Source organism: Corythoichthys intestinalis, chromosome 18 (assembly GCF_030265065.1).
Source record: "Corythoichthys intestinalis isolate RoL2023-P3 chromosome 18, ASM3026506v1, whole genome shotgun sequence".
Lineage (NCBI taxonomy): Eukaryota > Metazoa > Chordata > Actinopteri > Syngnathiformes > Syngnathidae > Corythoichthys > Corythoichthys intestinalis.
In genome coordinates, this window is record NC_080412.1 from 6,605,049 (window position 1) to 6,886,882 (window position 281,834).

Below are 281,834 nucleotides of genomic sequence, written 5' to 3' on the forward strand. Positions count from 1 at the left end.
TTGTCATTTTTCCCTGGAATATTTAGTTGGCATGTGATATGGTGACCCTGGGACCAGTCTGCCTCCTCGCCTGGGTCTGTTGCTGTTTTGCCTTGCCGTTTGATCATTGTCGACCTGAATAAATTGTCAAACTGTGTTTCGAAACCTTTTTCCAGCTTTCAAAATGGAGTCAATACAAGGGGTTAACACTAAAGTGAACGCGCTGAGTTTGGCCTTTTGGCCAGTTTGTTGGTTTTTCGCTGGCCCGGGTCATTGGAGCTGCGCCAGTGCGGGTCCAGCGGTTCTGCTGGCGTGATTCCGGCAATCTGGCTAAAAGGTCAGATTCCTTCATTTCTCACAGTGGACAAGCACCTACCATGAAAATTTCAAAACTGACCATCATTTCTCAGTGGGAGTACTTGCAAAATCGCAGGGTGTTCAAATATTTATTTTCGCACTGTATTTTATATATATATATATATATATATATATATATATATATATATATATATATATATATATATATATATATATATATATATATATATATATATATATATATATATATATATATTTATGTATTAGGGCTGTCAAAATTATCGCGTTAACGGGCGTTAATTATTTTTTTAATTAATGAAGTTAAAATATTTGACGCAATTAACGCAGATGCCCCGCTCAGAGAGAGATTTAAATGACAGTACACAGTGAAACACTCACTTGTTGTGTTTTATGGAGTTTTGCCACCCTCTGCTGGTGCTTGGGTGCGACTGATTTTATAGGCTTCGGCACCCATCAGCATTGTGTTAGTGATTATTGACATCAACAATGGCGGGCTACTATTTTATTTTTTGATTGAAAATTTTACAAATTTTATGAAAACGAAAACATTAAGAAGGGTTTTAATATAAAATTTCTATAACCTGTACTAACATTTTTCTTTTAAGAACCACAAGTCTTTCTATCCATGGATCGCTTTAACAGAATGTTAATAATGTTAATGCCATCTTGTTGATTTATTGTTATAATAAACAAATAGTCCTTATGTACTGTATGTTGAATGTATATATCCATCTTGTGTCTTATCTTTCCATTCCAACAATAATTTACAGAAAAATATGGCATATTTTATAGATGGTTTGAATTGCGATTAATTGCGATTAATTACGATTAATTAATTTTTAAGCTGTAATTAACTTGATTCAAAATTTTAATCGTTTGACAGCCCTAATATATATATATATATATACAGTGCCTTGCAAAAGTATTCGGCCCCCTTGAACCTTGCAACCTTTCGCCACATTTCAGGCTTCAAACATAAAGATATAAAATTTCAATTTTTTGTCAAGAATCAACAACAAGTGGGACACAATGGTGAAGTGGAACAAAATTTATTGGATAATTTAAACTTTTTTAACAAATGAAAAACTGAAAAGTGAAATATTATTCGGCCCCCTTGCGTTAATACTTTGTAGCGCCACCTTTTGCTCCAATTGCAGCTGCAAGTCGCTTGGGGTATGTTTCTATCAGTTTTGCACATCGAGAGACTGACATTCTTGCCCATTCTTCCTTGCAAAACAGCTCGAGCTCAGTGAGGTTGGATGGAGAGTGTTTGTGAACAGCAGTCTTCAGCTCTTTCCACAGATTCTCGATTGGATTTAGGTCTGGACTTTGACTTGGCCATTCTAACACCTGGATACGTTTATTTTTTAATCATTCCATTGTAGATTTGGCTTTATGTTTTGGATCATTGTCCTGTTGGAAGATAAATCTCCGTCCCAGTCTCAGGTCTTGTGCAGATACCAACAGGTTTTCTTCCAGAATGTTCCTGTATTTTGCTGCATCCATCTTCCCATCAATTTTAACCATCTTCCCTGTCCCTGCTGAAGAAAAGCAGGCCCAAACCATGATGCTGCCACCACCATGTTTGACAGTGGGGATGGTGTGTTCTGGGTGATGAGCTGTGTTGCTTTTACGCCAAACATATCGTTTTGCATTGTGGCCAAAAAGTTCAATTTTGGTTTCATCTGACCAGAGCACCTTCTTCCACATGTTTGGTGTGTCTCCCAGGTGGCTTGTGGCAAACTTTAAACGAGACTTTTTATGGATATCTTTGAGAAATGGGTTTCTTCTTGCCACTCTTCCATAAAGGCCAGATTTGTGCAGTGTACGACTAATTGTTGTCCTATGGACAGACTCTCCCACCTCAGCTGTAGATCTCTGCAGTTCATCCAGAGTGATCATGGGCCTCTTGGCTGCATCTCTGATCAGTTTTCTCCTTGTTTGAGAAGAAAGTTTGGAAGGACGGCCGGGTCTTGGTAGATTTGCAGTGATCTGATGCTCCTTCCATTTCAATATGATGGCTTGCACAGTGCTCCTTGAGATGTTTAAAGCTTGGGAAATCTTTTTGTATCCAAATCCGGCTTTAAACTTCTCCACAACAGTATCTCGGACCTGCCTGGTGTGTTCCTTGGTTTTCATAATGCTCTCTGCACTTTAAACAGAACCCTGAGACTATCACAGAGCAGGTGCATTTATACGGAGACTTGATTACACACAGGTGGATTCTATTTATCATCATCGGTCATTTAGGACAACATTGGATCATTCAGAGATCCTCACTGAACTTCTGGAGTGAGTTTGCTGCTCTGAAAGTAAAGGGGCCGAATAATATTGCACGCCTCACTTTTCAGTTTTTTATTTGTTAAAAAAGCTTAAATTATCCAATAAATGTTGTTCCACTTCACGATTGTGTCCCACTTGCTGTTGATTCTTGACAAAAAAATTAAATTTCATATCTTTATGTTTGAAGCCTGAAATGTGGCGAAAGGTTGCAAGATTCAAGGGGGCCGAATACTTTTGCAAGGCACTGTATATATAAATATATATATATATATAAATAAATAAATATATATATATATATTTATATGTTTATATATGAATGTATATAAACATAGGAGGGGCCCACGGCTTCTGTCTAGTTTGCTGGGTTTTCCTATGCCAAAACATGGCTACAATCGGTAGTTCCTCAGGTTGGCTTTCAGATAAAAGGGCTTGGTAATTTCATGCTCCCCTGTGCATGCAACACTTGTACACTATGTGGGGTGAAGAGAGTGAGACATTGGGAGAAAAAGAGGAAAGAATAACATGGCACGTTTTGTTTCACATTTGTTATTTCTGGGTGATGTAGAAGGACTGGCAAGGGAGTTGTTGCCTGGTACACCAGACTCACCGCTGTTTCAGCTATTGAGTCTGGCCACCATTCACGCGGATACAATTTCCAGGGCGAAGCAAGCCACAGCAAACAGACAGCGGAGTGGACCAATCAGCGACAGGCAGACGTGACGTTAGTAAAATGACGAGGGAAGGACGAGGGACTTTCGCGCGGAAGTAAACATACGAAGAGAGCGGAGTTTATTCAACATGGCTAGCCAAGACAGACTGTTGTCAATGACTCGTGTCAATGTGTTTTTGGTAATTTAAAACTGATTTTACCGTGGATTGGAACATATTCTCGGCTCTCCCGTTCACCATCTGTGTTGTTGTGGAGACGACTTTCGACGCGCAAGAGTGACGTTGCCCGTTAAGAACATGTCACGCAAATAAACGCATCTGATTTGTAGAGTGATTTTGTACCTGCTCAAGAGGCCGTTAATGGGCTGGTTCCCAGACTATACTCTCAGTGTTTGAAAAATACAGGGAGAATAGTCTGGCAGAGCCAGGCAAATGGAGTTGATGGCTCACAAGTGTACAAGGCTTGTGGTTTTAATTTTGGTTCATGATATTAATCTGCCAGAAACTTGTTCATTCAATGCCTTGAAAGCTCGCCGATTTCCTTACAAGTCATGGAGGTCATAGGAAATATTAGATATGGCAGCTCTTGTCTGGGTCTTGTTTAGAAATGCTTCTTCTTCGCATTAGAAGTTTTCATCTGGCAATAGCGGACGACATGGTCCGTATGAAACGGCAACGGTTTCTGAAGTTATTGCTGAGCCAATTCTGTGATTTCTCCAAATTCTCCTAAACTTTATGATGATATATTCAACCGTAAATAATATCCTGAACTTGTTTGAAAGTTGTACATTGAGGAATATTGTCCTTAAACCTTTTGACTGTTTTCTCACTGAGTCGTTCACAAAGAGGTGAACCTCTCCCCATCTTTGCTTTTAAATGACTGAGCAATTCACGGAAAACCAGTAAAGCCTTAACAAGTATTTATTCGACAGGCTTCACAAATTCCAAAAGAGGAAAAACATCAAATTACACAGCAGCTCACTAAATGCTCTTCTGCCTTTTTAGAGCTGTAATTTTTATTTTAACTGTATGGACTTCACACATATGCCAGCAACTTCCACTCAGAAAAAAAGACATGAAACCTTTATCAGCAAAAGCATTTTATTGTATGTTTACAAAACAAAAAGTACAAAAAGTCAACAAACATTGTTGTTCATTAATGAATAGACAGTATGCACACACACACACCATAATTTTTAAACTTCTACTCCCCCCCTCCCCTCTTCATTGAACTCTCAAGTGCATTTTATTTACGGATTTTAACAGGCTGATGAGCTGCATGACTTTTGGTGTACATTTCCCATAATGCAATGTGGTAGATTACTGGATTATGAACAGCATTTCATAAAGTTTGTATCTGAACAAATACAGTTTCCTTTTTCCCCCCCGTCACAATGACAGCCGTTAGAAGGCTGTCCCTTAATCGTGCCCTCTGCTTGCAGAGTTGCTAGAGAGAAATTTCGACCATGTCAAAAAAGGAGAATGACTGCACTAATGTCATTTTACATGTAGAAAAAACAAATTTGACACTCAAAGCTCACCTTCTTTTACCATTTCCTAGTTATTCCATCCAAAACAATGCATCAGTGAACATCTACTTTTATTCAGCAATTTTGGTTGTGACATCACAACCATAATTGATGATCATGCCTGGCTTTCCAGTGCTCCACTTGCTAGTAGATGTTGACGGAATGACAGAACGGTAGCATGGCAACAACATAATCAAAAGACTATTGTTGGCGTGCTAGCAGGCTGCAAAAATCTGTAGGCCATTCTGGCTGTGACATCAAATTCTGTTTGAAGATTTTTTACTGGGTAGGCCAAGGCAGCTTAGAAAGAAACGTTTATTATGATCTCTTTCATTATTAAGCATTTACTTTCACTTTTCTGGATGGGTGTGTGTGTCCAAGATATGGTCTGCTATCATTTTGAAGTCACTCTCTGTAGTATTTCACAGTGACGTTAATGGATTTGAGACTTTGGTAAACAAGTTATGTTCAGTTTTTTAGGCTAAAGTTTTCCAGTCTTATACAGTGGTACCTCTACATACGCACGTTCCTACATACAGAATTTTCAGGTTAAGAGACGCGTTAAATTATAGTCTCTAGTTACGAAAGAAATTTCAGGATACGGAAGAAAAAAATACAGTATGGCTGGTACTCGCAGCTCCCAGAGTTTATAAAATGTAACATACTCATAGTCTCTCTGCTATTGGCTATTGACTAGCATTCCTGGCATACAATTAGCTAAAAGGGACCTCTATGGTATGTGTGTACAATGTGTGTATCCCAGCCAAGGGCGTAGGTTTGCATAGGGACGGTAGGGACATAACACTACCAACTTTTCAGGATGTTGAAATTATCCCCACCAACTTTTAAGCAACATTATTTGCATTACATAATGATTTCAGTTATATAGGTCATTTAGGTTGTCTTCCTATATGTTGTCAGAATAGAATTGATCCTACAGTTATTAAGTGAATTACAGTACTTTCAGTATGTTCAGACTTACACTGACCCCTTTTCACTCGCTGAAAGTGCCAGTCCATTTTCCCCCCTCAAACACACGTTTGATTGGCTGATGACTTGAAACCCCCCCCCCCCACACACACACACACCCATTCACAGTCCAACAGAAATACAACATGCCGCCTCCCATTCCCCCTCCAAAGACGAGGGATATTAGAAGTTTCTTTCCACCAGCAGCAGACACTGTAAGTAATGTAAAAAGACGTCAATTTGTGGAAGTGGGGAACACTTCACTAATTTTGATACTGCTACAGTGCTTCAAGTTGATTTTACTCACTGAGATTTCTTGAAATACGAAAAACAGCTAGCTGAAAGTAAGCTTAACAGACTTAGTTGAAGCAAAAAGTTTGTATATTTAATCTTCAAAGAAAAACTTAGAATATTTTTCAAAACATTATTTGAAATAATTGTTTTTCTTGATTTAGGTGAAAAATGACCAACTTTTAGATGTATGGGCTCAATACAAACAAATATTTATATTATATATTTACTTAAAGTGGAAGAATCTAACGCATTAATCTTTTAACTAGCCTTTAACACTCAAAAAAAGAAAAAATTATTTTAGATTTAACAAAAAAATATCAGATTAAGACGTTATAAATTTGCAGTGTGAAAGTTAATATAGGTCAATACATATCTATTTTGCATTAATCATTTAGCTTATCAATTAATTAGGTTCATATTGGTGAGAAATGTAGCCCTGACCATCATTCACCAAACGTTTGGTCTTATTAATGTCCCGTCCCCAGCGAAAAGTGCTGTTGTTGTATCGTCCCTTCCAATATTAAGACCAAACCTACACCCTTGATCCCAGCGTCCTCTTCGTTTGCCTCTCGTGTTCTCACAGCTCTACATGAGTGTCAACTTCTATTCTTTTTTAGATATTTTTTTTTATTCTTATGCACAACTCTGATTTTATGTTTATTGTGTAATGATCGTTATGTATTTGTTACGTTTGGATGCATTTTAATGCATAATAAAATATTTCTGTCTGAAATTTGGGGAGCTTGGAAGGGATTAGGGCATTTAGATGGAAAACACTTCTCTTATTAGGGAATTTTCAAGTTAAGAAACAATTTCCAGAACCAATTGATTTTGTAAGTAGAGGTATCACTGTAGTGAGTTCTATCTTTTAGAATTACATTGTTTGATCACTTTTGGTCTATGATAAAATAAAATTCCCCTAAAAAGCCTCTGCCTTTCTATTTCTTTTTTTTTTTTCAGATGGTACGACTTAGTTTGAAAAATACTGTTTGTTTATGCACGCCCACACACACGCATACCTATGCACACACCCACACTAACGTTCTAAAATTTTGGGGTCACACACACAATATTTTTCCCCATGAAAAGTCACACTTTTTTGAATCAAATGTTTTAAAATGTAGTCAATACATTGACAAGGTTAGAAATAATGATATTTATTTGAATTTTTTTTTTTCCCCTGTCAAACTTTGTTTTGGGTAAAGACTACTTCATTTGCAGCAATTGCAGACCTTTAGCACTTTAGCTGTTAATGTTCAATAGGGTTTAGATCTGATGACTGTGCTGGCAACGCCATTACAGATAGAATACCTGCTCTCTTAACTGTAAAAAGTAGGAATGTCCCGATCGCGTATTTTTCACCCAAGTCCGAGTCACCAATTTCCCGTTCCGATACCGAGAACAAAGTTTTTTTTTTTTTTTTTTTTTAAACAAAAGTTCCAAACATGTTACTGTCCCACCGTGCGGACTTCATAATGTGAATTGTTTTTTTTTAAACAAGAATAACGTAGAAAAATGCTTGTCTTTATTAAAAACTTCATTGAGAGAGCCCACTCATATCCTCTCACACTTTGACGCTAACACTGCAGGGAACAGCCACAGCACACTTATGGGATTTTAACGATGATTGACACATTTGTGCCTTTGATTGTAGAGCCATAGACTTTATAATGGTATTGACAGGTCAATTCAGCCAGCCACTTCGCAACGCCTTCAAGCACGGGGCCCATCCCACAATCCGCTTGTTATTCGCAGTCAGTCGCAGCGACACACGTTGCATTCTAACGCCGGATTTAGGATAAAAGTACAAAAGCTGTACCGCATTCAAACAGGAAGGATTTTCTCAGGAGTGATTTGTTCGAGGATTCAAGGTAATTATTATATGTTTCGTACCATGCATGCATTTTGAAACGTGAAAAAAATCAATGGGAGAGATTAGCTGCTATGGCATTGGCATAGTTTGCAATATTTACGTAAAATAGATGATAACTGCCCAGTTCTTTGCTCTTATAACAAAGAATCGAGACTGTTTTACGTCCATATCTATAAAGAATTCAGGGATTTAAGCTTTTATTCACAACAATTTCAACGTAAAAAGATCTTTGTTGTGTTAAGTGACTAAACACAGTGACTAAATGGAGCAGTACATACGACATATTTAAGTAAAATAAATGCTAAATGTCCGTTTTTTTTTTTTTTGCTTTCAACTAAGAATCTAGACTGTTTCACATCCATATCTATCAAGAATTCAGGGATTTAAGCATTTATTCACTACAATTTCAACGTAAAAGCTCTTCGTTGTGGTTAGGCGGCGCCACAGTGAGTTAAAGAGGAGCAGCACATTCAACAAATTTACATGAAGGCCTGTTTTTTTTGTTTGTTTTGTATTTGTTTTTAACCAAGAACTGAGACTGTTTTACATCCATATCTGTAAAGAATTCAGGGATTTAAGCATTTATTCACAATAATTTTCAATGTAAAAAGCTCTTTGTCTCTGTTTCCACTCGGTCAGCTTTGACGGAGATAGGCCCCCTATGGATCGGCCCTGGGGCCCGTGTCCCGTCAGTACCATTATGAACTCTATGGTAGAGCTACCAAGCTTCTCTGGCAAGAGCAAAGCTTTAACTCTGTCAATCATCGTTAACTTTAAGTACCAAACACAAGTGGAACAGTTTGGCCGCACTGCAGGATGGAGGGTGAGAGGCTGTGGGACTGCACGAGCATGAAGCAGAAAAACATTTAAAAAAAAAAAAATGTAAAAACCTGATCCTTTTCACCCAATTCCAATCCTCTGAAAAATGGCGCCATCGGCACAATTTCCCATCACGTGATCGGATCGGTCCATCTCTAGGACAAAGTGTGACTTTTCATGGAAAACACAAAATGATCCAGGTGACCCCAAACATTTGATTCGTAGTGTTTTACGGCAGCAAACTGTCCCTCAGATAAAAAACATGAGGATCGTGAAATGCGGGGATTACAATCAAACTTTTCAAGAGTGTGCATGTCTGCAACACACTCAACCATTCTGTTGCACAGAAACCAACAAATATCAAGACATGTAGACTGCATGGAGGAAGGCATCCCAATCGTACTACGGGTCCATTTCGCAAAGCAGTTTCATGAAACTCTGAGTACCAACTCTGAACTAAGAGTGAAACTGTTTTGAGATAGAAAGCTGCATTCTCAGTCGCACAGCAGTTGATTTGTGTTACTTTAATAAACTTAAAGTATGGTAGTTTCACCTGGAGAAAATCTTAGAAAATAACAATGAAATTACTAATCCCAAATATGAGGCCACAGTGCAATATTAGCAGAATATGAAAGTAATGTAACTGACTTCCACATCATTTACCTCCAATTCAGAACAACTCAGTGATGTCTTTGATAGTTTAATGTACACGGGAAAACCTAAAGACTGGTAATAGCAGTTTCATGTCGAGGCACACTTTTCTAAACTTTCCACGTAAAGTTGCCTTACTTTCACAGCATCTGCAATATCATTACAAAATGAATAAATTAAAACTTTGGTTTGCAAAGGAAGAGTGTGACACAATATTCAATGGGACGCGAGTGCATGACTGAAAGCGGTACTGTTGCATAAGGACGGATTAAATTGTCTACGTAAATGATTGACTTAAACGGGAATCAGTACCACTCAAGAAAATAACTTTATGGACGTGGACCGTATATTCTTCCGCGGGATTGTTAGCAAAAGGACATGCAATAGCAGTTATTGTGCCCGATCAAAACCATTTGTGTACAGTGGGGCAAATAAGTATTTAATCAACCACCAATTGTGCAAGTTCTCCTACTTGAAAAGATTAGAGAGGCCTGTAATTGTCAACATGGGTAAACCTCAACCATGAGAGAAAGAATGTGGAAAAAGAAACAGAAAACACATTGTTTGATTTAAAAAAAAAATTATTTCAAAATTAGAGTGGAAAATAAGTATTTGGTCACCTACAAACAAGCAAGATTTCAGGCTGTCAAAGAGGTCTAACTTCTTCTAACGAGGTCTAACAAGGCTACACTCGTTACCTGTATCGATGGCACCTGTTTTAACTCATTATCAGTACAAAAGACGCCTGTCCACAACTCAGTCAGACACACTCCAAACTCCACTATGGCCAAGACCAAAGAGCTGTCGAAGGACACCAGAGACAAAATTGTACACCTGCACCAGGCTGGGAAGACTGAATCTGTAATAGGTAAAACACTTGGTGTAAAGAAATCAACTGTGGGAGCAATTATTAGAAAATGGAAGCCATACAAGACCACTGATAATCTCCCTCGATCTGGGGGCTACATGCAAGATCTCACCCCGTGGCGTCAAAATGATAAGAGAAGATAATAAGAAGAGAGCTGGGACCACAGTAACAAAGGCTACTATCAGTAACACAATGCGCCGCCAGGGACTCAAATCCTGCACTGCCAGATGTGTCCCCCTGCTGAAGCCAGTATACGTCCAGGCCCGTTTGCGGTTCGCTAGAGAGCATTTGGATGATCCAGAAAAGGACTGGGAGAATGTGTTATGGTCAGATGAAACCAAAATAGAACTTTTTGGTAGAAACACAGGTTCTCGTGTTTGAAAGAAAAAGAATACTGAATTGTAGCCAAAAAACACCATACCCACTGTGAAGCATGGGGGTGGAAACATCATGCTTTGGGGCTGTTTTTCTGCAAAGGGACCAGGACGACTGATCAGTGTAAAGGAAAGAAGGAATGGGGCCATGTATCGAGAGATTTTGAGTGAACATCTCCTTCCATCAGCAAAGGCATTGAAGATGAGACGTGCCTGGGTCTTTCAGCATGACAATGATCCCAAACACACAGCCAGGGCAACAAAGGAGTGGCTTCGTAAGAATCATTTTAAGGTCCTGGAGTGGCCTAGCCAGTCTCCAGATTTCAACCCCGTAGAAAATCTGTGAAGGGAGTTGAAAGTCCATGTTGCCCCAAAACATCACTGCTACAGAGGAGATCTTCATGGAAGAATGGGCCAAAATACCAGCAACAGTGTGTGAAAAGCTTGTGAAGAGTTACAGGACACGTTTGGGTTCCGTTATTGCCAACAAAGGGTACATAACAAAGTACTGAGATGAATGTAAAGTGTGTTATAAATAAAATGTATTCTTATTAACTTTTGGTATTGATCAAATACTTATTTTCCACTCTAATTTGGAAATAAATTCTTTAAAAATCAAACAATGTGATTTTCTGATTTTTTTTCCACATTCTGTCTCTCATGGTTAGGTTTACCAATGTTGACAATTACAGGCCTCTCTAATATTTTCAAGTGGGGGAACTTGCACAATTAGTGGTTGATTAAATACTTATTTAACCCACTGTATAAACATTATTAATATTTAGAGTGTCTGAAGCCAGATTTATTTTTTTTGACTGACACTCAACATAATGAAAATATCTGGTTTAAGATAAAATATTTTGAGCAACCGCCGTCAAAAAAGTTCAGTCTTTTTCAGTGCTGACTCTGATTTATGTATAGAAAAAATATATTTGAAATGGCAGATGCCTTAACAGGACTTCCTTAACTGCTGACCTAATGAGGAAATGAATTAGCAAGTGGCTTTAAAGTTGTTGGAACTTGGAGACAATGGATAACGTTTATTAATAGAGTAAATCCTGCTTCTGACCAAGTGAGAAACAGAAACTTTGTTGCCAGATTAAAAGACACAGTTCTGTTTACACCTGTTATTTAAATAGGCTTCTTTCTCAGGTTTGATCAGTGGTGGATGAAGTACTCGCATTTTTTTTTTTTAACTTAAGTAAAAGTACAGATACAGGGACAAAAGAAAAGTATCTCAGAAAAAAATGTTCTCAAGTACAAAAGTACTTGCTGTAAAAAGTAAAAGTATTTTCTCCCGATACAAAAATGTGATAAATCACACAGAGATCTGAGCCAATATTCAAAGAACCAGAAAATTCATTGACTGCTCGATTTAAAACTGTGCAGGATGGAAAAAACAAGCAATAAAATTGACTGCACTGTAAACAGTAGCTTAACAAGCTCAAAAAACTAAAATATTTAGCTTAATGGCAGATTGCAAGCAATTGTCAGGTGCATAACGCCACCTACTGTACAAGAGTGCTTGTCTGAAGGCGTGCTCCTCTCACCAAATTTTTTTATTAATATTTTGTTCACCTGCCTAATCTTGCTTGTACTTGTGTTGGTGCCTCTAGTGCTCAGGTACGGTTCATATGCACGGGGCTCATCGATTGCACTGGAGCCTTAGGACAAGAACTATCAATTCACAATAGGATAAAAAAAAAACAACAACAACAAACAAAAGTAATGTGTAACACAGGTGACAATTTGAAAAAGTAGTGGAGTAAAAAGTACCACCTTATATTTGTACTCAAGTAAAGTAAACATACACAAAAATGTACAGGAAGTCCCCAGGTTACAACGTACTTGATTTTGACTTGACGACGCTGGAGTCTCGTCCGCCATTTTGTCTCTAGTGTTTTTTTTTTTTTTTTTAGTCGCATAAACAGTACATTATTGTACCTCACAAAATCACATTTAAAAAAAAAAAAATAGTATGACGCATTCTGTCCTTTCTCAATGTGAAGTTATTCAGCTTGACAGACAGCAAACAAGGTGACAGACAGCAAACAAGGCAAGTGTGGTTTTTGAAGATTTTGACTTCACTTTTCACAATTTGTAAAGCCGTGACACACATATGTACATTTATGTTCAAAATGACTTGCATTTTAACAATAAAAAAAATCCATCTAGTCTGATCAATATGTAAATTTAATAGATTAACCTAACTTGCTTAACAAAAGTCCGCTAGTTATAATGCTATGAATGCTAACGTCTTTACAATTCTCATAAAAAATCGCTCACACACACCGCAGTAAAATGTAGGTCTAAATCTAATTACAAATGCATACACAAACATATATTAGCTGAAACAACTTACAGCCTTATGTGGACCAAACCAGAGTGCAGCTGTCCTTTATCCATGCCAGAAGAGAGTCTGCTCCTCAGTCATAAGGCAACAGTCCAGCCAGACCCAACGTTGCCACCAGAGGGCAGTGTATCCTCCAGCATTAAACAAAATACAGCACAATACTTTTGGAATTTTTGGATAGTTAGGGATTTCGGGGTATTTCAATTCCAATTTACGCGGAAATTCGGGTTACGTCGCTGACATAGGAACAGAACTCGTTCATAACCCAAGAACTACCTGTACTTAAGTACAGTAATGAAGGAGTTTTACTTTGTTACATTCCACCACTGAGTTTGATTAACCTTCCTTTGTGTAACCAAAAAAAAAAAAAATCCCTTCTTGCAAAGTTAATAGTGTTGAGTAGGGTGTTCACATTCTGTTGATTTATTGCTATAACAATCAACTAGCTTGTGTCACCTGATCATATTAGTGAATGCATTTCAGGTGTGTTGATGTGCTAAATAAAAGCGTGTGTGCCTTTTAATGAACACATGACAAAGAGCAACATCGTGTGCTGTGCCGTTATACGCTGTGCAATTGAAACCTGCCAACAAATAGACTGAGTTTTCACTAAATCTGCTTTGTGAAATGGACCCTTGAGCATTCTTGCAGGAGAAAAAACCTGCACATTTTGGCATTTCCTTGTGCTTGATATTTTTTATTGTTTGGTCATCATAACAAGAGTGCAACAGTAGTTAACGCTTAAAAAGAAAAAAAAAAATACTTTACATTTTGAGCAAAAACGTTGGCACATTCAGAGAAAATGGGCTTTTTATTTGTAATGGACCCATTTTTAAACCAGATTTTTATTTTCAGTACACATAAATACAATATAGGTCTCTTTCCCTGTATCTAAAACCAAGAACACAACATTATAGACACAGGTATTTACAAATCAAATGAACTGAATAGCTCATAATCACGGTAAAACAAAACACAAAAAAACGATAAGTCTGTTATTGTTCTTTCACAACAATGACATGAGTCCCATTGGCTCACTCTGTCGATAGTTGAAAGATGGTGAGCAATGGAGGCATCAGGGGTTAACGTCTCTTCGCAGATGGCCTTATCTAGTTTCCTGAAAGAAACGAGAAAAATAATGAATTCCTACAGCATCACATTTTGGAATGTGTATGTACTATCGATGTGACAGAAAATTCGGCGCCCAAAATATATATCCCTCCCTCCATCCCTCATCTTCTGCTTGCTTTGGGGTTTGGGCGCGCGGGCAGCAGCTTTAACAGACTTCCAGCCACTTCAACCAATCCTCTGGTGGGATCCCAAGGCATTCCCAGGCCAGCCGAGAGACATAATCTCTCCAATGTGTCCTGGGTTGTACCCGGGGCCTCTCGACGGTGGAACATGCCCGGAACACCTCTCCGGGGAGGCGTCCAGAAGGCATCCAAACCAGATGCGCGAGCCACTCGACACAGAGTCCCTCCCGGATGACCAAGCTTCTCACCCAACTCTAAGGGAGAGCCCGGACACCCTGCGGAGGAAACTCATTTCAGCCGCTTGTATCCGGGATCTTGTTCTTTTAGTCTCGACCCACAGCTCATGACTATGGGTGAGGGTAGGAACGTAGATCGACTGCTATATTGAGAGCTTCGCCTTTCGGCTCAGGTCCTTCTTCACCACTACGGACCAGTGCAGAGTCCGCATTACTGCAAACGCTGCACCGATCCCCCTGTCGATCTCCCGCTCCCTCCTACCCTCACTTGTGAACAAGACCACAAGATACTTGAACTCCACTTGGGACAGGATCTCATCCCCGACCCGCAGAGGGCACGCCACCCTTTTCCGACTGAAGACCATGGTCTCGTATTTGGAGGTGCTGATCTCCATCCCCACAGCTTCACACTCGACTGCGAACCGCTCCAATGAGAGTTGAAGGTCATGGCTTGATGAAGCCAACAGCACCACATCATCTGCAGAAAGCAAAGATGCAATGCTGAGGTCACCAAACCAGACACCCTCAACCAGAGGCTTTAGGAACTCAAGGCGGATCTCATCGACCCCCGGGGCCTTGCTATCGAGGAGCTTTCCAACCACCTCAGTGACTTCAACCCCAGAGATCGGAGAGCCCACCTCGGAGTCCCCAGACTCTGCTCTGCTTCCTCAAAGGAAGGCGCGTAGGTAGAATTCAGGAGGTCTTCGAAGTATTCTCCCCACCGACTGACAACATCACGAGTCGAGGTCAGCAGTACCCCATCTTCACTGGGCCAAAAATAGCTAAAACTGCATTTTTGGTCAAAGACCGAAAGTTTACAAACGAATAGTGTGAAGAACCGTAGTCCTCTTGTGATGTTGCAATCAAAACACGTCGAGACGCAACGTTGCTTCTCGTCCCATGTCACATCAAGTAGAGTGCATTTGAGCCCGTGTGTGAGTAGTTCGGAGGTTAGGCAAGCGAGCACTACACAAATAAAATAGTATTTAAATGCATACATGTGCATTTGCTGTGGTTTAGTACAATAATTTAATGGCACGACCACTTCCTCCTCTTGTCAAATTTTTCCACGACTTCCACACCCAATCTGCCAGTCGCCGTTTAATCCGGCCGGGAGCAACTTCGCTCAGCTTCGTCGTTGCGAAGTCTCAACCTGCTCGACTGGATTGATTCAACTTGTTTCACAAGAAAATAGCTATTATTTTTCTAATGAGGACTAGAGATTGTAAAGAGCGGCACTAGTTTCGGCAAGAACAGAATAGTTTTTTTGTTGTTTTTGTGAACTACAGTTCCACACAAACGTACATTGATATCTCATTTAGCTTATCATCTGGAGGTGTGACACCCATTTTTCAGGTGTCCCAAACTTCCAAGAAAGCACATTTATCAAGGTTTCATTGGCTGTGAAGCCCACAGAACAAAATGCTACGACGACGCAGGCACCTCTGCTATAGGACTCGTTCAGAAAAAAACCTGTGGATCAAGAAGTCGTCTCCGGGTGTCTTGGCCAAAACCTTTTCTGTTCAGTATGTAAACTTCTGTTCATACTTTATGTCCCCAGTCAAATAAACAGCCTGAGTTATGCTTCTGCGATGTGGTGACGGCGAAGCTACTACTGTGTCAATGAGCATTCGATAGTTCTGCGGCAAGGGAACGCGTTGCTCTGTAATTCACCGCCACGCCACTAGAAGGGTGTAGCGTTGTGTTTGTACGGTTTGGGGGGACTCTTGTCGACTTCCTCTAGTTTTCTTCCGGTTACACAATAATGCCAAAGGAGATTGAATGCTTCAATGTGGATCTTCAGCTCATCAACATTGAACAACAAATGTTGATCATGCTGTAATGTCCGTAACTATGTGAAGATCCTTTAAGAGGCGATCAGACTGGGGAGCGGTGATCGAGCGGGAAGCGACTGGAAGGAACGGGAGAAAGCGAAAGTCAGCGGTCGCATGTTGCGGCGGCCAGCTTTTATTTTGTTATTTGTTTATTTTATTGTTGCCGCAATAAAGTGGGGAAAGCCATTATCGACTCCTCTCCTTTCCTCCCCCCTATCAGTTATCATAAAAGCACCGAGGCACTCTCAATCAGTGATGATGTATCAAGTGTGTGAACTGTCTGTAGTTGAAAATTATACATCAAAATAACTCTCTTGACACCAAACCTGTGCTTTTTTCTTCATATACTTGAAGTATGAAATGTAAATAGGTCACAGACTCCCAACAAACATATGTACACAATAAATGATGAAGTGCACCAACCGAAAATACGACAAAGTGATAAAAAGCCGGCAGTTTTTGAAGTGTTCGCTTCCGAACACACACATACTTGTCTCGGTGGTTCTTCCATTATTTTATGCAATCGCTGCCCTTGCCATTTGGCAATCTTTATAATGTCTTGACGAGACATTGCAGAAATCGTCGTACATGCTCTTTGATGATACTCTCGTCTGCTTGGTCCATTTTTGTGTGTAGCAAAACAATGTTTGAAAATGGCGGTGATTTTGCGCTGAACCGGAAACAACAGTCTGAGCGGACCATTCACAGTCCATTTGCGTCACGTCTCCGGCAAAGTCAGAAAATTTTAGAGATGTACGACAGTCTACGACAAAGGGTCGTAAATCGGGTCTGCCTTGGCGGCGTGGGTCTGCCGCAGAAGTATAACTCAGCGTTAAAGCAGTACTTCTCAAATAATGGGGTTCAGAGTGATGCCAGTGGTGGGGCATGTGTCTTCGGGCAAGTTGCTTAGTGCAAAATAACCCCACACCATGCAAATGAGCTGATACAAAAATAAAAACTGTCCAATGACACTGTTGTTTTTGTTCTATTAATTTTTTTTTTGGTCAAATTGTTTGGCACATTGACACCAAAACCGCCACATCTCTGAGCCAAAGGACAGAAAATAGACTATCAGGCATAAGAGGATAAAGGTGGTACCTAATCCAGGCTTCCAGTGAAACACCCCAATCTTTATTGCAAAGAGAGTTGCACTTTCATGTTCCCAGCAAGGCATAAAGAGGCGAGAAGTAAAGGTCCGCTAAAGGGGTGAGATATTCCTCACTGCTCCACAGGGGATGGCCTAAGCAACAGCAGACATAGTGAAGTCCTGACTGTGTGTGTGGTAAGATGTTTACTTTTAAATTGATTTTCTTCATGCTTTTGCCAGATGTGTGTTGGGTTCAATGGAGATTGACCTTTGACGGGCTATGCTTTTTTGTTCCTGCATTCACAAGGCGCTTTATGGTGAGACCACAGGTTACATCACAAACCCTTATGCTGTGTTCACACCAACCGCATTTTTTGCTCGTCGCTCGATGGGTTCTCATAAAAGGCCAATGTAATCGCGCATGGAAGGGTGTCAAGCAGCCTCGCGAACGGCGACGAGATGTCACCATTTTGAATAAATAAGTTATTTGAAGAAGTTTTGACGTCTGGCGACGTAAGGTCTGTTTTCACACAAAACTGCTTTTGCCAACGGGTGTAGTGCGAGCATGTTTAGTTCAGTGTGAACGCAGCATTACAGCTTTACCTCATGTTGAAAATCAATCTGGACCATATCATATCACAAAAATGATATGGCATGATGTCGTATAGTTTTAGTAATTTTGTTTTTACATTTAACATACCTGTCACACATGTGAATAAAAAATTTGAAGTATATGAAGTAGGGCTGTCAAAATTATCGCGTTTACGGGTGGTAATTAATTTTTTTAATTAATCACGTTAAAATATTTAAACGCAATTAACGCACATGCCCCGCTCAAACAGATTAAAATGACAGCACAGTGCAATGTCCACTTGTTGTGTTTTTTGGAGTTTTGTCGCCTCTGCTGGCGCTTGGGTGCGACTGATTTTATGGGCTTCAGCACCAATGAGCATTGTGTAATTATTGACATCAACAATGGTGGGCTACTAGCTTATTTTTTTTATTGAAAATTTTACAAATTTCATTAAAACGAAAACATTAAGAGGGGTTTTAATATAAAATTTCTATAACTTGAACTAACATTTATCTTTTAAGAGCTACAAGTCTTTCTATCCATGGATCGCTTTAACAGAATGTTAATAATGTTAATGCCATCTTGTTGATTTATTGTTATAATAAACAAATACAGTACTTATGTACCGTTTGTTGAATTTATATATCCATCTTGTGTCTTATCTTTCCATTCCAAAAATAATTTACAGAAAAATATGGCATATTTTACAGATGGTTTGAATTGCGATTAATTACTATTAATTAATTTTTAAGCTGTAATTAACTCGATTAAAAATTTTAATCGTTTGACAGCCCTAATCTAAAGTAAACGAGGCAGCAGTAAAAAGTTGACTGGACAATGTCTATGTTTTAGCAACATCCCACATTAATGAATGATAAGTCTGATTATGTCTCAATGTATTTTAATGTGAACAAAATATTGATTACCCTAATTTATATGCCTCAATATATTTTAATGTGAAAAAATATTGATTACCCTAATTTATGGAATATAAAGTGCACCAGTCTGAAAATTACGGCACTTACAATTGGTCATGCACAATGCCATGTTCGACTGCCCACTGTTATCGACGCGTATTTAATATAGCATATGCTACAGTGCCTTGCAAAAGTATTCAGCCCCCTTGACCCTTGCAAACTTTCGCCACATTTCAGGCTTCAAACATAAAGATATAAAATTTTAATTTTTTGTCAAGAATCAAAAACAAGTGGGACACAATCGTGAAGTGGAACAAAATTTATTGGATAATTTAAACTTTTTTAACAAATAAAAAACTGAAAAGTGGGGCGTGCAATATTATTTGGCCCCCTTGCGTTAATACTTTGTAGGGTCCACCTTTTGCTCAAATTACAGCTGCAAGTTGCTTGGGGTATGTTTCTATCAGTTTTGCACATCGAGAGACTGACATTCTTGCCCATTCTTCCTTGCAAAACAGCTCGAGCTCAGTGAGGTTGGATGGAGAGTGTTTGTGAACAGCAGTCTTCAGCTCTTTCCACAGATTCTCGGTTGGATTCAGGTCTGGACTTTGACTTGGCCATTCTAACACCTGGATACGTTTATTTTTGAACCATTCCATTGTAGATTTGGCTTTATTTTTTGGATCATCGTCCTGTTGGAAGATAAATCTCCGTCCCAGTCTCAGGTCTTGTGCAGATACCAACAGGTTTTCTTCCAGAATGTTCCTGTATTTGGCTGCATCCATCTTCCCGTCAATTTTAACCATCTTCCCTGTCCCTGCTGAAGAATAGCAGGCCCAAACCATGATGCTGCCACCACCATGTTTGACAGTGGGGATGGTGTGTTCAGGGTGATGAGCTGTGTTGCTTTTACGCCAAACATATCGTTTTGCATTGTGGCCAAAGAGTTCAATTTTGGTTTCATCTGACCAGAGCACCTTCTTCCACATGTTTGGTGTGTCTCCCAGGTGGCTTGTGGCAAACTTTAAACGAGACTTTTTATGGATATCTTTGAGAAATGGCTTTCTTCTTGCCACTCTTCCATAAAGGCCAGATTTGTGCAGTGTACGACTGATTGTTGTCCTATGGACAGACTCTCCCACCTCAGCTGTAGATCTCTGCAGTTCATCCAGGGTAATCATGGGCCTCTTGGCTGCATCTCTGATCAGTTTTCTCCTTGTTTGAGAAGAAAGTTTGGAAGGACGGCCGGGTCTTGGTAGATTTGCAGTGGTCTGATGCGCCTTCCATTTCAATATGATGGCTTGCACAGTGCTCCTTGAGATGTTTAAAGCTTGGGAAATCTTTTTGTATCCAAATCCGGCTTTAAACTTCTCCACAACAGTATCTCGGACCTGCCTGGTGTGTTCCTTGGTTTTCATAATGCTCTCTGCACTTTAAACAGAACCCTGAGACTATCACAGAGCAGGTGCATTTATACAGAGACTTGATTACACACAGGTGGATTCTATTTATCATCATCGGTCATTTAGGACAACATTGGATCATTCAGAGATCCTCACTGAACTTCTGGAGTGAGTTTGCTGCACTGAAAGTAAAGGGGCCGAATAATATTGCACACCCCACTTTTCAGTTTTTTATTTGTTAAAAAAGTTTAAATTATCCAATAAATGTTGTTCCACTTCACGATTGTGTCCCACTTGTTGTTGATTCTTGACAAAAAAATTAAATTTCATATCTTTATGTTTGAAGCCTAAAATGTGGCGAAAGGTTGCAAGATTCAAGGGGGCCGAATACTTTTGCAAGGCACTGTATATGTGACCAAGAGTGTAGCCTCACAAAGATTATCATTAAGAAGGCACAGCTTGCTATGCCATAAACACAGAGCGAGGGAGCCTGCAGGGGGTGCATTTAATGTTAATGCTTTTACAGTAAAGCATTTTCTAAGGAGTAGTCAAACAACAGTGTTTCTTCATGTGTGGCGTCACTAGAGGAACTGATCAATTGTTGTAATTATGGTAAATAATACTTGTCACTTGAGTGGAAAATTGCATGTGAACGCACGTTCAAGTTTTATTTTTTTACTGGGTAACTGGGATTTCAATTATAATACCCGAGTTTCCGAAATTACTGGTGTCAACAACAATCGATGCGGCGATGCATCCCGATGCGGGCCATGGACGATGCGATTCGATGCGGGCAACAAGCCGAATCGATTCAGTACATATTAAAATATATAAGTCCGTTCAAAAATCTTCCAGTGATGCAATGGATTTGGTTTCCCCATTTGTATTATTATTCTCATGTTTACCTGTAGAGGGAGCTACTGTACAAGAAATGCAGGGGGGACGAGGAACCCAAATTTGCTTCCTCACGGGAGTAACGTCACAGACATGCGCAATTGCGCAGTGCCAATCGAGAAAGCAGAGCGATAAGACATAACAACAATGGCTGAAGCGGAGAAAGAGGGAGTGCGAAAGATTATTGACGCACCAAAGACATTGAAAGCAGGCATATGGAGACGTTTTGGCTTCTATGAGGTTGGTGGGAAACTTGACCAAACTTATGCGGTGTGTGTAAAAAAAAAAAGAAAGCCCTGGTCTCATTCAAAGCACTAATTAAATGCTGTGATGTTTTTAAAATATTTTTTTTATATATATATATATATTACTATTTTCATTTGACTACAACCAGGAATGACACAAGAGCCTATAAAAAGTTGTTTAATGTCTGACCGCTTGTGTTGCCTCATGATTCACGAAAAATATGCTTTGCTTTAGCATTTTAATGCATCCCAGGCTTTAATGCATCGTGATGCATTGCCGAATCGAACCGAATCGAATTGTGGCCCTCTGAATCGAATCGAATCGAATCGTGGCCCTCCGAATCGTAATCGAATCGAATCGTGAGGGCAGTGCCGATGCACACCTCTATCCGAAATGGAATCAACTTTTTTCAAAATGGCGGCGCGCGAACAAGAAGTTGTGAAAGGTTTTTTTTAAGAGTATTTATCATCAATTTGAACGTTTTTTGTTTTCTTTGACGCCAGTATAATAACAGAGTACACATCTATACATTTTTTAACCTAGTGTTTGCGATTATTTTTAGTTTTACATAGTGGAAGAGACACGGGTTAGCACTTGGTTGGCAGTCTGAGTAGAACACTCCCGTAAATGGAATTGTTTACAGTATATGCCAATGACAGCATGCTGATGTGCAACAAACCGAAACGAAGTTTTTTTTTTTTTTTTGCTACGACAACACCACCACATGAACAGGACTCACTCGTAATTACCAACTAGCAAGTGGTAAGGTAAGGTGGGGTAAGTGGTGAAAATCATCTTTCCCAGAGCATGAGACGGCATGAAAAACCCTTTCTCCAGTAGAAAATATGATTTGAAGGGGGTTCACATGCAATTTTCGACTCAACAAGTTGTAATTAACATAATTACGACACCACAAGAATGCAGCATTAGATATGATATACTATTAATGCCTGTGAGCATCTTAAAAAAGAGGGGAATGAGAGGATGTAGCAAATGATTTTGTGGCTGGTAAAATATCATGTTTGCTTTACGATACATTCATCACATGCACGTTGCGGGATTGGATATTTTTGGTGCTCATACTGAACTAGATCACTGATTCTCAACCAGTGTGTCAATGACAAATTGCAGCATGTAAACATTTTAAATACTTTTCTGCCTGATGGACAAAGGTACCAAATTAACATGTTTGTTCATGTTGTGACGTTTTTATTAAGTAGTGTGGCATGAGTTTTGTTTCAAAGTGAAATATGTGGCTTATTTGAATAAAGGTTCAGGAAACACTAAACTAGTTACTTCAGTTATTAAATAAATTTTAACTGTATCCAACCTCGCTGCCTTTCTTGGTCGCACTGTTCCCCCGGGAGCCTGTTGAACCCCGGGATGAGGAACTTCCCGTGGTCGAGCAATTACTGGACATCTGGTTCCTGGAAACGTAGCCGGGTTTACCACCATACAGCATCACCTCCTCACCATGTGCAGCTAAAGAACAGAGAAGGATATATTTATAGAAGAATATACAATATGCACAGTACTTGTATATTGATTCAGATGGCTAAAGAGTGGTTAGACCAAGGGTTGGCAACCTTCAACACTGATCCCAGGTTACATGAAAAAGACATCATATGACCATCAAATTTTGTCATGACGCTATCATGGGCATTACTGAATGCTTATGTCATTAAGTATCCTCTGGAAAATTATGTAGCTTGGATCTTTTACACCCATTCAAAAGTGAGATAATTTGCCAGATAACACTAAATACATGTTATGAGCATTGATTAATGCTCAAGACATTCTCATGTCATAATTACGATTGTTTAACTCATTTGCTCCCAAAAACGTATAAATATGTTCTATTTTTAATTGTTTCAGTGTCCCAAAGACGTATTTATAAGTCTTTTACGCTTTTTTTTTTTTTTTTTTTTACAAGAGACCTGTGGGTTCTGATTCCATTTAGCTCCAAAGCACAAAGCTGAAAATTCATTTTAAAGTAATAAAACTGGCCACTGGAGGGCAGTAGCGAATTTGGTAAGACCCGCAAGCCGATTCAACGGCAACGAATGGCCGGGCCGCACGGCCAGGGCGCCGACGGAAGACGACCGAATGGAGAACAACCTAGAGGATGCCCGGGATGCCAGGTGCGGGACGAATGAACAAAACGAGTGGGACCACCAGTGCAGGGGACGATGCCGTTGAGTCCGTGCTGCTCGCCGAGCAGACCCCGCAGAGACAAAAAAAAAATCCATCTTTATGAGACAGGCGGCAATGAGGGAAAAAGTTTACCCGACTGTCGCTGCCACAACAGCGTCATCTCTCAGTTAGTTATGTATAAATAAATAGTTACTTTGCCATCAAAAGCTCTATTTGTCTTGTTGTTTATGTTATTTTGTAAAAGGAAAATACTATTCAGATGTTTGGGATGTAACTAAAGCAAAAAATAGCTGTGTTAAAGTCAAAGTTATGTTTGAAATGTATGCTTTCACAAAAAGCTCAATATCTCTGTTTTTTCATCAGAAATCGGAACATTGCTCAAACTAAGCTATTTTCTAATGCTGATTTCTAAAGAATGGAAAAAGATATGAACTTACTTTTTTCCTGCTGAAAGAAGAGAGTCTAATCTTTCTTTTGGTGGGTTGTTTGTGTTTAAATAGCAATATAACAGAATTTTCTGTGGATCTTGCAAAATCAGTAAAAATCCAGTAAAACGCCCGGGAGCGACGGGGGTTGCACCAGTGAAAATGGCTGCGAGTGAATGAGTTAATGACAGTCTTATGACGCCACTAAGGCGTTACCAAATACCATAACTAGCAATTAATGAAACAACTGGAACAGTAACTGAAGAAATAATTAGCAAAGAATATGAATTTTGATTGTTATTTACTTCTGTAGCGCAGCAATGCATGCTAGGAGGCATGTTAGACAACAACAGCGCTGACAGCATGTGGCAGCGGAGGTTGACTGTCTCCCGCAAGGGAGCAGTGATAGCCAAATGAAGCTCCTTGAAGCAATGGAGTTTTGCAGCCAATTGGTTTGGTTCATGGTAGTTCATTTGGTCTTATGACAGTTGTATGATGCCGCTGTCAAATAAAGTGTTCCCGGTTATTATCATTTGGTGTAAATATTCCATAATTCAGTCAGGACAGCTGCGGCTTATAGTCCAGTGCGGCTTATCTATTAACAAATGCAGTTTTCGTGCCAAATTTGGTGGGTGGCGGCTTATAGTCAGGTGCGTCTTATCGTGTGTGTTTTTACAGTGTTTTGTGTTTTAAAACGGAATCGTCCCATATTCAGAAACAAAAGTGCGCATCCCGTATTGAGCTTTCAAGGGACGCGCTTGGTCCCGTATTATCTTGAAAATCGAAAATAGTGTCTTATTTCGAACGAATACTAGTATGTTCCATACGATAATATGCAGGGATTCTCCTGTTTTTTGACCAATGAGCAGACAGAACAATGAAAATACGAAATCTCACTCATCTCTTGTCGAGGTACTGTCGCTAACGGAAGACAAGATAAGAGTGTGGGATATAGGAGGTTTGAGTGAAGCGAGAGGAAAAAGCATGTTCAAAATAATAATCATTTGTTTTGTTGTTCTGCTTTTTTTTCACCAATTTCATTCTATTTTTATGTTCTGTCAATTTCAGTTGTATTTCAACATTATATTTGGAGTGATCGTTTGTGAAAATGTTATTGCAGAGGGGACTTTTAACGCCCCTTAACTGTTAAAAAAATGTATATAAATACCTGCAAGTTAGTTTTCACTCTGTAAAAACCTTTGCAAAAACAAAACAACCAAAAACACACACAAACACGCGTACAAAAAAAGGCTCAGGACCTTAAGGGTTAAACTTTTATTTTATTTTTATTTTTTAATTGTGATTATTATTTTAAATTAGGAAAGAAGTTAATTTTATTCTAGTGTATTTGCATTAAAAATACATTGCTGATAATTGTTTTTCCATGTGCTCAACAATCCCTCAAATATGTACCTACTGGTAATTAATTCAGATTTGATTAAAATTATTATATTATTATAATTGTTAATAAAGAAAACTTTTTACATTTAAAAAAAAAAATAATAATAATAATTCAAGGTTGACAGTTATCAGGCCGGCCCGCTCTACCAATGAGGTGTCCCTTATTTCTTTTTCGGGAGTTGGCTACCCTACCCACGCCCAACCCCAGATAGTTTTACACACACAAACCGTAACCGTTAAACAATGAATATTTTTAATCGCTGAAAATGCAAATGAAACTTAAAGGCAACAAACAGCATGATGAAACTTCTGTTCCAGTGGAACACAAGGCTCAGGAAGGAAGAGAGCTAGGTAAGGAACACCAGCAGCTGATGGGTATTAGGGTTTTACCTGGGGTATTACCTTCAGCTCTAAAATTAAGATTAAGAAATTAAGAAAGCAAAACTAAGAAGAATAAACACCCATACCAAAACTCATCAAATTTAAATAATTTTTAATGCCTTTAACATTTAGTTTAATGCTTTTTAAGCCATGAATTTTGACAAAATCCATTTAATGACTAGTAATGTTTTTTAATGACCCGCATAAACCCTGTAATGGCTCTTGCAACATAAGAAATTTCAGGATATGAAAGGCAAAAATACAGTACACTACTGTAAAAGATAGGTATGTACTTCCTGTTTTCCGCTTTTAAATTACGTGCCATAAGATCCTGATGCCCTATTGGTCATAATCTTTCCAATCATTATTCAGTTGGGCGATTCTGCTCTCCTATTGGCAGATTGTTGATGACGTTTCTATTCAGGTGTTGCAGTTTGTTGGCATGCACTGGCGCGACGGTGTTGTTGTTGTTGGTATAGCAAGCTCGATGTCTTCGCCATAAGAGCAAAAGTCTCCTCGTGTTTTTGTCTAACGAAGATGTTTTTGAGGAGATGCAGCGACTTTGCCTCTGGATTAAGGAAAAGGAAACCACCGAGACATTACTCTGCAAAGAACCAACGCCATTTCGATCTCGTGAATTAAGAGGAAGCCTCACTCGAAAGCTAAGATATATATTTTTCCTTTGCATTGTTATATTATGTACTTCACTACAGGCATTAATGGTTCGGTAGCTGGAATGAAACAAATGTTACTGTTAGGTTTTGTGTTTGGTTTCTCCTTGTGTGACTTGTCCCTGTTATTACCCATTGCTCTCACCTCTGTGTGTTTTCCCAGTGTATCCTGCAATCTGCATCCACCTGTGTTACCCAGCTGTTCCTCGTCTCGTTACCCCTTGTCTGCGTATATAATGACCCAGTTTCTTGTCACTGCTTGTTGCGTCATTGTCTATGTCTGTCTTTACCAAAGTTAAGACCCGTCCAAGCCCTCGCGTACCTGTCCATCCGTTTAAGTAAGTTTTGTTGATCCATAGTCCTTTTGTTTGTACTTTGTGATTTTTGTTAGTTATTATTAAAACGTTTTTTGAGTTCACTGCCTTGCTGCCTTTTTTTTGTTTCCCTGCATTTGGGTCCACACCACCTGCCTGCCCGCTCATTCCTGACATAATGACGCAACCAATTGTGGACCCAGCGGGAAAGATCCGGCACCGGCGTGCACGCCGACGTTCATCCGCCCGTTCCCCTGATTATGTTCTGCCTCGCCACGTTTTTTTAGATTCCGATTTTTCTGATTTTGAAGAATATCACAGTTCATATGATTTTCTTTCTGACACCGACTCCTACCCAGATTTTGATGCCATGCCCTATTCTTCACCCTCTCAGTTTTTGTCACGCCTCAGTCATACCACGTCCCCTTCCCAGCCTTTTTCCCTGGACCCTTACCTGGGTTCCCGTTTGGCTATCTACACTGGACCTCCGCGTGGTGGCCAGCGGGGGCGCCCAGGTAAGGGCCGTGGTTCCTACTACCCTCCTCCACCATGTAATGTGCCACCCAGTCTGCCACAGAACATCGTCCGGAAGCCTCAGCGTGCTCGTCCGCGCCGGCTCCCCGCGGTCAAGTTCTTCCCGCGCCGGCTCCCCGCGGTCAAGTTCTTCCCGCGCCGGCTCCCCGCGGTCAAGTTCTTCCCGCGCCGGCTCCCCGCGGTCAAGTTCTTCCCGCGCCGACTCCCCGCGGTCAAGTGGCTCCCGCGCCGACTCCCCGCGGTCAAGTGGCCCCCGCGCCGACTCCCCGCGGTCAAGTGGCTCCCGCGCCGACTCCCCGCGGTCTTGTGCTCCCGCCAGCAGACTCCTGCGACTCCGCTGCTGTTCTGCTAGCAGTCTCCTGTGACACCGCTGCTGTCCCGCCAGCAGTCTCCTGCGACTCCGCTGCTGTCCCGCCAGCAGACTCCTGCGACCCCGCTGCTGTCCCGCCAGCAGACTGCTGCAACTCCGCTGCTGTCCCGCCAGCAGACTCCTGCGACTCCGCTGCTGTCCCGCCAGCAGACTCCTGCGACTCCGCTGCTGTTCCGCCAGCAGTCTCCTGCGACTCCGCTGCTGTTCCGCCAGCAGACGACGACGACTCCGCTGCTGTCCCGCCAGCAGACGACGACGACTCCGCTGCTGTCACGCCAGCAGACGACGACGACACCGCTGCTGTCACGCCAGCAGACGACGACGACTCCGCTGCTGTCACGCCAGCAGACGACCCAAAAGCTGTTCCGCCAGCAGACTACTCCGACTCTGTTCCTGGTCCGCACGACGACTCCGACTCTGTTCCTGGTCCGCACGACGACTCCGACTCTGTTCCTGGTCCGCACGACGACTCCGACTCTGTTCCTAGTCCGCACGACGACTCCGACTCTGTTCCTGGTCCGCACCACGACTCCGACTCTGTTCCTGGTCCGCACGACGACTCTGACTCCGTTCCTGGTCCGCACGACGACTCCGACTCTGTTCCTGACCCTCGCCCCGACGTTGCTGCTCCCCGTTTCCTACCACAACGTGGCGGTATGGACGACTGAGCACTACCTCGTCTGGGACACCCGCCTGATCTGCCCGTGCGGTCACCCAATGTCTGGCGCCCCGGGCGCCCTCCCGATCGACCCGTGCGATCGGCCCACGTCTGGCGTCCTGGACGCCCGCCTGACTGGCCGTGACGGGCTGGTGTTGCTCCCTCCGCCGAGCAACCTTCTGACTTTTTGATTCCTCGGGACGTCTGGGATCCGTCCCTTGAGGGGGGGGGTACTGTTAGGTTTTGTGTTTGGTTTCTCCTTGTGTGACTTGTCCCTGTGATTACCCATTGCTCTCACCTGTGTGTGTTTTCCCAGTGTATCCTGCAATCTGCATCCACCTGTGTTACCCAGCTGTTCCTCGTCTCGTTACCCCTTGTCTGCGTATATAATGACCCAGTTTCTTGTCACTCCTTGTTGCGTCATTAGCCACGTTTACATGCTGACTTTTATTCATACCGATTCAAATCATTCCGAATGGAAATTTCACATCAGCTGTTTACATGTCACTTCATCTATTCCGATCCAGCGTTTACATGTGACTGCCTTTATTCCGAAAGGACGTTTGACAACTGCCGTCTGACATGCGCAGATTAATCAAAACAAAGCGTCACGTTGCAAAACATGTAGATCGATCGTCAGATCAGCTGCTGTTTTAACTTTTCGAGTGGAAATAAAACTTCAGAATGATATGCCGTTCATTTAAAAAGTTGTGTGGGTGCGCTGTGCGTGTGCTTGGAAGCCATGTTGCAAGTGACGTTACTTACGTCACCGAGTGACGTCACCACGTCAGTACGGAGCATGCGCAGAAAGAACACAACCAGACACCATTCCGCTTCCCTGTTTACATGATATAATTTTACTTCTAATCGGTTTGGGAAAAGGAATATTCCACCCCTGTGAATCGGAATGAAATTCCATTCAGTTTGGGCCTGTTCATTCCGAATGAGGTGTTTATATGGAATACATTTATTCGGTTTGAACAAATATTCTGATTGTAATTGGAATATTTGGCTCCATGTAAACATGGCAACTGTCTATGTCTGTCTTTACCAAAGTCAAGACCCGTCCAAGCCCTCGCGTACCTGTCCATCCGTTTAAGTTTTGTTGATCCATAGTCCTTTTGTTTGTACTTTGTGATTTTTGTTAGTTATTATTAAAACGTTTTTTGAGTTCACTGCCTTGCTGCCTTTTTTTTGTTTCCCTGCATTTGGGTCCACACTACCTGCCTGCCCGCTCATTCCTGACAGTTACTCAAACATTTCAATTAAACATGTCATGTCAATTAAACAAATGAATCTGTTGTCTTATTCCGGTTTTACCCAATTAATTTCTTAAGTAGATGTACCACTGTACATATATTTAAAAGGTGGATAAAGCAAATTTGATTAATCTATGGCACACACTGAAATACAGTGATGCAGTAAAAACATCACAAACTTACTTTCAGCATGTCTTTGCCTTGAGCCTTTGCGTTGGTGGCTGCCACTGCTGTATTCGCTCCTCTCCAGAGAGGATAAAGAGCCATTAGCAACTTTACTGGCTTCCGTGCATCTCTGGGACCGATAGTTGTCCTCCTCTGGTGGCGGTTCTGGAGGTGGAGGCAGGTCTAAAAAGAGAATTATGAATGAAAGTACGCACAAAAAAATAAATACACTTAATAATGTTTGTGCTGGTATCTTTTGTCTGCTTCAATATTGGCTGTTTATTATACCGCCCTAGAACTTTGGGTCCTAATTAAAGTATCTCAAGAAAACAAGGACACCTTCATTAATTGCTGCTATCTGATTTACATTTATTAACATGTCTTTCAGGGTAACTGGAACCGAACTAAATATAAAATGCAAATTAGAACTTTTTAACAGTTTACCTTTGCAGCAAGTTGACAAAAGCAATGAAACAATAAGCTCAGTAACATCATACAATGCTTAGCAATATACTGCATATTATTATACAGTAGGTTCCCCTGTTTAGTTCATTCCTTATTGGGTCGTTGTCCATGTAATGGTGTCCTGCTATGTTCTGTGTTCCATCATACGCCCCCGCACTTAGAAAGTTCATTTCTTCTGATATTTTGGTTGCTACGATTTGGTAAATAAAGGCTTATTTAAGTGTTGCCCCAGTTCCCTTGCTTCCTTTGCTCACTTGATTGTGGCTCCAACCTGCCTTGTTTCTTGTTCACCTGGTAGCCCACACCGTGACACACCGAATTTATTGCTTGTTTGCATTACATCATTCATAAAAGAAATCATACCTCCTTGTATTTCTCTCCTGTATACAACACTCTTGGAAGACTTCTTTTTTACACGAACTTTTTGGTTTGTTGGTGAGCATGTATCTGCTGGGGATGGACGGCTGTGCCCTGAATGAGACAAGGATAGAATTTAAAAAAAAAAAAAAAAATCATATTTGTAAAATGTATTTTACCCTTAAACCCAAAGGACTGGCAGATTTTTTTTGTTACTTGCACTTGATTACAAGTAGGGAATTTGCAGTTCTAAACTATGTTGGTCTTATTAATGTGTTTTCTCTGTTGCTTTATGTTAAGTCACTTTACCTAATGAAGTTGCATTGATGATTCCCTCATTCTGCCCCTGATCATGGACAGAGCGTTGACACTGAAGGTGATCGAACTCCAATGAGCCAAGATGCTGTTGGCTAGAGGCGGGGCTGCACTGGGTGGGTGTTGTACTTGTTGCCTGTGCAACCGAAACTGGTAACCTTCTGCTGCAAAAAGAACATTGACAAAACTGAGTAAATAAACAATCTAAAAAAAAAAAAACACTGTATTTCATCATGATAGAGAAACAAACTGGTTTTACGTTACATGGTTTAATTTGTATGATACATTAAATTCCAAACATCCATCTAAGGTAAAACATGTTTTGAAATTAGTGAATTATTTCACCCCAATGTACTACAAAGTAAGGCTGCAACATGTAATTGATTAAAATCGATTAATAAATGAGTTGTCAATGAATTCGATAATTCATTTGAATTGAGGACAATACACTACCGTTCAAAAGTTTGGGGTCTAAGCGACCTCAAACTTTTGAACCGTAGTGTACATAATGAAAAATCCAATATTATACACTACACTTAAAAACTTTGGGGTCGCTTAGACCGCTTGGACCCCAAACTTTTGAACGGTAGTGTATGTACAGTGGGGCAAATAAGTATTTAGTCAACCACTAATTGTGAAATTTCTCCCATTTGAAAATATTAGAGAGGCCTGTAAGTGTCAACATGGGTAAACCTCAACCATGAGAGACACAATGTGAAAAAAAAACAGAAAATCACATTGTTTGATTTTTAAAGAATTTATTTGCAAATCATGGTGGAAAATAAGTATTTGGTCTATACCAAAAGTTCATCTCAATACTTTGTTATGTACCCTTTGTTGGCAATAACTGAGGCCAAACTTTTTCTTTAACTCTTCATAAGCTTTTCACACACTGTTGCTGGTATTTTGGCCCATTCCTCCATGCAGATCTCCTCTAGAGCAGTGATGTTTTGGGGCTGTCGTTGGGCAACACTGACTTTCAACTCCCTCCTCACCCCGTGGCGTCAAAATGATAACAAGAACGGGGAGCAAAAATCCCAGAACCACACGGGGGGACCTATTCAATGACCTGGGACCACAGTAACAAAGGCTACTATCAGTAACACAATGCGCCGCCAGGGATTCAAATCCTGTACTGCCAGACGTGTCCTCCTGCTGAAGAAAGTACACGTCCAGGCTCATCTGTGGTTCACTAGAGAGCATTTGGATGATCCAGAAAAGGACTGGGAGAATGTGATATGGTCAGATGAAACCAAAATAGAACTATTTGGTAAAACACAGGTTCTCGTGTTTGGAGGAAAAAGAATATTGAATTGCACCATACCCACTGTGAAGCATGGGGGTGAAAACATCATACTTATTTTCCACCATGATTTGCAAATAAATTATTTAAAAATCAAACTGTGATTTTCTGGTTTGTTTTTCCACATTCTGTCTCTCATGGTTGAGGTTTAACCATGTTGACAATTACAGGCCTCTCTTAATATTTTAAAGTGGGAGAACTTGCACAATTAGTGGTTGACTAAATACTTATTTGCCCCACTGTATTTGAAGACCCTGTGTTTTTGATCCCCCACTTGGAAATGATGGGCGGGTGTGAAATTTTCATGGTAGGTGCCTGTCCACTGTGAGAGAATCTCCAAAAAATATCCAGAAATAACAGTGTCTGATTTTTTAAAAACAATTTATTTGTATTATACTGCTGCAAATATGTATTTGAACACCTGAGAAAATAAATGTCAATATTTGGTACAGTAGCCTTTGTTTACAATTGACATAGACATAGAAGTGACATGTTTCCTGTAAATTTTCACCACTTTTGTACACATTGCAGCAAGGATTTTGCACCACTGCTCCAGACAGATCTTCTCTAGATCTATCAGGTTTCTGGGCTGTCACTGAGAAACATGGAGTTTGAGCTTCCTCTAAAGATTTTCTATTTGGTTTAGATCTTGAGACTGGCTAGGTCCCTCCAGAACTTTGATATGCTTTTTACAAAGCCACTCCTTGGTTATTCTGGCTGTCACCCAGTCACTACCCATTTTCAATGCTCTAACTGAGGGAAGGAGGTTATTCCCCAAAATCTTATAATACATGGCCCATCCTCCCCTTAATACAGTGCAGTCGTCCAGTCCCATGTGCAGAAAACACCCCCAAAGCATGAAGCCACCACCCCCATGCTTCAAAGTAGGGATGGTGTTCTTGAGCTGGTACTCATCAATCTTCTTCCCCCAAACACTATGAGTGCAATTAAGACTTAAAAGTTCCATTTTGATCTCATATGACCACATGACTTTCTCCCATGACCCCTCTGGATCATTTAAATGGTCACTGGCAAACTTAAAACAGGGCTGGACTTCTGCTGGTTTAAGCAGGGGAACCTTTCGTGCCATGGATGATTTTAAACCATGACGTCTTAGTGTATTACAAGCAGTAACCTTGGAAATGGTGGTTCTAGCTCCTTTCAGGTCATCAACCAGCCCATCCTGTGTAGATCTTGGCTGATTCGTCACTATTCTTAGGATCACTGAGACCCTACCAGGTAGATCTTGCATAGAGCCTCAGTCAGAGTGAGATTGAATGTCATGTTTACGATCTCCCATTTTTTAATAATTGTTCCAACAGTGGATCTTATTATAGCCAAGCTGCTTGGCAATTGCCTCGTAACTCTTTCCAGCCTTGTAGAGGTCTACAGTCTCTGGTGTCTATGGACAGCTCTTTGGGGTGTATGGTGTGGACAAGTGTTAATATGCAGCTAACCGCCTCGAACAGGTCAAAAAGTCAGACTAAGAAATTCAATCCCACTCCACTTATTTAGCAGAATAATTGGAGTGGAGGTGGACTTTTAAAAGGCGACTAACAGGTCTTTGAGGCTCACAATTCTAGCTAAAAGACAGGCGTTCAAACAATTATTTGCATCAGAATAATACAAATAAATTGTTACAAAATCATAAATTGTGATTTCGGGATTTTTTTTTTTTTTTTTTTAAGATCGTCTCTCACAGTGGACAAGCACCTACAATGAATATTTCCAACCCGCCCATCATTTCTAAGTGCAATATCACAGGGCGTTCAAATACCTATTTTCCTTACTGCATTTAACTGAAATTGCTGATCGATACAATCAATGATTTATAAAGGGAAATGTTGAACATGATCACGGGTGCCCACACTTTTTCATGCCACTGTAAAGCATGAACAAATACAGTTTTCATGTAAAATGTAAAATGGGGCTGGCATGGCTCAGTGGTTGGAGTAGTTGTCCCCCAACCCAGAGGTTGTGGGTTCCATTCTCCGCCCTGATGAACTTGCCCAATTATCCTTGAGCAAGATACTGAACCCCACATTGCTACTGGTGCTGCGTCACCAGTAGGTGGATGGCGATGTAGTGTAAAGCGCTTTGAGGGCCTTGAAAGGTGGCAAAGCGCTATACAAGTATAACACCATTTACCATAAAATCTGGTGGGCACAGCTAATAGCTGGGTGTGTCTTATAGTGCAAAATGATAGTACATGCTTGCCACACTTGCTCCGAATTCACTTTTCAATGAATTGAGCAATTCCAGGATGTTTTTTTTGTTTGTTTGTTTTCCTTTTGAATAAAAACATATCTTTTGAATTAATCTTTGAAAGCGAAACTTAGTTTTATATTTTATGCACGTCAGAGACATAAAACATCAGCAAGGGACACATTACATTGCTGTACAGATACAATTTGCTCAGAAAAGTAATACAGATGTCACAGCTGTGGGATTCAGTATGCTTCCCCTGCACAAAAAGGGGCAGTTTTTAAATCAATCATCATAATGTATCCAAATACATTCACCACTCACATACCCCGAAAGCTGATTGCCCTCTCGTTGGCGGTGTAGATTATGGGCTGCTTGTACTTCTTCATTGGGAGATGGGGTAAGTGTAGCGGTGGACTGATGACTATAGGATGTTGCAGGAGAGGAGGCATGGTTGCTGTCTTCACAGCCCTCCATCAGGTATGTTCTTTCTGGGAGGGGAGGACACCATTCTTCATCTAAGCTATAGGCAGAAGGAAACAGATTCATTAAGATGGCGAAATATGTCCATCAAAACCGGTTGTTTCCAATCTGCATTTAGACAGACTATTTCCTGTATTATAAATAAAGGGAGAAAAGTTAGATAGACCTTTTAATAGTCTTACCACCACCCTAGAACGAAAGAGCATAAAGAGATACAATAACCATACCAAAGGTAAAGGTTCAAAGTACCACTGTGAAGGGATAGTAATTTGAAATATAGCTTTAAACACAGGTGGCTAGCGTAGCCAAAACACTGCTTAGAATAATAATAACCAAGCACAGACCAGCATAGTTGTTAACCACCAGCATAACCATGCTTATTGTGTTGTGGTTTTGTGAAGTTCTTTCTGATGTCACCACCTCCCAGCAAGACAACACAGCACACTGGGCTTGCTAAACCAGCAGCAAAAACGTGAACATATTTCGATCATTGCTTATTTCACTGAAATGTAGAGTTGTGTGCCATCTTCATATGTGTGATTGATGTTAAACTGTTCCATAAGTTGAGCTAAGGGAAGCATATAAAAGTTAAATAGAGGCAATCCGAGAATGGACCCTTGAGGAACTCCACACGTGAATTTGGTTCATTCAGACTCAAGGTACCTGATTAGGACAATGAAACCCCCTTCTTGTACTGTAAATGAGGTTTGAACCATTTAAGCACAGTGTCAGTGAGTCATGTTCCAGTCAGCTGAGTAGTATGTTGTGATAAACCATGTCGAACGTGGCACTGAGATCCAGGGACACCAGAACAGATAATTAAAAATAAAGAAAGCATCTATTTAGAGTAATAATTGAGTAATCAAGGGTAGACACTAAGGGAAATTTTGAAGTTTACTGGCCCTACGATCAAAACCACTGGCCCAGGTCAACAGGTCAGTTGTGATCCTAATAATTACGAAAAAGAACAATTTGCTTGAATAACATGAATAACATTTTTTTCCAGGTAGATTGAATGAAAAGTGAGTTTCTGCACTAAAAGAATGTTTATAATTTTTATTATTTTTGGGTTACGTTGGTATTCAACAAACTGGCGTGTGGCGTCAGCATTTACTCGTTTTCAACTTTACGGGGTGTACCAACCTGGAACACGAATAACCCAACCAGAAAGATGAATGAATCCAAATGGACTCTACTGACCACTTACAAATAGTATCTTTGCTCGAATTTACTGTTTGACTGTTTGTATTACTCTAACATACTTAATATTATCAATGAGGGAATAGTATGTTTTCTCGTATTTACTGTTTGACTACTTGTATTACTCAACACACTAAATAGTCCATCCATCCATCCATTATCTTCCGCTTGTTCCGGGGTCGGGTCACGGGGGCAGCAGCTTTAACAGGGAAGCCCAGACTTCCCTCTGCCCAGCCACTTCAACCAGCTCCTCCGGCGGGATCCCAAGGCGTTCCCAGGCCAGCCAAGAGACATAGTCTCTCCAGCGTGTCCTGGGTCGTCCCCTCGGCCTCCCGCCGGAGGGACATGCCCGGAACACCTCTCCAGGGAGGCGTCCGGGAGGCATCCGAACCAGATGCCCGAGCCACCTCAGCTGGCTCCTCTCTATGCGGAGGAGTAGCGGCTCGACGCCGAGTCCCTCCCGGATGACCGAGCTTCTCACCCTATCTCTAAGGGAGAGCCCGGACACCCTGCAGAGGTAACTCATTTCGGCCGCTTGTATCCGGGATCTTGTTTTTTCGGTCACGACCCAAAGCTCGTGACCATAGGTGAGGGTAGGAACGTAGATCGACTGGTAAATCGAGAGCTTTGCCTTTCGGCTCAGCTCCTTCTTCACCACTACGGACCAGTGCAGAGTCCGCATTACTGCAGACGCTGCACCGATTCGCCTGTCGATCTCCCGCTCCCTCCTACCGTCACTCGTGAACAAGACCCCAAGATACTTGAACTCCTCCACTTGGGGCAGGATCTCATCCCCGACCCGGAGAGGGCACTCCACCCTTTTCCGACTGAGGACCACGGTCTCGGATTTGGAGGTGCTGATCTTCATCCCAACCGCTACACACTCAGCTGCGAACCGCTCCAGTGAGAGTTGGAGGTTACGGCTTGATGAAGCCAACAGCACTAAATCATCTGCAAAAAGCAGAGATTCAATGCAGAGGTCACCAAACCGGACCCCCTCAACGCTTCGGCTGCGCCTAGAAATTCTGTCCATAAAAATTATGAACAAAATCGGTGACAAAGGGCAGCCTTGGCGGAGTCCAACCCTCACTGGGAACGAAGTCGACTTACTGCTGGCAATGCGGACCAAACTCTGACACCGGTCGTACAGGGACCGAACAGCCCTTACCAAGGGGCTCGGTACCCCGTACTCCCGGAGCACCCCCCAAAGGACTCCCCGAGGCACACGGTCGAACGCCTTCTCCAGATCCACAAAACACATGTAGACTTATCGGGCGAACTTCCATGCACCCTCGAGGACCCTGCCGAGGGTGTAGAGCTGGTCCACTGCTCCACGGCCGGGACGAAAACCACACTGCTCCTCCTGAATCTGAGATTCGACTTCTCGGCGGACTCTCCTCTCCAGCACCCAGAATAGACTTTACCAGGGAGGCTGAGGAGTGTGATCCCTCTATAATTGGAACACACCCTCCGGTCCCCCTTCTTAAAAAGGGGGACCACCACCCCGGTCTGCCAATCTAGAGGCACTGTCCCAGATGTCCACGCAATGTTGTAGAGACGTGTCAGCCACGACACCCCTACAACATCCAGAGCCTATAGGAACTCCGGGCGGATCTCATCTACCCCCGGAGCCTTGCCACCGAGGAACTTTCCAACCGCCTCAGTGACTTCAACCCCAGAGATCGAAGAGCCCACCTCGGAGTCCCCAGACTCTGCTTCCTCAAAGGAAGGCGTGTCGGTGGAATTGAGGAGGGCCTCGAAGTATTCTCCCCACCGGCTCACGATGTCCTGAGTCGAGGTCAGCAGCACACCATCTTCACTATACACAGTGTTAAAGGTGCACTGCTTTCCTCTCCTCAGGCGCCGGATGGTGGACCAGAATTTCCTCGAAGCCGTCCGGAAGTCGTTTTCCATGGCCTCGCCGAACTCCTCCAATGTCCGGGTTTTTGCCTCGGCGACCGCCGAAGCCGCAGTCCGCTTGGCCAGCCGGTATCTGTCAGCTGCCTCCGGAGTCCCACAGGCCAAAAAGGCCCGATAGGCCTCCTTCTTCAGCTTGACGGAATCCCTTATCACTGGTGTCCACCAGCGGGTTCGGGGATTGCCGCCACGACAGGCACCAACCACCTTACGGCCACAGCTCTGATCGGCCGCCTCAACAATGGAGGTGCGGAACATGGCCTACTCGGACTCAATGTCCCCCACCTTCCCCGGGACAAGGGAGAAGTTCTGCCGGAGGTTGGTGTTGAAACTCTTTCTGACAGGGGATTCTGCCAGACGTTCCCAGCAGACCCTCACAATACGTTTGGGCCTGCCAGGTCTGGCCAGCATCTTCCCCCGCCATCGGAGCCAACACACCACCAGGTGTTGATCAGTTGACAGCTCCGCCCCTCTCTTCACCCGAGTGTCCAAAACATGCGGCCGCAAGTCCGATGACACGATTACGAAGTCGATCATCGAACTGCGGCCTAGGGTGTCCTGGTGCCAAGTGCACATATGGACACCCCTATGTTTGAACATGGTGTTCGTTATAGACAAACTGTGACGAGCACAGAAGTCCAATAACAGAACACCACTCGGGTTCTGATCGGGGGGGGCGTTCCTCCCAATCACGCCCCTCCAGGTCTCACTGTCGTTGCCCACGTGAGCATTGAAGTCCCCCAGGAGAACGAGGGAGTCCCCAGAGGGGGCGCTCTCTAGCACACCCTCCAAGGACTCCAAAAAGGGTTGGTATTCTAAACTGCTGTTGGGTGCCTAAGCGCAAACAACAGTTAGAACCCGTCCCCCCACCCGAAGGCGGAGGGAGGCTACCCACCCTCTCGTCTACTGGGGTAAACCCCAACGTACAGGCGCCAAGCCGGGGGGCAATAAGCATGCCCACACCTGCCCGGCACCTCTCACCATGGGCAACTCCAGAGTGGAAGAGAGTCCAACCCCTCTCGAGAGGATTGGTACCAGAACCCAAGCTGTGTGTGGAGGAGAGTCCGACTATATCTAGTCGGAACTTCTCTGCCTCACACAGCAGCTCAGGCGCCTTCCCTGCCAGAGAGGTGACATTCCATGTCCCAAGAGTTAGCTTCTGCAGCTGGGGGTCGGACCGCCAAGGCCCCCGCCTTTGGCTGCCGCCCAACTCCCTACGCAGCCGACCCCTTTGGCCCCTCCCACAGGTGGTGAGCCCATGGGAAGGGGAACCTACGTTGCCTTTTCGGGCTGGGCCCGGCAGGGCCCCATGGGGACAGGCCCGGCCACCAGACGCTTGCCTTCGAGCCCCACCTCCAGGCCTGGCTCCAGAGGGGGGCCCTGGTAACCCGCGTCCAGGCAAGGGAAACTGGGGTTAATTTATGTTGCTCATCATAAGGGGTCTTTTTGAGCCATACTTTGTCTGGCCCCTCACCTAGGACCTGTTTGCCATGGGTGACCCTACCAAGGGCTTAAAGCCCCAGACAACATAGCTCCTAGGATCATTGAGACACGCAAACCCCTCCACCACGATAAGGTGATGACTCACTGATATAAATAGTATTTATAGCATAATTTAAGAAAAACAAGCAGAATATATTTTATATTATGAACAGTTGGACTTGAAATTATTAATATTTGCAGTGCCAATACAACGGACAGATAAGGGCAGAACAGATACAGGACGCCTTCTGACCACGGAAGCCCAACGCACGCGTCATGCAACTGACTGTGCAAGATTGACGCTGACCAGCAGGTGATAGGCAAGACATCTACAAGCCCACATCTGCACCACCAAATCCCGCAATCAGCTCTTCTGGACAGTCCAGAACAAATGGCAGGACATCTTGTCTTTCCACAAGGAACATCTGATAACGAGGAACCCGCGACTCAGAAGTTGACACTCAGCGCTCAGATGACGCTGAGGTGGCAAAATCCTCAGCTGTCGTTGCCCTGACAACAGCAACGCTCGAAACCCTCTCGCCCAATCCATAGAGAGAATAATCCTAAACAATGCCCAAACACACCCTTCTTCCATACCACAGCTTGCCTCACCAGAGCCTTTAGAAGACTGAATGTTTCACTAATCCTTGTCATTTTCCCCGGGAATCTTTTGTTGACTTGTGATATGATCAGTGTTGTTAATCTTACTTTAAAAAAGTAATTAATTAGAGTTACAAATTACTTCTTCCAAAAAGTAATTGCGTTAGTAACTCAGTTACCTGAATGTAAGATTAATTAGTTACTTGGGAAAGTAACTGGTGATCATTTTGATGGTTTTTCTCAAAAAAAAAAAAAAAAAAAAAACAAAAAAAAAAAACAGGTCACACAATGTTAAGTTTAAAGGGTTCTTTGGGACAATTGGCCCTAGCCCAATTCTTTACCTTAACTAGACACAGGGGTATTGAGGATATTGTGATAACTAGATAGTAACCTTTGCTATGTGTGGGAGTCATTTAATGTTGTGAATCAACCGTTAAAGTTGTTAAAATTACTCCCGTTATTGCATCAGTTCCCTACTTTTGACATGTGTAAGTTTTAAAAGTATTTCATCATTTAAAGATATATGTAAGTCAAGATTTTGCTGATTTTGGAGCATTTTAGATAAAATATTACTTAGGTTCGCTAGGAAGGTTCTCTACAACACAACCTTCCTGAGAAGTCTACTGCTTTAAGATGGCGGCTGTTTACTAACGCATCTAGTTCTTTTTTATACATGTTGCTAATGCAGCCGTGTCTGTCATTTGCATCTAGTTCTGTATAAATGTGATATCTACCGAAGCATCATGTAGGCGTAATTTCTAGGCTATCGGCTACAGTCAGGTATTATTGGAGCCACCTAGCATAGTAGCATTGTGTTTGCAACGGCGTTACCCTCCCTTGCCTCCTCCCCACTCCTGCTCTGTTCTCTCGTCTCCGTGAATCCGTCTTTCTCAGACTTTTCTCGCGTCAGTCAACCAACGTAGTAACGCACGCCTTTCCCACTTCAGTAACGGTAACGGCGTTGCCAAGATGAGAAAAGTAATTAAATAGATTACTCACTACTGAAGAACATAACACCGTTAGTAACGCCGTTATATTTTAACGCCGTTATTAACAACACTGGATATGATGACCATGGATCCAATTTGCCTCCTCACCTGGGTCTGGCTCTGTGCTTTATGATTGCTGCCGACTTGGAATTAATTGTGAACTTGTGTTTCGAAGCCTTTTTCTAGCTTTTAAAATTGAGTCAGCACAAAGGGTTGAAACTAAGGTGAACACGCAGAGTTTAGCCATTTGGCTGGGTTGTTGGGTTCTGCCGGCCCGGGTAGTTGGAATTGCAGTAGCGCGGTTCCGACGGTTTGGCTGGTGTGATTCTGACAATCTGGTTAAAAGGTCTGATTTCCCTCAGAAGAAATTAGATTTCGCCAAAGAAATGAGAATCGACTGTTGACCCTGAACTCCCGTAATGCCTAGTGGGTCTTTAGCACTGATGGCATTGGTGTACGTACATTCACTTGACTTGGGTAAAAGCAGCAAGGGTTCTGTCACCACTCAGTGACAAAGTGAATGACAGAGTGAATGGATCTGCTCTGTGTGAATGATTGGCGACTAATCACAAATGCAGTCCACATTGTGTCCTAGCTCAGCTGGAATCTGTAAAGGTAATTATTTTTTTTTTTAACCCTTTAAGGTCTGGGCCTATTTTGTCTGATTTTGCATGCCTTTGAAGTTGCCTTTATATTTCAAAGAAAGAATTGTTTACGATGGCCTGGTTTGGTCCCTTTTTTTGTGACACCTTGAACTTCATGTCCAATTTGTTGTTTCCTTCACTGACTTATTATAAATCATCATTTTGGGCCCAAAAAGACCAAAAATTCCAAAATCGTTTTGTGAAAATTTTTAATATTTATGTCCAATTGACAACCAAACATGCGTAACGAACCGTTTTGAAACTTTATAATAATTATTCAACATGTTAGGATGAACATTCAACCAAAAAAAATTAGAATAAATAGTCTTATTCAACAATTCAATTCAACATAAACAACAGGTATAGCCATAGGCGTTTTTTGCTTTTAAACATGCTTTAGTCAAAACAGGTTATATACAGCAGACCAAACAGTGAAGAACAGTGAAAAATATATACCATCTAACACAAAAAGTGTTTAGAGGCCATCTCTTTATGAGTTTAGGTATTGCGGCCCATCACCTGATGAAAACTATGTACACACAATCAAGCTTCTTGAACACACATTTATATACACAAATTGAGAAGACTGATTGTGGGGGGGGGGAAAATATAGCATTGGAAAAAAAAGTATTTTCAAAAATATTTACAATAAACAAGTTAAATTGTTTTCAGGCATGCCACTCCGAAAAGCTGTTTCGTCCTGGAATTCCTTGCCTTCCAATAATCTTGCACAGTTGGAAGTGAAACCAAAGACATGTACAAGAGGAGTCCAATAAATTTTTCAAGCTCCTCCACTGTAGTGTCTGTCCACACAAACTTTTTCCACACAAACTTTTTCCCAATCTCTTTTCGGACTCTGCCATACTGGTTTGTGTGTTTGCACATATTCATCATTGTCGATGAGGTGAAGAACAGGTCAAAAAGTTCTTTTGGGGTGTATGCATGGTCACGATTCACCTGAGGTCCTGGTGGTCTCCGGGGTGTGAACCGGCTGCACTGTGGGGCAGTGTCTGTGTCTTGCTCTGTGCTCCATGGCACAGGTGCAGGCTGAGCCAGTGGTGATCGGCTTCTGCCGCGCTGACTTGTCCAGCCTCTCCTCCGCTGACATCTCATCGCTCTTCCGTGATGACCCCTTCTCCCTCGTCCTCTTTCCATTCGGGCAGTGAATGTAGATTTTTCATTGTCACTATAAATGTACATGAAAAAAAAGTCAGTATTTATGAAAATAATAAAGTATAAAATAAAAATATATACAGCAATAAATAATAATGGAAATCTATATGTATGACAATAGAAAGAATACCATAGCAATACCATAGCTGATGAATATGTGCTACATCCCTAATCTTCATATAGAAAGAAGAACACAAATGATAAATTCCTGCCTGGTATACACACAGTGCACATACGACATTGATCTGATATGCACATTTTATTATTATATACACAAACACACACTTATACTGCATCAAAATTAACTTTGTCTTGCAATATCAAAAGAAACTTTCAAAAGAAACGTTTTCAGCATTAAAAAAAAAAAAGTGAGTTGTCTTACCTCTGCTCGTCGATGGCGTCACCCACGTGTTCAAATCCGTCACTATCTTCACTCGAGGACTCTTCCAAAGAAGACGATGATGACGAATTTAGACCATCCTCTTCCTCAAGTTGATCAAAAAGCACAATTGCTTGCGCTAAATTCAGTTCTCCGTTCATTCTCAAAGTCACACAAAGTCGCTGCTTGATCCAAACGGCCGTCGCTCGACCGACACTCCTCCCTCTCGTTCGGTGGAACCTCGCACGGCAGTTTTATTTATAAAAAAAAAAAAAAAAAAAAACGCATTTTGTGCTTCCACTGTCACTTCGAAAGGGTTCGTTTGATTTGTGTTTTTTTTTCATGGAGCTTCCGTTTTGAAAAAGGACAAGAAATGATCGAAATATAGACATAAACAAATGATCCATGCAGCGTTTTAATGTTTTTTTGAGAGGACAATAAAATGATCAAACTTAAATGACAATATCTCACGTTTTAGTTGGTCGATTGACTTCAAATAATAACGAGAGTAAACCGCAACTTCCGCACTTTAAAACGAGACCAACCAACGGCATGTGGGTGACGTAATTAAAACGTGAGGGCGCTTCAAAGACGACGTGCGCTGAGGACGCGCCGGCGCGTCCTTCGACTCTCAAGGGTTAACAAAAGCTGCTGAAGTAAATGTAATATAATAAATGTAGCACGCTACAGCCCACCTCTGTCTGTAAATGTATTAAGTCCGACTCACCCTATAACCATATCCTCATTGTCTGGGAGGTCATCATCCTGTTCACACTGTTCCAGATCTCCAACCGGGGGTGGTGGGGGCAATGTCTCCACCCATGATAGAGATGGTGTCTTAACAGCCTTTCCCATGGTCTTTTGTTTTGGCTTTCCTAAACGACAGGAAATGAGAAGAATGCTATTGAAGTGCATCACAAAAATCACAAAAGTACTTTGACACTTTTTAAATATTTGGGCGACTTGTCATTGAGGAGCAAGAGTTAAAAAACATAATATAGCATGGTCGAAGAATCGAAAAAGCTGGAATCACTTTTAGCCCTAATGAAAGAGGGGAGCATATTCTTGTATTTCCAGTACCTTTTAAACGTTATCTCATTATCTTTGTATGTTTTTCTTTTTGCAATGAGGCAGAAAAAAAATATATGGTGCCTTCTTACAAGTATGCAAACGTCTTCCAAAAACAAAATTTAGTTTGAAACGTGCCGATTCTGAAACCCCCTGAGAGTGTGCGTTTCCGGCAGTAGTGAGTGTTTTGTTGCAAACTCTGAGTACGTGAAATAGTAGAAGTGCTGGCGTAATGATAGCATGCTGTTCGGTGGATGCAGACACGCAAGTCACGGCCGATGAAACCTTGATAAATGAGCTTTCTTGAAGTTGGGGACACTCGAAAAATAGCTCTCACACCTCTTATTGCTAAGATAAATGATATCTCAATGTACGTTTGTATGGAACTGTACAACAACAACAATTGTTCTGTTCTTTTTTATTTTTAACCTGTCCTTTTCAACTGCTTGAGTGTCCTATTGGTTTAAACAGTTTTAATGTATCACATGGGAGTATGATATACTTCCATAGTGAGTATTAATTGTGGTTTGTGTATATAGGAGATAGGAAAAAAGAAAAGAAGAGAGACACAGAAGAAACAAACAAACAATAATATGTAGAAAATTACTTAACTATGACAAGCTAATGTTGAAAATGATTCAGAAAAATGCATATCATTGTGCACAGTATTGAAAAGTTAAACCGGTTAATGAAGAATTTGTATAAACTATTAATACACCAGTAATATAAGAATACAAAAAAATGCTGATTGCATGAAAACTAAAGGATACAGAAGAAAAGTATTATTACACGGTAAAAAAAAATGGGTTCAGTGATAACAAGTGTTGGACATGTTTGGCAAGACCTAGTATCCATTGAAATAATTAATGAGCAACATCCATTCATGAATAATTCAGGCATAAATCAGTAGAGCTCAGTGTAGGCTCACATGGCAGGCAGACTCTAATGACTTACTGCAGTATTTGTTAAAAGGTTTTAATGAATAATCAATCAACAGATCGTTAATAAGGGTAAGCTAAAACTGGTAGAATCTTAAAGTGGTAGAAATGGATATTATTCTTTTATTGATTCATGGAATGAATGGCTATTACAGTTAATACTTTATATGCATTGTAAAGGGGTGGGTAGTACATCATTACATTTACTCAGTTACATTTTCTTGAGAAACGTTTTGAGAAAAATGCACTTTTAAGAGTATTTTGACCATTTTACCACCACTTTTTACTTTTACTTGAGTAGATTTGTAAAAATCACCTTATACTCAAAATTCCTTACATTTTTACTTTCACCAATGAGACGTCACAACAATAATGACATGACTCAAATACACCAATCAGGCATAACAACACAGTCGCATAAGCACAGACGAGCTTGCAGTCGGAAGTCCTATGATCATGCTGGCCTGTTCAGTCACGTGGCGTCTCTAAAGCACCTTAAAAAAGGAAACGATTTCTCACTCAGCTGTCAGTGTTACAGTATATTGTCGAACCTCAAATTCGATCACAATCAGTACCAGATGCTGGTTGGCCACCAGTTTTTTCCGAGAGTTATATGACATTTCCATTAATTGAAGTATTATTTCCTTTCAGATTGCCATATTTGAGTAATTATATTGCTCATTATGCAATTCCTTCATTGTGCTACTATTTTTTCCCCCGAAATAAAGGTTTGAAAGCAGAGGTGGGTCGTAATGCGTTACATTTACTTGAGTACATTTTTAAGAAAAATGTACTTCTAAGAGTCGTTCTACTACACCATAATTTTTGCTTTTAGCTGAGTAGATTTGTGAATGAATGGAATAGTATCCTTTCCCATATTTATTGCTTGACTGTTTGTATTACTCTAATAACACACCCAATATAAAATAAATAGCATTTATATCGTAGTTTAAGAAAAACTAGCAGAATATATTTGAGATTATGGACTTGGAATAATTGGAAATTGTAGCACCAAGGCAACGGGCAAATAAGAGCTTAACAGATACAGAATGCCTTCTGACCCCGGGAGCCCAACGTGCACATCATGCTGACTGAGCGAGATTGGCGCTGATAAGCAGGTGATCAAGTAATCGACAAGTCTACATCTGCAATCACGCCGGCCTGTTCAATTAAGTGGAGTCTTTAAAGCACCGTTAAAAAATAAATTAAAAAAATAAGTAATTGACATAGTGCTGGCGTCAACATTACTCGAAAGTGAGGATTTCAATCAATTCAATTTTATTTGACACCAATAGACCACAGATAACCAGAGATATGATCTTTTTAATTTCATGCTAGGAAATGTTTTCTCCACTAGAGGGCATTAATGTTCTTTAGATGGGCGATGTTTCATTTATGTCTATTTTTCTTGTCAGAACGCGATTTTTTTGGGGGGGGGGTATGGTGAAGAAATAGAGTATAGTACATGGGTCAACAACCCAAAATGTTTAAAGAACCATGTTGGAATAAAAAGAACAAAAAAATCTGCCTGGAGCCACAAAAAAATTAAAAGCCTTATATAAGCCTTATAATGAAGGCAACACATGCTGTAAGTATCTATAGACCCTACCCACCGACGTCACAAAACCACGTGCTCGCTGTATGGTTCCACCCACTTGTCCGTCATTTTGTCTATGTATTAGCATTGGTTTCGATTGATCGAGGAATTTAAAATGCATTTCATGGAAGACCCGGTGCTTTCTGATGCCGTAAACTCACTGGATGTGTTGCATAAAAGGCGTTATGTGGAAAAGCTTCGTTCTATACAGTCGCCAGATCCATATTTGATGCCCAAATCGATGTTTTTCGACCCACTGTCTTCGCCCTGTCTGCCTGACATCTGCTACGCTGATATTATCTTGTCCACACAAAATCAGCCTATTCTCACGAAAATTTGAAAAACTTCAAGAGCTTGGAGGCTTATAAATACTTCGTTGCTGCTTGGGTGAAACAGGTCCTCGTCCACGAAAATTCGGCAGGAATCTATCTTGTGCTTGGAAAGGTGTGTTACGAAATGTTCAATTCAAAATCTTTTGTTATTGCTAACATCCACTGTCAAGTCTAATGTATTTCATGTCGTTTGTCAATGGAGTTAAGGCTTTTAATGTTTATATGGTTTAGCGATAGCACTCTCACTACATACATACGTGTATGTTGTTGGCGATTAGCCTAGCAATGATCTTAATTGTGGTTATTTGTCAGCCCAAAACCCTCTAAGTATATCTTAAATGCATCTTACCGGATATAAAATGACTACTACATAGTCTGTGGTGATTTTTTGGTGCCCAGTTTTCACGTCGAATTGCAGCCGTCCATTTCGCTCTCCTCTTTGGATCCCTCGGAATACGGTAAAACTTCAAGTCTCTCCTTCCATCTTCTCTGTTAGTGCAACCAACAGCCACACACGCCTTCACCATTTTGATTATTAATGTTAAGGAGCAGAAAAACACGCCGTAAATAGGAGGAATGTACGTAGCCGTAACAGGTTAACACTATGTTTTGACGGACAATTGGGCGGTACCATTCAGGACAGCGGAGTTGTGACGTCACGTGGGTAGGGTCTATATTAGATCAGTATCAAAATGACTAAAGTAGGCTACAAATACATAATGAGCCATCATGATTAAATGTTTATTTTCTCTGTGTTACATCCTAGAGCGAATGACGCACCAGGTGACTACACTGTTGTATGATGCAACCTCGTTTACCTTCATTGCAATATTAATGAATTAGAATCATGTTTGCCCTCCTACAGAAACCACATTAAGCAAAAAATGTATTCCCTCCCCAATCTTTACCATTTTCGAACATTTTGGAAAAAGCTCCGTGGAGCTACTAGGGCAGGGCTAAAGAGCCGCATGCGGCTCGAGCGCTGCGGGTTGCTGATCACCGGTGTAGTACAATATAATAACAGTTCATACACAAGTAGATGACGTTGTGCTGAGAAAATAAAAAATACCATTGTTAAAAAAAATCTTACAATCTAAGCAATTACTCATTACTTGGGTATTTTTTTTACCAAATACTTTTTTACTTGTACTTGAGTACACTTTTTGGATGAGTACTTTTACAAGAGTAATATTTTGACGTAATGCTACTCTTGATTGAGTAAAACCTTTGGCTACTCTACCCACCCCTGGCGTTGGGTCTGTATCATTATTTCAAAAACTCCCTCACCAGTGCAGCGCTCCGGTTGAGCATACTGAGCTCCAGAGGTTCCCGGCTTGGTGATCCAGTGCCCCTCATCCTGTTGCTCACTACCATGGGCTGGGCTCTGCATTTGGTTTGAGAAGGGCATAATGGATGTGGAGGCATAAGGAGTGGTTGAGGCATGATGGCTGTAGTTGAAGTTGTGAAGGTCCTCGCTAGTGGCATCAATAGTGCTGTAAATGGGCCCCTCAGTGGAGCCGCCAATGCTGTATTTCTCGGTCTGATTCAGGTAGTTGGAGATGCCGGCTTCTAGAAACACATTGTGAAAAAAAGTGGAAGATTACATTTTACTACATTTTAAATATATTGAATAAATAAATATCAATGTCATCCATTTATTCTACTAGGTTTTGCATGCCAAAAGCTTTATACCATTGTAGTATCGCTCAGCTGTGTCATCACTGGTGGTGCAGCAGTTGACAGCCTCTTTACTACTGTGAACCAGGTTGGTGGTGGGCCAAGAGTCTGCTAACCACGGGTAGTTGCCCATGTTGCCTCCCAGCACGCCTGGCCTACAGAAACATCACACACATTCGAGTGTTCACTGGTGACATGGTGAAGGACAGAACATCCACCAACATCAATGTGGTAATTGACTTTTGAACATGTATCAGACAGTTCACGGCATGCGAAATATATAATTTGATACAAAACACTATGGATTTTTGGTTTTGCAAAGGAGTTTGTGACGTGGATGGCTGTTTTTAAGGAATAATATAGCTACAAGCAAAGTGATTATATTCACAAAATCGTGTATCAGTATCATGAAAGCAAATTAATCCATTGAGTTCAATATGGACGAAATTTTAAAATGTAGATATTCACTGGACCCCACTCAAGCTTTGGTCAAAACTATAAGACAATAAAATTACTGAGATTTTACTAATTACTTTAAGCAGAGCAAACACTAACAACACAAGATTCCCCCTTTTTCCCCTCACTCTTTGTTTGGCTATTTGTATACATACTGTAAGGGAAAGGCAATTAAAAATTAAAAAGTGCAAAAAATAAATGGATCACTTCCATGATATGACAATAACAAGGCCATCAACTACAGTGATGCCTCAAGATATGAAATCAGTTCATGATCATCATCATGATTTTTTTTCGTACGGTGAGGAAAATAATTTTTTGAGCATCCTTCGATTCTGCAAGTTGTCCAACTTAGAAATGATGGGCGGGTTTGAATTTTTCATGGTAGGTGCTTGTCCACTGTGAGAGAATCTAAAAAAAATCTTGAAATAGGAGACCATGATTTTTTAACAATTTATTTGTATTAAACTGCTGCAAATTTGAACACCTGTCTATTAGCTAGAATAGTGAGCCTCAAAGACCTGTTAGTCGCCTTTAAAAAGTCCACCTCCACTCCACTTATTCTCCTAAATAAGTGGAGTGGAGGTAGACTTTTTGACCTATTTGAATCGGTTAGCTGCAAAGACACCAGAGACATAAATGTAGACCTCTACAAGGGTGGAAAGAGTTACGGGGCAATCGCCAAGCAGCTTATGAGATCCACGGTTGGAGCAATTATTAGAAAATGGGAGAAGCTAAACATGACTGTCAGTCTCCCTCGGACTTGGGCTCCATGCAAGAGCTACCTCGTAGGGTCTCAATGATTCTAAGAATGGTGAGGAATAAGCAAATAACCAACCACACAGGAGGAGCTGGCCAAATGACCTGAAAGGAGCTGGGACCCCGATTTCCAAGGTTACAGTTGGTAAAACACTCAAACGTCATGGTTTAAAATCATACAGGGCACGGAACGTTCCCCTGCTTAAACCAGCACAAGTCCAGCCATTTTAAATTTGCCAATGACCATTTGGATTAACCACAGGAGTCAAATAAAAAAAGTCATGCGGTCATATGAGATCAAAATTGAACTTTTTGGTCTTAATTCCACTCATTGTGTTTGGAGTAAGAAGAATGTTGAGTACCATCCCAAGAAAACCATCCCTGTGAAGCATGTGGGTGATAGCATCATGCTATGGATGGTGTTTTTCTGCACATGGGACTGGACAACTGTACTGAGTTAAGGAGAGGAAGACCAGGGCCATGTATTGTGAGATTGTGGGGAATAATCTCCTACCCTCAGTTAGAGCATTGAAAATGGGTCGGGACTGGGTCTTCCAACATAGCAATGGCCCGAAGCAGACAGCCAGAATAACCCAGGAGGGGCTTTGTAAAAAGCATATAAAGGTTCTGGAGGGACCTAGCCAGTCTCCAGACCTAAACCCAATAGAAAATCTTTGGAGGAAGCTCAAACTCTATTTTTAAAAAAATTGCCTTTACGTGCTTAAAAAAAAAGTATTCCGGCCTCAAATATTGGCTTTGTATATTGGCAATTGGCTGAATTTTTTTCTTAGATATTTTGGAATTGGCATTTGAAAATCCCTTATTGGTCGACCCGTCCTGAAAATGTACTGAACAATGGCCCAAAATACGGGGAGGATCTGTACTCTGGATGACCTGTACGTCCAAACCTTACAGGTGGCGATCATAAACTTAACAAATGTTATGTAATGTTAACTTATACCTTCCATTGTGTCCAGATCCCTCGCCAGGGGGAAATCCAACTGTAGAAAACAGTGAGAAAGAGGCCATTAGCATTACATTCACATGTGAGTTTTACTTGCAGTAACAAGGACTTTTACTGTCATTTGACTGAATATCACATGCATTTCTAAGCGTGCCTAGTTAATACTGAATGTACAGTATGTATATTTAATCACATTATGCAAGTACTCTAACCTGCAGCTGTGTAAGCAAAAGAAGCAGTGTAATGGCTCAACTCCTTTCTCTTTTTGCGTCGGCAATAGATCCAGACGCTAAAGCCCATGAGGATGACCCAGCAGGCTCCACCGATGCCCGCGATGAAAGCAGGCTGCTTGACCACATCGGTGATTTGCCCGGCCAGACTGACGTTGCTTTCCTCGCTGTCGGTGCCAGCGTCAGCGACGCCTGGCGCAGAGGGCTGTTCAGCTGCCATCTCTGTGAGGAGCAAACGCCTCGCAATAAGACAGCAACATAGAACATAAAAAATTCAATCACATGGAGACTGACGTTAACTATAGGGATCCCTGTGGATTTTAGTTATTCTCTTATCGTCATATTGTCTGTCCCAAGATATTGTTCTTTCAAGAACTGTTTAGCACAAGCTTTATATCAGTTTGACAAAAAAGAATGTTTTGATAATGTGGGTACATCATTTAGTTACATATTTAATTACATATAAAGAATATGAGGAGAACATGTGATTAAGGCTATATAAAATGGGACTCCATTTTTTGACTCACTGATGAAAATGGGCAAAGGTTGACTGTGAGTGCCGACGCCAGCAGCAGTAACGGCTGCGACCTCAAGCTGGTAAAGGACACCAGGCATTAGGCCTTTCAACGTTGTGGACAAAGTGTTCCCTTCCACTGTCTTGTTGATGTAGTTGATTGTGTGGTTGTTTTTGCCACTACTCATACACCAAACCTGTTTAAACAGAGACAGATACATTTGTTATTCATCTACTTACTTTGATAAAGTTTCATGACAATGGTACTGCTTACATTTGCATTCCTATTCATTGTGACATTGTTAAATGCAAATCACTATTCCACTGACAGTTCTATTTCCATGTACACTGACTGAACAATATCTTCTGCCATAAACAATTTTGTTTTTGTTTATTGGTCTTATGATTATCTGTCACGTGCAACGACAAGCAACTATTATTTACAATTGACCTTTTGCAAACTCCAGACTCCAAACAGGCTATTGACCAATCATATATCCTAGCAACTGTTAAGTGAGTGAGCATGATCTGACAAACTCCCCACACACACACACACTGATTATTTTGGTGGATCCTATAAGTGTTACCTGACTGCCAACTGCATACAACTTTACGGAAGCCTCGGAAAGAATCGACAAGCTGCGAACGTCCAAAATGGTGAAGCGGTAAAGTAGAAATGAAGTAGCCAAACAGCTTATCTGGGGGTGTGCTGTTCTTTCCCTTCCCAAAGCCAAAAACACAACTGGACTGGCACCTTCAATGAATAAAACAGTGAAGTATGGCTCCTTTCCAAGTAAATGTCTCAAAAATAAACAGGCACACATACGTGTGCTCTAAGGCAGGGGTCCCCAACCGTCGGGCTGCGGACTGGTACCGGTCCGTGGCGCATTTGCTACCGGGCCGCACAGAAATAATAATTTATTAACGACTGCATTCTGGCCAAATTAACTTTGGCGTGTGCCCCTTAACACACCAATATCCCTGTCTACTCTAGATATAATACTACAGGATACAATGTCGTCATAGAAATCCATTAATTGGACTGCTAGTAGCACATCTTGTTTTGTATATCTATGTGCGCTTGTCCTCTATAATAATGTATGACGTAGGGCGGGCACATCACATTTGTTCCCGGAAATAATTAGCCCCCACACTAGAATGACTGAAAAACAGACGTCTTTGGACAGATTTTTTACGGGGAAAAGGGAACCTGATGAGCCAGAAGTTGAGCCTACAACCTCGAAGAAAACAAAATCTTTGCTACTTCCCAATCACTAAAGACCCACGAACTGCAAAGGAGTGAATTCGTGACCCGTATGTGAATAAACCGAGTGATTCCAGCATGTCTGTGCAACAGGAATATCAGCTTGTAGAGATGGCAAATCACGGCGACCTTAAACGTACATTTGAGACAACAACTCTACCGAGGTTCTGGATTAAAGTCATTTCGGAACATTCTGACATCGCTAGGAGAGCACTGAAAACTGTGCTACAATTTCCAACATCGTATCTTTGTGAAGCGGGCTTCTCTCACTCTCCCATCTTGGGACCACCTCGTCTCAACGAAACAAGCGCAGGCCTACCACTGATTCAGTGGGTGAGTTGTATTTTCCCTGCACTTAACACGACAGGGCTAAAAACAAATGTTATTGTATATTTGCTGTATTTTTCCGCCGCACATTGCCGGTGTTCTGACAAATTTGGCATGCGCGCAACGTTAAAAATGACTGCGAATGCAGCGATTCCAAAGAACACACTACAAACTTTCTTTAAAGAAAGGAATATTAACTTACGTTTGCCATGTTAGCTGCACACAACAACTGCACGCAGCTCTCTCACTTAACGACTTCGCCGTGTCGTTAAGCATTAATTTACGCCATTTTCGTGTTGCACATGTATGTTCATGATGCAAATAGTTTTTTAGCACCATTGGATAACAATGAGAATCCAACTGAACATAGAAGAGAGCTTTTTTCACCGCCACAAAAGCTTTGGGAGCAAAAATCTATATGGGTGCAAGATTTGACAGAACACGGGCCCGTGAAAAAAAGACCCAAATCACACCAGTCCGTGGAGCAAAACAGGTTGGGGACCCCTGCTCTAAGGCAACACTAAGGTATTGCCAGAGCCTAACTAGACAGGCTGCTTGCTTGAATAGAGGTAAGAACATTAAAAAAATTGGACATCACAGTTGTGGTAACTGTTATCAATACTATATCTTACTACATTGCCATCCCTACAGCATCTAAGTACAGCTGTTTCATTAACTTAGGATAGTTCACTTCATCTCTTCGTTTGCAGTCCATTCAAATTTAAAAATGAAAAAAATTATATGGATGTGTATTTTTTTGGCCTTTCAGTTTTTTGGCCAGGTGCTTCCAATATTCAGTTTTCGGTTTTGGCCAAGAATTTTGCTTTAGGTACATCCCTACTTAAAACACTATGGTATACGTCGGCCTGCAATGGCTTGATGCATTGGACTCACAAAGCTTGTCGGCTTAGCAACCGTAACTAAGGAAGGGGCTTTTGCAAAAGGTCAATTGACAAGGATATATGCAATAACACATGTCATACATCTGAGGTGACAACAGCAAAATGATATCTATTTAATGATATTCTGCATATAGCTGTCATAGAAAATGCCAAAGACATACCAAACGAACAATGTATTTATTATTAAATAGAGCAAAGAGTTTCTGCATCTGTTAACGTATCTTTTCCCCCTTTTTCATAATCACTGTGCTGATGCATGTAGATCCTGCAATGTCAACGGTATTTACCCTGTATTCCTGGATGATACTGTTTTGCATGTCATTGGGTGGAGGTTCCCAGGAGACAATTATGCTAGAACTGTTGCTTTGCTTCACTGTCGCCACAGTAACAGCTCTTGGTGGGGCAATAGGCACTAAAAAGGAAACAACAAGCACTAACATCAAATGTAGCTTTAACCCAAGTCAAAAATTGGCAGTACATATACAGTGTTAACACACATATATGCAGTGAGGAGCAGAAGTATTTGCACCCCTTGTGATTTTGCAAGTTCACCCACTTAGAAAATAGGTAGAGGTCTGAAATTTCAATCGTAGATGCATTTCCACTTATAAAGACATGATCTAAAAAAAGAAATCGGAACTCGCATTGTATGATTTTTCAATCATTTATTTGTAATTTACTGGGGTTCATAAGTTTTTGTACTCCTGAGAAAATCAGGGCTAGTGCAGAAGCCTTTGTTTGCAATTACTCAAGCTCAGTGGTAAGTCCACGGCATGGTGGTAGGACCGTATTAAGTCATTTAGAATTTTATATTACATAGTTATTTTGGCAGGTCAAACAAAAATGCTGAATGCAAGCCAGAAAACTATTATTTTTAATTAGAAGTTTGGATCAAACACTGTAAAGTCTTCAGGGATTTTATTGGAAAATACGAGCTGGGGCTGAACAGAAAAAAAGGAAATTATTTATTGAACCCGGATTGAGGCCATTTCATGAAATGTCATATAGGCTAATAACTTTATTATTGTGTGTTATTGTGCGTTGTCAAGTGCGTAAGGGAAAAACACCTTTTTTTTTTTTTTTTTTTTTTTTTTTACAAGTTAGAGGTGCTATGAAATGGTGCTCATGTAGAAAAATAATTGCACTAATGTAGGTTTACATACAGAAAAATGAATTTGGCACTCAAATTTGGCTATCTTTTACCATTTCATAGTTATTCCACCCAAAACAATGCATCAGGAAAACCCACTATTTACCCGGGAATTCCGGTTGTGACATCATAACCAGCAGTGATGATCATGCCCAGCATTGCAGTGCTGCGCTAGCTAGTATGTGTTGACAGAATAACAGAACGCCCACACGGCAACAGTGTTGTTTTCGTCAACAACGTGGCTTGGGAGACTAAAACATAACGAGACGAATGCCAGTTTTTGTCTGACGAGGCGAAAATGCGACATTGTTTCTAACATACAGTATGTTTGCAATGGGTGACATTTTCATATTGTACTGTACGTCAGCTTGTGTTGTGGCAGTGTTTTGGTGGTGTCACTCAAGTGAGATGTGCTCTTCACCGGACTTTAGGATGTATCTCAAGCTACACTATCTATCTAAGCTACGACATGTACATACATGGCCGTCAATGGCATGGACGTACATGGCTGTCAATGGCAAGGACGTGCATGGCTGTCAATGGCATTGACTTACTTGGGCGACAGTTGAATGTTAGTGGGCTCTAATGGTAAGTTTTTGGTCTTCAATCACAACTACCCATGTTTTTCTGCCATTGAAAATTAAATTTTGGCCATTAGAAATGAATGGAACGCCTTACCGTACATGGCAATGGCCTCCCACTAGAAACGAATGGAAAAGTTTATGGCAAATTTTGGGGAATAGGTAGGTAGGTAGGTTTTTGGCTAATTCTTCATCCAACTTTTATGCCCATTACCTTCCTGAAATTTTTGATGTACGATTTATGTGAACTGGGATAAAAAACGAAGTGTGTTCCTACGCTGGCAAGGTAAACCAAATATCCACCTAAATAATAACGATCCAAGAAGTCCAAAAGTATTGTATTTTGTTTATTGATGGAGGATACACTGCCCTCTAGTGGCAGCGTTGGGTCTGGCTGGACTGTCTCCTTGTATGACATAGGAACAGACTCAGACGTATAAGAATAGCTGCGCTCAGGTTTTGGCCCACATTAGGCTGTAAGTTGTTTCAGCTAATATACTAGAACAGTATGTCTGTGTATGCATTTGTAATTAAGTTTAGAGCTACAGTTTGTCAAATTGCGTGTTAGCGATTTGCTATGAGAATTGTAAATACGTTAGCATTTGTAGCACTTAAGCTAGCAGAGTTTTGTTAGGCAACTTAGGCTAATCTACTAAATTGACATATTTATAAGACTAGATGGACGTTTAAACACCAATTGTTTTGTGTCAAGTGTTTTATTGCTAAAGTGCGTGCCGTTTTGAACATATGTGTACATATGTGTGTTATAGCTTTACAATTTATCAAAAGTGAAGTAAAAAGCGTCAAAAAGCACAATTGTTTTGATGTCTGTATAGCTGTACAACTTCACGTTTAGTGAGAAGTCTGAGGACAGAAGACGTCATATTAGTAAAGTAAAGTAAAAAATAAGATACTGTGAGGTACAATAAGGTGCGGTTTATGCGACAAAAAAAAAAATGACTGGAGACAAAATGGCAGATGAGAATCCGGCGTCGTAAAGTCGAAATCGCGCGAGTCGAGTAAGTCGTAACGCAGGAACTACTTGTAGATGGTTGCTTTTGCATTATATGCAAAGCTACCATAAATAATCTTTCCTGTCAACCCTCATCATTGCTAACGTCACGAAAAAGCGATCCTGAAAGGCTACTTTTGCTGGAAATATCCTTTTCGCTGCTGCTGCTATGGATCAAATCCAGCATGTCTTCTGTTTCTTGTTGTTCCTCAAATGACGTCACACTTCCGGGTATGGGAAGGCAGTATTGACGGAAAACCTTTAAAAAACGCAATTTCTTCTTAAAGCTCCACATCAGGCATGACAGTCATTTCAAAGAACTCGTTCAAAGTTTAAATTCATCAAATTACACCGAAATCCGACGTACCCTTCTTCTGCCCTTTAATATCTCACTTGAGTCAGAAAAACACACACACAAAAAAAAAAACAGATTTGTGAATTAAGACCTGCGGTAGGAACCTAGTCTTTTTGAGGCATTTCATAGCACCTTTTCAATCAACATCTATTACCGGTATTTACTGTATGTTTCGTTAATCCCTTTTTCACGGTTAACTCGAACCATTACCTTCTTCTGGAGTTCGAACAAGTATTGTGCGACTGTCTTTCCCCTGGAATTCATCAAAATAAGGCCGGATCTTTATCTCGTACTGAGTTCCTTTGAGCAAGCCAGTTAGTACAGTACTACGCTCTGAGGGAGAGTTGATGTCTTGAAGGAGCCATATTCCGGCACTGGGGCGGTAAAAGAGGCGATAGCCCTGCACATACGGAGATTGACGATCAACCTAGAGGAAGAAATAAAACATATGAAAAGGAGGACTTTCTTTGGAATAACCAAAAATTCACATAGACACTAACAGCCCAGGAGACTCGAATGGAGGAAGAAGTTGGTCTGATGGGCTCTTGCAGTTGGACCACCACCTCGCCCAGTTCTCTCTGCAACTGCCTGTGGTCCAATCCCTGCCCTGTTGGACTCACATCTGAGCCAAATGCACATGAAAATCAAGTTTACACTTCAGTTCACTTCACAGCTTGGGAGACAATTCAAGTTATGAGGCTACGCCGACTAACCTTGTGTTCTGACAGGCTCCGAAATGGGGCTCGGGTCGCTCAAGCCATACACATTGACAGCTCGAACAATAAACAAGTAGATGGTGTTGGGAAAAAGGCCAGTGATTGTGTGTGTTTCCATCTTCACCATGTCGGCTACAGTTTGCCAAGTGCTGCCGGCTGACTGGCTGTAATAAATGATGACAAAACAAATTATGTCTCTGTTTAACTGCACGGAGGGATTAATGTGGCAACCATAGGCAGAGTTCGACTTCTGTGGGAGGGAGGCAAAACATGTTGTTGACCCCGAAATGCAGTGTCAGCAATAAAACTAACTCATATACAGTGGTATGAAAAAGTATCTGACTAATTTCTCACATTTCTGCATTAAATCACCATCAAAAGCATAAGCGGATTTTAATGGGGGGGGGGGCCAGTGGGCGAAAAGTGTCATTGCATGGAATTCACTTTCTTATGTTTATAAAAGTTATAAAACTGCAACAAAAATAAATGAAATGAACAAAAAAATTATATTTTTATAATGGATCAAAATTATTTTTAGAACAGATCATGTGACTAGCAACATACACAGTCATTTGCTTTGCATATAATTAAAAAAAAAATTGGGAGGGCAATTTTATTTTTCAAAATATTTTTTTCTATAATTTTTTTGGGATTAAATGATTTCGACACAAATGTCCTACCCATAATATGACCCCCCCCCCCCCCCCCAAAAAAGGATTGCTTCAATCTCAAATATTTTTTCGCGTTCAAAAACTTTTTCCATGATTGAAATTGTTCTTTTTTTGATTGATTTTTCTTTTTGAATTTTTTTAAGCAATTTATTTTTCATTTTTTGATTGAATAATAATCTCTTGCGACAATGCTCGTATTGTGAAAAAAACTCGGTGCTCACTGAATGAGGGTCCAATGCATTGTGTAAAGTAAAAGCATAAACGTATACCAGTAATCAGACTCATGATTCATTAGTTACCTGAAGGCCTCCACGATATAGGAGGTCACTGCAGCTCCGCCCTCATGAGCATTAGGTTGCCAGGTCAAAGAGACACTGTTCTTGGAGACGTCAGTGACAATGGGTTTGTGCGGCGGACCTGGCAACTGGAAAGGCTCGGCGGTCTGCGCAACTGATGGGTCTGCATTCTCTGAATGGGCAAGGGGAAGCAGATCAAAAATATAGATCAAGAAGTAAACATTTGAATTGAACAACAATATTCTCCATTGGCAGTGCCCCTCCCCTTATGACATCTGTGTTATCACAATTATCTGGACAGAAATTTTTCATTTCTGCAGGCTGTTTAAGCAAGCATTAAATGAGACGGTACCTATCGAAAAACTCACGCGGGCACAATGAGGCCTGATTTCAACCTAAGAGGATATTTTTTCTACTCTCGCATTTTCTGGAAAGATCCTTATACATTTCTAAAGTTGACTTAATTCTTAAACTTAAATGTATTATACACAGTAGTCCGAAGCAGGTAAAGTATCCAAACACTTCCAGCTAATCAAGTAAGAATAGCATTACTTCACAATAATATTACTCAAGTGAGAGTAGAAGAAGCCATCCAAAAAGATTTACTCAAGTAAAAAAAAAAGTCTTTGGTGAAAAAAATACTCAAGTAAAGAGTAATGGCTTATTACATTGCCTGAATTTTTTTAAACAATTACATGACCATGTTAGGCCCTCAAAAAATTGATTAAAAAATTGTCGAATACAGACAAGAAACATCTACAAATAAAACATCCACCGTCCCAAGAGCATGAGTGCCATCTAGTTGAGAAAACATTTCCTACCACAAAATGAAAACGATTACATCTCTGTTTATCATGGTCTATCGGTGCTAAATAAAAACAGAAAGAGGTTAAAATCCACGTTTTTGAGTAATGTTGATGGCAGTACTCTATGTAAAAATGTTTAATGTATGATGCTTAAAAGACGCCACATGATTGACCAGTCAGGTATGATCAAAGGACTAACCAAACCCTAACTAGGCATGTGCCGGTATGAGATTTTGACGGTACGATAACCGTGAGCAAAAATACCGTGGTTTCACGGTATTACGGTATTGCAATTATAGCTCCAAAATTTTGAGATGTATGGGTTTTTAAAAAAAAAAAAAAAAAAAAAAGAAAAAAAAAAAAAAAAAAGAATTTTTTTTTTTTTTACCCACAGCCACAGCTCAAGTTGCTCAATATTAGAGTAAGAACAAAATAATTGCTATAAAAAAGTAAAAACACTTCTAAATAAAATCATAAATATGTACTGTATGACTTTTTTTGAGGGGGGGAAGCTCAAGTGAAGTTTTGCCATTTTCAGCCACTGTGTCAACTCTAGTCTACATGATGCCATGCCTTTGTGTTAAAAAGAACAAAGAATTCATAAAAATGTATAAGTTAGTTTTATGAATTAGTTAAAATGTAAATATTGTTGAGGAAAGGTTTCATCTAAAAAAAATAAGTGAGGAGTGAGACCTCTTTTCTCGAATTGCGATCTTTGACGCGATCCTTTTTCTTCCCCCCTTCTTCCACTCAAGCTTGTTTCTCACTCAGCGGCTGTGAGACATAAAATCTCGACAAAGCTGCTATCCCAGCTTAGCATAGGCTAACATTCGTCTTTGTAAGTTTCAGTTAGTTTGTATATTGAATTTGAAAGGAAAATGTGTGTTTTGTTTTTGGCGAACTTTTTAATGGTGCTACTGCTATCCTGTTGAACCTAATCACACGTGGAAAAATACAATTGTACAACGTTTTAAATGTATTCATTTGTATATTTAAGCACGATTTGAGAGCTCAATAAATTGAAGAAAAGTACGCCTTGTGTTTGGAGGGTGTTTTTGGGGTTTGCTGGCTGTTTAGCAGAATAGCGTCACTGACACTCACAGCAACAAACAGGGGAAGGGTGAGCGCTGCCGCACCAAGCCACTTCGGTTGCATTTTGGCACATGAAAAATAGCGAATACCGTACTAAGGTATGACGGAAAATTTTAGTGGTTTTGAAACCGCGACGTTTTCACACCATGGTAAACCGTGAAACCGGCACATGTCTAACCCTAACCAAGGGGTCAGCAACCCGAGGCTCTGAAACGGGGGGTGGGGGGGGGGTGTATTTTTACTTTTAATATGGTTTCTGTAAAAAAGACAAACATTACACAAATATTCTTTGAATGCATTAATATTGTCATGAAGTTAAACAACAGAGTAATAACGTGGTGTGTCATTCATTCTCTAAGATGCACTGCAGGGAAAATAAACATTTACCATATTTTCCGCACTATAGCGTGTATTGGCATATAAAGCGCACCTGCAATGAATTTCCTATTTTAAAATCGTTTTCATGTATAGGGCACACTGCATTATAAAGCGCAGTAGTAGTAGAAGTAGTGGATGGAGCTGAGTTAAATGGAATGTCATGCCATGATTAACCAACATTGATCCATATATAAGGGAGGTACATCGGAATATAAGGCGATTTGTCGGCTTTGAGAAAATTGAAGGCTTTCAGGTGCGCCTTATTGTGCGGAAAATACGGTAACCATGAAGGGTCACATATTTGTTTTTTTGCTCCAATGTGACTATGTTGTCGCATCTGATTGGTATAATTGAGTTATGTGATTATTGATACGACCTCTCATTTGAAACTGGCAGGGCATCTCCGGCAAAAATAAATTCAAATATAGTACGAAGAAAAAAGAGGAAATGAGTCTAGTGAAGCCAAAAGTAGAGTAAGAGTAGCGTTTCTTCTTCACAAATCTACTCAAGTAAAAAGTATGCAGACGTGGATGAAGTACTGCGTTTATTTTATTTAAGTAATAGTACAGATATATGGGCAAAAAATTACTTAAGTACAAGTATCTAAGAAAAGAACTGCTGAAGTTAAAGTACCATTACAAAAGTACTTGCTTTAAAATTTACAAGTAAAAATAAAGTATTTTCTCCCAATGCAAACGTGATATATATTTTTAAAAACTGTGCAGAATTGGAAAAAAAAAACAAGTTATAAAATTGACTGCACTCTAAATAGAAGCTTAACAAGCTCAAAAAACCTCCAAAACCTAGCTTAATGGCGGATTGGAAGCAACTATCAGGGGCAAACCCCCGCCTACTGTACAAGAGTGTACAGCTGCTCTCACCGCTGGTTTTTATTGGTCAATATCTTGTTCACCTGCCTAATCTTGCTTGTACTCAATTCACAATGAGATAAAAACAAACAAAAGTAACATGTATTGCAGGGGACAATTTGAAAAGTAGTGGAGTAAAAAGTACACATACTGTATGTGCTGTAAAATATGTGGAGTAAATAGTACAACTACATATGTGTACTCAAGTAAATTACAGAAACACAAAAAATTACAGAAACACAAAAATGTACTTAGGTACAGTAACAAAGTACTTTTACTCTGTTACATTTCACCACTGAATGTATGGTGTGGTTAATTACTCTTAGAAGTACATTCAAAAAGTTACTCAAATAAATGTAAAGGAGGAAATGTAACACATTACTACTGAAGGAATAGTATCTTTTCTTGTATTTACTGTTTTGACTGTTTGTATTACTCTAACGTACCCAATATAAAATAAATAGCATTTATATCATAGTTTACAGAAAACAAGCAGAATATATTTGACATAGGGCATAAGAGATACATGACGCCTTCCGACCACGGAAGCCTAACATGTGCGTCATGCAGCTGACTGAGATTGACGCTGACTACGAGGTAATAGGCAAGCCATTTATTAATTAAGTTATTATTTAAGTCCACGTTTGCAACAACAAATCTCGCAATCAGCTCTTCAGGACAGTCCAGAACAAATGACGGGACGTCCTCTCCTATAAGGAGCACCGGCCCGATATCCAACTGATAACACGAATGATAAGACTCCAAGCTCCCCTTTGACGCTGAGGCGGGTAAAATCTCCCACTCCGGTTGCCTCAGTAACGGTGACTCACCAACAGTGACGCACAAACTAAACAGCCCAAACGGCAGTACAAGATAATCCTAAACAACGCCCAAACATACCCTTCTTCCTGCCCAAAGCCCGCCCGCGAGAGCCAACAAAAAGACTGAATGTTTAACTAATCGTTGTCATTTTTTTCTCGGGAATCTTTTGTTGACTTGTGATATGGCGACCCTGGAACCAGTCTGCCTCCTTGCCTGGGTCTGTTGCTGTTTTGCTTTGCCGTTTGATCGCTGTCGATCTCAATAAATTGTCAAATTGTGTTTTAAAACATTTTTCCAGCTTTCAAAATGGAGTCAGTACAAGCAGTTAAGACTAAGATGAACGCTTGGAGTTTGGCCTTTTGGCCGGGTTGTTAGAGTCTCGACTGCCTGGGTCTTTGGAGCTGCACCAGCGCGAGTCCGGCGGTTCGACTGGCGTGGTTCCGGCAATCTGGGTAAAAGGTCAGATCCCTTCACTACCCACCTCTGCATCCAGTAATAATTGTTCCACATTTTTTATCCCATGTACTATGTGATGGCATCACCATTACTGGAAGACATTCTGATTTTAAACATAGTTTCAGAAATATTGAACAAATTAACTGGCGAGAACCCTTACTTAATCTTTGACCAGGTTGCTATGACAATATGTCATCCGATGTCATCTAATTGATTTCTGTTACTGGTATATAGTGAACTCATTCTTAATAATTGTTGGTTATGGAAAGTGTGTTTATACATTTTTTTTTAACCCCACGTTAGAAACAGATGAAATATCTTTGATAATTCATTACCGGTAAGATCAACAATTACTTATACACTGCTACATGAAGTCACAATTTGCATAGATTTAAAGCATGCAGAAACAAACTACCTTCGACGGTGAGCACCCCACTCCAACTTGTTTCACCACTGGAGCTGGCAGCCAGGCAGGTATAAACACCAGAGTCGGTTTCCTGGCAACCGGGAAAGAAACAAAAAAAGATGTTTAATGAACTCATTACTAATAATGTGACAAAATGACATATCCCTCCAAAGCAGAAATCAGTGTGCTCAGATGGTGGAGCTAAAAGAGAGCTGGCAGAACATTGAGCCCCAGTTATCGGCCAAGCATGTAACTCCACTGTCAGTCACATTGGTTTGAAAATGTGAAGCCAGGACACATGCATATGAAGGTTTAAAGTGCATGTGACACGAAAAAGCATGTTTATTTCATAATACACGCAGTATTTTATGCCCCTGAATGATATGGGCCGCTTGGATGTGTGTGGAAGCGATCGCTATTTTTATTTAGTTTTTTGAATCCCGCGCCATGAAAATGAGTGACTTCCGGCTTTGGTCTTGCATTAAGGAGGAGGGCGCTGTGACGTGTACGGTAGAAGACGTCATCTTCACGCTACAGTGTACTGTTGTGTATGAGGACGAAGGATTCAGCTGATTTTGCAGATTAATACATTTATTTTTCGCATCACGCCAGCCAAACGGCTGCAGAAAAATTATTCTGTATGAGGGAGAGGCGTATGCGCCTTTTTGGAGTTTCAAAAGGTTCCCATTCACCGTGGATATTTACTGTGGAACCATTGGACTTACGAGGAAGTGAGTATCTTGTTTTGTATTATGTCAAATACGAATACAGTGAATACAAAGTAAACACTACAAAGTTCCTTTAAATGAAGGACTACTTACGTTTGATCATTGATAGGCATGTAAAAAGCTCTCCTAACGCTCATTAGCAGCAGCACGTTAGCTGCACAACAACTCCAGCCACCCTCCTCCGGGGAACGAACTGAATTTGCTCTCCGCCGGGTGGTTTGCCGATCCACGAAGACAATCGACAACTGGGTCGTCATGTCAAATAATCCAGTATAATTATGTGGTATTTTCCGCTTTGAAGACTTTGAAACATCACTCGGTTCGGCTTAGCATGTCGGCTAGCTGTCACGCCTTCTGGTTTGTTTACATTCTCTGAAGCCGGGGAAGGGAAATGACATATGTCCGATTTAGGTGTCATAAAATATCGTTCGGGAGGTGCGACAGTAAAGGTGAAGTCGACAGTTTTGACCATTATGGAGTAATTTTGCCATGTCGTCCTGAATAAATGCATTTTTATTATTTCATATTCCATTCAGCACAAGACTGTTATTTGTCATGACCATGCCATTTATTTAGCAATTGGGGAAAATACTTGGATAAAAAGAATATCCTGTAAAAATATTGAAGTAAAGAGACAGAAACAATGACATTTTGCCGCTCTCTTCGTCGCTTTTTTCTCGTTGTGAATAGTTCCCCCTCGACGGGCTGACTGGTCCTTCTCAAGCCATTTATATAGCTTTTGGGGACAAATACTTGGATAAAAAGAATATCCTGTAAAAATATTGGAGTAGAGACTGAAACAATGACATTTTGCGGCTCTCTTCGTCGCGTTTTCCTCGTTCTGAATAATTCCCCCTCAATGGGCTGAATAGTAAAATCGATGAGCCCAGTCTACCGCTGACGTCATCCACCTGTTGGGGACGCTAAAGCCCTATAATGGTAGGCGTGGCTAACCGGCAGATTAAAAGACTAATTTCTCGTCATCTGTGCTTTGCTAAATTGTTGTATATAGTCGAATCGTCTCAAAATATGATTCTAATTCACATAATAATGCCATTTAAGACTTTTTTTTCTCGTGTCGTATGCTCTTTAATCGAAAATTATACAGATTCATTCATAGCTTTAAAGTGGTGGCACAAAAGAAAACTAAAAATATGGTCTCTTGAAACTCAATTTGAGTCAGAATCACATTAATACAGATACACGGTTGGCCAAAAGTATTGGCACCCCTGCAATTCTGTCAGACAATGCTCAATTTCTCCCAGAAAATGGCTGCAATTACAAATGCTTTGACAGAAATATCTTCATTTAACTTGCTTGCAATGAAAATACACAAAGGACAATGGAAAAAAAAAAAAAAATCATTATCATTTTACACAAAACTCCAAAAATGGACAAAAGTATTGGCACCCTCAGCCTAACACTTGGTAGCACAACCTTCAGACAAAATAACTGCAAACAACCGCTTCCGGTATCCATCACTGAGTTTTCACAATGCTCTGCTGGAATTTTAGACCATTCTTCTTTGGCCAACTGCTCCAGGTCTGTTAGATTTGAAGTGTGCCTTCTCCAAACTGCCATTTTCAGATCTCTCCACAGGTGTTTCATGGGATTCAGGTCTGGCCACTTTAGAAGTCTCCGATGCTTTCCCTTAAACCTTTTTCTAGTGCTTTTTGAAGTGTGTTTTGGGTCATTGTCCTGCTGAAAGACCCATGACCTCTGAGGGTTCTGCCAAAATCTGCTACATCGGCGAAACGTCCTACATTAGTCGAATTTGACACCCAAAGTACTACCGTGCGCTCTAAACTTTTTTTGTTTAGATGCATACAGGAATAACGTTCTGAAAAAATGCCTGCAGAAAACACTTAAATGTAGTTATATCAAATAAGGACGGTTTAAATACGCTACGTGACTAATGTGGTCAACTGCTTCAAAGCTAACCCAAAAAACACAATGGTTAAAAGTATGAGAGGGTAATACATGCAAAAAGTATCTTTGAGGCAGTGAAAAGGTTTAAATAACTAAATAAAAACAAAAATAGTGAGTACAGTGGTACCTCTACATACGAATTTAATTCGTTCCAGGACCTTGTTTGTAAGTCGAAATGGTCGTATGTCGAGCAGGATTTTCCCATAGGAATACATTATAATTCCATTAATTCGTTCCAAAGCCTAAAAACATACACTAAATTCTTAATAAATACTGCTGGCACTGTTACAAATGACAATTAAACATAGAAAAACAAATAAGTTATAAATAAATAATTCAGAATAATATAAGAAGAAGAAGAAGAATTAATAATTCTTCCTGAAAATAATGTAACGAATCGGATTCTAATATGGCGGACACTTTTTCCTGTCCCTGAACGCACCGCGAAGGTGACGTCTCCAGTGAGATCGGTCGGTGCGGTAGAGATAATACTTTCGTTTTCCTGAGAGCAGTCAACTGCTTAAGACAATGAGCGTTTTGTGTTGGATAAGTTCTTAAATAAATGATAAAAACGTGACAAAGCTGGCGATTTCCTTGGCAATGTTACCACAATAATAATTGTCACCTTGACTTATAAATAGTGGCAAACGGTGGTCATAAGAGGACCATGGAGCTGTATTGTTGAGCCAGTTCAGGGACGCGCACCCCAAGCTCATATTTTTCTATAACTTGCATCTTCATTTCAAAGGTAAGCATCACTTTTTTCCTGGTTTCTCCAACTGTATCAACTTTTTTTGAAAACTGTGTTGATTTCTCACATAAGAAAATCCACCGTGGGTTCGTTTGCAGTGCTGTCATGTCGTCGTATTTCGAGCAACTCGTCGGATGTAGAAACAAATGGCGGCTCAAATTTTACGTCGGATGTCGAAAAGATCGTGTGTCGAAGTGATCGTATGTAGAGGTACCACTGTACTTCTAACCCATGAGCGCATGCGTGTGGATGCATGCGCAAGCGCGCTGAGCATTGTGTAGGACGTTTCGCAGCGAAGTAAGGAATGGCCGAACACCGGCTTTCTCACACTGGGCCCTACATGATGCTACAACATTTGTTGGTAGTCTACGGACTTCATAATGCCATGCACAGGGTCAAGCAGTCTAGTGCCAGACCCAGCAAAGCAACCCTAAAACATCAGAGAACCTCCGCTATGTTTGACTTTGGGGACCGTATTCTTTTCTTTGAAGGCCTTGTTTATTTCCCCTGTAAAATCTATCTTGATGCCTTTTCCCAAAAACCTGTACTCATATGACCAGAGAACATTCTTCCAAAACGTTTTTGGCTTTCTCAGGTAAGTTTTGGCAAACTCCAGCCTGGGTTTTTTTATGTCTCTGGGTCAGACGTGGGGTCTTCCTGGGTATCCTACCATAGAGTCCCTTTTCATTCAGATGCCGAAGGATAGCACGTATTGACACTGTTGTACCCTTGCACTGCAGGACAGTTCGAACTTGTTTGGATGTTAGTTGAGGTTCTTTATATACCATCCGCACAATCTTTCATTGAAATCTCTCGTCAATTTTTCTTTTCTGTTCCACATCCAAGGTTAGCCACAGTGCCATGGGCTTTACACTTATTGATGACACTGCGCACGGTAGACACAGGAAAATTCAGCTCTTTGGAGACGGACTCGTAGCCTTGAGATTGCCCATGGTATGCTTCCTCACAATTTTGCTTCTCAAATCCTCAGACAGTTCTTTGATCTTCTTTCTTTTCTCCATGCTCAATGTGGTACACATAAGGACACAGAGGAGAGTTTGAGTCAACTTTAATCTATTTTCACTGGCTGCAAGTGTGATTTAGTTATTGCCACCGCCTATTATGTGCCACAGGTAAGTAACAGGTGCTGTTAATTACGGTGCACAAATTAGAGAAGCATCACATGATTTTTCAAAGGGTGCCAATACTTTTGTCCGGCCCATTTTTGGAGTTTTGTGTAAAATGGTAATGCTTAAGATTTTTTTTTTTTTTTTCTCTTTTATGTTTTTTTCATTGCAAGCAAAATCAATAAAGATATTACAACCAAAGCATTTGTAATTGCAATCATTTTCTGGGAGAAATTGAGCATTATCTGACAGAATTGCAGGGGTGCCAATACTTTTGGCCAGCAGTGTACTAGGCATGTGAAAATATATCAAAAAGGTGATTCACTGTATTGCGATACTTCATAGCTCAAAAGGTTATTCGATATGCTCCCACCAAGAATCGATATATTTTAGTGACAATTACATTATTACAGAATTCACCTAGGGAACTTACTGTATGTGGGGCATGTTGTGTTCCAGGTGGAAACTATATTTTGCCGTGCGCGTTCCGGCTTACTTAACAGAGAGTCAGAAGAGAGTCACGAGCGGCCAAATACGGCAACACGTCTACTCAGCGAGCTATCGAGACTCAACAACATTCATCTGCTACAATATCGTATTAAAAAGGTGTCACTGTTATTAAAAAAAAGAACCAATAGGTTGCTACCCATATCTTCCATTGGAATAGTGTCTACGTTTGCTCACTTGCTGCCACTGATGGCCCAATACATCCAATTCATTTTGACTGGATTGGATGTCTAGTGCCATCAATGACACTGATAACTCACTGCTATGCTTTTGAGGGCATTTACAGGTCACTTCTTGTTCATTTCAGGTCATTTAAAGGTTACTTCCTATTCATTTGGAGACGTTCTTGAGTCACTTCTTTTTCAGTAACCCAAATGTGTTGAGTAAATGCCCCAAAATCAACAGGAAGTGACCCATAAATGCCCCAAAAGAAAAAGGCAGTGACCGAAAAACAACAGTAAATTACGTGAAATGCCCCAAAAAGAACTCATTGCCTGACATTGGCTGCCTCTGACAGCCATAGACGTCCAATCCGTTTGAACCTTAAACCGATTAGACGTCTACTAGTGATAACTCATTCCAATTCACAGCAGGAGGATAAAAATAGCTTGTTTTTCTGTTCATTAGTTGTTTTGTAGAATATCCTAAAATATTTTTTGACCCATGTACCAATAATTGTTGTATCGCCATATCTTATCATAAATTGTATTGCATCATGAGGTACCCAGGGGTTCCCACCCCTAATCTAGTTCGTTAAACTGCTTTTATTGACAACATCTTGTCAAATAAGGTTAGTTCAGTTTACCAGTTATATTCGTGATGGCTCTCCAGTGTTTGAAGTCAAGGCTTAAAGTCAAGCTTCTGTCTTTTATGCTCCTATTCTAATCCCTAGACGGCAGAGCATGAGATTTAAAGGGAGGATCAAAGAGAGAATTTTAATGACCAGTTAGACTCTGAAATTTCTAAAACACCTGTCTTTAAACCAAAGAGCTATTTAGTATTCTGGTCAAGACACATGCAATGCAATGCAAAATTATGACAGCAGAAGGTATGTATACAGACTGTAAAATGGATTGGAATAAAAATAAATATTTGGTTGAACAGACTCCCATGTGAAGGACGATATATTTCTTTTGCCTGAGGTTATAAACTGTGATATTGAAGCAGGCACATATGTGATTGCATGTTGTTCGTCCCAATTTGTTAAAAAGACCAACAGAAGATCAGGAAAAGAGGAGAAATGCTGGGCTAAAAAGCCTCAATGAAATGTCCAAGATCACATTAAATATAAATATAGCGGCCGCAAGCAGTGCCGGCCATCAGCATAAGCAAGCAAGGCAGTTGCCTAGGGCGCCATTTCGTTGAAGGGGCGCAAATTGCTCTGGGGAAAAAAAATTACACCGGGCGGAAAAAAATACTGAAGCTATACCTCCTGAGCATTTTCTAACATATGAAGTATATTTCAATCTGCTACACATTAAAAATAGATAATTATAAATATTATTTTCAAAATTACAGTCTGAATCCGTGACCGTGGGTCAGATCATGAAGTGGCATTTCACACCCAAACTTGCGAGTTGTCCAATAATGACTTTATAACCGATATCCAGATACAGTGATCCCTCGCTACTTCGTACTTCAAACTTCGCGCCCTCAGTCCATAGCGGATTTTTTTTTCAATTAAAAAAAAAACAAAAAAAACAAGCAGATGAGCTTTCCCGGGCCGATCTCGTAGTCTCATTCTCCCTCCCTGCCTCCCTCTCCTTGTTCTTTGTTGGTCAGGCAGTGAGTGCACCAGAGTTGCTTTTCAACGTAAACGATGATTGACAGATGTTTAATGTTTGAAGTTTTCTCCTCTTGGCAAGATAAAAGTGCCGCATGTGTCAATCATTGTTTAACTTGTTAAACAGTTGCTGTGGCAACTCATTGTGTGTAAGTGAGTGGATTTGAGTGGACTCACTCAATGAAGCATTTAAGCATTGTTTCCTTTTGGTAGCTTTAAAGCAGATTGTTGATCTGTTGACCACATTTATGTTGTGTAGCGTATTTAAACCACCCTAATTTGATATTGCTACGTTTAAAGGCCAAATGTGAAGTAAGGTTGACCAACCATGTTTTGAATAATATCAATGGCTAAACAATTATAAGCATATTTTCGTTATTTTTTTTCAACACAACCCTTCCAGATTCTTTGTTTAACCCATAGCAACGCCCTTGACAACGAAAATGCTTTTCTTCAACAATCTACGGAATTGACGTCACACCGAGAACTGTGAGGGAAGTACGCCATACACACAGTATTGTTGCATTGCTTCTCGGTAAGTTGCCATGGCGGTGTGTGGCGATGTATTGTTCTCAATCTAAAGACAAGTTGTATGAGTGGCTGAAGGATAGCAGGGCACGTAAATGGACATCTTTTGTTCACACTAAGCGAATGAATTTCACGCCATCATCGAGTCGTGTTCTGTGCTACAAGGACTTCGAAGATGCCTGCCTCCTCAACCGGTCTGCTTATTATCAAAGATTTGCAAAAAGGTAAGTGTGATTTTTGGATAGATGACTGATGACTTTGTCAAAGCAGAGCTGCCAACTGTTGTGGAACAGTGCTTAATTTGTAAATCATAAGGTGCCGGAACGCAAAGTACATATGACAGTGCAGGGATGACGGCATGTGGACAGGTCCCGGAACATATTGTAATAGCCCGAATAGGGAAATAGAAAGGAGAGGAGTGAATGATGGCTTCCTTCACTTTATTGTGGCAACAGTTAAATAACAAATAACAAAAATAACAGTGGACTGCTGCAACATGCGAGCGCCAACTTCGCTCTCAAGCCGCACTCTTCTCCTCACTTCCCGCTACGTCACCACTCTGCTGTCCGATGGCCCCCTCACGGGCCTGCACCAGTTACATTATGCAGAAAATGGTGCTGAGAACAAAACGCAAATGCCCACTTGCCATGCTGTGGGACTTTCCTTTTTTTCTTTCTTTTCTATGTGCTTTTCTGACTCATTTTGAACCATCTTCCTACTTTTTGAAAAAGACAGTAAATACAAAAGTCTTTTTGGCATGTTGAAATATCGTTTGATCCTGGCTGCTTGCTCCCAAGATGCCGCAAATTTTAAGTTTTTTTTTTTTTTTTTTTTTAAATGTCAGGATTGTGATTTGTTGGTCCAGCTTCTCAGTGCACCATTATTATTTTATTTTATACTGTAATGTCATAACTGCGTGTAATATTCTGATATGTTTTTCGAGGTACCCTGAAGTGCATGCAACGTTACTCTTGTTTTGGTCACGTGACACGGGAGTGTGATAGAGAGGCACAGGCTCTATCTGCACAGCCTGCCGAGAGACCCAAGCTGTGTTCGTACTGTTAGCTCCATGTGTTAATAAAGAAACAAAGTTTTCAGCACGTCGTGTGTCCGATACCTTTGTCAACAAAAAGCTCATAACAAGACACTATGCACGATCCGTTTAAGAGACGCTGGGACTGGAGAGCTGTGAGTAGTAGGAGGCGAGGGGGAGATGAGCGAGAAGCAAAACTTTGCGGTCGAATGTGGCGGCAGTCCGCTATTATTTTGTTTTCTTATTGTTGCCACAATAAAGTGGAGAAAGCTATCAACGACTCATCTCCTTCTTTCCCCCCAACGCTTTTAATATCAAATTATTATAACACACAGTAACATTTATATTTTAAGAACTACAAGTCTTTCTATCCGTGGTTCGCTGTTAGTTTTCAAATGTTTTTGTGTGTCATAGCGCCGTCTAGCTGCAGGGATTTGCATTATAATACACGGATGCTTTTATTTCCGATACAAAAACTCCAACACATACTGTGGGTGAAATAGAACACTGTCTTTGAAGTAGCCTAGGATTAGTATGTAAACTATCCAGCAAGCGTGTGTACTGCCATTATGCCTGCCTTGTTTGGAGAAAATGCGCGACCATGACAAATTTTGACCGAAACGGTTTTGTTTGGATGGGAAAAATTAAAATAATCCTCAGCACCCTCTGCTGTAAGTGATTTGCAGTGCCCCTGGTTACATCCCTAGTCGAGGTATGTCCAACCCTGTCTTAAACAAAAGTTAAATATGAAAATAGCAATGAAAATAGCTAGTTAGCTTTGCAGATAGCTTGTAACCTGTTGACTCCCCCACTACTTCATCCATGCAAGTTAAGTGTAGTGTTTATCCCTTTCACCTCCACCTACAACACTTGTGTGAGTGTAGGTTTTCCTCACAGATTCTAGCTGTTATATAAAATAAACACCGTACAGTGGGAATATCAGGTAAAGTGCACTTTAAGTTGGACTTTATTGCACGGGGCAGAAACTTTAATCACTTGTTTCAGGTGAACCATAAACAGTGACTGATGACCTATACTCTTTAAGTTGTAAAAAATACAATATTTAGAAAATATACAATATTTTAAAAAAACATGTATTACCAATTTGGGGGTGGCTCCTAGTGTTGTTGTGCTTGGTCAGTGTACAGTTTACCTCTATATTCAAAGTTAATTCGTTCCAGGACCTTGTAAGTCACAATGGTGGTATGTCGAGCAGGATTTTCCCATAAGAATACATTATTATTCCATTACCATATATTTCGGACTATGAGTCGCGTTTTTTTTTCATATTTTGGCTGGGGGTGCGACTTATACTCAGGAGCGACTTATGTGTGAAATTATTAACACATTATGATATCATTTCACATGTTATTTTGGTGTTTTGGATTTACACAGATGGTTTTGTGAACTTGTTAGCATGTTCTTATGCTATAGTTATCTGAATAACTCTTAATAGCTATGGCCACGTTCGCATTCTGCCTTTGGCAATGTATGTTCAATTATATTATTGACTTTGTTATATTGAAATGGATGCATTTAGTTTGTGGCGCTTTCAAGCCCACGTAGGGGCGCACTCGCACTTGTTTACGTGAAGAAGGGCGCTCACACGCCAGAAGAAGACGGACAGCTACGTAGCTCTGAGTGAGTGAGTGGGCGAGTTAGCAAGAGAGAAAGATGGCTGCGAGCCTTCGTTCATTGTTTATGCTTTTAAAATATCTCTACAGAGGCAACGCCTACGTGTATCATCTTTTCTGTTGTTGTTGTGTGTTTTCCACCCGCGATCAGACACTTAGAGCCAGTTGTGTGGTTGTTTGAACGATGTGCTAAGGCTAGCGAACGCATGCTAACCTGTTACGTTACTGCTGTAATAGTACCTAATTATCATTTATTTACGTTGATGCGAACCTGTTTGCTATCGAGGACCAAATTGATTCAGCAAATTATACGGACGTCCAGCATTGTCTTTTGGGAGTTTGCTGTATAGCCAGGACCAAGCCGTAGCGTCCTGGTGAGGACAGTATATTCGCATTTCGTTGTTCATGCACTGTACATTTATTCAGCATGTTCTTCTGTATTGTATTTTTATATTAAATTGCCTTTCAAGATGACATATCTGTTCTATGTGTTGGATTTTATCAAGTAAATTTCCCCCAAAAATGCGACTTATACTCCGGTGCGACTTATATATGTTTTTTTTTCTCTTCGTTGGGCATTTTATGGCTTGTGCGACTTATACTCAGGTGCGACTTGTAGTCCGAAAAATACGGTAATTCTTTCCCCAGCCCAAAAACCTACACTAAATCTTTAATAAATACTGCTGGTACTATAGCAAATAGCAATTACACAGAGTAAAACGAATAAATTCTGAATAAAAATTGGAATAATAATATAATACTACTACTACTACTAATAATAATAATAATACCTGTAATAATGTAATGAATTGGGTTCTAATGGAGCGAATAGGTTTTCGTGGTGTACCTGAACGCATCGCGTGGCTGACTTGACAGAGTGAGCCTGAGTGCGATGGGACTTTTTACCTTCACTTTGTTTATTTTGTTTAACGTTGTGCACAACACGCTCATATTTTTCTATCATTTTCATTTCAATGGTAAGCATCACTCTTTTCCTTTTTTTCACCACCTTTACTAACATTGTTGGAACCCCTGTTGATTTCTCTGACAAGAATATCTGTAGTGCGTCTGTCTTGCGGAAAAAAACTGCGGCGCTGTCATAGATCGGCGTATTTAGAGCATGCCGTCGGATGTAGAAAAACAAATGACGAGTCAAACTTTACGTCGGATGTCGAAAAGATCTTGTGTCGAAACGATCGTATGTCAAGGTACCACTGTACTTGAGAGCCCAGAAAAGGGCCTTTAAATAATTATTAATGGCTGCACAATTGTGTGATGGTCCAGTGGTTTACATGGATATCTGAGGTTATCAAATGCTTCTCACACAGAGTTTACTGCTAGCACCGAATAATCTTTCAATCAAAGATCTCGTGCATCAGAAATGAAAACACAATTCATGACTAATGTGTTGCTAAGTCCCCGTTTAAGCATTTTTCTCTCCATTCCCAGTACGGTCACCCTGACAGAAGCATTAGTCAAGCCTTCAGGTGCTTGTAAGAGTGCACCGCATGACTTGGAACAGGTGTCTCACAAAACATCCCTGTTAGCACTTTCTCACATTCTACAATCCCTGACCTCGGGTGGACTTGTGGGCAAGGTTAATGGTGCATCTGTCTAAGGGCATACAATGCAGGTTCCCAGATGGTGCCAACGGAGCAGTGGATAGGGAATTTGTACAAAAGGTGGGTGGGACAAATGATGGCAACACCTGACTATTAATCAAAGCCTGCAGCTTGGGTCCTGCATGAAACAGATTGCTGAAAACAGGATGAGCTAAGAGGAAGAGAAAAGACCAGGGTGGTAACTGCAAGCAACAGTTTTGCAGATGTGGGTACTAACATTACATTTACTTGAGTAACTTTTTGAAAAAAATGTACTTCTAAGAATAGTTTTTTGGGATGTCCCCGATCCGATCACGTGATCGGAAATCGGGCCGATCGGGCTATTTTTCAGAGGATCGGAATTGGCTAAAAAGGATTGGGTTTTTAATTTAAAAAATACTTTTTTCCCCAATTTTTTTAAGGGCTAAAGGCTGAGTTACGCTTCCGCGTTGGACCTGCGGCATTAAGGAAGACCCGATATACGACCTCCCGCTATAGCCTGACGTGCTCCTACAGAATTTTCCGACTTCGTGTCACTTTGACGCATATGACGTGGCGGAAATGTGCTGTGATTGGTCCGCTCAGACTGTTGTTTCCGGTTCAGTGCGAAATCACCACCATTGTCATACATGATTTTGCTAAAGGCAAAAATGGACCAAGCCGACGAGTTTCAACGAAAAGCAAGTACAACAACTTCTACAATGTCCTGTCAAAACATTATGAAGATTATCACTTTATGTCATATTTTTGGTTGGTGCACTTCATCATTTATTGTGTACATACAGTGTATCACAAAAGTGAGTACACCCCTCGCATTTCTGCAGATATTTAAGTATATCTTTTCATGGGACAACACTGACAAAAATGACACTTTGACACAATGTAAAGTAGTCAAGTGAAAATTAGTGGCCTCTTCTGAAGATGGTACACAAGAAAACCCGCCCGTCTCATCAGACCATAGGACATGGTCCCAGTAATCCATGTGCTTCGTAGACATGTCTTCAGCAAACTGTTTGCGGGCTTTCTTGTTGACTGTCTTCAGAAGAGGCTTCCTCCTAGGGTGATAGCCATGCACACCAATTTGATGTAGAGTGCGGTGTATGGTCTGAGCGCTAACAGGCTGACCCCCCACCTCTTCAATCTCTGCAGCAATGCTGACAGCACTCCTGTAACGAGTCATATGACATTTTGGAGGGAAAATGACAAGCAGTACTCAATTTGGACATTTAGGGATGTACGTTTTGTCAAACTCACTTTGTGTTGCCAGGGGTTTAGATATTAATGGCTATATTTTGAGTTATTTTGAGGGGAAAATAAATGAACTCTATTATATAAGCTGCACACAGACTACTTTTCATTGTGTCAAAGTGTCATTTTTTCAGTGTTGTCCCATGAAAATATATACTTAAATATCTGCAGAAATGCGAGGGGTGTACTCACTTTTGTGATACATTCTATGTTCGCTGTGAGTCTGTGACTTTTTTATATGTCACACTTCAAGTGTATAAAGAATAAAGCACAGGTTTGGTGTCAAAAGAGTTGTTTTGATGTTTAAATATTCAACTAGACAGTTCACACACTTGATACATTATCACTGATTGAGAGTGCCTCGGTCCTTTTATGATAATGTTAAAGATAATTATTAAATGGTTATTAAATATTTGCTTTTACCAATGAAGGCTCACTAAAAAGTATTGATTGCTATAATAGTATGTTCCATGATTGATTGTAGTAAACAGACATTTTAGTGATTGATAGCTATAGAGATGTTTGAATCGGCCTTGTCATTTTAACCGGTCTAACACAGCCCAGGTTCCACAGGTCACCGTCAAGCACAAGCCACAGACATTGAGATCTTAACTGTCTGGGACATTTTGTTAGGGCCTCTGCCCCTTCCTCCTGAGACCTAAGCCACCTCCGGCAGGTGTGCATGTTTTTACTGATTGCAGGTTGGACGACAGACGGGTGGAGCAGCCACAGGTGCTGGCAATGCCAATCAACCATCCATAAAAGCCAGTGGACGCCTCCACCTCGTCGCCCGATCAACTCGTCTGGTTCCACCGTCAGTTGTTTCTCGCATTGCTTTGATACGTTCTCCTGATCACCGGCTCACGACTTGTTTTTTCTCTCGCCCCAGGACCTGTTCTCTGCGCGCCACTTGTCGGATTCCACGCCTGCCTCCCTCCGAGCTCCCTCGCCTCACGCCAGCTCAACTACCCCGAGCCAAGTCATCAGCCCTCGCCACATTCTTGTGATCACCAATAAAAGATTACTCATCTCACCCCTGTGTGTCTGCTCTGGGATCCCCTCTTGCTCACGCAACCTTAACAGCTTGATCGGGCCATAACATGGATCCCGCAGACAACCTCGCCAGCTCGCCTACGTCACTCCTTGATCATCACCAGGCCATAGAAGTGCTCTTCCATAAGGTAACTGACGTCTCTCGGACAATCCAGGCCATCCAGGCACGGCTCACATCGCTTTCTCACTCACATACGCCCCCGTTATCTCCAAGCCACCCCGCCGCCGTTTTGAGCCTCGCGCCCACTGCTAACCCGGCGTCATCGGCTTCGGGCCAAGAGCCCCACGTTCCCGCACCAGCTCCGTACGACGGCGACCTTGGTGCGTGTCGAGCCTTTCTAGTTCGATGCAGCCTAGTTTTTGAGCAGCAACCCTCCGCATACCAGGGGGATAGAGCAAAGATTGCCTACCTCATCGCTTGCTTGGGGGGAGGCGGCTTTGGATTGGGCATCGGCCGTGTGGGAGCAGGGATCCGCTGCGTGTCTCTCGTACGCCCGCTTCACCGAGGAAATGCGCAAAATCTTTGACCATCCTGTCCGCGGCAAAGAGGCAGCCAAACGGCTCATGTCGGCTCGCCAAGGGACTCGAAGCGTCGCCAAATTCTCAGTGGAGTTCCGGTGTTTGGCGGCTGAAAGCCGCTTTAATGATGCAGCACTACAAGAAATCTTCATCTGCGCACTAGATGAGACGATCAAAGATGAATTGGCCACACGGGACGAATCGGATTCGCTGGACGATCTTGTCCGCCAAGCCATAAATATTGACAATCGACTGCTTGAACGCCGGAGACAACGAAGAGAACAGCCGGCCGCTCAGCACACCCGCCTCTCGGTCATTCCGCGGCCATCACTGTTTCCTGTCCAAGCCTCTGATGGTGCGCAGGCGGTGCCGCCCCCCGCTGGAAGGACCGAGCCACTGCAGTGGGGCCGCACTAGGCTGACGCACGAGGAGCGCACCCACAGGTATAGTGCACAATTATGTATATACTGCGGTCAAAGTGGGCATTTCATCCGCAGCTGCCCAGTGCGTCTGGTCTCCCCAAGCAAAGACTTACTGGTGAGTCACATGTCTTACGATTCCTCACGAAGGCTCCAGCTCCCCGCCACACTCACCTGGAAGATCAGTCCCATACAGTGACTGCCCTTGTTGATTGTGGCTCTGATGGGAATTTTATAGATCGTGGCCTCGTGGACCAGTTGGGGCTGGCTACGCACCCGCTTTCTGCCCCGTTGAGAACCACTGCGCTGGACGGTCGTCTCCTGTTTAGCGTGAGCCATAAAACGGAAGCCTTAGACGTCCTCCTGTCAGGCAACCACAGAGAGGTGAGCCAGTTTTTAGTTTTCCATAGCCCCTGCACACCGCTGGTCCTTGGTCTGCCTTGGTTGAAGACTCATAACCCCTCCATAGACTGGACACACCCCAGGATTACGGCTTGGAGCGATTTCTGCCATACTAACTGCTTAAAATCCGCTCTAGTGCCTGCTTGTCCTGTCCCGAGCCTGGAACAACCAGACCTGTCAGCCGTGCCAAAATGCTACCACGACCTGGGGCAGGTATTCAATTAAGACCGCGCAGCGTCGCTCCCTCCACACCGTCCTTATGATTGTGCTATCGACCTCCTTCCTGGTGCGGCTCTTCCAAAGGGTCACCTCTATAACATCTCTCTTCCAGAAAGGGAGGCGATGAAAAAGTACATTACCGAGTCATTAGCAACTGGTGCCATTCGCCCATCGTCTTCCCCGGTAGGTGCGGGTTTCTTTTTCACGGGCAAAAAAGACGGTGGCCTGAGACCCTGCATAGACTTTCGAGGCTTGAACGAGATAACGATAAAAAATAAGTACCCTCTTCCACTTCTTGAGTCTGCGTTCACCCCCCTCCATGGCGCCACTATTTTCACAAAACTCGACCTGCGCAGCGCCTACCACCTGGTCCGTATTAGGGAGGGTGACGAGTGGAAGACCGCTTTTAATACACCCCTAGGCCATTTTGAATATTTGGTAATGCCGTTTGGGCTCACAAACGCCCCTGCAGTTTTCCAGAACCTTGTTAATGATGTCCTGGGAGACATGATTAACCGGTTTGTGGTTGTGTACCTAGACGATATCTTGGTGTTCTCGTGCACACCACCGGAGCACGAGGATCACGTCCGACAAGTGCTCCAGCGGCTCCTCGAGAACAGACTGTACATCAAAGCTGAGAAGTGCGAGTTCCATGTTCCGGAAACCACATTCCTAGGCTACGTCGTGGGAAAGGGGGAGCTACGCATGGACCCAGCAAAAGTTACAGCGGTTCTGCACTGGCCTCGTCCATCTGACCGAAAGCAGCTACAGCGATTTCTCGGGTTCGCTAATTTCTACCGCAGATTTATTCGCAATTATAGCCGGATAGCGGCTCCGCTCACCGCCCTCACCTCCACCGCCAAACCATTCCTCTGGTCTGATGCTGCAGACTCCGCCTTCGGCAACCTCAAGAGCCGGTTCACCACGGCCCCGGTGCTGGTCCATCCCAGCCCCTCACTGCAGTACATCGTGGAGGTCGATGCCTCGGAGATTGGCGTGGCACGGTGCTATCCCAACGCCGTCCGGCTGACAGCAAGATCCACCCATGTGCTTTTTTCTCTCGTAGGCTCTCCCCCGCTGAACGAAATTATAGCATCGGGGACAGGGAACTCTTGGCGGTAAAACTGGCATTGGAAGAATGGCGCCACCTACTGGAAGGGACACCCCAGCCCTTCGTCGTGCTCATAGACCATAAAAACCTGGAATACCTCAAGTCCGCCCGGAGATTGAATCCCGACAAGCCAGATGGGCCCTGTTTTTCAGCCGCTTCAATTTCACCCTGTCCTATATTCCAGGTAGCAAAAACACCAAGCCCGACGCCCTGTCACGCCAATTCCAAACAGGCGAACCCAAGGAAGAACCAGCCCCCATTCTTCCACCTACTTGCTTCATTGCCTCGATGGAGTGGGAGATCGAGCGGAAGGTGAAAGACTCCCATGGGGAACATCCAGACCCTCGAGCAGGCCCACAACCTAACCTGTTTGTACCCCAGGATCTCCGTTCCCAGGTGCTGGAGTGGGCTCACACTTCTCGGCTGTTCTGCCACCCCGGCATCCGTAGGACGCTGGCTGTGCTGCGCCAGCGGTTCTGGTGGCCCACCATGCCTGAGGACACCAGATCCTATGTTCTGGCATGTACTGTTTGTGCTCGCAGTAAAACTACCACCAAGCCCAGCTCTGGACTCCTTCGCCCGTTACCCATTCCTAGCCGCCCTTGGTCCCACATAGCCCTGGACTTCGTCACCGGCCTGCCTCCTTCCAAGGGCAACACAGTTATACTCACCGTAGTGGATAGGTTCTCCAAAGCTGCCCATTTCATCCCCCTGCCCAAGCTACCAACAGCAACGGAAACCACGACCCTGCTCACGACCCATGTGTTCCGTTTACATGGCATCCCGGCAGATATAGTCTCTGACAGGGGACCCCAGTTCACCTCCCAGGTCTGGAAGGCCTTCTGTGCGGCCCTGGGTGTTGGCACAAGCCTCTCCTCCGGTTACCACCCGCAGACCAATGGCCAGTGCAAGAGAACAAACCAACAGCTCGAAGCAGCCATCCGTTGCACCACACAAGCTCACCCCAACACCTGGAGCGATCAACTGCCCTGGATCGAATACGCGCACAACACCCTGCCGAATGCCTCATCAGGTATGTCTCCCTACCTGTGCTCCTTGGGTTACCAACCCCCGTTGTTCCCTTCACAGGAACGCGACATTGCCGTCCCGTCTGTCCAAGCCCACATTGATCGTTGCTCCAAGGTCTGGGAGAAAGCGCGCTCCGCACTCCTCCGTGCGTCCGAGAAATCCCGTACTCAGGCTGACCGCCGCCGCAGGCCTGCACCCGTCTACACCGTTGGTCAGAAGGTGTGGCTCTCTTCAAAGACCCTACCGCTCAAGACTGAGTCGGTCAAGCTTTCCCCCCGGTTCGTTGGTCCCTTTGAAATCACCAAGATAGTGAATCCTAACGCCGTGCGCCTCAAGCTCCCTGCCCATTTCAGAGTCCACCCTACCTTCCACGTCTCCTAAGTCAAGCCTGTTTCCACGTGCCCTTTGGCACCCCCTGTTCAGCCACCTCCGCCACCCCTGTCTATCGATGGGGTTCCTGCCTACCATGTGGAGCGGCTTCTCGATGTCCGCCACCGTGGCCGTGGGCTCCAATACCTGGTGGACTGGGAGGGTTACGGCCCAGAAGAACGGTCCTGGATCCCTGCTCGGTGGGTGTTGTCCCGCGAGCTCATCCGTGACTTCCACCGTGCCCATCCTGGACGTCTTCGTCGGGCGCCAAGTGCAGGTGTGCATGTTTTTACTGATTGCAGGTTGGACGACAGACGGGTGGAGCGGCCACAGGTGCTGGCAATGCCAATCAACCATCCATAAAAGCCAGTGGACGCCTCCACCTCGTCGCCTGATCAACTCGTCTGGTTCCACCGTCAGTTGTTTTTCGCATTGCTTTGATACGTTCTCCTGATCACCGGCTCACGACTTGTTTTTTCTCTCGCCCCAGGACCTGTTCTCTGCGCGCCCCTTGTCGGATTCCACGCCTGCCTCCCTCCGAGCTCCCTCGCCTCACGCCAGCTCAACTAACCCGAGCCAAGTCATCAGCCCTCGCCACATTCTTGTGATCACCAATAAAAGATTACTCATCTCACCCCTGTGTGTCTGCTCTGGGATCCCCTCTTGCTCACGCAACCTTAACACATTTAAGAAATCATATTGGTGCACTGTTATTGATTCATGAAATGTATTCGATGTGATAGTTATTGAGATGTTTATTATATAACTGCTCTAATCAATAGCTGCTTGCAATGAAGAAATGCTTTTGCTGCTCGCAATTAAGAAATGCTTTGGTTATTGCGCTTACAATGAGTGAATGTTTTGCTTGAAGAAGCCTTAAAGACTCTTGCCCTATTAAGGTCAAAAGGCAACAACAAAACAGTTTTTGCTCTGCTGGAATGTGCTGACACACATGTATTAATCCCACCTACATGCATACACATAGCCAACCGAATTCATAGAGGTGTCGCTCGCTTTGCTACCCATCCCTTTAGGGTTGGCATCTCTCTTGTTGCTAGGGCTATCCCAAAAGGCGAGGTGAAGGAGGGGCTAGTTAGAAAGATGGCTGAAGCTAATTACCTTCCTCTTTCTCCCCGCAAGCTTTTCAACCAAATTGAGTGCCTTCTCTCCTTATTTTGGGTAATATTATAAATGTCTACCTAAGGATTCGTATTTGAACTTGACAGTTAACATCAAGGCTTCCAATGCAGTTTGGGAAGTTCCATAGATGCCAGAAATCTGCGATGGCTTCACACTGGCTGGTTGTAGGACACGGAAAACAAATCGGGCTGGAGGGCTTAGCAGACCTCGGACAAAACCCTGGACGCAGTGCTTGACGCCAGTTCGAAGCTAGCCACCACAGCTTGCTGGTTTCCAGACGAGGCTAGAACTCTGTGCGGCATCAAAACTCGGACAGACCGCCTCGAAACTGTCTTCCGCGTCGCCTGTGCCTCAACATTTGTATGATCAACATTTATTCAATGTTGATGAGCTGAAGATTCAAGCGTTCCATCTTGCATTGTTAATTTATTTTTTCTCCATTGAACTAGAAAAAGTCACCAAGCGTGCCCCTAAACCGTACAAACACAACGCCACACCCCTCTAGTGGCTTGGTGGTGAATTAGAGAGCAACGCGTTCCCTCACCGCAGAATTATCGAAAGCTCATTGATACCGTAGTCACTTCGCCGTCACCGCAATGCCGGAGCATAACTCAGGCTTAAGAAGTAGCAAAATAATCTAGATATACAACTGCATTGCCAAAAGAAACAAAAATAAATATGTTTTGTACTCTGCAACATTTAACAACAAAAAGCTGAAGAGAAAGTACAGTAACATGCTTCGAACATTTGTACATGGATTTTTTCATTTTTTTATACATCGCATATTATACATATTTATCTATATTTGTTCAGTTTTGCAACTATCACACGGAAATCCAACCATAATAATCATGGTCAATCGAACGTAACATACCCATTACCAACACGTTTTGGACACTGTTAAAATAGAACAGAAGTAAAGAAAGTCTTTGTCATTGTACAGTGTACAATGAGATTTAAAGCCAAAAGAAAATGTGCTGTTAAAATAAAAATGGAATAATATTACAATGGGTGAAATGATCATTTTCTATCAAACGTGCCTTCACGTGGTTTTGTTTACATGAATTTTTCTTAACATTTGATGCCCTTTCGTGGCGTGAGATGGATGTGATTTTGTGAAATGTCACAGAATGGCAGCAAAATCCTCAATTGAACCCCCACAGATGCAAATTTCATACTGGGATGTTTTGGAACTTGCGAGGGACATCGACAGTATATTTTAGACTGTTTGGCAAAGATTCCAGGGTAATACATCTCACTGCCAGCATTTAAGGAACAAACAGACCATCTGTTCCCAGAAGCAGTGCCAAATGAGCCCAATTTATTTACATGCATAATCTCAGGATTAAATATGCTTTCTTAATGATATTTTTTTGCAGTTAATGCTTAATGTGATTCACTCCCTTGATTTAAACCTGACAGTTGTGACATATTTAAATTAAATATCATGGATTAATTTTATCATTTGTGTAATGGTTTACATCATAATCACATATGTTAAATCAGATACTCTTCCATAAATCACTGGCTCCAAGCAGACATGCTAAACAACAGTCTTCATTTCAAGCGAGGCCTAACCTCCCGACTTTCAAAACACCCCCACAGCCCCAACAGAAATACAACATGTCGTTAATATGCCACCTCCTCTGCCCCCATTCGAAGAGGAGAGAAATGAGACGGTTTTTTTTCGGCCAGCAGCGGTTCGCCCAACTGGTCTTCGTGTGTTTTGTGGATTTGGAGAAGGCGTTCAACTGTGTCCCTCGGGGAGTCCTGTGCTCTGAGAGTTCGGTCGCCTGGAACTCCAGACTCACCGCTGTGCCAGCGATTGAGTCCGGCAACCATCACGCCAATCAAATTCCCAGGGCGGAGCAAGCCACAGCAAACAGACAGCAGAGTAGACCAATTAGCGACGGGCGGACGTGACGTTGGTAAAGCGACAAGAAACGGAGAAGTTTATTCAATATGGCTAGCGTGAGAGACAGCTGTTAATGACTTGTGTCGATATGTTCTTGGTGATTTAAAACTGATTTTACCGTGGACTGGAATATATTTTCTCGACTCCCGTTCGCCATCTGTGTTGTTGTGGAGACGACTTCCGACGCGCTAGAGTGACGTTGCTCGTTAAGAACACGTCACGCAAATAATCGAATCTGACTGCGCGGATGATTTCGTTCCTCTCGAGAGACCCATTAAGGAGCTGGGTCCCAGACGATTCTCACAGTGTTTGAAAAATACAGGGAGAACAGTCTGGCCGTGCCAGGCAAGGAGTTTGGGGTACCGAGCTCCTTGCTAAGGTCTGTTCGGTCCCTGTACGACTGGTGTCAGAGTTTGGTCCTCATTGCCGGCAGTAAGTTGCATTCGTTCCCAGCGAGTGTTGTACTCTGCCCTTTGACACCGATTCTGTTTATAACTTTTATGGACAGAATTTCTAGGCAGAACCAAAGCATTGAGGGAGTCTGGTATAGTGGCCTCAGCATTGCATCTCTGCTTTTTGCAGATTATGTGACGCTGTTGGCATAGGCCGATCTACTTTTCAGGTGAAGTAGGCAATCGCCTTAGGCCCCCAACCAGTAGGGGGGGCCCCAACCAGCTGCCCTTGCCCCAACGAGCAAGAGGTTGGGCCACTGGAGCCAGCAGCACCCACAACTATTCGTCATGTATAATTATGTCAGCATACCAAACAAACAAATAACAAAACAAAAAAGAAAGCCATTTGAATGCTGCATTTATATAATCCCCCCCCCCCCACACACGCACTACAATGGACTGTTCCACGACGAAGGACTGAGTATCAGTCGCTTAGCTTCATTTAGCACAGTTTAGCTTTGCTTAGCTCCGTTTAGCATCGCTTAGCTCCGCTTAGCTGTTTGTTAGCTTCACTTAGCTCCCCCGCGTTTTTCACGCCACTAAGCTCGCTATTTTTACAGCTCACTTGCTACTTTGCACGTCGGCTATCGTTTATTTTGAACACATGAGAGAACGTGCTCTTCATGAGAGCCAAAGTGCAGTGAGGGAGAAGTTAAGAACAGGCCGCTAATGCCTCTATTAACTTTCTTCTTCTTCACACCGAACATAAAATACATGACAGCACACCCTTTGGCGAAGCAATGCAGTACAGTTCCAATCAGTCGTACAATAACACTCAACAGCTGGTTAACAGCATTTGCTAATGAAAAAAAAATCAAATCTATTTGTGACACCACAAGCAATAACGAAGAATGTTTTTTTATAGAGTGTAAAGCTTTCGGTTAGCGGTTTAGCGAACGTACCTCCGGTGAACATTTCAAAATAAAAGCACGTCATGTTCGTCATATAAATAACGATTTCTGGAGTTAATCCCACATACAGTGCCTTGCAAAAGTATTCGGCCCCCTTGAACCTTGCAACCTTTCGCCACATTTCAGGCTTCAAACATAAAGATATAAAATTTTAATTTTTTGTCAAGAATCAACAACAAGTGGGACACAATCGTGAAGTGGAACAAAATTTATTGGATAATTTAAACTTTTTTAACAAATAAAAAACTGAAAAGTGGGGCGTGCAATATTATTCGGCCCCCTTGCGTTAATACTTTGTAGCGCCACCTTTTGCTCCAGTTACAGCTGCAAGTCACTTGGGGTATGTTTCTATCAGTTTTTCACATCAAGAGACTGACATTCTTGCCCATTCTTCCTTGCAAAACAGCTCGAGCTCAGTGAGGTTGGATGGAGAGTGTTTGTCAACAGCAGTCTTCAGCTCTTTCCACAGATTCTCGATTGGATTCAGGTCTGGACTTTGACTTGGCCATTCTAACACCTGGATACGTTTATTTTTGAACCATTCCATTGTAGATTTGGCTTTATGTTTTGGATCATTGTCCTGTTGGAAGATAAATCTCCGTCCCAGTCTCAGGTCTTGTGCAGATACCAACACGTTTTCTTCCAGAATGTTCCTGTATTTGGCTGCATCCATCTTCCCGTCAATTTTAACCATCTTCCCTGTCCCTGCTGAAGAAAAGCAGGCCCAAACCATGATGCTGCCACCACCATGTTTGACAGTGGGGATGGTGTGTTCAGGGTGATGAGCTGTGTTGCTTTTACGCCAAACATATCGTTTTGCATTGTGGCCAAAAATTTCAATTTTGGCTTCATCTGACCAGAGCACCTTCTTCCACATGTTTGGTGTGTCTCCCAGGTGGCTTGTGGCAAACTTTAAACAAGACTTTTTATGGATGTCTTTGAGAAATGGCTTTCTTCTTGCCACTCTTCCATAAAGGCCAGATTTGTGCAGTGTACGACTGATTGTTGTCCTATGGACAGACTCTCCCACCTCAGCTGTAGATCTCTGCAGTTCATCCACAGTGACCATGGGCCTCTTGGCTGCATCTCTGATCAGTTTTCTCCTTGTTTGAGAAGAAAGTTTGGAAGGACGGCCGGGTCTTGGTAGATTTGCAGTGGTCTGAGGCTCCTTCTATTTCAATATGATGGCTTGCACAGTGCTCCTTGAGATGTTTAAAGCTTGGGAAATGTTTTTGTATCCAAATCCGGCTTTAAACTTCTCCACAACAGTATCTCGGACCTGCCTGGTGTGTTCCTTGGTTTTCATAATGCTCTCTGCACTTTAAACAGAACCCTGAGACTATCACAGAGCAGGTGCATTTATACGGAGACTTGATTACACACAGGTGGATTCTATTTATCATCATCGGTCATTTAGGACAACATTGGATCATTCAGAGATCCTCACTGAACTTCTGGAGTGAGTTGGCTGCACTGAAAGTAAAGGGGCCGAATAATATTGCACTTTTCAGTTTTTTATTTGTTAAAAAAGTTTAAATTATCCAATAAATGTTGTTCCACTTCACGATTGTGTCCCACTTGTTGTTGATTCTTGACAAAAAAATTAAATTTCATATCTTTATGTTTGAAGCCTGAAATGTGGCGAAAGGTTGCAAGATTCAAGGGGGCCGAATACTTTTGCAAGGCACTGTACTTCAGAATTAATATTATATTATGTTGAGTAAATACTAAAGAATACAGATTCTACACTCAGAATAGCTTTCAAATAACACTCCTTATGACAAATATGATTGGCCATGAATAATTATTATAATTATTATACTACTGCATACTATAATAATAATGCTAGAATTTTTTTTTAAGAATTGTTTTGAATAATGTTGGAGAGGCAAAGTCAGTGTTCTGAATCTGTTTACTTTCCATTCTTTTGCATTAGTAAATGCTATCAGCATTTAACTTCATTGTTTATTTGTGATTAATGATTGTTATTTACATCAGGGGTTCCCAACCTATTCCACTAAGGCACACTGTGGGTGCAGGATTTCATTCTTACCAAACAAGATGACAACACTTTTTCCCCAATCTGGTGTTTTACAAGTGCAATCAGTTGATTGCAGTCAGGTGTGGCTTGTTTTAGCAGAAGCCTCATTGGTTCAACTGTCTCTGCTGGATCGGCTGGAACAAAAACCAGGACCCACAGTGTGCCTTGAGGACTGGGTTGAAAACCCCTGATTTACATGATTATTTCTACTTTAATAAAGAATTTAAGTGTTCCAAAATGGTTTTGTGAATTAATAAGCATAAAAAAAAAATTAATTGCTAAATTAGTCAAAAAAAGAAAATTATTAGATTAGTTGACTAATCGTAATACTAGACAGCTGACTAATCAGGAGAAAATTTGTCGTTTAGGACAGCCCTAGTGTACTGGAACATATTTTCTCGACACCCTTCTCACCTTTTTAACCCCTGACCCATGAAGAAGGCCCCTGGATATGTTTGCCTTAGGCCCAAAAGTTGCCAAGTCCACCGCTGGCTGTTGGCGTCATCAAGCCGTGATCTCAAACTCTCACTGGAGTGGTTCGCAGCAGAGTGTGAAGCGGCTGGAATGAAGATCAGCACCTCCAAATCAGAGACCATGGTTCTCAGTCGGAAAAGGGTGGCGTGCCCTCTCAGGATAGGGAATGAGATCCAGGTGGAGGAGTTCAAGCATCTTGGGGTCTTGCTCATGAGTGAGGGTAGGAAGGGAGTGGGAGATTATCAGGCGGATCGGTGCAGCGTCTGCAGTGATGCGGACCCTGTACCGGTCCGTTGTGGAAGAAGGAGCTGAGCCAAAAGACGAAGCTCTCGATTTACCAGTCGATCTACCTTCCTACCCTCACCTATGGACACAAGCTGTGAGTCGGGACCAAAAGAACAAGATCCATGAGACACACGGCCAAAATGAGTTTCCTCTGCAGGGCGTCCGTGCTGTCCTTTAGAGATAAGGTGAGAAGCTCGGTCATCCGAGAGGGGCTCCGGGCAAAGCCACTGCTCCTCCACATCAAGAGTAGCCAGATGTGGTGGCTCAGGCATCTGATTAGGATGCCTTCTTGGAGAGGTGTTTCAGGCATGTCCTACCGGCATAAGGCCCCGGGGATGACCCAGGACACACTAGAGGGACTATGTCTCTTGGCTGGTTTGGAAACGCCTTGGGATCCTGCCAGAGGAGCTGGCTGAAGTGGCAGTAGAAGAGGGAAATCTGGGCTACCCTGCTAAAGTTGCTGCTACCGCGACCCGACCCCGGACAGATAGATGACGGATGGATGGATGGAAATTAGAAGCACAACGAGAGAATTGCATAATGAGCAATGTAATGGTTAAATTATGGCAATCATGGAAGGATTTAATACTTGAAATAATAGAAATATCATCATACCAGCTTCTGGCACGGATTGTGAGCGACCTTGAGGTTCTATAATATGCTGTAACACTGACAGCTCAGTATGGGTTTTAAAGCATAATTACTAAAATGTCCTTTAAGAAGTTACAGTAAATCACTCCATCCCAAGAGAGATAAAAATTGGCACAATGTTAGTCATATTCTCCTCTCCTTCCTCTCTTGCTTTTCCCCATGTGCTTCTACAGCTCCATCTTTCACACAGTTCTCAAATTGTGTAATGCACTGAGAATTTAATTATAAGTCTCAATGATTGTAAGTCATTAAGAATTCCTAATCAATCAAATTGTGAGTCTCCTCAAATTGCTACAATGCGATGCTGACCTCAGGTGGCTCTTCATTCCCGTGAGGATCTTCTGTGCCAAATGGATTTCATTAGCATGGAGTAGAACAATACTAATGGTTGCTAAAGGCCTTGCATAATCATTGTCATGGTGATCAGGCCTCTCGGTTTTGGGATGAGAATAGGGGTGGGAATCATTTCCTGTTGCTTATCCATCACTTCCTGTTGATTTTGGGGCTTTTAAATGTCACTTTCTATAGATTTTGGGTAACAGAAGTGACCTGAGAATGTCCCCAAATGAATAGAAAGTGATTCAAAATGAACAGGACGTGATCTGTAAATGCCCCCAAAGTCAGGAAGGGGCTAGACGTTCTATCTATTTTGACCTTCAAAATGAACTGGACGTCTTGCGCCGTCAATGGCATTGACCTAACAAAGACACTACACTGGTATGAACAAGTATCTGAACCTTTTGGAATTTCTCATAATTCTGCATAAAATCGCCATCAAATGTCATCTGATCTTTGTCGAACTCACACAGATGAAAAAAAGAGTGTCTGCTTTAACTAAAACAAGCCAAACATTTATAAGTTTTCAACTTTAATGAGGATAGTATGCAAACAATGACAGAAGGGGCAGGGGGACAAGTAATTGAAACATCACGTTTAATATTACCCCCCAGGCAACAATAACTTTAACCAGACGATTCCTGTAGCTGCAGATCAGCCTGGCGCGTCGATCAGGACTAATCTTCAGTCAGATTTCTGGGATGTCTGAAATGAATTGCTGTCTTTCGGTCATGCCAAAGCATCTCAATGGGGTACAAGTCTGAACTTTGACTTGGACACTCCAGCATGTGTACTTTGTTCTTCTGAAACCATTCAGAAGTTGATTTACTTCTGTGTTTTCGATTATTGGCTTTGCAGCATCCATCCTCTTTTTAGCTTCAACTGTCTGACAGACTGCCTCAGATTTTCCTGCAAAACATCCTGATTAACTTTTGAATTCATTCTTCCATTAATGATTCTAAGTTGGTCAGGCCCTGTGTCAGCAAAACAGCCCTGAATCATGATGCTCCCTCCACCATGCTTCACGGTGGGGATGAGGTGTTGATGTTGGTGAGCTGTTCCATTTTTCCTCCACACATGATGTTGTGTGTTACTCCCAAACAATTCAACTTTGGTTTCATCAGTCCACATAATATTTTGCCAAAACGTCTGTGGGGTGTCCAAGTGGCTTTTTGCGAACAGTAAACAAGCAACAATGTTTTTTTTTTTTTTTGACAACAGTGGCTTCCTCCGTGGAGTCTTCCCATGAGCACCATTCTTGGTCATAGTTTTACATATAGTTGATGTGTGCACAGAGATATTGGACTGTGCCAGTGATTTCTGAAAGTCTTTCATAGACACTCTACGGTTCTTTTTTAACTCTCTAAGTATTCTGCGCTGAACTCTTGGTGTCATTTTTAGTGGACAGCCACTCCTTGGGAGAGAAGCAACTGTGCAAAACTTTTTCCATTTGTAGACAACAATTCTGACTGTCAACTGATGAACATCCAGACTTTTAGAGATGGTTTTGTATCCTTTCCCAACTTTATACAAATGAATAGGGTTGTTCCGATCATGTTTTTTTGCTCCCGATCCGATCTCGATCGTTTTAGTTCGAGTATCTGCCGATCCCGATATTTCCCGATCCGATTGCTTTTTTTTGCTCCCGATTCAATTCCAATCATTCCCAATAATTTTTCCCAATCATATACATTTTGGCAATGCATTAAGAAAAAAATGAATAAAACTCGGACGAATATATACATTCAACATACAGTACATAAGTACTGTATTTGTTTAATACGACAATAAATCCTCAAGATGGCATTTACATTATTAACATTCTTTCTGTGAGAGGGATCCACGGATAGAAAGACTTGTGACTTTGTATATTGTGACTAAATATTGCCATCTAGTGTATTTGTTGAGCTTTCAGTAAATGATACTGTAGCCATGCCCAAATGCATGATGGGAAGTGGAACCATGACTGTGCGTAGTGCTACCAATTGATATATCTTCTCGGCGTTGGGAAATAACATAAGGTGTTAAGAAAAAGATCAATTGCTACCTTGCTTCCCCACATTGCCTCCAATGATATTTCTAATCATAGGGAGAGGGATTGTAAGGCTTTAGCCAATTAAAAAAAGGCTCCAAAGGCTGCCAAAATTCACTCTACTCATTTTACGCTGCCTTTTATCTCTCTATATAGGTGGGACGGCGCCATTACAGATTGAGCGCGACAATGCGTGGGTGGGTGGTGCAGCGCATGAATTAATTGCTTTAAATATTTTAACGTGATACATTTTTTAAAAAATGAATTACCGCCGTTATCGGGATAAATTTGATAACCCTACCTTAAGCCTAAACAAAAGACTGGATGAGTGTAACATGCTATGTTTGTAACGTTAAATACAATTAGAAAACGATTTAATTAAAAAATATACTGTATATATATATATATATATATATATATATATATATATATATATATATATATATATATATATATATATATATATATATATATATTAAAAAAGGCATGGCCGATATTTTTTTGCCGATTGCGATACTTTGAAAATGACGTGATCTCTACAAATGAACAATCCTCGATCGCAGATCTTCAGACAGCTCTTTTGACAGAGCCATGATGCATATCAGACAATGCTTTTATCAATACATTTGTTATCAGGTGTGTATTTTATAGTGGGCAGGGCAGCTTTAAACCACCATCAGTGATTAGGCATACACCTGACTTAAAATGTTTGGTAAAAATTGGTTTCAATTGCTCATTAAGTCTCCATCGGCAGAGGAGTCACTTACTTATTTTACCCCCTTCTGTCATTGTTTGCATGCTACACTCATTGAAATATGAAAATCTATAATTTTTTGTGTGGTTTTAGTTCAGACACTGTTTTTTCATCTATGTCATTTTGACATAGATCAGATCTTATTTGATGGTTATTTGATGCAGAAATTCCAAAAGGTTCAGATACTTTTTCATACCACTGTATTCAAGCGGAAGATTTAGGTAGCAACCTGTTTTTTTCCACAATAGTGACACCTTTTTAAATTGATAAATTGATTGTTGGCGGGAGCACATCGATAACCACACCACTCGTTGAGAATGCACCTGTACTCTCCTACAAGTCTAAAATCTCATTATTTGAGTGAAGTGCAATGTACTCTGTTTAGGTCTTCGGTACCAGATTTTTAAAGAATAAATAAAAACATCTGTGTGTAGGATTAATAACTTCACAGAAAAAATGCTGAATGACTTAGAAATGAATTCATCATTGCAATGGATGTAACCATTGTAAGTGAGAGATGCAGATGCATTTAAAGAAGAAAATACTGTTTCGGGTAATGCTTACTATCATACATTTTGACATACCTGAAGATTGGCAATTTGGAAAGTGCCGTTTTCCATTAGGCTTATTCGAGCATCATTCAATAGAATCCTCTGGCCGTCTTTCTCCCATTGGATACTGGGAACAGGGTTCCCCATGATGTGGCAGTGTAACTGTGCGGTTGACCCTGGTGCATATGTAAGATTTGCTGGTCCTTGTCGGATGATGGGGGGGACGTGATCTGAGGGTTCTGTTGGGAAATTAAATGACAAAGTTGTTTAAGAGTTACAGAGTAACCTGGAAAGGAAATGTAGTCAGCAAGTTACGGAAGACAATTAGGGCCAGTGAAGGGGGAAAACGGTTGGCAGGATTCTCATTTTTAAAGAGGTTATTCTCAGAATTCTGACTTTAAAGTGAAGAGAAAAAAGTAGAGGCAAAGGCAGTCCACTTTCCTTTTACAGGTTTCTTTAATTCTCTTAAATGAGCAGAAGATGACGGCATACAATTCTGGAGCAAAAAGAAAGCGATTATGCTAAAAATTCTTAGAAAATAGAATAAAGCATTAAATTAATGAGAACAAAAAGACAGGAAAGAATTTTAGATAGTTAAATTGTAAGCCAGTCTGGCCTCACGACCCCCCAATCATTGATGGAATCAGGAGAAAAAGGCCCCTTCTCCGGGTAGTAGGACTGAGTTTATATTGTTCCTACGCAAATGAGCAAGTTCATACCAGCCTCTGAGGCCGAACCATAAAAAAATCATACATGGGAACGTGGGAAAAGACAGAGTGTAAACAATAAACTCCTGTGTCTCCTTTATGTTATCTTTGAGGAGGAGATTCCAAATGTTCCTAGAAATGAGAACATTCTAAGCCTGACACAGTAACAGAACAGCAATGAAAGAATACGTATAATTATGTTAGACTGCTGGCCAAAAATATCGGCACCCCCGCAATTCTGTCAGTTAATGCTTAGTTTCTCCCAGAAAATGATTGCATTTACAAATGCTTTGGTAGTAATATCTTCATTTATCTTGCTTGCAATGACAAAACACAAAAGAGAATGGAAAAAAAAAAATCTTCCACGGCCTAATACTTGGTAGCACAACCTTTAGAAAAAATAACTGCGAACAACCGCTTCCGGTATCCATTAATGAGTTTCTTACAATGCTCTGCTGGAATTTTAGACCATCCTTCTTCGGCCAACTGCTCCAGGTCTCTGAGATTTAAAGCGTGCCTTCTCCAAACTGCCATTTTCAGATCTCTCCACAGGTGTTCTATGGGATTCAGGTCTGGACTCATTGCTGGCCACTTTAGAAGTCTCCAGTCCTTTCTCTCAAAACATTTTCTATTGCTTTTTGAAGTGTGTTTTCGCTCATTGTCCTGCTGGAAGACCCATGACCTCTGAGGGAGATAAAGCTTTCTCATACTAGGCCCTACATTATGCTGCCAAATGTGTTGGTAGTCAGACTTCATAATGCCATGCACATTGTCAAGCAGTCCAGTGCCAGAGGCAGCAAAGCAACCCCAAAACATCAGGGAACCTCCGCCATGTTTGACTGTGTGGACAGTATTCTTTTCTTTGCAGGCTTCGTTTTTTTTTCCTGTAAACTCTATGTTGATGCCTTTTCCCAAAAGTTCTACTTTTGTCTCATCTGACCAGAGAACATTCTTCCACTGGTCAGTTTTGGCAAACTCCAGCCTGGCTTTTTTATATCCCTGGGTCAGAAGTTTCATTCAGATGCTGACGGTTAGTACGGGTTGACATTGTTGTATCCTCGGACTGCAGGAGAGCTTCAACTTGTTTGGATGTTCAGGCCATTGGAACATTCAGGTCGCTGGAGATAGTAGACTTGTAGCCTTGAGATTGCCCATGCTTCCTCACAATTTTGCTTCTCAAGTCCTCAGACAGTTCTTTGGTCTTCTTTCTTTTCTCCATGGTCAATGTGGTAAACACAATGACACAGGACAGAGGTTGAGTCAACTTTAATCCATTTTAACTGGCTGCAGGTGTGATTTAGTCATTGCCACCACCTGTTATGTGCCACAGGTAAGTAATAGGTGCTGTTTATTATACAATTTAGAGAAGCATCACATTATTTTTCAAAGGGTGCCAATACTTTTGTCCGGCCAATTTTTGGAGTTTTGTGTTTTTGGAGTTTTGAGTAAAATGATAATGATTTTTTTCCCCCAATATCTTTTGTGTTTTTTCATTGCAAGCAAAATAAATGAAGATATTACTACCAAAGCCATTTGGAATTGCTATCATTTTCTGGGAGAAATTCAGCATGATCTGACAGAATTGCAAGGGTGCCAATACATTTGGCCAGCAGTGTACATGAAATTATATTCTTTAATAGTCAGAATTGTGGTTTTTAAGAATCTGACTTTATTCAGAGATTTGAAACTCACAAGTCAGATTTCTGATGTTATTCTCAAAATTCTAACTTTGATTTCAACATTCTCATTCTAAAGTGAGCATTCTGAATTTATTCTCAGAATTCTCATTTTCAAGTAAGAATTTTGACCAATCATAATTTTTCTCTTCACTGGTCTCAAAGATATTCCATAGTAAGTGCACCTTCCAGTTGGACTATGCAAAACCATTGCATCTCCGGGTACTCTTATTTTGAAACACAATCCATTGGTCGCTACATCATTGTATGCCCAGTTCATACATGCTCAGTTGCAGATAATTTCACACACACACGTTGTAAGCAGAGTTGTCGAATAATGACTTTTTGAGCGATGGCCGATATACCAATATTCTCTAACTCTAAAAATCCAATACCGATATTAAACCGGATACAGACATATGCTGTCACGGACTTAACAAAGTATGGCTAATTGCATTTTGATGCCTCACTGGATACTTTAAAATCGATAAATGTAACAACTTTAAGGTTTTACAATAAACATTCTGTGAAAAATTAGGAAACAACTTTAACTGAAGCAATGGAAAAAGTGCCTATATTGCACCACTCTATTTATTGTTGAAATCAAAATAGAGCAAAAATCAGTTTTTTGGATGACCTTCAAGTGCCAATAAGGCACTGCCATATCACATATGGCTCCCACAGTGTTTATGGCTCAAAATAACAACAAAGGGTCACAGCTTCAGTACAGTGAATGAGGTATATAATGAGTTTATAATTCATTATTTTTCAATCATTTATTGTTCATTTAATTTTTGCACCATGAATGCAAATGGTTTGCTCACATAACAAATCCCAATCATCTTAGTTTCGATACATCAAATGGTCAATAAGCATAACTGCTGTGCAAGGCTGTGACCAGCTCTTTAACAAAGAAGGCTTCTACATTCTCTTTGAAGGCAACATGCATATTGGCCCAAAGCCAAGAATGAAAAACAGATACGGTATCATCGGCTACCCAATAATATCGGACAACTCAAAAAAATGTATTTAACTGTCAAGTTTACATAACTATTAATGCCTCGAATGTTTAGTTTTTTAAGGCCTGAATTTTGACAACAACCATTTAATAACTTTTATTGTTTTTTAATGACCCTCATAAACCCTGATTACAGTGTCTGACATTTACCAAGATACTTCTGTACTCGTTGGCTATGAGATTAATAAAAAAACATCTGATAAAAGGGATGTAAATATAGAGCTATCATTTTCTAAGAGAAACATCTGTCTGCTTGCTTGTCAGGGTGAATCAATACCTGTACATTTAAGCCTCCTTATCATCTTTAAACTGATTTTGAAATAGAGATGAAACATACTATATATTTAATCACAGGAATACACAACAATCATATCACAATCAAAAAAATAAAGTTTTGCTATTTCCTACCTCCCGAGATTAACCTATGTTAGTCTATGCTGCACTCTACTCGAAATACTGCAATCGGTTGATGATTATTCCTGGATCTTTCTAGAAAACATGTAAAGTCCGCCAAAAAGTAGAAAGGCAGGAATAAATCCCTGTATTAAGGGAAGCATATGTATATTGCAGTTGGGTTAATTGCATAGAGGCTTCACCACTTGTCCCCTTTGATTACATCAGATAACACCCCCAGCTGCCTGCTCATTTGGGGGAGGGGTATTTTAATTTGAGACAGATTTGAAGGATGCTTGAATCGCATTTAAAATCGACAGGAGATTAAGCATTTTACCTCCAGCCCTGGGGGGTGTTTAAAAAGCTAAAATTCAAATCTAACAAATAAAACAATCCAATTTAAATTTGTCACTACCTTAAATACATAATTACAGTGTTAAATTGTGAAATTGACTTCTATCTGTACTGTATTATTATTTATATATTTTACTCATTGTAAAATATGCCAGACTTAGCCAAAAGGCTAGTTGTCATCTGTCGTCTTAGGCAAGATGTACACCGGCATCCTAGAACTAGTAAAACATTTTCATTAATAACGTTCACATGACTAAAAAAACACAGTAGAAAACATTACAAAATATATTGTACAATAAAACAAATGACCAGTGCAGTACAAAATTACAAAGACAAAGAATAAAGGAGAAAACAAAACATCTCATGCAAAGAGGGGTTGGAACCTCTAAGTAGCTCAATACGATACGATTTGTGATACAAGGCAAACGATAACGATTATCTCACGATATGGCAATACAACAATTCAGGAAATCATTCTACAATATATTGATTTTTGGTGACTTGGTGACGCGACATGACTGAACAGGCCGGCGTGATCATAAGCCTTCCGACAGTAAGCTTGTGTGTGGTCATGTGACTTTGTTACGTCTGATTGGTATTGTTGTTTTGATCAACAATGACAATAGCAAAAAGATTTCATCAACTTTTTCATGATGATGACGTGACGAGATGAAAAGGTGTTTTGGGAAACTAAGATGGAATGAGATGAATGCAAGTTTTCGTGTGACGAGGCAACAACACGAAAATGCGTGAGTTTCTGTCATTATGTTGATTATGTACTTGAGTCGTGTCACTCGTGAGATGTCATGCACTACCCTCCATCCCCTATCCTCATCTTTGGGAGGTGTTCCTCTAGGATGCGCTCTATCTTGCTTATTTTGAAACACATGGTAAGCCGTGTTTCATTATCTTGGCAAAAGAGAATATACAATGTTGCTTTAGCATTTAAAGGTCTGTGCTGAGTGATTATCCGACCCTAAAGGTACTCGTAGCGTTAGCGTAGCATTCGCGTTATCGTTAGCATTTAGTGTGGCAAGCATCGTCTTAAACTCTCGGAAAACTTTTTTTTTTTTTTTTTTACATACATAAAAGTTTGTGGCTTTCAGGCAGGTTTAATGAATTGAAAATGATGTACTGTTTTCCTGTTGAGCGTGTATCATCCTCATCAAGTTGGCATTGTCCTTGTAGACTAGGAGTGGGAACCTGTTGATACATCACGATACGATATGATTTGCGATACAAAGCTTACGATAACGATGATCTCACACTATGGCGATAGAATGATTATCGATACATTGGTCAGAAATTTAAAGATAGTCTACAAAACAACTAATAAACGGAAAAACAAGCTTCTGTTGTGAATTGGAATGAGTTTACCACGAGTAGACATCCAATCCATTTGAAAGTCTATGGCCATCAGTGGCAGCCAATGCTAGGCAACGAGGTAATTTTGGAGCATTTCAGATCATTAATTTAGTGATTTTCAGTCACTTCCTGTTGATTTTGGGGCATTTTATGAGGGACTTCCTGTTTATTTTGGGTTACAGAACAGGTAGTGGCCCGGGAATCTCCCAAATAAATAGGTAATGAGTCAAACTCAACTGGAAGCAACCTTTAAATTCACTAAAATGAACAGAAATTGACCTATAAATGGACTGAAAATCAGAAAGTGACTGTGAATGCTCTGGTTTCAAATGAATGAAAGTTCGTTCGACTCTCCCAGTCTAAATGGATTGGGCGTCGAGCGCCATCAATGGCAGCCATAGAGTTAACTAAGACACTATTATAGTGGAAGATTTTGATAGCAACTTGTTGGTTCCTTTTTTTTTTTTTTTTTTTTTTTTTTTTAACATTGACACCTTTTTAAAACAGTATCTCGATTCTTGGCAGGTGCATATCGATAACCTTTTGGGATACAAAGTATCACGATATATCACCATTTCAATATTTTGTCACACCACTATTGTAGACGCTACAATATGTGCTTGTCTGTCAATGTTCATTCGAAATTGTTGGAAACTAGGGCTGTCAAAATTATCACGTTAACGGGCGGTAATTTTTTTTTTCTTCTAATTAATCACATTAAAATATTTGACGCAATTAACGCACATGCCCCGCTCAAACAGATTAAAATGACATTACAGTGTAATGTCCGCTTGTTACTTGTTTGCGCTTGGGTCAAACTGATTTTATGGGTTAGTACCATGAGTGAAGATGGTGTAATTATTGACATCAACAATGGCGAGCTACTATTTTATTTTTTGACTTAAAATTTTACAAATTGTAATAAAACAAAAACATTAAGAGGCGTTTTAATATAAAATTTCTATAACTTGTACTAACATTTATCTATTAAGAACTACAAGTCTTTCTATCCATGGATCACTTTAAGAGAATGTTAATAATGTTAATGCCATCTTGTTGATTTATTGTTATAATAAACAAGTACAGTACTTATATACCGTATGTTGAATGTATATATCCGTCTTGTGTCTTATCTTTCCATTCCAACAATAATTTACAGAAAAATATGGCATATTTTATAGATGGTTTGAATTGCTATTAATTACGATTAATTAATTTTTAAGCAGTAATTAACTCGATTAAAAATTTTAATTGTTTCACAGCCCTATTGGAAACCTTTATTTATTTATTTATTTATTTATTTATTTTTGGAATAAAATGAAAATGGAAAGGGCTGCCAAAAATTACACTGATTGGTATAATGGAGTAATGTGATTATTGTTGTGTCTTATTAGTGTCTTAAGTCTTATTAATGAACCGAGCAGAGCCACTGTGGTCATCTCTGGCAATAATAAAGCCAAATCTAATATGTACAATAAAGAGGAAAAATGTAAACTCAATAGTGGAGCTCAAAGTAGTGGAGAAGCATTTTTTTTCACTCAAGTAAAAATAATATTTTCTCGAAAAATTGCTCAAATACAGTTAACGTGTTACCACCCACTTCTATTATACAGTACATTAAACGTCACATGAACAAACCCGGTAATAAGTTAGCCGACACTCTTCTTCTCTTCCTTTCGGTTTTCCCTTCAGGGGTCACCACAGCGAATCAGTTGTCTCCATCTAAGCCTGTCCTCTGTATCCTCTGCTCTCACACCAACTACCTTCATGTCCTCATTACCTACATCCATAACTTTAACAGGTTAGTTTCCTATCTTCCTGTTATCACCAATTGATATGCAATTGACTATCAGGGCAACATTTGTCAATGGACTAGGTCCAGCTTGGACAGCTGGCTAGCGGGCTAATCGGTAGAGACCTGAAGAATAACAAGCAGTGAAACAGCAAATGTGATTTCATTACTTGTTTTATTGTCGTCATGGTTTTTGTTAGGTTGATTCATGTTTTTGCCTTAACCTGTTGTTGCCTGTTCCATGTGCGTCGAGGAATCGGCCGCCTCTCATGTCACCCACCTGTTCCTCATTGTCTCGTTACCTCCTGTCTGTCGATATAAGTGCTCAGTTTTTCTGTAGTCTTTGTCATGTCGTAAAGTAACCCCTTATGTCCGTGTCATCCATCCCCAGGTCTGCCTGTCTAGTTGCTCGAGTTTGTAAATTTGACTTTTTGTGTTTTCATATGTTACTTTTATGTCTCCAAATCATTTTGTTTGAACTTTTGGACTTTTTGGACAAACCCTAACAACCCCTGTTCTCGGAAGGTAAAACTAGGAGAAGCATATACTGTCAGAAGCAGAAGTTCTCTTGGCTTGAAATATTCATTCATTCATTTTCCATGCCCCTTTTTTTCCTCACGAGGGTCACGGAGATGCTGGAGCCTATCCCAGCTACCTATGGGCAGTAGGCTGGGGACACCCTGAACTGGTTGCCAGCCAATCTCAGGGCACAAGGAGACATACAACCATTCATGCACACATGCATACCTACGGACAATTTAGAGTGTTCAATCAGCCTACCATGCATGTTTTTGGGATGTTGAAGGAAACTAACTGTGAGGCAGACGTGCTAACCACTCAGCCACCGTGCCGCTGGCTTTGAATATGATATATTTTAAATCTGAAACTCCATAATGGATAGGATGCTAAATACGACATTTTTATCATGTAAAAGTTTGTCAATAATATGCTTATTCCTTAAGTTCATTAAGTAGTCTTCTTATTTTAGTAACTATGTAAACCTAATTGTCAGAACATTTGGAAATGGTGCACTCTGACCAAAAGAATCACTGAAAAGAAGGGATAAACGTACTGTTATAGTCCAGAGCCCCTTTTGTCCCACCAAAACATGTAAACGAAAGTGTGCGCATGTGCGTGTCTGTGTGTGTGTGTGTTTGTAACTCACCGCTTTCCACCTCTAACAGAGCTTTTGTAAGTATGCTTCCCGCAACGCTGATGGCCTGGCAAATGTAGTAGCCAGAGTCCTCGACATGGACGTCGATAATGGTTAGCTCTCCATTAAGCGACACAAAAAAGCGGCCTTGTTGTGTTTGTTCCTGAATAGGAAACAGCAGGATCTGCAGAAGAGAAAAAAAGCCCCAAAAAACAAACAGAAAAAACATGTACATTAACTTCAGATATGCTTGTAGCTGACTGAATGACAAATGTTGAATGTGTCTCCATTGGTTTCTGTTTTTGTTCATTTGTGGTTTGAGTGAAAGCTAACATTTTTGTTGTTGCAGTATCTGAACAGAGGTATTTGTCAATTATTCTTCTATACAGCTACTTCTGTAGTAAATTGTCTCCACAGAGATGTGCTATTTGTAAACACCTGTTAAGGTGTGGGGGTGTTGGAATTGTTGTGCATACAATTAACATTTATGCTTTCCTTAGTATAGTTAGTTACCAGATAGGATAACCTCTGTCTAGTTAGCCTTTCCTTAGTTCTGGGCCATGTGGCTCCCATGTAGTCTATGTATTCTATTCAAGTTCTATGATGCTTTCCTGACCCAACCCATCCTATTGTTTGCCCCTGAATAAAGAAGGCTGCTATCACAGCAGCTGGGGGAAGCAGCTACCAACCTCCACAAAAGCTACATCGACTTCCTGCGTGTCCTTTTTAGCCAAGCTAGGTGTACATAAACCTAGCTTCAAATCTAACAGGGGGCCACCCTCCATTCTATTGGCCAGGTAAAAGAAAGAAAGCAAGTTCTCAGGGGTATGTAAACAAAGTTTGAGTGGGGGCTCCTCACCTCACCTAGGGATGATACAGCAGTTTGATTAGGGTTTATTAGGAGAAACATGATTTCTGTGCGACTAAAGCCTCCGCTTCTCCAAACGGGAACGATCGTTTACAATCTTTTCATTTCTACATCACCTCCCCTTGGTGACCGGCCGGAGAGTCTCCAAGAAACCCAAACAGGCTCCAGAAAAGACATGACTGTTAGGGCCTCCGCCCCTTCTTCCTGAGGCCTGTTTGTCTGCACCAGGATCTTCTCCTTCTCGTGCTCCCTAACAACAACACTGTAACTTTTCGCAGTCTTCTGAATACACCATTGACTAGCAACTTGATTTTTGTACTAGTACAGTATTAACCTGTTGAATGTCAGGGTAAGGAATGCTGAAAACAGTTGACAATGTTTCCAAAATCAGTAACCACAAACGAAAAATAACAATAAAGAAGGAAAAATATCAATTTAAGGTAAAACATTAGGCGTTCTTTTATCTCAGGCTGCCAACTAAAAGGTAATAAGGCAAATTTATTGATATAGCTCTTAATCACAAACACTCTGAAAGAGCTTCCCAGGTCCACAATTGTAAGAAAACCATCAATACTGTCCCCCACCCCACCCAATTGATCAAGGAAAAACTCAATAACCACAAGGGGAAAAGCCCAAGAAACCTTGTGAAGGGACCACATACAGTGGGATCACTTACACATGATGACCAGATTGCACTGGATGAAGAGTCATCCATTGTTCTTCTGCTGTGTCTCGGCATGCAATGTTTTTTTCTCCGCTCACCCAAAACATATTCAACATTGTATATCGTCGACAATCAAAACATCCTTAAAGAAGTAATGTCACCTAATTTCATAACATGCCAAATAGGGTCACAATTAAAGTAATTAAACATTGTCCAACAAATAAAGCATGAAAAAATAATTTTTATGTTGTATATTTGACAAAATAATTGCCTTTACGAAGCCTGAAAGGGGACGAACCCGGAAGTGATACAACACACAGGGAACAGCGCTGGCAGCGCCATACATACGGCCGCCATACAAAGCCCTTCAAAGAATGATTCAAACAGCAATATAAGCGATAGATCGAGCGCAAGGGAGGAGATCCAAGTTTTTGAAGAGTTGGAGGAAGAAGAGGAGGTTGGAATTTTATGTTGGACCTAACATAATAGCCAGACGCTAATCAGGATGCAAACAATGTGCCTAGACTACCTGACATGGAATGTATACAAGACCCATCGAGATTACAAGATTGGTAAGATATAGGCTGTTATTATTTTCATGATTTGAAGATGCAGGCATTTGCACATAAGTTTATGTTTTTGTATATCTGATGACATTATAAAATAATAATCAGACTTCATGTTCATTTAGGAAGATCCGGCAGCTCTCGGGCATATAAAATAATAATATAAAAACGTTGGGGGGAAAGAGGGAGATGAGTCGTTGATGTCTTTCTCCACTTTATTGTGGCAACAATAAGAAAACAAAATAATAGCGGACTGCCGCCACATTCGACCGTGAAGTTTTGCTTCTCGCTGATCTCCTCCTCGCCTCCTACTACTCCAGCGTCTCTTAAACGGATCGTGCATAGTGTCTTGTTATGAGCTTTTTGTTTACAAATGTATCGAACACATGACATGCTGACAACTTTGTTTCTTTATTAACACATGGAGCTAACAGTACAACACAGCTCGGGCTCTCAGGAGAGAAGTGGCGTCTAATGGCGTGAGGAAATGTAGTTTTTTCACACAAGCGAACAGATTACAAAGCACCACTTCAGTGTTGTCCCGAGAATACATTTCCCATGATTCACTGCGTGTCCTGCGCGCTCGCTGATTCGCAGCCAGACATTAAAAGCAACACGCTTGTTGGGGTCCCCTGTCAGCGGCTCTCGTACAGTAAAACACAAACTAGAAGGCTATCAAGCGATCACCGTGAAAGAAACGCCGAACTGTACAAATACAATGCAATGCTTGAAGCATGAAGTTGGAAATACATAATACAAATACAAATAAATGTGCACAAACTCACCGGCGGTGTGTGTCTCTTACGGCAACGTGACCGTGAATTACCGCGACGCAGACCAGCTTATATGCACATCCACACCCCTTTCCCGTTTGACAGTGGATTAACCCTTTCGGACAAAATCGTAGATGACGCCCAATTTAAACACGCTTAACCTAGCGAACGCAACAACAACTATGATCGGGGATTGCGACGAGTTAACTTTCGGCTAACTTCGTTAGCTTATACTATTCATTCCACAACAGTTGGCAGCTCTGCTTTGACAAAGTCATCAGTCATCTATCCAAAAATCACACTTACTTTTTGGCAAATCCTTGATCATATGCAGACCGGTTAAGGAAGCAGGCATCTTCGAAGTGTTTGCAGCAGAGAACACTACTCGATGATGGCGTGAAATGCATTCGCTTCGTGCGAACGAAAGATGTCCATTTACGTGCTCTGCTATCCTTTGGCCACTCATACAACTTTTCGTTTGAGTGAGAATAAAACATCGCCACACACCGCCGTGGTATCTTACCGAGAAGCAATGCAACAAACAATACTGTTCTATGGCGGACTTCCCTCGCACTATCCTGTGTGACGTAATTTCTGAAGATTGCCGAAGAAAAGCATTTTCGTTGTCAAGGGCGTTGCTATGGGTTAAACAAAGAATCTGGAAGGGTTGCATTAAAAAAAATAACGAAAATATGCTTACAACTGTTTAGCCATTGATATTATTCAAAAATATGGTTGGCCAACCTTACTTCACATTACTGCTTTAAGTTTAGGGTGACCATATTTCACTTCCAAAAAAGAGGACACTCGGCCCGGCCTCGAGATAGTTGAATTTTACTCAAAGTTCATTCAAAGATGCATATATCACTTTAATTTGTTTAAAGTGTGCCTCCTCCGTATGGACAGAAAAATTCAGTTTTATTAAAAAAAAAAAAAAATTGACATATAGTATATATTATATCCCATATGGAAATAAGTTTTCACTCAACAGGCTTTATTCTTACTAAAACATAATCAAACAATAAAAACGCAAAACACAAAACAAAAAACAGAAAACAAATGCAATAATGACAAAAAAAAAATCTCATTCAATGTTCAAGATTGCACGCAAACAATAACCAAAATAACCTGACAAACTATTCAACCAGCATGTTTCCAAACGCAGCAGTTCAAAACTACGTTTCCCATAATGCCTAGCGCGGCTTAGCTCACTGATAGCTACCCTATTAGCGAGAACCGGGAGACGGAGCAAAATCAAACTTTGCTATAAAAGTTTACAATCATCGGCGGCGCAACGATGTGACACCAAACGGGATTTTACAGATCACACCAGTATAAAGCTCCAACAGAAGTCAAAAGTTGCCATTATATACATTTTTATCTTAAAAAAAAACTCTTAACAACTGGGAGGGTGCTCCTACTTAGAATATAATACCAACATTCAACCAAATAAATGAACGCAGGACAATTAATACAAGACTAATACAACATACTGCATCTCTTTGTACACGTATAACCCAATATAAAACAGAAGACACATGGGTGACATTAACAGGAGATAAACTTACAGAAAGGTGTATGGAGCACTATAAACGTCTTTTAGAACTACTCCTTATTGTAGTCTGTAACTGCCTGTTCACTTGCCAAATCGTCAACCCAGTAGATGGTGTTAATGCCCCATAATACAACGGGTTAACTGAACTCTTCTCCCGCACCTACTAGTAGGAGCCACGTCAACGCAGGCAAGCGCTGCCCCCCAGCGGCCGGAGGGATTCTCTTCAAATTGGTCCCGCGAAAAATCATAAAAAGCGGACATTTTCATGAATTTATAAAACCCGGCCGGATGACGAAGACACGACATGAAAGGTGGACATGTCCAGGCAAAAGAGGACGTAGGTCTCCTGATTAGGGGTGTAACGGTAAATACTAAGGTTGCAACAACTAGTCAATTTAAATCAATTAATAATTTAGTTGCCTACGAATTTGATAACCGGTTTTTGCCGGCAGCTATGAGGAGTCCCTGTTTGGGTCCTTGTTTGCGTGTAATTTGAGGTTGCACGCATGCGCCAGTGGTTAGCGTAAGAGAGAGAAAGTTCACTGCTACACTCAGGTTGGATTGCTGAATCAATAAGACTGTATTACGACGTGTCCAGAGTTAGATTGTCTTTTGTGTTGTTAGATCCAGTGTGCCTCAGTTAGATGTGGGTAAATGAAGAAAATCCTTCACATTGTTCCGTTCCCCCATTTTCTGTAGCGTAGCCGTTCCACATAAAATTTCTGCGCATCTTCCTCACTGATATTTTGTCACGTTACACCTCATGCGATCTCAACCTTCCTACGCCGAAATGGAACCATGAATCACGCTACAAGCACCCACACTCTCTCATCAAGTCTTTCAGTGAATTCCAACATGTTCCATAGCTGATCACACACTTGTGCAAACCCACACGTTTGTCGATGTGCAAGCCTATGCAGACTCACACTCTGATACTGAATAAAAGCCAGAGTGGGGAAAATGATTGAACGGGCAGTATGCATAAGTGTGTGGGTGAGAGTCATGCTGGTGCTAATCCACACACAGCACATACAGTGGGGCAAAGAAGTATTTAGTCAACCACTAATTGTGCAAGTTCTCCCACTTGAAAATATTAGAGAGGCCTGTAATTGTCAACATGGTTAAACCTCAACCCTGAGAGACAGAATGTGGAGAAAAAAACAGAAAATCCCATTGTTTGATTTTTAAATAATTTATTTGCAAATCATGGTGGAAAAGAAGTATTTGGTCAACAACAAAAGTTCATCTCAATACTTTTTTATGTACCCTTTGTTGGAAATAAGGGAGGCCAAACGTTTTCTCTAACTCTTCACAAGCTTTTCACACACTGTTGCTGGTATTTTGGCCCATTCCTCCATGCATATCTCCTTTAGAGCAGTGATGTTTTGGGGCTGTCGTTGGGCAACACTGACTTTCAACTCCCTCCGCAGATTTTCTATGGGGTTGAGACCTGGAGACTGGCTAGGTCACTCCAGGACCTTGAAATGCTTCCTACGAAGCCACTCCTTTGTTGCCCTGGCTGTGTGTTTGGGATCATTGTCATGCTGAAAGACCCAGCCATGTCTCATCTTCAATACCCTTGCTGATGGAAGGAGATTTTCACTCAAAATCTCTCGATACATGGCCCCATTCATTCTTTCCTTTACACAGATCAGTCATCCTGGTCCCTTTGCAGAAAAACCGCCCCAAAGCATGATGTTTCCACCCCCATGCTTCACAGTGGGTATGGTGCAATTCAGTATTCTTTTTCCTCCAAACAAGAGAACCTGTGTTTCTACCAAAAAGTTCTGTTTTGGTTTCATCTGACAATAACACATTCTCCCAGTCCTCTTCTGGATCATCCAAATGCTCTCTACCGAATGGCAGACGGGCCTGGACGTGTACTTGTAGTGCCGTGTAGTGCAGGATTTAAGTCCCTGGCGGGGCATTGTGTTACTGATGTAGCCTTTGTTACTGTGGTCCCAGCTCTTTGTAGGTCATTCACTAGGTCCCCCCGTGTGGTTCTGGGATTTATGCTCCCCGTTCTTGTTATCATTTTGACACCACGAGGTCAGGAGGGAGTTGAAAGTCCGTGTTGCCCAACGACAGCCCCAAAACATCACTGCTATAGAGGAGATCTGCATGGAAGAATGGGCCAAAATACCAGCAACAGTGTGTGAAAAGCTTGTGAAGTTTTACAGAAAACGTTTGGCCTCCGTTATTGCCAACAAAGGGTACATAACAAAGTATTGAGATGAACTTTTGGTATAGACCAAATATTTATTTTCCAATATGATTTTCACAAATAAATTATTTTAAAATCAAACAATGTGATTTTCTGTTTTTTTCCCACATTCTGTCTCTCATGGTTGAGGTTTACCCATGTTGACAATTACAGGCCTCTCTTATCTTTTCAAGTAAGAAAACTTGCACAATTGGTGGTTGACTAAATACTTATTTGCCCCACTGTATGCTGCTGGCCAAAAGTATTGGCACCTCTGCAATTATGTCAGAAAATGCTCAATTTCTCCCAGAAAATGATTGCAATTGCATATGCTTTGGTGGTAATTTCGTCACTTATTTTGCTTGCAATAAAAAAACAAAAACAAAAAACAAAAGAGAATTAAAAAAAAAAAAGTTAAATCATTATCAGTTTACACAAAACTCCAAAAATGGGCCTGACAAAAGTATTGGCACCCTCAGCCTAATACTTGGTCGCACAACCTTTAGACAAAATAACTGCGAATAACCACTTCCAGTATCCATCATTGAGTTTCTTACAATGCTCTGCTGGAATTTTAGACCATTCTTTGGCCAACTGCTCCAGGTCTCTTATATTTGAAGGGTGCCTTCTCTAAACTGCCATTTTCAGATCTCTCCACAAGTGTTCTATTGGATTCAGGTCTGGACTCATGGCTGTCCACTTTACAAGTCTCCAGTACTTTCTCTCAAATCATTTTGTAGTGCATTTTGAAGTGTGTTTTGGGTCATTGTCCTTCTGGAAGACCCATGACCTCTGAGGGAGACCCAGCTTTCTCACACTGGGCCCTACATTATGCTGCAAAATTTGTTCGTAGTCTTCAGACTTCATAATGCCATGCACACGGTCAAGCAGTCCAGTGCCAGAAGAAGCATAGCAACCCCAAAACATCAGGGAGCCTCGTTTTTTCCCTGTAAACTCTATGTTGATGCCTTTTCCCAAAAAGCTCTACTTTTGTCTCATCTGACCAGAGAACATTCTTCCAAAACGTTTTTGGCTTTCTTAGGTAAGTTTTGGCAAACTCCAGCCTGGCTTTTTTATGTCTCTGGGTCAGAAGTGGGGTCTTCCAGCGTATCCTACCATAGAGTCCTTTTTCATTCAGACGCCGACGGATAGTACGGGTTGACAATGTTGTACCCTCTGACTGCAGGACAGCTTGAACTTGTTTGGATGTTAGTCGAGGTTCTTTAGCCACCATTGATGACACCGCGCACGGTAGACACAGGAACATTCAGGTCTTTGGAGATGGACTTGTAACCTTGAGATTGCCCATGTTTCCTCACAATTTTGCTTTTCAAGGCCTCGGACAGTTTTTTGGTCTTCTTTCTTTTCTCCATGCTCAATGTGGTACAGACAAGGACACAGGACAGAGGTTGATTCAACTTTAATACATCTTAACTGGCTGCAAGTATCATTTAGTTATTGCCACCACGTTATGTGCTACAGGTAATTAACAGGTGCTGTTAATTACACAAATTAGAGATGCATCACATGATTTTTTTTTTTTTTAATGAAGATATTACTACCAAAGCATTTGTAATTGCAATCACTTTCTGGGAGAAATTGAGCATTATTTGACAGAATTGCAGGGGTGCCAATAGTTTTGGCCAGCAGTGTATATACACATACATACATACATACATACATACATATATACATACATAAGCACCACCCTACCAACCCGCAGCCTTAGCTGATGGGCCATCATCCGTGCCTCAGGACCCAAGGCGGTCACCCAGCCCATCCTCGTCGCCCCCACCCAACCCGTGTTTTCAGACCGACCCCACTTCTTACCTGGCTTCCTTCTTTTTGCCAAAACACAGCCGGTGGAGGGTTTCCTTTTGTACCGCAGAGAAAGGTTACAGTGCGTCCTGGTGCTGTGATCTGGTCCCGTGGCCGCACAACAATCTGAGGTGGCACTGGAGAACAGAGGATCAGAAAAAGAAATTTTAGATAACTTAGAAAATTTATAGGGACAAACAGTGCAGACTGTGCAATTAGTTTCTAAATACCGTCGTTTTCTAACTATAAGGCTCACCTGACCAAAAGCTGCCACCCAACAAATTTGTCACCAAAAAAACGGCATTTGTTCATATATAAGCCGCATCTTACCATAGGCTGCAGCTGTCCTTAGATCTTTACACCAAAAGATATTAACTGGTAACACTTTGTTTGGCATAAAATCTTCATAATTATGACATGACATTGTCATGAGCATTAATGAATGCTTATGATAAATGTCATTTAGTATCATCCGGCAAATGATCTCACTTTTGAATGGATTTAAAAGATCTAAGCTGGACATAAATGGAGTTAGTGGCAAAATTATTTGCCGGCTGACACAAGGGTTTCCTCTCCATATAAGTAACCTTGATAAATGTGTGTTTTTGTTGTTGTTGTTTTTTTTTTTAAGTTCCGCGAGCTCTTGGACACTCAAAAAACGACTGTCATACCTGTCATTGCCTAGCTAAATGGTACCTCGACGTGCGTTTGTGTTAAAATGGAGTTCATGAATAACAAAAAAACTATTCACCCTCAAATCGAAAATAGTAAAACTCTACACAGCTGTTATAATTTCCCCCTACTGCTTGAAATAGGAGAAGTTGCTGCTTTCTTGTCCAACAATGAAAAAAGCACATTGGTGCTTGGGACTGTAGTAAATATGCCTGTCGCTTTTCACTTCCTGACAGAGTCTATGTCAGGTTACGTGGCTTCTCCCGTTTTGAGCTTGCCGTGGACCGCTCTTCACACTGGGCTGACGCTAGTGTGAAAAGGCCTTTGAGATTTAAAGATACATTGGAATTTATCATTTGTATAATTTAACAATACAGTATGTCTAAATGAATATATAGCTCATTATTTACGCACTATTTGCCATAATCACATCAAATACAAATTGTTCCTTTACACACTTTATTTTGAAAATCACATTGGTTTCCCTGTTGCAAGCTTATGCCTGACTATGTTGGCGCAGAGTTGGAAATCGGGAGAAAAGTCAACAGAAAGGTATTTTAAGGTAATGAATGTAATTCTGGTTTAAGCTTGTTAAAACGATCTGAATATTGACATTGACATAGCGTTTTAAGTTCTGTATGGCATGTTTGACCCGAATCAACACGTCCTTGCATAACATTTGTTCGTTGCTGATGACGCTGGTTGCAATTTCAGAGTATTTTGAAGTATTTAGAAAATATTTAAGTTGTCTACGGACGAGGGTCCGTTAACAGAAGGACTATTAATTAGGGATGTCGCGATCCAGGTTTTTGCACTTCCGATCCGATTCCGATACTGGCCGATACCGATCTATCTGCGCATGTGTTAAAGTTTAAAGTTATTTAGCCTCCTTACTTAGTTGTCAGACTCATGTTGAAAAAGGTTTTAGTACCCTTGATAACAACTAGCCAGCTGAATTAGGTGAGTTTGAATAACACACAACGGTTTGTAACAAGAAACTGACCTGTTTATTCAGTGACAAACACAAAACATTATAAATAACAAACAGAAATGGCACAGTCAGTGAGCAAATAATATTGTAAACTGTCTTAAAAAAGCAAAACACACCAACAACATCAGTGGAAAATCCCACAAATCTCCCCAGCTATTAGATGCTTTTAATGTTTCGTGCATTAGTTACAAAAATTGTATAAAAAGCATCTCAGGTTTAAATAAACGACTATTTCAGTATCAAGTTAGCATTTTAAAACAGTAAATAAAATACTCAAGTCCCCATTCTGTATCAGCAGCTTTAAACTACATTCAATTCATTTAATTTTGCGAATCAACTGTTAAAGTTGTTAAAATTGCTCCCGTTATTCCATAATTTCCCTTCTGTCTACTTTCGACATGTGAAAGTTTTAAAACTGTTTTGAAGATAGATTCAAGTCAAGATTTTGCCGATTTAGGAGTATTTTAGATAAAAAGTTAATTAGGTTCGCTTGGAAGGTTCACAACAGCCTACTAGGGAAGTCTTCTGGTTTAAGATGGCGGCTGTTTACTAACGCATCTGGTTTTCAAAACTTCAATGTTGCCAACGCAGTTGAGTCTGTCGTGTAGCATCTGGTTCTATTTACATATGATATCTATTATCTCCAGTAAAACGACGTTGACGTAGTTTGTTGCGTTAGTTAATGACTTAATTGGGGATTATAATATTCATATTTTGGCCCTGACTGAAACTTGGCCTCAGCGAGATGACTTTGTTAGACTTAATGAATCACACCCCCAAGTCACGTGAATTTTCACACAGCTAGAAGCACGGGCCGTGGAGGGGGGGTGGCAGTAATATCACACTCTTGTTTAGGTATGAGCCCAAAAAGTAAAGCTAATTACATTTATAACTCCTTTGAAAGTCTAGCACTATCAATTATAGATGCTAACTGGAAGAACCAAAAACCAGTTCTTTTCATAGTGGTTTACCATCCCCCTGGTCCCTACTCACAGTTTTTGTTAGATTTCTCTGACTTTTTATCTAGTATTTTGCTAAGCTTGGATAGAATTATAATTGTAGGGGATTTTAATATACATGTTGATGATGAAGGTGACTCCCTTGGTAAGGCCTTTAATGACCTACTAGATGGGACTGGCTTCATTCAAAATGTAAATAAACCAACTCATAGTCACAAGCACACCCTGGACTTGATTTTAACCTACGGTACGGAGATTAGTGATCTTAGTGTCCATCCCCACAACCCCGTACTGTCTGATCATTTTCTAATTACCTTCCAGTTTGTGCTTCAAGATAATCCGCCACTAGTGACTAGAACTCAGATGAAAAGGACATTAGGGGATCCGCTCTGTTTCAGAGTATAAACAGATAATTCAGCCTATATTTGCCTCCATGTCATCTAATTATGAAGGAATAATGTCCGGCCTTGCTGTTGACGAGTTTGTTGATCGTGTTATGTTTACGTTTCGTACTACCCTCGATGTCGTCGCTCCCTCCAAATTAAAGTTTGTCAAGCCGAGACGAGCCTCTCCCTGGTATAATGCTGAAACACGCTCTCTTAAACAATCGACACGTAAATTAGAAAGACTTTGGCGCCGTTCCAACACAGAGCACACCCTCTCTGCCTGGAAACACAGCTTAGTGACATATAAGCAGGCCTTGCGTACGGCTAAAACCAGATATTACTCATCCTTAATAGATGAAAACAAAAATAATCCTAGGTTTCTGTTCAGCACTGTAGCAAGGCTGACAAACAGTCACAGCTCAATAGAACCTTATATCCCAACCACCCTTAGCTGTGATGACTTCCTAAATTTTTTTAACAATAAAATCGCAACTATTAGAAATGAAATAAATGAATCACTTCCAGTTATTAGGTCTGATAAAGTGCAGACGAAGAATTCGGAATCTCCTATAAACCCCTCTAAAATATTAAATAACTTTACCACTGTAGACCAAATCGATGTAATTTCAATTATAATGTCCTCCAAACCATCAACGTGCCTCCTCGACCCAATCCCAACCAAACTTTTTAAAGAGACCCTGCCTCTAACTATTGACACTATCTTAAATATAATAAATACCTCATTAGTTACTGGCTACGTGCCGCAGTCCTTTAAATATGCAGTTATTAAACCGCTCTTGAAAAAACCTACTCTTGATCTTGATATTTTGGCCAATTATAGACCTATTTCTAACTCACCATTTCTCTCCAAAGTCCTTGAAAGAGTGGTAATTAAACAGCTCTGTCAGCACCTACAGGACAATAGTTTATTTGAACATTTCCAGTCTGGCTTTCGAGCTCATCATAGCACTGAAACCGCATTAGTTAAAGTAACTAATGACTTGTTACTTGCCGCTGACGTTGGATTAGTCTCGATCCTGGTTCTGTTGGACCTGAGTGCAGCCTTTGACACAATCGACCATAATATCTTATTGCAGAGATTAGAATGTGACATAGGCCTTAGAGGAGCAGCCATCTGCTGGTTTAAATCCTATTTATCTAATAGGTACCAGTTTGTCAATGTAAACCAGCAATCATCATCGTACTCTAGAGTTAGTTATGGTGTGTCGCAAGGATCGGTCCTCGGGCCCATCTTGTTTACGCTGTATATGCTTCCTCTAGGTAATATCATCAGAAAACATAGCATTAACTTTCATTGTTACGCTGACGACACACAACTGTATTTATCAATTAAACCTGAGCAGGTCAGGCAAGTAGAAAAACTAAGCGCCTGCATCCGAGATATAAATACCTGGATGAACACTAACTATCTTCTACTTAACCCTGAAAAGACAGAAGTCCTTATAATAGGCCCGAAAAGTGTGAGAGACTCTTTAGCTGCCCAGATAGTCACTCTGGACAATGTAAGTGTAGCCTCCAGCGTCACAGTTAAAAACCTATGAGTTTTATTTGACCCTGACTTATCGTTTAAAGCACACGTTAAACAAACCTGTAGAACGGCTTTCTTTCACCTGCGCGACATCGCCAAAATTAGAAATATTTTATCTAAAAGCGATGCAGAAAAATTAATTCACGCGTTCGTTACATCGAGATTGGATTACTGTAACTCCCTACTTGCAGCTTGTCCTAAAAGCTCTCTAAAAGGTCTTCAGCTAGTCCAAAACGCAGCAGCAAGACTTTTAACAGGAACCAATAGAAGAGAGCACATCACCCCTGTGCTCCAGGCACTTCACTGGCTTCCAGTCGAGTTTAGAATTAAATTTAAAATACTCCTTCTTACATTTAAGACCATTAATGGGTTGGGGCCATCTTATCTCACCGATGCTCTGGTTCCATACCGCCCCAACAGAACACTCCGATCTCAGAATGCAGGTCTACTGGTCGTTCCCAGGGTTTATAAAAGTACTGTCGGAGCTAGAGCCTTTAGCCACCAAGCCCCTGTTTCATGGAATCAGCTTCCAGCTAGTATTAAAGAAGCCGAGACAGTCTCCACATTTAAGATTAGATTAAAAACGTTCCTATTCGACAAAGCTTATGGTTAGGCTAGTTGAAGTCGGAGTAGACTCACAGTTTAGTCTAAGCTGCACTAGAAGCTATAATGCTGGGGGCAGTACAGCCGGTGAGTTCTATCTCCTTTTCTTACTCTACCTACCACTTGTCTTACTTTATTTCTATTTTCCAGTGTTAATATCTATTTGTCTAGTCTCTTTATCACTAGTCACCCGGTGTCCCCTTTCCCCCCTCCCCAGTCAGGAGCTGCAGCCTCCTGACTGTCCGGACCCCTGGCTGGATAGACGTCCTCGCTGCTACCCCCGTCTCATCTGACTAGAGGGACCTCTTCTAGCTCCTTTACTCCACTGTATTTTTACGGACTATAACTTCGCTTGCTAATTCCCATTAGCAGTTCTGGGGTTCCTGTCTATCCGTCCTGGGAGTGGATCTCTCCTGACTGTGGTACTCCCCAAGGTTTCTCATTTTTCTCCCAATTGACTCTGGAGTTTTTGGAGTTTTTCCTTGCCGGCATGGAGGGTCTTAAGGATAGGGGATAGCCAGGACTTGAACTGTATCTATTCATCTTTGTTGCTTCATTTCTAATTGTGTATCATATTGCCTCTGTAAAGCCCTTTGAGACTTCTGTTGTGATTGAGGGCTATACAAATAAAATTGAATTGAATTGAATTGCGGCTGTCGGCAGAAGTCAGGTATTCTTGTGTTTTTTATCCAGCAGCATGAGTTGAGCTAAAGCTGTGAGTTGAGCATTGGTATTACCCGGGTCTAAGACAAGTTATGTTTACTTTCGGGACGCAATGCGGTCAGTTTCTCATTGCGTCCCGAAGACCGCGCTGTGTATTAGTTCCGCTTTACTTGACATATTTCAATAATCGGAATTTGGATGTTTGTGAATCCTTCTCGAATCTTCAGCGGCCGAATCGCGTGTTGGAAGGTGCGTCTTTACTCCCGTGACATAATGGCTCATCATCCAGAATGAATTCTTCTGCAATGACTCTTATTATTACCTGGGCTTTGGGACTGTCGAGTGCCAGTTTGTCACGCATAGCAAAAGTTTCTGCCAGTGTTAGTTGCGTAGGACCTTTCTTTTTGTCTTCGTTTTTCTTAACATACTCCTCATATTGTTTGTGGTGGTATTTCGCTAAATGCTTGATTAGGTCGGTTGCATTAAAACTTCTTACAGCTTTACCACTACGCTTGACTTTATTGTGGCATATGTTGCTCTCTGCCTCTTCGTCTTTGTAGTCCTTTAAGGTGAAATGATCCCACACAGCTGACATTTTTACCGATAAAGTCTCTCGGTAAATTGGGAGAGGGTAATGTAAATGTAGTGTGTTGAAGGTGTGCCGTAAAATGCGGAGCGGATTTTAGGGAAACCGAAGCAAAAACTGGAATGGATTATGTAAATCGGTGCGCTGGAAAACCCGGACCGGGGATCGGAAGTCTGGATCGGAATTTTTCCCGTGTTCCGATCCGATACCGATGCGCATTTTTTTTGCCCATATCGGCGTCCGATGCGATCCAAATATCGGATCGGGACATCTCTACTATTAATGTTGTGTAATGTTGGACGTATTCTGGACAGATAAAAAGAAGGACTACGAGATGTAAGTCTTACTATAGAGCTACGACATTAGTCTGGCTAATGAAATATTCCAAACAGATTTTTGTTATGGTTCTTCTTGGGGAAAAAATGTTTTTAAAAAATTGTCATTTGTCATAATATGAAGCAATTTCGACGCGGCATGACATGGTGAAGCTGACCGACTACGATGCAGAAATCCAAGGGGAAATTCTGGACAAGTAATGAAATCTGTCATAAGTATTCATTTATGCCTAATTATTGCTTATGACAGCCTTATGACGCCGCTGTCAAATAAAGTGTTACCTATTAACCCAAATAAATCAACAAATAAGCAGCCCTGGATTATAAGCCGACGGATTCAAAATGACGGAAAAAAGTAGTGGCTTATCGCCTGAAAATTACGATACATGAAATATGTTTGAACTTAAGTGCTGAAAACTTGCACAGACTAAGAACAATTGATTCTCCTCATTCAGCAGGATTTTTTGGGCTGGCCTAAGAAGGGGCCTAGCTGACATATTTGGCATAATTGAAACTTCATTTACTTTACCATCAAGCTATGTTGACAAAAATGTTTAATTAAACATGCAATTTGTTTGGAACTGCCAAACAAACAATATATCTACAGCCATTGCTTCTGTGGGAGCATTTTCTCACTTTGTTTATGCTTGATGTGTTAGTGCTTTCAGCACCTTTTCACGTGTCCATCACAAAGAAAGTACCCAAGCACCGATGCCACACACCTTCCCTGATCTCCAACTCTAACACTCTGACAGTGTTATTTGCGACAAATGTTGGACATGGAGCAAGAGGGAAAAAAAACACATGCACTCCCAACAAGAATTCCCCAGGGACAATTGTTATGACAGGCAGCTGTCACAGTCACACATTGATGCAGTGCATCTCACGCGCATTTGTGCTCTACTTAATGCACTCTCACGCTCATGCTGGTGCATTCATTTTTTATTCCTCTCCAACAAATATAGGAAAGTAGTTGTATCTTTTTATTAAGCAAATACCATCACCTTAAATGACATTTTTATAGTCTGAAGGCCTTCGATTCCCTACTTAAGTCGTTGTCACTGTTTTTCTTCTTGTTTTTATTTTTTTGGTTCAGATTAATGATGACTGATAGCTGATTATTAATTGCAGAGTCATTGTTGCCTCTGTCGTCTGTAAGTTATGATCTTGCACACTCTTTATAACAGCTTTCAGCCTGTAGAGTGCTGTAGCACAGTGGTTCCTAACCACCGGTCCGCGGACCAGTACCAGTCCATGAGCTACTTCAGTATACTCAGAATACTTCAGTTTTAAATCATGTGTGCACCATCAACACTCAAGTATAGAGTTCAGGATCCAACGGCGAGCTGCACCTCAGGGTTGCCAGATCAAAACGGTCTCAAACCCAATCACACTGTAAGTAAAACCTGCCTATTCTGGCAGGAACCTGCCCTATCTGTCAACACTGCTGCACCTATGCATTCACTGCACATGCTCTTTTCACACACCAAATATGTCTGCACACTGTGAGTACATTTCAGAAACTCTACTTCTTTTCGTAGCAAGGCCAACGGCGCTTGGCGTGTGATAAACAGACTCTCTGGAGCCTTCGGAACACCACAGGTGAAACATCAGTACCCAGCTTGTAGCATGGAAACCCATCATTTTGTATGTGATGGCGGCCGTTTCCCGAGCTGTGGGACGCTCGAAAAGTTTCTCTTGCACCATGTTCTCACCAAAACTAGAATGACAGTTTCAATTTTGCTCTCCTCCTTGCAATAATAAAAGTCACGGCTTCCTCGTGCGACAATGAAACATAAATGTATTTGTACTTAGGATTTCGTTTCCTGGTTGCGGCAAGGCCAGTTATTTCCCGTCGTGTGCCCCCCTACCTGCCTTTAGCACTCCGTTGGTCCGCGAAAAAAAGTGGAATGTTTTTACCCGTCCGCGGTGAATGAAAGTGAACCACACACAGAAAGACTTCTTAAAAGATAGTTCTTAAAAGATAAATATGAGTATGAGTTATCATAATTTGATATTCAACCCCCTCTTAATGTTTTTGTTTTTATAAAATTTGAAAAATTAGTTTAACTAGTAGGTTGCCAATGTTGTTGACGACTCAATGCACTTTGGGCGGTGACGTCACTAGGCAGCGCTGCCATATTCCACAGTGTCACTCGTACACTACATAAACACTACATAAACATGTCGTCGGTTCTGTCCTACCAATTTATACCCGAGCAAAAAAATGATGAGCAGGGTAGCATTGTCGAAATTTCACAAAATGAGCAGCAAAAGCAATCAAATGAAGGTTTCCAGCGGGATTCGCACCAGTGTTTCCCATGCAACAGGCGAGCGCGTAAACCACAGGACTATACTTACGCGTTATGTTATGGTCATGATTTTCCTTATAAATCAATCACAAACCACATGCGCTGACTATATGTGCAGTAAAACCTGAAAGGGAAACGCAACTGAAAAGAAAATGGCTGGTTTGACCATGGAATTAAAAAATACGGCTCACTGCAGACAGCAATAACATAGGGATTGCGTAAAACGGCTTATTGAATTGAACACACAAAAAAAAAACACGGAATCGCGGAAATTAAAAAATTAAAAAAACAACAACAACAATTAAAAAAAGAAGACAAAAAAAAAAAACGAGGGAAAAACTGACAGGCATACAAACGAAAAAGACAAAGCAATAATGCAACTAGCAACGAATGATATACTAACTGGCAAATGGCAGCAAGTCAATACAAGCCGCCTAGGATAGTTTTAAAGACACTGCTGATGAGCTGGAATTGGATGCAGGTACAATGTTGGGAAGTCATCCTACATCTCTAACAAAACAATCTGACCAGCAGCAGAATGCAACAAAATCCTGCCCGTTGTCATACTAGCATCACTTGCTAGCAAGCACAGCTATTCTCCCAGTCCAGGCCAACCGCGTCATCACCCCCAGCATGCATTGCGCGCGTAAAACATGGCGTCCTCTGTATGTCTAAAAGCCATACAAGTTTTATGTGATAAGAATGTATTGAATATTGTGACTAAGATTACATTAATATCCAAAAGCAAAAATAAACTATAAGTTGCAGCTGCCGAAACAGTCTCTTGTTCCCACTGCTAAGACTATTTACATTCTATGAAAAATTAATGAAGGTCAATGCAACTTAAAAAGTGCTGCTAAACCTGGTAATATTCAGCACTCCTAGAAAAATATGTACATGATACTACATTGGACACATTCCTGGAAAAGCAGCTTACAGTATATAATGCTGCATATACAATACATACTCTACAGAAACAGCTTTGTATTATCATGTGTTGTAGAAGCCATATTCACTGTCACAATTCAGTGCATCCATGCGTTTATTTTGAAACTGTGTTATTGTTTTTGCCACCAGGGGGCACCACCAATGTCATTAGGTATTTTACTATAAAGGTGCGCCTAGAGAGCCACTGTTAATTAGTGCACCTGGTGGACACACGGTTTTTACCATAGGACCATAGGACCATAGCACGCCGTAGCATGAGCTGCATTGGAAAGTGGACTGTTTGCTGAATGACTGGAATAAATCACCAAACCAAAACCATCCATGTGGGCAGTTCATTGCCGGTATAGCCTATGCGTACATTCAGGTTCCGAAGGTGTACTCAGTATTGGCTTGATTTTGAGTTTGCTAAAACGCCAATACATTAAGTAAAAACCGTGTCCTGTGAACATCCAAGATTAAGGAAATAAGTAAACCCACGTCCTGCGAACCTCTAAGATTGAGGAGAGAAGCAAGAAACCTCATTGTGCAAGAAGATCGCTTTTGATCGCCATACATTGTGACGGAGGGAATCCCGGAAATCAAGTCTTCAAAGGGGATTCGCGTTGCTGACATCACCATTGTTTGAAGGAGGATTCGCGGACATCGAACCCACCAACTATCAGCGCAACACTTGCAACAAAGTGTCAAGACGGGGTAACGTACACCGAAATGAAATACGGCTGTATTTGAAAACGGCTTACAACTATTGGAGTTGACTTTGACGTGTGGCGATGCACCCGTTTGATTGACATTCTACGGTGCTTTGTGTTGCTTCGAACTTTTTTGGCGTTGACATTCCGCTCGTCTAATTGGTAGACTTACGGATTGCCTTCCTTCCGCGTTAATATCATCGCGCGGGCTGTTCACAAGGACAATAGTTGGACATTTAGGCGCAGATCGCGAAATGAGCGTTTTAATGACAGCTAACGGAGTTGTTCCGGTGTTCATTCATATTGATTGTTGAGTCATTCATTAATGCGTGTTAGTGCTGGGCGATTATGTAATGCATTTAAGTGTGGTTTTGTTCATTTGCTGTACTATTTTTCATTGCATTTGCTATGTGGTTTATGTGCAATGTCATCCAATATTTATTGATGGTACATTTTCATGCATGATTGTGTGTTAAAGGGAAAGTGCGCAAAATGTCTGAGGGTTCTAAAACGCAAAATGAACACGCTCCACAGCATGAAAAAAGGGTTCCTAAAATGACAGAAAAGGCTCTTATTAATTTTATTGAAAAATGTCAGGTAGAAAGGCAGTCACAATGCAAAAAGGCAACTGCTTCAATGGAAAATCTCAAAGTGCTAATGGACGCAGTTGAGAATGTTTCTGAGGTTCAAACGCAGTTGGACATTATGATGAAGTGCTTAAAAGATGCTCAGGAAAATCATGACTCACTACTGAAATTAAATATTCCTCCTGATCAAGCTGCTTTACAAAATCAATGGTTTGAGAAAAAAAGAACACTTTATTTTGGATTCATGGAAAAAGTGAAAGCTTGGCTTTGCGACGTTGGGCAACCACGTGAGGAAGTATTTCATAACGACCCAATTAAAGATGGCGGAATTACAGATCAAGAGGAAGGAGCCAGAGTCCAAGATTCTCTCAAGCTAGGAGACAGTGCTTCAGTATTATCTTCAAACCAAAGTCAAAATTCCAAATCTTCATCCACAACATCTTCACAAAAGGCTTCAATTACATCTTCAAAACAAAGTCAAAAGTCCAAATCTTCGTCCACAACATATTCACAAAAGGAGCGCATCAAAGTGGAAGCTGAGAAGGCAGCTCTCATTGAACGTGTTGCTGCTTTGAAGAGGATGCATCAATTGGAAGTGGAGGAACAAAATTTGAGGAGACAAAAGGAACAATTGGCACTGGAGACTGAATTGGCAGCATTTAATGCTAAAATCAATGTTTTTGAGGAGAACGCATCACTGAGCTCCCGAAGTTCGTATGGAAGGAGCTCCAAAGTTCTGAAGGCCCACGCCAACGCAAACATTTTAAATACCGGTGCGGTTGAATTTTGTCCAAAGAAAGGAAGTCAGTTATTGATTGCTCAGCAGCGCCCCCGTTGGTAGTTCGTCCAAAGGAAAGGAGAACAGTTGTGCCTGATGATAGCGCTGTAGCGTCCTCGTTGGTCGTTCGTCCAAAGGAAAGGAGGACAGCCATGATTGATGATTGTGCTGCAGCGCCCCCATTGGCGGTGAACATAAATGACCAGATAGAGCTCGCACAGCCAAATTATGATGGGCCATTCATTGATCAAAAGCCGCATAATGTATACAATATGGGAAATGCTTCTCAGGTTATTGGTCTCCCTGCATTTCCAGCCCAGTCAGGAGGGCACAGGCAGAAAATGCCCACATTTCAAACACATGCAAGTCGTAATTCTGTGGGGCATGACACTCAGCTGAAGCCCATGGTTCATACCCAATCACAGGGAACCTTTAATCAATCTTCTTCTCCGCAAGCTGTCAATCAAAATGACATTTTCAACATTATGCAAAGGCAAAATGACATTACTACCTTAATGATACAACAAAGTCTAGCTTCTGCTCTCCCACCACGACAAATTCCCATTTTTGATGGAGACCCCCTTCAATATCATGCGTTCATGCGAGCATTTGAAAATGGAGTCAAAGATAAGTCCAACAATTACAGTGACTGTTTACATTTTCTCCAGCAATACACAAGAGGCTTGCCAAGGGAAATTGTGCAAAGTTGCCAGCATTTACCTCCTGACCAGGGGTACCAAAGGGCAAAAAATCTTCTTATGGAGCACTTTGGCAATGAATATAAAATCAGCTCTGCCTACATGAACAAAGCTTTCAGCTGGACACCTATCAAACGGGAGGATATCAAGGCTCTACAGGCTTTTGCCTTATTTCTTCGTGGGTGTTGTAATGTGACGGAGCAGATCCAGCACATGAAAGACTTGGATATGCCGTCAAATATGAGGACCATAGTGCTGAAGTTGCCCTACAATATGCGGGAAAGGTGGAGAAACGCTGCGTGTGATCTGATGGAGCACTCTGGGCGAAGGGCTATGTTCAGTGATTTGGTGGCATTTATTGAAAAGCAAGTTAGGACAGCCACAGATCCACTTTTTGGCAACATTCAAGATACCCACACTGCTGCCTCGAGTAAAAGCTCAACTCCATACCAGATAAAGGATCTGAAGGAGCGCAAACAAAGCGGTTTCGCCACAAATTTGTCTGCGTCACAAACCTCCCCTCGTACTTCCCAATGCTGCATGTTTTGTAAAAAGAGTGGTCACTCATTGGACAAGTGCACTCATTTTAAAGGAAAATTGCACAGTGACAAGATCAGCTTCATCAAGGAGAAAGCAATCTGTTTTGGCTGCCTCAAGGTGGGACATGTTAGCAATGACTGCAATAATCGATTGGAGTGTGATGTGTGCCGTCAAAAGCATCCTGGAGTTCTGCACATCAAGCAGCACGTTAAAAGAACAGTTCAACAAGTAAAAGACACGCAGCCACAACAGGATGACCCCAAGGAACCAGCAATCACCGTTGAAACTGTTGCATCTCAGACATGTGGTCATATTGGGGCCGGTTTTGAGGATGATTGCATCTTTTCTATTGTACCAGTCCAAGTTAAAGCCAAAAAGAGTGATGTTGTGCTGCAAACATATGCCTTTTTGGATCCTGGTAGTTCAGGAACATTTTGTACAGAAAGCCTCATTCAGCGGTTGAACATGAGGAAACGAAGAACTAATTTGTTGCTGCGTACCTTGGGACAGGAAAAAATAATTGCCAGTCATGTCGTATCCGGCCTGGAGGTGTCAGGATTGGACGACAATGATTTCATTGACTTGCCTGATGTTGTTACCCAGACACGCATGCCTGTGTCCCACCACAATATTCCCAGGCAAGATGATGTGGATAAATGGCCATATCTCAGCGATGTCAAGCTCCAACAAATTGATTCAAATATCGACCTTCTCATTGGTACTAATGCATCAAAAATAATGGAACCATGGGTAATCATAAACAGTCAAGGCGATGGTCCCTATGCTGTAAGGACCAAAGTTGGATGGGTGCTCAATGGCCCACTTCGAGCTGGCACTGACAGGAGGAGTAGCCATGTTAGTTCCACAATTACTGCGAATCGAATATCCCTGGTACACATTGAGGAAATGATGATTCAGCAGTATAACCATGATTTTAATGAGACAACTTTACAGGAACAACCTGAAATGTCAAGAGAAGACATCAAGTTCATGGACATAATGCACAGCTCCTCAGTGTTGAAGGATGGTCATTATTACTTGGACCTACCTTTCAGAAATGCCAACCCCATCATGCCAAACAATCGCAGCATTGCCGAACAGCGCCTCATGAGCCTGAAAAGGAAGTTTGGAAAAAATGAGGTCTTTCGAGAGGAGTACGTAGCATTTCTCACCGATGTCATCGATCAAGGTTATGCTGAAATTGTACCAGAGGGTCAACTGAGACAAGAGGATGGAAAGCAGTGGTATATTCCACATCATGGAGTTTATCACCCTCGAAAAGGAAAGTTGAGAGTGGTGTTCGACTGCGGAGCAATGTACAAGGGGATGTCACTCAACTGCCAGCTTCTACAGGGACCTGATCTCACAAACTCACTGATTGGAGTTTTGCTCAGATTCAGACAGGAACCTGTGGCGTTGATGGCTGATATCCAGGCAATGTTCCATCAAGTGAAAGTGTCAGAAAAGGACGTCAATTTCCTTCGGTTTCTGTGGTGGCCCCAGGGAAATACAGAACACCCTCCAGTTGAATACCCAATGACTGTCCACCTGTTTGGTGCTGTATCCTCGCCAAGCTGTGCGAATTATGCACTGAGGAAAAATGCAAATGATCATGCAGGTCAGTTTCCAGCAGAAGTGGTTGCTACAGTCAAAAACAATTTTTATGTTGATGACCTTCTGAAGTCCTTGTCTTCTGAGAAGGAGGCAATTCAGATGGTGCAGAACCTAACTGCGCTCTGCCAGAGAGGCGGTTTTAATCTTTCCAAGTGGATAAGCAACAGTCGATCAGTGCTGACAACAATCCCACAAGAGAACAGAACAAATGGAATAAAGGAGCTGGATTTGGAACGGGAGAGTCTACCATTGGAGCGAGCTCTCGGATTGCAATGGTGTGTTGAAAGCGACCAGTTCATGTTCAGGACCACCACCAAGGAAAAAACACAGACCAGGAGAGGAATCCTATCAGTGGTCAGTTCACTTTATGACCCGCTGGGATTTCTAGCACCCTTCACTCTGTCAGCCAAGTTGTTGCTGCAGGAGTTGTGCAAACGACGCCACACCTGGGATGAGTACATTCCTCCATATTTCTCTCAGCAGTGGTCAGAGTGGCTCAACGACTTGGAGAGGATGACAGAGTTCAAGGTGAATCGGTGTTTCAAGCCCAAGAACTTTGGAAAGACCATCAAGGCAAGACTGCATCATTTCTCTGACGCTAGTCAAGATGGCTATGGCACAGTGTCTTATCTGAGGCTAGAGAATGCTGTTGGAAGGCTGCACGTCGCATTCATTTTGGCCAAAGCCAGAGTCGCGCCACTGAAACAGACGACAATCCCTCGGCTGGAACTCACAGCTGCTGTTCTAGCAGTGAAGCTTGATGCAATGCTGCAAAAGGAGTTGGAACTCAAGTTGGAGAAGTCCACATTTTGGACAGACAGCACTACAGTGCTTAAGTACATTAGCAACGAAACCAAGCGTTTCCACACCTTTGTTGCCAATAGGACTGCGGCCATAAGAGAGGCTACAAGTGTGGAACAGTGGCGGTACATTGGTACCAAAGACAATCCAGCGGATGATGTTTCACGAGGCATGAAAGGCGCCGACTTTCTGATGAACAAAAGGTGGAGTAATGGACCAAAATTTCTATCAACGTCAGAAGAGGATTGGCCAGACTCTGACTCCAAGCTCCAACCGATTGCTGAGGATGATCCGGAGATTAAAAGAGACTTGACAGCCAATGCCATTATCATGAAGACATATGAGAACTACACTTACCAGCTAATGAATTACTTTTCGACATGGCGGAAGCTGAAAACTGCAGTAGCCTGGTTTTTAAGAGTCAGGCATTGTCTGAGGCTGTTGCATCAGAAGAGGACTGAAACCCATGATGCTGTCTGCAAAGTTGAAAAGGATCTTCAAAAACAAACAGAAGAAGTCACAAAGAGAATGCAAGTCTTCAAGAGGACACTCGGTGGGCAATACCTGCACCCTGACGACCTCGCCAAGGCAGAAAAGACGATATTGTGCTTTGTACAAGGACTGAAATTTGAGAAGGAAATTGCCACGCTGAAGAGCGGTATCACTCTCAAGAAGGACAGCCAGCTTTACAAGTTGGATCCCGTGCTGGACGATGGACTCCTGCGAGTTGGTGGCCGTGTTAGGAGATCCTCAATGCCGGAGGAAACCAAGCACCCGATTATCCTGACCAAAGATTTTCATGTATCTACACTCATTCTTCGCCACATCCATCAGCAGTTGGCACATGGAGGGAGGAATCATGTGTTGAGCCACCTTAGGAAGAAATACTGGATCACAAACGCCAATTCCGCAATAAGAAAGGACATTTCTGAGTGTGTCACTTGCAAACGCCAACGAGGAAAGATCGGTGACCAAAAAATGGCTGATCTGCCAAAGGAAAGAGTCTTACCTGACGTAGCCCCATTCACCAACGTGGGGGTGGACTACTTTGGTCCAATCAACGTCAAGAGGGGACGGAATATTCTAAAGAGGTACGGAGTGATCTTCACATGTCTGACAAGCAGAGCCATGCATCTTGAAGTGGCGTACAGTCTCCTGTATAAATGCTGTGAGAAGGTTTATCTGCAGAAGAGGACCAGTGTCTAGTATTCGGTCTGACAATGGGACAAACTTTGTAGGAGCCAACAGAGAACTAAAAGAGGCTCTGACTGCTTTTAATCATAACAAGATGCAAGGTGCCTTACTGCATGAAGGTGTAACATGGAACTTTAACCCCCCTGCAGCTTCCCATCATGGCGGGGTGTGGGAACGTCTAATACGCATGGTGAGGAAAGTACTCGAGTCTGTTCTGCATCAGCAAATCCTTGATGATGAAGGTTTGCAAACAGTCCTTTGTGAGGCAGAAGCCATCCTGAATAGCAGACCCATTACTACCATTTCAGAGCAGCCAGACGATCTTGAAGCCCTCACACCAAACCACATACTTCTCTTGAAAGGAAAGCCAGTTTTACCTCCTGGGTTATTTGAGAAGAAAGATCTATACATCAGAAGGCGGTGGAAGCAGGTGCAGTATATGGCTGACCTCTTCTGGACCAGATGGATTTCTGAGTACTTGCCTATGATGCAAGAAAGGCAGAAATGGTCCATGCAAAGGAGAAATCTAGTCCCGGGAGACATTGTTGTAATTGCGGATGCAACTGCTCCCAGAGGCTCGTGGATGCTTGGAAGGGTCGTGGAGGCCAAACCTGATGCCAGAGGGCTGGTACGTACTGTGCGGCTGCAGACGAAGACCAGTGTATTGGAACGACCTGTAACAAAGCTGTGTCTACTATTGGAGGCAACAGATGAAAAGGACTGATTAAGAATGCAAGACCAGAGGAGTTGATCAAAAATGAAGAAAACTCAATCTAGCTGGGAAAAAAAAAAAAAAAAAAAAAAAAAAGTGTTAGGTTTCATTGAATATATTATTTTGAGTTTAAATGGCTTCTTTAAATATTTCGGGTAATTGTGGAGTGTAACGCACAATTAGGGGCCGGAGTGTAGAAGCCATATTCACTGTCACAATTCAGTGCATCAATGCGTTTATTTTGAAACTGTGTTATTGTTTTTGCCACCAGGGGGCACCACCAATGTCATTAGGTATTTTACTATAAAGGTGCGCCTAGAGAGCCACTGTTAATTAGTGCACCTGGTGGACACACGGTTTTTACCATAGGACCATAGGACCATAGCACGCCGTAGCATGAGCTGCATTGGAAAGTGGACTGTTTGCTGAATGACTGGAATAAATCACCAAACCAAAACCATCCATGTGGGCAGTTCATTGCCGGTATAGCCTATGCGTACATTCAGGTTCCGAAGGTGTACTCAGTATTGGCTTGATTTTGAGTTTGCTAAAACGCCAATACATGTGTAATATACATCATTGACAATCAGTAAGGAATCGATATGTGATTTGGATTCACTATTCTTCAATCAATTTCTACCTATAATCAAATGTGTTTTTGAGATGCTTGCAATGTTGGGCTGTATGTTTCGACATTTTCGCTTGCACAAGAAATAAAATGACCAATTGGAATTAATCAGGCTAAGAGATTAATATACTGTACTAACATAATAATATAAAACTAATATAGTTATACTATGCTTCCTTGTGTCCGTGACGCACCCGAGTAAGGATTCCTTTACAGACTTGCATGACCATTTCGAAAACCTATAATTAACTCTCCTTACCATTCATTCCATTTTGTTGTTGTGACATCAGAACAAGACAGCATATACTCAGTTTTTACAATTACATGTTTTGTCCTTCACCATAGGACTGAAAATACTTTCACTTTTTGCTGCAATGCATTCCTTGTGCACGAACAAACGAAGCTAAGAGCCCCTGCTTAGTTTAAGAAGTGGTATGAGAAAGATTGGGAACCCCATGATGCCTGTTACTTTCATATGTAAATCATTTGGTATTTGGATCAGCGACCTCATTTTGATCTGTCAAAAAATTGATCGACAGTAATATTTCAGAAGTGAAACTAGGTTTATTGGACTAACAGGAGATTTGCAATATACATCAAAACAACATTATACAGGTGCGAAAATATGGGCCTCTTTGCAATTTTGTTGATTTAAATACATGTAACGTACTAGCAGTGGTTATTTAAGAATCAAAATTAGCATTCGACCTTATTAAGCCTTATACCTCATAGAAAGATGCATGCAATCATGATATATATTTTTTTTTGTTTAAGTAGCTGTGTTGTGCATCTCTTTCTTCAGCGAAAAATGGCAAACATCAGGGCCTCAAAACAGCTCTCAAAATGACCTGAATGAAAAGATGGTTCAATTAGTACAGCAATAATTAATCGATTATCTCGAGTTATTCCATTAGAAAAAAAGCTTCAAATTAAGTGTTGTTGTTTCAAGTATTAGTTAAATTAGTGGCATTTTAATGCTTTGCTTTGAATGTGTTTGCAGTTAGTTTTATTGATTTGTGTAGACAGACTGCCCTCTAGTGGCAGCAGTGAATATGAAATACCTGAATCCATCTGCTCCCTGTTAAGACCAACATAAGTTTTTGTTTGAGCTAATGTTTTTTTATGCATTTTTAGTTTAGTTTATATGTACATTTAGCATATTTTGCAGGACTATGTGTTTGAATGATTTTTTAAGAGCATTGTAAAAAAAGAAAAAAAGTATTTTATAGCATTTAAGCTAGCTGACTTTTGCTATGCAAGTTAGCCAATTGTTCTTTTGTTATACTTAGATCCACATTTTTCTATACCCTTTGAGGCTAAACTCAGTTTTTTCAATTTATTTTTAAATGAATCCTGAATAGTTTGAAGAAACGCTCAGGAATTTTAATTTGTATTCGCATTGAACACTCTTTTGAAAGTGCAATCTTAGCAAGCCTTTGTTATGCATCTCCTAAAATTTATTCAGCAACGCATTAAATGTTCCTAATCAGATTACTCGATTATTCGAACGAAATAGTTGATAGATTAATCGACTACTACAATAATCGATAGCTGCAGCGCTAGATTCAACATCATAGTTTAAGAGAAGGCTGTAAACATAACATAACCTAATTAAGAATTGGAAGAGGACAAATATATTTTATTAAGGCCAGAAGTGGCAAGCCAAGTTAAACATAAAAGATGTCAAGGCAAAGGAATATGAGAATGGTCAAACAGAACTCAAAGATCACCACCAAAGAAACTACAACATCATCTTACTGTATATGGTGTCAAGCATATTGGAGAAGTCATCTTCATTTAGGCCCAAGGTACTGTTGATTGTTAGGGGTGCTGAAACTTTTTTATACCACTGTAGCTAACCCATAAATAATCATATAAAAATTAACTATGCAAAATAAACTTTTGATGGAAATTGATATTTTAAATGGAGTTGCCGGGGTATGTGTGATGTGTCCGATAGAAAGGTGGAAACAATTCATTTTGAGCGTTGTAATTTATGGGTGCATTGACTTACACTCTATTCAAGATTAGTACTCATTCATAAAGTGCAGCTGTAGTTTGTATTTTTGAAGTATTTTGGTGGTTATTGTATTTAAACTGTCACAATTCCCCTCAAAACTATGTACAAGTCTTACACACATATTCTCAAGCATACAAAAAGATGGCATGGAATGAGATACTCACTTGATGAGCCAACTGTGATGGAGTGAAGCAAAAAGGGGGGAAATGAGAAGAGAGAATAATGAGCTTCTGATGAACAGGGATTGTATGTGTTACAGACTAGAAATGATGGCATGTCAAAAAAGTTCATTCCTACCCCCCATCTTTTATTGTGTTATTCTTATCCCTTTTTTGTGAGTGAATACAGTTACATTATTCTGTTTTAGCACATGCAAGCGTTGTACGTATAAATTTGCATTAATTCCAGGACCACAATAACTTATCAGCAATGGTGGCCTTGTTACAGGAAAGAAGCTGAGAGCTCCCATACATATCTTATCCAAATAGAGTCGCAGGTCACAGCCACCCAGTGAATAAGAAAAACCAAGTAAAATGAACAAATATGTGATTATGTGAATAAATGGAGATATATACGTACCATGTGAATAAATGAAAATATCAATATGTACAATGTGAATAAATGGAAAAATATACGCACAGCTTATACAAAACCTATAGTGGTATAAACAATTGCATTAATTGGCCCAGTTATAAATAAACAGGAATTGATGATGTATTTTCCAAAAAACGTTTCTTTCATGTCTATTGAAATTTTAGGGCCATTGGATGAATAATTAAATTGTAAATATTATTACAGTGGTACATCTACTTATGAGCGTTTCTACATACAGAATTTTCAGGTTAAGACAAGCATCAATGAGAAAATATTCCATCTTGTTACTAAAGAAATTTTAGGATATAAATGGCACAAATACAGTATGGCTGGTACTCGCAGCTCCCAGAGTTTACTGAACGTAACATACTTACAGGTGCTCTGCCATTGGCTATTGTCTAGCATTTCTGGCATCCAATTGGCTCTACTGTATGTGCATGTGTGTATCCCAGCGCCTTCTTCACTCGCCCCAAATGTTGCGACAGCATTACATGAGTGTATTAACTTGTATTCTTTACTGCTTGGTTCTTTACATTATGCACAACTCTGATTTTATGTTTATTGTGCAATCATCTAATTGTAAAATGTATGTGTTACATGTTTTGAAGAATTTTTATGCATTATAAAATATTTATGTCTGGATTTTTACATGGAAAACGCGTCTCTACTTATAGAATTTTCACATTACGAAACTACTTTCAAAACCTACTAATTTCATAAGTAGAGGCACCACTGTATTAAATTGTATATATTATTACTACTATTAAATATTATATAAATAAGCATATTGTTCCTTTAAAGCTCAAATGAGGATTGTTGTTCCAACAACACTGATCAAAAACACAGAACCAAATGAACAACATTTTGAATTTAGAATAAGAAAATAATATTTTGGAGTGGCCGAGCACCAGCCCTGGTTGAGATGGTACGGCATTACCTTAACCGACATCCAATGAATCTTGCTGAGATGTAATTTTTGTATAGAGAAATGATTCCAATTTTAATCCTGAACATCATGCATGCCTGAGCTGCTACTACTTATTATCATTATATTATTGTTGGTGCCAAAGTCTAACTGTAAAACATTTACTTTCAAAACAGGTAGTCCCGGGGGCTACGAACCAGTTCTGTTGCTACACTGGTGACGTAAACTTAATTTCCACGTAAGTCGGAATATAGACTTGGTAATTATATTGACGGGACACGGGGCCGATTAATAGAGGGCGTATCTCTGTCAAAGCTGACCGAGTGGAAACATAGACAAAAAGCTTTTTCCGTTGAAAAATCTTGTGAATAAATGCTTAAATCCCTGAATTCTTTATAGATATGGATGTAAAACAGTCTCGATTCTTTGTTAAAAAGCAAAAACCGGGCAGTTAGCATTTATTTTACATAAATATTGCGAACTATGACGCCAATGCCGTAGCGGCCAATTTCTCTCATTGATTTTTTTCACCTTTCAAAATGCATGTATGGTACGAAAAATATAATAATTACCTTGAATCCTCGAACAAATCACTCCTGAGACAATCCTTCCTCTTTGTATGCGGTACAGCTTTCGTACTTTTTCAACTAACCTAAATCCGATTTTAGATTGCTGCGTGCGTGTTTGAGAATAACTCCTCTTGATGTGGGTAGGCCCCGTACTTGGGGCGAGGCGCAGTGTATGAGGGATGTGACCCATCAATGTCATTATGAAATCAATGGTCAGTTTTAACCCTTTAAGTACCCCAAAATAACTATCCAAAAAGTCCAAAAGTATTATATTTTGTTTAATGATGGAGGATACAGTCTCCTTTGGTGGCAGCGTTGGATCTGGTTGAACTGCCGCCTTATGACTGAGGAGTAGGGATGGGAATTGATACGTTTTTTATGATTCCAATTCCATTATCGATATTGCTTAACGATTCGATTCTTTATCGATTCCCTTATCAATTCTAATTTTGGGAAAAATAAGAACAAACGTTTTGATTGGCATCGAGTTTGTTTAATCAGAAGTCACAACCTTACAAACTCCCAACGAGGTCAAAAGAGGCCCAAAGCCTCAATGTTAACTGGGGCAATAAGTGGCAAATGCACAAGAATGTGTAACATTTTACTGAAACATTTTTCTAATAGAAATAAAAAAATATTGGTATATATTGGCATGCAGGTCATTGTTCTGCCTTTGGCAATATGTGTTAAAACAGGGGTCCCCAAACTTTTTCCAGTGAGGCCCACATAACTTTTCCCTTCTCTGATGAGGGGCCGGGGTCAGTTAATAACAGAAAAAGTGTGACAATTGCAGGAGTGCCTAAATGTAAAAAATTATTGTTTTTCCAGAAAGCCACAATTAAATAACCCTTTCTGGATTCTTCACGGAACAAAAGTAAATTAAAAAAAAAAAAAAAAATTATAATAATAATAAATAATAATAACACTATTAATTAAATAGATAATAACCAAATAAACCTCTCTGAGTTCTTCACAGAAAAAGGCCAGGAAATAAATAACACTATTGAGAAAAAAAAAAATTCAAAATTCAAAATGCTCTCTGGTATTGTTCAGGACGCCGGACCAAATGTGGAGGCGGGCCTTGTCTGGCCCGCGGGCCGTAGTTTGGGGACCCCTGTGTTAAAGTGTATTATTTATCATTATATTGAAATGCATGCCTTTAGTTTTTAATGGCGCTTTCAAGCTCAAGTGAGGGCGCCCTTGCGCTTCCTCACGCGAAGAAGAACATGCTCACGTGAAGAAGAGCGCGATTACAGACGAAGAAGAAATGCTGCATCCAAGCAAGTGAGCAAGTTAGTGAGAGAGGGAAACAGTACACTGCTACGAGCCTACGTTCTTTGTTAATGGTTGTAAAATATCTACAAAGGCAACGCCTGGATGTATCATCTTTTGTGTTGTTGTTGTGTGTTTCCACTCGCGATCGGACACTTAAAACCAGTTGTGTAGTGGTTTGAACGATGTGCTAATGCTAGCGAACGCATGCTAACCATTTGTGTTATTATTGATTAGCAGCTAATCATCTCTGATTTACGTTGATGCAAACCTGTTTGTTATTTGGGACGAAATTGATTTGTTTCATTTCTATTTTTAGTTTCACTCTTCAAGTGAAGGTTGAATAAAGTCAACAAATTATACCTACATCTTCTGCATCGTCATTTGGGAGTTTAGCTAGCTGTATAGCCAGGACTGAGGCTTAGCGTCTCGGTGAGGACAGTGCAGTCGTATTCCCTCCCGATGCAGTTATCTCCACCTTGAAATGACTGCAAGTCGCTTTTCCTCGTGAAGTGAAGACACACTTTCGAGCGTTTGAACCTACGTGCTGTCATTGTTATGTTTATGGCTGCAATGCTCGTGCTAAACCATCGTAACCTTTCGTTTTCACCCTCTTTCCTGGTGAAGTGTAGCCAAACTTTGGAGCGTGTGGTTCTTGGCGCCACGCCAGTTTGATACGTCTGGACTAGTGTTGTATCGGTCGCGAACGATTCGTTCTTTTTGAACGAATTGTTTGGGTGAACGAGACCGAACTAATCACCATCTGCACTGATTCGTTCTATGAAGTTGGTGCTTGTTCACTGCGTGGGAGGGCGTTGAGCAAGCGGCAGCGTCTTCTGACATCGCACACGACCAATCAGACGCCAGCCTCATCGCGGGCAGGGGAGGGACCGGAAACAGAATCAGCGCGTATGTCACTCACTTCCACGTGTGGCCAATAAGCAGCCAGCGTGCAGGCAGGGGGGCAAGACTGAGTTTTGTCACTTCCCGTTCAGTGACTCGGTCCTCCGGCTCCTGACTAGTGACGGGATCTGTCGTTCACTTGAGTAAACGAATCCATTCCGGTTCGTTCAGTAAAACGATTCGTTCAAACGAATCGTTCAACGAATCGTTCGCCCCCCTCATCTCCCTCCCCACCCAAATGAATCGTTCGGTTAGTGAACGGGAAGTGACGTTGCCGAACGAATCACCAAAGACCGCTTCGCAGTATAACTGAACGGGAAGTGACATTGCTTGGTCCCTCCCTCTCTTGCACATTGACCACTCGTCGTAGTTTCAGAAATGAGTGACAGGCGATATCATTCTGCTCTCAGAGACAGCCTCGTCTCTCTCCCGCTGCTGCAAAAGCGAGGGAGAACTTCCGCGTCGTCTGTCCTAGTTCTATGGGCTCAAAGTCATGGCTCGTGCTTGCATTTCGAATTAGGACACGGTTAAACATTTTCCTTTTGAGGGGGAAGTCGGGGTTTGGGGTCGGGGGCGCACGGACTTTCTTTAGCATGATCTTGCTCACATATACAATGCTGCTGCTAACAGCCAACGCGGCATGCCTGCTGTCACGAAAATAAAAATAAATCGAAAGTTTAATTTCTAATTATGGAACGGCCAACACATCATATTAACCTCTCGCTCTGTTGTATTTTTGTTTTTTATTATTAAGATGATCGTTTTGAATTTTTGCACTGGTATTAATAAATAAAATAATCCGGTCAGCTCCCCTGTCGTCCCCGCATCTCAGATCGTCAAATGCTGACGAGAAATAATTGTTTGCTTTATGATTTCGCCTTTCTACTCTCATTAGTCTGTTAAGAAAAATGTAGACATATTGCGACATCTCCCGTGTCCGCGCGCTTTGTTTTTGGGGCGCTTGAGTAGCACATGATGGACGGATTGACATAATTTGTCAAACCAACCGACACCCTCTGACACGGAAAAAAAAAAAAAAAAAACACTCGGAAAAAATTGACATGTATATACAGTTTCATTGCAAATCAGTATTATGGTGATCATACTATTTTTTTTTTTTTTTCTGTGCACATATGAGGTACATATCGCTGCCATGAAGCCTCCATATAGTGACAGTTCTCTGCCCGCTTCACTGCCGTCACGCGACCGCAGCTCAGGTTTTGCTTGCCTCGTAGCTACGCGTGTTTTAAATTACTGTAAATTTGATAGTATATCGTCATAGGCACAGTCCCGAGTCTGTTGAGAAAAGTAGAACACTAAACCATGCTCGCTAGATTTGTGTGGTGTTTTTGTCTTTTAGAGCTGCATTTGATAGGCTCCACGTTAACAAATATGTGACAAAGTCGTTTCCTTTCATTTTATGACTCGTTCACCGCATAGTCATTACTGGAAAGTCAAGTTAGCAGCAAGCTAGGTCAGGAACCGGAGGACCGAATCACTGAACGGGAAGTGACAAAACTCAGTCTTTCCCCCCTGCCTGCACGCTGGCTGCTTATTGGCCACACGTGGAAATGAGTGACATACGCCATGATTCTGTTTCCGCTCCCTCCCCTGCCCGCGATGAGGCTGGCGTCTGATTGGTCGTGTGCGATGTCAGAAGACGCTGCCGCTTGCTCAACGCCCTCCCACGCAGCGAACAAGCGCCACCAACTTCATAGAACGAATCAGTGCAGATGGTGATTAGTTCGGTCTCGTTCACCCAAACAATTCGTTCAAAAAGAACGAATCGTTCGCGACCGATACAACACTACTCCTGACCTAGCTTGCTGCTAACTTGACTTTCCAGTAATGACTATGCGGTGAACGAATCAAATAATGAAACGAAAGGACTTTGTCACATATTTGTTAACGTGGAGCCTATCAAATGCAGCTCTAAAAGACAAAAACACCACACAAATCTAGCGAGCATGGTTTAGTGTACTACTTTTCTCAACAGACTCGGGACTACCTATTACGACATACTATCAAATTTACAGTAATTTAAAACACGGGTAGCTACGAGGCAAGCAAAAGCTGAGCTGCGGTCGCGTGACGGCAATGAAGGAGGCAAAGAACTGTCACTATATGGAGGCTTCATGGCAGCGATATTTACCTCATATGTGCACAGAAAAAAAGAATATATAGTATGATCACCATAATACTGATTTGCAATTAAACGGTATATACATGTCCATTTTTTCCAAGTGTTTTATTTTTTTTTCGTGTCAGATGTTGGTTGGTTTGACAAATTATGTCAATCCGTCCATCATGTGCTACTCAAGCGCCCCAAAACAACGCACATGGACACGGGAGATGTCGCAGTATGTCTACATTTTTCTTATCAGACTAATGAGAGTAGAAAGGCGATATCGTAAAGAGCAAACAATTTTCTCGTCAGCATTTGACGATCTGAGATGCGGGGACGACAGGGGAGCTGACCGGATTATTTTATTTATTAATACCAGTGCAAAAATTCAATACGATCACCATAATACTGATTTGCAATGAAACTATATACATGTCAATTTTTTCCGAGTGTTTTTTTTTTTTTTTTTTCGTGCCAGAGCGTGTCGGTTGGTTTGACAAATTATGTCAATCCGTCCATCATGCGCTACTCAAGCGCCCCAAAACAACGCACGCGGACACGGGAGATGTCGCAATATGTCTACATTTTTCTTAACAGACTAATGAGGGTAGAAAGGCGACATCGTAAAGAGCAAGCAATCATTTCTCGTCAGCATTTGACGATCTGAGATGCGGGGACGACAGGGGAGCTGACCGGATTATTTTATTTATTAACACCAGTGCAAAAATTCAATACGATCATCTTAATACTGATTTGCAATTAAACTGGCAAATATCAAAATGTAGTATTGTCTTTATTTCAGAGCAGCACATTCGACAACTAGCTATTTACACTTATATTTTTAACAATAGTGACTAAAAATAATAGTGATGAGCATAAAAACAAAAATACAACAGAGCGAGATGTAAATATGATGTGTTGGTCGTTCCATATTCAGAAATTAAACTTTCGATTTATTTTTATTTTCGTGACAGCAAGCATGCTGCGTTGGCTGGTAGCAAGCAGCATTGTAAATGTGATCAAGAACATGCTAATGAAAGTCCGTGCGCCCCCGACCCCAACCCCCCGCTCCCCCCACAAAAGGAAAATGTTTAACCGTGTCCTCAATCGAAATGCAAGCACGAGCCATGACTTTGAGCCCATAGAACTAGGACAGACGACGCGGAAGTTCTCCCTCGCTTTTGCAGCAGCGGGAGGGCGACGAGGCTGTCTGTGAAAGCAGAATGATATCGCCTGTCACTCATTTCTGAAACTACGACGAGTGGTCAATGTGCAAGAGAGGGAGGGACCAAGCAATGTCACTTCCCGTTCAGTTATACTGCGAAGCGGTCTTTGGTGATTCGTTCGGCAACGTCACTTCCCGTTCACTAACCGAACGATTCATTTGGGCGGGGAGGGAGATGAGGGGGGCGAACGATTCGTTGAACGATTCGTTTGAACGAATCTTTTTACTGAACGATCCGGAATGGATTCGTTTACTCAAGTGAACGACAGATCCCGTCACTAGTCTGGACAACAAGATATGTCACGACGCAATATGCGTCTTTAGGAATCGTTAAAGGGATCGTTAAGGCTTTTTCATTGTGATGTTGAGGCCTCGAAACACTAGGAACCGGTTCGGAATTGGAATCGGATTTCGATTCCCATCCCTACTGAGGAGCATACTCTCGTCTGACATGGGTAAAGGATAGCTGCGCGCTGGTTTCTAGTTACGTGCAAGCTGTTTGCTATGAGATTTATAAATAAATTAGCATTCGTAGGATTTAAGACAGCGGACTATTGTTAGGCAAATAAGGCTCATTTAATCTACGAACTTTATATATTGATCAGATTAGATGGACGTTTGAACACAAATTGTTTTGTTTCAAGTGTCTGTAAAAACTGTCCAAAGTGAAGGAAATAAAAAGCTTCAAAAAGCACAATTGCCTTGTTTGATGTCTGTTGAGTTGAAAAACGAACACATCATTTTAATATAGTAAAAAATATACCGTGAGGTACAATAAGGTACTGTTTGTGCGACTAAAATATTAATTAAAAAAAAAAAAGACTGGAGACAAAATGGCGGACGAGACTCCGGCATCGTTAAGTCGGAATCACGTAAATTGAGTACGTCGTAATCCAGGGACTACCTGCAAAAGTATGGATACATCGAATTGTTTGTTTGGTATTAGTTTAAGCAGACTTTTTCTTCTTGTGATTTGCAGACCACATTTTAGGACCAATTCATCCAGAAATGTAAAAACTTCAAAAGGGTTGTGTGAATGTCTTTTCAGACTATCTGAAATTTGACATGTGTCAGTAGATGCTGTAGGCCTCACTCATAAAACCCACAGTTACATGGCACAGCTCTAAATATTCCTTTTTATCATTACAAATGACAGAGTTTGCAGCTGAGTGCCTCTCTTCAAGGGACTCATTTATTCTAATGCAATTTCAGTTCTTTTTGATCTTGCTTTTCACTCCATAGGCATGAAGAATTGAAACTTGAAAAGGAATTTAAACCCGTCCTTTTTGCTTTATCTCTTACAAAGTCAGAGAGCTGTCTGTACCCAGCGGCATAAAACTGACTGTTTTAACCACTCAGACACAAAGTCTCCCTTTGGCTAATGTCTCCTGGCACACATTCTCAACATTTGTAGATAGTGTCCAACACAACCCAAAACCCCGTTGTAAGAATATATTTTTTATTTATTTACGTATACTTACACATATTTGTTCATTGCTATTCTATCACATTTCTTCCAGTTTATGCACAGAAGTGGCTGCTCCCAACATTTGAATTCTCCTCCTCAAAATCGTGATAAAAGGACATAGGAATTTATGGTTTCCTTTTTTACCGCCGGTGAGTACTTTTCCATCATGTGCGATTCCATGACAATCGAATGCATTTTCTAACATTACCCTCAATCACTGGAGAGGAAAACGTTTTTTCAATCATTTTTGCATCCTTATTATACATACTAAGTGATTGTTTTTATCGATTCAAATCTGACAGGCGTGTTACTAACTCAAATCTATAAACCGTTAAAAAAAAAAAAAAAAACTAGGGGGAGGCTTCCATTTGTTAAAAAACTGAGATCGGGCATGGATTCCGCACCTAAATTTGAGTTAAAAGAGCTGTCAGAGGTAAAACAAAACAAATCGTGTCCCCAGTGTCATTAAAATAGTCATTAAGGCCAAGTTTACACGACAACAATCTAACGCAATAACGCAAAAGCGGCACTTTGCCATTATTTTAATTCCATGTTTGCACGACCATTATGTGTACGATCAAAGGCACAAATGCCTTAATCATCGTTAAACTTGCAGCCCAGTCTGAAGTGTACTGTGCCAACTCATTCATTGTGTATAAGTGAGAGGCTGTTCTCGCCAGCGTGAGTGGACTCACTCAGTGAAGCATTTAATAAAGGCAAGCATTTTTCTACGATATTCTTGTTTAAAAAATAATTCACATTATGCAGGCGGCATGGTGGGAAAGTGGTTAGCACGTCCACCTCACAGTTCTGGGATCATGATTGCAATTCCTTCATGTGTGGAGTTTGCATGTTCTTCCGTTGCCTGCGTGGATTTTAGCCAGGGTGCTGCTTCATCCCAAAAAACGTGCATGGAATGGTGATTGAACACTTCAAGTTGTCCAAATTAAGAGTGTGCGTGATGGTTGTGTGCCTATATTTACCCAACGACTGGCTGGCAACCTGTTTAAGGTGTACCCCGCCTTTTGCCTGGAGTTAGCTGTGATAATCTCCAGCAACCCCGCAACCCTCGAGAGGATAAGCAGTTCAGAGGATGAATGAATGAAGGAATCATATGAATGTTAGGGAGAATGATTAAAAGTACAGGTAATGCATGGGTTTCGACTAGCGGTGTGCCAATACCTCGATTATTAGCATACCTGTCAAGTTGTACGGTTTTGGCGTAATTTGTACAAGTGAGCACTGATTTTTAAATGTCTACGCCGTACGTTCAAAATCTGTACGTTTTTCGTGCATTACGTTTTTGTTTTCTCCGTTCGGATATTGTCACCGTTTCGGCAACGCGATGCGTTTCTACGTTGGTTGAATGACGTGAGAAAAGTCAGAGACACTGAGAGAGAAGAGTGTTGTGACGCTGTAGCAAATGCGATGTTAGGCTAGGTGGCTCCAATATTTTCTGACTGTAGCAGACAGCCTACAATCTACGCCTAGATATCAAATGCTTATAGAACTACATGCGAAATGACAGACGGCGGCGTTAATAAACAACTGCCATTTTGAAGCAGTAGACTTATCATAAAGGCTCTGTTGTAGTGAACCTTCCTAGCGAACTTAAGTAACTTTTTATCTAAAATACTCCTAAATCGGCAAAATCTTGACTTGAATCTATCTTTAAATGATGAAAGTTGTAAAACTTTAACATGTCGAAAGTGGACAGAAGGGAACTAATGCAAAAACGGTAGCAATTTTAACAAGTTTAACAGTTGATTCACAACATTAAACGATTTCCAAACATAGCAAAGGTTACCATGATTTTTTTTTTTTTTTTTAATGAAAAAAAAAACATGAAAGGTAACACCAGTTACTTTGCCAAGTAACTAATTACTCTAAGTTACTAACTCAATTACTTTTTGGGAGAAGTAATTTGAAACTAATTAATTACTTTTTAAAAGTAAGATTAACAACACTGGTCATAAAGATGAAATCTGCAGAATGAAAAGTGACGAAAGCAGAGATTTCATTCTGCCAATTTGTTGCCGAACACAATTTGCCCGCAACTGTTGCTGATCACTTCTCAGAATTAGCAAAAGAAATGTTCCTTGACTCAAAGATTGCATCGGTAAGTTAATTTTATCAATTGACCTTTTTCATTTATAATTGGACACACCAACGAACTGCCTTCAAGTCAAGCTGAATTGCGAGCTGAAGTGCCGTGAAGTGCAGCCATCAAGACATGATAGAAATTGCCAAAAGTGCTACATACGATTATAACAAAAGTCACTGTTAAATCTTTAGTACTAATGATGTACCTGAAGATATTGTTCTTTGATTGCACCAGATTATATGTTACAATATTACCAATAAATTCATATTAATTTAAAAATTGAGTTTTATATTTGTTTCATATTGCACACTATATAATACGTTGTAAGATTAGTCACCAATTTGTAAGGGCATACGTCACTATTTGAAAGATTGCCAACGGCCTTGGGTTGACAGGTATGATTATTAGATTCATCGAGATTCGACACACTTTATTGTTGTTGTTTTTGAATTCACTAACGTGTATTTCAATGTCTATTTGGCTAGGTAGATCGCGCAGGTCTTAATGCACAAATCTGATTTTTTTGGAATTTTTGGTTTTTTTTGGCGTGCCGGTTCAGACTGCCTTTGTCCATTGAGCCCGTTCAAGTATTACGCATGCGCACTAAATCGCAGTCCGACATGGGCCGAGCAAGAAGACTCACATGCACAGAAACATCAAAACAAATGACTACACATGCTGGCTGTCATCCGTCATTCCAGGGAGATCATATTTTGATTTCCAAAAAGAGGACATAAATAACAGACATAAATAATCCCCGTTTAGGCTTATATTCAAAGTTTATACGGATTGATAGCATGCACGCACTGTCTGTGCCTGACACACACACATACGGACAGTTTGCCCCGACTCTCGGCCGTGTAAGCAATCTTGAAATATTGCTCATATAGAGCAGAGGCGTATCCTCAACCCATTTTTATTTTTTATGACTGTTGTCAAGCCCAACCCTTCCCTAATAGCCGTGTTCAAGGCAAGCTAGGCGCTAACGCACTGCTGCACCTCTACCGGAGCACCCTGTCTCTCTCGCTCTCTGATGACTTGGCAGCTCAGACTGCCGTGACATTCTCGAAAAATGTGTCCCGGATCGGATTTAACCCACATACGAAAGTGACCCAGATCGGATTTGAAATGGTCCACATCTATACGACTTGTCCCGTTCAGACCGCCAAGTTAATGCCTCACTCGAGTCGGAAAATCACGAAAAAATCGGACTCGTGCATTAAGACCTGCAGTATGAACCTAGCCTTTGTGCGTTGTTTGTTGGTCTACAAAAGTTATTCCATATGCAGAACGTGTAAAACCAGGATTAAGTACAGCCGTAACACTACAAACATGCGAAATAGTACGGAAATATATGAAAACAAAGTATATTAGTTAAAAGAAGTCTTATTTCTAAAGGCTATTTATGGTTTGTTTGTTTTTTTTACGGAAAATGTGGAAATCATTCCACCAGTGTAAATTTTATTGTATTGTTGAGAGAAATAAGTACTGTACTGCCTTTGAAACAGCTAATGTTTTTGCAACTTCTTGTGGAAAACAGCAGTTTAAGGTCAGCTCTGTGTTGTATAGGCATGTTTCCGTTGTTCCTGCTGGATCATTAGGTGATTGGAAAGAAAAGGTAAAGGATATAAATTGGTTTGGCTGCTTTAATTAATGAATACTGGCAAATATATCTTGCTTCAAAGTATGAAGTAGCCACAAAGTAAGAAAAAAGAAATCCTGAAAGGTAGGGGGGAAGATGTATCGAAAATCGTGATTATCGTTAATACCGTGAAGATAATTGTTCAATAATCTAATCGTACTACCCTGAATCGTAATGGAATCGAATCGTGGGGTCCCTTAGATGGCACACCCCTAGTTACGATGTATGCGATTTCGACTTTATAACGCCGGAGTCTTTTTTTTTTTTTTTTCTTTAATAATGTTGACTTTTGTTTGTGATGCATGCTCTTATTTTGGCGCAACAAGCGTAGAGAAGGTCATACTTCCGCATGCAAGTAAGAGCGCATATACACACGAAGAAGAACGGCCTGTATTTTAGCCCACAAAGAAGATCGCACACGCACACATGAAGAGGTGTGTCGTGCAGCTGAGTGGGAAAGATATAAATTAATTTGATTTGATTTTCAAACTGTTACACATGAAGATTGAGAAGTTTGGATTACTTGTACTTTTTTGGAATTTGTGAAACTTTTCAGTGGAATATCTGATGCTGCCTACACTCACCCACACTCCTGCAGCCACCAAATAAATTGAGTGTGAGAACCTTGCTCTACAGAGATCATCAAAAAACTTGCAATAAAAATAGCGACACTGCCACTGTCATTAAATCAACAACCAACCCATGAATTCATGGTTCCTAGCTACAGTGTACGAGAATACGTTCAGATAATTGTGGGCATCCAGGGACAGAAATAGCTAAACAATCAAACTGCCAAAGCCTTACCATGTACTTGCAGGGTAGCTGCCGCCTCTGCTTTGCCCACACTGTTCTCTGATACACATGTGTATGTGCCCTCGTCTTCTGCTCGCACCTGGTTCAGGTGCAGACTGTTGTCAGTGCGGATCTCATACCTGCAACGCATCAACAAACCGATTGCAGCAAAACATCCAAGTGGTAACATCACTTTACTGACATTTATTCTATCAAGACATGACATTCAATTCCCATGTGATAGTACATTAAAGCTGTGCAGACGATGAGGACCCTCAGATTCCTATTCACCGCATCTAAGCAGCTTAACAGGACAGGTTAAAAAATATATACTAGTATATACTGTATGGCCGAAAACACAGACAAGACTGAAAAAGCAGTTTCTGCTCTTGCACTCCTCTTTAAAAGAAACTGCTACATTTTAAGCCAAAAAAACCTTTGTGTTTGCTGAACAATATGTCTATATTCTGCCATAGCAGATTCATGGCGCATTAAGCCCCAAACTATTTTTAATTTGTCAGTTTTACCCTGGAAACCCCTGTTTACAGACGTCAAGCAAACGCTTCTGTTTCAACCCAGCCATAAAATGAAGGTTATTCATTATATTTATTTTTCAAAATGTCTGTCATTTTTAGATTAGAATTGATGTCAAATATTTCGTTTAAAAAAAAAAAAAAAAACGACTTAGAAAAAAATTATTCACACGCATATTCTAAACAAATTATGTCACAATGAAAAAAATGGCGTCTGTAAAAACGTCATGGATATCTAGCTCATAACTATCGCTTAATTGTATTTTTTTTTTTTTTTCTTAATGTCACATTTTCTCCGATATGTTAAATGATAATCGATCCAAACGAAGAAAAAATGGAAAAAAAAAAAAAAAACTTTTAAAAGGGTAAATGTATGAAAAAGAAAATCTCGACCACTCCTTGATGTCTGCGATTTCTGCATCGTGACCCTTTATATTACCGTGTTTAACCCATAAAATCCCCCAAAAATCCAGCTGTGGCCATTCACAGCTACGGTATGTCTTAACACTCAGCGATACATGCTACATGGAGTTTTGTGAATGAAACAAGGTAAGTACGCGATAATATCTCGTTAAAGTCATGGCGTCTGTAATTCTGCTCTCGCGTGCTTTCACCTCCAGATAGGGTTTTGCCGTTAAGTTTTTTTTTTCCTCCAGTTCGAAATTTTTCTTCCCCTAGTAAATTCATATTTTAAGCTTTCCAATGATGTATCACACATGCATATCGGACAGTTTTGAAATTTGGGCAAATTGGGGGTCTCATAGCGGAACTTCGTCACCTGAATGTTTTCCGGCATATATATAAGGCAAGACATAGAGCATTTTTCATTAAGACAAAAGGTTATTTGGCATTTACTGTGTGCATTGATAAAGCACAAAAAATTGTAAATAGAGTACGCTTAGGCTACGTTCATGCTGCAGGTCTTAATGCACGAATCCGATTTTTTCGTGTTTTTCCGACTTGAGTGAGGCATTAACTTGACGGTCTGAATGGGACAAGTCATATAGAAGTGGACCATTTCAAATCCAATCTGGGTCACCTTTGTATGTTGTTTAAATCCGATCTGGGCCACATGTTTCTAGAATGAAACTGTCAAGTCTCCCGAATCGGAATTCTTGCAGCAATTACGTTGGAAAGAGCGAGAGCGGCACGCAGGACGGCAGCAATGTAGCTGTTCATTAGCGTTAGCGCCTAGCCTGAACTCGGCTTTTACTACGCAGGAGGCGGGCTTGACCACAGTAATAAAAAATACAATGGAGAAAAGGGTAACCCTGATTATGCGGATAATCGTTTTCTTACTGTGTGCCAAGAGAGCAATATTTCAGTATTGCTTACATGACCGAGTCGGGGCAAACAGTGCTCATGCTCGCACAGTGCAAAGTTATTTGTTCTGATGCTTCTGCGCATGTGGGTCAGTTTGCTCAGCATGTGTCGGACTGCAAGTTAGCGCGCATGCGTAATACTTGAACGGGCTCAATGGACATATTTAGTCTGAACGGGCACACCAAAAAACAGATATGACAAAAAAATCGGAATTTTGCGTTAAGACCTTCAGTATGAACCCAACCTTAGAGTATAGCGCTTTATTCACACCAGAGGTGTTCCACGTTGAGAGGCGAATCTGCTACTTGCAGGAAATGCCATTGACATTTACTCTGTTACATTTACTTGAGTGAGCGAGCCATACCTTTTAATTGAGTAGATTTGTAAGGAACTAACATTATTCTTACACCGTAACTTTGAGCTACACTAGAGTTGTTACATTTTTCCTCTGTATTTTACATATTAGATTTGACTTTAATTTTGCCAGAGATGCCCAGGTAGCTCTACTAGTTTCACTAATGAGACATTGAAACAATAATCACATTGTCTCCATTGTACCAATCAAACGTTACATTAAAGTCACATGACCACACACACGCTTGTAGTCCTATGATCACACCGGCGTGTTCAATTACGCGGCGTCTTTAAAGCACTGTAAAAAATAATTTAAAAAACTATTACACATAAAGCACTGCCGTCAAAAGGACTCGACGTTACCACTCTCCCAGTATTTATTTGGTACAGATACACAACGGAAAAAGGAATATATGATCGTTTTAGTTTAATGGAAGGAAATATGTTTTCTTCACTAAAGAGCACTCATGCTTTTTGGATGGTTGATGCTTAATTTCTGTAGATTTTTCAAGTTGGAATTCAATGATTTTTCAGTATTTTTTGGCCTAAAAAGGTTATGCAACAGGTTTTAGTATAGTCTATAATTAAACTATTATTATATACTACTAATAATTGTACTTGTACTTGAGTAATATTTTGAAGTAACGCTACTCATACTTGAGTACATTTTATTGGCTACTCTATCCACACCTAGCTATTAGATGCAGTAAATTGTAAATGGGGAGTACTTATATAGCACATTTATATAGATTGTTACAATGCCCAAAACGCTTTACATTTGCACACATTTACCCTTTCATGTACACATTCACACACCAATAGTGCTGCTGCCATGCAAGGCGCTGCCAACCCATTGGGGGCAAATTAAAATTAAGTGCCTTGCCCAAGGGCACTTCGACAGTGGGCAGTCGTAGCCAGGAATCAAACCACTGACCCCACTGTCCCAGGACAACTCGAGCTACCAACTGTGCAGTGAAATTCACTGTACTGATGAAAACAGTAAGCACATTGCTTTCGGTCTTACCTGCCCCGAGGCAACTCCCCTTCTTCTCTTCGCCAACGAACTGTTGGTGTTGGATCCCCATGCACTTCGCAAAAGAAGTCCACCGTTTCGTCAGCCAACACCACTTGGTTTACCGGTTGTTTAGTGAACATTGGCCTCTCTGATGTGGACAGGAAAGAGGAAAATTGGTACTTGTTAGGGCACGAGCACAAAGTGGTGTGAGAGCCCTATTGTAATGCAAACGTTTATCATTATTATCATCTTTTTTTTTTTTCAAGGGCCAATGAAAACGGAAAATTTGGAGGCCTTAACATGTTTGAAAATTTGCAGATACATGCAGCTTCGCGTAAATTTTGTTAATTTTGCAACGTTGCGAGGCCTCTCCTATTAGATCTTTTCAACATAGAGCGATGAAAATGGGGAGTCAATACCTGATGCAAAACTACACCAAAAAGTCTCTTGGTCGCAAATCCCAAACCTAACAGGAAATCAAAAGTCGATTTACAGGGTGCACATTTCAGACATTGGAACCTAGGGATTTAATTGGATCCTCCTCAGTGAGACTGTTCATGAGACATACGAGATTTAAGTTATCAAAATGGTGAGTTTTCATTCCCGGGATTGACCTGGGCAGGGTCGGCCTTTTTTTTTTTTTGGCAACACGCCAAATTCAGTAAATAATAATAACTTGCTGATACAAGGTTCTGTCTTTTTAATATCTGGCGTGTATGAGAGGTATCCCAGCCTGAACACGACTGCTTTGAAAATGTACCCATTAGGCTTGGCGCCCCCTGCTGGGAACAGGAAAAAAAACTTTACCAGACGGGCTCCTCCTCCAAGGGAAAAAAATCAATTGACCTCAAACCTGCATCAGGGTTAAGAAATGTGTTCAGGTGCCTGTTGAAAAATATTGGGGTTTCGTTGAAGCAGAAAGGTCCACACAGGAAAGTGACGATGACCGTCACTATTTTGTCTTACCACAAATTTTGAACTGTCATAACTTGGCAGATATACAACATATCTGGCCAAACATCCGAGCTTACCATGAAGGGTCCTGTAGGGGTCATTTGCATCAACCCCACAGTGCCAACTAGTGGCAACAGAAAGTCACTCATTTCATTAATACATGTCCAGTACATTTCAGGTTTATCAGTGTAATTACAAGATGTTTTGTAATACTACATTTTAAGGCCCATGTCCACATATTTCTGTCTGTTGCCATGACAACCCCTTGTTCACCATTAAAAGGAAGTTGATTTCTTTATGGACTTAGGCAGCTTATATAGCCACGAATAAATGCCACATTCCTGTAAGGGATGCCTGCATTTGCACAGACTACTCCTGCGCAAAAAGGAGCATTCTCTTCTGTGACGTCATCGTCCATACGGGTCACCTCTCAACTGGAAGCCTACAATTTTTTTTACATTGTTTGATGTCTTCTCCCAACATATTCAAGCATTAAATTCACAAGCTCTTTCATTTGTAAAATGAGGAGCAGGAAAGCTGCGTCTGTACTGTTTACCTCCATTTATTACGATGCCGTAATGCCACACCAAAAAGAAAATAGAGATGGCACGCTCCATGACGTCACGCCCGTTGGCTCTGATTTTACACGGATAGCCAGCAGCTACACTAGACCAGGTATCGAGCATCTAATAAATTATCTGGATCTCTAGCCAGTGTAATAATATGTCCGAACAAGGGTTACGACATGCCGTATCCTTGTGTAGACGGAGCCTCAGAATATACAAAAACATCTCTCTCAGCCATGCCCACAACACAAAAGAGGTGAGTTTCAAGCATATGTTAGTTTCTCATGAGATGATGAGAGGGGGACGATCTGCCACCACCCTGAGCTATGTGCCATCCTTTGCATCATTTGCGTGACATCCGGGTTGCGCCAAACTGCGAGGGCTCGTTCAGTCCTGCTTGCAGGCCAAGTTTTGTTTACTTCTGAGAATGTGGCACACAATACAAGTGAAGAGGATGCAAGTGATGTTGTGTGTTTATCTGGTTAATAAAGATATTTCTGCGTAAAATCTATGCAGATATCCTATATAAGATATGGACACCTGCGTCTTATAGTCAGGTGCGGCATATAAATGGATTATATTCTTAAATTTTGTGAAATTTGAGCAGTTATAGTATATTGACTGGAAATTACGGTAGTTGAAGACTAAGAGCATGAGGTGGTACAAAATTGATTTCTAATGTTTTGCATGTTACGTTTTCTGTACGGCTAGCCTTACAAACCATAACACGACATGGACAGAAGCCAAATCTAGTGCAGTTCTTTTGTCCCTATAATTAACCTCTCATTATAGCTTAAATTATAATGCACTATACTTACTGACTATACTTAGCTTTTTGTATTTCTAGCTGGTCTGCAATACAATTCCTTTAAAATTACGTACGCTAGTCATTATCGCAATTATGTACAAAACCAAATATGTTATTGGTAAAAACTAAAGAATTTGGCCACCGATTGACAGCCGATTTCCATGTGATCGTAGCATGAAGGAAAAGAAGTTAGGATTGCGGACTGTGATCTTTGCTATTTTTAGTACTAGGCAACAAAATATGGATAGTGGGCCACAACTGCACTTTGAACATGGCTGATTTAAATGGATTATTATGCATATGATGACACACATCCATTAACATGTAGTCCAACTGGTTTAGCTTTTGTGAGATTGCCAATTGCACTGGTATACAAAATTTTGGAACGTATCTGCTTCAGAGATTAAAATGGCTAAATTGTGACACACATTGGGGAAATATATACACAGACAAGACTGAAAAAGCAGTTTCTGCTCTTGCCCTCCTCTTTAAAAGAAACTGTTGTATTTTAAGCCAAAACAACTGTTGTGTTTGATAGAACAATATGTCTATATGCTGCCATAGCTGATTCATGGCGCATGAAGCCCCCAAACTACTATTAATTTGTCCGTTTCACCCTAAAAACCCCCGTTTACAGACGTCGCGCAACCGCTTTTGTTTCAACCCAGCCATAAGACGAAGGTAATTAATTATATTTATTATTCAAAATGTCGTTTTTAGCTTAGACTCATTCATTGATGTCTCATTTTTTGTTAAAAAAAAAAAAAAACGACTTAAAAAAATTATTGACTTACATATTTTAAACTTTTAAACAAATTATGTCAAAATGAAAAATGCGTCTGTAAAATGTCACTGATCACTACCTCATAACTATCGCTTAATTGTATTTTTTTTTACTGTGGCATTTTCTCCGATGTTAGATGATAAATATTCGATCCAAACAAAGAAAAATTGGAAAAAAAAAATGTTTAAAAGGGTAAATATATGAAAAAGAACATCTTGGCCACTTCTTGATGTCTGTGACTTCTGCATCGCGACCCTTGTTATATTATCATGTTGCACCCATAAAATCTCCCAAAAATTCAGCTGTGGCCATTCACAGCTGTGTCTTGACACTCAGTGCTACATGCTACATGCAGTTTTCAGATCGAAACAAGGTAAGTACGCGATCATATCTCGTTAAAGTCATGGCGTCTATAATTCTGCTCTCGCGTGCTCTCACCTCCAGGTAGGGTTTTGCTGTTTAAAAAACATTTAAAAAAAAAAAAAAAAATGCCCTCCTGTTCAAAATTTTTCTTCCCCCAGAAAATTGAGATTTTAAGCTTTCCAATGATGTATCACACATGCATACCGGACAATTTTGAAAGTTTGCTAACTTGGAGGTCTCATAGCAGAACTTGAGGTCACCTGAGTGTTTTCCGCCATGTATATTCAAGATATTTAATGTTTAAGTTTGATGACAAAGATAAATTGGTGTAATTACATAAAATCAGTTTTACAGTTTGCGACATTTGAGATGGATATATCCGTTTATATCAGTTGATGCATTTTGTCATCTTCCAAAACACCAGGATTTTTGCAATGCATTGAAAACCGCACATTATGTCTAAGTTCTTGCCTACACGATAACTGTATATTCTTAAATTGTAGACTATTTTTTTAGGTAAAATGTTTACCCAGAAATATTTATCCATCTATTTAATAGGGACAGTGCATATTGATGAACATCTATTAGATATATCCAAAAGATGTAAATGCCGTATTTTTCGGACTTTCAGTCAGTTTTTTTCATAGTTTGGAAGAGGGTGCATCTTATACTGAGCGACTTATGCGTGAAATTATTACCACATTATTATATCATTGTTGCTTGTTAGCATGTTCTGTATGCTATAGTTATCATATTAACTCTATGTTACATTAACATACCAGGCAGGTTCTCAGCTTGTTGTTTATGCCTCATGTAATGTTAGCATACAGTACACTTATTCAGCCTGTTGTTCTTCATTGTATTTTTATTTTAAATTCCCTTTCAAGATGACATGTCTGTTCTTGGTGCAGGATTCTATCTAATAAATTTCCCCAAAAAACTTTTGGCAGGTGCGATTTATAGTCCAGAAAATACAGTATGCCGGATTATAACAAAAATGCTAATTTACTAACACAAAGACACAATAGTCAATAAAGAACAAAAGGTTACAATAAAACAGCACAGTACAGTAGGTTACTAATAATAGAACTAATAAAATAACCATTTCCATTTCAATAATAGTCATTTTCACCTTTTTTGCTTGGATTTTCACATTTCGGCCAGATATGGTATGTCACAAAGTATAGCCAATTGACACTTTTTGATCTCATTTTCTTTTTTAGTTACCCAAATTTAGCAATGTCATTGTGTCACTATTTTTAAGCAGGAAGCATTTTGCTCATACGTTCGCTTTTCTTTTGTTTAATCCAAACCACACACACACACACCCCGCCAAAAAAAAAAAAACAAACAAACAAAATTGACCCATAACTGTACGACTTTACAGCATAGAGCAGAAAATAGTAGGGAATAGCGTTTGTTGAAGCGGAAAGCAAATGTCAATTTTCTATCCGGTGTTCTAGGATCAATACACATTTCCAAAGAACTTGAGCAGCTCGCCTGCTGGGAGTGTTGCCAAAAATAGGGGAAACTTGGAAAAAAAGCAAAGCGGTCAAGGAAGTATAGAAAGACAGCAACTAAGAGAAAAAAATATTTTGCTTCAACAGGACCAGATGATTCAATTCAATCTGTCCAATCCTCAAGACATTGCAGATGCAACCAGGAGAAAAATGGAATTAGAAAGTTCTCAAATGGGCTCATGGGACTATAACAATAATTAACAATAATAAATTATTTACCGTAACTATTTTAGTATGCATTTCAGGGCTGCAGAAGAAACACTCATGGGCAAGCGGACGTAACATTGTACATGTCTGCTCTAGTGCTGCAACGATAAATCGATTAACTTGAGTACCATAATTTTTGGACTATAAGGCGCACCTGACTATAAGCCGCACCCACCAAATTTGACACAAAAACAGCATTTGTTCACAGATAAGCCGCACTGGACTATAAGCCGCAGCACTCCTCACTGTATTATGGAATATTTACACCAAAAGTAGTAATAACTGGTAACACTTTATTTGACAGCGGCACCGTAAGACTGTCATAAGATCAAATGAACCATCATGAAGCTTTGAACCAATGGGCTGAAAAGCTTCATTGCTTTGAGAAGCTTAATTTGCCCATTACTGCTCCACCTGTTGTCAACACTGTTGTCGTTCAACATGCCTCCTAGCATGCATTGCAGCACTACAGATGTAAATAACAATCAAAATTCATGTTCTCTGCAAATTATTTCTTCAGTTGCTGATTCAGTTTCATTTATTGCTAGAGATGGTATTTGGTAACTCTTTATTTGAAAATGGCCCCATAAAACTGTCATTAGACAATCATAATTATGACATGACCCTGTTATGACAATTAATGAATGCTTATACCAGATGTCATTTAGTGTTATCCGGCAAATTATCTCACTTTTGAATGGATGTAAAAGATCCGAGCTGAACATAAATGGAGATAGTGACATAGTTTGCCGGATAACACTTAATGACATCTGTCATAAGCATTCAGTAATGCCCATTATAGTGTCATGTCATAATTATGACGGTCATAAGACCAAATGAACCACCATTGCTTCAAGAAGCTTCATTTGGACATTACTGCTCCCTTGGAGAGACAGTCAACGTCTGCTGCCACCTTCCGTCAACACTGTTGTTGTCCAACATGCGTCCTAGCATGCATTGCAGTGCTACAGAAGTAAATAACAATCAAAATTCATGTTATGTGTCAATTATTTCTTCAGTTGCTGTTCAAGTTGTTTCATTAATTGCTAGTTATGGTATTTGGTAACATTTTATTTGACAGTCGTGCCATTAGACTATCATAATTATGACATGACACTGCCATGAGCATTAATGAATCCTTATGACAGATGTCTTTTTGTGTCATCGGCAAATTATCTCACTTTTGAATAGATTTAAAAGATCCAAGCTGGACATAAATGGAGTTAGTGACATAGTTTGCCGGATGACAATGACATCTGTCATAAGCATTAATTAATGCCCTTGATAGTGTTTATAATTATGACGGTCTGATGACGCTGCTCTCAAATAAAGTGTTACCTATTAACCCAAATAAATCAACAAATAAGCCGCGCTGGACTATAAGCCGCAGGATACTGAGGGAGGGAAAAAAGTAGCGGCTTATAGTCCGGAATTTACGGTAATTCGATTACAAAATAGCTTCGAATCAAATTTTGCTGCTTCGAATATTCGATATTAGATATATATTAGATATGTCTGATCTAGTGCTGCAACGATTAATCGATTAACTTCAGTAATTCGATTACAAAATAGCTTCGAATCAAATTTTGCTGCTTCAAATATTCATTTAATTAGAGTGGCTTTGTAATAGTTTGTTTTGAAAGTGTTTGCATTTAGTTTTATTGATTTGAGTGTATACACTGATTTAACACGGCTGAATCCAGCTGCTCCCTGTTAAGACCGACTTAAAGTACGTTTTTGTTTGAGCTAATGTTTTTTTTTTTTTTTTTCAATCATTCGGGATTTAGTTTACCGGTATATTTAGCCATTTTTTGTGGGAATATGTGTTTAAACAATTTGTTAAAAGCATTGTAAAAAAAAAAAAAAAAAAAAAAAAACGTAGCATTTTATAGCATTTAAGCTAGCGGACTTTTGCTAAGCAAGTTAGCAAATTGTTATTTTGTGGTTCTTAAATCCTCATTTATTGATTTATTTTTTTTTACCGGTTGAGGCTAAGCTCAGTTATTTAATTTATTTGTAAATGTATTTATTGTTCTTGTGAAATGGAAGTGCAATTCTGCATAGTTTGAAAAAATGCTTGGGAATTTCACTTTGTATTCACGTTTAACGCACTTTGGAAAGTGCAATCTTAGCAACCCTTAGTTTTACATCTCCCAAAATTTATTCTGCAACACATGAAATGTCATTACATAATTACTCCATTATTCGAACTAACTAGTTGATAGCAGTGATGTAATGAGGTGCGCCGAGCCTTCGAAGCGTGTGTCGAGTAATGTAGGGGCATTTCTGCAAAGCGCGTACCGAGGCTCAATTCATTTTGGGGAGTTTCCGAAAACAATGACGTCCGAAGCCTCGCTGCCCAGCTGTACCACATGATTGCTTCAGGGAGTGCTTTAGATCTTGCCGCGCGGTTTGACAGCTCGCTGTGCTATATAAACACTTCTAGCTACATTCAAAATGAGGGTGTTTGAAAAACAGTTGCGATCATGTGAGAGTCTGGATAGTTTGGAGGTGGTTTGGTGAGTGAAAGGTTAAGGAGTGGTACAGTAACTGAGCGGCCAGCAAGATAGAAGACTTTCCCCTGTGTGGAAAACTTGTTTTTGTATGAAAATGAATGAACCACATGCACTCACTATGCTGTACATCGATGTTCAAGTTACACTTTTATTGTTTTCTGCTTGATTACGCTCGTGTCAATTTCAGAAAAAAACATTGCCCAACCTGTCATATAATGTTAATACTATTTAGCAAATTATTTTCACACGCCCACACTACACACTATTTATTACAGTAATCCCTCGTTACTTTGTGACTCAACTTTCGCACAGTCAGTGCATCGCAGATTTTTAAATCTTGTTATAAGTATCTTGTTATAGGAATAAAAGAGTTCTAAAAGCATTTATGTGCACTTGATATTCATCTACGTATTTATCTACACTTAGATACACCCCCACACATGTATCATGAGAAAATGAACATACAGTATGTATTATTTATACATTATTTTGTGTTTGTTATTTATTTTATTTATGTTTCAAACTATTCTTTAATGTTCATGTTAATGATAATATATGCATTATTAGGATTTTATATACACTTATTGATATTATATATACACCAAAAAATTGGCTCGAGTGGTTCAATGCCTCATGAGGCTTCATCTCACCATTACTAGTTGATAGATTAATCGACTACTAAAATGATCGATAGCTGCAGCCCCAGTCCGATCATGCAAATGATCAAAATCATTTGAGAGTAGAATTTCTCCAGGTGATAACAGCAAAAGTCAATATCTTTTGCAGCATATAGTGTCATGGTTTGAGTTTGATTCTGTGCCCTAGTATGTCTTGTCCATGTGATAACCCATAGATTTCCCTTTTGTGGCCTGCTCCTTGTTGTTGACCAATCTGCTGCCTCTTGTGTCACCCAACTGTGTCTCGTTATCCCATGTCTGTCTTTAAGCTCCCCGTGTTCTGTCTGTTCGAGTGGCATCATTATGTACTCATGTTCTGAATCCATACCTAGTTTATCCTATATCCCTGTAAGTTTTGATTCCTGGTCTTTTGTTTGATCCCTACAGCATTTGTTTGTACTTTGTTTTTTGTTAACTATTAGTAAAACGTTATATATATGTATATATCTTATCGTAAGGTACCCAGAGGTTCTCGCCACCACTATCAATGCAGAAACATTTCTCTCAAATTTCTGATTGTTCCATTTGCTCCATGAAGGTAAAACGAAGCTCAACAGGTAGAGCTGAGGTATCCACATAATTTAGGAAAAGTTTCCACAAAGTTACTTACCAAATACAACCAGTTCAGCAGGATCACTGTCTTTTTCTCCAACCATGTTGGTGCCAACACACACGTACATGCCAGCATCACTTTTTCGTGTGTTGGAAATCATCAATTTGCCTCCTCGGATCTGAAAAAGGGCAGGTAAAATACATAACAGAGATGATCGGGAAAAAAATCTTACATGTCCTGTTTTCCCCTCTTCCTGTCCTGTACACGGGTCACCAACCTTTAACACTCAAAGAACCATTTCTACCCGGTTTCCACAGAAAAGACAACACTGGGTGATGCAAAACCTTTTTGACATCTGAAATCAAGATGTTAGCCCAAGGCTCAGAAATCTTTTTTGCCGAGAAAGCCCCCCCCAAAAAACATGTATTTTGAAACGTAATTCCGCAAGTACCATACGATGTGTTCAAGTGTACACATATAAAACCATATTTATAGCTTGCAAGATTTAACAAAAACATTTAGCTTCACTTTAAAACAAGTCAGGCTTAATTTTATAACTGTAATAACAAACCAACAGGTCATAATTTCACCTAGTATGTACAGTCGAGGTTCCAACTGAAAGGTGTACCCAAAAGTATTAAATTGAGACTGTACATAGTTGGTGAATTCATGATCTGCCTGAGTATTCTCTTAACCCTCTCCGATTAAAGCCACGCAACTTGGTGATTATCTCAACCACGCGTTTATTGTACACTTCATTCGAAAGCACTGAAGTTGAGCTTTACTCTCGTTTTTACTTGAAGCCAATACAACAAGTAAAAAAGGGAGATAATGCCATTTGAGTTTTACAGTGGTATTGCCCAAACAAATAAGGATTCAAACGCTGCACAAACCACCTGTTTATGTCCAGATTTTTGTTGTGTCTTGTGCTCTTTCCAATCGGAAAGCACCACGCAAAACTACAGATCCCATGATTCCAATCTGACGTCACAACATAAATGACGATTGTTACACGTGAGGTGTGTTAAGAAGAGGAAGAAAAGGATCGAGTGTCCCCGATAGCCATTGGATGTAGTGCACGATCAAGCTCATTGTGAACAATTCTTTCTTTGAAATATAAAGGCAACATCAAAGGTAAGGTTGCAACAATTAAATCGATTTAAATCGATAAATAAATTAGCTGCCAACAAATTTGAAAATTGAGTTTTGCCAGCAGCTATGAGCAGTCCCGTTTGCTTCCTTTTTTGTGTGTAAAATGACGCTGCGCACGCGCACACCAGTGATTACAGCAAGAGAGGGACAGGTCATTGCTACAACTGCTGCTGCTGTTGGGTTGCTAAATCAATAATATTACAAAATGTCATGAGTTAGATTGTCTTTAGTGTTAGTTGTATAGAGTTCATTTCGCCTACACTTATAAACGTGTCAAACGTTTTCTTTTATCCCAGGCAATAGTAGGTGGTTTTATTTACCTGACATGTTTCGGCGAGCACTTCCGCCTTCGTCAGAGGGATCTACAATTGCCTGGGATAAAAGAAAAGGTTTGACGAGTCTTTTGTGTTGTTAGAGCCAGTGTGCCTCTGTCGGAGGTGAGTATATCAAAGCCAATTTTATTATTTGTAGTCTTTGTTGATGAGACTACTTAGCACGGAGTGATAAGCTAGTTAGCAATTATGCGAATTTATGTCTAAAGTGTCCGTTTGTCTTGTTGCTCGGAGAAGCATATTAGTACTTGAGTTATTGTTAGATAGTAAAGTTGTCTCATTTCTTTGCATAAAGAAACCACATTCATATAACATAGTACTTAGTTCTTAAAATCAGTAATTTACAGTGGTATGAAAGAGTATCTGAACCTTTTGGCCGTCCAACAAAGATGACGGCAAGAGTTCAGCGCAGAATATTCAGGGAGGTAAAAAAGAACCCTTGAGTGTCTGTTAAAGACTTACAGAAATCACTGGCACAGTCTATGGAAGAAACCACTGCTGTAAAAAAAACAACAACAGAAAAAATGTTGCTCGTTTAATGTTTGCAAAAAGGCACTTGGACACTCCACAGAAGTTCTGGCAAAATATTTTGTGGACTGATAAAACCAAAGTTGAATTGTTTGGGAGTAACACACAACGTCATGTGTGGAGGAAAAATGGAACAGCTCACCGACATAAACACTTCATCCCCACCGTGAAGCATGGTGGAGGGAGCTAAGGGTGTCAACAATAATCGATGCGGCGATGCATCCCGATGCGGGGCAGGGACGATTCGATTCGATGCGGGCGACACGCTGAATCGATTCAGCGCATTTTAAAATATATAAGTACGTTCAAAAATCTTCCCTGCGCAATTCCGGTGATGCAATGGATTTGGTTTCCCCATTTGTATTGTTATTCTCATGTTTACCTGTAGAGAGAGCTACTTTACATTCAAAGCAAGCCCGTAGAGGTTAGATCGGGCCTAAAAAATTCCAGCCCAACCCGACACGGCCTGTTGGTATTGAAGCCCGACCGGCCAGATCAATTAACTATAGATTTGCATGCCCGAGCCGAGTGATGCGGAAAAAAAAAACGCAGCAGCAGCAGCAGCAGCAGCAGCAATTTATTTTCATTTCTTCAAGTTTTCTTACTGTTTAAATAGTCTACATATTTTTATAAGAGTTATAAAAGCCTTTACACAACGAAATAACGCTGGGAAAGTTTAATATAAAATAAAACACGGTTTTGCAGACACACAGAGGAGAAGATTCGAAAGGATCACATTTGCCTTTGTGTGCATAAATTAAGTTTACTCAATATTTAAATAGTCTACATATTTTTATGAAATTTATAGAAGCATTTACACAACGAAATAACGCTGGGAAAGTTTGATTAAAAAAAAAAAAAAAAAACACGGTTTTACAGACACACAGAGGAGAAGATTCAAAAGGATCACATTTGCCTTTGTGTGCGTAAATAAAAGTGTCTTTCGTAACGAATTCTCAGTTGGCAGGAAAAAAACGCAAGTTTACTCAATATTTAAATAGTCTACATATATTTATGAGAATTATAAAAGCATTCACACAACAAAATAACAGGAGGAGAAGAAGAAAAAGAGGGCTGCGCCACAGCCCTCTGCGCATTTTTTTTTTTTTTTTTTAATACTTTATTAGTCCGGCGCGGCGGCCCAACCCAACCCACCGAAACGTGAATGCTTAACATTTCGGGTCGGGTCGGGTTCGGGCACAAGATCTAACCTCTATGCAGGGGGGACGAGGAACCCAAATCCGCTTCCTTACCGGAGTAACGTCACAGACAAGCGCAGTTGTAATCGAGAGAGCAGAGAGATAGGACATAACATAACAATGGCTGAAACGGAGAAAGAGGGAGCAAGAAATATTATAGATATAAGATTGGCTAGGCCTACATTTTACTTTTGTTTTACATTGCAATTTAGTTGATGTTTTGTTTGCAACTGAACTGATCCCTGGATTGATATTGCGATAAAGATGCTGCTGCACTACAATATTTTCTTTGTCGTTTTCTTTAATATTTACTTGAATATTTTTATTGATGGGTCGTTGTGACTAAAATACAGTGACTGTTATTACTGATTTTGCACAGGAGTTCAGATGTTGCACTGTGTGAAAGGCTGCTACTGTGTGTAAAAAAAAAAAAAAAAAAAGAGAAAGCCCTGGTCTCATTATAAGCACTAATTAAATGCTCTGATCTGATTTTTTTTTTTTTTTAAGATATAAATGAAAGTATATTATTTTCATTTGACTTCGACCAGGAGTGACACAAGAGCCAATAAAAAGTTGTTTAATGTCTGTCCGCTTGTGTTGGCTCATGATTCACAAAAAATATGCTTTGCTTTAGAATTTTAATGCATCCCAGGCTTTGATGCATCGCAATGCATTGCCGAATCGAACCGAATCGAATCGTGACCCTCTGAATCGAATCGAATCGAATCGAATCGTGGCCTTCCGAATCGTAATCGAATCGAATCGTGAGGGCGGTGTCGATGCACACCTCTAGAGGGAGCATCATGATTTGGTGCTATTTTGCTGCCTCAGGGCCTGGACAACTCTCAATCATTAATGGAAGAATGAATTCAAAAGTTTTGCAGGAAAACCTGAGGCCGTCTGTCAGACAGTTGAAGCTAAAAAGACAATGGATGCTACAACAAGACAATGATCCAAAACACAGAAGTAAATCAACTTCAGAATGGTTTCAGAAGAACAAAATACACGTTCTGGAGTGGGCAAGTCAAAGTCCAGACTTGAACCCCATTGAGATGCTGTGGCATGACCTAAAGACAGCGATTCATGCCAGACATCCCAGGAAATTTACTGACGTACAGCAGTTTTGTAGATACAATGGGCCAAGATTAGTCACGATCGATGTGCCAGACTGATCTGCAGCTACAGTAAGCGTCTGGTCGAAGTTATTGCTGCCAAAGGGCTAAATGTGATGGTTCACTTACTTATTTTTCCCCCTTCTGTCATTGTTTGTATGGTATCCTTATTAAAATATGGAAACCTATTAATGTTTGGGTGGTTTTAGTTAAAGCAGACAGTTTTTTCATCTGTGTGATTTTGACAAAGATCAGATCACATTTGATGGTGATCAAGGTTCAGATACTTTTTCATGACACTGTATTTGTAAATCCAGTCCAATAATGAAAACAACAAGAAACGTAAATCAACATTGTGTACAAATTGACAAAACCAATTGTACAAAGGGCATTCTGAACTATTTATATAGACAGCTGTCAATCAACATACCGTGATCCTCTCATCTCTGTCGTTGACCTGAACATTATTTCTCTTCCATGAGATGGTCGGCTCAGGATGTCCTCTGGGGGGGATACACTCCATGACAGCTGGCTCACCTGCTGCGACCACCACATCACTGGGTGTCTGACGGAAATCGTCTCTTAAAACTGGATAGGAGAAACATGAGAAATTGAGGCGTAAGTAAAGCCTATTGTTGATAAGTCCCCATGTTACAGGAAAAAAATTAAAATGTTGTTCCGGCTTGTAATCATTTGATTTGTGTTGCTTGGATCTAAACTAAATGAAAAAGTACCACTATAAAGGTGAAAGTTGAATTTTGCTAAATTTACAGGCTATATTCAAAATTTCCAATTTCACGTCCTAGTTATGAAGAAAATATTTATGTTAAATGACATTTATTAGTATTTCAGGTCAAACTAAGTCTATAAAATAAGGAGTAAAATGTTCATATATGTATATATATATATATATATATATGTATATATATATATATATATATATATATATATATATATATATATATATATATATATATATATATATATATATATATATATATATATATATATATATATATATATAAATATATATATGGCGGAAAACACAGACAAGGCTGAAAAAGCAGTTTCTGCTCTTGCACCCCTCTTTAAAATAAATGGCTGTATTTTAAGCCAAAAGAACTGTTGTGTTTGATAGAACAAGGTGTCTATATGCTGCCATAGCAGATTCATGGCGCAATAAGCCCCCAAACTATTTTTAATTTGTCCGTTTACCCTGGAAACCCCTGTTTACAGACGTCGCGCAACCGCTTTTTTTTCACCCTAGCCATAAAAAGGCAAGTAATCGTATTTATTATTTGAAATGTCTGTCATTTTTAGCTTAAAATCATTAATTGATGTCTAATATTTAGTTTAAAAAAAAAAAAAACTTTAAAAGAATATTCACTCGCATATTTTAAACTTTTAAACTAATTACGTCACAATCAAAAAATTGACGTCTGTAAAAAAGTCACGGATATCTACCTCATAACTATCGCGTAATTGTATTTTTTTTCGTTACCGTCGCATTTTCCCAATTATTTTAAATGAGAAATAATTAATCCAAACAAAGAAAAATTGAAAAAAAAACAAAAACGTTTAAACGGGTAAATATATGAAAATGAAAATCTCGACCACTCCTTGATGTCTGCGATTTCTGCATCGCGACCCATTTTATATTACCATGTTTCACCTATAAAATTCCCAAAAAATCCAGCTGTGGCCATTCACAGCTGTGTCTTGACACTCGGTGATACATGCTACATGGAGTTTTTGGATCGAAACAAGGTAAGTACGTGATATTATCTCGTTAAAGTCATGGCGTCTTCAATTTTTTTCATTTTTTTAATTTATTTTTTTAAAATGCCCTCCTGTTCAAAAATGTTCTTCCTCCAGAAAATTGAGATTTTAAGCATTCCAATGATGTATCACACATGCATATCGGACAATTTTGAAAGTTGGCCAAATTGGGGGTCTCAGAGCGAAACTTCAAGTCACCTGAGTGTTTTCCGCCATATATAAAAGCATTTCGGTAGACAAGACAACAGTAAAGAAAAGTGGAAAATAGAATTTTAAAGTCGGGACCACAAACCACAAACGTTTTGCGAAACAAAAGTGTTTTTATATTTATATTTTTATTTATAATCACACAAGGAAATACCACTGAAAACCTGGGACAAAATCATGGTGCAATGTGCTAAAAAATACTATTTCCATAATTCTGAAGTAACTAAACTATGACACAGTGCACAATTTTTGTATGATTTTCTTTAATAAAAGACATGCATCGACTTGTGAGAGCTCCCATGGAGATATGGCAAGCACAAGGGTTAAAGTCCTCCATCGTTATGACGGAAATCCGTCGGCAAGGGGGTGTAGAGGTCAATCACAAGATTGACGCATGTCAGTGGGGGAACCCGTAAAATATGCGGTTGGGCTGCCACCATTCTTTATAGAGTGTTAGAAATTTATTGTTTTAAAAGGCCAAAGAACCCCAGTGGGGGTCAAGGGCAAATAAAATTACTTAAAATAATTACCTTTAAGTCGTGTCTGTTACCCGAGAGCAGGAAGAATTCAATTATAGTTTAAAGAAGAGACTCACAGACCCGAAGTTGCAATTTGATCCGAATGTATTGATTCCAAAGATGAAGCTATGAACACATAGAATTCTGGCTAATAGTTCCCTTATCCCGAGTGAGCCCATGATAGCGGAAGTATCCGTCAAGTCCTACAGCCAGTGTACATCCTAATATATTCCAAGGTGTGAATAAATTAGCATCTAATCACATAATCAGGTGAGAAGATCTCATGAAGAGGCAATGTCATAAGCCTCTCTCCTGGAGACGTCTGTGCCTGTCGTAGGTTCCTCTTCTTGGTAACGTTGTGACCTGTGAACTTGTTATTCAACTGTACCAAGCAATTTAATTGTCATTTACGTATAGCTCGTCATTAGATGAGAAACAACAGACGCCTATTTGAAGAAGTACCCCTTATGAATTGTCAAACACAGCTAATTTAATTGTCCTCTAAGGAGGTAGAAAGTTAACTTTCTCAAGAAGTAAGCAAGCGGGCATGTGACCAGATGTTACTATTCTGCTGAATGGACGACTGATTTATCACTGTAACCAAGCGTGTTAATAGGAGTTTAATCATCATCATTATCACGGCTCTTGCGTTGGAGCTGGTTTCCAGTCCCATTGCATAGAGCTGACCAGGTGAGCTAGGTCCCTCCAGTACTGGTGGTCTCACCAGCAGATTTGCATCCTTCAAGGTAACTCCGTGTTGTTGGATGTCGTGCGCGATGGTGTTAAGCCATCGAGTGCGGGACTTTCCTTGTGGTCATCTCCAGCCTGCAGCCTTTAGGTCAAACTTCAGGATGGCTCTTGTCGGGTTGTTTGATTGAAGACAGAGAACATGGCCAAGCCAGCGGATGCAGCGCTGTGCAGCCAGGCGGGAGGCTCTGGGCTGATTTGTCCGGGCTCGCAGGGTTTCGTTGGAGATTTGCTGGGGTCACCTGATGTTCTCGATGGTTCTGAGAGCCCTGCTGTCAAAGCAGTCTATTCTTGCGGCCAGTGTCTTGTTTAAAGGCCGTGTTTCAGACCCATAGAGGAGACTAGATAGTATGGCGGTGATGTAAATTCGAAGCTTCGTCTTCCGCGAGATGGCTTGGTGCCACCAGAGTGGTTTCCAGAGAGACTGGAGGGCAGAGTCTACCAGGGCTCTCCGGTAGAGAACCTCTGATTTAAAATCGCCATTATCGATCACCGTGGACCCCAGGTAAACTTAGCCCTTCACAGGCTCTACGGTGTCATCACCAAGCAGGATAGGGGTGGATCTGGTCCCTCACTGACACGCATGAATTTGGTCTTGGTCAAGCACATGTGGAGACCAAGCTTTTCTGCCACTTTGCTGTATAGACCCTACCCACGTGACGTCACAACTCCTTCCTCCTGACTGGTGCCGCCCAATTGTCCGTCAACACATTATGTTTACCTGTTACGGCTACGTACATTCCTCCTATTTACGACGTGTTTTTCTGCTCGTTAACATTAATAATCAAAATGGTGAAGGCGTGTGTGGCGGTCGGTTGCAATAACAGAGAAGATAGACGGAGAAGACGGAGAGACTTGAAGTTCTACCGGATTCCGAGAGACCCGGAGAGAAGAGAGCGAGATGGGCTGCTGCAATTCGACGAGAAAACTGGGCTCCAAACGATTACCACAGATTATGTAGTAGTCATTTTATATCTGGTAAGATGCATTTAATATATATTTAGAGGGTTTTGGGCTGACAACCACAATTAAGATCATTGCTAGGCTAATCGCCGACAACATACACGTATGTATGTAGTGAGAGTGCTATCGCTAAACCATATAAACATTAAAAGCCCTAACTCAATTGACAAACGACATGAAATACATTAGACTTGACAGTGGATGTTAGCAAGAACAAAAGACTTTGAATTGAAAATTTCGTAACTCACCTTTCCAAGCACAAGATAGATTCCTGCCGAATTTTCGTGGACGAGGACCTGTTTCACCCAACCAGCAACGAAGTATTTATAAGCCTCCAAGCTCTTAAAGTTTTTCAAACTTTCGTGAGAATAGGCTGATTTTGTGTGGACAAGATAGTTGTACATATCAGGGTAGCTAGCAGATGTCAGGCAAATACGGCAGAGACAGCGGGTCGAAAAACATCGGTTTAGGCATCAAATATGGATCTGGCGAATGGATAAACTGAAGCTTTTCCACATAACGCCTTTTATGCAACGCATCAAGTGAGTTTACGGCATCTGAAAGCACCGGGTCTTCCATGAAATGCATTATAAATTGCTCGATCAATTGAGACCATTGATAATACAGACACAAAATGACGGACAAGGGGGCGGAACCATACAGCGAGCACGTGATTTTGTGACGTCGGTGGGTAGGGTCTATATACTCAGAGTGTCCCTCAGCTTGTTGTAGGAGGTGCTGAGCAAGATGGTGTTTGCAACGTACTCCTGGTCACTCAGTTGGTAGTTGCCAAGGGACACTCTAGGTACTTGCTCACAGACCCTGAACATAGGTGGTCGATTACACAATTAAACAGGTCTGGAGCAGCTATGCAGCCTTGGCGGACACCACTGGAGATGGGAAACCACTCAGAGTCATGGCCGTCGATGCGGACACAACTGCTGTAGAGCAGCCTGAAGAGGGTGGTGATTTTTGGAGGTGCGCAAAGAGCTTGAAGGATACTCCACAGTGATGAGTTATGGACTGTATGAAATGCGGTCTTGAGGTCTAAGAATCCAATGTAAAGATGCTGGTCTTTCTAGATTTCATAGACTTTCTCAATGAGCAGACGGACGGCTAACATGTGATCTGATATGGAACGCTTTGGCATGAAGCCAGCCTGCTGGGAGCGGCGGCCATTTCTAATCACTGGGAGAGCATGGGTCAGCAAGATCTGTCTGAAGCGCTTTTCAGGAGTGGAGAGCAGAGTGATTCCTCTGTGGTTCCCGCAGACGAGCCTGTCGCCTTTGCGCTTCCAAAAGGGCAGGATGACCCCTTTGTTACAGTCGCTGGGGAGCTGCTATGTTTCCCACACCTTGTTAAAGATGTGCATCAGCCACTCGACAATGCCATCCCCGCCTGACTTTATCATCTCAGCAGTTATGGAGCAAATCCCAGGGGCTTTCCTGTTCAGTTTATGTAGAGCGGCTCTGACCACCACTGGTGTTATGAGGTCCGTGTTACAGGCATGGTTGGGGGTTGTGGCTGCAACAGCTGGGATGATGGGGGGAACCAGGGTAGTGTTGTGCTGCAGTAAGAGGCGGAAGTGCTCTTTCAAGCGTTGAAGGCAGTCTGTCTCTGTTGTTATGAGGTTGCCGTCAGAGTCTTTAACCAGCGCTGACTTGATGTGGGGGACATTGCAAGCTTGGCAAAGTAGATTGTAAACGCAGCTCATGTTGTTATTGTTGGCTGCGGACTCTAGGTGTTCAGCCTCAGCTTGCCAGAACCGTTCCCTGTCCTCGGCAATCGCCTCATTTCGTGCACGGTTCAGTCGGCAGTTGTTTAACATACAATTAAATATAAGATTAAACTATGATGTCCTACGAGTATATGCGAGTAAATAGGTGCAATTTTATTTTATTATAACAAGAGAATAGAGTAACACTACGATTAGTTTCACAAGCATTAGTTATTGTTAGTTGTTGTTAAATCCTGTCTTGTCATACTGTTTGTATATTAAAGAGGTTGTGTTGTGCTTAAAACAATTACATACAAAAAACACACAAAAGCATAAACAGAAAACATCAAACCAGAAAAACCTCGAAAATGTATTAAAATAAACTGCACTAGAAGGCAAAACCCCTGAGAAAACAAACAAAAAAAAATGGTGAAAAAAAAAATGCAGAAATTGGCAAAATCATGAAAAACTGCAAAAAAAATAAATAAAAAACTGGCAAAACCACAAAATAATAATTAAAAAAAAAAAAAAAAAAAAAAAATTGCAAAACCAAGGAAAACTGCAAAAAAAAAAAAAAAAAGGGGTGCACAAAAACCCCACCAAAACCAGAAAAAACAGCAAAAAATTGATAGCAAAAAAATTTATAATATTTTAGATATTTTATTTTAGTGGCTGTTTATTCGCCCCTCTCAGTCAACATGGGGTGGTCAAAGGAGTTTCACTGACTTTTTTTTTTTTTTTTTTTTCACTTTAAACAATGCAAGCTTATTGGTGGATATGGTTAAACGAACTTGTCAGCCAATCGGAGAAGGTTCTACTTGATAAATAAAATGAGAGTGAAGGAGAACTGTTGAAGAAAAGATAAGGTTATACTGTTTACTCTAAATTGTGGGCATTTTGGACCAGGTTTTCTAAAAGCAATATGAAAAGTTCAGTGAACATCTCAACTCAACTCAATGAATCACAGAACAGATGCTAATCATACTTGAATTTACTGTGTCTCGTTTTGAATTGAATGTCACTGGTGCACATTAATATCTAAAGTAAATTATCAAATCTGATGTACTTGGCAAACACACACATGCAAACACCCCCACACACACATTCTTTCCCTGGCAAATGCATTCATACATTGGGAAAACACGTCTGAATACAAATGTGTACATACATCAGCCATATCCATAACAGAAAGTCACTTAGTACGTAGCAAGCGGAAATTCTTTTGGTTAGAGGCCAAATCTTCAATAAGTAACCCATATTCTATATTCTCTAATTGTCCTTAACACACCTGAAAGTATGGGCTTTTCCACTTAAAGTCACTACAAATTGGTGACCCTCCGCTTACAGCTAAAGACAGCTGTTTTAAAGTGTGGTTGATGCCCAAAGCCACAGAGAGCTGGAGGCTACAAGTCTAAAGGTCAAATTATACCGCATCCAATACAGGTCCAATACGCTACTGAACGCCAGCCGGAAGAAATTTGTAACCATTATGATAAATGTGTAATTCCAGGGTTACCCACTACAGAGATTCATATCCAAGAAAAACCAATGGATCAGTTTCTATGACATTCCGAGCTAATTCCTGACCTAAACGCTTCCCGTCACACCAGAGCAAAAAAACAGATATTCCCAAAAATGCCACTGGTGTCATTTTTCCAAAACAATGAGCAGATAAACTGCTCTTTAGAATGTTTGATGGGAGTTTGAATGTTGACATCAAGGAGATATGGGATGTTTAATTGATGCTTGGGGTATCACAGGTTGTTAAATTACTTAGAGATATGAGTGATATAAATTATATAAGTATATAACATATATCCGGATTTTAATGGGCAGAAACATACCTTTTTTACAGATGTGTAACTACAAAATTGAAATACCAATACACAATCTCATAGATTTAATCTGATTTGAAAAGCAAAATGATATTTACGTACATTAGGGATGTCCCCATCACTTATTTTTGCACCCAAATTTGATTCAGCAGATTTTGAGAATCTAAATAGAAGCTACATCTATATACATAGTCACGATCCGATACCCCCCAAAAAATTTTTTTTTTTGGGTTTGTTTTTTTTAACTAAAGTTCAGAACATGTTACAGTACTGTCCTATAACAGCATTGTATTTTCTGGATTATTTTGTTACTTTTTAGTTGAGAGAGACCAATCTATCGGCCAGCCGACATATACGGCCGATATTTGGAAATTTGACGTATATCGATACCAGCCTTTTTTTTTTTTTTTTTTTTTAATCCGACCGGCTGATATGAAAAAGTCCATTTAGAATTAGGGATAGGGACTAGGGTTCACTCCACTTTTCAGACTAGAAACTATAAGCTAGTTTAGACAGTAAGATGTCTGAAAATTGGCAAAAATATGAATTGTTGTTTTCTAAAGTAAAAGTAGATTTTTGTTCATGTCCTACTTTGACTTAAAAAAATATAACGAAGAAAGCTGATAATATTTAAAAGTGAGGAGTCATATGTATGTTATCATTTCAAGAATTTACACAATTTTAAGATGAAGAAGGTCCTAAATGATTAATTGCTTATCAAAATAATTGTTGATTAATTTGTTAATCGATTAGTTGTTGATCAATCGATTAATTGTTGCACTTCTAATTATTATGATCATAATCATTATAATAGAACACTTCGATTAACCTTACAAACCCGAGGTTGGAATGATCTACTGATTGAAGAATGATTTAAATATAACTACTCAAAATTTAATGGGAAAACGACAATCCAAAACTAATTAACACTCAATGGTAGTAAAATATAAAAACAGGAAAGCGAATCCTACCTGTCTAAATAATCATGATATACTGCAACATTGATGGAGGAGAGAGATGAAGACTTGATGACTAATTTGCCACAAAATCAAAAAGGTCAGACCAATATCAACAAAATAAGTGACAGTGACTCATTTTTAAAATGGAAATTTTTGCCATGAGCAAAAGAAAAAAAGTAAAGTTCTCAGCTTTCCAATGACAAAAAAAACATTATGCTACAACATTTTATTGCTGAGAAATTGCAGCTTTTTGTTTCGACAAACTTTTTTTCATTGTTGCTATAAGGTACACACAAGTGACGTAATAACATTTGAACATTTTCTACACATTAAACAGAAGGGGAAAAAAAACAAAAACAAAACACACATACAGAGAAACAAACAGACATACCCATCTAAACAGAAGAAAACCCCTAAACTAGTCAAGGTTACAGGGTACCTGGTTCAGTATTATCATACCACTGGGATCAGGGGCCACTACAATGACTAGTCACACACAATTTACAGATCATGGCTACAAGGGCATCTAATCTTTCACATCCTGCCCTCCGCACTTCCGAGATCTGGGTGAAAATAGGAGGAAAACTTTATTAGGTACAGGCAATTATCTATGAGACCCCTAGGGACCCATATTAAGTGTGTGCACTTTGACCTCTTTCGCAAAGCCAAGATAATCCCTACCACTGTCCGACATGCTTTCATCAGTGTACAGATGAAAACAAAGGCTGCTAGGGGAGCCAGCATTATTAATGTATACAAGACATATAGCCTATTGTTACTCCTTCTGAGTTTGGTAACAGCTCATGTCGTTTTGAGTTTTTTTCTTTTTTTTAACAGACATTTTTCTTTATGCCCCAGACTAGAATACAGTAGATTAAATTAATTCATAAAAACAGAAATTCTACATAGCAAGCATATAATGTAATGTTCACTTCATTGGCTAAAATTACTAAGAAAGATAAGAATATATCAACTTACTATCAAACAAATACAGATATTACACATACAGAGCAAATTAGGGGAGGGAACCTTTGGATACGTCATGATACCATACAATTTGCGATACACGGCTTATGATAACGGTGATCTCACAATATGGCGATACAACAATTATCAATAACAGAACTGTAAATTGGCTTTATGACTAGTAGACATCTAAATCATTTGAACTGAGAGGGTGGCAGCGAATGCACATTTTTTCATTCACTTAATTGAATTAACACTTTGTATGTATCTTGTTTTCCCTCACTCAGTGATTAAAATATGGGAAATGTTTAATGCCGCAGGTTTACTATTTGTAATTACTATGTTGACCAGACAAAAAAAAAAAACAACTGATTCCAAAACAACTCATACTCTTTGAAATCTTACGAGTATTTTAGGCACAATTATATATTCAATATCAGGTTGCATTCAGACCATTATCTTTACTTCGTAACAGTCACTCAGTGACAATTGAATAACAGGAAAGATCTGATCACATATTTTTGCATATGAATCTGAGTCACCAGATTTTAAGGATCTGCCAATTACAGGTCGACCGATATTGGATTTTCAAATCCCTATGCAGATACTGATATTAAAAAAAAAAAAAAATCAGTCGATTGCCGATATACAAAGCTGATTTTGTAAGCCAATATTTGAGGCTGCTATCCTTTTTTTTAAAAAAGCATGTAGATCATGAAAAGCAATTTTTAAAAAATTGTTTCAACTTTACAATGATGACCTGAGACAAACGATTAATTTGGCCTAGTGCTACCAAACCAAAAAATGTAACACTTCTTTTTATGATTATACACACTCAACAAGAAAAGTACATGATATTCAACTAATAAAACCGACCAGGATGTCACAACGAGACAAATGAGAGTGAGCATTTAAAAGGATAGTCGCCATGGTAATACTAACGCTAACGCAAATGCTACGCTAACACTCGGAGTTACATTTAGAGTGTAATCATCACTCAGTAAACACCTTAAAAGGCTAAAGCATCATTGCATATTCTCTCAAACAAGATAAAAAAATCTTACATTAATCTTACAAAACAGGCAAGCCTGAAGCTTAATGTAGCAGCCTGCCTTCAAGCTGCTGCAGGGTCCTTCCGGGCCCCTACCGTCAGTCAGCGGCGGCCACAGTTGCCCACACAGATGCCTGATAAAAATCATTTTTTTATCGGCTTATTTTTTTGTTAATCGGCCGAAGTTGGAAAGAAATCCATATATCGGTCGAGTTCTACTGCCGATACAGAGTCCCGATCCAATACCTCAGAAATTTATTAAGGAGGGGAGGAGAGTGTATCGTATATCCTGGAGAAAATTACAATGCTATATCACAATATATTTGCTTTTATGTCAAATGACATACATCTTATGCCCAATTATGTACATGCATGTTGTTCTGATAACATGCCCGCATGGATGTATACAAGCGTGCCATCTCTTTTCTCTCAAGGCAATATACGTTTAGGGCCTCCTTGGTCTCAACAGAGGACCCCATCTGGAGCTGACACCAGCCTTACTCATTATCCAGAGTGGGCCCCCTCTGATCCCTATCAACTATTGCACCATGATGAAACAGCCCACACAGGATATTGGCGATGGGAGTGTCAGGAGACAGTTTTAGAAAGGGGGTGGGGATATTATACCTCATGATGAGACAGATGTCTCTGCTGTTGAGCCTCCTCCCCAACCATATCCAAACTGTGGCTCTTTTCACAGAACATTCATGCAGCAAAAGAGTAACAGTGACAATTTACTCAACCGTGCGTTTCGGACTCAAAGAAATGTGATATTGCCAAGTGGGCTTTGTAAAGCTTTGGTGGCAGACCACATGAGATAATTAGATTCACAGGGATATCAGCTCAACAGCTACAACTGATTCAACACAAAGGGTGGGCAAGACAGTGAGTCTCAGGTGTTTCTCTGGTTACAGCTTTTTGTTATGCCTGGGTACTGGGTTGTAAACTCGCAAATTCACAGTTAAATGCCCCAGTCCTCGATTAGTACCTTAGGCTACATACACACTGGTATAGGGATTTTTTGCAAGTATTTTGTATTATTATTTAGCAAAAAAAACATGTTGTCCTTAAAGCAGTAATGTCAAGTAATTTCTTCACATGCCAAATAGGGTCACAAGTAAAGTAATTAAACATTGTCCAACAAATAAAGCATGAAAAAATAATTTATATGTTGTATATTTGACAAAATAATCGCGTTTCCGAAGTTCGAGCCTGAAAGGGGACGAACCCAGAAGTGATACGTCACACCGGGAACGTGATGGCATCTCCATACATACGGCCGCCATACAAAGCCCTTCAAACAATGATTCAAACAGCGATATAAGCGATAGATCGAGCGCAAGGGAGGAGATCCAAGTTTTTGAAGAGTTGGAGGAAGAAGAGGAGCTTCGAATTTTATGTTGGACCGTACATGTATTAGCCAGACGCTAATCAGGATGCAAACAATGTGCGTAGACTACCTGACATGGAATGGATACAAGACCCATCGAGATTACAACATTGGTAAGATATAGGCTGTTATTATTTTCATGATTTGAAGATGCAGGCATTTGCACATAATTTTATGTTTTTGTCTATCTGATGACATTGTTAAAAAAAATAATAATCAGACTTCATGTTCATTTTGGCAGATCCGGCAGCTCTCGTGCATATAAAATAATAATTACAGCTTTAAAGACCAAATGCCAACCTTACTTCACATAACCAAATGTGAAGTAAGGTTGGCCAACCATGTTTTTGAATAATATCAATGGCTAAACAATTATAAGCATATTTTCGTTATTTTTTTTAACGCAACCCTTCCAGATTCTTTGTTTAACTCATAGCAACGCCCTTGACAACGAAAATGCTTTTCTTCGACAATCTTCGGAAATGACGTCACTCAGAGAACTGCGAGGGAAGTCCGCCATAGAACAGTATTGTTGCATTGCTTCTCGGTAAGATGCCACGGCGATGTGTGGCGATGTATTGTTTTCAATTTAAAGAAAAGTTGGAAATCCTTCGATCGCACGAAGCAAATGAATTTCACGCCATCATTGAGTAGTGTTCTCTGCTACAAACACTACGAAGAAGCCTGCTTCCTCAACCGGTCTGCTTATGATCAAGGATTTGCAAAAAAGTAAGTGTGATTTTTGGATAGATGACTGATGACTTTGTCAAAGCAGAGCTGCCAACTGTTGTGGAATGAACAGTAGAAGGTAGCGACGTTAGCCGAAAGGTAACTCGAGGCAAAACCCCAATCGTGTTGTGGAATGAACAGTAGAAGCTAACTCGTGGCAATCCCCGATCATATTTGTATTGAGTTCATTTTGCCTACACTTATAAATCCGTCAAAACTTTTCTTTTATCCCAGGCAATAGTAGGTGGTTTATTTACCTGACATGTTTCGGCGAACACTTCTGCCTACGTCAGAGGGTCCGAAGGCGGAAGTGTTTGCCGAAACATATCAGGTAAATAAAAGCTAACGTCGCTAGATTCTACTGTTCATTCCACAATATGATCGGGGATTCGTCAAAACTTTTCTTTTATCCAGAGGCAATAGTAGGTGGTTTATTTACCTGACATGTTTCGGCGAACACTTCCGCCTTCGTCAGAGGGTCCGAAGGCAGAAGTGTTCGCCGAAACATGTCAGGTAAATAAAAGTTATCGTCGCTGGCTTCTACTGTTCATTCCACAATATGATCGGGGATTCGTCAAAACTTTTCTTTTATCCCAGGCAATAGTAGGTAGTTTATTTACCTGACATGCTTCAAATCATAAAAACAATAACAACCTATATCTTACCAATCTTGTAATCTCGATGAGTCTTGTCTCCATTCCATGTCAGGTAGTCTGGGCACATTGTTTGCATCCTGATTAGCGTCTGGCTAATACATGTATGGTCCAACATAAAATTCCAACCTCCTCCTCTTCCTGCGACTCTTCAAAAACTTGGATCTCCTCACTTGCGCTCGATCTATCGCTGTTTGAATCATTGTTTGAAGGGCTTTGTATGGCGGCCGTATGGAGCACTGCCATCGCTGTTCTCGGTGTGACGTGTCACTTCCGAGTTCTCCCCTTTCAGGCTCGAACTTCGGAAACGCGATTATTTTGTCAAATATACAACATATAAATTATTTTTTCATGCTTTATTTGTTGGATAACATTTAATTACTTTAATTGTGACCCTATTCGGCATTTTTTGCAATGCTTATGTGGTATATTTCCTTTGCGGTTCTTGACCTTACTCAACGAGTTTCATATGTTGCATTCATCGAACCCTTTGAAATCTAGCAATAAAGGATGTTTTTTCAAATACAAAATATCAATATAGCTAAGGTAAATATAACTGAAACTCATTTTCATTTTCATTTTTTGTTTGGTCATCACATACAATTTTCATGGCACAAAATGTATTATCTGCGCAGTCCTGACCTGTAATCATTATACTTCCTCATACCAAGTGCAACTTTCCACTGAGCAAACCAGTTTCTCAGCTCTTTAGATAGAGGGATAGCAGTTGGGAAAAAAAGGAATAAAGCCTGTAAATTGGGGAGCAAACAAGTCCAAAGCCTAATCTAGAACGACACTTTGCCTTTAGTCAGAATATGAAAATACAGCCCTGTGTCTTAACCGTCGCCAAACTCCTTAGATCAGTGGTCTCCAACCTGGTCCCCAAAGGCCTGCTGTGGGTGCAGGATTTCATTCCAACCAGACAAATGACAACACTTTTTCACCAATCTGGTGTTTTACAAGTGCAATCAGTTGATCGCAGTCCGGTGCTGCTTGTTTTAGCAGAAACCTCATTGGTTCAACTATCCGTGCTAGATCGGCAGGAACAAAAACCACAACCCACAGCGGGCCTTTGAGGACCGGGTTGAAGACCACTGGACCACAGGTGGCAAACCAATTCCACAAAGGGCCTAGTAGGTGCAGGATTTCATTCCAACCAAAGCAGTAGACATTTTAACCCATGAGGTTTCTGGTGAAAGGAGCAGCACCTGACTGCAATCATGTGATGACACTTGTAAGAAAACAGATTGGTGAAAAGGTGTCCTCTTCATTTGGTTGAAGGAAACCCTGCACCCACTCAGCTCTTTGTAGAATTGGTTTGACACCGGTACCGTAGACTTACTCACTGAAAAAAAGCCGTACTAGTAGTACAGGAAAAAAAAGTCATAATATTATGGATAGTTAATGTAGCTGAGTTAGCTGCTAGGTACATAAAGTAGTCGTAGTCGTAGTAGTCGTTCGTTGCCTCTGTTAAAATCAATATTGAGAGCATCTCATGCTTTAGAATCGGTTTGACAAAGTAACTTCTCTTACCTTAGCTGGGAGCTACAAAACAGAGTTAGAATAAATCCTTTTATAAACAAGTTTCCGAGCTACTTCCGCATGTCTGCTAGCAACTTCCAATTTAGAATTTCTCCATCCAAAACAACAGTGGAGCTGGAGTAACATTACTCATCAAAATCCCTTAAAAAAAGACAATTTCGAAATACCACATCCATCTGCCATCATCACGACAGGGGAGGACATGTTCATGAAGGCAGATGTGGAAGCAAGCTCATGTCACAACAAAGACCGGGTGTTTTTGTAGCCATGTTGCCACTGTGTTATGGAAGGTATGTTCTTCCTATCCCTGCATTTCCATGTGTCCGGTGCTCAAAAAATACTAAAGGTAAAATCTTGCGCATGAAACGACTTGTTGCCTTTCGTATTGTTATTACGATGATGATTGTAATTATGATGATCTTAAACAGTAATTACTCCAACTACTGTACTGCTGTGGCTGCTAGCCTGTTTCTAATCAGTAGATGTAGGATGGCACAATTATGTCAATGCATAAATGCAAGTGTTAGGTTTTTTGCTCGTTTGTTTACAGGTGGAAAACACTGTTAAGCAAGGGAAGACAAGCTGATGAGCCTCACATCAGCACTTACTGTACGGCGATGGACATATATGGAGACTACGTGCGTTCTACCCAAGGGCGGCCAAGAGGCTGGGACTGATGGTGACCCGCCTCACGGCGGACAGTCAGCTCGATCCCGAGATCCAACTACAAGCTTTTTAAAATAAGCAACTTTAAAATACACTACTGGGGCTGGAATTACCATGGACAGCGGGGAAAGCCCGCGTGTAGGCCGCCGAGGGTCTGCGTGATCTCGGGTGAAAGTTTGGCGAGGCTCTCAAGCCGCTCCAGAGCTCTGCTGTCTGATATCACATTGTCGTATACTATTTTTCTAATAATTTTATAAATTGTGATTTATTGACCTGTTTTGCACATGCATCAATCGTTTTAAATAAAACATGAAATGGAATCATGTTGTCCAAATGTTTTATTGCGATCAATATCTGCAATAAAAAAGGAGACATACTATTTTTGTTTATATGTACTGTACATACTGTACCTTGTAGTATTTCCTTGTAACAACAAAATCCTTGTCAGCCCTTCTGAATTTGGCAAATGTAATATAATTCGTAATTTCACCTCATTTTGGTCACTCAAATGGCCGGCGTATCAATCTACACCTCACGTCAACACAGGCTGACAGGTTGTTATAATTTGTCCACAAATGATCAACGAAGTGATAAGAACAATCATACAATCTTTTCGGTATATCCTTAGGTTTAAATCAGATATTTAACTTCTTGTCTGCAGCTGTTTCAATTTAAGGCGTATGGCGAGGTAGATCCAGACTGGCGCATTGTAGCTACTAGCTGATGAAAACATTCCACTTTCAACCATATATAGTGGCGCTTCCAGGACAGCACAGAAAGTCTCGGAGTCTCATCTACATCGTGCTGAATCCATTTTTGGAGATTCCGTGGGATCCTCTGCTTTGATTTCGCAGTTTTAATTTTGTCAACACACTGCTTACTTCAACTGCAATTCATGTTGTTCTTTCTAAACCGGAAGTTCAGAGCAGAAATTTTCCAAGATGGCGCAGCTCATGTTTCGCTCAGGAAACTTGCCTATTGATTATGATTCGATATAGATGAGTCAAAAGATAAAACATGCCTTACTTATAAAACAGTCTTAAGCACAGCCTCACAAGATGCTCTCAATGTTGATTTTAACAGAGGCGGCGAAGCGCTATAAAGTACATAGCTGCTAATTCAGCTACTTTAGCCATATGTCCTAATACAACTTTATTCTCATCTATTAGTACGATTTTAACCTCTTAGAACTATTTTTTTCTTTTTTGGCCCTAATAATAATATTAATAATACTTATAATAATAGTTGTAAAAGGAACTGTTGCTTAACTTTCGAAGTAGTTGAGACAGATTCTGGATGGTCAGGAGGTGCTTCCAGATGACAGCTGCTTCTAATGTGATCAGGGAGACCGGTAAGAGAGTATTCTGGTGTATAATTTGGATGGAAAGTAGATGAGACTTGGTTGTGGAATGTGTAGGTACAGGAAGCTGTAGTCTAAGGTGAGTGCAGTAGTGGCAAATGCCAAAAAAAGGTCTTACAACGACTTGTATACTAGGCTTAACAGTAAGGAGCAAGAGAGAGACTGATCTGTACAGGTTGGCAAGGCAGAGAAACAGGGATGGGAAGGACCTGCAGCAGGTTCGGGTGATAAAAGAGGGATGGAAGTGTATTGACAAAACTCAGTAGTGTGGTGAGAAGGTGGAAAAAGCACTTTGAGAGTTGATGAATGAGGAAAATGCAAAAGAGTGAGGGGAGAAGAGGTGACTGTTCTGGAACAGGAAGTAGCAAAGATTAGTGAGGACGAAGTGAGGAGGGCACAGAAGAGGATGAAAAGTGGAAATGCACGCAGCCCTGATGATGTACTTTAGTTACGGAAGTGTCCAGGAAAGATAGCAGTAGAGTTTATGATTGGGTTGTTCAGCAGGATCTTAGACGGTGAGAAGATGCCTGAGAAATGGAGGGGAAGAGTACTGGTGGCCATTTTTAAGAACAAGGGAGATGTGCAAAGCTATGGCAACTACAGAGGAATAAAGCTGATGCTCCATACAATGAAGCTATAGGAGAGTTACAACTAGACTAAGGGCAGAGGTGAGCATTTGTGAGCAGCAGTATGGTTTCGTGCCTAAAAATGAGTAATACAGATGTAGTATTTGAGGAGAGAAGCAAAGGGGAGACCAGAGGGAGCTGCATTGTATCTTTGTACATCTGAATACAGCTTATGTCTCGATGCACAGAGAGTAACTTTGGTTTTGCATGAGGAGGTCTGCAGTGGTAGAGAAGTATCTTATCCCCAAATTCCACATGGTCCATGTTGCATCGCTCCTTTCCGAATGACACAACAAATAGGTTTCTATTTTAATAAATACCATGTCGTCCACAACATCCACTCAGCTCCGATCCGGATCCGCCAAATTAAAAATACATTCAAGGTCTAATTTCTGGTCCGCCAACCTGTGGCCGGATCAAGTCCTGCCATTTAGCACTAACCCTACAGGAAATAGAACATGCCCTCCTCCATTTGGTGCATGCGTCCGCGAGTGTAGACCGGATGAGAGACATATGCAATGAGTATTGGGAAACACTGAGCAGACACGGACCAAGCGGGATTTTAGGGTTAAAGTGGTGCAGAGTGGTGAAGACTTTAAGACAGTGGTGAGGTGTGACAGGAGAGTTTAACGTGAAGTTGGGACTATGTCAGAGATCAGCTCTGAGCCCCTTCTTGTTCGCTACGGTGACTGACAAGCTGACAGACAGGAATCTCCTTGAACTCAGATGTTTGTTTTTAGGACATTGTGATCTTTAGAGCAAGCGGGGAACAGGTAGAGGAGAAGCTAGGGTGTTGTAGTCACTGATTATGGTGAAAAACATATTAAAGGCTGTTTGGGAATTGCAGTCTCTTGCAAGTAAATGGACAACATATAACAAACTCTCTCAGCTGAGTCAAAATAATACATCTCCGTTTAGATTACTTGTTAAAGGTGTTGTCATGATACTTTTCAATCTGAATGTACTCCGAGAAATGACATAAGATCGTCAGTGGGAACCCTTACAAAGTGAAATTGAGGCTGTGATAAAATGAACCTCATTTCAATTTGTCCTTCTGGCCTAGAAAGTTCACCTTTTGAGTCAACCCCTGTCACTTTATGTACCTTTGTCAGACATCAATGTCTGATGGTTTTTCCTTTTTCAAATGAATTCAATTAATTTTCTTTTATGCCTCGGCGTGTCAGATGGTGAAACCACAGCAGTCAATTCCCCATACTCAGACACAGCACCACACTTGTGTTTCTCCCAAAGACCAAGTGGATGCTTGATGGCTGGTTACTTGTGTGAAATGTCCCTAACAATGAACACAAAATGCCTCATCATTTCTGACAAAATCCTGCAATCATTGAAATGAAATCAAAATGTACATTCCATACATTTTGATTTCAAACCTAGAGGCTTGAAAGTGATTAACACCAAAAAATACCTACAGCTCTAAACCCTATTTCTCCCAGAAGACTTCTAGAAAACCAATTATTTGCCACCAGGCTCAGATAATGCTGAAATTAAATCCACAAGTCAGCGTGATGCATCACAAGCAGATGTTAAGCCTGCGATTAGCATAGATAAACGACTTCTAACAACATAATCATCAGGCAAACATTCAATTTGATTTTAATGTCATGCTCAGATCCTGTTTACAATGCTTTAAACTGTTTAATCACCATCACTTTTTGTAAAATACGGTCTGAAATTAAATTAAGTGATAAAATTTGAGATACAAGCATCTACTTTGCAGAATTGGGTGAAGTTGATGAGATTATCTGTCAAGGTGTGACATTTCATGGCTTCCTAAGCGCCCATAAATGGCAAGGCCACATAGTGTCCGGTCAGAGCTAGATTGTTGCAAAGGTTCAAGGTAGATGATGAGATTGAATTGGGTGTGATTAGTCGGCCACAGCCAATGAATCACCATGAAGCATTGCACGATGAGCAAACTTATAGCGTACCACACGAATGCTATTTTTAGACCGCAAGGCTGCGTGAGTTCACCATCGTAAACCGGAAGGAGGTCAACAAAGAAGCGCACTCGCATACTACCCATGCTAGTACTGCTTGTTTTCTGCCGGTAATCTTTCAAACATGCCGAGTGAACTCTGCTGCTATGTAACTTGTAGAAACAACTCTAGACATTACGGCATATGAAGGATGCTTTCTTCATACGTTTCCCGAAGCCAAAAACTCAGACGAAAAAATGTGAACAATTGATCGACTTGTGCGGATGTCCAAAAGCCAGTTTAACGCCAGCAAGGTGACGCCATTCACCTTCACAAGCAGTAAACAGTTTGTTGGGGGCAATGGTCCGACAGATGACAATGCTGATCTATTGCCTGCGACAGCCTACCCTGAGGAGGTAAACCATTTCGATATTTTTACTTATTTTTTAGCGTGGCATTTTGCTGTGCTGCTTCTGTCTGACAATGAATGACCTGAAAAAAATTAAAATAGTATCTGACTGCCACAGCTGTTACCTTTTCTGTTGTAAAAAAAAAAAACAATAACTTTAGTCAGGGGGACGTGTAAATAAATGAATATAAATAATACTTGTTATTTAGGAAAAAATTAAAAGTGTTCGTTGGCTGTCACTGAGTAGCAGTTGCCATCGCTACACAAAAATAACAATATAAATGACCCCCAATAACAGTCGTAAAACAAACAGAGGATATAATATATAAAAAAGACACGGCATATGATGGTAAAGGATAGTTTGTTGAAACAGGAGAATGTCATTGTCAGTGGCATAAGGCGATGCACACAAGTAAAATGTGTCGATAAAAAAGCTACTTCTGGATCAGGTCAGCTCCTTTTCCCATCTTTTTCAGCCCTCAACACTCAAGCCATCTGTTTAACTTAACATTTGTATGTTCTTCCACATCTTTACCAGTGAATTAAGCACCAGTGACATCATTTTCGAACAGAATTAGCAGGTTTAGCTCAGTAAACATCTCGTTCGTACACTATTTACATGCATCTAGAATGAGGAAAAAACGCAAGTTTGACCACTCCCCAGCAACAGTTGCTAGCATCATGAATATTAATGAGCAAAGGCGACGTGTTATGTGCAGTACGCCATTGGCTGTATGGATTTTTTTCCCTTTATTTTCTCTGTTGTGTCCTTAAAATGTGTATATTTTGATATTTTTAACAACAATAATAATAATTGGCTGCAAAGCTTCATTGCTTTAGGACGCTTCCATTGGCCGTCACTACCTTTGTCTAGCTTTGAATGCGTCTTTAAAAAAAATCCAAATGATTTCCAAAACTTCAGTTTTAGGTGAGAAACGCTGTAGATTTCATCAGTGTTTTTCAGTGGTGAAGTAAAAGTACTTCGTTACTGTACTTAAGTAGATTTTTGTGTATCTGTACTTTACTTGAGTACAAATATAAAGTGGTACTTTTTACTTTTACTTTACTACATTTTACAGCAGGTATCTGTACTTTTACTGTACTACTTTTTAAATTGTTTGTTTAGTAGTTTCGTTTTCATGCCTCTGTACAATCGTTATGCCCCTACAACTGTACCGTAACTGAGCACTAGAGGCAGCAATACAAGTACAAGCAACTTTAGGCAGGTGAACAAGATATTAACAAATAAAAACCACCACACTCTTGCACAGTAGGTGGCAGTATGCACTTGATAGTTGTTTGCGATCCGCCATGAAACTAATTAGTGCAAGCGATACGGACTCTCTCAAGATATAAAAGAGGTGTCATTCAACTAGTCAGTCAAAATATCATCACGAATGTTTATAAAGGTTGAAAAGTTCCCAACTGTTGTTTTAAAATCCAGCGATGCACTGAATCCGTGAACCACAAATCCGCGAGGGACCACTGTATTGTTTATCATCGTATTTAACAAATAAAAGTGGAAGGATTTCAAGGTGGTGCTCGCATCCTTTGATTTTTCTGAAAGCGGAAAAGACTTTGGACACCCCTGGTTCAGAAAGATAATGAAGATCATTGGACATAACAGTTGGTGCAAGGACACTTTATTGTTCTCTTTACCCCTGTGGCCCTTGTTCGACACAATTGTTAAGGGTGGGGGTTAAATCTCATCCCCAGACCACCTGTTGTAGAAGACCCATCAGCCAACCCCCAACACATACACACACGGACCTTGAATTGGCTATTGTACTACTGACCCTTTATTTATAATTCAGGGTCATATACACGTGCCGGTCATCTGTCATGTTCACCTTAGTATAGTGTAATTAATTCATGACTGTGCTCTAGAGGGGGCTTTGGCTAGTGGCAATGGCTCAATCACTGGCCGGCAGCCAGATCATGCAGAGGGGGCTCAGTCTGATGCCCACTTCAGCCATCTGATCTCCCTCTTTCAAACAAGTACAGCCACTAGCCCTTATGACCAACAGTCTGCGTAAAGCCGAAATCCTATTAGTAAAAGAATGAAACTACACTATGCAGGTATAGACACACAGTGATCAAACCTACAACTATATAACTATACATCTCAGGGTTTTAATATTTTAAGAGGTGATGTGCTCATCCTCCAGCCACCTGATGAATATCTGATTTAAATTATATGCAAGTATGATAAATAACAATCAGACAAAACACCACCATGTGTATATGATATTCTCCTCTAAACAATATGTTCTTAAAAAACATAGTTTTCAAGACTCAAACCTGATGCCAAATATTATCCTCCATGGCTACACAGTCAGTGATTGCAAATATAGGGCTCCAGACTAACATTTTTTACCAGGAGCACAGTGGTCCATAACTTAAAATTTTAGGGGCGCTAGCAGAAATTTCAGGGGCACACACTGTGAATCGACATGTAAAGGTTTACTATAATTTTCACCATTTAATGGATACTTTCATGATAAATGCTTCAAACTACAAACTAATGAATCTATATTTTCTTTTCTATCAGTTTTGACATCAATCAGTATACTGCTGACAAATTAGGTTAACATGGGATTTTTTAGAGAGACCCAGCTGTAACGTAGATGTGGAGTGTCCCATTCATGACAAAAAAATAAATATACTCTATATATGAAAAGAATTTTTTAAAAAAGCTGAATCTAACGACAGTCATGGGGTCGGGAACCTTTTTGACAGAGAGCCAAAACACCCAACATATTTTAAAATGTGATTCCACGAGAGCCATACAGTGCGTGTGTGTATATATAGTATATACTATATATATTTATATACAGTAGGGAGCAGAAGTATTTGCATCCGTTGTGATTTCGCAAGTTCACCCACTTAGAAAATAGGTAAAGGTCTGAAATTTCAATCATTGGCGCGTTTCCACTTATAGAGCCACAATCTAAAAAAATCTGGAACTCACATTGTATAATTTTTCAATAATTTATTTGCAATTCACCGGGTTCACAAGTACTTGCAACCCTTATAATCATCAATAATTATAGCACTCAAAGAGTTGTCAGTCTGCCTTAAAAAAGTACAACTTAACGCCGTGAGTAACCACCCGTGAGTCAGTCATAATCCAACTTCTAACATGAGCAAGACCAGAGAGCTTTTAAAAGACACCAGAGGAAAAAAATGTTGAGCTCCACAAAGCTGGAAAAGGCTATGGGACAATTGGAAAGCAGCTTGGTGAGAATAAATCGACAAATGCAGCAATTCTTAGAAAATGGAAAAGGCTAAACATGACTGACAATCCACCTCGGACTGGGGCTCCATGTAAAATCTCTCCTCATGGGGCATCACTCATGAGGAGAAAAGTGAGGGTTACACGGCAGGAGCTGGTCAATTACCTGAAGAGAGCTGGATGCACAATTTCAAAGGCTATTGTCAGTAGAGCACTACAGTGCAATGGTTTAAAATCATCATCAAAAAGGTTCCCCTGTTGAAGCCAGTACATGTGAAGGCCCGTCTGAAGTTTGCCAGGGACCATTTGAATATTGCAGAGGGGTCATGCCAGAAAGTCATGTGGTCAGATGAGACCAAAGTAGAACTTTTTGGTGCAAACTTTACTCGTTGTGTGTGGAGGGAAAAGAAGGATGAGTGCAATCCAAGAGCACCATCCCCACTGTGAAGTACGGGGGTGGAAACCTTATGCTTTGGGGCTGCTTTTCGGCAAAGGGGACAGGATGACTGTACTGTATAAAGCAGAGGATGAATGGTCAAATGTATCGTCAGATTTTGGGCCACAACCTCCTTCTCTCAGTCAGAGACTTGAAGATTAGTCGTGGCTGGATCTTCCAGCATGACAATTATCCGAAGCACACTGCCAAGCTGACCAAGGAGTGGTTGTGTAAAAAGCATATCAAAGTTCTGAAAAGTGGCATAGCCAGTCTCCAGATCTCAACCCAATAGTAAATATTTCGATGGAGCTGAAACTTTGTTTCTCAACGACAGCCGCGAAACCTGACAGGTCTAGAGAATATTTAGTGGAGGAATGGGACAAAATCCCTGTTTCCATATGTGAAAACCTGGTGAAGAACTACAGAAAGCGGCTGACCTCTGTAATTGCCAACAAAGGCTTCTGCACTAAATATGAGCACTGATTTTGTCAGTGCTACAAATACTTAGGAACCCCAGTAAATTACAAATAAATTATTAAAAAATCATGCAATGTGAGTTCCAGATTTTTTTTTTTTTTTTGATTATGTCTCCATATGTGGAAATGCATCTATGATTGAAATTTCAGACCTCTACCTATTTTCTATGTGGGTGAACTTGCAAAATCACAAGGGGTGCGCGCATTTTTTCTATAAAAATACACACACACTGTACATTCTGTCTTCTGTTGCTGGCTTGTCCAAGTACATTTTATGAGCTCTGTTTCTTTCGTGAATGCATTTGAACACATCACACGGGAGGAGAGCGTGATGCTCTGCTTTCACAAGCAGTTGTAGAGTTACAACTGAAATAAGTCTTGAGAAAACGACAAAGTCTAACACAGTTCCTTGAGATGTTAAAATCATTGCGCAGTTGCACACTTGGAAAATATCAACATGGTGCGGTGCCGCGTACGTTTCCTGGAATCGAAAACCACGCAAGACGACCATAGGGACGTGTGCGTAACAGTAGCAGAGACGGGTAGTCATGGCGAATATACAGAGTGGGAACTAGCAAATGCAGTACTACTAAGACCTTCTGAAGTATATTTTATATTTTCAAATCAGGGAAAATTTTATTTTGCCCTAAGCTAAAGTCATTGCAACACAGAGGATTTTTTTTTTGCTCTATTTCAAGAGATGCTTTTTCAGTTTTGGAACGATTTGCTTTTTTATTTTATTTTAACCCATATAAAAATATAGCGCGTATAGAGTATATTAAGCCAGATACAACTAATTGATTAAAATTGATTAATAAATTAGCTGCCAACTAATTTGATAATCGATTTTGCCAGCATCTATGAGCAGTCACGATTGGGTCCTTGTTTGTGGGTAATGTGAGGCTACACGCACACGCCAGTGATTAGAGCAAGAGAGAGAGTTCACTGCTATGACTGCTGCTGTTTGGTTGCTAAATCAATAATCTTACTAATTGTCGAGAGTTATTCTATTGTGTTGTTATAGCCAGTGTGCCTCCGTCAGAAGTGTGTATATGAAAGCCAATTGTATTTTTGTATTCTTTGTTGATGAGTCTACTTAGCACGTAGCACTAAGCTAGTTAGCAATTATGCTAATAGGTATTGTAAAAAGTCCGTTTGTATTGTTTTGGAGATGCATATTAGCACTTGAGTTATTGTTAGATAGTTGTGTCATCTCTTTTTATATAAAAACCACACACATAAACCCATTCATAAAACAGCTTCGAGTCTCCTTTCAACACAAACTCAAACTGTAATTTGTCATACAAGACAGTGTGCTTTGAAATTAGATTTGGATTGTATTTATGAACAACTGTTTGATAAGAAAACTGACTGATCACAGTCTGCCTCCCCCCTATTCGATTTTGTTGTTTACTTTGTACAAAGAAAATGTGTCAATGACTTAATTTATATGAGCGCTTTGCCCACAAGCAAAAAACAACAACTTTTTTTTAATGAACAGGACTTTTGTCTGATTAGTAGAGTGAGAAATTATTTTAATGTTTTATACTCAGAACCTTTATTAAACACTTTAACAAGTTTTATGTACTTAAAACAGAACAGTTGTAGACTACAATTAAGTCAGGAAGCGGTCATAAAATATTACTTTTGAAGGAAAAAGTCATCCATTTTATCTACATTGTTACTTGCAACATGCCTAAAACAACTTCAAGTTAAATTGTGAAGGTAATTGAAAAAAGTTGACATTTATCCGATCAATTGATTTAATTAATCATTCTATTAATCAATTATAAAAATCATGGTTGGTTGCAGCCCTAGAGTGTATCTTCACTGGTAATCGTTTACAGTTAACTGTGTAATCCAACATTGAAAACAATAGTAATTCACATTTAGATAATTTTTTATTTTTTTTTTTAAATTACGAAGGTTGCCAGCTGGCGAATGCTTCAGACTTTAACTGTTTACCTCAGTCAACCTACAAAAATGGGTGTGTAGTCTATTTTTGCACATGAACTGTGCATAACAAAGATAGATTTTAGTATTCACTTTAATAAAAGAGCTGCTTTTTAATTTGTTTTTCCTGCTGTACCGAACCGTGACGCCCATACAGAGTCACGGTTCCTACTCGGAAGGTGTACCCACAAGTTTTGCCCTTAGAATGGCACAAAGACTGACAGAAGCTCTGAGTGAGGTCTTGCAGGTAGTGCAATGGTAGTCAGTGATAAATGATGCGGCACCATGTACGACAGCATGTACATCAAAATCCCAATCATGGGCTTTGCAGTTTCTGACTACTTGAGTTCAATAAAGAAGATAGAGGGTAGCTCCAGAAGGCAAAGAGGCCAGTGTGTGAATGTGTGTGGGTTGTGTTTGTGCGTGTGTGGCAGAGAAAAAAAGATTGCGGCTCCAACTGCTGATTGTGCAGCTCAGCTGCCTCATTCTCACTCGGGTCTGGGATTACTATGGTGAGAAAGTTCACCCTTATTTCTGAAAGTGTTCACAGCCAGGAGGAGGAAGATCGACATTACAGCACATCTTCACCTGTTCATCCAAATTCCACAGGGCAACTGCCATCTTGAAACTTGCTTTCGTGACCTCTACACAACCTTAACAGAGTGGGCTGGGGTAGTATTTCAGAAGGAAAGAACTTATTTCCATTCAAAAAGCATTCCACTCTCACTTGTGTCAAAAATGTCCACGTCCCCTCCTTTGTGATGTGAATATTCATGAGCCATAAAGCCCAGCAGTAGGAAAGTAACAGGCATAATAAAAATGTCAGTGTTATAAAACACCCTAAGAAATAAACGCCAGGAGGCTGGACAAGTACATAGCTCTGAATGTCAAAGACCCACACTCTGCTGTGGCGCTTAGCTTTATTGTGACTGACTTTTTTATGCACCTAAAAAAGAATGGTCCTCAACTTGACAAAATTGCAAGTAAGGATGAGAGAAAATCCTTTGAAAAAAGTTGGCCTGTTTATGCACTTTATAAAAATTGCTGGTATAATGCAAAAAATATTGCTTATATTTAAGTTGCAGCTGCCCAAAACTACACCACTTCACTGCAGTGGGGCTTGAACAACTGCACATACAGTATACAGTACATACAGTCAGTGCTGGGAGTAACGACGTTATAAATAACGCCTTTACGTAACGGCGTTATTTTTTTCAGTAATGGGGTAATCTAACTAATTACTTTTTCCGCCGTTACAACGCCGTTACCGTTACTGACGGTCAAAAGCGGTGCGTTACTTACTCTGAATAAATTGAAGAAACTACCAGCCATGTCGAGTCGACTCTCTGGTCTGTTGATTTGTCATCCAAGACTTGGGGTGCGTTCAGATTCGAGAATAACGCACGTACTTCTGACTCCAAGCTGTTTGTCCCTGCTCATTCAATTAGACAATGCTTTCCAAAGTTTGGTAACGTTTCTGTGTTTGCTACACCTGATGCTAGCCTTATTCCCATCTCCCACTGTCAGCCAGCAATAATTCTGCTTCCATCTTGAGGACGGCAGACGCTTTGAAGGTGACGTGAATTGTCGGGAAACGAGCCTACCTAAATGCAGCCCCTCGAGAGATGCGATGGAAGTGATTGTGATTGGATGAGGGTTAGAGTCATGTGTCGTGGTAAGCCAATCAGAGCCGGTGATTTTACAAGCAAACCGGAACAGCGCGTGCGGCAAACACACACACGCAAAACAGATGCACAGGGTCGGGATGGCAGCGCATTCAGAAGAAAAATTGTCCTTTAAGAGGTGGAGATATAGACACTATTTCAAGTTTTTCGAAATTAAAGGAAAGAACCTGCATCTAATGTGTAATTTATGTCCCGGGGCAAAGCTTTTGTCGACATCTGTGGTAAGCAATTCAAATCTGCTGAAGCACCTAACAAGTTAACTACCTGTCTGTTGTTCTCTATTCCACTGACTCGAATACTGCTCAGAAAATTTCAAATTCTTTGACATACAACAAGTTCTTTTTAAAGTAACGGAAATAGTTACTTTCCCTGGTAACTAGTTACTTTTATCATTGAGTAATTCAGTTACTAACTCAGTTACTTTTTGGAAGAAGTAGTGAGTAATGTAACTAATTACTTTTTTAAAGTAACGTGCCCAACACTGCATACAGTGTATCACAAAAGTCAGTACACCACTCGCATTTCTGCAAATATTGAAGTATATCTTTTCATGGGACAAGACTGACAAAATGACACTTTGACACAATGAAAAGTAGTCTGCGTGCAGCTTATATAGTACAGTTAATTCATATTCCCCTCAAAATACAGCCATTAATATGTAAACCCCGGCAACAAAAGTGAGTACACCCTTATGAAAAAACGTACATCCCTATATGTCCAAATTGAGTACTGATTGTCATTTTACCTCCAAAATGTCAAGTGACTCATTACAGGAGTGCTGTCAGCATTGCTGCAGAGATTGAAAAGGTGGGGCGTCAGCATGTTAGTGCTCAGACCATACGCTGCGCTCTACATCAAATTGGTGTGCATGGCTGTCACCCCAGGAGGAAGCCTCTTCTGAAGATGGTACACAAGAAAGCCTGTAAACAGTTTGCTGAAGACATGTCAACAAAGCACATGGATTACTGGAACCATGTCCTACGGTCTGATGAGATGGGCGGGCGGGAAATGAAAAGCAGTACTCAATTTGGACATTTAGGGATGTACATTTTTTCATAGGGGTGTACTCACTTTTGTTACCAGGGGTTTAGAAAATAATGGCTATATTTTGAGTTATTTTGAGGGGAAAATAAATTCACTCTACTATATAAGCTGCACACAGACGACTTTTCATTCTGTCAAAGTGTCACTTTGTCAGTGTTGTCCCATGAAAAGATATACTTAAATATCTGCAGAAATGCGAGGGGTATACTCACTTTTGTGATACACTGTATGCATATGGCGGAAAACACACACAGACGGCTTGTGCTCCTGAAACCGACTTTTAAATAACCTAAGTATTTTAAGACAAAAGATTTGTTATTTTTGTCTAGATCATTTATGTCTAGATCTAATGTCTAGATGTAATGTCTAAATCAGTGTTTTTCAACCTTTTCTGAGTCATGGCACATTTTTACATTGGAAAAAAAGTCTTGCGGCACACCACTAACTAAAAATGTTTCAAAATGACTTTCTGTACAGTTTATTCATATTTATACTTACTCAGTGTGATATTTAATGGAACGTTAAACATCATGGAGTACGTTTCGTCTCAACCCCGGTGAAAGTAAATCCTAACGAAACATAGCTTTTACTATATTGCCTTGCCTTTGACTCATGCTACGGCCTTCATCTGGGTCAGAATCTTGTCCAGGGCTCAGTTTGGATTTCGAAGTAGACCTTTTTAAAAACGTATCCATGACTGCCACCAAGACTTCCGTGGGCGTCACACAGAAGGTTCTTGGTCGCGTGTGGGCGTGGGAGGTAATTACAGCCATCAGCCACCTTGCTGTCTGCGACAATGTGGACCCTAGGATGTCTACTGAACATCATTTGATTAGACTCGGCAAGTGTTGATACACATGAAAGTATCCTTTCAATTTTATCCATATGTGAGGACCATCAACCCCCACCCGCGTTTTTTCCCAACACATTGTAGTGGACAGCAAAGTGGCTGATGGCTAGAATTCCGAACCATAGATTTCAAAATGGTATTGACAGGTCACATCGGGCACATATTGCGCCTCTCCTTCAAGCAGGGGGCCGCCCACATCAAGAGGAGTTATTCACAAACGCATGCAGCATAGGTAACGCCGGATTTAGTTGAAAAGATAAGAAAGCTGTACTGCATACCAACAGGAAGGATTGTCTAAGGAGTTATTTGTTCGAGGATTCAAGGTAATTATTATATTTTACGTAACATGCATGCAATTTTAAACGTTGTGAAAAAAATCAATGGGAGAAATTAGCTGCTACTGACTAGCATCGTCCTTCGACATATTTACGTAAAAGAAATGCTACCTGCATGTTTTTTTTGTTTTTTGTTTTTTGTTTTTTGCATTCAATCGAGTCTTTTACATCCATATCTATAAAGAAGTCAGGTATTTAAGCATTTATTCACAAAAGTTTGTTGTGGTAAGGCGGAGCCACAGTGTGACTTGAAGACAAGCAGCACATTCGACATATTTACTTAAAATAAATGCTAACTGCCCGTTTTTTTTTTTTTTTTTTTTTTGCTGTTAACCAAGAATCGAGTCTGTTTTACGTCCATTTCAATAAAAATTTGAGGGATTTGCGCATTTATTCACAAGAATTTTCTAAGTAAAAAGCTCTTTCTTTGTGTTTTCAGTTCCACTCTTTCAGCTTTGACAGAGAAAGGCCCCCTATTAATCGGCCCCGCGCTCCGTGCCCCCTCAATACCACTATGAAGTGTATGCCCGAGCAGTTCTTGAACGTGACACGAGCAATAACTTGCTTGCCTGCACATGAATGAGAACCTTCCTCCTAATTCCTTCCAACTGCAACTCTGCCAGACGACGTCCGCGTGCTGTTAACAAGGCTGAGTGTCCTTCAAAGTACTGTTAGAGGCCACCCTAATAATGTTATTAATTACTGTTGATTAATTGTTGATGGATTGATTACTCGAACCCCAGCCCGAAAACGGCACATTCTTGGTGGCCAGGGGAGAACCGGAGGCAAGGGCAGCCATCATGAGGCGCCCAAGCCGAAAAGGGCGCTTCTCGGGCGGGCACAAAAGAACCGGAGATAAGAGCAGTCTTCATGACTCTCCCAAGCCAAAAAAACCCGTCTCGGTCAGACACATACCGCACACCGGTTGAAAAACACTGGTCCAGATGCTGTCATAGAATTTTTTTTCACGCAACATGCCCACAGACTATTTTTAATTTGTCCTTTTTACCCCTGAGACACATCGCAACTGCTTTTGTTTCAACCCAGCCATAGAAACAAGGCAAGTAATTACATTTATTATTCAAAATTTTCTTTCAATTTTAGCTTAAAATCGTTAATTAATGTCTATTTAATTTAGAAAAGGAAAACGACTTTATAAAGTTATTTGCCGGCATGTTTTTTACTTTTAAACAAATCTCATCAGAATGAAAAAAATGGCGTCTGTAAATATGTTACGGATACATACCTCATAACTGTCGCTTTATTGGATTTCTTTCTTGTTACTGTCACATTTTCCTGATATTTTAGATGATAAATAATCAATCCATACAATTAAAAAAAATAAAGAAACTAGAGAACAGAAAGCCTTTAAATAGCATTCTAGCAGATTACAAACATCTCTAGCTCATTCTGGGTGTGACATCATCTAATGTTTGGATATATTTTAGTGGGCGAGGCTAAGGCAGCTGAGAAAGGAAGACTAATTAGGATCTAATTTCATTAGTAGGCCTTTTCTGTCACTTTTTTGGATGGATTTGTGTCCAAAATATAGTCTGCTACAATTTTAAAGTCACTTGCTGTAATATTTCATAGCAACTTTACTTTTTAATTAATGTTGTGCTGCAGTGCATGGCATTACCACACACACAAATACCCACTAAGTTGACAACTTAGCTAAACATTATTATAAGCTTAAGGGGTAACGCTGGCGGCACTATTAGTTTACACTTCACTCAATTCAGATCTGTAGTCTTAGTCCGCTTTGGAACCTTGCCCAGCCTGTCCAATCATCTTTCACAGAGAAACGTATGCGTATGTATGCAAGCATGAGGTTTGTCAATGTGTTAATTGGTTCTGCTGTTTTGTCCAAGTGGCATAGAATGTTTTTAAATAGTGTTTTTTTTTTTCAACTTCTCTTTTGTTTGTTTCACTATATCTAAAGAAACTTTGTTACCTTTACAGTACAAATATGACAAAGCCCATTTACAGGATGATATACAAGTATTGTGCTGATATCTACTCTCAAAAAGAGTATTTTCCGCACTATAAGAAGCATCTGAGTATAAGGCGCACCTTCAATGAATGGCGTATTTTAAAACTTTTCATATATAGAGCGCATTGAATTATAAAGCGCAGTAGTAGTAGCAGTAGTAGTAATAATGACTGGAGTTGCGTTATGCATCCATGAGCTGGAGCGGCGGTACAGGGAATGTCATACCATGATTAGCCATTATTGATCCATATATAAGGCGCATCGGATTATAAGGCGAACTTTCGTTTTCTGAGGAAAAATGAAAGCTTTTAGGTGCGCCTTACAGTGCTAAAAAATACGATATTTTAAAAAATGATGAGATGATGACTAAACAAAGAGTATTAAAGCACAATCAGATTTTTTTTCCTCATACTGTGGTCCACCTGGTACAGGGCCTGCAGCAGATGGGCTGTGAGAGGTTAAGCTTCCTGAACCAACTACCATTCCCACTGTGTTGGCTCAAAACCTAATAACGAATACAGTATACGCACCAGTACACAACACTGTTCCTTCTCAGTTCCCCTCACTCTTTCCAAATGATAGGCAGGAAATCAAGGTGACACCATGCAACTAAGTGGCTACCCCTTTGCCTTTACCAGTGCCACACTGAGTAACTAGAAACTGCAATTTCGGGAGAAATTACACACCTTGGTCTTTCCTCTGTGGAGATACAGATCTTAGCCCCACTCAGGTCTATCAATAGAATGGATGATAATGCCAGTCATTGGCACAAAACAAAAAGCCATTAGAAAAAATGAACTGGAGAATTGGACGTCCATGGACGTCAATGGCGGCACCCTTCATAATTGTTAATGCAATCGGAGACATTTGGGGGACACGTCCTATTGATATCTAGTCATTTTCTGTTGATTTGTGGAAAAAAAAAAAATTCCCATTGAAAATGAATGGGAAAAATTTTGGACGTCCATGGACGTCAATGGTATCAACTTACATAAGCGTCAATGGAATCCAAGTACATTGGCATCAATAGAATGAACAAACATGAAGAAATGCCATTGGAAATTAATGGGAAGTTTGGACGTCCATGGACGTCAATGGCATCACCCTCCATAAGCGGCAATGCAATCGGGGACATTTGGGGGACACGTCCTATTGATATCTAGTCATTTTCTGTTGATTTGGGGAAAAAAAAAAAATTCCCATTGAAAATGAATGGGAAAAATTTTGGACGTCCATGGACGTCAATGGCAGCACCCCCATAAGCGTCAATGGAGTTGGGGACGTTTGGGGTATACGTCCTATTGATATCTGGTCATTTTCTGTTGATTTGGAGAAATGTAGTTTTTTCCCCATTGAAAATGAATGGGAAAAATTTTGGACGTCCATGTAAGTCAATGGCGGCACTCTTCATAAGCGTCAATGGAATTGGGGAAGTTTGGGGGACACGTCCTATTGATATCTGGTCATTTTCTGTTGATTTGGGGTAATTTTGTTTTTTCCCCATTGAAAATGAATGGGAAAAATTTTGGACGTCCATGGCAGTCAATGGCATCGACATCCATATAATCAATTGAATCCAAGTACATTGGCATCAGTAGATTTGACATGCATGGCCGTCAATGGCATCAATGCAATGTAAATTCCATTGGAAATCCCATTGGAAGTGAATGGAACTTTTCCCATGTGAAATGAATGGGATAGTTTTTGGCAAATTTCCGAGGAAGCGTAATTTTTTTCCAAATTCTGTATACAACTTTTATGCCCCTCACCGTCCCGGAATTTTTGATGCCCAAATTATGTGATTTGGTCAAAAATTGTAGGACTAGATACATTTTGAAACTTTTTTTTTTTTCACGGAAAATTGCCGTTTACGGACGAATGGAAAAATTTTCGGGGCCATTTGTAAAGTTTCCTGTGTCACGCGAAAATTCCGGTCGTGCCGATACTTGAACGGTGCCGATCGGTCTAACGGTTCGGGCTGTGAAGCGCGCGTTTTTTTTCCATTCAAAATGAATAGGAAAGTTTTTGGCAAATTTCCGGGGAACCGTAAATTTTTGCCAAATTCTGTATACAACTTTTATGCCCCTCACCGTCCCGGAATTTTTGATGCCCAAATTATGTGATTTGGTCAAAAATTGTAGGACTAGATACATTTTGAAACTTTTTTTATTTTTCGGAAAATTGCCGTTTACGGGCGAACGGAAAATTTTTCGTGGCGGTTTGAAAAATTCCCATCGTCACGCGAAAAATCCGGTCGTGCCGATACTTCAACGGTGCCGATCGGTGCTACGGTTTGGGCTGTGCGTTGGCTCAAAAAAACGCGGAGAATTATTGAATAATAATAATAATAATAATAATAATAAAGTTGCACAATAACAATACCTTGTTCTTTCTTTCAGAAAGACCAAGGTAATTTGGCAGTAACGAGATTGCTCATATGGCAGTGGATTTATTTCCGGACTAATCTATGCCGTGCTGGCATTAGCTTGACTTTTGGCACTGATAACCATTTATTGTATAACCCCTCTTGGAATAGTGAATGACAAAAGCATATCTGGAGAATTTGTCTACAGCCAAGTGCATAAATATTGGGACACAGATATGCAGGCATGAAAATGGGTAGGGGTAAAAAAGGTGAGAAGGGTGTGGAGGAAATATGTTACGGTACACTGTACAACTTGGGCTGCCCCAAACGACTAATTTTTACCCCAATTAGTCAGCCGACTATTTTTACGATTAGTCGACTAATCTAATACCCCCCCCCCTTTTTTTTTTTTTTTAACTAATTTAGCAATGAAATTTTTGATGACACTTATAAATTCATGAAAACATTTTGGAACACTTCTTTATTAACTCATTTGCTCCCAGAAACGTATAAAGACGTTCTATTTTTAAATGCTTAACTGTCCCACAAACGTATCTTCAATCTTTTGCGTTTTTTTGTACAAGAAGCATCTAGAGCTTCCGATCTATCGCCGAAACAAAAAACAAGCCTCAAAACCAATTTTAAAGCAATAAAACTGGCCACTGGAGGGCAGTATCGCATTTGTTAAGACCCCACAACCCAATTCAAACAGTACAACTTTATTAGGGAAGTCAGCAGAGCCCCTCCGCAGCTTGCTGCTCAGGTCCACCGCACGCTCGAGTGTCCTGCACGGAAACGCGCACGGCCAAACCAGTTCCCCTCCAGGAACATAAGTTCCCCAGGCGAACGAGACAGTGATCACCACAAAAAAAAGTCTAAAAAAAAATCCATCTTTACGAGACAGTCGGCAATGAGGGAAAGGTTTAACCGCTGTCGCAGCCACCAAACATCATCTCTCAGTTAGGTAAGTGTGAATAAATTGTTACTTTGCTATCAAAAGCTCTATTTGGCTGGTTGTTCATTTTATTTTGTAAAAGGAAAACATTATTCAGATGTTTGGGATGTCACTGAAGCAAAAAATAGCCGTGTTAAAGTCAAAGTTATGTTTGAAATTTTTGCGTTTACAAAAAGCTCATTTTCTCCGTTTTTTCATGAGAAATTGGAAAATTGCTCAAACTAAGCTATTTTCTAATGATGATTTCTAAAGAATGGAAAAAGATATGAACTTACTTTTTTTTCTGCTGAAAGAAGAGAGTCTAATCTTTCTTTTGGTGGGTACCATGTTTATATAGCAATAGAACAGAATTTTTTGTGGGCCTTGCAAAATCAGTCAAAATCCAGTAAAATGGCCGGGAGCGAAGGGCCTTGCTCCGGTGAAAATGGCTGGGAGTGAATGAGTTAAATAAATAAATTCTTCACTAAAGTCCAAATAAGCCTTAACCTTTCCAACATGATTCAAAACAATTCTTAAAAAAATATATGTAGCATTAATGTTATAGTATACTACTATATATAATAGTAGTATAATTATTATTATATAATAATTATTATACTATAATATATAATTATTCATTGCAATCAGATTTTTCATAAAGGGTGTCATTTGAAAGCTACTTTTAGTGTAGAATCCTAATTCTGAAGTATGTGGGATTAACTCCTGAAATCGTTATTTATATGACGAACATGGCGTGCTTTTATTTTGAAATGTTCACCGGAAGTATGTTCGCTAAACCGCTAACAGGAAACTTTACTCTCCACAACAAAAAAAAGCTCATTTGTCATTGCATGTGGTGTCCGTAATCAATTTTTCCCCCATTTTTTTCGTTTGCAAATGCTGTTAAGCAGCGATTTTTCATGTTTAAAGTGTCACCTTTTAACCGCATTTTTGCGTTTTGGCAAAGACTGCCAATGTTTTATTGCAGGCTAAAGTCTCCCGTTAACCTCAATGTAGCAATGCTAACGTTTACAGTATTTAAGATAGATGTGTTTCCTTATTTTGTATGTCTGAACTTTAACTCTACGGCGTGTTGATGACCAATAAACAAAAATATGCCATCAACACGTGTACACGCACGCACAAATGTATGCACGCATGCACGTGACGATTTTATTTACCATGCGATAAATGGACTCATTGCATATCGCGACAGGCTTAACAACTTCAATAAAACATGTCGTTAGTTAGTTAGATTGACTTACAATCTGCTAGCTTGTCTCCTGTCATCTTTCAAAATGACGCCGCTTTAGGTGTTCATTCGCGGCGGACGTGCAGCCAACCTTGGCATTAAAGAGACAGGAGCCAACAGCGTACCCTCCTTTGTTTCGTTAAAAATAAGTCAATGTTTTGGCCACTCTGGTGCACTTTTATGTCTTAGTGCCGCTTTCCCTGCTTGTGTACCAAGCGTCTGACATTAAAAAAAAATAATCTCCCGAAACCTTAAAAAATTTCTCCTTGGATCTACACAATTCACGTTTGTCATCCTTTTTGACTTCAAAACGGCGAATTTCGCTAAATGGTGAGATTTTCATGCCTGACATATAAAGCCTATATTCTTGGCTAAACATCACCACAATGGATTAGAAATTGAACTGAAGAGATGTGCTTTAACCAAGGGCGTAGGTTTGGTTTCACCATTGGTAGGGACGATATAACTGCATAACCTGCATGTACGCTTTTTTGCTGGGGATGGGATATCAGGAAGACCAAATAGATTGTTGAACAGGGATCAGGGCTACATTTCTCATGTATATGAACCTAATTAATTGAAAGGCTAATTGAGAAATGCAAGATAAAATCTGTATTGACTTATACTAACACTCATGTGTATTGGTTCAGGTAATACAATGTTTGAATAAAACCTTTGTTTTCAAAAATTCTATCTATTTAAGTGAAAGAAAGACACTTACTTGCCACTTCCAGCGATGCATTACGACTGACTGCCTCACCCAGGTAGTTTCGTGCCACACAGACGTAGACCCCTTCATCAGGTTTGCTCCGCCGACCATGTACAATTCGTAAGAAGAATAGGGAACCGCTGGGTAAAAGCATCCTGTGAGACCGAGGGTCTTCGCGGTCCGTTTCAACTCGCTCGCCATCTTTGTACCATTCCACCATGGGTGTCGGACGTCCCTCTGCTTTACAGTTGAGGGTGGCTGGCTCTCCCTTCGAAACAATCAAATCCGATGGATGTTCAACAACTCGTGGGGCAGCATCCTCTAACCTGGGTCGAGATCCTGGAGCATAGAAAGACCAAAAGTATTAGCTTATAATAGAGCTTTTTTAATTTATTCTATAAAAAAGCATAATTCGTTCTATTAAGATACCAGTTTCATGCCTTGTGTCCAATTTGACACAGACCAGAATGCATCAAGAAAGTATATAAAGTAAACACAATGGTGGTTTAGCCCATCCTTATTTCCGTTATTATTATTGGGCTGCTAACCTCTATTGCTTGTCCTTCTGGGTGTACTACTCTTAAGGATGAAGGCACAAAATTGAAGGAGAAACTTTTGGCGAGAGAATATGCAATGTTGCTTTAGCCTTTAAAGGTCATTGCTGAGTGATTATCACACACTAAATGTAACTCGTAGCGTTAGCATAGAAGTCGCGTTAGCAATACGCTCTAACGGCAAACGTCCTCTTAAACTCTCGGAAAACTTACAGTTCGTGGCGTCCAGGAGGGTATAATCAATTGAAAATACTGTAATGTACTGTTTTCCTGCTGAGTGTGTATAATCAGTTGGCATTGTCCCTATGGACGCAACAATATGTGCTCGTCTGTCAATGTTCATTTGAAATAGAGTTGTTGGAAAACTCGTATTTATTTATTTTGGAAGTGAAATAATTTTACAGACGAAAACATTTTTAGTGAATGTTGACTATAAGTAGACGAAATTAGTCTTGAGTTTTCGTCAACAAAAACTAGACGAAGACAAACACATTTTGAAATGACCAAATTATAACGAAGACTAATGAGTAGTTTCGTCTGCGTCAGTCGACCCGGGAAATTGCATAAGTGCTAGCCGTTTAAATCCCAGGAAAGGGGCTATACTGTCCATCTAATAGCATAGTGCAACAGCAGGCTTGTATGAGCTGTAAGTATGCTGGATGCTGCGGAGAAAAAAAAAATATATATATATATAAAAGAAAGAAAACCAGCAGTTTTCATGTAATTTACAGCTGCCCAGCTCAGAGTGAGGGTAGATACAATGTACGGGGATGGAAACATTGAACTGAAATCCATTTCCTTTGACAGTTGGAGTCTGTACACAACAAGGAGTTGTCTTGACAGTAGTGCATAGAAGGAAAGACTGGACCCTAAGGACCTATTAGCTTCTGGCGAGTGTGGACACTAACAAAAAGTCAGCAGCTCTCAGTTACAAGATAGCTAATGGAATACTCAAGTGTACTGGGTAAATTTTGACAAGAGTGATGTGAGAAACTTAAAAAGTATAAATAGAAAGCAAACTCTTGATACTTGAGTTATACTGTAGATATACAATTGTCCATGGAAAGCTGTTGGCATCAGAATTTAAAAATATTTAATCATTTAATTATTATTATTACAAGACAAGATGATTTAGATCAGGGGTCGGTAACCTTTAACACTCAATAAGCCATTCTTATCCAGTTTCCAAAGAAGAGACAACACTAGGAGTTGCACGTACACAATGATATTTGCAATGATTGCCTCCCGACTATGTACGGTATATATTTTTTATATATTCTGTGGTACATATTTGACTTAACAAATGAGTTTAGCCTCCTTGTAGTAAGCAGGATAAGTTCAATTTTTATTTTTATTCACAGAGCACTCATGCAGGTCATAAATTCACCAACTAAGTTGTACCCACAAGTAAGCCTGTCGCTATATGCGATAAGTCAATTTATTGCACGGTAAATAAAAATGAAGTCGGTAATTTTCTCGGCTGCAATTTATCACCGCGTGGATGTGTTTGCTTTTGGCACACGTGCGTGTTGGTTGCATATGAGACTCCAGGTCCTTTCAGAGATGTTTATTGGTCATCAACAAGCCGTAGAATTAACTTTCAGACATACAAATTAACGAAACACGTCAATGTTAAACGTTGTAAAATGTTAGCATTGCTACATACAGACTAATGGAAAAAAGACAGTGTACTTACCACTTTAGCATGCTATAAAACATTGGCAGTCTTCACCAAAACGCAAAATATCGATTAAAAGGTGCCTCTTCAAACATAAGAACTCGCTGGTTCCGAGCATTTGCTAACGATGCTAAGAAAATCTCTTACTCATGCATGACGAAAATTGAAGTGCACTTTTTTTTTAAACTGTGTGTAAAGCTTACGGTTAGCGGCTTAGCGAATGTACTTTCAGTGAACATTTCAAGAACAAAAATGGTGTTGGGTTTCTCACCTTTTTCATATTCTGCATTGTTTTTTTTTTTTGTTTTTTTTTTAATATGTTTATTATTAATATAGTTTGTTTTATTTAAAAATAACAATTTATTGCATTTGAATGGGAGATTTATCAGGATGTATTGTCATTACATTAGTTATTGAATTGTAATTTAAAAAATGACAATAATATCGCATATTGGCAATAATTTATGAATAATATCGCTTTCTAAAATTTGTTATCGTGACAGGCCTACCCACAAGTGTTTGCCCCATTCACAGGTGAATTCATGACCTGTGTGAGTGTTCTGTTAACAAAACACACAAAACCGTGAGCCTGACATAATCTGCCTGTTAAAGCAAAACTAAGCTTTATGAAATTCTGTAAGCGTCAGACATAATTTCATCAAATAGTCATTGATCTACAACCCCTGGCAAAAAGTAAGGAATCACCAGTCCCGGACGAGCACTCACTCAGACATTTTATCATGTAGCACAAACTCAGATAAAAAGCTTGAAAAAAAAAAAAAATGAATTAGTTCAAAAGTGCAACTCCTTAGCATTCAGAAACACTAAAAGAAATGAATAAAAAACATTGTCTAATGCAGATTCTTGACAATTGACACCTTGTCCAATGCAGATTCTTGACTCTTGACAAGGTGATGATGCTGGAACTTTTGTTTGGTGCTGTTCCAGTGAGATTTACAAAGATGACTGCCTAAAGAAAACATAAAAATTCCCTCAGTCCTTGATGATATGGGGCTACATGTCAGACAACGGCACTAGGAGATGGCTGTGGTTAAATCTTCAATAATTGCACAAGTTTACATTGAAATTTTAGACAGCTTTCTTATCCCTTTAATTGAAAATATGTCATTTTCCAAGATGACAATGCATCATGCCACAGAGCTACAACTGTTAAAGCATTCCTTGGAGAAAGACTCATCCAGTCAATGTCATGGCCTGCAAATAGCCCAGATCTCAACCCTATTGAAAACCTATGGTGAATATTGAAAAAAAAAAATGGTCCACAGCAAGGCTCCGACCCACAAGGATGATCAGGCAACTGCAATCAAAGACAGTTGGCATCAAATTGATGAAGAATACTCATCAAGTCCATGCCTCAGAGACTGCAAGCTGTCATAAAAGCCAGAGGTGGTGCTACTAAATACTAGAGATGTGTTTTGAATATTATTTATTTCTTTGTTTCTCATTATTCCGTATTTTTTCCTCAGAATGGAGTGATTCCATATATATTTCCCTGCACTTGCTGTATAAAAGTAACATTTACTGAAAACCACAATGTGTTTTATTCATTTATTTTAGTGTTTCTGAATACCAAAGAGTTGCACTTTTGAACTAATTCATTATTTTTCAAGCTTTTTATCTGAGTTCGTTCTACTGATTCCATACTTTTGCTAGGGATTGTATTATACTACTAGCAAGCCGCATCAGAGGGTTCAAAGAACCTCTTGCGGCTCCGGAGCCACGGGTAGCTGACCCTCGATTTAAATGCATCAAGGTGCTCAGTCAAAGTAAACACTATTGATAACTAACAATAGATGAGAAATGTGAATGATGACCAAATTACATGTGTTAAGTCAGTGTACGAGGAGGAATACAGGGATATTGCAGGCCGCCAGTGACAGCTCAAAATAAATCTATTACTCAAAACCACGAACAAAGCAAATGCCGCAGGATGTTTTTTGTAGATGTGCTGGTTGATCGTCTGGCCCAAATTGAAGGCCAAAACTCCTAAGGCTTGGAATACATCTTTTGTGACAAAAGTCCTGCATGTTTCTGACAGTATATAAATATCCAAACCCAGATGATTAAAAACTAAAAACTCCACCCAAATAGAAAATAGTACAGTATATGTGTCATCACACTCAAATAGATTCTGCTCACTGCGTCCCTGCAGCAAAAAGGACATAAAACGGGTATTACACTTGCATATATAACACCCACATCATGTACACCCCCTGAGAAGACGATAAATGTAATTCATTTTGGCATGCAGAAAAGCACAAAATTCCAGAGGCCAGTCAGAGGGACAATAAACATTAATACGGACTAGGGCTGCAGCTATCGATTATTTCAGTAGTCGATTAGTTAGTTTGAATAATCGAGTAATCGGATTAGGAACATTTAATGCATTGGAGAATAAATTTCCGAAAATGTAAAACAAAGGCTTGCTGAGATTGCACTTTTGCATTAAATGCAAAAACAAGTTCCCAAGTGTTTTTTCAAACCATGCAGAATTATACTTTCATTTCACAAAAACAATCAATGCATTTAAAAATAAATTCAGATAGTTTGAGCTTAGCCTCAAATGGTATAAATAAAATAATAATAAATGAGCATCAAAGTACAGCAAAAGAACATTTGGCTAACTTGCATAGCAAATGTCCGCTAGCTTAAATGCTATCAAATATAATAATAATAATAATAATAAAAAAGATGTGCGAATTCTGCATTTGTAGCGGCATCATGTGGACACTTGATAACCGAAGATTTAACTGTGGAAACGTCACTGACTGCGACAAACTTTGTTCCTATGTCGCACATGAGACCAATGTTTACATATGAAGTAAACATGGATACCTTCGCAGTGGGTTTAGATCTATTAGACACAGGTGCTTTTTGCTACGATTTATTTACAAACTCTTGCAGTATATCCAATACTTTATAGATATACTGTATATATATAGTGTATCATAAAAGTGAGTACACCCCTCGCATTCCTGCAGATATTTAAGTATATCTTTTCATGGGGCAACACTGACAAAATGACACAATGAAAAGTAGTCTGTGTGCAGCTTATATAATAAATTTTATTTTCCCCTCAAAATAACTCCAAATGATGCCATTAATATCTAAACCCCTGGCAACAAAAGTGAGTGCACCGCATGGGAACTATGTACATCCCTAAATGTCCAAATTGAGTACTGCTTGTCATTTTCCCTCCAAAATGTCATGTGACTCGTTACAGGAGTGCTGTCAGCATTGTTGCAGAGATTGAAGAGGTGTGTGTGTGTGTGTGTGTGTGTGTGTGTGTGTGTGTGTGTGTGTGTGTGTGTGTGTGTGTGTGTGTGTGTGTGTGTGTGTGTGTGTGTGTGTGGTCAGCCTGTTTGTGTTTAGAGCAGGCATGTCCAAAGTCCGGCCCGGGGGCCAAATGCGGCCCGTGGTCAAATTTCATCCGGCCCCCAACCTCTGTCATAAAATCAATAACGTCTGGCCCGCACACAGACTTAATAAATTGGTCAGCTGTACTGCTACCAGCATATAAAGTAGCTTACACGTTAAATGCTGCTCCTCATTTACCCACTAAAAGGCAGCAGCACTCTAAGCAACATTACCCCACGTTACCCTTTATTCCCCATTTCTAAAATGGCGACAATCAACAAAAAAATTAAAGTTGACTGTGACGGCCGACGCTTCAAGGATAGGTGGAAATTGGACTACTGTATTTCTTCTCTAAAATATGCAACAACTGCGTCTGCATCATTTGCAAAGAGACAGCCGTTGTTTTTAAAGCCTTCAATGTGAGGCGATATTAACAAACAAGACACGCTTTCATGTACGACAAGCTTACACAGAAGATATGTAGTGAGAAATTGAAGCAACTTGAGGCTAGCTGAATTTTACAGCAGCAGTATTTCGCAAGAGCCCGAGAGTCGAAAGAGAACGCCACAAAGGCTAGTTGCGTGATTGTTGAAATAATTAATTTAGGGCTGGCAAACGATAAAATTTTTTAATCGAGTTAATCACACCTTAAAAATTAATTAATAGTAATTAATCGCAATTCAAACCATCGATAAAATATGCCATATTTTTCTTTAAGTTATTGATGGAATAGAAAGATAAGACACAAGATGGATATATACATTCAACATACTGTACATAAGTACTGTATTTGTTTATTATAACAATAAATCAACAAGATGGCATTATGTTGAAGCGATCCATGGACAGAAAGACTAAAAGATAAAATTTAGAACAAGTTATAGAATTTTTATATTAAAACCTCTCTTAATGTTTTCGTTTTAATAAAATTTGTAAAATTTTAAATAAAAAAATAAACTAGTAGCTCGCCATTGTTGATGTCAATAATTACACAATGCTCATGGTGCTGAAACCCATAAAATCAGTCACACCCAAGCACCAGCAGAGGGCGACAAAACACCAAAAAACACAAGTAACAAGTGGACATGACACTGCGCTGTCTTCTGTTTGAGCGGGGCATGTGTGTTAATTGCGTTAAACATTTTAACGTGATTAATTTAAAAAATTAATTACCGCCCGTTAACGCAATAATTTTGACAGCCCTAAATTAATAAAAATAAATAAATAAATAAATAAAGCAAATGTGACACACAGAATGGCTTGCTAAAATTTGCTTAAATATATTGTTCTAAGTAAAGGCCAAGGTCGGCCCTCCACATTTTTACCATACCAAATCTGGCCCCCTTTGCAAAAAGTTTGGACACCCCTGGTTTAGAGCATACGGTGTACTCTACATCAAATTGGTATGCATGGCTAGCACCCCAGGAGGAGGAAGCCTCTTCTGAAGACGGTACACTAGAAAGCACACAAACAGTTTGCTGAAGACATGTCAACAAAGCACATGGAATTACTAAAACCTTGTCCTATGGTCTGATGAGACGAAGATTAATTTGTTTGGTTCCGATGGTCTCAAGCATGTGTGGCGGTGACCAGGTGAGGAGTACAAAGATAAGTGTGTCATGCCTACAGTGAAGCATGGTGGTGGGAATGACCCAAGCCCCCCCCCACCCCCGCCCCACCACCACCACCACCACCACCTCTTCAATTTCTGCAGCAATGCTGACAGCACTCCTGTAACGAGTCACATGGCATTTTGGAGGGAAAATGACAAGCAGTACTCAATTTGGACATTTAGGAATGTACATAGTTCCCATGCGGTGTACTGACTTTTGTTGCCAGGTGTTTAGATATTAAAGGCTATATTTTGAGTTATTTTGAGGGGAAAATAAATTAACCCTATTATAGAGGCTGCACACAGACTCATTGTGTCAAAGTGTCATTTTGTCAGTGCTGTCCCATGAAAAGATATACTTAAATATCTGCAGAAATGCGAGTGGTGGACTCACTTTTGTGATACACTGAATTGAAGAACACATGCGAAGAATAGCGGTATTATGGACAATTATTTTTTGCGCATTGTTATGAATGTACTTAAAAACGAATGAATGTTGTTGGCTATGGAAGATTGTAGACGTAATTATTTTTTCTGGACGTATTAGGGCAGGTTCCTCAGTTTTAAAAATCACGGCTAGGTGTAGACATGGCTTAAATTGCGCATGCATAAACAATCATATTAGCTCAAACAAAAACGTACAACCTTATGTTGATCTTAACAGGGAGCAGCTGGATCCAGCCATGTTAGATGAATTATGTCTTATTCACTGTTGCCACTTGAGGGTAGTGTACCCACCCAAATCAATAAAACAAAATGCAAACACTTTCAAAATAAACCATTGCAACACCGGTCTAATTAGACAAATCCTCGAGGCAGGAAAATTTGATTCGAAGCTTTTTCTCATCGATTTACTCGAGTTAATCGATTACTCGTTGAAGCACTAATACCCATTCATCTTTGAGGGGGGATTCCAACTCCCTAAAAATCATCCTCTATATCTGATTAGAGGTTTAAAGTTTGCTAATAAAGAGAAACTCTCCGGGCGGCATGCAAATGACTGATGCTGAACATCACTCTCTCTATGATTCACTGCAACCTGAGTTTTCCAATCTTCATAAACCATGACCTATTTTATTTTAATGCAGGAGTGCTGATGAATCAGAAAGAGAGAAGCATGGGAACTAAATTCTCATGAAAAATGTTGAATATGCTAAAATGATAACACATTTGTTCAGTTAATTTGCTAGGTTTTGCAAATCTTCTGGAAATAAGAGGTACAGTCACAGAAAATGTCACAACTTGTCCAACTACTGAATCAACTAATTGGTATGTTGCCTCATCAAAAGCCAAAACCCTCATTCAAGCTCCCCCAAAGCCATGGGAATTCATTTGCAAATGCATATTCAAAGTTAAATTGGCAGCAGCGAAGGAGGTAGGCTCAGATGCTTTTGCTGCACTCTCATTGTCCTTGACCCTCCAGGCAAGACAAAATAGGGCACTTACATGAGAATACAAAGCACCAGCCCTAAAGAGGCAACGTCTTTATATTTAAGCGGGTGTTGACGCCAAAATCCAAATGGGCAAGGGTCATCTTTGCAAAAGGAAATTGTGTTTTTATCATGCATCTTCGAGGCCCATCAACAGCTTTGTGTTCCAAGAAGTTGCTTTGTTATATTTCTCCCCTTTGAAACCAGCATTGGAATATCTTGTAATTAGGTGAAACAATTTAAAACAAGGGTGGCAAGCAATCACTCCCATTTCAAATGGATTGGATGTTTATAGTCGTCAATGGAAGCCAATGAGTTCATTTTAAAGCATTTCAAGTCATTTCCTGTTGATTTTCAGGTATTGACTAGGGAGTGCTACGGGCAAGGGCGTAGGTTTGGTCTCAACATTGGTAGGGACGCTATTACAGCATAACCTGCATGTACATTTTTGCTGGGAGTGGGGCATTAAAAAGACCAAACAGATTGGGTACATTTCTCAAAAATAGCTGATTATTACATAAAAATGAAAAAAGTTAAAATTATTTTTATAGGGAGAAAGTCATTTTTCAAAATGATTGCTTCATATAAAGGAAATTGCGATTGGTTGTTCTTTTAGGAGGTAGGGGGTGGAGGGGCTAAAATGTGCATAGGTTGCAAATATTTTTTTTTTCAGAATGATGTAGAAAATGAATACATTTTAAGTAATGAATAAATGCACAAAAGGCACAGTTGAATTAACATTAAATGTAGAAAACATTGACACAAGACACCTCTCTAAGCAGCTTTCTACTGAAGTTTTACAGGTTAGCACGTTTACATTGTTTAATGTTATGCTAACTCTGATGCAGGTCGAACTGGCAGTAGCAAAATTAGTGGTGTGTTCCCCACCTCCACAACATTGATGTCTTTTTTACAATACTTATAGTGGTTGCTAGACCTGCCTCCCCCCCCCCCCCCCCCCCCCCCCCAAAAAAAAAATCCATCCTCTTCAAAGGGGGCGGAGGAGGCGGCATATTGACATGTATTTCTGTCGGGATTGTGTGAATGTGAGGGTTGTAGTCATCAGAAATGAAATTTTTTACAGCACAAATGTAGGAAACGAATGGCACCATTTCGGGTCCATTTTGCAATCAATGGGGGACTGTGTGACGTCATCACACAAAATTAATATTTTAATATCTCAAAAACAAAAGCAGCACAAATGAATGCTTTTACGGCACAAACATAGCACAAATGGTTGACACCATTTTTGGGGGGGCTGATTGACCTCAGATTTACCCATAAAAGAATTGTTAATATTTCAAAAACTATAGTAAGAGAAACGAAAACTTTTACAGTAAAAATGAGCAGAAACGTAGCATAAACGAATGGCAGCATTTCGGGTCCATTTTGCAGTAAATGGGGGGGCTGTGTGATGTCAGCACTCAAAATTAACATCTCAATATATCGAAGGCTGCCCGCCACATTGTCTATCAGACGAGCATAATTTTTCGACATATTTACGTAAAATAAATGCTAACTGCGCGTTTTTTGCTCTTTTAACAAAGAAGAGGGGCTGTTTTACGTTCATACCTATAAAGAATTCAGGGATGCATTTATTCACATGAAATTTCAACATAAAAAGCTCTGTTTACATATGGCAGCCACCACATTGACTAACCGACTACCATCATACTTCGACATATTTACATATTATAAATGCTATGTTTTTTTTTTTTTAGCTTTTACCCAAGTAACAAGACTGTTTTACATCCATATCTACAAAGAATTCAGGGATTTCAGCATTTTTTCACAAGAATTTTCACCGGAAAAGCTCTGTTGACATATGGCGGCCGCTACATTGACTAACAGACTAGCATCGTACTTCGACATATTTGCATAAAATAAATGTTAACTGCACGTTTGTGTTTTTTTTGCTTTTAACCAAGAATTGAGACTGTTTTACGTCCATATCTATAAAGTATTCAGGGATTTAAGCATTTATTCACAAGAATTTTCAACGAAAAAAGCTCTTTGTCTGTGATTCCACTCAGTCAGCTTTGACGGCCACGCTAAGAATGATGCGGGCCCCCTATTAATCGGCCCCGCGCCTCGTGTCCCGTCAATATCATTATGAAGCCTATGCATCATTTTCATAAATTTGCGTTTAATGCGGGGCCAACTTCACGGAGGTTTTGAAAACAATGTATCGATTCTTGGCAGGAACATACAATAACCTTTTGGGATACAAAGTATCATTAGATATCGTCACACCCCAACAAATCACAACTGTTTAATATGTTTACCTTCATCCAAACAGTTACTTTCCTATCACACAACATACAGTACCGGAAGCATTCTTCGATCCGTTCTAGACTGCTTGTGTACTGTACATGATTTTAAGAAATATGTGTCACAACTACGATAAATTCACTTAAAAGTAACATATCTAATTACACCTGTATAATGTAAATGTTGAACATTCTGTGTGCAAAAATAAGGATTTATAAAGTGGGTCCTAAGTGCTTTGCTACACAGCTGAAAATGTATCTGTCAATCATCAAGCAGTGTGCAAGAGCTAGGCTAAAGCGGGCCGAGCTGCCTCTGGTCCCTTGCTGATTTTTATGTGTCTCAAACACTTTGGTAAGATAAGAGCTACTCTATGTATCTGCCACAGCTCTAGAGTCAGCTATTACATCATGACAGTAGCTGTCAAAAGGCCTTCACCTTGATGTGCCAGTGCCTCAAAATAATCTGTTATCACATTTTTTTTTCTATTCTGAGCATTCAAGTGACCAAATGTGTGCTAAGACTCTGCCAAGACTATCACAATGATGACAAACCCACTAATGCCAGACATTTTTTTTTTTTTTTTTGTAGACATTTTATTATTACAGTGCATCTAAAGCATGTTATTGTTATGTCATTTTTAGAAAAATTGTTGAATTTAACCTTTTACAGTGGTACCTTTACTTATGAAATTAATTGGTTCTGGAAGTAGTTTCATATCTTAAAAATTATGTAAGTAGAGACGCGTTTTCCGTGTAAATGCCCTAATCCATTCCAAGCCCTACAAATTTCCGACATAAATCTTTTATAATGCATAAAAATGCATCAAAACATGTAACAAATACATGTTACATTTAGATTATTGCATAATAAACATAAATCAGTGTTGTGCATAATTTAAAAAAAACAAGAATAAAGAATAAAAGTTAATACACTCATGTAAAGCTGTCGGAACTCGAGGGGCAAATGAAGAGGATGCTGGGATACACACATAAACATACAGTCGAGGTCCCTGTTAGCCAATTGGTTGTTAGGCAATAGCCAATAGCAGGGCAGTTATAAGAATGTTATGTTGAATAAACTCTGGGAGCTGCGAGTACCACACATACTGTATTTTTGCCTTTCATATCTTGAAATTTCTTTTTTAACAAGTGGCAATATTTTCCGGTTAAGGCTTGTCTTAAGCTAAAAATTCTGTATGTAGAGACATTTGTATGTAGAAATACCACTCTATCTCCAAATCAGAAATTACAAGCAGTTTACAACTCGAACTGCGAGACGCTAATATGCCAGATATAACTAGACAGGGGTCAGCAACCTGCGGCTCTAGAGCCTCTTTAGCGCTGCCCTAGTGGCTCCCTGGAGCTTTTTCAAAAATGTTTGAAAATGGAAAAAGATGAGGGAAATATATTGTTAGTTTTAATATGGTTTCGGTAGGACGAAAAACATCACACATATATTCTTCTAATTCATTAATATTGTAATGACGTTAGACTTGAGGCGGCATTGTACAACAGAGTAGTCACGTGGTGCGTCATTCTCTATAGGATTCATTGCAGAGAAAATAAACATTTACCGTATTGTCCGCACTATTAGGCGTATCGGAGTAGATGGCGCACCTTCAATGAATGGGCTGTTTTAAACCATTTTCGTGTATAGGGCGCACTGCAATTTGCAATATAAGGCGCAGTAGTAGTGGTTGGCATTGCGTTATGCATCCAAATGATGGAGCTGAGCTAAGCCGAAAGTCATGCCATGATTAACTAATATTGATCCATATATTAGGCACATCGGACTGTAAGGCGCAGTCGGCTTTTGAGAAAATTAAAGGCTTGCAGGTGCCCCTTATATTGCGGAAAATACGGAAATCATGAGGGCTGTATTTGTAGCCAATTTAGTCATTTTGGTAGTAGGCTAATAAAACTAATATAGCTACATACAGCATGTGTTTCCTTCATTATACGTCTTTCAATTTTTTGTGGCTACACACATATTTGTTTTTTGTTTTCTGCGCCAATTTAGCTCTTTCAACATTTTGACGATCCCTGAACTAGAGCAAAGAAGCTGCTGTATTAGAATGCATTTTAGCTGAACTTAAAATTGTAGACATACACGTTTAACCGTTAACTGCTATTGTGGACAGTCTTCAGAAATGTTGGCATATTGAATGATTTGGTTGAAACATATTGTAATTTTATAAGGGCCATATATTTCCTTCAGTATTGTAGTAGTGAGTATTGCTTGCTTAAAAATGTAGAAATTGCAGCAATGAGTGGCGACGTGTCCTTGCTAATCGGCGGGCGCATGGAGGAATAAATCTATGGTGTGGGCAGTGCTGGGACATACTGTATAACAGATAGGGTGACTTGAGGTGAGCAAGCCTGCTATACTAAAGACTAACAGCCTACAGAATTGGATTATTGAGATAAAATCCAAGCAGCAGCTATTACAACCCCAAGCAAAAAGTATGGAATCACCAGTCTTGGACGAGCACTCACTCAGACATTTTATTATGTTGAACTCAGATAAAAATCTTGAAAAAAATAATTAGTTCAAAAGTGCAAGTCCTTGGCATTCAGAAACACTAAAAGAAATGAATAAAAAAACATTGTGGTGGTCAGTAAATTTTACTTTTATAGCGCAAGTGCAGGGAAATAAATATAGAACCAATCCATTCTGAAGAAAAAAAATATGGAATCACTCCATTTTGAGGAGAAAATACAGACACACCCAGTCAATTTCCTCTACTTAATTGGGCCCCTGCCTCAGATTAGATCTGCTCGTTAGTCAGCAGTTAAAAACAGTGTCGTTATCACACCTCTGAGGGCTGCTGGACCAAGTGGATTCACAAGAATCATGGCTCCAACAAGAGAGATGTCTCTTCAGACCAAGGAGAGGATTATCAAAATTCTTGAAGAAGGTTATGATACACGTATTGTTGCCAAAGATGTGGGCTGTTCACAGTCAGCTGTATTAAAAATCTGGACCAAATACAAACAGCATGGCAAGGTTGTTAAAGCTAAGCATACTGGTAGACCGAGAAAGACATCCAAAGGTTATGACAAACAACTAAAGGCCATATGTCTTGAAAATAGAAGATGTACAACAAGACAAATGAAGAAATGGGAGGAAGCTGGAGTCAAGGTATGTGAGAGAACTATGCAAAATTGTCTAAAGGAAATGGGATTTTCATACAGGAAAGGTAAAAGGAAACCATCATTGTCACTTAAACAGAAAAGAACAAGACTGCAATGGGCTAAAGAGAGGCAATCATGGACTGTGAATGACTGGATGAAGGCTATTTTCACTGATGAGTTAAGTATCAGCATTGGACAAGTAGATGATGCTGGAACATTTGTTTGGTGCCATTCCAATGAGATTTACAAAGATGACTGACTGAAGAAAACATCAAAATTCCCACAGTCTTTAATGATATGGGGCTGCATGTCAGGCAAAGGCACTAGGAAATTGCTGTGGTTAAATCTTCAATAAATTCACAAGTTCACATTGAAATTTTAGACAGCTTTCTTATCCCTTCAATTGAAAATATGTCATTTTCCAAGATGACAATGCATCATGGCACAGAGCTAAAACTGTTAAAGCATTCCTTGGAGAAAGACTCATCCAGTCAATGTCATGGTCTGCAAATAGCCCAGATTTCAACCCTATTGAAAACCTGTGGTGGAAATTGAAAAAGATGGTCAACAGCAAGGCTTAGACTTGCAAGGATGATTTGGCAACTGCAATCAAAGACAGTTGGCACCAAATTGATGAAGAATACTGTTTGTCACTCATCAAGTCAGTGCCTCAGAGACTGCAAGCTGTCATAAAAGCCAGAGGTGGTGCAACTAAATACTAGAAATGTGTTTTGATTGTTATTTCTTTGTTTCTCATGATTCTATATATTTTTCCTCAGAATGGAGTGATTCTATATTTATTTCCCTGCACTCGCTCTATAAAAGTAACATTTACTTTATTCATTTCTTATAGTGTTTCTGAATGCTAAAGAGTTGCGCTTTTGAACTAATTCATTATTTTTTCAAGCTTTTTATCTGAGTTTTTTTCTACATAATAAAATGTCTGAGTGCTCGTCCGAGACTGGTGATTCCATACTTTTTGCTAGGGGTTGTAGATTCTGCCAAAGCGTCTTTGTCTGATCAATTAATCCCAAATCAACCTTGTCCACAGAACAACATTGTAAATGACAATGTCACTGTGAATGCGAAAGCAACAAAAAGCCAATAAACAACTAAATGTTGTGTTGATGGTGCTAGCTTAATCACAATACACCCAAGCACTGTTCTCCCTGAAGGACACAGAACCGTACGCTAAGCTCCTAATTACAGTTTAGCTCTCAAGGTTTGGTGTGAGCTGTTTGATCTGGTTACTGGCATGTTTAGAGTTGGGGAAAAAGTAAGTCGTCCCACAGTTATTTCAGTTAAGAGTTTGGCAAACACAGTGTGCTAATGGCCATTGGGGAGAAATGCCCGACATTACCGTGTTGACTGATGGTGACAGAGATGACTGAAAATTACACCGCTGATTTCAGTGTCAGCTTACTGAGCAAACAAACGGTTTAAAGAGCATCTGGCTCCACATGTCTGTGTGTGTGTATGCTTGTGAGGGGGGTTTGGGGGAGCGCTCTGGTATTAAAAGGAGGATTTGAAACAAGGATGTTCATCCTGTGGTAAAAAGCAGTCTGCAGAATAAGGGGCACTGTGATTTCAGCTGCCAGTCAAGGTAATACTGCTGTTTGTTCGAGACTAGTCTGCATCCTGATTGCTATCAATTTAAAGCAACCCCTGAAACACAGCTCAGAGGTGCCATAATTTTTTGTATGCTGTACAGTAGAAGTGCCCAAAACATCAATCGCAAACGACTCAAAGTTACTGTCAGTTGACGGTGTCCTCACGCATACTCCAAAGTCAATGGTACAGACAGTAATACTGCATTTCTTTGTGCAGATGAGGTGTCATCTCATAATGGGTCTAATAATGTAGATAAATGAGCAAGGCTGTCACCCACTGAGGTAAGATTTCAATAGGGAGCAGATGCTGGTCAGAAACGGGGGTCCCGTGGGCAAGTCCCATAGTAAAGCTGCACATGGGCTAATCACATCTAGTTTAAGTGGCCTTTTAAATAGCATAATTGAGAAAGATTTTTCGTTCTGTTCACCTATTGAATACCTGATAATTGCTGTAAACTTGATCAATGTTTAAACTGTATCCAATTGTATGAATATGATTAAAGCAGCAGTATGTAAGATTTACACTTTTATTATTTGTGAAATGACCCTAATATTTCGATATGAAAAAAAAAAAACATGGTTTTTGGAACTACTACTAACGTGGTACTCAATGGTTAAGCCAAAATTGTAATTTAAAATTTGATTGTCAGCCACAAAAAGTTTTCTTTACACCGGATGTCCCGCCCACTCTCCACCATCAGCCAATTACGAGATCCGCTCTTTTTCTTCGTCTTTGCTACGTAAACTAAGGTTGCTACCATGTTCCCAGTCAGAATTAATGATGCCGTGTACCAATACAGAAAAAACCCCACAAAAACCAAATCTAATTCTTAATGTTAAATTAGTCGTGAGAAATTCAGAAACAAAGCAATATATGCACTGGAGGTGCCTTTGAACCATATAGACAATTGATGAGAAACAAATTGACAACAGAAGCCAAAGTCGCATGACTCCTCCTTGCAAGGTGATGTACTTTTGAGTTTTCCAATATTACCGTATATCTACACTATAAAGTGTATTGGCCTATAAGGCGCACCTTCAATGAAAAAACTGTTTTCATATATAGGGCGCACTGGATTATAACGCGCAATAGTAGTTTTAGTGGTAGTAATAGTGATTTGGGTTGCGCTATGCATCCACTAGATGAAGCCGCGGTAAAGGGAATGTCATACCATGATTATCCAATATCGATCCATCTATAAGCCGCATTGTCGGTTTTGAGAAATTGTAGGCTTTTAGGTGCGCTTTAAAGTGCGAAAAAGGTGGTACTTGCCTAAAAGGTAAATTGACAATAGGAATATGAAAAAAGTTGTGTAGCATCTAGGTCTACTGACAAGGGCAAAAATAGCATCTTTACCCATGCACATTTGTCCATACTTAACATGATGTCACAAAATCGTCTTTGCCGATGCAATCCACGCGTTACAAAATTAATTATTTTCAATTTTGCTAATATGTTGTAGAGGAAAGCACAGTATTTCTCCTCCCGTCGTGTCCAAAATATCATATGAGAAGCTCATAACCCGGCTCTCTTACTGTAACTTAGTGTTAATACGGTAAACTTACATTTGGAGTATGAATAAAGTGTGCATGTTCGTGCTAATGTCCTGTAGCAAAGTAGGGCAAAATAGCATCTTTACTTAATGGAAATGGATCGACAAATAAAATCATCTTTCTAGGTGCTATAAACGAAAGGTCTACAAAGTCTTCCACACAGGACTGCAGTGGGTGCAGGAATTCATTACAACAAAACAAGACGACACCTTTTCACCAATGTGGCGTCTTACAAGTGTAATTAGTTGATTACAGTCAGGAGTTGCTTGTTTTAGCAGAAACCTCAGTGGTTAAACTGTCTTTGCTCGATCGGTAGAAACAAAAACCAGCATCCATAACAGGCCTTGAGGACCGGTTTGGAGACCTTTGCTAGTACCTCCGCATTACCAAATGAAATATCGTTTGTGACTGTGCAGAAATGTTATTGAGAACAGCACAATAGTTCTCCTCCCGTCGTGGCGAAAGAAACATTACGTGAAGCTCATAACGCACTCTTTTTTTTCTTTTCTTTTTTTAACTTCTGCGTTAAACTATTACTAGTGTAACAAGAAGTCTTTTTTAAATTTATTTCTATTTGACTCAAACAGCAAATTGATAGTAAAAAGTTATTTGCTTGCAGCAAGGAGGAATGAGAGAGGTAAGCTAGGTAACCCACCGAGGCAACATAAACCACTTTTAGGTCATAACCTACCAGTTGAGGAACACTGATTAATTGCACAACAGTTACAGTGGTATATCCCCATTTCTGCCCAAAGAAGAGCAGCAGAGTGTAGGAAGAGGTGAATCAGAGATGGAAGTTAATGAGCATGAGCAGAGGTGAATTGACTATCAACAAGGGATGTCCCAATTTTGATTCTGAAGACTGATGGCTGAAAAACAACTTTTTTTTTTTACAGAAACTTTTGGTTTGATTATTCGTAGTTTAAAGCGCTATTTCTGACTTTTTATGATAAGTGCTTAAAAAAAAATAAAAAATAAAAATAAAAAAAAGATTGCTCACCTACCCACGCACTTGTGCCCCAGTATTGTATTATGCCTAGCGCTGTCCCTACTCCTATACTGTATAATCAAACATACAAGCTAAGATGTTACCATTTACCATATCACATCTTTCATTTTACTATATCTGGCATTTAAGTAACTCTCAGGTCTCCTCTTTTTTCACATATACAATAATTGAAATGCTATTGTGTTTAAAAAGCTCTGGGGGGGTTACCTAGACCTTATTTGGGGACTGACGATGTGAGGCGCATGGGTTCCATCTGTGCAAATGTCACTCAAGCGAACCATCTAAAAACAATTAAACTTACCATAAGCCAAACTCCAAAGCGTTAATACAACCAGTAGAGAGGGTGAGACCAGGTGATACTCCATTTTATACCGAAATGTTTCATAGGTAAATTAGGAAGGTCAGTCTTGAAAACAATCCAAGTCTGTTTAATGAAGTCTCCATAAACAGAGCAAAACTTCACAGTCAGCAACAAAGCCGCTGCTCTAATTAAAATAGGACTCAACAAATCCCAAGTTACTTTTCCAAAGCACTGAAAGTCGGCATCTAGTCCAGCGAATGGTCCAATTAACAGCAAGCCGCAGGTGATGACAGGACATGCGGCTGTGAAAGCGGGCAGCAACCGGTCATTCGCGAATATTTCCTTTTTTGCGTTTCAATAATAATAAATATATACCTCCGTTTGAAAACAAAGAAAAATCAAAATGTCAATTAGAGTCTCAAAGGTACATGCAGTGACCGGATTGACAGAAAGCATTTAGTTATAGCGCGCGGTGTCTTTCAACACACTTTATTCCTCCGTTCTTTCTTACCCGCTACATGAGACTGACTGACTGCTGTTCTCAAAAGGATCAATTTTAGAGAGTCAGGGAACTGTTTCCGGTAAACCTTTCCAAATAACAGAAAAACAGTGGCACGTTTTAAACAAACAGAAACAAGTTGATGTAATGTTGCAGTTTTACTGCAACGATAACTAAGATTTTATCAAGACTATTTTTTATAATTGCGTCACGGAGTGAGATTTTGGTTTTACTCCAGAACTAGGGTACTCATAACCACAAATGCATTTTTATTTTGAAGGCAATTGTCCTTGTTTTACTGCTGTCATAGACGTTACTTTACAATGAGAGTGCTGTAAATTTAAAGGGGCAGCCAACAATCAGCACACGTTTGTTTCAACTGGAGCAATTCGAAGAACTCGGTTATACTGTTGTAATATTGAAACGACTACAAGATCAGATACCTCATTACTCTTATCAACAACAAAATTATTCACTTTAATGTAATACGAATGTTCTATCTTTTCTTACAAGTTTATAAGGTGGAGCCAACAGAAAATTGTGCTTACTATTAATGGTAGTGCAGTGAAGTGCAAAGAGAAATATAGTGATCCCTCGTTTTTCGCTTTTAATGGGGACCAGAAACTGCCGCGATAAGTGAAAAACCGCGAAGTAGCGCCAATCTTTTTTTTTGTTTTGTTTTTGTTTTTGTGTGCAATTAATTTATTTAGATTTATCTTTGGAAAGAGATACATATAAGGGATGTTTTTTTTTCTCAGTTTTTCCCAAAAGAATAATTAGGGGGGAAAAACTATCTACATATTAATAAATGGTTTTTAAACACTTCTTAAACTTTTTAAACACTTCAAATGTAATAATTATATATATGTAATAATTATATATATGTAATAATTATATATATATATATATATATATATATATATATATATATATATATATATATATATATATATATATATATATATATATATATATGGGGTGTCAAACGATTAAAATATTTAATCGAGTTAATTACAGCTTAAAATTTAATTAATCGTAATTAATCTCAATTAATCGCAATTCAAACCATCTATAAAATATGCCATATTTTTCTGTAAATTATTGTTGGAATGGAAAGATAAGACACAAGGCGGATATATACATACAACATACTGTACATAAGTACTTTATTTGTTTATTGAAACATTAAATCCACAAATGGCATTATTAACATTCTTTCTGTTGAAGTGATCCACAGATAGAAAGACTTGTAGTTTCTAAAAGACAAATGCTATAGTTTCAGGTTATCGTAATTTTATATTAAAACCCCTTTCATGTTTTCGTTTTAATAAAATATGTAAAATTTTCAATCAAAAGTACAGTTAATATAATAATAAGAATAAGAATAAAAATAACAATAATAGGAATAGAGTGACCAAAATCTGAGTAAGTTTTACGTGTATTTTGCATAGCTATTTTGATATGGAATGCCAGTTAATTTTGCATTGTTGTTTAACTGTGAGAATAGGGCCTCGTTACTATAGACTGAAGTTATTTTCTTTTTGTGAACATTATTTTTTTTTGAGAGAGATAGGAATATTATTTTTGTTGTGCTTTCACTAAACGATACTTATGTTTGTTGTGAAGGAGAAGCTTATGCCAATAAACGGCATGGTCCAAAGAACGCCTGTGTCCACTCGCCTTTATAAGATATATATCTGTGTACATATCTTACCCAAAATACAACAAGAGACACATAATTGCCACTAAAAGAAAGAAAACTTACCGAAATATATGTGGAGCACAAATAGCAATTTGCATTGCATTGTGCATACAGCATAAACATCTCACAACTACTATTTCTCCCACGTTTAGAAGAAATAACATTAGTATGGAACGGCGCTGCCCCCAAGCGGCCGGTGGCATTCTCTTCACTCTTAACCCATTTGCTCCCGGAAACGTATAAATACGTTCTATTTTTAAATGTTTCACTGTCCCAGAAACTTTTGCGTTTTTTTTTAATAAGAAGCATATATACCTTCCACTGTACCCGAGAAACAAAGAACAACACTCCAAACCCATTTTAAAGCAATAAAACTGGCCACTGGAGGGCAGTAGCGCATTTTGCAAGACCAGGCAACCCGATTCAACAGCAGTGAACGGCCTGGCAGCATGGTCGGAGCGCTGGCGGCATGATGCCAGGCGGCGCTCCGACCGAACAAAACAACGAGTGGACGCCTGGAAGGCCAGGCGTTGGAAGACATCGCAAAATGAGTGAGACCCTCAGTAAAGCGTCTCGCCAAGCAGACCCCGCAGAAACGCAAAAATAATCCATCTTTGTGAGACAGACAACGATGAGGGAAAAGTTTACACGGCTGACGTGGCGACAACGGCGTCATCTCGGCGACAAACCGTCATCTCTCAGTAGTCGTGTGTGAATAAATTGCTACTTTGCTATCAAAAGCTCTATTTGGCTGGTTGTTCATGTTATTTTGTAAAAGGAAAACATTATTCAGATGTTTGGGATGTCACTGAAGCAAAAAATAGCCGTGTTAAAGTCAAACTTATGTTTGAAATGTATGCGTTTACAAAAAGCTCATTTTCTCCGTTTTTCATCAGAAATTGGAAAATTGCTCAAACTAAGCTATTTTCTAATGCTGATTTCTAAAGAATGGAAAAAGATATGAACTTACTTTTTTTTCTGCTGAAAGAAGAGAGTCTAATCTTTCTTTTGGTGGGTTCCATGTTTATATAGCAATGGAACAGAATTTTCTGTGGGCCTTGCAAAATCAGTCAAAATCCGGAAAAAACGGCAGGGAGCGAAGGGCCTTGCTCTGGTGAAAATGGCTGGGAGTGAATGAGTTTTAATGTCCATACACTACACTTGATCTTAGCCAAAACGGCCTCATTGTAACCTGTTTAAGGCAATGTGCGAGCTGGTCATTCAGTGCATGCGTTAATTGCGTCAAATATTTTAACGTGATTAATTTAAAAAATTAATTAACGCCCGTTAACGCGCTAATTTTGACCGCTATTGAGGGATTGAGGGTGCGAAGTTTGAAGCGCGAAGTAGCGAGGGATCATTGTATTTTTGTAAAGCCCCAATTTTCTTTCAAAACGCTAATAGGTCTTTTTTTTTTTTTTTTTTTTTTTATAGTGTGCCATTTGGTATGGTGGACTTACAGTACCACAAAAATGAGAACTTGAACCTGTAATTAGATCAAAGTTCACATGTAGACAATTATATTGTTTTTTGTAAATATTGGTCCATTAAAAATGCAGTTTTGAAAGTGTGAGCAGTCAGAGAGGTCCACTACTAAAATTCACCAACATTGGCCAGAACATATTCAAAATTGTGGATTTACAGTACCACTGTAACCTGATCAACGTACACATGTAGAACTTTTAATTTGAATTTTCAAAAATATTGGTGTAATAAAAATGCATGGTTTTGAGTTTGTGTGTAGTCAGAGAGGTCCACTACTAATATTTACCAACCTTGGGCAGAATTTATTCAGAATTGTGGACTTACAGTACCACAAAATTGAGAACTGTAACCTGTAATTAAATCAAAGTTCACATGTAGGACAGTGAATTCCTGTTTCTAAATATTGGTCAGTAAAAATGCAGTTTTGAGTATGTGAGCAGTCAGAGTGCTTCACTACTAAAATTCACCAACATTGGCCAGAATTTATTCAAAATTGTGGATTTACAGTATCACAAAAATGAGAACTGTAATCTGATCAAAGTATACATTTAGGGCTTTTAATTCATTTTTCTAAATATTGGTACAGCAAAAATGCATAGTTTTGAGTATGGGAGGAGTCACAGAGGTCGACTACTAATATCCACATTGGCCAGAATTTAATTCAGATTTGTGGATTTACAGTGCCACAAAAATGAGAACTGTAACCCACCATCTATTAAAATGACCATTTTGGCATTATACATTTTAGAGTGTTGAGAGTGTTTGATAAGAGTTTAGAACAATGCAACGACATGGTAGTCAACTGCCTTGCTGCTCGATCAGAATGCATTTACCGTAATGCTTAGATTATGCAGGTTTGCTAATTTTAGGGTCTGCTCTTTTGATCATGGGAACACAAACGTCCTCTGGCAGTCACCAATTTCTTTACTTATTTTTCACCTAATGCTTCTTTTTCCCATGTACGTCTTAAATGTGTAGGGTCGCAGTTCATGTATGTATAGTGACACCAAACCCTACTTACACCGACACTGGCCCATCAACCCACCATGGATATCCCTAGTATCCCTGTATGACAGTCCAACCTTGCCCAGTATAACTGAAGCTGTATTTTCACTAAATTTGGACAAATACCCATTCAACTTTTTTTTTTTTTTGTATATTATCAATTGTCATCTATTATCAATTTAAGGGTACAGGCTCCTAAACTATATTTTATAAATTTAATTTAATACTGGTAAAAGGTTGTTATGGAATTTGCTATGGCACCAGCGAGTTTCATTTAAATTCAGTCTATAAAATAACTAATATAAATAGGAAAAAAAAATCCAAAATAATTGTTATGATTTTATTGTTATGTTGTTACTGATCTACAATCATGTGTTGTTTTTAAATTAAAATTGACTACTAATTTAATTTAAAAAAAAAAAGAAAAATGTTTTTGTTTGCCGTTGTCACTACCCAATCGTGACGAGCTAGCAGATCGCAGCGGATTGAAATGAGTTATTGTAAAAATGTACGAAGGTTTTATAGTCCTATACCTGCATATGTGAGTATAGTTTTTCCGAGTTTATGTTCTACAAATGTACATTACAACTGATTTATCATTTAAATACATTGTGTTTGCATCCATCTACGGTATAATCGTTAGATGCTTTCTCATGAGTCATTTTGAAAAACAGAAATAAATACATCACCCCAGAAACGGAAGAAAAATGTATTTAAATCATTTATTATCATCATTTATTTTTGCCGTCAACGCTCGAGAGGAAGTGACATCGATGCGTGCATGCGCAGAAGCATTCAGTCATGAGCCGGTCACAATCGGGTAAGGACAGCCATGTGACCATACTGTCATTTTGTCAACATGTACTAGCCAGCGTAGCACTAGAAAGCTAGACATGATGTCCAATTGTGTTTACGATGTCACAACGAGAAGTAATGAAGAAAAAGTCTGGGCGTTGCCTGATGCATTATATTGGTTAGAATGACTGTGAAATTCTAAAAAAAAAAAAAAAAAAAAAAAATGCCAGATTTGGTTGCCAAATAGCCAATTTAGTAAAATTCCTTTTTTTTAATGGCATTTCTTCGGCACGCCGCACAACCTAAACCGTTTGACCGACCGTCACCATTCAAATATCAAAATGAAAGGAATATTCACGTGACGCATGGAATTTTTCGAATGACCACCCAAAATTTTCGGCTCACCCATAAACGCTGGTTTTTTAATTTAAAACGCTACTTGTCATGCAATTTTTGGAATCAAAAATTCCAGGAGGGTTATGGGCATAAAAGTTGTATACAAAATTTGGCACAAAGCGGTTCCCTCAAAATTCACCCAAAACTGTCCCATTCATTTCTAATGGGATGCCATCGACAGCCATGTACGTCTAAATTTCCCATTAATTTTCAATGGCATAAGTTCTTCTTATTTTTCACCATTTACCATTACAGACCATTGACATTCAACTGGCTTCCAAGTAAGTCAATGCCGTTGACAGCCATGAATGCCCATGCCATTGACGGCCAGGTACGTTCAAAATTCCCATTCTTTTTCAATAGCTTTTACGTTGCATTGATGCCCATTTACACAGATGCATATGAGGGCTATGCAGTTCCATGCCATTGACGGCCATGTATGTCCATTCTATTAATGCGAACATACTTGGATTCCAATGATGTATATGTGCAGTGCTGGCCAAAAGTATTGACACCCCTGAAATTCTGTCAGATAATGCCCAATTCCTCCCATAAAATGATTTCAATTACCCATGCTTTGGTAGTAATATCTTCATTTATTTTGCACGCAATGAAAAAACACAAAATAGAATGGGGAAAAAAAATCTTTATTAATTTATACAAAACTCCTAAAATGGGCCGGACAAAAGTATTGGCACCCTTTGAAAAATTATATGATGCTTCTCTAATTTGTGTAATAAACAGCACCTGTTACTTACCTGTGGCACATAAAGGGTAGTCGCAATTATTAAATCACACTTGCAGCCAGTTAAAATGGATTTAAGTTGACTCAATCTCTGTCCTGTGTCCTTGTGTGTACCACATTGAGCATGGAGAAAAGAAAAAAGACCAAAGAACTCTCTGAGGACTTGAGAGGCAAAATTGTGAGGAAGCATGGGCAATCTCGTGGCTACAAGTCCATCTCCAAAGACCTGAATGTTCCTGGGTCTCCGTACATAGTGTCATCAATAAGTGTAAAGCCCATGGCACTGTGGCTAACCTCCATAGATGTGGACGGAAAGGAAACATTGATGAGAGATTTCAATGAAAGATTGTGCAGATGGTGGATGAAGAACCTCGACTAACATTAAAACTAGTTCAAATTGCCCTGCAGTCCGAAGGTACAACGATGTCAACCTGTATTATCCGTCGGCGTCGGAATGAAAATGAACTCTATGGAAGGATACCTAGGAAGACCCCACTTCTGACCCAGAGACATAAAAAAAAAAAGCCAGGATGGAGTTTGCCAAAATTTACCTGAGAAAGCCAAAAACGTTTTGGAAGAATGTTCTCTGGTCAGATGAGACAAAAGTACAGCTTTTTGGGAAAAGGCATCATCATAGAGTTCAAGGGGGGAAAAAATGAGGCTTTCAAAGAAAAGAACATGGTCCCCACAGTCAAACATGGCAGAGGTTCCCTGATGTTTTGGGGTTGCTTTGCTGCCTCTGGCACTGGACTGCTTGACCTTATACACTGCATTATGAAGTTTGAAGACTACCAACAAATTTTGCACCATAATGTAGGACCTAGTGTGAGAAAGCTGGGTCTCCCTCAGAGGTCATGGGTCTTCCAGCAGGACAATGAACCAAAACACACTTCAAAAAGCACTAGAAAATGGTTTGAGAGAAAGCAATGGAGACTTCTGAAGTGGCCAGCAATGAGTCCAGACCTGAATCCCATAGAACACCCATGGAGAGATCTGAAAATGGCAGTTTGGAGAAGGCACCCTTCAAATCTTAGAGACCTGGAGCAGTTGGCCAAAGAAGAATGGCCTAAAATTCCAGCAGAGCATTGTAAGAAACTCATTGGCGGAAGCAGTTGTTCGCAGTTATTTTTTCTAAAGGTTGTGCTACCAAGTATTTGGCTGAGGGTGCCAATACTTCTTGTCCGGCCCATTTTCATTTTGTGTAAAATGATAATGATTTCATTTTTTTTTTCATTCTCTTTTTCATTGCAAGCAAAATAAATGAAGATATTACTACCAAAGCATTTGTAATTGCAATCATTTTCTGGGAGAAATTGAGCATTATCTGACAGAATTGCAGGGATGCCAACACTTTTGGCCAGCAGTGTATATTCAAATTTCCCATACTTTTTCAATGACTTTTACATTGCATTAATGCCCATATACACAGATGCAGGGGCGGACTGGGACTAAAAAGCAGCCCTGGACTTTGACTCAGCCCAGCCCATAAGAATCGCTATTCGAAGGGAAACACAGACCCCATAGGGGGGTCCGGGAACATGCCCCTCCCGGGAGAATTTTTTTTTTTTTTTACATTTTATTGTAAAATGCACCAATTTCGTGCACTTTGAGAGAAAAATGAAGAAAATGTGTCTAGACTGTGACTGTCTGACTACGGGCGCTCAAAGTACTGCAAGGCTGAACTGGAGTTGGATTCATTTTCTGTACTAGCTCTATGATCAACCTGAATAAACAAATGAAAGAATTTATTTTTCAAAGCAAGTTTTACGTATCCAATTGATTATAATATATCTCTATAGATCTCTGTCTATAAAATGACTTCATTGTTTATGCCATAATTCAGTGGTCTCCAAACTATTCCACATAGGGCTGCGGCGGGCGCAGGATTTCATTCCAACAAAACAAGACAAAACCTCTGCACCAATCTGGTGTCTTACAAGTGTAATCAGTTGATTGCAGTCAGGTGCTGCTTGTTTTAGCAGAAACTTCATTGGTTAAACTGTCGGTACTCGATCGGTTAAAACAAAAAACAGGCCCCACAGCGGCCCTTGAGGACCGGTTTGGAGACCCCTGCCATAATTAATCTTGCCATACAAATAATAAATTTCAATGAAAATACAATACACATTTCAAGACAAATCCTGTATACATAAACTTCATTGGAAAGTATTAACCAGAAAACAAAACGATATATAAATGATTAATAATGTATATAACATCAATTTAACTACCTAAACTTTAAAGTAAAACCATTCATTTTATTAATATTTTGTTATATTTCTTCTGAATTAATATTGCTATGCTGCGTGTGCATACATTGTTTTACGGCTAAAATATTTTTTCTTAGGAGAGGGATAGTAGGACTAGCATACTGTAACTTGACACGATTGCAAACGGGTACATCGACTAGCTGGCACTAACCCTTTAATTGTCATTTATTTGATTTAAAATGTAGCTACCTGATGGATAACAATTGCCAGTTTACAGAGCAAGTAACCCTCTTCATCCCAATTTACTTGCCCTGCGCTTGTCTGGGGAATTTCCAACAGTTTATCGTTGCCCCCTCCCTCTTCTTTTCTCTCTCCCAGCACCGTCTGCACGTCAGAGCGGCTGCAGCTCCCTCTCACCATCGCCGGGAGCTGAGCTGTTGTTACCCGACGTGGCCGTTGCAGCCAGACTGCTGCTTGCGAAAATATTTGTCGATTTATGACATTTTAATGCTTCACTCTCCAGTTTCTTTAATTTTTTCTCTCTAACCTTCTCCGCGCCACCCTGCTCTTTTCAGTTTTTTTGCCACCACCATCCATATTGTGCATTAACACTCGTCGCTATTTTGCTTCCACAAGGAAGGAACCAATGAAGGCTACTCTGTACTTTCGTCGTTCCTAGTCTATCAGATTGGCGGTGAAAAACCAGGCGCATTGCTGCCACCTGTCGGATTGGATGCGAACTGTAGATAATCAGAGGATAGGGGGGATAAAAACAGTGATGCATAATGAATGGCGGCCGCCGGCCGTCCAGGGCACCGGCCGTTCTGTGATCCTCCAGAACCCACAGATTACCAGTCCGTCCCTGCACAGATGCCAATGAGGGCTATGCAGGTCCATGCCACTGACAGCCACGTACTGTATGTCGCTTTTATTGATGCCAATGTACTTGGATTCCATTGACGTATATATTAGTCAATGCCATTGATGGCAATGTACTGTACATCCAAATTTCACATTCATTTTCAATTGCAAAAAAAAAAAAAAAATTCGCCGAAATCAACAGGACGTGATCTGATATAAACCGTGTATGTCCACCAAAGGTCCCCAAATAGACAGAAAGTGACCCAATATCAACAGGACGTGTCCCCAAAATGTCCCCAAATCAACAGCAAGTGACCTGATAGGTCTGTCTCTACCACAACAAAGCCCAATCGTAATTTCTCCAGAAATTACAGTTTCTAGTAGAAATAGTACTTTTATCACAAGCAAATGTGATGCAAACAATAGCCAAGTGGTTATCAAACAAAATTAATACACTATATTGGCACTGGGAAGAATTAGAATAAATTTAAATTTATTTATGTATTTATTTATTTTTACATTTGATACACCTCTTGATCAGACTGAATAAGGACCTGTATGTACGGTTTAAAAATCACAGTTGAATTGGTAGTGTATGCAGAGACACATTATTCTGTACACCACTGCAAAATGTCATTCTGTATTTGAGTGCATTCTGACCGCACGGGTTGCCTTGATGAAAAGCGAAAAGCAATATCTCATGTGCCAAGAGATATGGCAAACTGTAGCCAATCAGTCCTAACACACAAGGCGCCACAATCCAACAATGAAGCAATAAAGAGAGGTTGAGTGTGAGTGCTGCTGAGGTGAGTAAATATTAGGGGTCAAACAAACCTAGTAAACATGCAGCTCCTGACATTTATAAAAATGCATGGGAGAATAATATTCTTGGATATTGCATACCTAGAAGGGTTTCAACACATAGACAGTCTAAGGCTAAAAATGACTAAATTGTGCGTACATATTGCGTCGTTAAAAGCAGAGATGCACTCTTGTAGGAAAAAAAATGCAGAAATCAAGCAGCCCGTTGAACACCCTAGATAGTTCTTTCATGTTTTATGCATATACATGTTTAATTTAATCATCGCAGAAACTGATTAATTGAGTATCGCTCTTTCATTGAATAAAACATGATGAAGTATTTCACTGTATGCAGTTCCACTCGGCTGTGACTGATGCTGCTACTTTACTGCCTTTGTCAAACATTTGGCATAGCTGTCAATGGAATCAAGTACTCCATGAATTTAGACTAATTATCTACTCAAGAAACTGAATTACAACGAGAAGCTATCAGTAAGATTTGGTGCAGTGCAGTGGAGATGAGTAATAGATCATCTCCTCACACATAGGCTTGCTTTTTTGAGGTGAAATTTGGGATTCATTGCGGTCTTCTTTTGGGAAATGCCAGCGTTCTTGCACTGTTGTGGAAAAACAGTTCAATGACCTTTTTGTGTCCAATCACTAAAGCTAGAAGTAGTGCAAAGGTTTTGTGCAAGAAAAGCTGTAAAGAGATTTGTCCAACAATTTAAAGTTACCTGAAGGACAGTACTCTGGTATAAAGACAATAAAGCAACTGACGAAGTGATTACACAATAATAAAGTAAAAGTAGTTTAAAATTATGTTCAACGCTAGATGACAGTCGTCAAGAATTAGGATTCCATCAAATGAATGGAAATCGGACCAGATCACGTCATTGTTACAAGATCGGAATTCGTTGAAAAAGATGGGGTTTTCATAAAGAGATTGACGTATGCATTTAAATGTAACAGTGCTAATGTGTGAAATATAACTGAAATTTCATTAGAACTCAGATTTCTTTATTGCCAGAACATTGCCTAAACGTTTTTGACAACGGTTTGAAATGTAATGGCCAATTTTGTATTTTTTGTAAAAGTAACAAGCAGTAATTTTGTCAAAATCAAAGAACATTAAAGGTGACGTTAAGCTAACTTACAGGGGGGGAAAGCCTCATATTTCTGGAAATATTAATTGTTTTGTTCAGTGGTTAAAGTGAACAGGATTCATTGATTCGTTTTTAAAGCACCCTATGACATTGTACTGTACTGCTGACAACTAAAATGGCCAGCAACTTATCTCCAGACTCATTTCCTTCCTGTTTCTAAACCACATATAATGATTGCTTGTACAACAGTGATGGGAACCCAGATAGACTGAAATGGAGAGAGGGAAGACCATGTACATTAATTCATCCATGGGTTATATAGATCGTTTTCTTTAGATGAGGGCAAAATGTCATGTAAAATCATTTAACAGCTCTCTGTAAATATTTTAGGGTAGCAGGAATAAAATATGTTTTCATGAATGGCATTCACTGTAATACAAAGTTTTTGGATACATTTTCATGAAATGCACACTGTAAAACAACAACAACTCGACATTTCAAGTCAACCTGTCTCACTTGCATTTCCAATGTTTGATAGAAATGTTACAGTCAAGTTATAGCAGAAAAAAATAAATAAATGCTGAATAATTGTTTTTGACTGAACTTTAAACTAATCTTTAATCGCCATCAAGTGAGTGTGTAAGTTTTCCATTTTTGGCAATTAATACCCTGTAGCCTATAGATTTCCAAATTTTTGACCCGCAACTCATAATATGGGTCACGGTTCTTGTTTGTTTGTTTTTTCCCCAGAAAAACTTTTAACACCTTTCTCAATGGTTAAAACAAGATTTCACCCTTTTTAAAAAGTTAATTGTCAGCCCGTAAAAGTTGTTATTGTTTTGATTCTGTGTTTACAACGGATGTACTTCCCTCCTCCATTAGTCAATTATGAAATTCATTTTTTGTCTTTGTCTAGGTTGCCTGAGCTATGGGCTTCGGCAGAAATAAGACAAGTTTATGCATACTGTATATGGCATGCACTTGTACTACAAGAATGTGTACTTAATTGTTCTCAACTGTGGTTACTTCTACAATTATGTGTACTTAAGTGTATTTTTACAAGTATGTGTTTTTGCGTGTACTTGTACTACAAGTGCCTGTATTAGTATTACAAGCATGTGTGCTTATGTGTACTTGCACTACAAGGACGTGTACTTGCGTGTACTTGTACAGTAAGTGTACTTGCCAACACAGTAAAGCTACCCATGCAATTTCGCCAGAAATTGCATTTTCTAGTTTCTGATTGAAAAGCAACATTGGTATGAAAACACATGATTGTCCATCGCACAGCACTTATTTGGCATCCCAAAGGGAAAGGGAAGTTGTGCGCCTCAATAGTTTGATCCTGGTTGCAGTACCATTTTTGAGCTCACATATTGCTTCTTCCTTTCTTTAGTTTAGTCCTTGTCGATTTGTTGTTAATCTCACTCTGCTTGTTTCCTGTGTTTCCATTCCTTACAAACAACATTGGAGCCCTTTGTTTGCCTGTGGAGGTTTTTTTATTTATTTATTTTTAAATCATTATGTGTTTTATTTTTGTTATTTTTATATTTTAAAGGTTTTTTTTTGGTATTTGGTTTTGGACTTTATAAAAATAAGCCAATTAACTCACGTACTCCCTTTGCGCTGTAAATATCTTTCACCTTTGGCATCTATACACTCATTCAGTTCTTAGGAGAGAGTCGGAATGGGGTTGTATAGGTTTCAGCTTGATTTTGATTCATACACCGAGGATGTGGGGCAGCTGGGACCGGTTGGGTGGGGGGCTGACAGGATGTTTGCCTCCCCGCCGCTGGCCCCGCCACTACTACACCTCTTTTAACCACCACATACATTATACTCAGCAGGGGAGCTTCAACATGGGGCGGTGGGATGTGCGCCTGGGAGGAACTTCCATGCGGTGGTCCCACTGACCTTAGCCAGGCTCTCTATTTTAATGCCTACACTGCACCAACCTGTCCCCAGAATCCAATCACAGTGCTGGCTAATAGGTGCCAGTCGGGGACCTGGCAGCCACATTAATAGGGCAATAGGTGGGTCCCACATTTTTCTTTACGGCGTGCTCCTGGGACGGGGCCTCCTCTTTGCCTGGCCCATCGGTTGCGGGGGTTGAGGGGGATCGGTGCTCTGGTCTCACACCACCCCGCGGCGGCTTCTCGGCGCTCTCCTGCTTCCGCCGTTCCCTCTCTTCTCTACCCAGGTACCCTCCTTGGGCGCTGGCGCGGGTCGCCGGCTGAGTGCCGTTGGGTCGGGGGTGTCGCCCAATTCCTGTCCTGGCCTAGCGTGCTTAGTGTGCCGTGTCGGTCAGGGTGTTGTGGCGGTGATTGGTAGGCTGTGTGGGCGGGCGGTGGTGGGGGCCGGCAGTGCTTCCCCACATCCCTTCCCTGGAGGCCGGTTGATGGGGTTGCTGATGGTCGGGGAGACCACAGATGGCTGTGGCTCCCTTGCCGCAGCTGCCGGAGGAGGGATGGGCCACGCTGGCTCACCCCCCCGATGGGCTGGGGAAGGAACGGTGCTGTGGCACGGGCTGTCGCCCACTCGGGGTGGAGATACAGTCCTGCCCCGGGCCTAGTGGGCCGTGGGGTCCAGCGGAGTGCCTAGTCAGTTGGGGTGTTGCTGCGGGAGGAGGAATGGGCCAGGGTGGCCGGGCGGTAGTGGGGGCCGGTGGTGTGTCCCCTCAACGCTTCCCTGAAGGCTGGGTAATGAGGGTGCAGATGGACCGGGAGACCACAGATGGCGGTGGCCCTCTTGCCGCAGCTGTGAGGGAGTGATTGGCTGTGATGCCCCCCCCCCCCCCCCCCCCCCCCCCGATTGGCTGGGAGGGACTGTGTCCCTGGGGTGGCCCCTGCACAGCATTTCCACTTGTCTGCAGGACTATCACACGTCTGATGGGATTCACGCATGATTGGGTGCAATTACACACTCAAGTAGAGAAACTGTCGGTGCCAGGATTAGCGATCAGGCAGCATAGAATAGGATGTCAACATATCCACCCTTACGGTACAAGTGATTAACATAATACTGGGTATTACACCTCACATTGCTAATTTGTGTATGCGCCACCCAACCTAATCATGTCTATTTCTGACTCGCCGTTCTTCTCGGTCATGAGGCTCCCCACTTGGTATCAACCGGATATACAATTAACTATCGATAGCACTACCATATTCATTGAGTAGGCGTTGAATGTATTTCTTGTTGTTGTTTGTTCTTCTTTTCTGTCTCTCACCCCTTTTCTAATTCTCTTTCTCTCCCCCTATAAGCCCTTCCTGCTGCTAATATACACAATGACAATTGATCACAATAAGAGCACATCCGACTTGCATTTGATACATTAAAACTGTTCGGACCAATAGGACACTCAGATTCCCATTCTCCATGTCAAGCACCTGAACAGGACAGGTTAAGAAAAAAAAAAAAAACATAGGCACATATTCCTAGTTCTTCGACTGCTCATCATGTAAACAACAATTGGCGAGACCTTTAAGAAACCTCTCTGGATGGATCCTTTTTAGATTAATTGAATACGAGGGTGACATGACAAGATGACAGAATAACACTTCATTGATCTGCTTTGTAATTGGATTGGCTTCCACCCAACCTTTTTGTGACACAGAGCGCAGATCGTAACTTAAGAGAACATAACTGATATTGTGTTTTCTTGTTTTGACTGAGTCACATAGTATGGAGGGAAAAAAAGAAATATGAGAAATCCATCAAGCAGAATTTTAGATAGAAAGTTCATTTTTTTATGAATATAATTTCTACATTGGCAGGTTTTTTTTTTTTTGGGGGGGGGGGGGGGGGGGCAAAATATGTTGATGACCCCAAAACGCAGTGTCTGAAATAAAACTAACTAACAAGATATATGCTCGGTTAGTATGGTTAGGGTCTCTAAGGTGCTAGTCACGTGATCTGCTCTAAAAATAATTTGGACCCATCATGAAATACATTGGAGGATTCTTGTTCATTTCATTAATTATTTTGTTTGTTTTATTACTTAACAACTTTTATAGACAACAGTTTACCGGCTAGGTCTTGATTTTAAATTCATATACTGTATAGGAAAGTCAATTACACGCAATGACATTTTTTGGCCACTGTGGGGGCACTGCCCCGCCTGCCTCCCCTCAACCCCCGCATATGCATTTCTACTGTTTCGTTAGTTTCTTTAGTATCATCTCTTAATATGGGATTCAGTCCATTTTTTCCCTCAATTGTTACTTGCTCAACTTCATTTTGACAATTTTTTTTTTAATCATAAAAAAAAAACCTTTAATTGAGTATTCAGTGTTGCGAGCCTTAAGGAGAGACACACCCTCATTTCACTGGTCTGGGCAAGGAAATGATATAAGTGCATGGAGACAATCTGGGCTGGGGGTCCCCATCTGTTTCTGACCCACACGTCATTAGAAGTATGGATTTGAGTGTGCATTTTAACATGAACCTCTCATTCCTCTGATTGCATAACCCATTTGCCATTCCATGAATAAATAAATGCCTGTATTGGACTTGGAACGAAAAGAGAATACACTGAATAAACTAGTCTGTTTGGATGGGTAAACATGATGTGGATTTTGACATGACTGAGAAGAGGGGATCATAAAAAAGTCAAGGCAGCAAGCAAACAACAGAAAGTGGCTGCAATGAAGGTCCTTGCAAAGCATTGTCAGGGAGAATTTGGCTCCAGATTTCAAGCAGTCAATTGGGCATTTTCATGTCTCAGGATTTAAAAAAGATATATGCTATATTAGCGATGAGCCTCAATGTCCCCAATGTATCGAAGCTCTAATAATGAAAGTACTCTTCATGGAAAAAGCAATATTATTTTATTAGGGCATCATTTATTATTGCATAAATTGCTTTTTATTATAAATTTTCATTTAAATTTATCTAATTGACTGATTGTTATATGTTTAATATTTCAATGTTTACTGTTTGCTAATAGGTGTTTCTCTCCCTTTGGGAACAGTTTCTGATGATTTTAGGCTATTTTAAAGTTAACTACTGTTAGAAAGTACATTTTTCTCAAAAAGTTACTCAAGTACCGTATTTAAAGGGACTATTTTAAAACTGTTTTCATATATAGGGCATTATATGTAGCACATTAAGGCGCAGAGTAGCAGTAGTAATAGTGGTTGGGGTTGTGTTATGCATCCATAAGATGAATCCGCGCTAAAGGGAATGTCATGCCATGAGTAAACAAAATTGATCCATATACAGGGTGGGCATTAAGTTGGATGCCAGGAGTGCTAAGCAATATCCAATGCAATAGCAGCTATAAGTATGTTACGTTAAGTAAACTCTGGGAGCTGCGAGTACCAGCCATTCTGTATTTTTGCCTTTCGTATCCGAAAAATTTTTTCTTAACAAGAGGTAATATTTTACCATTAGCGTGTCTTAACCTGAAAATTATGTATCTAGAGACGTTGGTAAGTAGAGGTACCACTGTATTTATAAACGGAAAAAATGTCAATTTGGTCGGGTCACATCCAGAATTCCACACAGTTCATGTATATTCTGGCGGATGAGCATGTTTGAAATATCCTTCCACGAAGGCTACAAACAGAGTAGAATACATATGCGGTTGCAACTGACCTGCTCTGTAATTTAGCCTTGGCTACATGGGACTTCTATCCATTCCTCTTTGGAATTGAAATGACTCTTTCAATTTTCCTAGCGTGCCTTGGATCTCTGGGGAGGAGGGCTTGTGGCAGCAATTACCACCTTCCCCCTAACACACATACAACGATAAAGCTGTCAGAGTGCCCAAACAAAATTGTCTGCATTCAAAAGACAAGCTCCTTTGGCTTCATTCCTGCACTCCGCTGGCACTAACAGGAAGTCCTGGCCTTCAAGACCTGCTATTATGGAGTGTGACCAGTCATTCAGGCATGGCAATTAGCTGCTCTGTCTTAATTGCATTACATTCAGGCTAGAAGTAAACAAATACTTACACGGAGCCTTGTTTGATGTTGAGACTGGAAAACATATTTAATGTGGCCTTGTTCTCCTAAAGAGCTTTTTAAGGGTTGAAAGTAGTTCTGCAAGAACTAACTGTGTGTTACGGCAACAAAATTGTCAAACACAATAAAATTGCGGATTGTGTTAAATGTGTACATAATATCTATTCTTGTATGTAAAATAAGTTTGTCTGTGTGTGTGTGTGTGTGTGTGTGTGTGTTCATTCCCTATGGACTCCAAAACAGCTGGATGTATTTTGATGAGATTTGAGACAGTTGTACTTAATGTTTCTGGGAGTCTTCTTAGATGGGTTTAATCTCTGTTTGAATTGTAATTTGAAACTCCAAAAATTAGCATAGAACATCCCTGACTGTGGGGGTGGCAGCGCAGTCTTTTGGGCAAAAGATGCGTCTCTTGTGATTGCAAATTTTGCTGATGGCTTTCAAACTTTCAAACAGTTTTGTGTAAAAAATGAAATGTGCTGTGATGATACATTGTGGCTTTTAAGTACGCCACAACAAAATGCTGGATTAAAAAAAAAAAAAAAAGTACAATTGCCAAGAATATTACCAAGGGATTCATTTCAACTGCATATTCATGCTATAGGGATTATTATTTATTATGCGTTACACTCGTAATGGTTCATGGGTAGTTGTGGCAAACGTGACCATTGTTATGTTCTGTTGTTTTTTTGTTCAAAAAGACGTCGTCTCTTGGGGTCGTGCAGTGAATGGGACACAAGAGCAGCAAGTGTGAAACATAAAAACTCTCTCTCTCATTGTTCTCCACATTGCTCGCCACAATATTGTGCATAATGATGGAAAAGCAATTGCACATTAACCCCTTTATGGTGTCCTTTTACTCCATATATTATCTGCTGCTTAATCTGAGATCGGGTCACGGGGGCAGCAGTTTTAGCAGGGAAGCCCAGACTTCCCTCTCCACAGCTACTGAACTTCAACAACTCTTCCGGCGGGATCCTGAGGCATTCCCAGGCCAGCTGAGAGACATAGGCTTGGTTCATACCGCAGGTCTTAATGCACAATTCTGATTTTTTTGTCATATCTGTTTTTTGGCATGCCCGTTCAGACTGCCTTTGTCCATTGAGCCCGTTCAAGTATCACGCATGCGCACTAATTCGCAGTCCAAGCAACTGACCCGCATGCGCAGGAGCATCAAAACAAATGACTACACATGACACATACTTACACATACGGACAGTTTGCCCCGACCCCCGGCCGTGTAAGCAATCTTTAAATATTGCTCATTTGGAGCACAGAGAAAACCGAACATTGTCAGGCTTATCCTCAAAGCCATTTTATTTTTTTAGGACTGTTGTCATGCCTGTTCCTTCCCCAAAAGCCGCGTTCAAACTATGAGGTAACGCTAATGCACAGCCACACCGCTACCATAGCACGCTGTCTCTCCCGCTGTTTTCTCACGTAATTGCTGCATGAATTCTAATTTGGGAGAATGACAGTTCAGACCTCCGCCACATTCTGGAAAAATGTGGCCCGGATCAGATTTAAACTCCATACAAAAGTGACATCCATTTCTATGTGACTTGTCACGTTCCCTTGTCACCGTCAAGTTAATGCCTCACTGGAGTCAGAAAAACATTAAAAAATCGAAGTTGTGCATGAACCTAGCCATATCTCTTGCGTGTCCTGGGTTGTCCCCAAGGCCTCCCGCCGGTGGGACATGCCCGAACTACCTCTCCAGGAAGGCGAGCCACCTCAGCTGAGTCTTCTCAACGCGGAGGAGTAACGGCTCAACCCTGAGTCTCTCCCGGATGGCTGAGCTTCTCACCATATCTCTAAGAGATAGCCCAGACACACTTCGGAGCAAACGCATTTCAGCCACTTGTAGCAGGGATCTTGGTCTTTCTGTCACAACCCTCAGCTCGTAACCATAGGTGAGGGTAGGAATGTTAATAGACTCGTACATCGAGATTTTCGCCTTTTGGCTCAGCTCCTTTTTCACCACAACTGACCGGGACAGAGTCCGCATCACTGTAGACGCTGCACCAATCTGCCTGTCGATCTCCCACTCCCTCCTACCCTCACTCATGAACAAGACCCCAAGATACTTAACTCCTCCACTTGGGGCAGGATCTCATTCACAACCCGGAAAGGGCACGCCACCCTTTTCCGACTGAGGACCATGGTCTCGGATTTGGAGGTGCTGATCCTCATCCCGACTGCTTCACCCTTGGCTGCGATCCCCTGCAGTGTGAGTCAACAGCACCACACCATCAGCAAAAAGCAGAGAGGCATTGCTGAGGCCACCAAACTCGACCCCCTCAACGCCTCGGCTGCGCCTAGACTTTTTGTCCATAAAGGTTATGAACAGAATCTGTGACAAAGGGCAACCCTGGCTGAGTCCAATTCTCACTGGGAACGAATCTAACTGCTGGCAATGCAAACCAAACTCTGACACCGGTTGTACAGGGACCGAACAGCCTTTATATTATAGTTGCATCTCTAAGGAAATTATGTTTTATCTTCCACTCAGTTGTATTGCGTTCACATTACACAAACCCAAGCAGCACCGAGACATATTGCTAGAAGGATTATAAATTGATCAAAGGATCACATGGATCGAATCGTGGCAGGCTCTATAATATCAACAAATACCGATTGTTGTCCATAGAATCGATACCACTACTTCTTTGATTAAAAATTCAAGAGAGAATAGAATTGCTTAGCCATTGACAACCCACCTTTGACTTTGATACTGTAAATAAGCACAGGAAAGTAGGGGCGGGGGTTCAGATCCAACAATTAGATCAGCATTTAACCCCTTTTTGATGGACATTCAATGTATTATGTCAAAATATAATCAACAAAATTGAAGAGTCAACATTTGTGGTGTATGTTCAAATTCTAAGTAGGGCACATTCGTACCATGTGTCCATGTTAGCCTAATCCTAGTCATTAGCATCTACATACCTTTATCATCTACATTAGTGCTGCAACGATTAATTGATTAACTCGAGTATTCGGTTAGGAAAATATATTTGAATTAAATTTTGTTGCTTCGAGTATTCGTTTAATTAAAAGTGGCTTTGTAATGGTTTATTTGAAAGTGTTTGCATTTCATTTTATTGATTAGGGTGGACAAACTACCCTCTGGTCTGCCTCATTTCACATGGCCGAATCCAACTTCTCCCTGTTGAGACCAACGTAAGTTTTTTTTTTTTTTAGCTCATGATTTTTAATGCAGTAATTTAGTTTATAGGTATATTTAGCATTTTTTTTGTGGGAATATGTGTCTGAACCATTTGTGAGGAGCATTATAAAAAAAAAAAAAAGTTAGCATTTTATAGCATTTAACTAATTTGCTCCCAAAAACGTATAAATAAATTCTATTTTTAATTTTTTCAGTGTCCCAAAAACGTATTTATACGTCTTTTACGTTCTTTTTCACAAGAGACATCCCTAGGTTATGATGCAACTTTGCTCCAAAGCACAACTCACAAAATCCATTTTAAATCAATAAAAGTGGCCACTGGAGGGCAGAAGCGCATTTGGTAAGAACTCATATCGGACCATGAAAGGAAATGAATGAAGAGAACTAGTCAGGTAAAAAGCATGAGAAAAATGTGGAGAACGATGTAAAAACACAAGGCACATGTCCCACACAAGTTCCCTAGGTGAATTCTGGTATGAGGTACTGGTCACTACAAAAGATAAAAAAAAAACCTTGATGGTCTATCAGGCGGTGATGAGGGAAATTTTTTACCCCGTCTGCCGATACAGCCGCGGCCACAACAGCGTAATTTCTCAGTTCAATAGTTTAGTTATATGTAAATAAATTGTTACTTTGCTATCAAAAGCTCTATTTGTCTTGTTATTTATGTTATTTTGTAGAATGAAAACATTATTCAGATGTTTGGGATGTCACTAAAGCAAAAAATAGCTGTGTTAAAGTCAAAGTTATGTTTGAAATGTATGCTTTTACAAAAAGCTTGATTTCTCTGTTTTTTCATCAGAAATTGGAAAATTGCTCAAAGTCAGCTATTTTCTAATGCTGATTTCTAAAGAATGGAAAAAGATATGAACTAACTTTTTTTCCTGCTGAAAGAGGAGAGTCTAATCTTTCTTTTAGTGGGTTCCATGTTTATATAGCAATAGAACAGAATTTTCTGTGGGCCTTGCGAAATCAGTTCAAATCCAGTAAAATGGCCGGGAGTGAAGGGGGTTGCTCCGGTGAAAATGGCTGGGAGTGAATGAGTTAAGCCAGCGGACTTTTGCTAGGTAAGTTAGCCAATTGTTCTTTTGTTGTGCATGGATCCCTATTTATTTTATTATTATTATTATTGTTTTGTACCGTTTATGGCTCAGCTCAGGTATTTTAATTTTTCATGTTCCTTATCTGATTACTCGATTAATCAATTAATCGACTACTAAAATAATCAATAGCTGCAGCCCTAATCTACATAACCAACCACCAGTTCAACCCAAGACACAAATAGGACCCACTCATTTGAATAATTTGCATGTTCATAGTCACAATGAAATAAATAAATACGAGAGTAGAGACAGCGTGGGAAACGAGAGGGGGTCTAAATGAGTCTTATTTGTTTTATTAAATTGTATTTGATTACACTTGCGAGACTTCGATTGCCATATCATGCTACTGACACACTGGAGCAACAGACATAAATAATTACTAAGTAGGGCATATCTTTTCTAGTCCTACAGATTCTCTTATGCGCCTACACTGTTAACATCCCCTGAAGGTCCCTCAAGGAGATTTCTCTTTTTAAACTCTGTTTGATTCTAGGCCTTTAGGCACTCTCTTTCATAACTCCTCTCCCTGTCTGGTGCAAGAAATGTGAAGAGCCTGGTGAGTCGCACTGACTTCCATCTCAACCCTCTTTGCAGGCTGTCAGGGTTAAGCTTTTCAACCTGGAGGGGAAAATGTGAGATGATTGGTGAGAAGCTCATCCATACTCTTGCAAAAGGTCAGGGAGAGAAAAGGTTTGAACATTGCAAAAGGTTGTGTAACCTCAAAGAGAGAAAAAGCTATACCTGGGCCCAGAGGGACACCGATTCTTATCTGCGACGCTGAAATTCACAATATTTTCTGTGAGGACTGTTTAGCAGAGGGTACTAACACTCTTGAGCATATGTTGGATACATTTGATATGTTAGAGGAAAGTTATATCCCATATATGCCTTTATGAAAATCAAATAATTGGGCTGATATATGAATGAATGAATAAGCATTATTTTATTGGCAGTTGTTGATGGTAGCTTTGCATGGAATGCAAACGCCACCATCTATTATATTCCGGTTTTTATTCTTCCACTTCTTCTCTTTAATCTTATTCTCCTTACTCTTTGGATACGCTACTCTTTCCACACGCTTTTGAATCCGTTCCAACTTCTACATATTCCAAAAACTCAAGCCATGCGGGCTTCTATTAAGTTTTTGCCAGAAATTCATGGTTCTTCCAAAATATCAATTTTTTTCACCAAAAAAGTCCCATTCATTTCCTATGGCATATTCAATATTTCACCAAAATGTAACCATTTTTTACCAAAAATTCAATTACGCCAACTCCATTGCCACCCATGTACGTTGATGCCTGTGACGTCCAATTTAACTATGGCCATGTACATCCATGCCAATGACGTCCATTCTGATGATGCCCATGTACGTCCATTCCATTGACACCAATGTACGTCGATGCCATTGACACCAATGTACATCGATGCCATTACCGGCTACGTACGTCAAATTCCATTGACAGGAAGTGACCTGATATCAACAGAAGGTGACCCTGAAATGCCCCCAAATCAACAGGAAATGTCTTGACGTCAACAGGAAGTGAACTGATATCAACAGGAAGTGACCCCGAAACACTCCAAAATCAATAGAAAGTTAACAGATATCAACAGGACCTGATCCAAAAATGCCCCCAAATCAAAAGGAAGTGATCTTATATCAGCAGGAAACAGAAATAAACTAATCTCAACAGAAAGTGACCCCGAAACGCCCCCAAATCAACAGGAAATGACCTGATATAAACAGAAAAATGATCCCAAGGGGGTTACCTGTCAAAGTAAATCTACCATTGCAATTTCTCCAGAAATGGTATTTTCTAGTTATCATTAAAATCATAACAAGATAAGCTAAGATATAACACTAATGATATGTTAACTAAAATACTCCGGGGTAATGTTTTCAAATACGTATGTAACCCTCCTTCTCTCCCCTTTCTTTAGTGTTTTTGGTCAAATTTGTTTTAACTACTTTTGAATAATGACAAACTTTAAGTTTATTCTCAACAAAATATTAAATGTCATGGTTCACTTACTTATTTTCCCCCCTTCAGTCATTGTTTGCATGGTATCCTCATTAAAATATGAGAACCTATAAATGTTTGGGTGGTTTTAGTTCAAGCAGACACTGTTTTCATCTGTGTGATTTTGACAGAGATCAGATAACATTTGATGTTGATTTTATGCAGAAACATAAGAAATTCCAAAAGGTTCAGATACTTTTTCATACCACTCTATGTACATTTAGACAACATATGTATAGAATCAGCCTCATACAAAATATTCCCAAGTAAAGAATCTTTTGGTTTTCCTGTTTTCAAATGTATATGAAAATAATATGAAGAAGCTGATAATGATTATTATGATTAATTAGCTCAGCTTGGACCCCATTAAGGTTGGGTGTAGAATATGTATGGCTAGGAATGTAAATTGGATTACACATAAAGTATTATCTTATTATTTAAACACTATTTAAACATTATTTAAAAATTATTTTTAAAGTATTTTATAAACGTACTGTATATGAATCTCCCATGGGGCTTGCTTTTAAAATCATATCTTTTGCACATCTCCACCAAACCTATTTAAGCGTTGCTCATCAAAGCTAGAAGCCTCCCTGACTACAGTGGCTTATGTTCACAGATTGCATTTATTTTTAATTGGCTGTTGTCTTCCAGCAGGATTACAAGAGATTTCAGGAAAAATAGAATGAGGAGACACACTCATACCCATGTGGGACATTAGCACACATTCTATGACTGAAACAAAGGCAATGTGCCCGTGGCCATGGTACTCAGTGTCACTGTCAAATAGAGAACCCCAGATGGCCAACCCACAGCCTGGGGGTGTCTCTCCTGCCTGACAAGTAAACATACTCCCATCATTTGTTCTTGACTCATTAGTAGAGGTGGGTTGAGCAGCCAAAAATTGAACTCAAGTATGAGTAGTGTTACTTCAAAATAATATCGCTGGGTTCCCCCTAATTTTACAAGCATTGCTTGCACACTCACCTTTGCCCATTCACGCTTTTATCTGACCTATCTTCCCTCTACCTTTCCTTCTGTTAGGTATAGTTAGGAGTAATGTTACTTCACAATAACACCACTGATGTAAAAGTAGTCATCCAACATACAGTATTTAGTCAATTACAAGTAAAAAGGCTTACAATGTTTGATTTTTATGAATGTTGTATTTTTTTTCCCGCATCATCTATATGAAGTAGTATTGACCATATTAGGCCAAAAATATACACAAAAATCCTAAAATCTACAAAAATGAAACATCACCCATCCATGGAGCATGAGTGCCCACTAGTGGAGAAAACATATTTCCTACTATGAAATCAAAACAATGATATCTCAGGTTTTCCGTGGTCTATCAGTGCCAAATAAAAAATGGGAGAGAGGTTTAAATCTGCGCTTTTGTAATATTGGTGGCAGCGTTCTATGTGAAAGTTTATGGTACTTAAAATGCGCATGTGACCATTTGACTGTATTATTACATCTCATTGGTATAATTGATGGAGCTTTGTAAGGCAAGGCCCATCAAATAAAGTTGCTCAACTTTGTTATTTATTTTTTTATTTTAGCATCTTATTCTCTGTGTTTTTCAGTGCCACGCACAGCCCAAACCATTTGACAGACCGGCACAGTTCAAATATCGAAATGACTGTAATTTTCACACAACGCAGGGAGTTTTTCGAATGACCCCCCCATTTTCCATTTGCCCGTAAACGAGTTTTTTTTTTTTTTCACTTGTTTTTTATTCAGTTTTACAAAACCAAACACACTTACACCCAGTGTCTTGAAATGACAAACAACAAACCAAGGCAGGACACACCAACAAATAAAAAACCCCAAAAAAACATGCATAAATATATAGAATAGAAAATAACACTAATCTACAGTATCAAGGCCCGACCTTCCATCTCTCCTCAATAATCTAGTCCACATGTTCTTGTTTATCATTTGAAATTGGTGTCCCCTTTTTATTTTTCTAAAGTCTCTCCATTTTTTCCATTTGTCTTCAAATTGACTTTCTTGTAGTCTTAATCTAAACGTAAATCTCTCCATTGCACATAGCTTTTCCAATGGGTTGGCGTGGCTATGTGGTAGTGTAGTTGTCCCCCAACCCTGAGCTTGTGGGTTCAATTCTACACCCTGATGAGCTCGCCTAAGTGTCCTTGAGCAAAATACTGAACCCCATGGTGCTCCTTGTGCTGCATCACCAGTAGGTGGATGGCGAGATAATATAAAGTGCCTTGAAAGGTGGAAAAGCGCTATATGAGTAAAACACCATTTACTGTGCACATCCACTGCTCCTCAGTTGGCTGGTCCACTTAATACCACAGTTTTGTGATTACTTTTTTACTTGCCGTCAACAAAACCTTGATAAGGTACTGATCCTCCTTTTGAATCATTTCCCAGGTTAGGTTCCCCAAATAAAGCACCTTGAACTTTTTCGGGATCCCATATCCTATTATATTCCGCAAATCCCTCCAAATTATATCCCAATATTGTTTCATTATTTGGCAAGACCAGAATGTATGCAAGTGTCCCACATCCTTATATCCACATGGTCTCCAGCACGGTTGTTGAGCAGATACCATTTCTTTCCTTTGCAGAGGACTTAAAATGAACCGTACTATGTTTTTCCGATTACCATTACCGTGTGCGTTATTTTATTTTGACTAAATTATTGTGATTTTGTCCAAAGTATGGCTTTTCCTTTGAAGTGTGATAATAAATAATGTGATGATCATTTCTGAATATTTTTTCCCTTTCTATCACTCAAAATGTTCAGTGGAATCAGACCTATCTACACATACACAGTGAGGCAAATAAGTATTTAGTCAACCACTAATTGTGCAAGTTCTCCCACTTGAAGATATTAGAGAGGCATGTAATTGTCAACATGGGTAAACCTCAACCATGAGAGACAGAATGTGGAAAAAAACCCTAGAAAATCACATTGTTTGATTTTTAAAGAATTTATTTGCAAATCATGGTGGAGAATAAGTATTTGGTCAATACCAAAAGTTCATCTCAATACTTTGTTATGTACCCTTTGTTGGCAATAACGGAGGCCAAACGTTTTCTGTAACTCTTCACAAGCTTTCACACACTGTTGCTGGTATTTTGGCCCATTCCTCCATGCAGATCTCCTCTAGAGCAGTGATGTTTTGGGGCTGTCGTTGAGCAACACAGACTTTCAACTCCCTCCACAGATTTTCTATGGGGTTGAGAGCTGGAAACTGGCTAGGCCACTCCAGGACCTTAAAATACTTTTTACGAAGCAACTCCATTGTTGCCCTGGCTGTGTGTTTGGGATCATTGTCATGCTGAAAGACTCAGCCACGTCTCAGCTTCAATGCCCTTGCTGATGGAAGGAGATTTTCACTCAAAATCTCTTGATACATGGCCCCATTCATTCTTTCCTTTACACAGATCAGTCGTCCTGGTCCCTTTGCAGAAAAACAGCCCCAAAGCATGGTGTTTCCACCCCCATACTTCACAGTGGGTATGGTGTTCTTCGGATGCAATTCAGTATTCTTTCTCCTCCAAACACGAGAACCTGTGTTTCTACCAAAATGTTCTATTTTGGTTTCATCTGACCATAACACATTCTCCCCGTCCTCTTCTGTATCATCCAAATGCTCTCTAGCGAACCAAATACTTATTTTCCATTCTAATTTGGAAATAAATTTTTTAAAAATCAAACAATGTGATTTTCTGTTTTTTTTCCACATTCTGTCTCTCATGGTTGAGGTTTACCCATGTTGACAATTACAGGCCTCTGTAATCTTTTCAAGTAGGAGAACTTGCACATTTTTTTATTCTTTTTATTTTGTTACTTCTGGTCTCCAGTCATTTGAATTTGCATATTAAGCTAAATATTTAGTTCCAACCATTTCCAGATTTAGCATTTAGGATATAAGATATAAATTTAAGATTTAATTTAAATTAAATATTTAGTTCTGGATTTAAACATTCAGGTCCAAAACTTTTTATTTAAAAATGAATATTTAGTGTGCTAAATAATGTTGTAAATGTGCAAAAAAAAAAAAGTGACTCTAAAATTTTCACACCATATTTTAAACACTGTGTGGCGCTAAATGTGAGAAAATGTTGTAGTAATTTTCAGTATGTGCAGCTTTACAAACGGCGCCCCATTGAGTAAGAGTAGCGTTTCATCTTCACAAATCTACTCAAGTAAAAGTAAAAGTATGATGTGGTAAAACTACTCTTAGAAGTGCAATTTTCACAAAAGGTTACTCAAGTAAATATAACAGAGTAATTGTATCGTGTCTCTACTGCTCATTAGACACTTCTCCCTCTTTAGTTTTGATCTGGCTGTTTTAGGCAGTCCACTTTAATTCTGTGCGTGGTTGTAATTGAATTGGATGCTTGTGAGGTGACCTTGAAAACGTGTGTCCTTCATCAGCTTTTAAGGGGAAATTAGCAAACACATTTGTGAGGTGACCATGAAAATGTGTGTCCTTCATCAGCTTTTAAGGGGAAATTAGCAAACAAAATCTTCTTAATTTTTGTTGAAGAGTTGCTTTATGAGAAAGGAAGAGCAACAACGGCTAATTAAATAAGTGCAGTTCGTGTGAAAGTTCGAGAGAAAGAGTGTCTGTGTGCACAGCTTTTGCATTAGATTTAAGAGTTTAGAGCAAGACACATAATAGGTGTAGTTCTAAAAGACTACTAAAATACTGTTGTATATTTTACTAAGTGATGTAGAGGTGTAACTGAAGTAGGGAGAAAATCATCGCCGTCTTCTTTTCCCCCTGACGTAGCATTTGGGAAAACAATGCACAATATTCCATTCCACACAAGTGTCACTTCACTTTTGTAGTTCCATCTGTATAATTGTTTCATTAAACGTTTTAAACCACTAATGAAGCAATCAAGAAAAGCTGAGAAAACTGTAAGATCCTATTACACTTAGCTAAAAGGTCGCAACAGATATTTTTTTTTAGTTTGGGTTCAAACTGTTACCACTGTTGTCTACTAAGATGTTTCAAGGGTTTAGTTACGTGACACGACACAAGACTGCACGGTAGTTGTGACCTTAACTTTGGTCATCATCAGAAATGCCATATTGGCTGCACATGGCTGCTCTATGAGATGACAAAAAAATATTCATTCACCCATTTAGATTCTTATTCCACAAACATAGTATTAATCATAAAAATTGTGTTTAGACAAATGGAGGTATACAGTCCCTGTTAAAGTCTTGACGCTTATCCATATTGTAGAAACAATTGCTAATAACCTAACTTTTAATTATTCAATTGGTTTCAGAAATGGCTCATATGAAAGCTAAAACCCTCCCAAATGATGTTTAATGTACAAAAATGTATTTGTTTTACTGAAAAAAGATTTATCATTTAATAAAGACATAAAGGTCAAATTTTGGCAAGACAGAAGTTTTGTCGCCTACAGAAAGTAGTGTGGAAGTTGAACAGAAAATGTACTTCAAATACGATAACATGTTACATAACATAAGAGAATTAAGTAGTGGTGCTGTGAGATCCAAATTTAATATTTTGTATGACTTCCATGGGCTTGAAGGACTGCATCCATGCGGTTCGGCAAGGATTCATACAATGTATTGATGAATTAATCAGGAACATCAAAGAAAGCAGTCTTGCCTGCCTCCCAGAGTTCATCAACATTCTTTGGTTTCGTCTTCCATGCTTCCTCTTTCATCCTACCCCAGACATGCTCAATGATGTTCATGTCCTAACAATCTGCACCCTGAGAGATCTGCAGGTTGGAAGGCAACATAAATAGTCTGAAATATCAACAAAACTTAGCTGCCTCTTACATTCCTAACCATAAAAAGGGACAAATTCTGCAGCAGGATGGTAGCACAAGTACTACATGTACCTGTTCCGCTTAACTCTTAATACACCATTCATAGGGGGTGAGGGTTTGGGATATGGTAGCATAGCGTTAGATGGCAGAGTAATAGTTGCCCATTTCTGTCGCACTCCAGTTTCCTTCCCTCCCCTCATGGCTTCTTCATGGTGGTGGGTAAATGGTTCCCATTTGGTAACCTAGTAACTAAGGGTGTCAACAATAATCGATGCGGGGCATGGACGATTCGATTCGATGCGGGCAACAAGCCGAATCGATTCAGCGCATTTTAAAATATATAAGTACGTTCAAAAATCTTCCCTGCGCAATTCCGGTGATGCAACGGATTTGGTTTCCCCCCATTTGTATTATTGTTCTCATGTTTAATTTTTTACACACCACATAACTCTGGTCAAGTTTCCCACCAACCTCGTAGAAGCCAAAATGTCTCCAGTTGTCTGCTTTCAATCTGTTAGGTGCATCAATAATCTTTCTCGCTCCCACTTTCTCTGCTTCAGCCATTGTTATGTTATGTCCTATCTCTCTGCTCTCTCCATTTGAGCTTAGTTCAGGCCTAAAAATCCAGCCCGCCCCGCCCCGCCCCGCCCCGCCCCGCCCCCGTGTATTAAAGGCCGAGAGCCCGAAATTTTACGCTTTATTTGGAGGCTCGAGCCCGTTTTATTTGTGAGGACTCAGCAGGAGGAGCAAATGCGGGGATGCAATGCGTGGTTGCGTTTTGTGTGATCACAACTGGGACGATGCCTATGTGCATAATGATGAATTAAAACCTGTCTTTTGTAACAAATTCTCTCAGATAACAAGACTGTAAAATGCATATTCAATAAACATTTATATCATTTATATTTGTGTGTCTGTTCTATCAGGTGGATAGTTCATGCGTCATTTCCTCGGCAAAATGCAATAGACATTTATTTCAATTTCTTCGAGTTGGCAGAAAAAAACTGAAGTTTTCTTAATGTTTAAATAGTCTACATATTTATATGATAATTATAAATGCATTTACACAACGAAATAACGCTGGAAAGGTTTGCTAAATATATTTCTGTGTGGGATATTGTGCTCACTATATGCGCCTCTCTGACAAGGAGAGGAACTGCAGCATATTCAAAAATAAACTAAAATACTTTTAAATAACATTATTTGTTTTAATGACTCGCATCAGAACACACAAAAGAACAACCTGCTTTAAGGGGCACTGAAACAAAATAAATAATGACGTTTTAAGGAACACCACGAACTCCACGATGTACTGCTTAGCACGAAGAGGTGCAGCCCTTGAAACAAATGATAATATCGATGTTTGATGTTTGTTGTTCTTTTAGGCCAGTACAGTTTTTAAAATGCCTGCTCAGCGTCAATGTGCCAGTCTTTCTGCTCTCGTACCAGAGCAAAGCGCCACATTTGTTGCATTCGGTAAGGCCGACAGTTTTCTGTAACATCTTCCACTATCAATTTAAATCCTTTCCACACACCACTCGTGGATTCTTGCCTTTTCAATCCCACCGTCTTTAGTTTGCTTTTCACCTCTTGCGGCTCTATATCGAAATTCAAAAAGGAAACATCAGGATGCAGCGTTGCAGACTCACGGAGAGCGCCAAGAGCGGGTGGGGAAGATTAAAAGGAGGGCGAGGCCACGGTGTTCATGTGCGCAAATAATGCACTGGCTCATGTTTGTGATTACCAAAGTGCCTTCTCTCTGTTTTATCCAATGTATTTATTTTATAACAAGTATTCCTTAGTTTAACGTCCATACATCGTTTTAGTATACAAATATATATTTATTCCAAAAAACGTTAGCGAGAGAGCAGTCTGGCAACTCGAACGTAAATGATTGACATTTTGGGCCCGACCCGGCCCGAAATTCGGTCGGGTCTGGTCGGGTTGGGTTCAGGCTCAAGATCTAGGCTCTACTGTAGAGGGAGCTACTTTACATTCAAATATCAATCCTGATATTGCAATAAAGATGCTGCTGCACTACAATATTGTCTTTGTCGTTTTCTTTAATATTTACTTGAATATTTTTATTGATGGGTAGTTGTGACTAAAATACAGTGACTGTTATTACTGACTTTACACAGGAGTTCAGATGTTGCACTGTGTGAAAGGCTGCTACTGTGTCTAAAAAAAAAGAGAAAGCCCTGGTCTCATTCAAAGCACTAATTAAATGCTGTGATCTGGTTTTTATATATATACAGGGTGACCCAAAAAAAAGTTTACACTGCCATAATACAATTTAAATGCCATGTTTATTCATCTTAGAATTAGAATTTAATCACAAATTATACATTATTGTAAAGAACATGTACAGTACACTCTATTTTTCAATGTGTCCTCCCTTAAGTGTCACAACAGCCTCCAGGTGCCTGCGGAATGCTTGACAGGTCTTCTTTAAGGAGGATGCTGTCATCTTTTCCCAAGATCTAACAATGGACCTCTCCAAGGCTGCCACAGAAGTTTGTGGCTTCTTACAGGCACTGTCCTCCACAGTTGCCCATATGCTAAAATCCAGGGGACTGAGATCTGGACTCTGGGGTGGCCACATATCACCTTGTCAATCAACTTTTTGGTCTGCACAGATCGGCACTTCAAGACCCAGGTTTTCGTGAGGCTGTTCCAGTATCTTTCAGCTTCTTTTTAACTTTGTAGACTGCACATCTGGATATTCTCAGATTTGCTGCAATCTCAGTAGGTGTCAGACCAGCACGCAGCAATTCAGGTACAGCTAAAGTTTCCTTCATTTTCAGCAGAAGCACAGCACACATATATATATATATATATATATATATATATATATATATATATATATATATATATATATATATATATACAGTATATATATATATATACAGTATATATATATATATATATATATATATATATATATATATATATATATATATATACATATATACAGTATATATATATACAGTATATATATATATACCTGAAAGTATACTATTTTCATTTGACTTCAACCAGGAGTGACACAAGAGCCAATAAAATTTTTTTAAATGTCTGACCGTTTGGGTTGCCTCATGATTCACGAAAAATATGCTTTGCTTTAGAATTTTAATGCATCCCAGGCTTTAATGCATCGCGATGCATTGCCAAATCGAACTGAATCGAATCGTGACCCTCTGAATCGAATTGAATCGGATCAAATCGAATCGTGGCCCTCGGAATCGTAATCGAATCGAATCGTGAGGGCAGTGTCAATACACACCTCTACTAGTAACCATAATAATAGGTTGATAGGTGTCTCCCACTTCCTTTTTGTCATGGCCCCAGGGGTCGGGGCCTCATCGTCTGGACAGCTGTTTGAGGCATTCGCCGGCATGCTGTCCTGGGTTGGGGAGGTGGAGCCGTCACTCTATCGGGTGGTGGGCTGTCCAGTGCTAGGTAACGGGGGCCCCACTGCGCTCCCTGCGGGGTTGGGGCGGCAGCGGGTGGTGCGGGCTTGCGGGTGGTGGTGTGTAAAAGTAGTCATCCAAAAAATGTACTCAAGTACAAGTAATAAAGTATTTGGTGCAAAGAATGATCAAGTAATGAGTAGCATTGTGAGTAACTGCTTACGATGTTTTTTTGTTTTTTGTTTTTCATTTATGTATATGAATTGTTTATAACATAACCACATTAAGCCACAGAAATACTAAAAACAAAACAAAACATTGAATTCAGACGAGACGAAAAAAAATTATGTTTCATAAATGAAGCATCATTCGTCCAAAGTGTATGAATGCCTTATAGTGGAGAAAATGTTTCCTATTAAGAAATTAAAATGATCAATGATTTCCGGTTTTCCATGGTCATTCTTTCATTCATTCATTTTCCATGCCGCTTATCAATCGATGTCAAATAAAAACTAAAATCTTCGCTTTCGAGTCGTGTTGAGGCCAACGCCCTATGTCAAACACTTACTGTATATTTACGGTGCTTTAAAGATGCCACGTGAACAGCAAGCTTGAGTCTGATTGGTGTCATGGAGTCATGTGATTATTGTTTCGCCGTTTCATTGATGAAACTAGTAGAGCCACTGTGGACATCCCTAGCAAAAATAAAGTAAACTCTAATATGTAGAATAAAGAGGAAAAATGTAATGACTATAGTCTCTAGTGTAGCCTGAAGTAGCAGAACAAGAGTAGCATTTCTTCCTCACAAATCTTCTCAGGTAACAGTAAAAAGTATGGCGTGGTAAACTACTGTTAGAATTAGGAGTGTGACAAAATATCGAAACGGTGATATATCTTGATACAGTTCACTTTTTGTTCATTTTAAGGCATTTACAGGTCACTATTTGTTTGAGTTTGAGTCACTGCCTATTTATTTGGGGAGATTCATAGGTCATTTTCTGTTCTGTAACCCAAAATAAACCGGAAGTGACCCATAAATGCCCAAAAGTGACTGAAAATCAACAACAAATGGCATGAAATGCGCCCAGATTAAACTCATTGGTTGCCATTGACTGCCATCCATTCCAATTCACAGTAGAAGGATGAAAATAGCTTGTTTTTTGCTGTTTATTAGTTGTTATGTATAGAATATCCTACAATGATTTCCTGAAAATGTATCGATAATCGTCATATCGCCGTGTCGTGAGATCATCGTTATCATGAGCATTGTATCACAAATCGTATCGTGAGGTACCAAGAGGTTCCCACCCCTAGTTAGAAGTACATTTTTCTCAAAAACGTACTTAAGTAAATGTAATGGTGTTAATGTAACGTGTTACTACAAACCTCTGTGCTCATCCGACACAGATTTTGGAAGGTAAAAGATACCACGCAAAATAGGTAAAAGTAATGTCCGAAGGGGATGTAGTGTATTATAAAAATGAAATTGTCAATGTTGTTACAGCTGCACCATTGCTTATGATAATATGTGACTGCGTGTAATACACAAACAGATGCTGTGGATTGAGGGGCTATCTACCTGGCACTTTTTCTCTCCAGCCTTCATTCTGCATTGATTGCTTATATTGACTGGGTCTGTCCTTTAACAAGAGGCAGACAACTCGCATAAAGCACACGAACACATTGTAGCCCTCGTATGCACACCCATACAAAGCCACCAGCACTTCACAGAAAATCCGTGAATTACAAATAAATGAAGGTAAAGCTCCCAAGCAGACCTCTGTCTCCTCCTTGTCCTCTGTCGTTTCTCTCGCCTCACGTATTCTCTTCAGGTAACAATGTATACCGAGGTCATGCAACAAAAAGCTGGGGCTAACTTGGTTTAATGGGACATACAGTAGTAGCAATTTCATTTGCCTTTTCAGTTAGGCTCATTTCCAATAATGAAAAATGAGCCAATGACTTTCATTCAACGCTATCTTAGGCCTGGTACATACTGCAGGTCTTAATGCACAATTTAGATTTTTTGTCATATCTGGATTTTTGGCGTGCCCGTTCAGACTGCCTGTGTCCATTGAGCCGTTCAAGTATTACACATGCGCACTAATTCGCAGCTGAGGAAACTGACCTGCATGCGCAGAAGCATCAAAACAGATAACTACGCAGATATACACATACGCAGCTTATGTGTGTGCATCAGTTTGCCCCGACTCAGCCATGTAAGCAATCCTGAAATATTGCTCATGTGGTAAAAAAAAAAAAAAAAAAAACGAGAATTATCTGGCTTATCTTTTTCTTCATTGAATTTTTTTATGACTGTGGTCAAGCCGCCTCCTGCGTAGTACAAGCTAGGCGCTATCGCTAATGAACAGCTACATCGCTGCCGTCTTGCGTGCCGCTCTTGGTCTTGGATGACATAATTGCTGCATGAATTCCGAATTGGGAGACTTGGCAGTTCAGAAGGCCGCCACATTCGGGAAAAATATGGCCCAGATCGGATTTAAACCACATACGAAAAGGACCCAGATTGTATTTGAAATGGTCCACTTCTATGCGACTTTTCCTGTTCAGACCGTCAGGTTAATGCCTCACTCGAGTCAGAAAAACACGAAAAAAATCGGATTTGTGCTTTAAGACCTGCAATATGAACCTAAACTTAGATTACGGTGTATGGTTAGCATCCATTACAGCCTAGTTATCCCTTCTCAAGTTTCTTATTTTTTCCACCTGAAGTCTTTTTGGGGACCTCTAGATGCAAATTTATATAAAAATTATGTCAGACGTTAGAAAGGTTTGTTTGTGCTGCTATTGTTTTTTTTTTTTTTTTTTTTTTTTTTTTTTTTTTTTTAGATATTTGCAATTCTTTTATAGGTTAATCTGAGGTCAACCAGCCTCCGCCCATTTTGATTAAAAATGGTGTCAATCGTTTGAGATTCATTTGTGATAGTTTGTGCTGTAAAAAAAAAATTGTTTGCGCTGCTATTGTTTTTTAAAGATCTTAAAATATTAATTTCGAGTGATGATGTCACGCAGCCCCTCATTTATTGCAAAATGGACTGAATTGATTGAAACAGTTGGTACGCTTCGACAACCGCGACGAAGGTTCTGCGATTGACGTCATCACTCCAAATTAATATCTCAATATCTATAAAACGATAGAAGCACAAACAAAACTTTTTACAGCACAAACAAGCGCAAACGTAGCACAAACGTTGACATCCTTTTGATATGAATTTGCCTCTGATGGGGGCAAACTTCACAGAGGTCTTTTGGGGAGGCCGGGGAATAATAGGTATGTCATCAATAATCTTTATTTGCCTTTACTTATTTAAAAATATATATAGTCACAAAAAAACAAATTGGATTTAACAAGACACGTATCAGAGCCTCAAAAAGTAATAAAACAAATGTGTTCAAAAATGAAAAATGAAAAATATTATTATTTATAACAGTATTGTAATAATAACGAGGCCTACAATATAAGCAAGACTGAACGGGCTCTCGAAATTTGGCACAACTCAGACGTCACGCAGCTCAGAGTGGTGGCAGATCGTCCCCCTCGAAACTATATCCTGAGATGAGAAATTAATTCACACACCTAGGTGAAAAAAACCCAATTGAAGAGTGTCCCACAAAAAAAGAGGCGCTACTGAGCTGTGTAGCCAGATCCTAATTCAAAACCAAAATGACCCTTCTAATTGGGCCAATTCACCCAAGTGTGCCAAATTTTGTGGCTCTATAAGCTGCCTAAGTCCCTGAAGAAATCTACTTCCTTTTAATGGTGAACAAAGGGTCGTCATGGCAACAGATAGAGACATGTGGACATAAGCCTTAAAATGTAGTATTACAAAAGCTTTTGTAACTCCACTGACCAACCTGAAAGGAACTAGACACGTAGAAGTAAAATGAGTGACTTTCTGTTGCCAGCTTGTAGGGTTGATGCAAATGACCCCTACAATACCTTTCAGGGTACGACTCTCATCAAGCACGTGAAGTTTGGCGCAGATATGTCATATATCTGCCAAGTTATGACTGTTCAAAATTTGTGGTGAGTCAAAATGGCGATGGTCATTTTTACTTTCCTGTTTGGACCCCTCCGCTTCAATGAAACCTCAATACTTTTCGTCAGGCACCTGAACATGTCTTAAGGCTCCCCTGATGCAGGTTTGAGGTCAATTATTTTTTTCCCCTTGGAGGAGGAACGGTCTAATAGAAAAGGGCTTTTCCTGCTTCAAGCAGGGGTTGCCAGGCCTAACGGTTAATATTTCAATGCAGTGCTGTTCAGGCTGGGATACTGTTTATACATGCCAGATATGAAAAAGACTCAACCATGGATCAGAAAGTTATTAGTTATTTAATGAATTTGGCATGTTGCCAAAAAAGTATTTGGACTCACTCAGGTCGGGCCCGTGAATAAAAACTCAACATTTTGATAACTTTAGATCTGATATGTCTCATGAACAGTCTCACCAACTATGAGGAGGACCAAACTAATTCCCTTGGTGCCAATGTCACAAATGTGCTCTGTAAATCGATAAAAATTGCACATTCAATCCAAAATACCCGATTTCCTATTAGGTTTGGAATGTGGGTCCAAGAGAATTTTTGGGTAGTTTTGCACAAGGTATTGATGCCTCAATTTTCAATGCTCTACATTGAAGAAACCTAATAGGAGAGACCTTTTGGAAAAATTCAAAGGGGCGATGTTGAGCCATTTTGTTAAGGTTTTCCGCGAGGTTGCAAATTTATCGAAATGTAAGCCAAGCCGCATGTATTTTTGTGCGTTTTCAAGCATTTTAAGGCCTCCAAATTGTCCGTTTTCATTTGCCCCTAAAAAGGAACAATCATAATAATAATAATAAACCTTTGCATTACAATAGAGCTCTTGCACCACTCTGAGCTTGGGCCCTAATAATTATTAGTTTTCTCAATGCTTCAATTTTTATATCCTGTTGAACTACAGTTGACTGAGTGATTAGCACGTCTGCCTCACAGTTCTGAGAACAAGGATTCAATCTCAGGCTCTAGCCTTCTTGTGTGGAATTTGTGGACAATTTCGTTGCGCAAAGGCACATCTTTTCTACGCTGCATTTCAAGGCGTCTTAGTTTCGGGACAAGGTAGACTGCTGGCCTTGCATACAAGCACACTTTGTGCAGGTTGACATTTACACAGCTCCGCTCTCATGTGACGTGAATGTCAACATGTTTCATTCATAAATGAACATCATGCACAACGCCTCTGTAACAATGTAGAAATTAATTAATTTAAAGCACAATTTTTAAAATTGGCAATGGCACAGTTGCGGTGTGAGGGGAAAGTGACAAAAGGACAGGAGTGATCAAAGAGAACAGCTACAAGTACTCAATTCTATAGGTGGGTAGTAACACGTTACACTAACTTGAGTAACTTTTTGAGAAAAATGTACTGCAAAGAATAGTTTTACCACACAATACGTTTTACTATAGTTTTTTTGTGAATAAGAAACACTACTCTCACTCCGCTACCATGTTGAAGCATCCTTCCCTAACCCTGCTCAAATGTATCTCAAATCCAAATTTCAAGTAAGACAAACAAAAGTTTGTATTTATCTATTTTTTTTTAAATCTAGTTTGTCGATGCATTATGCCATGCTTGTGTGCAAAATATTTTATGCTAAGTGCCGCCATTTGCGTCATTCTGTTATCCAGCAAACAAGCTGTAATTGTCCTTAATTAAATTCTACCCAATATAACGCCCAGAGCTTTACCAATTTACTTTCCATGGCGATGTCCTCAGGGTGATATTTTGTGTGTGAAGGCCAAGACAATATGCCCAGCAACATGCTCCAGGCACCTTGAAAAACGACCTTTACCAAAACAAATCAAAACTTTAGTATTTGCATATTGAGAGGAATATGCGTAAATTGATTTAATTTACTTAATTACATTTCATACAGAAGGCCTTCTGTTTGGACAAGTGGGGTCTTGCATGCAGGAGCAGGCATCTTACTCTATGCACGCTGTAAGTATAATCTTTTCACACAGTAGATATTGAAAACACTAGGTATACTATCTTTTTCAAGATCTCCACTGGAGCTGGAACGTGGCACGGTGTTGAGCATGCCAGGCTAGGCCCCGACACCATAGTGCTGCAGCTGGTCCTTCAGCCCAAATTTGGGTCCTGTCCAGTCCCCACGTTTTAATGCATTATACGGGGGTGCATCTGGAAATGGAGGTCTCACTGGTAATGCGTCTCTGGCACGTGGTTTATAGCTAACCCTATTTATAACCCAAACCTCAACCATACCCCGTTGATGAGGCATCTAGCCGAACCTAGCAATAGCAATGTAGTTGGCCAATGATTTTTAAGGACAACTTAGTAGAAATCTGGTAAATGCTAAGTTAAAGTAACGACTCTACACTATATGTTTGTCAAACCTTTTCTTTTATCCCAGGCAATAGTAGGTGGTTTTATTTACCTGACATGTTTCGGCGAGCACTTTCGCCTTCGTCAGACACTACACTATATGTGCGTTATTGTTAGCTCTGTTGTGTCATGTTTTAATAATGTGATTAGGGTTGCCATCTGTCCCTCGAAAAAAGGAATCAGAAACAAAATTACGCCTCTAGTATTAAGCTTATAAGGTACCCGCTTTGTCCTGTATTATAATGAAAATCAAAAATAGTGTTTTATTTGTAGAATGAACAAATACTGGTATGGTGCTTGTCAAGAAATATATTAGTATAGGGGAGCGCATTTCACCGCCTCTCCTGCTTTCTAAACAATGAGCTGACAGAATAATGACAATCCCGCTCTTCTCTTTGGTCAAGGAGGTTCTGTGGCTTAAGCATTAAAGGGCAACTGAAGACCTTTCCGGATTTTGGTGTAATTTTATGAATATAAACTTTGGACGAGTTCGTCAAAACAACCATGACATTATCAACACGTAATTGTAAGGATAATTTGCGTTTTTTTTTTTAGTTTTTTTGCACTCCGTTAATGGTCCCTTTGCAAACCCGGAAGTGTGACGTAGATTCCCCGACGCAACAGAGAAGACTATCCACAGCTAGCATAGCAGCAACAACGATGTCAGTGATATATCCACCAAAGGTAACCATTCAGGATCGCTCTTTCGTGACGCTACCGATGGCAAAGGCTCCCAGGAAAGATGAACTTCAATTAATCCCTACATGTTTGAACCTGAGGCGTCAGATGACGGCGATTTACTTGATACAGCAGATGGCGTCATGACACCATTTGACAGCTCGACACTTCATGAACGGGAGAGTTAGTGGTAAGCCTAAATCCAGCATCGTGATTTTTTTGTTAGAGAGAATGCGATTACATGGTTGTATATTTTTCCATGCTCTCCACATAGCTAAAACTGGATATTAGGTAATGGGACAGCTCCTACTGATCTAAATATGGTAAAGCTAGCCCAAATGTGGCTAAATGAATGATATGTTATCGATTTTTCAAAATAAATGACAAAACGATTTTATTTTCCAAGTGTTGCTGTAAACCGTCAAGTAATTACCCTTCCAACATTATCCCTCCCAGACGTGACAGCACATAGCGTAGCAGCACATTCAACATTTACGTAAAATAAATGCCAACTGCCCGTTTTTTTTTTTTTTTTTTTGCTTTTAACCCAGATTCAAGACCGTTTTATGTCCATATCTATACAGAATTCAAGGATTTAAGCATTTATCCACGATAATTTTCAACTTAAAAATCTCTTTGTCTGTTTTTCCACTTGGTCAGCTTTGATGGAGATAGGCCCCCTATTAATCGGCCCCACGCCCAATGTCCGTCAATATATTATGAAGTCTACGCCACATGTGCACGGGTGTGCATGTGGATGGGTGTGTGCGTGTGTGTGTAAATGTCAGTTCAATGGCATAATATTAGGAGAATTGTCTTTGGATCAACAGCAGGGCAGACATTCAAAGCACCCCCCAAAAATGTGTTTTTTTAATAACCCATATATAAAAGGAAAAGGGAAAATCGGATGAACAAAATAGCAGATGTAGCCTTGACCATAAAGAGCATCGCTGTCTAAGATTCTGAACAATTTCTTCAGAATTTACACGGTTTCTACAAGAGTTCAACCAATACAGATGGCGGATTCTGTGTCTTTTATTAGCCCCCTCAATCTAGATTTTGACATTTTTCATTCAAACACAGCGTGAAAATGTATAACCAAAAGCAAAACACAATCCGAGAAGCTACTGAATCGAGGTCTCCTCCCAACATAGACATCAACAAATTGCTTTGTGCCTGTGCATGTGCTTATGTGTATCCCTTTTTACTCCCCCCTTCAGTCTACCACACAAACATCACCTCCCCCATTGTGCTATGGCAAACCTGCAGAATAGAGCTCCGTCAGAGTAACTGACCAATCTACCTGCTGCAGCAGTTGATGATGGCTCTAAAAAAGCAGCTTTTTGTGGAAACAATTTATCTGCTGACGGCAGATCAAACAAGTGTCTGAGACAAAAAGCTGAATTAAAGATCAAGTTCTTTTTGTCTACATAATTACAAACAGCAAATATTAAAACAGCCAATAAAGATTTTTATAGCAATCTGCAACTCTATTCCAATCAACTGTGGACTTCATTCAAAGAATGCAACATACCACTTTAATTTTGGTGAAATATTAACATTTTAATCACATCGTATCCACAATAGATCAACACAGGTTGGAAGAATGTAATTCCAGGTTTTAAAAGTATGTCACTGCAGATGTCTGTGCATGAAAAAGCTAGGCCAAATACACTGCTGGCCAAAAGTAATGGTACCCCTGCAGTTCTGTCAGATAAGGCTCATTTTCTACCAGAAAATGATAACAATTACAAATGCTTTGTTAGTAATATCTTCATTTATTTTGCTTGCAATGGAAAAACATAAAAGAGAATGAAAAAAAAAAACATTATGTTTTAACACAACACTCCAAAAATGGGCCGGACAAAAGTATTAGCACCCTCAGCCTAATACTTGGTAGCACAACCTTTAGACAAAATAACTGCAAAAAAACGCTTCCGGTATCCATCAATGAGATTCTTACAATGCTCTGCTGGAATTTTAGACCATTCTTCTTTGGCCAACTGCTCCAGGTCTCTGAGACTTGAAGGGGTGCCTTCTCCAAACTGCCATTTTCAGATCTCTCCACAGGTGTTCCATGGGATTGAGATCTGGACTTATTGCTGGCCACTTTAGAAGTCTCCAGTGCTTTCTCTCAAACCATTTTCTAGTGCTTTTTGAAGTGTGTTTTGCGTCATTGTCCTGCTGGAAGACCCATTACGAAACGCGGGGCGGCGCTGACACTCGGGTTACAAAATGGGGGCTTGTCCGGGATCGACAGCGAAAGTTTCGGGGGGAGAGTGTAACGGGTACACATTGTGTCCGTTGTGGAACATGGAAACCTCCCCGCCGATTCCTTCATGTACGAACGCTAACGGCTGCGCCGTTGGCTCGAGTTTATTGGTGCCGTGGTTACCGTCCTTGCCTGCCGTGACCCGGATTGGCAGCAAAGGTTTCGAGGGGTGAGTGTAACGGGTACACGCAGGTCCGTTGTGGAGCGTGGAAACCTCCCTGCCGATTCCTTCATGTAAGGACGAGCTTACCGTCCTTGCCTGCCGAGTAGAATCATCGCGGCGTGCGGGTTCGCGTCCCAGCATGGTCAGAGGTGGGAGCGGAACGCGGTGCGGCGCTTACACTCGGGTTACAAAAGCAACCCCAAAACATCAGGGAACCTCTGCTATGTTCGACTGTGGGTACCGTGTTCTTTTCTTTTAAAGGCCTCGTTTTCTTTTCTGTAAACTCTATGCTGATGTCATCTCCCAAAAACCTGTACTTTTGTCTCATCTGACCAGAGAACATTCTTCCAAAACGTTTTTGGCTTTCTCAGGTAAGTTTTGGCAAACTCAAGCCTGGCTTTTTTATGTCTCTGGTTCAGAAGTGGGGTCTTCCTGTGTATCCTACAATAGAGTCACTTTTCATTCAGATGCTGACGTATAGGACTGGTTGACACTGTCGTACCCTCGGACTGCAGGACAGCTTGTACTTCTTTGGATGTTAGTCGAGGTTCTTTATCCACCATCCGCACAATTTTTTCATTGAAATCTGTTTTCTCTTTCCTTTTCCTTCCACATCTAGGGAGGTTAGCCACAGTGCTATGAGCTTTACACGTATTGATGACACTGCGCACGGTACACACAGGAACATTCATGTCTTTGGAGATGGACTTGTAGCCTTGAGATTGTCCATGCTCCCTCACAATTTTACTTCTCAATTCCTCAGACAGTTCTTTGGTCTTCTTTCTTTTCTCCATGCTCAATATGGTACACGCAAGGAAACAGGACAGAGGTTGAGTCAACATTAATCCATTTTAACTGGCTGCAAGTGTGATTTAGTTATTGCCACCACCTGTTATGTGCCACAGGTAAGTAACAGGTGCTGTTAATTACACAAATTAGAGAAGCATCACATGATTTTTCAAAGGGTGCCGATGCATTTTTTAAGTTTTGTGTAAAATGATAATGATTTAATTCTTTTTCCTTTTCTCGTTTGTGTTTTTCCACTGCTAACAAAATAAATGAAGATATTACTGCCAAAAATTTGTAATTGCAACCTTTTTTGGGAGACATTGAGCATTATCTGACAGAATTGCAGGGATGCCAATACTTTTGGCCTGCAGTGTAGATCTACAGTTCATTCAATGACTATTGAGAAGACAATAGAGTATAAAAGTATGTGAACCCTTTTTGTTAAAATTTCTGCATCAAATGATGATCAAATGTCTGATCATCAGAGGTGAGTAGTAACGGGTGTAGAGATTTTTTTTCCCATATATCAGTTCATTTTACTTGATATTGAAGGAATTTAGTCCTCCCAGCCCAGAGCGCACGGGGAGGCCGGCAACAGAACGGAAATGTGCTCCGCCACCCGACCCCTCCGAGCGGAGCCAGGCCAGGAGGAAGCTAAACTCCGCGCGTTCCTGTGTTAACCCTTTGCACACTGACTCCATGTTTCAAAAGCTTGAAGAACACTCGCCGAAAACAGGTTGACAATTTATTCGTCGACAATGGTAAAAAACAAGGCAAAAACAGACGACGGAGGGACAGTTCTGGATCCAAAACAAGGCTACATGTTTCCGAGCAGAAGAAAATCTGTCTTATCTCAGTGTCCAGTCTTTTTGAAGTCTTTGCTGACGCGGGTCTCGTCGAAGGCGTTTCTGGGCGTTGCTTTGGGGCCGCCCCCGCTGTGGCCGGTTTTGGGCGGTTGGGTTCGTGCGCGGATTGGGACGCCCGCTATCAACTTTGCTGTCCGGGCTGGTGGTGCTTGTTTTAGGACAAAACGCTTTGTCCTTGGAGTTTTGCTGAGAGCAGATTCCCCGAGTATGTGCGTCACTCTTGTGATAAGACGGCATTGTGTATCTCTATTTCTTCTCATTAAACTATGGTGTGCTATTTATTTTATATTAGTAGTGTAGTCCTACCGTAAATATGAAAATGATACACATTTCCTGATTAATTATATTACGTGTGTTAGCCTAATGCAAACAGTTAGACGGTGCCTGCGAAAACCTGTACCATATGTATGTGTTAGACTATATATGTGTTAGACTAATGCAAACAGTTATATGGTGTGTGCGATGACGGTATCGTTTCCCCTTCAATATACACATACTCCCTGAGTTACAACGTACCGGACATACTCGACTTTACGATGCCAAAGTCTTGTCCGCCATTCTGTCTCTAGTCGTGTATTTTTATTTATTATTATTTTTTAATTTATTGTGTATCTGCCCACACTACTGTTATTCCTCTGTTTTTCTTCTGGACAAAGTTAAATTTCATATGTAGTTTGGGTGTAGACATTTCATCCGCTGTGCCTTTGCCCACTTCTTTCATCATTATTTTCTGTATTATTTAGTCACGTCGACTTATGGTTTTCCCTCTGTTCTTATTCCTTGGAGGGTTACTTTGCACCCTTTGTTAAATAAAGCTTCTGAGCGCTTTATTCTTGACATGTTTGCTTTGGGTTTGAAGCTTGTCAGACACCGTAACAAATATGAGATTATTTATGCTATATAGTGTGCAACTCACACATTGTTGGTACTATTTGTTCGGTTACTTTCCTAGTTTTTGGACCTCAACTGGTGCGGAATGGCCTTTATACTCATGTTATTGGGTTTAAAAAGCCTAAGGCATTCAGGCTTGACGGTCAAATCTTTCTACAACCTTGCTTTATTTTATTTATGGCTATGGCACTGTGGTGAATTTCAAACCAGAGCAATTATGATCAGCAATATGTGATAGTCAGGCAATTGCCACTCTGCCATTTTTCTCTGAACAATCCTATCAGGCCAGCAAGATAACAAAAACAACAGGGCCAACAAAATTGCAGAAGGGTTGTAAAGGTGTCAAAGGATTGTATTCAAGATAATGAAAAGCAGGTAAAAGGTTTTCTCATGTTATAATTGAAAGTTCTCCAATATGTTTTTTTTTCATCTTTTGTTTTAGACAAAAAATTTAATTTGTTTTGGATCTAGGATGTGCGCTGTATTTGGAATTCTGAAAACCCCACCCCCAAAATGGCTATAGACGAATCTTAAGTCCTATTAACCATTGTTAAGTGATCCAACAAAACATGGTTGCTACAAAGAAGAGTCGCCTATTTTAATGCTCCAACGATACATCACAGGTTGAGTGACTGTTTGGCAGTTTCTATAGACACGATTCTTTTTATTCTATTACTCCAACAACATGTGAATGCCGCATCAATATTACGGTGCGTGTGCCAACCGTACAGTCGAGGGTGCAAATTACATCTTCTCACCTGCATTACAGGTTAGTATTAGATAAACTGCCCATCCTTGTTGTTCTTTTTTTACCACTGTGTTGATGTTTGTTTGGTCGCCTATTACCATGAATTGTGAATTTAAATCAGGGGTCCCCAAACTTTTTCCTGTGAGGGCCACATAACCCTTCTCTTCTCTGATGAGGGGCCGGGGTCAGTTTGTAACAGAAAAAGTGTGACGATTGCAGGAGTGCCTAAATGTAAAAATGTATTGTTTTTCAGAAAGCCACAATCAAATAACCCTTTCTGGATTCTTCACGGAACCAAAGTAAATAAAATAAAAATGATATAATATAATATAGTATAATATAATATAATATAATTAGGGCTGTCAAACGATTAAAATTTTTAAGCGAGTTAATCACAGCTTATAAATTAATCGTAATTAATCACAATTCAAACATCTCTAAAATATGCCTTATTTTTCTGTAAATTATTGTTGGAATGGAAAGATAAGACACAAGACGGATATATACATTCAACATACTGTACATAAGTACTGTATTTGTTTATTATAACAATAAATCAACAAGATGGCATTAACATTAATATTCTGTCAAAGCAATCCCTGGATAGAAAGACTTGTAGTTCTTAAAAGATAGATTTTAGTACAAATTATAGAAATTTTATGTTAAAACCCCTCTTAATGTTTTCATTTTAATAAAATTGGTAAAATTTCAATCAAAAAAATTAACTAGTAGCTCACCATTGTTGATGTCAAGAATTACACAATGCTCATGGTGCATAAAATCAATCGCACCCAAGCGCCAGCAGAGGGAGACAAAAAACACAAGTAACAAGTGGACATGACACTGCTGTCATTTTAATCTGTTTGAGCGGGGCATATGCGCTAATTGCGTCAAATATTTTAACGTGATTAAAGAAAAAAATTAATTACCGCTCGTTAACGCGATAACTTTGACAGCCCTTAATATAATATAATATAATATAATATCATATCATATCATATCATATAATATAATACAATATAATCAGGGGTGCACATAATTTTTTTGCCCAGGTTCTCAGAGGAGGACCTGGAGATGTGACTTGGTCCTCATTGAGCTTGAGAGCCGACCCACCTGATGCGATAAATTTATGACAAGCTTTACTTAGAGCCAATTAACTTTGATTAATTATATTAACAGTTAATGCTTGATTAACATCAACTGGCACAACAAAATTGCCATTACTTTGAAGTGAAATGTAAAGAAATAAACATAAAAGCACCAATTCAAAATAAAGGGCATTATGGGGCTCCCACATTAACTCCAAGCCTTTTTAAAAGTGGGATGTCCTCCTCATAAGACCTCATTGAACGTGCATGTTTAGCTTTGTAAAATGCGAGCAAAAACACGTTTGTCAGTGCATGTCGCTGTTCATTACCTTTATTCCGCCCTATTCCACCACATGTCCATAGGGCGAGTGGGGTCCTGTTTGACGTTGATAGTTTGCTTAATTGCCACATGCTCTCTGTTTTTTTCGTGCTTTTCAAAGTTTGGATGGCTGAAATTCTTTGACCCTACATAAAATGCGTTGCTCTAATCGGCGACATTGGGATTCTCACGGCACATTTTGTACCGCATTTCCGTGCGAGCATCATTCGCTTCTAGCCATGGTACCTCCTGTAGCCACTTTTCAGCAAAAGTCCTTTTTTTCGGTAGCTCCGGTGAAGTCTCTGTCATCTGTCTGTCTTTTGACAAGGGTGGGGGAACACGGAAGTAATTACTCAGTGTGGCCTGCCTCATCGACATTTTGAGAAGTTATTTTCTCGTGTCCGCCGCAAATAGAGTGGTCAGCAATCGGTGCGCAAAAGCGTATGGAAGCCGTTGAGGGCCAGCGCGTTTGTCTACGTCCAGTACGCATGTGCGGACCACTTATGTGCACCCCTGAATATAATATAATATAATATAATATCATGTAATATAATATAATATAATAATACTGTATTAATTAAATAGATAATAACCAAATAACCATTGCTCAGTTCTTCACAGAAAAAAGCCAGGACATAAATAACTCTATTGAAAAAAAAAATAATTTTTTTTTTTTTTTTTTTTTTTTTTGTACAATTTTTTTTTTTGTTGTTGTTCAGGGGGCCGGACCAAATGTGGCTGCGGGCCGTATCCGGCCCGCGGGCCGTAGTTTGGGGACCCCTGATTTAAATGGTTCAACTTCACTCTCTACGTATCTGGCAGTTAACTTCAGTAACCTGCTCTGGTCGCATATTGAATTATTTCAGCTGCCATCTTTTGGCTAACTGGCTATGAATACAATGACAATTAAATGTGATTCAAGTGAGAGGCTCTCACTCAATAGCTTTGTCTAATATTCTCTTGATATGAAATGTGGTGTTTGAACTGTATCAATATTGATGCTATTTATTGCTATTTGTTTATATGACCAAAATTAATAGAATCAATCTGTATACCTTAATTGCCTATCTTTGGGATAAACCTCTAACAATTTTGTATGTGCGCTCATCATAATTTCCAAATTTGTTACTGCATTCCCTGTAATCTGGAACAAGATGTATTATTTTCTATTACTATTTGACTCAAACAGCATTACTCTTGTACATGGATATTAGAAAGTTTGTTTGCTCACAGCAAGGAGGAATGAGAGAGGTAAGCTTGGTAACCTACATAGGCAACATCAACCACTTTTGGGTCACAACCTACCAGTTGAGAAACAATGATTAATTGCATAAGAGTTACAGGGATATCCCCATTTCTGTGCAGACAAAGTAGAGCAGCAGAGTGCTGGACAGACCCGGCTGCAGATGAAATAACAGGGGGGGCATTACATTTTGTTGGGGGGGGCACACTTCTTCAACATGAATTTAGCCTGAACAGTGGCGTTATTACCCGTACATTACTACATCAGTGCACTGAAATATTTTCTGTCACTGTCACAAGTGGTAGTTCATCGTAAAATCTATAAGACAAACGAAAACATACCTGTCAACCCGAGGCCGACTCAACTAAATTTCTAAATTAATTTCTAAAATAATTTTAATTTATTGGTAATATTGTAACATATAACCTGGTGCAATCAAAGAACAATCAATATCTTCAGCTACATCATGATTACTTAAATATAACAGTGACTTTTGTTATAATTGTATGTAGCACTTGGCAATTTCTATCATGTCTTGATGGCTGCACTTCATGGCACTTCAGCTCGCAATTCAGCTGGACTTGAAGGCAGTTCGTTAGTGTGTCCAATTATAAATTAAAAAGGTCAATTGATAAAATTAACTTACCGATGCAATCTTTGAGTCAGGGAACATTTCTTTTGCTAATTCTGAGAAGTGATCAGCAATAGTTGCGGGCAAATTGTGTTCGGCAACAAATTGGCAGAATGAAATCTCTGCTTTCGCCACTTTTCATTCTGTAGACTTCATCTTTATGACCAGTGTTGTTAATCTTACATTTAAAAAGTAATTAATTACAGTAACAAATTACTTCTCCCAAAAAGTAATCGAGTTAGTAACTCAGTTACCTAAATGTAAGAGTAATTAGTTACTTGGCAAAGTAACTGGTGTTACCTTTCATATATATATATTTTTTTTCATTTAAAAAAACAACAACAAAAATAGTAACCTTTGCTATGTTTGGAAATTGTTTAATGTTGTAAATCAACGGTTAAAGTTGTTAAAATTGCTACCGTTTTTGCATTAGTGCCCTTCTGTCTCCTTTCGACATGTTAAAGTTTTAAAACTGTTTCATCATTCAAAGATACATTCAAGTCAAGATTTAGGAGTATTTTAGATAAAAAGTTACTTAAGTTCGCAAGGAAGGTTCACTACAACAGAGCCTTTCTGAGAAGTCTACTGCTTCAAAATGGCGGCTGTTTATTAACACCGCCGTCGGTCATTTTGCATGTAGCTCTATAAGCATCTGATATCTAGGCGTAGATTGTAGGCTGTCGGCTACAGTCAGGAAATATTGGAGCTACCTAGCCTAGCATTGCGTTTGCTACAGTGTCACAACACTCTTCTCTCTCTCTTCTCACTCTTCTCGCGTCATTCAACCAACGTAGTAATGCATCGTAACGCACGTTGTCTCTTTGCCGAAACGGTGACAAAATCCAAAGGGAGAAAAAAAAACGTAATGCACAAAAAACGTACATATTTCGAACGTACGCCATACACATTCAAAAATAAGTGCTCACTTGTACAAATTACGCCGAAACCGTACAACTTGACAGGTATGCGAAAAACAACGGTGCATTTCTGTGTGCATTTATTCAACTAAAGTGCTTCAGCGTAAATATAACATATGCACTGATAAACTTGAGCACCCAATGGCCGGCTACTCGGCCCACCCCCCTTATCTGTGATTGGCTAGAAATTGCCTTCATTAGCTGCTCAGATTGGTTGAATTGAATGATGACAGATCAAAATAGGATGAATAGACTCTACTCACCAACGTCACAGAATGACGTGCCGCTGTATCCGGCCGCCATATTGTCCGTCAGTGTTTATCTGTATTCTCAATGGTTTCAATTTGTCGTGCAATTTACAGTATAGTGCAATTCATGGAAGCCCCGGTGCTTTCAGACGCTGTAAACTCATTGGATGCATTGCATAAAAGGCGTTATGTGGAAAAGCTTCAGTCTATCTATTCGCCAGATCCATATTTGATGCCTAAATCGTTATTTTTCGACCCGCTGTCTTCGTCCTCTCTGCCTGACATCTGCTACCCTGATATCTACAACTATCTTGTCCACACAAAATTAGCCTATTCTCACGAAAGTTTGCAAAACTTTAAGAGCAGCACTCTAAGCAACATTACCCCGTGTGACCCTTCCAATTTTCTAAAGTGGCGACAATCAATAAAAAAAAAAAAAGTTGACTGCGATGGCCGACGCTTCAAGGATAGGTGGATATTGGACTATTTCTTCAATAAAACACGCAACAACTGTGTCTGCCTCATTTGCAAAGAGACAGTCGCTGTTTTCAAAGAGTTTGATGTGATGCAATATTACCAAACAAGACACGCTGACATGTACGACAACATTACAGGGAAGCTATGCAGCGAGAAATTATAGCAACTTGAAGCTAGTTTAATTTCACAGCAGCAGTATTTCGCATGAGCCCGAGTGTCGAAAGAGAACGCCACAAAGATGAGATTGTTGAAATTATGAAGTAAAAAAATTATAAAGCAAATGTGACACACAGAAGGACTTGCTAAAATTTGTTTACATATATTGTTCTATGTAAATCGGCCAAGGTAGCCCCCCGCATTTTTACCACACCAAATCTGGCCCCCTTTGCAAAAGGTTTCGACACACCTGTTTAACTTCTTTCACTTGGTACCATATACTTAAATATTATTCAAAAAATAATGATGGTAGAAGAAATAAGCATCTTGAATTTGAAACTGTATGTTGTCGGCGATTAGCCTCGCAATGATGTTAATTGTGGTTGTCAGCCCAAAACCCTCTAAATATACAGTATATTAAAGTCGAATTGCAGCAGTCCATCTCGCTCTCCTCTCCGGGTCTCTCGGAATATGATAGAACTTCAAGTCTCTCCGTCTATCTTCTCTGTTATTGCAACCAACCGCCACACACGCCTTCACCATTTTGATTTTTAATGTTAACGAGCAGAAAAACACGCCATAATAGGAGGAATTTACGTAGCGGTAATGCTTAAACCCGACGATCTGACAGACAATATGGTAGCGGAGGCGTGGTTGTGACGTCATGTGAGTAGGGTCTATAGAGGGGTTCGTCCTCTCCGTGTGTGTGTGTGTGGGGGTGTGTGGGTGTTTTTGTGGAAGATTAAAAAAAAAAAAAGAATTACACAGTACAGTCTAATCGAGCTAGGGCGGGCACAGCAGTCTCTCAGGGCGGGCCCGGCCCTCTAATGCCCACCCATGCCGCCGAGTCTGGTGCTGGAAGAGGTGAAGGAGAAATGGAAGTTGATGAGTATGAGCAGTGGTGAATTGATTATCAACAAGGGATGTCCCAATTTTGATTTTAAATACTGACAGGTTTACAACAAAAAACACTTTTTTTATTATTTATTTATTTATTTATTTTTTTACAGAAATATATTTTTAGGTTTGATTATCTTTAGTTTAAAGTGTTATTTCTGACTTTTTATGATAAATCAGTGTTTAAAAAAAACTTTTGCTTGCTCGTCAATGCCCCGGTGAGCCTCAGTATTGTATTAGGTCTAGTGACGCCCTTGGGCTGGAGCAATAGTGGTAAGGATATGAATAACATAAAAAGGATTAATGAATGTTACTGTTGTTTGTTCATTGCTCTTGCCTTGTTTTGTCTTTAGTCTGTTGAGCACCGACTACAGTCTTTTTCTGCCATTAAAAACCATGACAGAGAGAAACAAATAAGTCATGAAACCTTAGATAATGCTACACATACAATGTTACACAGAATCCCAGATCATTTTGTTGCCGCGCTGTTATGATCTATTCCATCGCATCAGCTTGTTTGTGTCAGCTTGTTATTTGCAGCATACTCTTTTGTTGTTATTTCAGAACACAGTAGAAGTCGGTTTATTTATAGAAAGCCAAATCACAAGGCGCCGGAGGCTGTAAAAGACAGAGGAATTGTAACAATACCTCTCCCGCATGCTGTGTCATTTCCAGGAGGAAAAGGCTGTAAGAAACTTTGTTTTCCTTAAAGTGCCAGTAAAATAAGGGTACATAGACATTGCAACACCGCCATGGGCTCGACTTGGTATCCTCTACTCCCCTATGTTTGCAGCATTTTGTTTTCTGCTAATTCAGCGCTCCAGATTAGGATTATTTTTAAATTAGTGGCACAAGCAGAACATTTAGGTGTAGCTGTTTTTTCTGTCTACTGGACTGTCTCAGAAAATTAGAATACACAATATTCTAATTTTTTGAGACAGTCCTGTATGTTTGAATACAAAAATAAATTTGACACTCAAAAAACAAAATAAAAAAATGTATGTGAAAGCTATTTTTCTTTGATTTTTTTTTTTTTTTTTAAATTGAAGCAACCTTTTTGATTGAAGTAATGTTGATTTGTGATTTGTGCCACATTTTGGCTGGGACATTTTTGTCTTTATTATTCAATCAAAAAATTAGTTGCTTCAAAAAAATATTTTCAAAAAGAAAAATCACTTCAATCAAAAAAGAAAAATTTCCATCATAAAAAAAGTTTTTGAATGTGAAAAATTTGAGATTGAAAAATTTGCATTTGAACACGTTCACTTTTAATTTTTCATTGAAAAAGTTGCCTTTGGTTGAAGAAATCCTTTTTGTGTTTGGGCCATATTACGGGTAGGACATGTGTCTAAATCATTCAATCCCCACAAAAAGTTACTTCAATCAAAGAAAAAAATCATTTGAAAAATAAAATTGCCCTCCCCTATTTTTTTTTTAATTATATGCAAAGTAAATGACCCTCTAAGTTGCTAGTCACATGATCGTTTCGAAAAATAATTTTGACCCATTTAAAAATATATTTTTTGTTCATGTCATTTATTTTTGTTGCAGTTTTATTGTTTTACAACTATATATTTGCATGTAGTTCTATATATACTGTATATATATATATATATATATATATATATATATATATATATATATATATATATATATATATATATATATATATATATATATAGGAAAGACAATTACATGCAATGACACTTTTCAGCCACCGTGGGGGCCTGTCCCCCCTTTAAAATCTGCTTATGCCTGGAAGTGGGTCAACATAGACATGCCCTTGCATACAACTCATTATTGCTACTTTTTTTTCCTGACGGTAATCTTTCAAAAAAGAACATGCTGAGCAAACACTGTTGCTATGGAACTTATAGAAACGACTGTAGACATTACGATATATGAAGGATGTTTTCTTCATATATTTCCAGAAGCCAAAAAATAGGAAGAAATGTGAACAATGGATTAATTTGTGCAGATGTCCAAAAACCAGTTTAACGCCAGCAAGGTGAAGCCATTCACCTTCATATACAGTAAACATTTTGTTGGGGGTCATGGTCTTACAGAGGACGAAGAGGTAAGCCATTTTGATATTGTACTTATTTTTTAGCGTGGCTTTTTGCCGTGCTGCTTCTGGCTGACAATGATAGACCTGAAAAAAATTAAAATGGTATCCAACTGCCACTGTTGTTACCTTTTCTGTTGTAAAAAAAAAAAAAAAAACTTTAGTAAGGGGGAAGTGTAAATAAATTAAAGAATTAAGATTTGTTATTAATGAACAAAATTAAAAGTGTTCGTAGGCTGTCACTGGTTAGCATTTGCGATCGCCACACAAATATAGCAATGTAAATTACCTCCAAGAACGGTCGGAGACATAAGACAATCAGAGGATATAATATATAAGTAAGACAGGGCATATGGTGGTAAAGGAAAGATAGTTGAAACAGAAGAATTTCATTGTCAGTGGCGTAAGGCAATGCACACAAGAAAAATAAAAAAGCTACCTCTGGATCAGGTCGGCTCTTTTTCACGTCTTTTTCAGCCCTCGACTCTCAAGCCATCTCTTGAATTATACATTGTATGTTCTTCCACATCTTTACCAGTGAATTTGGCACCAGGGACATCATTTTCGGACAGTATTGGTAGGTTAGCTCAGTAAACATCTCGTTCATACACTATTTACATGCATTTAGCACTGTGACAAACGTGAGCTTGACCCGCCTAGCAACAATTGCTAACGTCATGAATATTAATGAGATAAGTGACGTGTTGCGTGCGGTACGCCACTGACCTTTTGCAAAAGCTCCGCCCCTCTTTAGTTATGCATGCTAGTCAACAAGCTTCAAGACTCTAATGGCACAAGCCATGGTAGGCAGACGCATACCGGAGTGTTTTAAGGGTTATTTTAGACCAATAGCAGTGCGACATCCTCCAGCGGAGAGGGTTTTTATTAATAATTGGAGCAAGCTATCAAGGCAAAAGCATGCATGATCCACACTTACAGCAAAGAGTTGGGATACTCATGTGTCGGTATGTAAAATGTTTCATTAAAATTAAAAACAAAATAAGTTCAAGGTGCTTATTAGGATGCTATGTTTCCTTAAAAAGAAGACATGATGTCAATAGGCATGTGAAAAAAATTTAGATGTCACATTTTTCACTAATTTTTTGTTTGAATCCTACAAGACACAATGATGTCACTTTTTTGTTTCACTCAAAAATTCCAAATAGAAAAACGATCATAAACCCTATTACTTTTTGTGATTTAAATAAGGATGAATTATCGTGGATTGTGAATGTTTAAAGCTATATCTCAGTCAATTTTTATTTTACTTTCACCAAATTTTCAGTACATGTTTGGACTTGACCTTTGACATAATTAGACACAACCCTCGACCTCTTACCAATCAAAATAAAGATTCGCAAATAGGTCCACATTTTTGGTGTCAAATCAACTTCTTTGACATTCATATTGCATTCCTGAAAAATAATGGCTTATTACTTAACGTGCGACCTTACAATGACTGACTTTTGACCGATAAAATGACCTAAATTTAAATAATACACACTTAATACTAGAGCTGTCCCGACTAGTCGACGTTGTCGATGTCATCGATGACGTAAATGCATCGACGGGCAAAACATACCGTCGACGGGTAATGACGATTTTTTAAAAAATTACATGCGGATAAAGTTAAGAATGGTGGGCGATCGCGATGCAAGCGGCTGTTACTGGCACCCCCAAGGGGGCCGCTGTTATTTCAATGTGACCGGCATTGTCAGGTTGAGCAAAGAGGAAGAAAGTGGGCGAGCGAGAGAGCGTGATCGAGATTAGTGAGTTGGGAAAGTGCGGGGGTAGCGTGGAGTTCAGTGGCTGCCGCCCCACGTTTTTGTTTCGGTCAATAAAAGAACAGATAAAGAGCCATCCGACGCCTCTCAGTGTTTTTATGCACGCCGCCGCCTTCCTGAGGAGGAAATCGGACGAACCAACGACAACGAGTCAAGTGAATCACCGGTTCACTCCTCACTACAGTGAAGAGTTGACAACAGCGCCAGTTACCAAAAAGGCCAGAGTTGGTGACACGTAAAAGTGGCATAAAGCCAAAAAAGCGGACCAGAATAGCCAGAGCCTGGAATTTTTTCAAGGAAAATATGGAGGGTGCCACTGTGTATACTCTTAGCTAAACTGAGCTCGCATACCACGGTAGCACGTCGGCTATGAACGAACACTTGAAGCGCCGTCACCCAAGTATAATTTTCGAAGACAACAAGAAACAACAAGCTAGCGGATTGTAAGGCAACTTTCTAACGATTTTTTTACATGGAAGTTACCGTTATGTGCGTCGTATCAACGTGCAATTTTATTTAATAAAATAATGAATATATATAATATAATTATATAATATATTTTTTAAAAATTTTATGAAATTTATTAGGATCATGGAAGCTCCCACTTGGGGAAAATATATACATATATCCTGTATATACATAATAATAATAAAAATGTACATGGAAATAGCACTGGCCTGCTTACTGTAATCCATGACTGCACTAACGTTAGATACTTTATATTATAAAGTATCATTGTGTATATACATATAGTAGTATACTATAAAATTAATACTATATATTTAATTTTTGTTACTGTATGTGTGCCTCTCATTCAAAGTAATTGTGGTAATATTTCAGAGTGCCCTCTACTTCATCTATTGATAAGTTGAACACTTTATACTTTATAAGTTGAACAGTTTTTTTCCCTCCCCCAAAAATGCGGAATGCACACCAGAAAAAGCATCTGAACTCACACAAAGTATTCTGAGAATGGTTGTCCGGGACATTGCAATTCATTTTAACATTTAGAACAATATAGACAATGGCATACCACAAAAATAGTAAGAATTGTTTTGACTCCTATTAAAGAGGTGATGTCTCAGTGTTTCCGTTTACTTTGTTTTTTGCACTAGTTAATGCCAGCAGCATTTGACCTCATTGTTTGTGATTTATTATTGATATTTATGTTATTTATTTATACATTAATAAAGAATGTAGGTGTTTCAAAATGTTTTTGTGAATTAATAAGTTTCAACAAAAATTTCATTATTAAAGCAGACTTTTTAAGATTTTTTTTTTCTTTTTTTAGATTAGTCGACTAATCGTAAAAATAGCTGGCTGACTAATTGGCAGGAAATTAGTTGTTTGGGATAGCCCTACTTAATACAAATACCCTGCTTCTGACAACAATAATGAACATGCCGATTTCATGCTTATAAATACCCATATCTTAAGCTAAAAACAAATCTAAATTTAAAAAAAATATGAAAAAAAAATGTTAGGTGCCATTCAAGTGCAGTTTTGGACCACTTTGATGGATTATAGCAGTCAGTAGAATAGAATGGATTTCAAAACCATATCTACAGGCATCTGCCTATTAGTCATATGCAGCTAGGCCTGGCACTATAAGGCTAGCCTGGTACTCCAGACTCACCGCTGTTCCAGCTATTGAGTCTGGCCACCATTAAGCGGATAAAATTTACAGGGCGGAGCAAGCCACAGCAAACAGACAGCGGAGTGGACCAATCAGCGACGGGCGGGACGAGGGACTTGCGCGCGAAAGTAAACATACGAGGAGAGCGGAGTTTATTCAACATGGCTAGCGCAAGACAGACTGGTGTCAATGACTTGTGTCGATGTGTTTTTGGTCATTTAAAACTGATTTTAACGTGGATTGGAACATATTCTCGGCTCTCCTGTTCTCCATCTGTGTTGTTGTGGAGACGACTTCCGACGCGGAAGAGTGACGTTGCTCGTTAAAAACACGTCACGCAAATAAACGAATCTGATTTGTCGATTGATTTTGTACTTGCTCGAGAGGCCGTTAATGGGCTGGGTCCCAGACTATACTCTCAGTGTTTGAAAAACACAACTTCATATTTCATACAAAAGTAATATAAAACATAAACAATAACTGAACAGGTAAAAATCACATCTATATATAAGTTTACATCATCCATTATCTCTTTGAAAATTCCCCATTATTCAAATCATGAATAAATCTCAACTAACTTCATTATTCTTGAAGTTAGCATTGGGGGATCCGCCACGTAGTCGGCTTTAAAACAAGACCCTGTCCTTGAATTTTGGGTAAATGAAAAAGTTTCTGTGACGATAGTTTCGAGGCTTGCCACAAGAGGGTATGCGGGGCTAAAATCACAAAAAGTTGACAAAACTGGGGCCGCCATTTTGTAGCTATGGCGCGGGTTTTCACAAGTGCCTAGGGTGACCATATCTTGATTTCCAAAAAAGAGGACACTCGGCCCGACCTCGACATACTTGAATTTTACTCAAAGATCACTCAAAGATGCCTATATCATCCACTTTTTTTACTCAACAGGCTTTATTCTTCCCTATAAAAATACTCAATTAAAAAAAAAAAAAAAAAAAAAAACTAATAATGATTAAAAAATATATATCTAATGCAGACCCATGGAAATGTAGTCCAGTCAATACCCACACACAGTAGGCTATGTGCCAACTCAACCATTTTTTAAATTACTATCTCCTACTATAAATTACTCCTTACTATAGTCTGATATCTCGCCAGTCAGTAGATGGTGGTAATTCCCCATGAAACAAAGTGTAAACCGCCAACAAAAAAGATCTACTCCTTCTGCCGCCCCTACTAGTGGGAGCCACGTCAACGCAGTGAGGCGCTGCCCCCTAGCGGCCGAAGGGATTCTCTTCAAATTGGTCCCGTGAAAAATCATTAAAAAACGGACATTTTCATGAATTTATGAAACCGGGCCGGACCCTCTGGAGGGCACGTAATAAGAGGACATGTCCGGGCAAAAGAGGACGTTTGGTCACCCTACAAGTGCCTAATGTTAACTAACTTTAGCAAATGGAATAACTATATTCAGATGTTTTAGCGATGACTTCCAAGCAAGATATAATATTTGATAACAGTAACTACAACTTTGATATCCAGTTTTATGAATGCTCTTACCTCATTTAAAGACAGCTCCTTAGTTAGCCACTGGCGTTAGCATAATCTTACCTAAAGAGAACACGCATGTGTGCTTGTTTATTTTGGAGACATTGGCTGGGTGTGATGGCGTATGTCCCGATTGTTTAATCCATTGGAATCCAGTTGCTTTTTCGACTTTAGTAAAGAAACGAACCACATTCCTACTGATAAACTCCTGGGGTACCTTGTGTCCTTGTGATTTAGGTATTTCATAGGCACAACATTTCTACATTTTGGATGTCTGCAGGTTGTTGATCTTTTTTGTCTTCCTTAAAGTTTTATGGAAGTTGGTGATCTCAAAACAACCAATGGAACTAACTCATACCTGTCAAGTTGTACGGTTTCGGCGTAATTTGTACAAGTGAGCACTTATTTTTTTAAATGTGTACGCCGTCAAAATCTGTACGTTATTCGTGCATTACATTTTTTTTTCCTCCGTTCGCATTTTGTCACCGTTTCGGCAACGGGACAATGTGCGTTACTATGCTTTACTACATTGGTTGAATGACGCGAGAATAGCCAGACACACGGAGAGAGAAGAGTGTTTGTTGTGACACTGTAGCAAACGCAATGCTAGGCTAGATGACTCCAATGTTTCCTGACTGTAGCCGACAGCCTACAATCTACGCCTAGATATCACATGCATATAGAACTACATGCGAAATGACAGACTCGGCGGCGTTAGTAAACAGCCGCCATCTTAAAGCAGTAGACTTCTCAGACAGGCCGTATTGGCCCGATTATAAGACGGTGTTTTGTGCATTGAAATAAGACTGAAAAAGTGGGGGTCGTCTTATATTCGCAGGCTAGACGTTATACCCATTCACGAAGCTAGATGGCGCCAGATATCATTGAAGCTATGTTCTGTCATGACAGATCTCAGCTACTCTGAAGTTTAACCAGTTTGCATTATTTTATTGCAATAATTTTCCTTTAGACCAAGACTACAGTTAGTTGGACTTCACTTTGATGGTTAATGCAGTTAACGCAATTTTGTTGTTTTATCACAATAGATTGGTTTATTTACATTTCAAAAACCAGAAGCCATTCATTTACGAGTTTGATTGGAGTGTAGTTTACATATCTAAATGTTCAGATATTAAGATTTGAATGAGGCAAAATAACATGCTTTTTCTCTCGAATATATTGTTATAATCATTTGTTTTAGATGTACTGTAATTATTTTCTGTATAAAAATTTATTTGGTGTTCAAAAAGTCTTTTTTCAAACTTGAGTCTTGAAAAAGAGGGGGTCGTCTTATAATCAGGACCATCTTATATTCGGGCCAATAGGGTAACTTTTTATCTAAAATACTCCTAAATCGGCAAAATCTTGACTTGAATCTATCTTTAAGTGATGAAACAGTTTTAAAACTTTTAAATGTCGAAATAAACAGAAGGGAACTAATGCAAAAATGGGAGCAATTTTAACAACTTTAACGGTTGATTCACGACATTAAATGACTTCCAAAAATAGCAAAGGTTAGTATGTTTTTTTTTTTTTTTAAATGAAAAAAAAAAAAACAATACAGATAACACCAGTTACTTTGCCAAGTAACTAAATTTTAAAATATAAAATTTCAGTAATCATGATGTCTGAAGATATTGATTGTTCTTTGATTGCACCAGGTTGTATGTTACAATATTACCGATAAATTCATATTATTTTAAAAATTGAGTTTTATTTTTTTTTCATATTGCACGCTATATACAATGTTGTAAGATTAGTCACCAATTTCTAAGGGCATATGTCACTATTTGTAAGATTACCAATGTCCTCGGGTTGACAGGTATGCTAACTAGACAATGTGGCATCCAAGAGTTTGATGGATCATGCGCACTCAATGACGTTGCTAGGACGTATGATTGGTTGATTGCGGTTTTGGTGGCGGAGTTTGCGAAAGGTCAATTGTGTACTATCAGCAAACGCACTGAGGTGTGGCGTAGAAATTTGTCAGTATAAAAAATATTGAAAAATAACTTTAATGCAGATCAGCAAAATTACTACTAGTACAGATGCAAATAAATGAGAAAAAAAACTTGTACTTTGTCAAGTTTTAGGGCCCAAATGCCCCAGTTTAGAGAGTGTCACCCTGTTACTTAATGACCTTGGAAAGTCTGCAGCTTGCAAGAAAGAAGCCCTGAGGAAAGATGGGATGGAGTCTTTTTAAGGCCAGTCTTGTTTCTATTCTGTTGCTAATCAATACCAGTGGCTCCTCAATTTTGCGGTGTACCGAGTTCTCAATTAAACCACTGAACGAGCACAAAGTTACCCTGACTCTCGCTACCGAATTCAATTCCAACACCAGCCTTGGCCATGATCGATTCCCTATTTTATAGCTCTTGCGTGTGTCCTTCGAACAACTGGATAATGTTTCAAAGCACTGTTTCTGCTCCTTTGCTCATTCGTTCATTAGAATGGGATAGAAAAGGTCAGGACATAGCAAAATAGGAATGTTAAATTGCAACCAGAACGAAACTGTGATTTTTGACTTTGAACGAGGTAAATATTTAAGTGGGTCCCCTGTTCTAACTCAGCCTCTGAGGGCAACCCAAACTACGATACAGCCTGTAATTCAAACAAAATTCAAAGGTAGGCATCATCACAAATCATCACATATCATCTTATATTTGTGGTGACCACAGACTGCTTTCTTCTCTGGATATGTCCATTTTTCGAATGAACTAATTTAAAAATGATGCTCATTTCCGTTAGCTCGGTTTTGTGCTGTGTTGGCATCGGTGGAGGTGAGTAGGAGCCTTTTGGTCGATTAACGCTACAATTTGAATAAACCTATAGAGGTGGGTAGTAACACGTTACATTTACTTGGTTACGATTACTTGAGTAACTTTTTGAGAAAATTGTACTTCGAATGGTAGTTTTACTAAGCCATACTTTTTACTTTTACTTGAGTAGATTTGTGAAGAAGAAACGCTACTCTCTACTTTGGGCTGCTTTAGTCGTTACATTTTTCCTATTAATTCTACAGATTAAATTTCACACACCCCCCTTACAGATGCCAACAGTAGCTCTCGCAGTTACACCAATTCGACGTCGCAATAATAGTCACATGACTCCATTATACCAATCAGACTCAAGCTTGCCATTCTACGATCACGCTGCCCTGTTCATTCACGTGCCGTCTTTAGAGCTCCGTAGAAAATGAAGTATTTGACATAGAGTGCTGCCCTCAACATGACTTGAAAGCACCGATTTTATCCTCTATCCAGTTTTTATTTGGCACCGATTGACCACGGACAACCGGAGATAAGATCCTTTTAGTTTCATAATAGGAACTATTCAGTATTGAACTATTCAAATTAGGAACTATTCTTTTTCTACTAGAGGGCACTCATGCTCTTTGGATGAGTGATGCTTCATTTCTGTGCTTTTTTTTTCTCTCGCCGGAATTCAATGTTTTTTTTGTTTTTTTTTGTATGTCTTTGGCATAATGGTTATGTAATGGGTTATTGTACAACATAATAACAACAGTTCATATAGATAACTGCTACGAAAAAATGCTATTGTTAAAAATATAAAACATCTTAAGAAGTTACTCATTACTTGAGTATTCTTTTCATCAAATAAGATTTACTTGTACTTGAGTACATTTTTTTGGAACACTACTTTTATTCATTCATTCATTTTCCATGCTGGAGCCTATCCCAGCTAACTATGAGTGTTCAATCAGCTGATCAGGCATGTTTTTGGTATGTGGTCGGAAACCGTAGTCCCCTGGAGAAAACCCACGCAGGCACGGACGGGGAGAACATGCAAACTCCACACAAAAAGGAAGGAGACCGGGATTTCACACTTGATCTCAGAACTGTGAGGGGGACGTACTAACCACCCGGCCACAGTGCCGCCCGAATCCTACTTTTACTTGAGTAATATTATTTTGAAGTAACGCTACTCATACTTGAGTACATTTTTTGGCTACTTTGCCCACCTCTGCTTAAGTGTTGGAGATTAAGTATAGGACGTAATGCTTGGTGTTTGTTTAAAAATAGATGCCGACATTGGAGGATGTCCAAACCCGGGAAAAACTTCCTGCATCCTGCGTCTTATGCTCAACACCTGCCTAAATATTTGCAAATGCCATTTTCATGTCGCTGCATGGACACACATAAGCTCGTGCGCATACGCTTTGTCCAAGTGGGAATGAATGAATGTTTTTGCGTGATTATCAACTGCTGTAGCTCAGAAAATAATAATGTATGTTGTATTATTCAATTTTAAAAGTTTGGAAAAGTCCATGATTAGATTACAGTAGCATAAAAATGCACTGTGTCCACACAGTAAAGCTGGTAATGCGTTAAAGTGTATATGACACAAGAAAGCATGTTCATTTCATATTAGATGCAGTATTTTAAGCTACTGAATGAGAGACCAATTTCTTTAACTGTTAAAATTGACTACCGTAAGACATCCCAACCCAATCTGGCGTTGTAATGATTCTTTATTAGATGATCCAGCGTTCAACACATTCGTGATGAAAGAATGGAAAGACTTTATGGATCTTAACGACTCCACAAACATTTCACCATAACTGCTTTGGGAAAGAGGGAAATGTGTAATTCGAGGAAGATCATCACATATTCATCATGAAAAATTAACAAAAGTTAGAAAACAAATTGGAAATAAAAATCAAGCAACTGGCTGATGAGTATGCCAAAAATCAAACAGACTACCAAAGGAACTCTTCAAAGAACGGCTTGATAGCCTTCTTTCTAAAAAGAAAAAACTCAAACTTTCTGCTACAACAACTACGATCTACCAATTTAGAGCATAATAATAAATCTGGGAAATTTTTTAGCAAACCAGCTTGAACGTCACAAAGTAAAATCATTAATTACAACATTACAAGATTCATCCGGCATACTAACACAATCACCAGAGAAAATTAACAAATCTTTTCATAGCTAGTACAAAAAAATATACTCGGTGAAGAATGAACATAATGAAGGACACATTGACTTATTTCCTACTAATCCTAACATCCCCCAAATAACTTTAGACTGTAAACAATTGCTAGATACCCCACTAATCCTTGCGAACTATGGAATGCTTTAAAGGACATGCTAACAGGAAAAAAACTCTTGCCCACCTGATGTGCAACAGATTCATTTCCATTACGAAAAAACATAAACCATGTTTCCACCCAGTTTCAAGCTGGGGACCTTTTGCGTGTGAGGCAAAAGTGATAACCGTTACACTACGGAAATGTACACACTAGATCCCTTGGGTAGGAGGCCCAACCAAACTCTTGCCCAAGCTGAAGGGGCATCAGGTTGATTTTCTTTACAAGAATGTACAACCATGTTTCCACCTGGGGACCTATTACGTGTTAGGCAAACGTGATAACCACTACACTATGGAAACCTATACCTAAACCCTTGCCCCGCAGAGGGGCAACAGGTTGATTTCCAATACAAATACACACCAACCATATTTCCACCCAGTTTCGATCTGGGGACCTTTTACGTGTTAGGCAAACGTGATAACCGCTATATTATGGAAACCTACACACCAGACCTCTTGGGTAGAAGGCCCGACCAAACCCTTGCCCCGCTGAGGGGCAACTGGTTGATCTCCATTCCAAAAACACACCAACCATGTTTCAACCCAGTTTCGAGCCGGGGACTTTTTGCGTTTTAGGAAAACGTGATAACACACCAACCATGTTTCAAGCAGGTGACCTTTAGCGTGTTAGGCAAACGTGATAACCGCTACACTATGGAAACCTACACAGCAAACCCCTTGGGTAGAAGGCCCGACCAAACTCTTGCCCCAGCGGAGGGGGGAACAGGTTGATTTTCTTTCCAAAAACACACACTTTTGCGTGTTAGGCAAACATGTTAGCCTCTACACTATGGAAACCTATACACCAAATTGCTTGGGTAAAAGGCCCGACCAAACCCTTGCCCCGCTGAGGGGCAACAGGTTGATTTCCATTACAAATACAAACCAACCATATTTCCACCCAGTTTCGAGCTGGAGACCTTTTACGTATTAGGCAAACGTGATAACCACTATTTTATGGAAACCTACACATCAGACCTCTTGGGTAGAAGGCCCGACCAAACCCTTGCCCCGCTGAGGGGCAACTGGTTGATCTCCATTCCAAAAACACACCAACCAAGTTTCCACCCAGTTTCGAGCTGGGTTTTAGATAAACATGATAACACACCAACCATGTTTCAAGCTGGTGACCTTTAGCGTGTTAGGCAAACGTTATAACCGCCATAATTAGGCAAACGTGATAACCGCTACACTAAGGAAACCTGCACAGCACACCCCTTGGGTAGAAGGCCCGACCAAACTCTTG

General features: G+C 40.0%; 1 protein-coding gene across 2 annotated transcripts; it reads right to left on the minus strand.

Annotated features, from left to right (window-relative positions):
* Window positions 1-11,373: 11,373 nt before the first annotated feature.
* On the minus strand, window positions 11,374-217,117 carry robo3 (roundabout, axon guidance receptor, homolog 3 (Drosophila)). Of its 2 annotated transcripts, none has more exons than XM_057820223.1 (27): window positions 216,597-217,117; window positions 198,078-198,404; window positions 161,175-161,332; window positions 156,479-156,599; window positions 147,483-147,621; window positions 144,261-144,388; window positions 110,377-110,501; window positions 101,930-102,101; window positions 93,493-93,698; window positions 63,937-64,018; window positions 59,102-59,270; window positions 58,129-58,295; window positions 57,916-58,037; window positions 57,626-57,842; window positions 54,605-54,729; window positions 51,838-52,021; window positions 51,293-51,532; window positions 51,078-51,117; window positions 48,917-49,056; window positions 48,512-48,793; window positions 44,017-44,164; window positions 34,751-34,945; window positions 30,909-31,075; window positions 30,606-30,713; window positions 29,796-29,960; window positions 22,776-22,927; window positions 11,374-14,117 (listed from the first exon to the last, which is right to left on the minus strand). In XM_057820223.1, exons 1-27 carry the CDS (start codon window positions 216,658-216,660, stop codon window positions 14,106-14,108), a joined length of 4,155 nt encoding a protein of 1,384 aa, XP_057676206.1. In that variant the 5' UTR covers window positions 216,661-217,117; the 3' UTR covers window positions 11,374-14,105. The 2 variants fall into 2 exon arrangements, with proteins under 2 accessions (XP_057676206.1, XP_057676205.1); XM_057820222.1 differs by having other exon boundaries at window positions 30,909-31,078.
* Between the last annotated feature and the right edge of the window lie 64,717 nt (window positions 217,118-281,834).

Excerpts from the sequence above, each read along its gene's own strand:
- robo3 (XM_057820222.1), bottom strand. The coding sequence starts at position 216,660 with ATGGAGTATCACCTGGTCTCACCCTCTCTACTGGTTGTATTAACGCTT. Across the intron at positions 161,333-198,077 it reads TGCATCGCTGGAAGTGGCAA|TTTTAAGAGACGATTTCCGT; the intron begins GTAAGTGTCTTT and ends TCTCCTATCCAG. Across the intron at positions 64,019-93,492 it reads TCCAAATTGCCAATCTTCAG|GAAACCGACTCTGGTGTTTA; the intron begins GTATGTCAAAAT and ends CCCGGTTGCCAG.